Here is a 216884-nt window from a genome sequence, read left to right on the forward strand (position 1 = left end):
CAGACTGGGAGAACTTTTTTTCAAAGTCTGTCTGAAATTTATAAAAATCATTATGCAAATTATACAAGTAACTCCTACAAATCAGCAAGTGAGAGAGAGTCAGTCCCTCAGGAAAATGAGCAAACCTATAAACAGACGGTTAACAGCGGGGAGACGGCGTCTGATGAGGAGGCAAGGAGGCCTCAGCCAGAGATGTGGGAACAAGGAGACACCACCTCCAGCCATCCGATTCTCGGAAAACGGAAGGTCAATGAGAGCACAGGCAGCTGTGAGCTTGCAGAACAGGGGTCCCGCTGGCTGGCCGGCCAGGCTGCTGCTGCAGGATTGCAGACAGCCAGGCGGCAGGGACCTGCTCTGTACGGCAGCCTGGGACAGGCAGACAGGTGTGGGGCTCCTGAATATGTGTCCCAGAGTCATGCCCGCAGGGCCCCCAGGAGACATGGAGAAGGGCGATGGGCACAGTGTTGCTCCCATCACAGTGAGGGGTGAGGCCCGTCGCCCAGAATGAAAAGGGGTGTGGGGGTGTGGGTTGTATCAGGCTGCCCAGGCTGCTAGAACAGGGCACCAAAGACTGAGCAACTCCTTCACAACAGACTTTAATCTCTCACCATCCTGGAGGGTGAAGAGTCTGAGATTAAGGTACCAGCACATTCAGTGTCAAGTCCGAGCCCACCTGCTGCTGTTTTCTGGGTGTGACTTCACAGTGCAGGAGGCATGAGGGAGCTATCTGGGGTCCCTTTCGCAAGGGCACTAATCCCATTCATGAGGGCTCCACCCTCATGACCAAGTCACCCCCCCACCCCGGCAAAGAACCACTCCCCCAGATACCATCACCTTGGCTGTGGAATTTTAACATGTGAGTTGAGGGGGAGGCCAGGGGTTCAGAAACTTTCAGCCTATGTTTGTGGACTTCCCTGGTGGCTCAGACGGTAAAACATCTGCCTACAATGTGGGAGACCCAGGTTCAATCCCCAGGTTGGGAAGATCTCCTGGAGAAGGAAATGGCAACCCACTCCAGTATTCTTGCCTGGAAAATCCCACGGATGGAGGAGCCTGGTAGGCTACAGCCCACAGGGTCACAAAGAGTCGAACACAACTGAGCGACTTCATTTTTTTTTTGGGGGGGGGCGGGGGCCAGGGAGGTCACAAACATTCAGCCTATAGCCTGAGTGTACTCACATAATGAAAATTCCACACGGCCATCCAATGTACTGAGCCAGACTTACATATGGCAACAAGGACCAATCTCAAAAACTTAATGTCTGGCAAAAAAGTGTAAGCAAGACAATGAGATTTACAGGCCAATGCTATTTATGGAGATTTTAAAGCACATGCAAAATGGCACTCTATTTCAAGGAGCCATTTGTATTTAAATAAATAGATAATGTACTGAAAGTAGACTAGAAGGATGTAAATTAAACACACTGAAGTGGGTACTACTCGGGGGAGGGAAACAGGAGTGAGAGGGAAGGGGAAGGGGAAATAACAAAGAAAATAAAACCAAGCGCAGCCTGGCACAGGCCACCCGCAAAGCGAGCCAAGGCCTCAGCTGGTTCTGGGGCACGTCGGTACTACACACGTGTGCAAGGACAGTGCTGGGGACCCTTCTCCACCACAAGAGTAGCATCCACAGAGGGACAGAGGAAGTCTGGATCTTACTCAAAGTCAGGACCTTCCTCGCGCCCCCTCCCATCCTTCTGCTGGGCACCAGCCCCAGACCAGCACCTCCAGGCTTTCCTCAACAGCCATGGCCCAGACCCCAGGGCCCTGCTTCAGCCCAGAACACCTGTGTTCTCTACCTGCCTCTGAGGCTGTGCCCTCGGACCCTGCCACCCACGCCTCCAGCCTCTGGCCAATGCAGGTGAGAAGACAGAAGCTGGAAGGTGAGCTGACTTCCAAGATCAGGACAGTGGTCTCTGGACTGGGGGCTGGGTATTCCAGGCTCTGCCCATGCCGACTCTCAGCACAGTCCTCTAAGAGCCCCGCACACACTGAGAGTGGGCCCTGGACATCCCGGAAGCCACAGAGTCCAAGGAAGACGGCCCAGCTAACACCCTGGTGACCGCCAGGCTCAGCTGCTGTCTGAACACTGCTGAGTGTGCTTTCTCGGTAATTCGATGTCAGCCCTGATAATCATAGAGAATAGGAATGAGAATCCTCTATTCCAGGGAGTCCCAAGGACAGTTGGACGGGGAGGGGTGGACATACGACCCCACCCCACCGAAGCAGCAAAATGCCAGACCCTTGTGGAAGGGGGTACTGTCGGGGTGGCATTGGTTTACCTTTCCCTGTAAGTATCGACCTTTTCAGGATGACAGTCTGAGCAGTGAGGGCCTTGGGACAGGGCTCGTGTACCTCCCAGGGCACACGTGCTGAGGAAGTGCCTATGAATCCACAGCAGAAGGAAGGGAATGATGGATGGAAGGAAGGAAGAGTGATCGCACAGGTGTACGAAAAACTCAGTCTCATAGTCACAACCCCCAGAGCAGGCCCTTTGACAACACAGTATGTTTCATGCACACAGCTGGTTATGAAATAAAGTCATTTCATCAGAACATGGAGCAAGCTAAGCACATCTTAGAATCATTCAAGTAAATGAAATTTACCCTTTAAGTGACGGGCTTTTTATTTACACCATTTAGGATAAAAACTCCTTGTTCACTGCAAAATGGACTAACACTCCCTGCTTTTAATTACCCACAAACACCAAACATAATAATGATGTTTTCATGGGCGTAATCTGAGCCACCTGTGTCTCTCCTGTTGAACACCATGAGGACTTGGGAATAATGAGGCCTGAATGTCCACTCTGCCTGACCCCCAGCCCACCAACTTCATCTCTGCCCACCTCACCCCTACTCTTCCCTTCCCTCTCGGACCCCAGCACTTTCTCTCAGGCTCTTCCCTCTGTCAGGACCATGCTCCCCATGAAACTGTAATGGTTTGATTCATCACCTGCTTCCATGTACATTCAGCCAAAATTCTGGGCTCTGTCACCAGTGTACCTCGTGCCCAGCTCCGTGCAGCTCAGTCTGCGGCAAGAGGGCATATTTAGACAAGGGAAGCTGCTTTCTACGTAACTTGGGGGCCTGGCAGCTATAAGTCTCCCTGCTGGGGAGAAGGGAGGGCCAGCATGCCCAGATAGGGGGCAACTAAGCTGACCAGCCGGATAGGCTGCCGTCTATGGGGTCACACAGAGTCGGACATGACTGAAGCGACTTAACAGCAGCAGCATCCTTTTCCAGGACTTTAATGTCATCAAAACTTGGCCTACAGAGGACCTACGGAGGACCCTAACCCTTGGCCTACAGAGGACCAAGAACTCTGCCGTGGGTTCAGGATGCAGAATCCTCAGCAAGCCCTACGATGACTGAGGATGATGACAAGGACCTCAGCTCAGAGAAGACAGGAGGGGTGGAGCCCAGGACCGTTAGCACTCTCAGCCGAGTGAGTTTGTGTTCACAGAAGACAGGAGGAAGGGGAGTCACGTTAGAAAGACCATCACCAGCAAAAAGTAAGAGGTTGGGCGGGAGGGCTGGGTGCTCGGAGCTGGCCAGCACATGCATGTCCAGCAGCCTCCCCTTTGCTCTCTTTGGCCGGCCCCTCCCCATCTCCCTGACCACTTAAAGCTCCATGTACCTGAGGACTTAGTCCTTCATCCTCTTCTCTTCTCCCTTCACCCTCAATCTTGTTAATCTCATCCTTTTTCAGGACTTTAATGTCATCAAAATGACATTATATCGATGTCATTATATCAAATGTATCAGGTCCCCAAAATGTATCAAAAATTCCCGAAATGACACTTCCCAGCCTGAATCTCTTGCCTGAACTTCAGGCTCATGCACCCAGCTGCCTACTCACCACATTTCCTCTTGGATGTCTAATAGATATCTGTCAGTTAGAGACTGCTGTGTAACAAGCAGCCCCAAACTGACTGGGCCAAAAGAACCATGTCTTGTTTCTCATGATTCTTTTGTTCAGGAGCTTGGACAGGGCTCATCTGAGCAGTTCTTCTGCCCCATGTGATGTGGGCTCGAGTCCCTCCCATGGCTACAATCATCTGAGAATGCAGTTGGGGCTGGAATGTACAAGAAGGTCCTTCTCACTGGTCTGGAAGTTGTTGGTCCAGCATTCCACAGGCGTCTCCTCCAGAGTTCTTTCTCAGCCTCCTTACAGCACAGCAACTGGGTTCCCAGAGAGCAAAAGCAGAAGCTGGTGGACCTCTTCAAGGTGAGGCCAGGAACAGACACAGCATCGTTTCTCCCCACTCTACTGATCAAAGCAAGCAACAAAACCAGCCCTAATTCAAGGTTGGGGGAAGGGGTGGGAAGTAATGGCCCAGTGGCATGGGGGACAGAAGGGAAGGAGTTGTCGGTGGCTCTCTTTGGACCACTCAGATGACATCTACTCCATCACAAGTCCTGCTGTTTCTGTCCTAAGAATATACCTGGAATCTTATCCCTCCCCCAGCACCACTGCTCCCAACCTCACCTGAGTCACCAGCGTCTTTGCCCTGTTTCCTCACTAGCCTCCTGAGTGGCCTCCCTGGTTCTACCCTTGGACTCTTCCCAGCATAGCAGCCAAGTTGACCATTCTGTACTTTAGGTTGGATAATGTCACTTCTCTGTTCAAACCTTCCTGTGCTTTCCTATTTCATTAAGAGGGCAGCCAAAGCTCTTACCGTGGCCCCCAGAGTTCTACACTGTCAGCAGCCCCCATGCACACTCTGGCAGCACAGGTCAGACCACCATATGCCTCCCTGACTGCCCTCCAGCCAGCCTGGCCTTTCGTCTGAAGAGTCCCCTGCAGCCCACAAAGCATTGTCTTAGCAGAAACAGCTACATAACTTGCAGGGCTCAGCGCAAAATAGAATTACAGGTCCTTGTTCCAAAGGACTAAGAATTTTGAGACAGGCGAGCATTAAACCAAGGGCAACGAAAAGGGGTAGAAGGTATAAAACAATGTAAATCCCAGCCCTTGGACCCCAGCCCTGGGAGCCCAAAAGTCCTGCCAGGACTCAGGGCAGAGCCCAGCAGGATTGGCGGGGGTGGTGGCAGAGGGGCCCTAATTAGGAGGCTCACACAGAACCTGCAAGTTGGGCCACCACAAGCCCCAGCTCCACGTCAGGACAGACTTAATGACCTGGGTTGGAGTCGCCACCAACATAAAGTATCTTGTTCCCGGCAACTTTTACAAGGCGTTTATGGCCCCGGGATACCTCAGGCCAACACTTGGCTTATGGGCCAGCTGCCCAGACAATGAGGGCAAAGAGGCGGTCAGCACAGGGTCCTGGAATGACAGGCACCAGGGCCAGGGAACTGAGGCCCATTCACCCCCTGCGCAGGACTGGGCCCCCCACCTTGTTACCTTGCAGTTTCCCCCCTCGCCCCATCCCATCACTCCATCCTGCAAGGGGCCTTCACCGCTGCAGACTCAGGGTGGGGGGGTGGCTCACAGCATCGTAACCAGAATCCTGGGGTCTGGGAAGCCCGTCACCACCTATGTTTACTTGTCGGTTTGTTTTGCTTTTTTCTCTTTTGGCCGTGCTAAGTGGCACATGGGACCTTGGTTCCCTGACCAAGGATTGAGCCCGCGCTCCCTGCAGTGGAAGTGCAGAGTCTTAACCACTGGACTGTCAGGAAAGTCCCTGTCACCAGTGTTTAAATGCAGCCCAAGGAGACACAAAAGCCACTGGAGGCAGGACCTGAGTCACTGCCTCCCAACAGCGCCAAGGAGCCCAGGAATACCTTGCGTTCCCACAGCCCACTCCATTGTTTTAACAAGCCCACGTGCTTCATAGCAATTGATCTGACCTTCCATTTTTGTTAGTCAAAGATGGTCATAACAAGAGTCTGACGTGCAGGAGCTAAGCCCTCTCTCTGATGTGATTCCAGCCAAAAGCAGGGAGAATTTGTACCCTGGGTCCCTCTGTCTCAAGGTAACTGTGAGATTTCCATGCTTTACTTGTATGCAGCCACTATTTACTGAGAACTTCACACGTGCAAGGCTAGGGTAAAGGCTTCGCATGAATGACCTCACTCAGACCCCATAGCACCTTGGGAAGTAAGCTTGTCATCCTCCACCCCTTGTCACAAGTAAGGAATCGGGTTCAGAATAGCCTGAATACATATCCTGGGGTTAGTAATGGGCCTGGAATTCCAACCCATGTCTGCAGAGGGTAACGCTGGGCAACTTCCATCTCCTTATCAAGATTTACCCCTCCTGAGAGGCAAGCATGGTGTCCACATGGGGAAGGAGCAGCCAACTCTGTCTGACACAGTCAAAGAGGGCTTCCTGGAGGTGGTGATATCTAAGTTGGACTTGGAATGATGAGTAGGGTTTGGCTAAGAGAGAGGAACAAAGAGAAGGAGCATGTGCAGGGCTCTGAGCACAGCAGGCAGGAACCAGAGGCATCCTGGCACCTTGGGGCACATCCTCAGAGGCTCTGAGATTTGGGGTTTCACCCTACTGTTATTAATAATAGTAATAGCTAACACATGCGTACGTACCGAAGTCGCTTCAGTCACATCTGACTCTTTGTGACCCTATGGACTGTAGTCTGCCAGGCTCCACTGTCTATAGAATTCTCCAGGCCAGAATACTGGAGTGGGTTTCCACGGCCTCCTTCAGGGGATCATCTCGACCCAGGGATAGAATCCACGTCTCTTATGTCTCCTGCATTGGCAGATGGGTTATTTACCACCAGCACCATCTGGGAAGCCCAGCTACCATATAGCCAACACTTACTAAGTGCTTTACAGGGAAACTGTTATTTTCCCCCAGAAGACAGAGCCAGGGAGGTTCAGAAACTGACCGTGTGATCTCAGGGGAACGACGGAGCCAGGTCCACATCATGGGCTCCATTTGCAGCCAGAATCCACACACCCGGGCTCCACACAGGCAGCCTGCTGATGGGGGCTCACGGGAGCTGGCAGGAACAATGTTGGCATTGGTATCGGAGAGACCCTGTTTCTGCCCTCAGCTCTGGCACTCACTTCCCAATCCTGAGTAAGTGACTTTGCCTCTGAGCCCCCAGCCCCCTTTCCTTCTGCTTCACAGGATATCAGCAGGCTTGCAGTGGCCAGGTCATGGAAACATTTTTCTGACTATGGTAGGATAAATAAGCCCAAGATAGTTCGTGGGACTTACCTGGTGGTCCAGTTGCTAACACTCCACACTCCCATTGCAGAGAGCTCAGGTTTGATCCTTGATCAGGGAACTAGATCCCACGTGCTGCAACTTAGACCCGGTGCAGCCAAATAAATAAATATCAAGGGGAGAAAAGATTCTTCGATCCTAGTCCCCAGAATGGGGAACATATCACTTCATACGGTAAAGAGGACTTTACAGATGCAACTAGTTAACAGGGAGATAGGAGACTGTTCTGGATTGTCCAGTGGGCTCACTGAAATCACAAAGTTCCATAAGTGAGAGGTAGGAATGTCAGAGAAACAATGACGAGAGCAGAGGTCAGAGGGATGGGTTTTGAAAACAGAAGGAGGAAGGACTTCCTGATGGTCAAGTTCAGACTGTGCTCATAACGAGGGGACACTGGTTTGATCCCTGGTCAGGGAAGACCCCACATGTCCTGTGGTGCAGGAAAAACAAAACATGAAATAGAGGAAAGAGTCACCATCAGAGAAACAGGCAGAGAAACTTGCAAAACTGAAACAGGCATGGGATGGGATTCTCCCCTGGAGCAGGAAGCAGCTTGACATTAGCCCCGTGAGACTGATTTTGCACTTCTGTCCTCCAGAATTGTAAGATAAATTTGTGTTAAGTCTTGGAGTTTGTAGTAACCTGTTACTGCAGCAAGAAAAAACTGATACACTGGCTCTCATACCCTACTCACAAGGGAGTGATTCCAGCTGGGACTCTGCACCCTGAAAATTTTACACAAGTATCTCCTTTGGTCAAAGCAAAATAAAAATATTTTAAAGGAGCTGAAAAATCTGTAACCACATTAAACTGCACCAGTCTCTTCCTGCCCCCAGCTGAAACACATTTTCTTTTCAAAGAGTGATGTTAAGGTGTTTCCTGACAAAATCAGACCTGTTTGGATGGCGTCTGCTGCCTGTCACCAGGTAACCTTGTCTGCCCATAGATGCCGTGGGACCCAGGCTGAAATAAAAGCGCTGGGAAAAGGCACACTGTTGACCAAGGAGGGGCCCTAGCGGAGCTGGAGGGTAGACGTTTTCGGCAGACGTTTCTAAGAGCTATGAATATAATTTGTCAACTTTGTGGGCAGGAAGGGTGTGGCCATAAATTATTAATAAAACTAATGAAAATGCATGGCAGTCAAGGGAAGGCAGAGCCCCAGAGATGCTGCCCAAACTGCCCACACAACAGAAAACAGAGTCAGGGGATGGTCCTGGAGCAAGGTGCTCATCAGTGCTTGGCCATGGAGTCTGCCCTCCTCCACCCTGTTCCCAGCAGAGATGGAGTGAGTCAGCAGAGCCCAGACAGATCTGTCTGACTGCATCCTGCCGGCCACCAACCCTTCCATGGAAGATAGGCCAAAACAGGAGGGTCAGAGATGAACCTTCTAGTCCCTTCCAGGGTCAAAGGAACTTGACCTCATTTCTTGATCTTGGGGCCAATAGATCATTTTTTTCTTAACTCTCTCTTTCCATGGGCCTGGCACCCTTTTCTCTTTTCTTTTCAGATCTTTACCCTCCATCTTGGTTTAAACCCCAAAGACAACCCAGAGAAAAAGACTTGGATGCAGGTGGTGTATTTTGGAGGTGGTCCCAGGAAGCACAGGGAAAATACACAGAAAGCCAAATAGAGTGCTGGTCCCCCAAAATGATAAGGGGTTTCCCCAGTGGCTCAGATGGTGAAGAATCTGCCTGCAATGCAGGAAATCCAGGTTCAGTGCCTGGGTCAGGATGATCCCCTGGAGAAGGGAATGGACACCCACTCCAGGATTCTCACCTGGAGAATCCCATGGACAGAGGAGTCTGGCAGGCTACAGTCCAGTCCACAGGGTCCCAAAGCGTCAGACATGACTGAGCAACTAACACTTTCACTTTCAAAAATGACAAGTTGGAGTCCTAATCCCTGGTACCTATAAATGTGACTTTATTTGAAATGGGGTTTTTGCAATGAAGGGATAAGGTCTTTACATGTAATTGAGTTGCAAGTTAAGGTGAGAACACACTGCTGGAAGATGGGCTCTTAGTCCAGTATGACTGGAGTCCTTATAAGGAGAAGAGATGAAGAGACAGGCAAAGGCGGGAGGAGAATGCCATGTGAAGGCCCCTCCCGCAGAGCGAAGACGCGTGTGAAGACAGAGGCAGAGGCTGCAGTGACGCAGCTGCAAGCCAGGGAACTCCTGTCATTCTGGATTAACAGCCCATCTTCTTGAAGAGTGGGGGTTTCCCAGGTGGCGCTGGCGGTGAAGAATCCGCCTGCCAATGCGAGAGACGTAAGAGATGCAGGTTCAATCCCTGGGTCAGGGAAGATCCCCTGGGGAAGGAAATGGTAACCCACTCCAGTGTTCTTGCCTGGGAAATCTTATGGACAGGCAAGATTTTATATATATATAATCTTATATATATATATGCATGTATGTATATAGGTTTCTCAGGTGATGCCTGTGGTAAAAAAAAACAAAAACCTGCATGCTAATGCAGGAGACATAAGAGCCATGGGTTAAATCCCTGGGTTGGAAAGATCCCCTGAAAGAGGACGCGGCAACCCACTCCAGTGGGTTCTTGCCTGAAGAACCCCACGGACAGAAGAGCCTGGCAGGCTACAATTCATGGGGTCACAAAGAGTCAGTCATGACTAAAATGACTTAGCACACTTGCACTCATATATACATATATATATATATAATTCTTTTTGGCCATTCAGCATCTTTGTATGCCCTTCCCCACTTCATGTACCTTGGAGGAAAGGGGAAGTCTGTTCCATTACAGATGCTGAAATGCCAGAGACCTGCCTTCCCAGCCTCCTTTGCAGCCAGGGGAACAGGCATTTGATAAGGGTTCTGTCCATCAGGTACCCATGGGAGCCAGTAACAGAAAGAGTCTGAGACTGTGTGGACACCATGCTGGGGAGGCTGGGGGCACCACAGATACCCACACCTTCTAGAGGCTTCCAGAGTTGGGCTCAAGCAGCAATGGCCAGCTCATTCACTCTGGGGTGACCAGCGCCCACGGAGGTGTCAGTTCCCATAGAGGTCTCAGGTATCTCCCCAGGGGCAGCCCTGCCAAGTGATTCTGAACATTTTTCCTGGCTGCACGGCCTCCAAAACTAGTTGTCTGACCCATACAGAGATCCTGTGAGCTGCTCACACCCTTCAATGCATTTGTTTTGCCTTAATAAGCAGAATTAGCTTCAGCTGCTTGCCGTCAAGCTCCATGACTGATGCAATTTCATGCACACAGCTCTTTCAGCTTTTGCTTGCAACCATTCTGGCTCTGGGATTCTGGTGGGAGGCTTTGGGAGTGGGCCAGCACTGATCCCCATGGGCAAGCAGCCCTGGTAAGCATTCTATGTGCTTTTCTTCTTTATAACAACTCTATTGCATAGATAAGTTTATTGCTTGGTTTTAGAAATGAGGAAACTGAGGCTCAGAGAAGGTTTGCAACTTGCCAGAAGCAGCTGAGCTCAAAAGGTTGTAGGCAGGATGTGCTCTGGGTTGGTCTGACTCTAAATCCTAGGCTGTTCTGCCAGGAAAATCTCTTGGGAAGGAGGGGCCACTTCCTGCTGGGAGTCCTTCCTTAAAATAATTCCCCTGCTGGTGCCTGGACATTTCCTGTGTAACATCATGAAATATCCTCCCAGAAACACTTTCTAAATTACTTTGGATCCTGCATCATGCAGGTTACATTTTAAGATCATCAGGGTTGGCTACCTTGAGGACTCTTTCTAAACAAAGCATAGTTGCAGTACCTATGAAGAAAGCTCCTGTGTGGGACAAGAAGTCCCATGAATGGAGCATCTCTTAATCTGGGGTCTTGGGGAAGCAAATTACCCATCAACTCAACAGAGCAGCAGCCTGGGCACTGACAGTCCATCCGATGGCCCTGATGGGTTTATTCCTGGGACAAGATCAGGGGAAGACAGATGCTAAGGATGCTGAGCTTACAAACTCCCATCAGGACTCAGAGGGCATTGAGCCTTTGGGGATTTTGGCAGCTATGTCAGAAGGGGGTGGGGTGGGAGTGGGTATAGGAAGCTCAGACCAGGGCAGTGACCCCAAGGACTCAGGACAGTTCTGGAACTTTTGTTTGGGAGTTGGACTTGTCATTCCTGTTCCTGGAGTGCCCAGCATGAAACTCTTCAATGAAAGGCCTCTGGGGAAACGAGAGCCTGTGCCAGCTGTCACAGTTGGTGCGGCAGAAGAGGGACCCTGAGAGGAAGAAGGCTGGCATACTGAGATGCTAAAGGCATTGGTGAAGAAGGGGCACCCTGGGTGAGGGGAGGTGTTGTCGTTCAGTCGTCCAGTCATGTCAGACTTTTTGTGGCCCCATGGACTGCAGTGCCTCCGGCCTCCCTGTCCCTCACCATCTCCCGAAGTTTGCCCTAGTTCATGTCTATTGCACTGGTGATGCCATCCAGCCATCTCATCCTCTGATGCTCTCTTCTCCTTCTGCCCTCAATCTTTTCCAGCATCCAGGACTTCTCCAACAAGTCAGTTGTTCACATCAGATGACCAAAAATACTGGAGTTTCAGCTTCAGGATTGGAGGTAGGGGGTCTGAAAAGTCAGATGCTGTAGGGAAGAGTGGGACTTAGCAGCCTGAATACCTGTAGTCCCCTGGGGGGCAGCCCACTTCCTGGGCCAGTTGAAGGCGGGCAGTCCTGAGTCGGGAGAGCCCTGGATAGATCCGAGGCAGATGGCCTGTGCTCGTGCTCTGTCACCCACGACGGGCGAGACCAGGAACTCCCAGCACCCATTCCTGGCTCCTCCCTCCCTCTAACCCGGAACGCGGAGAAGACTGACCCCAGTGACACCCTGAGTTTCTTAATTTGGAGCAAACACCCTGCATCTCCTAGTGTTAACATTGTTAACAAAATGATTTCCGCGTCCTCCCTAGTGCCCACCTTCCGGAAGTAGTCCAGTTCGTTCCTCCTGAATGGGAAATTCAGAGACTACTTCTTACAACAAGATGGATGTCACAGTGCCCATTTCCGGCCTCATCTTAGCTAACAGCTAGCGGAAAGTGAGACCCCAGCCTTTCTCCCTCTACCGGTTATCCCATGTGATGTTACAGACCTGTGAACCTGGGTATAAGGAACTCTTTTTTATTGTTCCACATGCTCCAGCCCCCACCCACTTTTGAGAGGTGGGAAGCCAGTGTCTTTTCCAGTCCCCTAAACCGCTGTAGGGATTCTTCACAGACGTTACACAAACCCCCTAGAGACCCGCCCTGCTGCTACTGCTGCTAAGTCACTTCAGTCGTGTCCGACTCTGCATGACCCCATAGATGGAAGCCCACCAGGCTCCCCCTTCCCTGGGATTCTCCAGGCAAGAACACTGGAGTGGGTTGCCATTTCCTTCTCCAATGTATGAAAGTGAAAAGTGAAAGTAAAGTTGCTCAGTCGTGTCTGACCCCTAGCGACCCCACGGACTGCAGCCTACCAGGCTCCTCCATCCATGGGATTTTCAAGGCAAGAGTACTGGAGTGGCTTGCTATTGCCTTCTCGGAGAGACCCGCCCTAGGAGCCTGTAACTCCACCCGCTCTGTCTAGGATGCCCGTGGCTCCGCCCCCTCTCTCTGGGATGCCCGTGGCTCCGCCCCACCTCTCTGGGAAACCCGTGGCTCCGCCCCCTCTCTCTGGGAAGCCCGTGGCTCCGCCCCCTCTCTCTGGGTTGCCTGTGGCTCCTCCTCCTCTCTGAGATAGCTCAGGCTCTCCTGGGATAAGCTGTGTACCTGCAGAGGGCCCAGCGTTCAGTATCAAGTAGTGCACCAATGCTGTGCCCTGTTTTGGAGTGAAGACCACACAGGGGGGCCCTTTAGTCTCTAGGACCTCTCCTCCTGACGTCGTCCTGACTGAGTTCTTGTCTCCCGGTTCTTCCTCCAGGGCACCCCTTCTCCCTTCTCCTTCATCTGCTGAGTGTTCACAGCAGTTGGCCCAAAGTCCAGCTCTGGCTCAGGGAACTGACAGTTTTGAAGAAATGCAGAAAGGGGAGCGGGTAAGAAGATGGTGGTGAGGGGCGCCCTACCTCTCCTGCTTCTCCCTTGAGGAGACCAGAGACTCCCGGACTCAGGAGGACAGCATTCTTGTCAGTGGTGTGTGGGCCCCTCGTGCCCAGTGCTGAGTGGGCATTGCACAGGCGTGATGGTGGCCTGGTGGAGTCCCAGGCCTCTGGTTCTATGTCTTTAAAATAGGCACAATAATTATATAAGAAAAATGAATATAAGATTTATTATCATAAAATCACATGGTTTTTATATAAACACATATCACACACATATGTATTATACACCTATTATAGGATTTGGCGTTGCCCAGTTGCGGCACCTGATTAAACTGTCTCTGGGAGCTGCTGCTTCTACATCTGGTGCCACAGCCTGAAGTCAGCCATGGAGAAGGGAAGGTGGATGTGAGGTGGAGAAGGTCAGGGAAAACAGGATGAGCAGACCTACAGGATGGACTAGAACGAGCTTAGGTCATGGGGGTGGCCTGCGCTCTGACGCCCTTCATCACAGAGCTAAACGCCCCCCGGCCTGGGAGCTGCAGAGGTTGAATGAAGGAGGAGTCAGGGCAGCCCCTGCCAGCCAGGTGAGCCCACAGGTGAGCCCACAGGTGAGCGGTGACGTCTGCGAGCTGCCAGGTGCCTTGTGCTCCAGTCTCCCCGTGGATGGGAATACAGCTGCTACTTCACTTCCACCTTCATTATCTCATGCCAAGCATCTCCTGCCACCAGCCCACACTAACCTGGACCTAAGTAGGAAAGGGAATTCCACACCCTCGGAGACCTCAGGTCACCTGGAACACCACAGCACTGTTCTGGTGGACAAGAGTGACCAGAGGAGCCACAGGGACACTCTGCCCCAGCATGGAGCCCAGCTCTCCAGTCTAGACGTCCCTTTCCTCAAGATAGGTTTTCTGTAGACATAATGAAACTGAAAGTGAAAGCATTAGTCGCTCAGTCATGTCCAGCTCTTTGCAACCCCATGGCCTGTATCCTCTGTCTATGGAATTCTCCAGGCCAGAATACTGGAGTGGGTAAACCTTCCCTTCTCCAGGAAATCTTCCCAACCCAAGGACTGAACCTGGGTCTCCAGCATTTCAGGCAGATTCTTTACCATCTGAGTCACCAGGGAAGCCCATAAGAAACCTACCCCAAGCCTAAAACCAGACTGAGACCACACTGGGGCCCCACAGTTCTCCCTAACTTCTAATCGTGGGCATCTGGGATTGGGGGCTTGGAGCCCAGCCTCTTCCCAGAGGTCCCTGGCTCCCTACATGCCTCCTCTCCTCTCTGGGAGGCTCAAGGTTCATGCCCATCTGGATGCCAGCCTGCTCTATATCTGCATATCTAAGGGAGACCGCAGAGGGGACTTTCCAGGTAAACACAGTCAGCAGATGAACCTTCCATAGGCTGTGCTACCTATGGTGTTACAATTCTGGAAGGAATAGTTACGTGAGGGTAGAGACAGAAAACCTATAAGGAAAGATGCTGAAGCCTCACTAGGAGTTCCCTCGGAGAGATGGCATTATGGATGATTCTTCGGCCCTCCTGGGGGTTTTCCCCCCTATATTGAATTTCAATGAGCACATATGACTTTTATAATAAAGAACAAATATACTGTAGTCAGGTTTTCCCTCCTTTGTCCACACAGCAGATCCCCTTAGTTAACAGGTGCAACAGCCAGGAGAGTTCGGGACAGAGCTGAGCCACACGCATGCTGCCTGCCTGGCACTGGAGAGACTGAAACGTTCTGTGGCCAAGAAAGGCCACTTCTCAGCCTTTCAGACACCGAGGGCATACCTGGGGCATGAAACTAACCAGGTCCAGTCATCTGTCCCTGGTGTCCTCGACAGTTTGCCATTGTCAGCAGAAGTCACAGGGCAGGGAGCTGGTAGACAGGTGTCCTCATGCAGGCAAGATGGGCTGAGTATCAAAACATCCCAGGTGGACTCTCCTGGTGGCACAGTGGATAAGAATGTCCCCCATGTGCCACAGAGCAGCTAAGCCTGTGCGACCCAACTATTGAGCCTGTGCTCGAGAGCCGACGAGCTGCAACTACTGAAGCGTGCCTGCCCCAGAGCCTGTGCTCCACAAGAGAAGCCACCGCAGTGAGAAGCCCACACACAGCATGAAGGGCAGCTCCCAGCTCACTGCAACTGGAGGAAAGCCCGAGCAGCAATGAAGGCTCAGTGCAGCTGAAAATAGTTTTTTTAAAAAAGCGTCCAGGTGTGTGTGATCAACTCCTTGGCTCTTTCAAGGATGGCCGGAGTCCTAGCCCAACAGAAAGACCGTTTCAAAGGAATGAAAGCCGGAGAGAAAGCCTTGCAGATAGCGATGGGCTTGCCCAAGGAGACAGATACCAGCCAAGAGCACCACAGGTTTGCTCCAGCTTCTCTCCTGGTGAGTCTAACTCCAAATCACCACCTGGGAGAGCAGTGGTGGACCACGTCACCACATGGATGCAAAGCCACACATGGCTGGGCACCTGTTGGTCAGGGGCCAGACTTGGTTTTCCTGTAGCTCAGAGCGCGTGCTCAACTCTAAGGGCCAGAGAAGCAGAAGGTACCCATGACAGCTGATGATTTTTAGTACCTTCTGATTGATACTCTTTTAAAAAACTGTTTTATTTATTTTAATTTTTGGCTGCTCTGGGTCTTCATTGCTGGGCATGGGGTTTCTCTAGTTGCGGCAAGGGTTACTCTCTAGTTGCGGTTGAAAGGCCTTCTCATTGAGGTGGCTTTTCTTGTTACAGGGCACTGGAGCTCCAGGGCATGTGGGCTGCAGTCATGGCAACATGTGGGCTCAGTAGTTGTGGCTCTCAGGCTCAGCTGCCCTGAGGCATGTGGGATCTTTCCGGACCAGGGATTGAACCCTTGTCCCCTGCACTGGTAGGCAGACTCTGTACCACTCAGTCACCAGGGAAGTCCTGATATTCTTGGCATCTGTGTTCACATTTATTTGTTGAGCGCAGGGAAGGAACCAACACTTCCTACACGGTATGCAAAATAAAAACGTGACTTTGCAACCCCAGGCTCTGCCTTGGAGGCAAGAAGCTGCTCACTTCTCTTCAACTCCCGAACCCAAGTGTACATTTTGCCAGTCAGGTTTATTTTCTGGAATGCCCTTGTGCCCTTTAGATGGGTGACCTGGGCTTCTGTCAGCCAATGCGCCCTTCAATCAGCTATTCCCACTCTGTGGCCAGGAAGCAGCACCCACATCCCACCACCAAGCCTCCGGGCCCCGCACACTCCTGCACAGACTACAGGGCCCCATATCTTTTTAACATCTTGTTTATTTATCTGGCTGCATCGGGTGTTAGTAGCAGCACACAGGATCTTCGATCTTCGTTGCAGGATATGGGATCTGGTTCACCAACCAGGGATCAAAACCAGCCCCCCTGCACTGGAAGTGCAGAGTCTTGGCCCCTGGACCACCGGGAAAGTTCCTCCAAGACCCCATTTAAATGCCACCTTCCCCATGCACCCGCCCCATGCCCTAGCTGCTCTAGTCTCCTCCCTGATGCCCTAGATCCTCGATGCTCCTCCCCTGACATCACAGCTCCTCCGGGGCCCCTTCCCTGATACTCCACCTAGCTCCTCTTCCATCCTGACTTTCACGAGTTTTATTGTTTTGGTCTCTCCCTTCCCCTGACCTTGAGAGGCCATCTGTATCCTCTCAGCTCTTGCCCTCTGACCCCTGGCACTGTGCCTGGCACTGTAAGCACCCTACAAACTCTGGTTGAAAAAGAAACTGCTGATCAATGTCTGAAATTAATCCAACTCAAGCTTTTCTCGGCAGTCATCTATAAATTGATTCAAGGTGCCCAGCTGGGAGGTGGCAGGTATGCAGAGGAAATCAAGGAATCCAGCCTCTCTCCTTCCTCTGAAATCCTGCCAGACTCTGATTCTTCTGTTTTTTTCTTCACACGTGTGCATACTGTGGGGGAGCAGATTTCCAAACCTGGATAAATATGCATTTGCTTGTGAACATCAATGTTGTGAGACAGTAAATTATTAGAAACAAGAGACACCTCTCGCGCTGGAAGGCAGGAGCTGCTTCCGCCAGCTCTATCGGAAAGGTATCGACACCAATAATGCCACTCGTCAGAGTCCCTGGGGAAATCGAAGCTTTTCCTATAGAAGAGACTGTTTAATGGATGTACTTGTATGCATGGGATGAGGGCTGTGATGGATGCAGACCGGAGAGACCTAAAGACACTGCGGGTCACACGACCAGCAGTGTCAGAGCAGACAGGCACCCAAGCGTGGAGAAAACCAGCCCTGCTGAGATCAGAAGTTCGGGCAGCAGCATACACCCCACCCTTCCAGCAACACCCAAGCCTGTCACTGTCTGAGTGCTGCAAAAAACCAGAAGCGTAATCCGCCTGCTACTCATGCTGGGCACCTCTAAGCAGAACAGACAGACGGTACAGAGCTAAGGGGATCCTCCTGGCCTCAAGGCTTGCTTGCTGTGGCGCCCGGCTCAGCATTCCCTGCCTCTCTCACAATAGGTACTCGATAAAGTTGGCTGAATTGTGGGTCCTAAACTTCCAGTGTTGGCAGTGGGTCAGCCACAGAACACATAATCACAACCGCACAGTCTGATTCAGTCCTAGGAAAACAAGTGTGTCAGCAGCTGCCGTGGATGAAATCATTCATTACTCAGGGAGTGGACAATGCTTCTCCACATCTCATCACTGACCCAAACTTCTGGGTCTGACCATCGAAATTATGTTCCAACGGATCTCAACTCAATACATCAGAGGCATCTGGAAGACTGTTATGAAGATGCAGGCGGTGGACCCACCCAGACTGGCCGGAGGTGCTGTGAAGGCTTCTCTCACGTTTCTCCAGGGTGCTCCAAAGACAGAGGACCACTGAGTTCCCAGAGGGGCCAGGGGCCACTGCCCCAACTCTGCCACTGGAACCCTCTGAAATTATTGCCGGGCCCTTCACAGAAACTCTTTTCAGAATCTCAGCTTCCTCATCTGTAAAACATATGTGATAAAACCCTGTGCCCTATACCCTGAGAAACCATAACTTAAAAAGACATGTTCCCCCAGTGTTTACTGCAGCTCTACAACAGCTAGGACATGGAAGCAACCTAGACGTCCATAGATGAATGGATAAAGAACCTGTGGCGCATACACACAATGGAATATTACTCGGCCATATAAAGGAACACATTGAGTCAGTGCTGCTGAGGTGGATGAAATGAGAGCCTATTATACGGAGTGAAGTGGGGCAGGAAGAGAAACACAAATATTGTATGTCAACGCATGCATATGGAATCTAGAAAGACGGTGGTGATGAACCTATTTGGAGGGCAGCAGTGGACACACAGACAGAGAGAACAGCCTTGTGGATCTGAGGGGAGGGGGCAGGAGGGAGTGAGATGAATGGCGTGTGAACCATGGAAACATATACATTACCATATGTGAAACAGATAGCCGGTGGGAATTTGCTGTACGGCTCAGGGAACTCAAACTGGGGCTCGTGACCACCTAGATGGGCAGGGAGGTACAAGAGGGAGGGGACAGATGTGTGCCTGTGGCTGATTCATGTTGATTGCAAAGTAATTGTTTCAATTAATAATAAATCATTTTTTAAAAAAACCCTGTGCCCCTCTGACTACATAGACCCATCAAGACATAGGAACCCACCTGCAGACCTTATAAAGCAGCTACCTGCTAGAGTATCCTCTTATATGTGTAATAAACATGGTTTTGCTCCATGACACTCAAACTTGAGAACCATCTTATTTGATAATTTTTCTACATCAAATTAAACCTAGCTGAGGCTCATGACAAACCCCAACCTGGCCACCTGGTGTGCCCAGCCCAGGACTGACCTGGCTGAGTGCCACAGTGTTGACTTAGGCACATTCCACGCACGGCTGAGCCCAGCCAACACCTCGAACTTGCAGCAGGCCCCCTCAAGCCAGCCCGAGGTATCACCAGCACCCTGAGACCCTGCAATCCTGATAAGGGACAGACAGAGCTCAAGGTCTTTGAGCTTTGAAAAACCTACCTTAGTTTTCCTCTTTTGAACTTTACCCCCTAGCACCTGGTCTCTGGGCTAGACTGTACTCCCCACTTGGGAGTAAAACATTGCCTCTCGACCTTCAAACTTCGGAGGCTTAGGGTTTTTCCCAGCACCTCACTCACCAGGGTTAATCCGACCAGAAATAGTAACACTGGGTCCTCCCTCTGCCCCCACCAAAGATTCAGCTGTGAATGCACCCAGGCCACAGCAGAGAGGCCTTGCATTAGTCAGCTGTGGATCACTTCCACTGCATCTTTGCTATATTGACCATGAGCTTGGCCACAGGGCCTTGAGCTACTGTGCCTGCCGTCACAGACCCCGGCGTCCAGCCCCGTGCCCACCCTCAACATTCATACAGTCACTCTCCCAGCAGACTTCCGAGAGTCTTCCTGAGCACCGTGATTCTGCTCAACCCTAAGCAGAGGACACAGCTAAGCCCTCCCAGCCTCCAGACCCACAGAAATTGTCAGATAATCAATGCACGTGTTTTAATCTGCTAAATTTTTTAACAAATCTGGTAATCTGTCACATGGCAATAGAAAACAAATTCAATTTCTTTCCTGTTTCATCACTACACAACGGTCTGGGTGTAAAAGGGAGACACACAAAACAGGACACTCTGCTCTGATTCCCAACTCCAGAAAGTTGGAAGTCCAAAGACCTGGGTTCAGGTTCAGCTCCTGCTACTAGCCCGTTGAGTGCCCCTGAGAAAGTGTCAGCTGCCTGGTGCCCCTTAGGGTCTTCGAGCTCTAAAATAAAGAGTCTGTAGTTTCAAGAGTAAGATCTTAGAGTTAAGGAGGTCACATTTACTTCCAGATTCTCTCTTCAATTCTATCCTCTCATTGATCCTTCATTCAAAACTGGGAAGCGGGTGGGCGGAACAGACACAGAAGTCAGCTTCCCCAGAGACTCTGGAATGAAAAACCTTTCAGACTTCAAGGCACAGCCTAAGAAACAGCAACTTGCTTTTCAACCCAAGTTGTGCATTGCTCTGGGAACAGTCTGCAAGCTAAGCAAACCTTCCCCATTTTTTTTTTTACCTGTCTGAGCACATTCTTCTGAGCCTGGAGAGAGAACAATTGAATGGCAGCTCTGTTTTCACTCTGCTTCACTCGATCAAGGAGTAATCCACATGGGAATTCTCTGAGCCCCTGGCTTCTGTGCAGGGGTCTGCCCAGGAGCATGAGAAGCCTGTGGCAGGGGTGTCCCCAGGCCTCCCTCCCCAGTGACCCCCATCAGCAGCGGGGTGCAGGGGGGTGGGCTGAGGTTTAGGGTGTACCTGTGCGTCAGGGAGCACCAAAAACCAAGTGCTGCCCTGACCACCCTAGCCAGGAGTCACCTGAGCCTGGAGCCCCAGCCACTGTCTATCCATCACTGCCTCCTACCTGGCCTCTGAACCACCAAACATGGACCCAAGAGTAGGGCAGGGGTTCACCCAGGACCATCTTGCTCAGGACGCCTCAGGCCTGTCTGATCCACTCACTACCTCTAGTGGGACTACAATGTCCTGTTCAGGACCCTGCTCACATCCCATGTGGTCTCGCCTTTGGGATCCATTAACCCCAAAGGTCCGTCTAGTCAAGGCTATGGTTTTTCCCGTGGTCATGTATGGATGTGAGAGTTGGACTGTGAAGAAAGCTGATCGCCAAATAATTGATGCTTTTGAACTGTGGTGCTGGAGAAGACTCTTGAGCATCTCTTGGACTGCAAGGAGATCCAACCAGTCCATTCTAAAGGAGATCAGTCCTGGGTGTTCACTGGAAGGACTGATGCTAAAGCTGAAGCTCCAATACTTTGGCCACCTCATGCGAAGAGTTGACTCATTGGAAAAGACCCTGATGCTGAGAGGGATTGGGGGCAGGAGGAGAAGGGGATGACAGAGAATGAGATGGCTGGATGGCATCACCGACTCGATGGACATGAGTTTGAGTGAACTCCGGGAGTTGGTGATGGACAGGGAGGCCTGGTGTGCTGCAATTCATGGGGTCGCAGAGTCGGACACGACTGAGCGGCTGAACTGAACTGAACCCCACTCCTAACAAGTCCTGAACAAGTGCCCTCAGCACAGACAGGGGGCACAAAGTGACCCTGTCTGAGCCACCAGACACCCACCAAGGGCCACTGAAACCACCTTTAAGCAAACAGGTCAGTGCCATCCCAGAAACAGCAAACGTGCCCAGAAGGGTCTAGAGATGAGTCTCAGCACCATCACTGCCACATGGACCACGGAAGTGGGCTGTGCGCATGGGTGGGCATCCGGGAGGAGAATAGGGCCCCTTTCCCAGAAGCCCAACCCCCCCCACCCAGGGCTGTCTTCATGCTGTCCACTAGCAAGTACAGGAGAGTCTCCCTCACCTCCCCCACCCAGAGCCCTGGGCGACCCTGAAGTGCGTCCCACGTGCAGTGAGGCCACATGGAGTGGTATTAAGAGGTTATGGGGGCTGTGGCTCCAACCCAGCTGCACACTGAAATTGACATCACTTTCCCAGCCTCCATCCACCCCAGAAGCCAGAACCACGGGGCACAGCCAGGCCTCCACATGGTGTGACCTTGAGCAAGTTATCAGCCTGGTGGAGCCTCAGTTTTCTCACCTGTGAAGTGGGGATAATACAGCACCATCCTACTATGAGATGAAATGACAGGACTGGAGCTTCCCACCCTCTCTCCCAATAGAGCATACGGAGAACACAGAAATATTTGCAGAGCCCGCCGAGTAGAGGAACAAGTGTCGAGTTCTGCCCTGAGCCCCACCAGCTGCCCCAGACAGCAGCAGGCAGAGGGGCAGTGTGCCAAAGGCCTGATCCCTGACAAGCACCAGCAGAGGTATGAGGAGTGCAAGCCCCCCCACCCAGTGCAGGAGGGAGGTCTGGGACAGGGCTGGCACATCACCGTTTTTAACAGCGCCTCGCACGACTCTGGGGTGGCGGGCAGGCAGGACTAGGCTTGGACTTTCGGCTCTAGCTATTCGGAAACAGCAAAACCCAACGGGGTCACTCACTCCCCACTTACCCATCCCACCCTTTTCTTGCAGCCCACCCACTGCTAGGGTCCTCCCCACCTAATTAGCAGGCAAGTCCCGTTCAGGGGGAACTGAATGGGTCCCTTCTGCAGCCGGGCATCCCTCACAGTGTCCCTTTGTAGCCAGCCAGCCTCCTGACCAGGCCAAACTGGGTCCTCAGCTGTTTACCCTTCATGCCATTTCGACTTGGCCTCCTGGCTCCCACCTTCAAAGCTGTGACGGGGCGGTGTGGGGCCTCCTGTGGGGCCGCCCTTTCCTCTGGAAAAGTGGCTGACCATGGGCGGGGTCTGGTATCGCAGACAGGCCCTGGACTGGCTGCTTGCGGGAGATGTGATGACCCAGATGCGCTCTGGAGGTGAGAAGCGCAAACAGCTCAGGCCTGGGAGACAGAGTTCTGGCCATTGGGGCCAGGCACAGCTCCTGCCACCCCAGTGCTCCCCACACCACTTCTGCCCTCCCCCCAAAGATGCAGAGCCCCCCTCCTTGAGGTGGACCTTCCTCCAGACCTCAGGAGAAAGCCCTGGTCGTACTAAAGGGCAAACAGGCAGAGCCTCCGCAGAGGGCCAGGCCCCAGTGGGGGACAGGGAGGGGCAGGGGAGCCAGGGGTGGACACTGCCACTCCTGACCCCCAGCCTCTAGAACAGGCTGAACCCAGGCCCACCCAGACAGCCCCAGACACTCGGCTGGAGACCTCAGGGTCACTGTCATTGTGAGTGGGGTCTGGAGTTTCAGATCCCTCCCCAGCGTGGACGGGGCTGTCTGGGCACCAGGCTCCATGGGGTGAAGCCTCACCTCCCACCTGAGGATTCTACGAGCTGTCTCCCAGGAGTGGGTCTGAGTACTACCAGCTTGGCAGGGCTGCTCTGGGGATAAGGAACTAGAGCATGAACTGGCCCTCAACTGGGAAGGAAAGATGCAATCATTATTACTATTCAATTGTCAAAGTTAAGACCCGTGGGGAGAGGCAGGCACCAGGCAAGTGAACCCAGGTCCGAACCCAGACCTTGGGCATGTGAACTCAGGTTAGGACCCAACGCCCCAGGCTATCCAAGTCCAGGAGTATCCTCACATCCTAGGAGCAATGACACCTTCTAAGGGAAATATCAGCTCAGGGTCCTGCCCGAACAAAACCACTAAAATCCCTCCCTCTCTGCATAGCCTCGCAGCTTAATGAGTCTGGGATGGATCCTGCTCTGCACCCCACTACCCTGGCACTCCCCTTCCCAGTGCCAGGGGCCAGTGGGGTCCACAACCAAACCCCAGGACACATGTTCCCAGGAAGGTCCAAGGAAACTTGTGCCAGCCAGATCTACAGCACCTACCTGTCAGAGGAGTGCCCAGGGTGCCTGGACGTTTATCAAGTCTCAGGTCATCCCAGCCCCCTTTGGAGTTTGCAAATTCCCAGAGAAGGTCGAGGAGGGGCGGGGAGAACCAAGGACCTAACACTGCCCCCACCAGCAGCCGGCTTCCAATTTCTAAATGAGGAAACAACAACTTGCAGAGATTTCCATGCTGGACTGAAGTTATAGAATGGTGACTAGCCTTGAAGGACTCAGAAGCCTTCAGAAGGGGGTGGGCAGTGGGCAGCGTTTGGCCACAGCCAGGAGGGGGAGGAAAATCGTCCCTCCCTGATCCTCTCCCCACCTCCCCCAGGAAGACTGCAGTTGAGCCCCGCTCTGGGCCCAGGCACTGACCTTGCCCCTTGGCACTCGCACACCCAGGGCTGCCCGATCTCGCTGGTGGGCAGGACTGTCGCGATCTCAGCGACCGGTGCCAGGGTCATCCTCACTCACTGCACACCTAGCCGCCCTCTGACCAGCAGGGCAACTATTAGTAACCCCACCGAACAGTGAGGGCCCGCGAAGCCGAAGGACCCGCCTTCCCTCCCCCTTCTCCCCCTCCTTGCACTCCCCCCACCCCTGCCCAACACCCTTGTCCTTGCAGGACCTCAGGCTGCAAGTCCCTCCAGGCGCAGCCGTCCAAGGAACTTTCAGGACGGTCCGGGAGGCCCTTCCCATGGGGTCGCAGCGCTCCCTGCCGGGGACGCACAAGCGCCCCTCACTGGTCCTGTTGGCCACGGTGCTCTTCAGAGCTCCCCATCCCGGGCACCGGGGTTGATTCTCCCTGCACTGAACTGAAAGCTGCTCCAGAGGGGTGCAAGCGATTCACAGAGACCCCCGGGTAGGCGAGAGAGGTCTGAACCCCCACGCAGCAGCGCCCCTCTCTGCAGGGAGTGGCCGTGGGAGATTTGTGTCTATGTGTCTACGCTTACAATCTTCCTACAAGGAGCACAGTTAATAATAAAAATGAAACAACTTTTGCCAAAGTTCACTGCGTTCGGGGCGCGGTTGAGAGGCTCCGGTCCCGGCCGCGGCCCCCGGGGATTCCGCACCACCCGTCCGCTCCCGGCTCTGCAGCGCGAGGTCCCTTGAGCACCCGCCTCTCCGCGCGCGAGCCGGGCTCCGCTGCGGAACGCCCCCATCCTCACCCGGCTACTGCGCACGCGCGGCTGCAGGCGCGAAGCGCGGACCCTGGAACCGAAGCCTTGCGGACAGCGCCCCCTGCCGTCCCCCGGCGCCCTGTGCCCGGGAGCGGATCCCGCCAAACCCGACTCCCTTAGGCTGAGATGGCTGGGGAATGCTGGATCTTGGAGGGGAGGGGACACCGCTCCAAAGCCCTTTCCTCCACCCAGAGCCCGAAATCCCCTCTCTGCGCCCCAGGAACTGACTGGGGGAAACTAAGTGACTGATTTGTTCGGTCACTGAGTCATGTCTGACTCTTCGAGACCCGCTGGATGGCTGAAGCTGAAACTCCAATACTTTGGCCACCACTCATTTGAAAAGACCCTGATGCTGGGAAAGATTGAAGGCAGGAGGAGAAGGGGACGACAGAGAATGAGATGGCTGGATGGCATCACCGACTCAATGGACATGAGTTTGAGTAAACTCCAGGAGTTGGTGACGGAAAGGGAGGCCTGGCATGCTGCAGTCCACGGGGTCGCAGAGGGTCAGACACGACTGAACGACTGAACTGAACTGAAGTGACTGAGGTTGTCGTTCAGTCACTAAGTCGTATCCTACTATTTGAGGCCCCACGGACTGTGCTATGCCAGGCTTCCCTTTCACTGTCTCCCAGAGTTTGCTCAGATTCATGTCCATTCAGCCAGTGACGCTATTCTAACCATCTCATCTTCTGCCACCCTCTTCTCATTTTGCCTTCAGTCTTTCCCAGCATCAGGGTCTTTCTCATGAGCCAGCTCTTCCCATCAGGTGGCCAAAGTACTGGAGCTTCATCAGTCTTTCCGATGAGTATTCAGGGTTGATTTCCTTTAGGACTAATTGATCTTGCTGTCCAAGGAACTTTCAAGAGTCTTCTTCAGCACCACAGTTTGAAAGCATCAATTCTTTGGTGCTCAGCCTTCTTTCTGGCCCAACTCTCACATCTTTACATGACTACTGGAAAAACCCGATACAGGGAACGCACAAAGTGTGGTGGCTGTCAGACTGTCCCTGTTTGAAATCTCCTGCCTGGAGGCCACAGACCTCGGCTCTACAAGGTGGTCTGAGGGACCACTTGAACCCAGTGCTCAATGGTTGAAGGTTCAGGTCACCTGGGGTAGTCCCAGGCCCCACCTCCAGACACCAACTCAGGCAGAACCACACTTTAAGAAACAATGGCTTGATTTGACCCCCTCATGTCATGAAGGACAGGCAGGTAGTGATTTGCCTATGATCACAGCTCCTTGGATGGTTGTGCAAAACGAAAGCCCTGGCAACGCAGTTGCCACCTGTACCTCCATCCCCCAGTTAGAGAAACCAGGAAGCTGTCACCAGGTTCAGTCCCAGTTCTGCCACCACTGCTGTGTGCACTATAGCAAGTCCCGCCCATGCTCCACATCTCCCAGCTCTGTGTTGTAGCAGAGATTGGCGGGCAAAGCTCCCTCCGTGATTCTAGAATTCCCAGAGCAGAAGCACACTTTCATCCAGGTTTGAGCTCCTAGATCACCATGTGAGCTCCTGTGGCTTTGTGTGCTCTTTTCATGACTATTTATAAACTACTCCCAGGAGTCATTACTTCCAGATCATTAATAAGTACATACTTAGGCCCTTAGCGGACTTCCCTGAGGACTCAGTTGGTAAAGAAGCCACCTGCAATGCAGGAGACCCTGGTTCAATTCCTGAGTCAGGAAGATCTGCTAGAGAAGGGATAGGCTACCCACTCCAGTACCCTTGAGCTTCCCTTGTGGCTCATCTGGTAAAGAATCTGCCTGCAATGTGGGAGACCTGGGTTCGATCCCTGGGTTGGGAAGATCCCCTGGAGAAGGGAAAGGCTACCTAATCCAGTGTTCTGGCCTGGAGAATTCCATGGACTGTATAGTTCATGGGGTTGCAAAGAGTCAGATATGACTGAGTGACTTTTACTTTCACTTTAGGTCCTTCAGTTCAGTTCAGTCACTCAGTCGCGTCTGACTCTTTGTGACCCCATGGACAGCAGCACGCCAGGCCTCCCTGTCCATCACCAACTCCCGGAGTTCACTCAAACTCATGTCCATCGAGTCGGTGATGCCATCCAGCCATCTCATGCTCTGTCGTCCCCTTCTCCTCCTGCCCCCAATCCCTCCCAGCATCAGAGTCTTTTCCAGTGAGTCAACTCGTCGCATGAGGTGGCCAGAGTATTGGAGTTTCAGCTTCAACATCAGTCCTTCCAGTGAACACCCAGGACTGATCTCATTTAGAATGGACTGGTTGGATCTCCTTGCAGTCCAAGAGATGCTGAAGAGTCTTCTCCAACACCACAGTTCAAAAGCATCAGTTCTTCGGCGATCAGTTTTCTTCACAGTCCTTTGTTGGCAAAGTAATATCTCAGCCTTTTAGAAACCCCTAAATCAAAGTGCTTTGTGATTAAAAAAAAAAAAAAAAAGAAGACAGAAGAGACTGGCAGAACTTACTGGCATCCTTCACTTCCCACTGCAGAGGGGAGATGTACCCCGATGGCCTGGGGGGGAAGCCACCAAGATCAGAAGGCACTCCGGCCAGCCACGGCCCATTTATTCAGGAGCCAGAGTCATAAACAGTCCTACTGAACAGGAGGCTTTGAGCCAGGTTCTGCCTTACTCCCATTCATCTTTAGCTGCCATCTGCTCTGCACTTAAGTATTGTGATACAAATTATAAAAACCATATTAGCTCTGATATTTCGTTAACGATTTGAGGGACTGGACCGAGGCATGGGGGAGAAATCTCATTTCCACGGTAATCAAAATAAAGGCTGGGAGCTAATAAAACTCCTCTGAACCATTAAACATGCACTAAACAGTAGAGGAAGGCCTGAAATATATTTTAAAGGGTTTTTCCTAAAGGGATTAAGCTGCTTTTGTGTATCTATTATTTATTTGAATGGCTCCTGCTAGTATTTTTAAGAATCCATCCTCCAAGTTAGAAACTAATTGAAATGCTTTTTCATACACCTGAGGCCTCTCAGCCATCCTCCAGAGCCAAATGGAGGAGCTGGCCCCTGTCCCCCCAGCCATGAGGGCACCTGCCTCCCTGCAGAAGTCTGGTCCAGCCCACCCAGGCCTCCAGGGCTCCACCTCTTACTATTCCAATGACTCAAGGCAAGTTTGTCTCTCTAAGTCTTGGGTTTCTCATCCGTAAAATAATGGAGGTGTTAGCACCTGTGATGAAGCCAAACACATTTGGAATAGCACCTAGAACATACTAATAAATGTTATTTCTTGGAACCACTGCCTCTCCAGACAGTACGTAATATTTTTCAAATAACTGTACTTATAACTTGTTCTTGTTATTTAGTCACTAAATTGTGTCCTACTCTTTTGTGACCCCATGGCCTGTAGCCTGCCAGGTTCCTGTCCATGGGATTTCCCAGGCAAGAACACTGGAGTGGGTTATCATTTTCTACTCCAGGGGATCTTCCCCACCCAGGGATTGAACCCCTGTACTTGTAGTAGGGAAGAACAAATGTGACCCTGTACTGGCTCTGTTTCTTTTACTTATATTCTATTGCTTTTGCTGCAAGTTAAGAATTTGTCTAGAACCTGAGATATACAGGATAGCTCACTGTCAAGGCTCTGATCTTTAAGTCTAAAGGTCAGACTTTAGACAAAACTTTCCATTCATACAGAGATAAAAAGTTGTAGAAAAGAGAAGAACATGTGTCTTGTTGGAGCTTTACAGCAAGAGCAAAGGATTCTGATACCAAGAAGTTTGCAACAACAAACCACATTCCCTCCCCTTTTGGTATAGTTCAGTTCAGTCCTGTCTGACTCTTCGCAACCCCATGGACTGCAGCACGCCAGGCCTCCCTGTCCATCACCAATTCCCGGAGTTTACTCAATCTCATGTCCATTGAGTCGGTGATGCCATCCAACCATCTCATCCTCTGTCGTCCCCTTCTCTTCCCACATTCAATCTTTCCCAGCATCTGGGTCTTTTCAAATGAGTCAGTTCTTCACATCAGATGGCCGAAGTTTCGGCTTCAGCATCAGCCGTTCCAATGAATATTCGGGACTGATTTCCTTTAGGATGGACTGGTTGGATCGCCTTGCAGTCCAAAGGACTCTGAAGAGTCTTCTCCAACACCACAGTTCAAAAGCATCAATTCTTCAGCGCTCAGCCTTTTTTATGGTCCAACTCTCACATCCATACATGATTACTGGAAAAACCATAGCTTTGACTAGACAGATGTTTGTTGACAAAGTAATGTCTCTGCTTTTTAATATGCTGTCTAGGTTGGTCATAGCTTTTCTTCCAAGGAGCAAGCATCTTTTAATTTCATGGCTGCAATCACCATCTGCAGTGATTTTGGAGCCCCCCATAAATAAAGTCTCTCACTGTTCCCACTGTTTCCCCATCTGTTTGCCATGAAGTGATGGGACCGGATGCCATGATCTTCGTTTTTGGAACATTGAGTTTTAGGCCAGCTTTTTCACTCTCCTCTTTCACTTTCATCAAGAGGCTCTTCAGTTCCTCCCCCAAACTCTAGCTTCTTTCATACGAACAGGGAAGGAGCTGCAAGATGCGCCTTTGGGACTCTAAGCCACCGTCTTCTTGGTCTGGCTTTCCAAATAACGTCACCGTTTCTGGCCCCAACACCCCGCCTCTCGTTTGTTGGCCTGCGGTGCAGTGAGCAGCACAACCTTGGACTAAACATACTAAAATGCCCCATGAAGTCAAGGATGTTTGTCTTTTTCACCAGCAGACCCTAGTGTAGTCCCAGTGCCTGGCATGGTAGGTTGAGTGACTGACACCCTGCTTTACAATCAATAATCACTCATGCCTCCACATTCAATACCCATTTTGCAAAGGCTGCACACTAGACTCCACTGGGGAGCATTTAATAGACAGATGTCTAGGCCTTATTCCCAGAGATTGTGATGGAATTGATTTGAGGTGGGGCCTGAACATTGACATTAATTCTTAAGCACTCCAGGTGACCTCAATAGGCAGCCAGTGTTGAGAAGCAGAGATCTAAACCTACAAGTGATCCCCACATGGTGGTCCCCTTCCTGTTGGGAGGAGGCTGGGATCTTTAAATTCCCAGTGCCTGAAACACACTGTAATTTCACCTTTGCAATTCTACTTCATCCAGGGTAAACCAGACATCTTGTCCCAATCTCAGTTTGTGTGTGAAATGATTAATTTAGATGAAAGTGAAAGTGAAAAGTCGACTCTTTGCCACCCCATGGACTATACAGTCCATGGAATTCTCTAGGCCAGAATACTGGAGTGGGTAGCCCTCCCCTTCTCCAGGGGATCTTCCCAATCCAGGAATCGAACCCAGGTATCCCACATTGCAGGCAGATTCTTTACCAGCTGAACCACAAGGGAAGCCCAAGAATACTGGAGTGGGTAGACTATCCCTTCTCCAGAGGGTCTTCCTGACCCAGGAATTGGAACTGGGGTCTCCTGCATTGCAGGCAGATTCTGAGCTATCACCTGAATTTAGGTGAGGTGTCCTAAAAGGTCAGGATCCAAAGAACACTACATTATTGGGGTTTGGGCCCCCTTCCCACACACCTATGATGAAGTACTAATCCCTAGAAGCTCAGAATGTGACTGCATTCAGAGATCAAGCCTTTAAAGTGACAATTAAGTTAAAATGAGGTCACTAGGGTGGACCTTAATCCAATATGACAGTGAAAGTGTTAGTTGCCCAGCCTCATCTGACTCTTTGAGACCCCATGGACTGTGTAGCCCTCCAGGCTCCTCTTTCCATGGAATTCTCTGGGCAGGAACAATGGAATGGGCACCCATTCCCTCCTCCTGGGGATCTTCGCAACTCAGGGATCTCCTGCATTGCAGGCAGATTCTTTAACCATCTGAGCCACTAGGGAAACCTTCATCAAACCATTAAGACCCTCAAAGAATTCAGCAGGAAGTTGGTGTTAAACTCACCTTGCTTTCAGGCCTCTTCCAATGGGTGAGAACTGCTGAATGCAACTTATTCTGGATCATGATCTTATGCCTCAAGGCAGCATCAGCACCTCCATCCACTGGCAACTTCCAGGAGAGGCAGAATCTCACTGAATCAGAATCTGCAGCTAGGTAAGATTCCTAAAGCAAGTTCTCAGCCCTGAGGGCACACAGAGTCACCTGGGAACCTTTAGAGTTACTGAGGCCCGCGTGCAGCCCCATAGATTCCAGCCTGGGATAAGGCCTGAGAAACCCTGGCGCTTTTGATGTGCACAAGGGGATCTGATTGGAAGCAGGGAAAGTGAAAGTGAAGTCGCTCAGTCGTGTCCGACTCTTTGGGCCCCACGGACTGCAGGCCACCAGGCTTCTCCGTCCATGGGATTTTCCAGGCAAGAGTACTGGAGTGGGTTGCCATTTCCTTCTCCAGGGGATCTTCCAGACCCAGGGATCAAACCCAGGTCTCCCGCTTTGTAGGCAGACTATGAGCCACCGTCTGAGCCACCAGGGAAGTCCGATTGGAAGCAGCACCAACCTTAATAACCCCAGTCTTACAATCCCAACCAGGGTTGAGAACTAGCAGCCTCTGACTGGATTAGGAGGACCCCTACTTCAGTTTGCTATGTGTCTTATATAGACTGCAGGGGGCCAGGCAGGGCTAAGCCAGAACCTCCCAGGCGGACCAGTAAGTATGGCCATTGGTATCAGGAGACGCTCCTGTAAGCCCTGGCTCAGATTTGATCTCTAACCTCCAAGCTGCTAAGAGGTGACTCGTGCGGGGAAGGGAGGGGGTGCAGGGAGCAAAGTGTCACTACCGATGAGAAGTTCTTCGCTTTGATGCAGCGACTCAGCCCTTAGGACCCACCCCACTGAGGTGCTCACACACAAGACACGGTGGCCACAGCCAGTGTAAAGAACAAGAAACCGATCACAGCATCACCATCAGGCCGTGTGCCTCAGACTCTCACACAGCGACGTCTAATGTATGAAACAAAACTACGAAAATTACGTTCCGCTTCTGAAAGACAAGAAAGCAAAAAACTGAAGATAACCAAAATGTTTTCTGCTGCAGAATTCTAACATACCCACTCAAGATAAAATACTATCGTCAGAGTGTGAACGTAAAATTCATGTTTTCTGATACAAAGCTATAATAGATCCACTTAAGATAAAATACCATGGTCATAGAGTGTGAACATAAACTTCATGTTTTGTGGCACGAGACAAACTGAAGCAGATCCTCTGCCCTTTCGGCCTCCTCTCTCCCCTCCACTGTGCGGTGTGTCTCGGTTAAGCAGCAACCAAACCTGCCCATCGGCAGAAATACCTGCCCAACCATGAAGAGCAACACTTTCCAGCACCAATGAGACAACTCCTTTAGGACAACATTCCTTCCCTTTTTTTGTCATGCCCCTCGGCTTACTGGAACCTATGCCCCTCGGCTTACTGGAACCTATGCCCCTCAGCTTACTGGAACCCATGCCCCCTGCAGTGGAAAGGCAGAGTCTTACATCACTGGACCGGCAGGAAGTCCCACATTCCTTCTTAATCTTGTAAGGGCCAAGATGACCCATGACCCGTAACTCGCCCGATTGTGTAAGCTGTCAATAATGCGTCATCCATCAAGTCTCAAAAAGCTTATGCAAAACTGTGTTTTGACTTCTAATGGGAGGAACAGTTCTCGGGGCCTTCTGAAAGGCTGTTCCCAGGTTATAATCCTCAGTTTGGATCGAATAAATTTTTCCATTTCCTTCTTAGATCCACTCAAAAAGAACAAGATAAACTTAAAACTACCGACATAGAAAAGCATCCAAAATACCCTGCACAGGTAAAAAAATAAATAAAGTTGCACAATACCATGCATAACAAGGATACTTTAATAAAAATAGCAAGTACTAGTATACACATGGGAAAAGAGCAGTTACTTTGAAAGCAGAGGAGTACTAAAAGAAACTCTTTTTATAATTTCTCTTTTTCCAGGGATTACCAAACAAACTGAAATATTCTTAGAGAACACAAAAAACAAAGCAAATAAAAACATTCTCAGAGAGCTTAAAATGTGAGGTTAACTGATAACACTTCAGTAACCGCACACTGGTCCCTAACATGACATTTCAGACATGAGATTTATTTTAGATACACTGAAAACAAACACTTTTTACAAATTATATGGAACACTTAAAACATAATCTAGGAATGTTGAACATTAATTCTTAATTCAAAGTAATGACATTCACAGAATACGTCTTGGTGCCAGCCAATATGGAGTTGACTTGTGTCACCTTAATCATTCATCCTTGCTAAAATTCAATGATTATGATTCAACTTTATAAGGTTAAGCAAGTCTTCCAGGCAATACTAATATAACTTTCTCAAATACAAACATTTGTACCAGCAAGGAAATTATTAAAACGTATATAAATTATGTTGAGGGGCTTGATTAAAAGGCTGTCTATATAGAAAGGCACCTCATCTTAGAAAGAATACAAGCACAAAAACATTTAATCAAATATAAGATGCCAGGACATTCTCTTTATGTTACATAGCAAACTGCATATCTATAAAAGTCATTCTGTTTTATATGAACTGAAAAACATATATATATATATTTTTTAAGAAGCCCTTAACATGGAGGAGTGGAATATGCCTGCATTAAGCACAGAAACTCAGAGCTTTATGAACCGCATGTCTCCAGTTGGCTCCCAGGTGCCACTGAAAACTGTTACCACCCTCAGAAAGACAGGATGGTCTTGTTAATGATCTCCACCGCCTCAAGAATCTCATCCTCCTTGATCACAAGCGGGGGCGCAAACCTGATGATGTCGCCGTGGGTTGGCTTAGCCAGAAGTCCATTATCTCGAAGTCGCAGACACACCTTCCAAGCATCACAATCTAAAGAAAAACCGTCAAGTGTATGCTGATCAGTGATAAGGAGCCTGCAGGGGTGGGGGCTGCCTGGCAAAAACAGAATTCCCAGTACCTAGTCAAGAAAGGCAGCTCTGAGTTACAAGCTTGCTTTTGGCTCTTACTCTTAAAAATGAAATTACTTTTCAGTATGATCAGATATAGTTTTTGTCGGGTTTTCAACCTAGCAAAAAAATTACATGCTAAGGCAGATGTAATTAGTTATATGAGGAACCGATGCGTAAAAGAATTGGGGTATGATACAGATAACCAACAGGCACAGAACAAGCAACATTCAAACCCAGTGCCCATTACACGTTTCTAACCTGGCTTTGCTTCCTAAGCTGGTAGAACTAGACTCTCAGGAGCCTCAAAACCCTGTCTGCAACAGAAACACCAAAGGGGCCACGACCAGTGCCTGAGCCCTAGACCCATCGAATCAGAGTCTGTGCAGTGAGGCTAGGCTTGGATTAATCTGTTAAAAAGCTCCCTAGGTGATTCTAAAATGCAGTCAAGGTTAAAACCATTGCTTTGAAAAGGAAGGGTTGTGGCAAGAAAATCCAGCCAGGAACTCTTACGGGTTATAAACGATGTGTTAAACACAACATGCTCAGGTAAGTGGCAGCTGGGGTTATTTTTATTACCAACATCACCGTTATCATTCCTATTACTACTGCTGCTCCTACTATCTCTGCTGATCTGCCAAGTGAGGGAGGAAAGGAGAGCAGAGAGGAAACTGCCAAGGGTGACCTCTCCAAGCACTGTATAAATAACTGAGGGCGGAATGGCAAATGACCTGGAGGGATACACAGGTGAAATGAGTTAAATGTGCCTTCTCGCAGGAAACAGCTGCATTTTTAAGACTGTTAATATAAATCAGGTAATAAGAGTACCGCACGTGTATGTGCTCAGTCGCTCAGTCCTGTCCGGCTCTTTGCGACTCCGCGGACTGTAGCCCAGCAGGCCCCTCTGTCCATGGGATTCTCCAGGCAAGAATACCGGAGGGGGCTGCCATGCCCTCCACCGGGGATCTTCCCAACCCAGGGATCGAATCCGTGTCTTTGGCATCTCCTGCACTGGCAGGCGTGTTCTCTACCACTAGCGCTACTTGGGAAGTCCAGGAAGAGTATTAGGCAGAGCCAACGGCTTGGTCGGTAGGAGGCCAGTCAACAGTATCAAACAGAGGAACCCAACAACCAGAAAAAATACCATTTGCATTTTGAGCTTTTCCTTTAAGAATAGTACCTTGTAAAATATTTTGTCTCCATACCTTTGGTTTCTCTGATAACAATAGCATTGAGTAATCCTTTTCCTCTTACAGTCGTCACAACATCAGAAGGCAGCTTCATGAGTTCATTTCTCAAGATGATACCCATTTTCTCTGCATTTTCAGCAAGGTTTTCCTCTTCCAAAACCTATGTTTCAAGAGAAATTACACACATATTAAAGACTGCCATTTTTTTTTTAATGTTTCTCTTTGGAGGGGAATATGAACTACAACCAAATGAAGAGCAGTCAGATAAAGACCAGAGTAACTTAACTTTCACTCCTAGTTCTCACAGCCTACACCAGTGTGATTTCTCATCATGTAACAGACACTCACTCGGACAGCCTTGCTTTATTCAAAAACCCATCATTAATCTGATTCTGTGGCAAAATGAGGATTAAATTTGTTTAATGCAACTGATAAATTTTCTTCTTAGGTAAATAAATCAATGGGCTGAACACATTTTAATTTTTTAACTGCAATAGAATTTCCTTTGGCTTCTTTTTCCTCCTAAAAAGTCCATCCTCAGAGACTACATAATAATTTTATGCCTTTTGTAGGCACTTGAGGAGTAAGTCTGAAAGCATTCAAATCCCCGCTTTAACGAAAATAACAAAAAGCCACGTGGGCTAAGCCAGAGGCTTCACAGGCCAGCCTGGCCACAGAGGGAGAGCTCCAGGTGGACAGGCCAGGACCTGGGGCCCCAAAGCCCCGGGAGACTGCAAACTTGGGAAGCCCATGCAATCCTTCTCTATACTTCATGTTCTGTAATACACTGCAATCTTGTAACATTTCTTATTACACCAGCGAGCTCAGACTTAAAAGTCACTTCAGCACCACCTCCAGGATACTGGCTACCATATAGTTTAGTTCTGTCCCTCTGTCCTGTCTGACTCTTTGCAACCCCGTGGACTGCAGCATGCCAGGCCTCCCTGTCCATCACCAACTCTCGGAGTTCACTCAAACTCATGTTCATTGAGTCGGTGATGCCATCCAACCCTCTCATCCTCTGTCGTCCCCTTCTCTTCCCGCCTTCAATCTTTCCCAGCATCAGGGTCTTTTCCAATGAGTTAGTTCTTTGCATCATGTGGCCAAAGTACTGAAGTTTCAGCTTCAGCATCAGTCCTTCCAACGAATATTCAGGACTGAGTTCCCTTAGGACAGTCTGGTTGGCTCTCCTGATAGGTGCCATCAGGTTTTACCTCCAGGGCTGCGATGGCCACTCGGCAGCCCAGTGGATTGCCTCCATACGTAGAACCATGTTCCCCTGGCTTAATGGTCAGCATTATTTCATCATCACACAACACTGCAGACACCTAAAAGACAAAAGAGAATTAGGCGCTGACCAAGTATTTTCTCAGATGAACCATTCTTATAGAAACACAGTTATTTATGAAGCAGATATTAAATTTGACACGAAGTTTCAACCAACAAGTGTCACACGTCAGCCTCCTTAACTACCAGTGACAAACTGAGGGATGCCCTACCATGTTCCAAGCACATCGGGCACATCTCAGTGGCACAGAGTAGTATTTTGGAACTAAATAAAGCTATTTCTGCAATGATATAATTTAGAATTCTTTCTACTCTCAGGGTGAAATGCTTTAATTGTTTAGAAAATAATGTTCTGCACTACACATTCAGAGCCCTTTAATTCATACCAACTGTTGGCTCTGAATAGCAAATCCGAGAAAAGGATTAACAATTAAACGTTAATTTTTTCCAATCTCTGCATTAATCAGTCAATGGTTTTAAACAATTAGTATGTTTCTGAACTATAGCAAAAAAGCATAGATGTCTACAGGAGTACTCTAGAGATAAAATGGTTCCATCCAAAATAACTGCAGTGGAACAAACCCAAGGTACACTCAATTCTTCAGTTAAACTAAGTGGGGTTAACCATGCAACTCTGAAATGTTTTTATCACATGTATCCCAGGTGACCTATGCATATAAGCCACACTAAGTAAAAAACAAACCCTCAGAAAGGCACTGCTGTCACAGTCAGCAATGTTAAAACATCTCAGGGATTCACGAGAACAGGGAAAATACAGAGTGGTTGAGCATTCAACTTACCGGGTATAAACCACCAGAAAGTGCCTTTCCTAGAAGGACAATATCAGGTCGCACATTTTCATGGTCAATAGCCAGCCATCTCCCAGTTCTGGCCAAGCCTGTCTGTATTTCATCAGCAATAAACAGAACCTATTGGAAAGCAACAAAATAGCATAAATGAAACCAGCATATGAAAATGATAAATTAGTTTCACAGATAAATACTTATCTTTATTTTACTCTTTCCTGCACAAATCTGTCATTCTGACATCCCCTCAGTTTGTGAAAACATTTTAATTACCCACATGACTTCAATGGTACGGACACACAATTATTTCCTGTGTCAGGCCACCCTGTCCCCAGAGGCCCACTCTGCACTGTTCTACACAGTGGAAGGGCAGGTATGCAAAGTGAGGGTTTGTGGGGGGGGTTCTGAATAGAACTATTCTCTGAGAGCAGATTTCTATGCTTATTTCACAGCCATTTGTTGATATGCACGTCTTATTAATATTTACTAGTTTGGTGGAAGAGGGGGGAGAGAGCTTAAATTCTGGAGCAAAGGGATACAACAAAGGCTTCGAGAAGAATCCAAGCACAGGCTGCAGGGGCAGAGAGAAAGGAGCCGGGCTGACGGTCCACCAGGGCCCAGCCAGTAAAGTCAGCTTCTCTGCAGCCTGCTGCTGGAAAGTTCTATTAGCCCTAGAAAGTTCGGAGGCTCTAGAATGAAGCCTCCTTCTAGTGGAAAGGTGATGCAATCTTTGAGCTTATCCTATTGGCCAAACCCTAAGCGAGGCACGCAAGTGGGTGGCTTTGACCTGGTGCTGGGTGCAGAGCTCCCGGACGCCCACGAGGTAGCCTGGATCCGGAACAACAACACCCGCTTCACCCTGGATTGGTTCCACCATGAACGCGGCAACGTTTGGGTCCTGAAGCGCACGCTACGGAGACAGCATGAGTATGTTCTTAGTAACTTCCTCTCAAATCTATCTGGAAATCTGAAGTCACACAATGCACATATTTTCCAGTAAGAGTAAGTGTGCAAATTAAGTTTTCACATTAACTTATATTCTGACTTCCAAGTACAACTTTTCTGACAATCAATTATAATCAAAAAGCTCCAAATACCTCAGCTTTAAGCTACTCCATCCTGTATTTTCTAATATAATACTCAAATGTACTGCAAATAAAAACTAGTGAAAATGGCCTTTTAAAATGCCATTAAATAGATACATTAAAAGTGTATCTTTCTATTTTAGAAGTCTTCCACGTCATAATTTTAAAAAGCTGGCTGAAAACTGACTAATTTTGTCTAGGAAAGTAATTAACAGGTAATACTCAAGTTAATACTTATATATGAGACAAATCTAATATGGTTAGTTGGCGGTTAGGATTAGCCCATGGAACCTGTTTCCACCTGTTAGAAACTGACCATCACAGAGAACAAGCGTGAGTCCTGGCCTATCTTAAATACAAGTTATGAGATATATGACTCTTAGTACAATCAGATGTCTGTTTTTAATTCATACATTGGACAAATGCAGGTTCTATGTACTATGAGCTAAAGAACCGTGATACTAGGTGAAGTACCTCAAGGGCAGGCAGATCATTATATGGAATGATTTCGAAACCTGGCATAAATGGTCCAAAACCATCATAACTGGTTGGGTCAGTGGAACTGGAGATAGCAGACAATGTTCTACCCCAAAAGTTTCCAGCTAGAAAGAAGAAATAAACAGTCATTTTTTTTTTCAAACAAATCCCCCAATTTAATTTCACAGTTCCCCAAAAAATATTCCAGAAAGCTTTCTTTTTTCCTGGCCACAATGCACTACTTGTGGGATCTTAGTTCCTAGACCACTTTACTGAGTCTCCCAACTATAACACACAGCATAGCCCCGGAGGAGAGACATTTATCTTTCCTTTCGATAATCACCAACCCTAACAACTGAAGCATTTAATACATGTTTTTCTAGACAAATTTATGATAGTGACATGAGAAAACGACTATCCTTCATAGAGAATCTGCAGTTTTCCTTTTAAAAATCCAGCACTACAGGATAACTATTCTACAGAATGAGTTTTACATTTCATTTGGATAAAATACCCTCAGGCAGTCTGAACACTTGCAATTTGCCTTCTGTGGTGTTATAAGCTGTTATGCGCTAGAAGACAGACATTGACCTTTATTCAGGAACGCTTTTTACCCATTACTTTGTTTCATTAGTAATCTGAGGACTGATCAATAACGTCAGGCACTGCTCTAAGTGCTGGGGACAGAATGGTGGCTGGCAAGCTCCCTGCCCCCAAGGAGCTTCTATGCTATTAGGAAAGACACACCACAACACAAACCAGTGAAGAAAATATACAAGGTAACATCAATGTGGTTAAATTCAAGGAAGAAAAGAAACAAACTAGAGTGAGAGAGGCTTGGTGGTTCTCCCGGCTTTTTAAAAAAATATCTTCTCACCCCCTCTGCCAGCAGCAACTCAACTAACCCAGTGCTGAATTATGCTTTTGAACTGTGGTGCTGGAGAAGACTCTTGAGAGTCCCTTAGACTGCAAGGAGATCCAACCAGTCCATCCTAAAGGAGATGAGTCCTGGATGTTCATTGGAAGGACTGAAGTTGAAACTGAAACTCCAATATTTTGGCCACCTGATGCAAAGAGCTGACTCATTTGAGAAAACCCTGATGCTGGGAAAGACTGAGGGCAGGAGGAGAAGGGGACGACAGAGGATGAGATGGTTGGATGGCATCACCAACTCAACGGACACAAATTTGAGTAAACTCCGGGAGTTGATGATCGACAGGGAGGCCTGGCGTGCTGCAGTCCATGGGGTTGCAAAGAGTCAGACATGACTGAGCGACTGAACTGAACTGAATTATTCCAAGTTATTCACAGCATCCTTCAGTATAACCCCTGCAGAGCCTCTACTAACCCTACTTGACTTGTCCACAAGCAACAGCATTATTGATTCTGCCCAGGCTTGTTTAAGACAAAGTATGCCAACAGCCTACTTGCTCTCCACCATCAGCCTCAGCAGGCTCACGTGCCACAGCCTGCCCTGCTGAATAAGGGATTGCAGCTACGAACAGTCCTCTGTCTCTTCCCACTGACTTCTCTCAACGCCTGGGAGAAACATCTGTGCCCTGTGCTAATATGAGAGAGACTGGACACGGTCTGTAAGGAGGAACATTCTTGTTTGTAAGAGACAGTTATGTTGCCTTACAATTAAAGGCATAAGATTCCAAAATGGCAGATCAGAGAGCTGGGCAGAGACTATCTCTTCTTCAGAAACAGGAATCGGTCACCACCCCCTCCCCAGATACCAACTTCAGCTGGCCATCAGATGAACTCTAGTTCATCTAGATTCTAGTGTATTATGGGGCTTACACATGTGTTCACAAGGCAAAGTATTTCACAATTTCAACCATTACAAGAAAGAATCTCGACCGTGTGCAGTGACAAATTTCTCCATATATGTTTTTAAAAATTAAAATCAAAGCTTTAGAAAAGAAAAAGTCAGAACCTATCCCAAAGTCAGACTAAATCAATAATGTAAATTATTTGTTGGTCTCCCTACTCAGTATACGAGACATTCCTCTCAACCGTTCGCAGAAATATATACAGGGCAATGCCAGCCCTCCTCATCCAACAGCTTTTAACAACATGGCACAATAATATCTCATAGTGTTTGAGATACACTAAGGTCCAAACTTTGTATCATACCTAGGACATGACCCTACATGAACATAACCCAACCTCAACAACCTCACAAAACTGCTGCAACATTTTTGTATGATGCTTGCATCAGCAAAACTGTCTCATTAACCAGAAAACTGCTATGAAAAAAATCAGATAAGCAGATGGGAAATAAATCACACAGTCACTCACTCTAGGGAGGGAGGGGTAGGGAGTTATTAGGAACATCCAAGAAATACATGGATATGAACCCAAGAAAAGGAAATCTCTCAATTTTTATGCAACATTCAAAGTATCATGCATGACTAAGTCACTTCAGTCATGTCTGGCTCTTTGAGACTCTATGGACTGTAGCCCACCAGGCTCCTGTGTCCATCCCATTTCTTTCTCCAGGGGATCTTCCCAACCCAGGAAGGGAAACCGCGTCTCTTAGGCTTCTTGCATTAGCAGGTGAGTTCTTTACCACTAGTACCACCTGGGAAGCCTCGATATAACATATGTGAGACAAATACATTTGCAGTATCTCATCATAAGTTAAAATAGTAACTAACAATTTTATGTTTCAATCACAGCAGTTAACGCTGAATTTTACATACCTGCAAAAACAATCTTTGCTTTGTATTTCGGGATCCCCTTGACAGTATACCCCCATTTACGAGCAAGCTTGCAAGCAGTCTCTCCAGCCTCCACTCCTACCCAAGAGAACATTTTAAAATATCAGTTTTAAAAAATGTTTTAAATTACCAGAAAACAAAAAGATTCTCTTGGCTATTTAACCAAAAAAAAAAAAAAAAGGAAATGTTTTACCTGTATTCATAGGAAGAACTTTGTGGTAGTTGAAAAGTTTAGTAACATACTCTTCATATTCACCAAGCACATTATTGTAGAAAGCCCTAGATGTTAAGGTCAACTTGTCCACTTGACTTTTCAAAGCATCCACAATCTTTGGATGACAATGCCCCTGGTTGACAGCACTGTAAGCACTCAGAAAGTCAAAATATTTTCTGCCTTCAACATCCCATACGTAAATACCTAAAACATAGGAAAATATTTTTTTTAAAAATCACTAAATTATATAACCTTCAAAGATTAAAACTGTTAGCCAGTCCTCTCAATACCTATGTATGGACCACTAGTTAATAGAGAATTGTGGTTAAGGCATATTTTTACTCAAGCATAATAAACTATGATTTACATGTAATTATATTTTATCAGTCCAGCATCAAATTACACATTTAATAAAAACAGCAGCAACATGAAAAGACTTTATAAACTCTAGAGTAAAACCTTTATTCCTGGAAACCTGGAATTTAAGGCTGGGTTTTTTTTTTTCCCTTTCTTTTTTTTCTTTGCTGTGCCACAAGGCTTGTGGCATTCTCAGTGCCCTGACCAGGGATTAAACCCAGGTCATGTCAGTGAAGCCCAAAATCCTAACCACTAGGCCACCAGAGAACTCCTAAAGTTGGAATTTAAAGGAAGGAGTTACACAAAACATAAAAATCACGACTGACTGTAAAAACTAACAAAATGAAAACAAACACTTCCAAATCACACATTTATTTAGTAAGGATCTACTATCCAGAACTCCTACAACTCAACAAGGCATACAAGTCAATTAAAAAATGGCGAATGGAACTGCCTGGTGGTCCCATGGTTAGGACTCCACACTTTCACTGCCAAGAGCCCCAGCTTCAATCCCTGGTGGAGGAACTAAGATCCCACAAGCTGCATAGCATGGTCAAAACAAAAAAGAAGGCAAAGAACATGAATGGACATTTCTCCAAACAAGATATACTAATGACCAACAAGCACATGAAAAGATGCTATCATTAGTCATCAGAGGAAAATGCAAACCAAAACCACAGTGGGAGCATTTACCACTACTGGGATGGCTATCATCTCCTAAAAAGGAAAACAAGAATTGGCAAGCGTGTGGAGAAACTGAAACTCTTATATATAACTAGTTGGAATGTAAAGTGGTGCAAGAGCTGTTGAAAACAGCTTGGGGGTTCCTCACAAGTTAAGGTGAAACATAAAATACTGAATGACCCCGCAGCCATATGCCTAGAAGTGGAAGATAGGCGTTCAAACAGAAATGTGTTATTTGAAATAGCCAAAAGGTGGAAATAACCCAAATGTCCATCAACTGATGAATGGACACACACGTGGTATCTCCGTAAAACTTAATTCAACCATACATAGCAATGCATACTAACTCATGCTACAACATGGAAGAACCTTGAAAACATGGGGCTTAGTGAAATAGGTCACATATTGTCTATCCCCATTTACATGAAACATCTAGAATAGGCAAATCTGTAGCAACAGAAAGCAGATGAGTAGCTGCCAGGTTCTAGGGGAGGAAGCAATGGGGAGTGACTGTTTAATGAGTATGGGGCTTCCTTTGGGGATAATGAAAATGTTCTAGAATGAGGCAGTGGTGACAGCTGGACAACACTATAAATGTACTCAGTGCCACTGAATTAAACACTGGTTAAAACAGTAAATTTTATGCTATGTACATTTTATAACAATGTTTTTAAGCTGACCATAGATATTAAAATGTATTAGGAGCTCCCCTAATTTCTGGCATGTACTTAACACACTTAAAGGTGCTTGTGTCCTTTATCTCATCGAAAACCCTCTATGAGTACCATCCTCACACCACAGAGGTAAGAAGTAGATGCTTAGATTATAACTAACCCAGCTGGCATGCATGCAACCAGGACTTGAAGCCAGTCAGATTCTGGAGTGCATGCTCTGCTACTGTAGGTAAAGAACATTTTTACAAATCGGTAAAAACCCAGATTTTCATCTATTCAGAAGGAGCTTTATTTATTACAGTACTGGTCCCAAATCCAAAAAAAAAAAAAAAAACCCCATATAGGCAAATGACTGTATTAGCTTCTGGCCCAGAGCTAAGTAATAAACTTCAGCTCGATTTGATGATGGCTGTTATTTCAAAATATGGATTAAATCACCGTTTGGCAACAATCAGTAATCATTTATTCAGACAAGAACCATTAACGGATGCTAAAAGTGGGAGTAAAAGTTTTTTATACCTTACCAGTCATCCCCAAATGGAGACTCATGCTAAAAATTATTGGCCTGTACTCTTCAAAAATATCAAGGTCAAGAAACCAAAGACTGAGGAATTATTCTGGATTAGACTAAACAGCCCTGAAAACTGAATGCAACCCATGATCTGAGGTTTTCTTTTGCTACACAGAACAAGAGATCTGAATCAGGCCTGTAGATTAGAGAGCAGTGCTGTGCCAAAGTGAATTTCCTGATTTTGATAATTACACTTTGTTATGTAAGACAGTCTTTGTGTTTCCGGAAAGGCACAAATATTTGGGGGTAAAGAGGCATGTCTGCAACTTCCTCTCAAACGGTTCAAGGAAAAAAAATGTATGTGTATTTCTGGACAAAGATGATTATGCAAGTGCAATTAAAAAAAAAAAAGGACTTGGGAAATCTGGGTGAGAGCAACAAAAGAGAAATTCTAGTGCTACTGTGGCAGCTTTTGACAAAATAAAAATTACAGGGAAAACAGTGAAACAATATTACAGTACTTTACTCGTGTATTATACACTCCCTCCTGGCAAGTCCATCACAACCCTGCATTCCCCACAGCACCTAACACAGCAAGCACCAGACACTCAATAGATGCTGAATTAATCACGCCTGCAGTACAGGAATATAATGCCTCTGGAAAAATGTACAGTGAGAAAATGTAATAGCAAGTTTTACAAAAAGGTAAAGCAAATGATGGGGGGCAGTGGAAAGGATGAAAACATACCCTTCCCTCTCTCCAGGGCTACAGGTAAAGGATGGTAGTTGTGGGCACCATATTTAGATTCCCGTTCAAAAATGTAATCAGAGGACAGAGGGCCTTGAACGGTTTTTTTAGTTGCAACAGATGTAGCAGAAGCCACTGAAGAATGAACTCCACGACCAAGGCCAGCAACAGTCTGCAAACGCGCTAGTTTGGAAAGCATGATGTCCTTCAAGTGGAAATATCACCGACCTGTCCAAAGAAAAGAGAAGGCATAAGAGTAAGAAACTTCGCAGGGTGGGTGGATGTCTACTCATGAACTATACCTGGAGTGCTCACCAAAGAATCAGGAAAATAAGAGAGAACGGAGGTCTTAACTGAAAATGGAAAGCAACATTTAAAAAGTGCATAAAAATTTTTAATTGAAAAAATGAAAAAAAAAAAGAGAACATACACGTGACTCCTGCCTTTGGGAAACTTGAAGGGCAACAGGGTAAACAAGTGGATAAACATGTAAATAAACTCCAGGATGTACAGAAGCACAAAGTGCTAGCAGCTAGAAGTCTAGGAGAACAGGGAAGAATGGTGCAAAGTAGATGCTTTTACTTTCCCCAAACACCCTTCTGCACCACCTGACAAGCTCGGGGCAGTCAGGCAAGGCTGAACAGCACAGGCAGGGAGGGAGCTAAACCACCATTCCAAAGGTATTTATGCGGGGGTGTGAGACTCAGATGGATCTCAGGTTAGAGCCCAAAGGCAGAAACCAAATCAGAGATGCTGGCTGCCCTGGGGTGGGGGTGGGGATGGCGGGGAGGCTAGAGATCATGGGGGCAGGGACAGAGGCACTGAGAACTACTTTGCATTTCAACTTGGTCCTCCTGTAAGGTGTGAGGAAATTAGGGAAGAATTTGGAGAGGGCGATGGCACCCCACTCCAGTACTCTTGCCTGGAAAATCCCATGGACGGAGGAGCCTGGTGGGCTGCAGTCCATGGGGTCACGAAGAGTCGGACACGACAGAGCAACTTCACTTCACTTTCACTTTGGTTTCCAAAAAGGGACCAGAGACCACCCTAAAGTAAAAGTAATAGCAGTGGGGTGGAAAAGTGATTCCTTAGGGGAAGGGAAGGGCTTTCTAAGTTTAATGCAGGAAAGACAGAAACTACAAAAGGTAAAATCTGTGGGACTTCCCTGGCGGTACAGTGGTTAAAAACACTCCAGTGGTTAAAACCCCACACACCCAATACAGGGACTCAGGGGGCGCAGGTCTGATCCCTGCTCGGGGAACTAAGATTCCACATGCTTCGTGGCGTGACCAAAAAAAAAAAAGGTAAAATCGATTATTTAGCCACAATTATCTAAAACGTCTCTGGGGGAAAGTTTTGCAATTTCTAACAAATAGCCTTCGAAGAGCTTTTACATTAAGAGGAACAGACCAAAAGCACAACAAAACAATGTATGAGAGGCAAGGTTACAGCTCCCAAAAGAAACCATCTACTCTGCTAGGATGACTGCTTCTACGAAATTAATCCCCCTCAAAAACAGCTTCGCCACAAAAGGGACTGTTTGAAAGAGAAAAAGGCAACTAGGAGGAGCTGCTGCTGCTGCTGCTGCTGCTAAGTTACTTCAGTCGTGTCCGACTCTGTGTAACCCCATAGACGGAAGCCCACCAGGCTCCCCCGTCCCTGGGATTCTCCAGGCAAGAACACTGGAGTGGGTTGCCATTTCCTTCTCCCATGTGTGAAAGTGGAAGGTGAAAAGTGAAAGTGAAGTCGCTCAGTCGTGTCGACCCTTAGCGACCCCACGGACTGCAGCCCACCAGGCTCCTCCATCCATGGGATTTTCTAGGCAAGAGTACTAGAGTGGCTTGCCATTGCCTTCTCCGAACTAGGAGCTAGAGCGCCTCACACTCAAGCTGAGAGCTTGAGTAATAAATCCTAAATATCACGAGCAAACTGACATTTACTGACCATCTATTTATATATTCCAATGTCATCGCTGCTTTCACCCCACTACCAGCCCTAAAACCAGCCCCCACCAGTGCTGCAGCCGGCTTTGCAGCCAACTGTATCATTAACAGTCGTGACAAGCCCCTACATACAGACTGAGCCTTAGAAGTAACGAAGCATAATAACAGGAAACTGGGGACAATCCAGAGCAATCATGGCAGGGGAGGGGGGCATGCTTTTTAAAAGATACATTTCAAGATTAATGGAAAGTTGCCAATGCTAGGCATACTTAATACACCTATGCTTTTTTAAAATGACCAGTTAACTCACGTTTCAAGAGAATTTATTAATGACAAGTCAGGCCATGCAAATCTCCAGCATTCAGTTGGAGCTGCCCAATTAGCAAAAGCTAATACTTGGAACTTGGCTTGCTTTGCTTTCAACTTGGCACTAGCCATTAAATCCGGTATGCTCAGGAATGTGCTAAAAGAAAATCCAGCACTTTGTGAGCCAAGACTCACCAACTAGCCCTTCTTCCCACAGCTGAGATTACAACAAGGAGTTTTAACCTGAGATCCAGGGACGTCTTCAGAAGGTCCAATGACTCCTGAAATAAAATGCAGAATTATAAGCATAAGTGCATCTTTTTTTTTTTTGAAGGAAAAGATCCCTAATTTCTAGCAGATCTTATTTCAAACAAATAACGTGTTAACAACAATTAAAAAATTATATAAGAATCATTCATGGGAGATAGCCATTAGCAAAAAAAAAGGCAAAAATTCTAGTTATACTAGACAGAAATTCCCCAAAATGCTAAGTCTAAAACATTAATTTTTAACTCTATTGCTTGAGTAGAGACTCAGAATTAGTGCTGTTTGACCAACTAAAAAGTCCAAACGAGGTACTTTCCTGTGGTTCGGTGGTAAGACTGTGCTCCCAACGCAGGAGGCCTGGATTTGACCCCTGGTCACGTAGCCATAGGCTACAACTATGAGTTTGCATGCCAGAACTAAGAGCCGATGCAGCCAGATAAATAAAGAATTCTTTTTCTTTTTTAAAGAGCAACACGTTAACTTTTGCCTTGATCAAATTAACAAAAAAACACAGTGCTACTTAGATAAACTTTTAACTGAAACACTTTCTGAAAAGACCTGTAACTATAGTAAAAGCCTTAGAAGTGTTTGTGCTCTTAGACCACTAATTTCACTCTCAAGATTAGATCCTAAAGCAACACTCAGGAATGTGGAGAAACATTCATTAATAAAAGACGTTCAATGATATGAGAATAGTTCAACATAATCACATAATAGCATATTGCTATTTAAAATAATTCGTTTTTGATGACATGGATATGTTTTATGATTTGTTTAAGTGAAAAAAAATACAATTACATATACAGTGTTCAACTCTACAAAAAATATACCCAAGGAAGTTCACTATGGTTACCTTTCCACTGTTCTATATTTTCCATGCTTCCTAATGATCAAGAATTACATTTTTAAGGACTTCCCTGGTGGTCCGGCGGCTAAGACTCTGCCCTCCCAATGCAAGGGGCATGGGTTCAATCCTGGTCAGGCAACAAAGATTACTGCATGCTGCACAGATAGGGCACTCCCCCCAAAATACAGGTGCTTGCTAAGTCATTTCAGTCGTGTCCAACTCTTTGCCACCCCATGGACTGTAGCCCCACCAGGCTTCTCTGTACATGGAATTCTTCAGGCAAAAATACTGGAGTGGGTTGCCATGCCCTCCTCCAGGGGATCTTCCCGACCCAGGGATTGAACTCACATCTCCTGCATTATCAGGTGGGTTCTTTACCACTAGAGCCACCTGAGAAGCCAGGTGTGTGTGTCTGTGTATTGGGGGGGGGGGGGTAGTATTAAAAAAAATACTAAAACCTCTCTAAACAGGAATATTGTGAGAGAAAGGAATCTTTGAAATTATCTAAAGTGAACATTTTCCTTTTATACAAGTCATTTGTTCAGCTCATTCACAAAAGAAATGGGACAAAATACCCGTTTACATGCCGAGTTCATAACTACAACTTACTAACAGTAACATCCAAAACATTACTAATACTCATGCTTAAGGTTTTTAAAGATGAACTCTGAATATTGAATTCAACTGGTAAAAGTCCCGCTGTTCAAGGCATCAAATGTAATAGGATCCTGTAAGCACATTTCTATTAAAAAGCCTTCTGTGTTCAAGTTACTGTGCTTGGCACAATGTAAGAAATATTACAGGAGAATGAAGATGGGCTTAAAAATAGCCGGCATCAACAATCTCCTCCTCCAATAAGGCTTGGAAAACCAGAAGAGTGGACCACAAGGTCCTCAGAGTTTGAAAACCAGGACTTAAATTCTAGCTGGGGCTATTAAGAGTAACTTTATTTGGATGATTTTGTCCATTTTTTTAGCCTCAATGTCCCCACTTGCAAAATGGAGTTGAAGCCACTCAAGGCCATGACTGAGGATCACATGAGATAATGTTAAAGCACCTAACTTAGCACAAAATGACCAATTACTAATAGTTCCTTCTTGCCTTAAATTCACGAGGAAATTAATCTCTGCAACATTAAAAAAAAAAAAAAGTCAGCAGTGCCAGGGTTTCTTTTTTTAAACTGGAGCCCTTTTCTTCTAAAAATTTGTTTCTATTGATTAAAAAAAATAAGGAACACAAGAAAATTAACTGAAATTCCATACTTCCGTGATAATTACTAATGTTTTTATCATTTCTATGAATAAATACTATACATCTTAGCTCCCTTTCACACTTCCCTACTGAATTTACCACATCAGACCTTCTATGACTCCCAGGACCTCTGCACAGATTTTTGTCACAGGTTCTAACACCTCAAGACACTTGTTTTCACGCCTGTCCCCCTAAAAAGACAGTACTCCTTTCATGCCTGTACTCCTTAACTGTGTCTTAAAATTTACTCAGCATCCTCAGAACCTAGCCCAAGTTTGGGCATTCCTTATCTGTCAAGTGAATGAGGTCATTCCTAAACAGACTTAAGAGGGAATCAAGACAGACAAATAGCAAGGCCCTCCAGGGAGATGGTTAAATCACCGACTCCTAAAGGGTGAAGCAGAGTCTAAGAGGAGGCTAGTACGACACCACCAAGGAAAATCTTTTCATTGAGTTCCCTTCATTAGATCAGTTCCCTTCATTAGATCAGTTCCCTCCAGGCTGTGCGTTTAACCTAGGCTCCTGGAGAAGAGGAGAAAGAGTCACTGACAAGAAGCCTTTTAATACTGAATATTTTCAGTAAAACGCAGAATTAACAAGGTCCTTCTTCAAGCTATTATTAGACCAATCCAATCCATCCTGTCTACACTAGAACACACCTAAAATAGAATTCCATAAAAGGCTGCATTCTGAAGAGTTAATTTAGCATACACTATGAAGTACTATCGGAGAAGGCAATGGCAAGCCACTCCAGTACTCTTGCCTAGAAAATCCCATGGACGGAGGAGCCTGGTGGGCCGCAGTCCATGGGGTCGCTACGAGTCTGACATGACTGAGCGACTTCACTTTCACTTTTCACTTTCACACATTGGAGAAGGAAATGGCAACCCACTCCAGTGTTCTTGCCTGGAGAATCCCAGGGACGGGGGAGCCTGGTGGGCTTCCGTCTGTGGGGTCACACAGAGTCGGACGCGACTGAAGTGACTTAGCAGCAGCAGCAGCATGAAGTACTATGGAGAAGGCGATGGCACCCCACTCCAGTAGTCTTGCCTGGAAAATCCCGTGGACGGAGGAGCCTGGTAGGCTGCAGTCCATGGGGTCGCTAAGGGTCAGACACGACTGAGTGACTTCACTTTCACTTTTCACTTTCATGCACTGGAAAAGGAAATGGCAACCCACTCCAGTGTTCTTGCCTGGAGAACCCCTGGGACGGGGGAGCCTGGTGGGCTGCCGTCTATGGGGTCGCAGAGTCGGACACGACTGAAGCAACTTAGCAGCAGCAGCAGCATGAAGTACTATTTTTCAAGATCATTCTAAAAGAAAACCCAGCATGAATTCATCAGAAAGCCACTTAAAATATTCCACTGGAGGAAAAGAGTTTGGTTTTACTACCTTTGTCAAATATTTACTTTTCTTGAGGCAACCATTCACAAATACAGTCCTTTTTGGAAAGTTCTGCCAACAAAAGTTTAGGGTTTTGTTGTTTTTTTTTTTTACGTAATCTGGCTCAGAGTCAACTCAAGTGCGTCACTGGCAAACACCTTAAGCTGTTACTACTGAAAATGTACTGGTTCAGTTAGGTCACACCCTCCACACACCTCCAAATTCTACTCACCACTATCTTCAAATGTGGATCTCACCCACCCCTGGGAACTCAGTAAAGGGCATAAACTACACCCACAAGTTACTGGAATAAAGGCAGAGTATAGGTGGAAGTACAAATACAGCCTCTTTAAGGAAAAAAAGTCTTTTTCAGAATTTTTACCATTCCAAGTTATACTGGGTCTTTTGGGGAGCAGATGGAAAACTAATCTTGAGCACCATGAAAAACTGCAAACCCAAAACAGTAAGCTTCACTATTTAAACCCCACTAAAAGATTTTACTTTCCCACCAGGCTGTTACAGTCAGGAACTAGATTTTCTGAAGACAGAACCAGGATATTCCAATGAAAGAAGCCTATTGTTTCCAGTGGATTAAGATGAAGAGCGCGGATTACATACCTAAAGAACAGTTCCAGGTTCCAATGGAGAGAACTAGTTTCCCTATAGAAACGCTCAGAACTTCGAAGAAGGGACTGAGCATTGAGAAGGAAGTAATTTCTTAAAGCCACTTTATTCCAAAGTCACTTCTCCTTCCCCCCACTTAATTTATCACCTTATCAGAGGGGAAAACTGAACTTCAAGAAGGTAAAGAGATACAGTAACAAAGGGAGGAGACTGCAGGTCACTGAAAACAGGTGTCCCACTCAATTCAACCAGAATGTATTAAATGCTCAGCACCGTTGGCGAAGAAACTCGAACGGTGACGTCTTCGTGCTCAAAGTCCTGTGGACCCCAACCCCTTGACACCACGTAGCTAACCTGAACGCCACGGTAAGGCTCTACCTGCCTGATGGCTTATTTGAACAAAGGCTAGAGGAGAAAAGGAGATAGGTTATGGGAGGGGAGGAGATGGGCAGGTAGCTACAGGTGCCCCCAGAGCTGCCTGGGTGGGCTCGGACCCCTTCTCAATAAGAGCCGGCGCGCCCCACTCTTGTAGGCAAAAATCCATGGGTTTACCGAGCAGTCCCGCGTATTCAGAATGCGCCCCGCCCCGAGCGCCGGCGCCCTAAAAGGCCTCCTCCCGGAAACCCTCAAGGCGCCCGAGAGGCTCCCGGCCGAGGCGCAGGGACCTGGGGCTCCCGTGGCCCCGGCGCGGGCTGGGGGGTACTGCAGGCCGGGGAGGGGGGCGGAGCGCCGGCCCGCCCGGCTCCGCCCGCTCTGGCAAGCGGAGGTGCCACATCCGCAGCCTCCCTTCTCTGTCCTCCTGCCCACGGGCCGGGATGCGCCGTGCCCTGCCCTCCCGGGCCGCGCGCGGGCCGGCGGCTCTCCGGGCCTCCCCCGCGGCGCGCCCCAGACGCCCCGGGAGTCCGGGGCCCGCCGCGCAAAGCCGCTGCGCAGGCGGAGCCTGCCCTCCGGGCGGAGGCCCCGAGCCCAGTCCGCGCGCTCCCCGCAACCTGGGACCCGAGCCGCTCACGCCCGCCTCGCCCCGCCCCGCAGCGGCCCGGGGCGCCCGGCCCCTACCCGAGCTCCGGCCCCGGCCCCGCGGCCCCCGCACAGATACCTGGCGGCACCTCCAAGGCCAGGCCGGGGACACGCGGCGTCCACGGATCAGCTGCGGCGGCAGCGACGCGTCACAGAGCTTAAGATGCGCCTGCTGCCCCGCCCCCCGCGGACGCCCTTGCCGCCCATTGGCCGGCGGCGGAGGACCCGCCACCAATCGCCGTGGGCCCGCCCCCCGCCCCGGCGCCGCGCATCCCGGACTCGGACGGGGCGCGGGTTCGAGCCGCTCTCTGGTGCCTTCCGCGCCGCGCAGTTCCGGGCGGCGGTCGGGGTCGGTACCTGAGTTCGGGCGCCTGCCTGGATCCTTGCCTTTTCATCGATTCCCCTCACCGCCCTCCCTTTGCTGGCGAGAAAACAAGGTCCGAAGGGGTGAAACGCGGGACTGGACCTCCAGAGCTGCGTTCTTCCCGTGGTTGCGCTTCCAGGCCTTTGCCTCGCGGAGCCTTCCGTGTGTGCAGGCCGGCCGCCTGTACTGGCCCCGGACGGGAGATGCGGCCGCCGTGCCCTTGAACTCTGGTGTGCTGCAGCGCCCGCTGCAGCGCCTAAGTCTCCACTGCAGCGGAAAGCCCACTGCCACCTCCTCGTGGCTGCTGGTAGATACTGAAATGAGGGCAAAACGCTCTGTAAATTTGTCTGCGGCGCCCTGCACAATCCGTTAGAAAACCCAGAAGTGGGAATGCACAGGCCAGGGTAATAGGTGCTGCTGCTGCTAAGTCGCTTCAGTCGTGTCCGATTCTGTGCGACCCCAGGGACGGCGGAGCCCACCAGGCTCCCCCGTCCCTGGGGTTTTCCAGGCGAGAATACTGGAGTGGGTTGCCATTTCCTTCTCCAGTGCATGAAAGTGAAGTCGCTCAGTCGTGTCCGACTCTTAGCGAGTCCATGGACTGCAGCCTACCAGGCTCCTCCGTCCATGGGATTTTCCAGGCAAGAGTACTGGAGTGGGTTGCTATTGCTTTCTCCACAGGGTAATAGGCTCGGGGGTAAAAGAATATGCCTGCCAGTGCGGGAAATGCAGGAGACGCAGGTTCCATCCCCAGATGGGGAAGATCCCCAGAGAAAACAATGGCAACCCACTCCAGTATTCTTGCCTGGGAAATCCCATGGACAGAGGAGCCTGGCCGGCTATAATCCACGGGGTCCCAAAGAGTCGGATAGGAACACGCAGGCTGTTCTGTTAGAACCAGAAAAGACCATGCCATCGTTTAGTCTACACCATGTTTGTTACATATTGGGAAAGAGAGCTGGGAGTGAAAAAGCAGCTTAGCCAGGGTTATCCCACACTTGGACAGACACACCTGGGTGCCGGCCGCCCCTCTCTGAGGGCGGTTGCAGAGAGCCCCCAGAAATCAGACTGCATCTCAGCCTGGGTTCCCTTAGACTGTCCTAATCAGGCAGGGTCCCATCCAGAAATGGGTGGCACACTCCAAAATGGAAAAGTGAGGTGTATTTGTTAAAGGAATCATTTAAGTGTGAAAGCATAAACACACGGGGCAGAGGAGTAGCCTGGGGCTAGTGCACCAGGAAGGGCCACGGTCAACCCTAGGCCTAAAAGGGCTGTTTCCAGGATCCAAAGACAAAAAGAAAGGGAAGGCCACCTGCCTGGGCAGAGGTCTTCAGTGACCTCCTAGGAAGGAAGCTGGGGTAAGCAGGATCCTGACCTCCCATCTCCTTCCAGGGCTTTCCATGGACTGAGCCCATTAGGAAGCCAGAGACCTAGGGAGCCGGGTGAGGGCAGTCCTTGCAGGGCAGCCTCCTGGCAGGCAGGCTAGGTGGGGCAGGGTGGAGATTACATGGGCAGGAGGACAACTGGAACTCATTCAACACAGACAGCCAGCTACAGTAGAAAGGAAAGTCAAAGCTGTCTGGTAAGGGCTGGAAAACGTGTGGGCACAGAGGCCATGCTGTAAACAGCAGAGCCTGTGTCTGCTGATGTCCAGAGCTGGACACCAAACAGAGATTCAGTCCTCGTGGTTCCATCTGTCCCAGACCAAGGTCAGTTATTCTCCGTGTTACGGCTGTGCCCTCCCTAGAGTGCTCTGAGAGCAGGACTCTGCCTTTTCTCTTATTTATTTTTTTTAATATGACTCCTTAACACTGAAAACAGTGTGATCAATCTCTTGGAAGTTAGGTCATTCAGAGGAACTGTTTCTCTGTGGTCCTCCCTTACAAATCTGGGCAGGTGTGTCACGCCAGGCCCAGCTCTGGGAACACTTACAGAGCCCAGGAATCCCCAATTCAACATTGGCAAGTAGGAACAGGTGTTTCTCAGTTCATGAAGGGGGCATGACACCCAAGATCTGAGTAACATCAAAAATGTGTTGCAATGCCTTTTGGACTTACAGTTAAGGTCCTCTTGAACTAAAACCTTTTCATAGGCCAGAAACTGCTGAGACTGTCTGGGTCTTATCTCTTATCAGAAAAACGAAACAGGTACAGACAGCATGAAATATTTTATGGTTTTTCTAGCTAGTTGAAAAATAACTAGCAGTTGTTTTTTTTCAGCTTAATATGCCCTGGGAGACCTAGATTTGAAGGCAGCTTGTTTTCAAACAAGAAACAGAGCTGCTCTGTTTGTATGCACTTTATTTATAGTCAACATATAGCGTGTAAGGACAGAGCATACATTGGAACGATTTTTAAACCTGTAAAACTACTCAGAGGCTCAAGTAATTGACTAAATGGGAACCATAAAACTGGATGATATAGAGTGGCCCCAGGACTTCACACACACATACACACACACAACTTCCCTGGTGGTCCAGTGGTTAAGAATCAGCCTGCCAATGCAGGGGATGTGGGTTTGATTCCTGGTCCCAGAAGAGCCTACCAGCTGCAGAGCAATGAAGCCCCAGGGCCACAACTATTGAGCCTGTACCCTGGAGCCCGTGAGCCACAACTACTGAGCCCATATACTGTAACTACTGAAGCCCCAGTGCCTGGAGGCCTTGCTTAGCAACAAAAGAAGCCTCCACAACGAGAAGCCCATGTTCTGCAACTGGAGAGCAGCCCCCGCTGACCACAGCTAGAGAAAAGCCCGCTCAGCAAAAAGACCCAGTGCAAGCAAAAAATAAGAAGACTGACCCAATCACATATATCCAACACCTACATTCATTTCTTTAGTTCACTCAACAAATGTCCCTTGAGTGCCTACATGCCTGACCCTGCAAAGGTTTTCCCATCAGGCAAGAGCAGGTGGGCCTCTCTATTAGGAGGGAGAAGTTCAGGAAATTCTCCTGCAAGAGCTGAAGTCTTGCAGCTCTGACCATCTGAAAAAGCTGCAACTATACAAAAAAAGGAAAGAAGTCTTCATTTTCTTATGCAGGCAACTCTCAATGACCAGAGAAGTAGCTGATGGATTATGCCTGCCTCCTGCTTTCCACTCCTTCCTCTATTGCCCAGTTTGTTGTTATTTATTATTAGGATAGCCTACATATATGTGGACTTGAAATGATTGAAAAGGAAAATCCATGCTGACAGTCAAGGAGAAAGTCTCATAATGAGACTCAGAAAATATTTGGTGAGGTCTACCAAGCAGGAGAAAAATTTTCCCCCAATTATGTTTACCCTAAAAGATATCTTCCAGCAGAAGACTTGGCAATATGCTTAACTCATGCCTCCTGCTGCTTCTGCACTAAGCAGGAGCAGGCATTTATATCTAGAGAAGAGTAAACCTCCTTACGTCCAGATGGCAGGGGTCTGTTAGAGGCAGCAAAAGCAGAACAGTAAGGAAGGTTAAAGAAGGATATAGCTGGTAAATGTTCTGAACTTGAAGGGGAAGGGGAAGGAATAGTTAGGGATTTTGAGATGGACATGTGCACAGTGCTGTATTTAAAATGGATAACCAACAAAGACCTACTATATAGCACAGGGAACTCTGCTCAATGTTACAAGGCAGCCTGGATGGGAGGGGAGTTTGGAAGAGAAGGGATGCATGTATATTAATGGCTGACTCCCTCTGCTGTGCACCTGAAATTATTACATTTTTAATCAGCTATACTCTAGTGTAAAAGAAAAAATCTGAACTGGGGACAATAGGCAGAGATTCAGAAACAGTGCAGTTAAAATATTGGCTCTGCTATAAGGATATGCCTGCTAGGGGTGCTTCATTTCTCTCCTCCGTAGCTGAATTTCACCTGAAACCTCCAACTACAGATTCTATCCTTCCCCACATGATACCTTTCCTGATTCCCCAGTCAAAAGAGTCCCCCTTACCTTCAGCACTCTGTCCATCTGTCATAGAACTGCGCGCACTCATTGCTTGACTACTGTATATCTCTAGCTCTTTGTATGTCATATCTTCGCAACCAGACTATAATTTTTTTTTTTTTTTTTGGCCATGCCACATGGCACCTGGGATCTTAGTTCCCAAACCAGGGATAGAAGCTGTGCCTCCTGCCATGGAAGCACAGAGTCCTACCCACTGGATCACCAAGGAAGTCCCCAGACTATACATTCTTAAAGGCAGAGCCTGTCTTGCAGGACCTTTAGAGCCTTCCAGGACCCATCTCTGTATTGCTTTTAGGAGGAATAGTATTCCACACTTGCTCCAACTTATCTTTATTCCCCTGGGCAGGAATTAGAGGCAGAATAAGACATTGGACTATGACCTTGAGATTCTAAATGGCTAGCTGGCCCAAAGCCCTCCCCACTCCTAGAACAGTAAAACCCCAAAAGCTTGGGTTGAAAGAAGAATACTTCAAACCATTGTTTTACAAAAAAAAAAAAGAATTCCAATTTAAACAAATGACAACCAAATCGTACTTTAAATGTGCCAATAAAACATGATCTGTACAAAAAAAATTATGATCTATTAACACCTTGCCAAGTGCTGAAGGATTGTCACTGGGGCCTGGTAAGTTTATAAACTTATGTGCTAGAGAAAAGGTGGTAGACTGATAGACTACATCACATCTTAAGTCAAGTGAAGCGTGAGATCCGGAACAGAGCTGGGTCCAGAGAGGAGGCTATGAGAAGATCTCTGGGGTCAGTGACCACGGATGAAGAACACTGTGTGCCTCTAAGCCTGAATCAGGAATGAGAACACAAAATACCAGAAGAGGGATGGAGGTGATCCAGGCCAAGTGATGGCTACTTACATCTGTTCAGTAGCAAGTATTTTATAGGAGACTCAACTCATGGAGCTGAAAAGTCAGCTAAGTCTCAATACTGAAACATAATAGATATTTTATTTTGAATATATGTATTAGAGATATAAGTACATACTAAGTTTTAGAGCTGAAAAGCCTTAAAGATCTAATCTCGCACTTTAAAGGACAGAGAAAGCCAAGATTCCAAGGTAAAGGGCTGAAGCCAGTTACAACATAGGTGACAGGTGATAGGACAGCCAAGAAAACTAGGTGTTCACCTCATCGTGTGTTGTATTTCAGACGCCTGATCAGAAGTAAGAATTTTAACTATGAATAAAAAAGTTACAAAAATCAGTAATGAAATAAGTAACTACAAAAATAAGTAGTGAATTAGTAGCAGCATTTATTCGGAAAATACACTGCTCGTCAATTAAAAAAATAATAGAAACCTCAAGTGCTAGTTAAATATTTACATCCTTATCTATTCTGATACTAAGAGGGTCAGTGTATTTTGCAATGATTTTTTTTTTATTATTGATTCCATGAAGGCTAACTGAGTGTGAGCCTTGATAACATTTATTACTTTTCTTTTGAGAACTTTAATTTTCACTTTTTTTAGTTGGACTATAGAAAACAAGAACAGTGACAACCCCCATCCCTCCCAGAAAACCTAATCCATTCGTTGAAAATAATTCATACTTTTCTGCTAACATTGTTGAGTTAGATGTGATTTTTAAGACTTTTTAAATTTTGAAGTTAAATGTTATTAAATAAACATATTAAAATATATTATAAAATCATTTCATCTTCGTTAAAGACACTCTTTTGCTCTGTATTCTGCCAAGAATTTTTCACATGTTGGAAAGTCAAGTCACAGACAGCAATGCCAGTCTCGTGTTTGAGTGACCAGCACACTCTCTTTTTGTGGCTGTTACATTCTTAATAGTGGTACGTGGTCCTTCTCTTTTCTTTTGACTTGGATTTTCCTCCAAAAAGATTTTAGTGATAAAGGTGAATTAAGTCTTTAAATTAGGGATGAGAAATTATACTCTACCCTGACACCTGAAGTTTGACTTACTTCACTGACTGAATAAACTCCTTTTGTGTCCTGTAGGTATCAGAACACACATTTGTTGGCTCTGTGGAGTCTTAGCTGTGGCACGCTGGATCTTCATTGTGTCATGTGGGACTTTTCCTTGTGGTGTGCACCTTCTCTAGTTGCGGCACATGGGCTCAGTAGTTGCATCTTGCAGGCTTGGTTGCCCCAAGGCATGTGCAACCTTATTTCCCCTACCAGGGATTGAATCCACGATCCTTGCATTGCGAGGCAGATTCTTGACTACTGGACCACGAGGAAAGTCCCATCTGTATTAATTTAAATATAGACTAAAGTACCAAGATATCTCCACTACCTTGGTCTCCCCATTTTTACGAATAATTCAGCTTGAACTATTTATATAGTGCCTTCTAATTCACAAAAAGGGGCTTCCCAGGTGGCTCAGTGGTAAATAATCAACCAGCCAATGAAGGAGATTCAGGTTCAATCCCTGGGTCGGGAAGATCCCCTGGAAGAGGAAATGGCAACCCACTCCAGTATTCGGGCCTGAGAAATCCCATGGACAGAGGAGCCTGGTGGGCTACAATTCACAGGGTTGCAAAAGAGTCGAATACAACTTAGCGACTATTCAACTAAACAACAATTCACACACACAAAAAAAAAAAACCTGTGCAAAGCTCTGAGAGAATCAAGGGATTGAATAAATTACAACTCCTGACTTCAGGGATGTGAATCTGACTGTGGTCAGTGGTCTAGTAAATGTGTGAAAGCATCCAACATCCAGGTCACCATAGTGGCTAAGATTCAGGCTTTGGAATCAGAGCACCCGGAAGTCAATCCTGACTCCACTGGTCTTACCTGGATAACCTGAGACCCTGTGGGCCCACTTACCTATCTTGTTAACATGGGTTACCCAGAGAATCACCAACAGTTGTGATGCTCTAAAACATCCAGTCACTTCTAAGTCCCCCGGCAGCTCAATACCTGGTGGCACTGTTATTTTTATTTGCAATGATGAGTAGATATTCTTTTCCAAGTCAATGTGATCATCATCTGGCCTTGAATCTTCCCTCTTCTACAGATTCCTACTGAAATCTAAGTAAATTGTTTATTACACTTAGAAGACTAGAAAAGTATTGATTGAAAATGCAAGAATATTTTACCCCTGGGATCTAAAGTAAATTTTATTTTAACTTTTGGTAAAAAAAATTTTTTTTTTAACTATTACCTGTTCCCAGTCTGGCCCTATGCCTCCCCTTGGGGTTTTGGAAGTCCCATTGGACTGTGATTATAAGTTATGAACCTCACTCTGAATTGGCCTTCTCCTAGTAGATAAACAAGTCTTAGTTACACCTTCCCACATGTGTTAATTTTCTAAAGGAAGCTTGAGATAAATCCAGAGAAGTAGGTAGCCCAGCTTTCCACTGGTCAGAATCTCCCCTTAATTTCCAAAGACTGAGGGAATTCCCTGGTGTTCCAGGGGTTAGGAGTCTGCTTTTCCACTTCAGGGGACACAGTTTTGATTTATGGTCAGGGAACTAGGATCCTGCATGCCTCAGAGCACTGCCAAAAAAAAAAAAAAATCCAAAGATTGATAACAGAAGGAAATTTCAGTTCAGTTCAGTCACTCAGTCATGTCCCACTCTTTGCAACCCCATGGACTGCAGCACCCTAGGCCTCCCTGTCCATTCCCAACTCCCGGAGCTTGCTCAAACTCATGCCCATTGAGTCGGTGATGCCATCCACCCATCTCATCCTCTGTCGTCCCCTTCTCCTCCTGCCCTCAATCTTTCCCAGCACCAGGGTCTTTTCCAATGACTCAGTTCTAGGCATCAGGTGGCCAAAGTATTGGAGCTTCAGCATCAGTCCTTCCAATAAATATTCAGGACTGATTTCCTTTAGGATGGACTGGTTGGATCTCCCTGCAGTCCAAGGGACTCTCAAGAGTCTTCTCCAACACCACAGTTCAAAAGCATCAATTTTTTGGTGCTCAGCTTTCTTTATAGTCCAACTCTCACATCCATACTGACTACTGGAAAAACCATAGCTTAAAACTCCACAGTCAGAAAACTAAGATCAGGGCATCCAGTGCCATCACTTCATAGCAAATAGATGGGGAAACAATGGAAACAGTGACAGACTTTATTTTGGGGAGGCTCCAAAATCACTGCAGATGGTGACTGCAGCCATGAAATTAAAAAACACTTGCTCCTTGAAAGAAAAGCTTTGAGCAACCAAGACAGCATATTAAAAAGCAGAGACATTACCTTGCCAACAAAGGTCCATCTAGTCAAAGAAGGAAATTTGGAAACTTTCAAATTACATGAAGTATCTATAGAACGACTTGCCTCTCTGACATTTTCTCCCTGAAGCAGCTTATTTTTGTGTTGTAAATAGTTAATACATTTACTTCATTTACAAATCAAAGCAAATTAAAAAGTACACACTGAGAGGTCTTGGTCTGCCCCAAGCCCATCTAGCCCTTGTCACCACCTACGACAGCCCTTCACATTAACGTCATGTTTATCCTTCCAATGGTTCTTCTTACAGTAGAGGTAAATATAAATACATGTGAATATTTCCACTACTTTATACCACCTGAGACAGCAGATTACATGTGCTCTTTGTACCTTGCCTCTTCACATGCCCTGGAGCTCTATCTGTGTCAATATGGAGTGGCAGCCCTCATTCTTTTGTTTATAGCTGCATTAATGGCCCCATATTGCTGGACACATGGATTATTCCAATCTTTTGCTATTACAGTGTCACAATAGATAACCTCGTTTGTGACATTTCGTGAAAATATATCTGTGGGATGAAGTCCTAGGAGTGGGTCAAAGGACTGGCCTACATTGCCAGTTTCAAGGCTAAGACTTCTAATTCCAGGGCTCGGAGGAGACTGAAGCAGGCCCCTCGGTCCGGGCCTTGGACTCGTGCCAGTCTCTGCGGTGAGATGGCGCAGAAATCGAGAGCACTGAGAATGCTTGGAGTGACCTTTCTTTGCTGTGACATCCGAGTACATGGTCATTTTTGGAAAGTGTTGATTTTTACTGGCTGTACCCATGTAACTCCTGAGAAGAAACATGACTTCCGTGACTATGCAAACTCACCAACAGCTTTTTTAGTAAGATGAGATTTTCCTTCATATCACTTTAAATCCTGTCAAGTTTGTCATGCAAACTGCTAAAGTTGAAAAATATCACTATCTCTAAACATGAAAGAGTAAAACAAAATTAGACTAATTCAAAAGTGAAAACAGGGAATTCCCTGGTGGTCTAGTGGTTAAGAATTCGCTTTGCCCACTTCCTTGCTGGTACAGTGGATGAGAGTCCTCTGTACAAGGGTTCAATCCCTGGTCTGGAAAGATTCCACATGCCTCAGGGCAACACCCGGAGTCCAGAAACTACTGAGCCCGAGCTCTAGAGCCCATATGCTGCAACTACTGAAGCCTGTGCACTAAATAAATAAATTTAGATTAATTAACTTAAATTTTTTAAAAATTTGACTTGCAATGCAGGGGACTCAGGTTTGATCCTGGTTAGGGAAGTAAGGTCCCACATACCACAGGGCAACCAACCCCTCCCACCACAACTAGAGAAGCCTGTATGCTGCAATGAAAACCCAGTGCAGCCAAATTTTTTTTAAAAAGTGAAAACATAGTTTAATCATTTAACAGCAGTTCTACCAGAAAATTGGGTCACCTCTTTGTGGGTGTTGCATTAAAAGACCTACTAAAGCTGAAGATTGGAAGAAAGAAGGACTTACTACTTGCAGCAAAGTGGAACAAGGGGGACCTTTCCCAAAGCAGTGTCTCCCCAACAGCAAAAATGGGGAACTTTTAAGATAGGGGTACAAGCATATTCATGAAGGGACTTGGGCAGTGTATGCATATTCATGAAGGAGCTGGGGTAGAAAAGAATTCAGCATAGAATTGGAACAAAGGCCGGCAGAGTGCAAACTACAGTCCCAAAGGTCAGAAAAGGTCAACATCACCCTTGCCTAGCTTCCAGCCAGTCTGGAGTCTTGTTCAGTTGCTCAGTCAAGTTCGACTCTTTGTGACCTCATGGACTGCAGCACTCCAGGCTTCCCTGTCCTTCACCATCTCCCAGAGTTTGCTCAAACTCATGTCCATTGAGTCAGTGATGCCATCCAACCACCTCATCTTCTGTCATCCCCTTCTCCTCCCACCTTCAGTCTTTCCCAGCATCAGGGTCTTTTCCAATGAGTCAGCCCTTCCCATCAGGTGACCAGAGTATTGGAACTTCAGCTTCAGCATCAGTCTCTCGAATGAATATTCAGGACTGATTTCCTTTGGGATTGACTGGTTTGACCTCCTTGCAGTCCAAGGGACTCTCAAGAGTCTTCTCCAACACCATAGTTCAAAGGCATCAATTATTCAGCACTCAGACTTCTTTATGGTCCAACTCTCACATCCATACATGACTACTGGAAAAACCATAGCTTTGACTATATGGAACTTTGTAGGCAAAGTAATGTCTCTGCTTTTTAATATGCTGTTTAGGTTGGTCATAGTTTTTCTTTCAGGAAGCAAACACTTAATTATTAAGCTTTAATTTCTAAGACCTGTTAAAGGACAAGCATTGTGGCCAGGCTTATATGACAAAATGGCTTAGGTCAAAATAGCTTCTCTTCCGTCACAAAGCTGTATCTGGCTCTTTTCCTCTGGGAACCAGCTACCATAACTGCATATAGCAATTGGTGGAATACCAACATATCCCAATGTGAGAAATATAAGATCCACAAAATACAAGGAAGAGTTGCCATGGAAAGGGGCGGAAGGTAGGGTGGGGGAGGTGCTTTCCCACGTAAAACAAGTAGATAATGTGTGTGTGCTAAGTGGTTCAGTCGTGTCCAATTCTTTGCAACCCCATGGACTATATAGCCTGCCAGGTTCCTCTGTCCGTGGGATTCTTCAGGCAAGAATACTGGAGTGGGTTGCCATTTCCTTCTCCAGGGGATCTTCCCGACCCGGGAATCGAATCTACATCTCCTCAGCTTTTGCCTTGGTGGCAGATTCGTTACCACTGAGCACCTAAGAAAGCCCCAAGTAGATAATGATACAGTACAAAATGTAGTAGGTACTAAATAATATGGGAACGGCTACCCACTCCAGTATTCTTGCCTGAAGAATTCCATGGACAGAGGAGCCTGGCGGGCTACGTTACAGGGTCACAGAGTCTGACACGACTGAGCAACTAGCACTTTTCACTTTTCACTTTCACCTGTTCACAAAGGGATCTGGGCACTCAGGCAGAAAAGCAGTATGTCAGGACTCACCCTGTCTGCCAGGATACTAATCTCTAAAAAGTGGAAAGAAGGTGTAAGATGAAATACAGATATTCAGGAATAAAATGCTATAAATTCTATCTAATTCCATTATCTCATCCTTTTAAATATTCACTACCTTATCCTTTTATTTTTTATTTAAAAAATATCTATTTATTTATTTGGCTGCTCCAGGTCTTAGCTGTGGCACAGAGGATCTTCTAGCTTCGTTTCAGCATGTGGGATATTTAGTTGTGATGCTCGGAATCTTTATTTGATCCTTTTTTTAAAATATATTTATTTATTTATTTGACTGCTCCAGGCCTTAGCTGCAGCACACAGGATCTTTACTTGCAGCATATAAACTCTTAGCGCAGCATGTGGGATCTTGTTCCCTGACCAAGGATGGAACCCCGGCCCTCCAAGCTGAGAGCGCATAGTCTTAGTCACTGGATCACCAGGGAAGTCTCATCTCATCCTGTTAAATCCTTTTATTTTGCAAAGTAAATAATTTTTTACCAGGGCAGAATGCATATACCAGTTAAATATGTATATTGGACATACAGGCTCAGTAATTTTTATTCTGAAAAAATACGAGATCAGAAGATCAGTAAGACTAGTGCACTACACATGTAGCGCTGGAGGGCGAGGATCTGATGTGCTGCACCATTGCACTCCCTGATACAGAGAGAGCAAAGAGGAATTGCGTAAACTCTGACACAGCCTTGGACTTAAGTACCCCACTCAAGTGCCCAGGGCTTCCTTCATAGCTCAGCTGGTAAAGAATCCGCCTACAATGCAGGAGACCCTGGTTCAATTCCTAGGTTGGGAAGATCTGCTGAAGAAGGGTTAGGCTACCCACTCCAGTATTCTTGGGCTTCCCTTGTGGCTCAGCTGGTAAAGAATCCGCCCGCAATGCAGGAGACCTGGGTTTGATCCCTGGGTTGGGAAGATTCCTGGAGAAAGGAAAGGCTACCCACTCCAGTATTCTGGCCTGGAGAATTCCATGACTGTATAGTCCTTGGTGTCTCAAAGAGTCGGACACGACAGAGCTACTTTCACTTCACTGTAAGTGCCCAGATGCTTCTGCAGGTGTGGTTGCTAAACATTGGTTAGCTTCCAACGAGAAACAGAGAGAACAAAACATCTTATACCTGTCCTACCATGAAGGACATATATATTCAAACATAATATTTTTGCCCTGTAGAGTTGAAAGAAAAATTAGAAATCAGTTTGCAGATCAAATTACATGGGTATACACTCCATCAACAGATAGAATCTTGCTATCAGGAAGGCATGGATTTCTCTAAACTACTGAAGGTCATCCTACTTCAACTTATTTCAGAAAACCATGATGGAAACTAACAACTTCATACAAGGGAAAGCAGTTATGATTCATCTCAGGAAAACAAATAACTGTAGTCCTTTGAACTTCTCTCAGTAATATTATTAACGTTTGTGTTAGTCGTGTTTTGCTGAGTTCTGGAAGCTATAAATGCCTGGGAAGACCTTTCAAAAGCACAAACCAGAGCTGTACAGCACAAGCATGGCAAAGGTGAAATTAGTGACATTTGCAGCCTGAATTCCAAGTGACGTCAATGCTAAGACTGTTTCTTTGTACAGAAATCGCTGACAAGAAGGTCATGGCATTTTTACAGTCTATTGCACCAACTGCACACCTGTCTGTGACTTTCACTCACCTCTCCCTCTCTTCATGGCCAGCTAGAGCCTTCCTATTGCATTCCCAGAGTTTAGGGTAGTGTCTGACACACAGCTGGTACCCAGTATGTGTTCTTGAAGAGGAAGGGACAGTGTATTTATTCTTTGGACCATGTATTTATTATAATGTACTATATAAATAAAGGGAGAAGGATAAAACTGTTTTAGATACATAAAGAATTCTTGAAACTCAACAACAAAAAGATAAATATCTGAGTTAAAAAGAACAAACTGGGGGCTTCCCTGGCGACTCAGTGGTGAAGAGTCGTCTGCCACGGCGGGAGACACAGGTTCGATCCCTGGTCTGGGAAGATTCCATATGCCACGGAGCAACGAAGCCCGTGTGCCACAGCTATTGAGCCTGTGCTCTAGAGCCCGGGAACCACAGCTACTGAGCCTTCTCGCTGCAACTATCACGGCCCGCACACCCAGGAACCCGGGCTCCACAGTGAGAGAAGCCCCCGCAGTAAGAAGCGCCAGCCCCGAGCAATGATAGAAGGCAGCCCCTGCTCGCCTCGACTAGAGAAAAGCCCAAAAGCAGTGATGAAGATCCAGCGCAGCCATAGACAAATAAAAGCACTAAAAAGAACAAATGAGGGACTGCCCTGGTGGTCCAGCAGCTGAGACTCTGAGCTCCCAATGCAGAGGGCCCAGGTTCAATGTGTGATCAGGGGCCTAGATCCCACATGCCACAACTGAGACCCAATGCAGTCAAGTAAATAAGTAATAAACATTCTTTTCAGAAAAAAAAAAAAAAGAACAAAGGATTTGAATGGACACTGCTCCAACAAAGACACACAATGGCGGTGTGCACTTGAAAAGATGCTCAATGTCATCAGTTATTTGTTGTTGTTGTTTAGTCACTAAGTCGTGTCTGACTCTTTTTTGAAAATTATCTTTAATTGAAAGATAATTGCTTTACAGAATTCTGTTGTTTTCTGCCAAATATCAACATGAATAAGTCATAGGTATACGTATGTCCCCTCCCTCCTGAAACTCCCTCTCATTGCCCCAAAGAAAGGCAATGCCAAAGAATGCTCAAATTACAGCACAACTGCACTCATCTCACACGCTAGCAAAGTAATGCTCAAAATTCTCCAAGCCAGTCTTCAACAGTACCTGAACCGTGAACTTCAAGATGTTCAAGCTGGATTTAGAAAAGGCAGAGGAACCAGAGATCAAATTGTCAGCATCCACTGGATCATCGAAAAAGCAAAAGAGTTCCAGAAAAGCATCTACTTCTGCTTTCTTTACTATGTCAAAGTCTTTGACTGTGTGGATCACAACAAACTGTGGAAAATTCTGAAAGAGATGGGAGTACCAGACCAGCTGACCTGCCTCCTGAGAAATCTGTATGCAGGTCAGGAACAGTTAGAAGTGGACATGGAACAACAGACTGGTTCCAAATTGGGAAAGGAGTACGTCAAGACTGTATATTGTCACCCTGCTTATTTAACTTATATGCAGAGTACATCATGAGAAACACTGGGCTGGATGAAGCACAAGCTGGAATCAAGATTGCCAGGAGAAATATCAATAACCTCAGATATGCAGATGACACCACCCTTATGGCAGGAAGTGAAGAAGAACTAAAGAGCCTCTTGATGAAGGTGAAAGAGGAGAGCAAAAAAGTTGGCTTAAAGCTCAACATTCAGAAAACTAAGATCATGGCATCCAGTCCCATCAGTTCAGTTCAGTTCAGTCACTTATTCGTGTCCAACTCTTTGTGCGACCCCATGAATCACAGCACGCCAGGCCTCCCTGTCCATCACCAACTCCCAGAGTTCACTCAAACTCACTTCATGGCAAATAGATGGGGACACAATGGAAACAGTGGCTGACTTTATTTTTTTGGGCTCCAAAATCACTGCAGATAGTGACTGCAGCCATGAAATTAAAAGACGCTTACTCCTTGGAAGGAAAGTTATGACCAACCTAGACAGCATATTAAAAAGCAGAGACAGTACTTTGTCAACAAAGGTCTGTCTAGTAAAGGCTATGGTTTTTCCAGTGGTCACGTATGGATGTGAATTGGACTATAAAAAAAGCTGAGTGCCAAAGAATTGATGCTTTTGAACTGTGGTGTTAGAGAAGACTCTTGAGAGTCCCTTGGACTGCAAGGAGATCCAACCAGTCAGTCCTAAAGGAAATCAGTCCTGGGTGTTCATTGGAAGGACTGATGTTGAAGCTGAAACTCCAATATTTTGGCCACCTGCTGAGAAGAGCTGACTTATTTGAAAAGACCCTGATGCTGGGAAAGATTGAAGGCAGGAGGAAAAGGGGACGACAGAGGATGAGATGGTTGGATGGCATCACTGACTCAATGGACATGAGTTTGGGTAAACTCCGGGAGTTGGTGATGGACAGGGAGGCCTGGCATGCTACGGTTCATGGGGTCGCAAAGAGTCAGATACGACTGAGCGACTGAACTGAACTGAACTGGCTACATGGTTTTACATGGGAACCTGAAATGGTATAGTTGACTTATAATGTTGTGTTAGACTCTCGTGTGCAGCAAAGTGATTCAGCTATATCAAGAGATATATGCTTTTTCATATTCTTTTCCATAATGGTTTATTATAGGATTTTGAATATGGTTCCCTGTGCTATATAATAGGACCTTGTTTCTGTTTTTTATATATAGTAGATTGTATATGCTAATCTCAAACTCCTAATTTATCCCTCCCCCTTTAGCAACCAAATTTGTTTTTTATGTCCGTAGGTCTGTTTCTGATTTGTAAATAAGATCATTTTTAAATAGTCATTTTCAACATCAGAAATTTATAACCAGTGGATGACCCAAGTCTGCAAAGTTGTCTCCAAGACTCTTTATGGGTTATTCAGAACTTGTAAAGCAGGCTAGGAAGCTAGAAATCTGGTATTAATTTAATTGGCAGCCACCAATTAATATTCTATGAAGATGCTTTGCTATCGCTGTGAAAATGGCCTTAAATGTGTGTTTGGGTATACTGCCTATAAGTGGAGCCACTATGTACGCACCGAGAGAGAATCTGAAAAGGATGGCTTAAGAAAAAAGCCGTGTTAGGGCAGAAATACTCTCTACTGGTGAATGCCAGATGGTGAGGGGTGAGGATGGCAAGATATGCAACCTCTGATAGTTACAGAATTATTTAAAAGCTTTGCTACTAAACAACAAGAAATAATTAGAAAGAAATTATTACAATCAAAATGTATTAGACAAACACATCAATAGATTGAGTTTAAGGATTTGGTTGGGAACTCACTGGGCCTTTTAAAGCAGCAGATGTCCAAAGTCACACACTTCCAGCATTACTCTGTTAAAATGTGTAGAATCAAGAAAGGTCAGGAAATACAGCACTCCATGCTGGTCCACAAACAGACAAGCCTCCCCCCTCCCTCCCCAGTCCCTCTCTTCAGCTGGAGTCTTCTGGTACCTGAGAGGAAGGGAATGTTTCCCAGGTCTTACAGAAATTCGGTTTCTTTGTTACAGATCTTGCTTCTGTGCATGCCTGCTCCTGATACATGGAATGTTGCTTTTGAGAAACCCACAAATAGTTACTGAGGGAGTGTTTATCAACAAGTAAAGTGAATAAAATAATATTCTCTATTACAGTAACAGCATTTTTAATCTCATCTGGCATCACTTGTCTTTCAGAAAGTTTAATGATTTGTTTGGGGACACATTTCTTCTTTAGCATAGGAGGGAAAGAGTCTAATTAATAAATTATAATTAAATCATACATACACTCAAATCTGATGAGATTCACATGAATTTGAAAGCTTCATTTAATTTGGAAGAAGGGGGGTATATTTTCTCATTCTTGATAATAACAGAAGTAGATATTTCAAGGTTGTAATCTCATGTGTTTATAAAACCAAATAATGTGCTTTTATTTTATAAGAAGCTATTGATCTTTAAATTTATTAATGACATAGGCTACCAAGAAATAGCAACGAATATGGTATCCATATAGATATTGCCCAGCCTCAAGTCATTCAGTAAAGATGAGAGTGAAAGATACATGACCTAGTTAGCGAGGTCTGGTTTTCGAAAATATGGGCTACAAATTATATTACATAAAAAAATGAAGAGTATTCTAGATAACGCCAGCAAGAGAATTTTACAGGACTAATTCTTAAGAGAGACAATAAAAGCAACAGTTAGAATGCATGTCCGTATATTAAGCTCCTGCAGTTGAATCCATCACATATATGCCTTTTGCTTCCATGATATGCCCAATAATTATTTCTTTTACTGCTCTTAACAACCTTTTGCTTGTTTGCATGCCACCACGGACAGTCTGTGTGGAACAGAATATCTTTCAAGTCAGAATCTTAGATGAAGCTCTAAAAATGTTGAGTCTGTGCTTTAAAAACTAGTCCAGTTCATAACTGCGGTGTATGCTGGAGGAGAGAACTCTCCTTGATCACTATTGAGAGCTCTTGACTTGCTGGGACAGATATATTGGACAGACTGATGTTTTACGATATCAAACACTGAAAATCATAATGGGAAGTCTCATGTATAGACCTCAAGATTTCATTTGTTCCACTGGTCCCTTTGTTATTTTTATGCCTTTGGGGCCACAGTCATGGTTTGTCAAAGCTGTTCTCAATACTTGCAGTAGCAGGGAACTGCGCTCTACCTTAGTAGGCAAGTCTAGCTGTAAAGCAGTTGAATTTCCAGCACGAACTTCTGATCTTCTCCGAAAAGTTAGGTACCCATTTTCTCAGAATAGCCTGCGGAGCGACTATCTGGAATAAGACTTGCTCTCAAGTCCTAATCTTAAATGAAAGATCTAAAAACGTAGAGCGTTACGCATTTAAAAAAAGGTCCAATTCAAGGCGACAGTGTACGCTCGCAGACTCAGTTCTCTCCAACTTTGCGCAGTATTTGCAAGGAATCGCTGGATTGGGGCCAGTAACCAAGTATGAAATGGGAAACAATCGGCTCTGAAAAGGGAAACAAAAACAACTGGGCTCTGAGGGAGCCTAAATCTTTGCAGATTCCATCCTCCTGAGCCGCTGGGAGGGCGGGTCTCGGCTCTCTCCGGACTCCAAGCCCGCCGCTGGGCTAGCCGCGCGCCTCCCAACACCCAGACCCTCACAAAGAGCCCTTGAACTGAATGAAGCCTGACCCACCGGGAAGATCAGGTCCAGAAACCGGGAGATTTAAGGACGGCTGCCATCTCCGGATACTCTGAAACGTGGCAGGTCCCTGATTGCCCTTAGTGGACCGTGTGGATTCCGGGGTTCCGCGCGGCGGGAAGGCGCGCACCCGCGAGCCGGCAGGCGGCCTCTCCCTGCCCTCTGGCGGCGCCTCCAGGCAGCGGGCAGGGAAGGGCCGCACAGACACCCGCGCACCAGGAGGGGGCGGTCCCTATGCATCGGCGCCCTCGGTCGGGTGGGGACCACAAGTCCACGCCAATCACTCGTGAGTCCAGACGAAGAGGGGCCCAAGGGGCTCGGGGGTTCATAGATGCGGGGCGTAGAAAGGAGTCAGGTAGGAGGGCCCGAGGAAGGGCGCGAAGGAGCCCCCGGCGGCTGTCAGCGGGAAGGAGGCGGCGGCCGGGAAGAGGACGTTGGCCGCCGAGTAGGAGGGGAAAGTCTGGAAAGGATGCGCGCCCGGGCCCGGCGGACCTGGGCTGCCCCCCGCGCCGCCGCCGCCGCTCGCCGCCGCAGTCCCGGGCTGGGGCGCGCCACCTCCCGCCTGCGCCGCACCTTCGGCGCCGGGGTTCTGCTTCTTCCACTTGGTCCTGCGGTTCTGGAACCAAATTTTGACCTGCGTCTCAGTGAGGCTGAGGGAGAGCGCGAGGTTCAGGCGCTCGCACACGGACAGGTAGCGCGTGGCCCGGAACTTGTTCTCCAGAGCCACCAGCTGCTCGTAGGTGAAGGCGGTGCGCGCGCGCCGCGGCTTGGAGCCGCTGGGCTCCGCGCGCCGGCGCCTGGGCCGCGGGGAGCCGGGGGAGCCCGCGAGGCCGCCCGCGCCGCTCTCCTCCGCCGCCGGCGCCGCGGCCCGGGCCTCGGGGGAGAGGGTCAGGTCCGCCTGCAGGTGCGCAGCCCGCTCCCCGCGCCGCCGCCGCGCGTGCTGCGCGTCCTCGTCCTCCTCTTCCACCTCCTCCGCCTCCGACCCCTCCAGGGGGGACGCCAAGCCGGCGCCGCGGCCCGCAGCATCTAGAGGAGAAGGGGGAGGTGATCAGAAGCCGGGAACCACCCAGCCCGGCCTGGTCCCCGGACCTGCTTCTCGTCCTCCCCAGAGTAGGCGGCAATCACCCCAACTCAGGGCCCTGCCCTGCCCCTCTCCGAGATTGTGCTCCCTGCCACCACCCCACGACCCCCCATCCAGAGTGCCCAGCCGTCCCAGGAGGTGGGAGTTAGAGTTGCGGTGCCGCTTCTCTCTTTACTCATCTACGACCTAGGAGGTGTCCAAGAAGTGTATTTGGAATCAATGAATGACACCCTGCATTAAGAAAAAATAACGAGCTCATTGGACAGCCTTGTAAGAGCGTTGTTAAGACATCGAGATGTCAAGTGCGTTTCAGGCTCTCTCCCCCCACCCGTCGTCCCTAGAAGCCTGTTTGGGTCTGGAACCCCTAGCAATTAAAAAAAGAAGTTATTAGGCGCCCCTCTCCTCCCTTTTAAAGTGAAATTCCCTCTTTCCCATCTTCTCTCTGCTGCCGTGTTAATAGAGTTTTGGATTTGCGCGGGACCGGATCGATAGATGTCATCTATTAAAGGTAAGTTTTAATCGAACAATATTAGGATCAGACAGGGAAAGGGGGTTTGAAGTCGGTACCTGCAAGCTGCGGGCAGGAGATATGCAGGCTCCAGTAATAGAATATCGATCAGAGAAGTGGGGCAAGGGGAGAGCGGCCCCTGCGAGGAGCGATCGGAACAATTATCCGGCCGGCCGCCCAGGCCCAAGCGCGACCGCCAGAGGCGCCCAGAGCCCCAGACCATCACCGCTAAACTTGGGGAGGGAAAGCGGCGGGGGTCGGAGGGGGGAGACTGCCAGACTTCAAGCCTCTCTCCCTGCTCTGCGCCCCCTGAACTTTGGCGTCCCACCCGGGCCTCACCCAGCTCTGGTCCTGCTGCCCTTTGTCATTCATTTCAGACACAAACTTTGCTGGACTCCTCATCAGGTGTCCACCGGAGTTGGGAGTTAAGTCAAAAAGGGTTTGGAGAGAACGGACAAAAGAGTCTCCCATCACCCCAAGCCACCCTGACCCCAGTCCAGTCAACGATTGGGTCTAGGGAGACTGAGCGGGTGGGCAGTGGATTCTTTGCTGTTGTCTCTGGAGGGCTGGAAGGGAACCCTGTGTGCTCCAGCGGACCTCACCGCCTGCTAAGACTTCAGACACGATTCATCCGTCTCAGCGCCCTCACCCAGAAAATGGAGGGATGACGCCGTCTACCTCCTCAATGACGCCGTCTACCTCGCAGGTATTGAAGTTTTCCCTGACTTGTATCCCAGTCTCCTGCCCAGGTCCTGGGACACGGAGGGAGCATTAAATGCCCAATAAGTGAATGAGCCTGACTAAACTGGGTGCTGGGTAAGTATTAGTTTCCACTGCCGGTCAATCAGAGCTGAGGAGCTTACTGGCTTGGCAGGTGAGCAGGGAGAAGCTTCGGTGGCAAATCTCTGACCTGGGATGCTGCGGGGTGGGGGGTGGGGGTGTCCCACTGTGTGCCTCTTCCTGCGGCTTCCCTGGTGGCTCAGACAGTAGAGAATCTGCCCGCGTTGGAGGAGACCCAGGTTCGATCCCTGGGTCGGGAAGATCCTCTGGAGAAGGGAATGGCAACCCTCTCCAGTGTTCTTGCCTGGAGAATCCCATGGACAGAGGAGCCTGGTGGGCTACAGTCCGGGGTCGCAAAGAGTCGGACACGACTGAGCGACTTCACTTTCACTGCTCCTCTACTTTTTTCAGTCCTCTTTCTGTGCGCCTTCTCCCCTTTGGGGAAGACGCCGCCAAGGTCTACTCTCCCGATACCAGGCCGTCCCTCCCACCTTCCCATCGCAGCATCTAAGCTGGGGTTTTCTGGGGCCCAAGGCCGCCTCGCTTCCTTACCAGGCGCCTCTCGCTGCGGAACCGGGTCCCGGCTGGCGTCCTTCCTTGCTTCGGCCTCTGCCAAACTTTTCTTGGCTTCCCGGGGAGCCGAACGCACGGCTGGGAGCGCAGCGCGGGTGAATTTCTGCGGGTCCAAGATATCCAGAACCGAGAAGGAGATCTTGTGGTGGGAGGGAGCCGCCTTGGCCCCGCCGTCCTGCCATGCCAGCATGCCCCAGAGGCCGGCGGCGCGGGGTCCGGGGTGGGTAGTGCTCGGGCTTGCTTTAAGCTGTGGCTCGGCAGCAGCTCTCAGCCGTTAGGAGGGCCGAGGCGGCCAAGTGAAGCTGGGGAGGGGGGCGCGGAGGCGGGGCGGGGAGAGAGCGGCCGGAGGTTGCGCGCGGATTGGCACTTGGGCTGCCCCAGGCCCCCGCCACGTGCAGGGCGCGCTAGCAGGAGCCCCCAAGACTACCCCGAGCCTTGCCCGGACCTCCAGCCTCGGCGAGGGGGCGCCTTGGTGCGTCCGGGGCGCGCGCCCGCCTGGACAGCGCCGCGGGCTCAGCGCGCCTCCGCCCAACCTGCTGGAACTCCGGGTGAGCGAGGGAGGGAAGTTCGGAAGCTTTAGTCCCGAAGATCCTCCCAATACACCCACCCCGACTCGGGCTTGGATTTGCACCCTTGCTCCAGGGCACCCGCCTTTGAGTTGGGGACGCAGTTGAGTCCAGCACTGATTACACGAAGGCAACGCTTAGCGCATCGCCTGCCTCGCCAGTGCATCACAGTAATGGCCTCGAACCTGACCACCTCGGATTTAAAAGCCTTCGTGTTCTCACAGTTTACAGTTTACAAAGCCCTTCCACGTGCGCGATCTCGTTTGATCTTCGGAGCAGCCCTGTGCGGTGGGCGTGGCCTGGCAAGGCTATTTATGCCGGTTTTAAGATGAGAAAAGGTGAGAATGAGGTTCAAAGGTGAGAAGTGATCTCGCCCAGGGCCACTGTTCGTTGGTAACAGAGTCTGGATTTGAACCCGGGTCTCCTTTCCTGAACCACTATTTTTTGCAGTAAGGCCTGTTATTTCTGTAGGAAAGTCCAGGTTGTGGACTGGACAAAACCCAGGTTGTGACAGAGGCTTTCCCTTCCACCCTGGAGCCTAGCCAGGTCAGGGAGCCTCAGGGGTTTCGGAGAGATGTCTGAGCCCCAGCCAAGACGCTCTGGTGAGGACAGGTGAGCTAGGTGTGGGTGGCTGCCCTGTCCTGTGGAGCCTCCAAGCACGACCCCTGATACCCTTCAGGCATTCTTCACAGTCACAGGTTTGATCATTTGCACAGTTAAATTGCGTCTCTGGGGAGCCGGTTGCATCTTTGACCCCCCATCCTCCCCATAGTCCCAAGAAGAAAAAGGTTAAAAGATGTTTTGCCTACTTTGGACTTATGGTCAGAAAACAGATAAAAGGCTTGCATCTAACCCACCAAGTCCCGTGGGGATGGGGCACAGCAGTCCTTGGGGAAGCTTCCACCAGCCACGCCCTTCTCAAATTCCCCTTCTTTTGTTGCTTGGGGAACAGTCTGAGCACTAAGTATTTATCTCAGCGGCAATTTCTGAGGCTTCTCTGACCCCTCAGCCCAGAGCTACCTCTAAGGCTGCTGTCCCTTTCTTCCCTGCCCCATGGGGTTTTCAAACAATGACTTGGCAATTAAGATTGTCTGAGCAGGTAGGAGTAGGAAGGGGAGGAGAAACCTTCCACTAAAGTGCAGTGGGGCGGGGGTGGGGGGTGCAGCTAATTCCATCTGTTATCGAAGAGGACATCTTACAGGCCAGCTTCTTGGAGCTTTTCTCATTCAAAGCTCATGGCCCCTCCCAGAGGTGGTCACTGTATTCCCTGGGGACTTTAAAGCCCTGCCGAAATTCGAGCCAGCTCCAGTCCTAAAGCTGAGATGAATTGTGCTTTCAAAGGAAATCAGGGAAGGAAGTGCCCTGGCGAAACCCGGCAGACCACCTCCCGTTAGAGGGAATACACGCCTAGGGAAAACCAAAGAAAGATGGCCAGGGCTCTAAACCGTGGTACCCAGGAACCTGGATTGCCAATCACAGAACCTTCCAGATCTCCGATAGGGTAGTTTGGTTTTTGTTTTGACAACTCTTTCTCACCCAATTCTCACCTGATTTTAAAAAAAAAAATCTTTTTTAAACAACAAGGTCCTACTATATAGCAGAAGACACTATATGCAATACCCTGTGATAAACCATAATAGAAAAGAATATGAAAAAGAATGTAGGTACATGTATCAGTGAATCACTTGCCTGTACAGCTGAAATTACAACACATTGTAAATCAGATGTGTGTGTGTGTGTTAGTCGCTCAGTCTTGTCCGACTGTAGCTCACCAGGCTCCTCTGTCCATGGAATTACCCAGGCAAGAAAACTGGAGTGGGTAACCATTCCCTTCTCTAGGGGATCTTCCTGGCCCAAGGATCGAACCCAAATCTTCTGCACTGCAGGCAGATTCTTTACCATCTGAGCCATCAGGGAAAACCCAAATCAAGTATACTTCAATACATTTCAATATTGAAATCAAGTACACTTCTATAAAACAAAATTTTTAAAAAATCTTTTCTTTCTTTCTCCTTCCCCACTGATCCCACTCCCCTTTACATTTTTCCGCTCACATTTCTGTGTTTTCATATTTAGTTTCTCCGTGGTAGCTAGAAATAGGTCTTTTTAAAGGACCTCCAGAATGGACATTTCTGGCTTCTCATGGTCCCTGTCCTTATCTGTTCTCCTCTGAGAAATATTTAGGTTACTTTCAGGGGAACGTGGGCTGGCATTCCAGAGGGCATCCCGTGTCCCCAACCAGAGGGACCTGGAAGGTGCAGAAGCCAGGGCAGGCCAAACCCACTCATCTTCTTTTCACTTTATCAACTGTCCCCAAAAACTTTTGTTCAAATAATTTGAATCATCTTTCCTTTGAGGTCCACAGGTGTTAAATATAGAAAAGAATAAGAAAAAGGAGAAGCAGCAAATTGGAATGTCAAGAACACATAAAGGCCATGTGCTGTAAAACTGTGAATCTTTAAGAACTCTTAGTAGTTATTTAGTTATCTTGTTTCCCTTGCCCTTTATTTTTCCTGTATTTCTGATATGTGTGTTCAGTGCTGTATGACGTTATGTGAACTCTTGCATTCAGGACTTGGCTTCTGGAGACAGGTGCCACAAGAAACACCATGATATGGGATCCCCTGGCCCAGTGGTTACGACTGCATTCCCAATGCAGGGCAGCCATGTTTGACCCCTGGTCGGGGAACTAGATCCCACGTGACACAGTTGAGAGTTCACATACCACAGCTAAAATATCCTGCATGCCACAAGGAAGACTGACTATCCCCCATGCCACAGCTAAGACCCAGCACAGCTAATAAATAATTTAAAAAAAAGAAACACCACGGTATCTCCCATCAACACTGCAGGAACAGAAAATGCTCCCTCTTACTCACCCAACTTAAAAAGAGACACCTCACCCAGAGAAGAGACTAAATTCTTCAGTTTGGTGAGGGAATTGTCTGGGGGAATTGTTTTTCTGGCCACCTGCTTTGTAAATGACCAGAAAGGCAGTGAGACTTCCTAGAGGAACAATCTGGAGATATGTTGACTTGCTCACGTCCTCACACATGTATTTATATGCGAGATGTTCCTATGTAATAAGTACATTGGCCTCCAGCAAGCCACCTTCTCCCTGTGCTCGGAGTTGATTTGTGTTTTCAGCGTGGACATTAAAATTCTGCCTGAGTGCTGTCTTTAAATTGCCTTGATGCTAGGTGGGTTCTATCCCTGACCTGTCCTGATGGCAAGTGATGGCTGTAACAAGCTCAGGATCAATATTCATAGCGGGTGTCCCGGGCTGATAACACTCGCCAAGACAATGTTCACTATCAGCGCAGACAGCTGAGATATTGCACCATTAGGGATGTTGTGTTAAATAACCTGATCCATTTCTGGAGCTATTTAATGAATTTCACAGTTTAGATAGTATCTTTAAGGAGAAGGCAAAGGCTATTCCAGAGGCACTGATGCAAATCAATGATGCCAAGCTTCCCCAGCGATTCCACAAACAATGTGGCCTATACTTCCAGCACAGCCTTGAGAAGCTGCCGCCTGAGCCGTGAACGGTGTTAACAATGGAAAGAATCGGCAGATGTGCAGAGGGAGAGCAATCTTAGGAGCTGTGTCAAAGCACCTGAGATAATATCTGATGTTCCTGAAATAAAATACACCTTAAATTCTCTAGGTAAAACCCTGCAGTTTGGGCCAGCCCACGGGGTAGGCCATCATGCCAAAGAGACAGCTTCATAAGGCACAAGGTGGTAACAAAGGGGAAGAAGTGAACTATGGATGTCTTCAGCTCAAATTGGGCTGCAAATGGGAGGGGGAGGCGCTGGATTTTAAAAAGAAACTGACCCATAGCAGCAGAATCAGTTGTTACTTGTTTACTTGACTCCATAGCCTTGTTGGTGGAGAGTTCATTTACAATTAAAGGCTAGCATTTCCCATTTCCCACCAGGGCTTTGAACTCTGACAGCCAAGCAGACCAAGTTTTCCTTTAAAAAAAAAAAAAAAAAAAGCTTTGATTTGTGAAAGCTCTCAAAGAGTAGCCACCCATCCCCAGACTGCAACCAAAAAAAAATGTTTACTCAGTATCTTTTGCTTTAAGAAATCACTGTTTCTTAAATTGTAGCATGTATATTATCATAAGTGACCAGTCCAGGTTCGACGCATAAATTTTCCTCTGTTCAAAAAAAAAAAAAAAAAAAAGAAATCACTGTTTCTGTTTGGAAATCAACTCCTTTATTTCAGAAATGTGGAGGAAGCAGGTGAGAAGGCAGTGGGAGGAGGGTATGGTCCTGGTAATGACAGTAAGCATTCACAATAATAGCTCTTCTTTCTTGGGCACTTTCTCTGGACCAGGCACTGGCTAAGCTTTTTGCTTATTTTGGGTTATTTCATTTAACCCTCGCCTCGACCCCACGAAGCAGGCACTATTATACCCCCAGTTTACAGTAGAGAAAACCAAGCTTAGAGAGCTTCAGAGTGACTTTTGCCACGACCCCAGAGCTAGGAAGTAGGAAAGCTGAGATTTGAACCAGGGTAGTTAGTTAGATTTTTAGAGCCTGTTTCAGCAACGTTCTTCTCTTACGGGAAGCCACATTCCTGCCCCAGGGTGAAATCCAATTGCAGACATTTACCAAATGGCTTTCCCGCAAGGTGACACACGATCTGAGATCTAGAAGAGGACCTCTAAGAAGTAACTGAGCCCAAGCACTGCCTAGGAGGATACGGTGGTGCAGGTTTGGGATCCGGTCTTGGAAGCTCTGTTTTCTAATGGTTTAAGATATTCCCAGGAGGAGCCCAAGAGAAGGGAACTGCCTGGCCAGCCAAATTGCTCTGGACGTCTGGAAAAGTGGAGAGACATGTCACTGGGAGAAAGAGAATGGGGGTGGAAATGCCAAGTGATAAGCTGAGAACATCTGAGGAGAGAACTGGGGAAGGACAGGGCCGGAGGAGCAGGCACACAGCACAGGAGGCTCTTTCTGGGCTCTTTTGATGGTGAACATCACATGTCATCGTCCTACCACATGTAAGAGAGGCACGTGCAGAGAACAGACGGGGGAGCAAGGTAGGGTTTGGCAGGTATACGAAGCACCTGCTTCCTGGTTGAATGGAGACACGTGTGATCATTCTCGGTGGTCTCCTGCAAGGCAGGGGACAAAGTCCTCTGTTACCCATACCTGTGCCCAAATTTCATACCTTTAGTCTTTTTTTTAAATTGAAATATAGCTGATTTACAATGTTGTGTTAGTGTCTGGTGGACAGCAAAGTGATTCAGATATATGTGTATATATATACTGTTTTCATATTCTTTTCCATGGTGATGTATTATAGGATATTGAATATAAATTTCAAAGAGAATCAGATATATGTGTATATACATGCTTTCATATTCTTTTCCATGGTGATATATTCCAGGATATTGAATATAATTCCCTGTGCTGCACAGTAGGATCTTGTTTATTTTACATATGGTATTAATAGTTTGTGGCTCAGTTCAGTTCAGTTCAGTCACTCAGTTGTGTCCGACTCTGCGACCCCATGAACTGCAGCGCGCCAGGCCTCCCTGTCCATCACCAACTCCCAGAGTTTACTCAAACTCATGTCCACTGAGTCGGTGATGCCATCCAACCATCTCATCCTCTGTCGTCCCCTTCTTCTCCTGCCTTCAATCTTTCCCAGCATCAGGGTCTTTTCCAATAAGTCAGTTCTACACATCAGGTGGCCAAAGTATTGGAGTTTCAGCTTCAGCATCAGCCCTTCCAATGAACACTCAGGACTGATCTCCTTTAGGATGGACAGGTTGGATCTCCTTGCTGTCCCAGGGACTCTCAAGATGCAAATACAAACTTGCTCTATGTCCAGTTCGGTTTGAATCTGCTACTGCCAAATTCCTAGTTTATCCCTCCTCCACTCCCTTTCTTCTTTGGTAACTATACGTTTGTTTTCCATGTCTTTGAGTCTGCTTCTATTTTGTAAATAAGTTTATTTGTATCATATTTTATTTTTGGCTGCGCTACTTGGCTTGTGGGATCTTAGTTCTCCGACCAGAGATAAAACCCCTTTCTCCCTGCAGTGGAAGCGCAGAGTCCTAACCACTGGAGCGCCAGGGAAATTCCATTTGTATCATATTTTAGATGTCACACATAGGTGACATCATATGGTATTTGTCTTTCTCTGACTGACTTAATTTAGTATGATGATCTCCAGGTCCATCCATGTTGCTGCAAATGGCATTATTTCCTTCTTTGTTATTATGCCTTTAATATTCTTTTTCCTGGTCTCCTTGCCTCCAGCCTTGCTGCCCCCACAGGCTGTTCACCTCACAAGAGTGTGCAAATTCTAGCCCTCGGAGGGCCGGCCTTTGGCCCCCATGAGCAAGCCAGCTGGGCGAGGAGCCTGGCAGGCTAGAGTGCCCGCGTGCCACGTCGATGGGCTGCTGCTACTCTCCTGGCCCTTACAGAAAGGCTGGCCAGTGTGGCCAGATCTGCATATTGCCTCAAAGAAACTGGAAATCTGAATTTTTACGTGACATTGCCAAAGTTTTAAATGCTAGTGATCGATTCACAGGGCTTCCACAGTGGTTCAGTGGTTAAAAACCCGCCTGCAATGCAGGAGATGCAGGAAACCTGGGGTCGATCCTTGGGTAGGGAAGATCCCCTGAGGGAGGGCATGGCTACCCACTCCAGCATTCTTGCCTGGAGAATCCCATGGACAGTGTAGCCTGGTGGTCTATGGTCCATAGGATTGCAGAGTCAAACACGACTGAAGTAACTGAGCATGAACGCATGCAATCAATTGACAATGTTGAAAAACAGGCCATCAGAGACGGGTCTGTGGCTCACCAGTTTGCCACCCCAGTCACGCAAGTGTCAAGTGACCTCACCTTCACTGTTTGGGTGTCCATGGCTACTGTGGTTCGTGAGGCGAAGACTTTAAAGGCTTTGGCACTGAACGTCAGGCTATCTAACCCAGCTGCCTGTGCAGCTTTGGTCCTTGGACAGGCTATGTTCTGGGTAAGATGTGTGTGGGTCCCCTGCCCACACATGCTACCTTCTCAGAGATGCTGGCCCACCCCTGGATCCATTCTGGGTGGACGTCTCTTGCTTTGCTGGACCAGCATCCTCACCCCGTTTTCTGGCTCTGGTAGTTTGACTTTGCTTAGGTATCCCGTTCCACGTATGTAGTAGTGGTGGGACTGCCAACCGAGGGTCCCAGGATGGGAGCAGCCTCCTGCAGGACCCGCCCATCAGGCTCTCTCCCCTGGGAATCTGAAGCAAAGTGACGGACACTGACTTGACGCTGCTGCATCCTAGCAGCAACGCCTGAAAGAAACCGTCTATTATTTTGCATACCTGGAAGTGACGGTTCTGGTACTTTCTGAGGTCTGGTTGTTGAGCAGTTCGTTTTCTTCTGTAAATCGTCTTAAGGCCTTCCCCATTCTCCCCTCCCCCTGCCCCACTTTGGAATTCAATGAGCTGGGGTCAGAGACCCCTGACTAGGACAGCCTTTACCCCACCGTATAGGATGCAAACTGCTGGTTCCCTGGGCTGACTTGAAGCCAAAGACACAAAGCATTTGTTTTTGTGCCTGTTAGCACCTGGCGCTTGGCAGATCAGACAGTTGAATGGAATAAACTGTGGCCCAATAGCATAAACCTGGGGCTCCTCGGTGTGATTGAGACGGACTGGGGACTTCTCTGGTGGTCCAGTGGTAAAGAATTCAGCTGCTAATGCAGGGGACACAGGTTCGATCCCTGGTCTGGGAAGATTCCACATGCAATGGGGCAGCTAAGCCCACAAGCTGTACCTGAAGCTCTAGAGTCGGTGCTCTGCAACAAGAGAAGCTACTGCAATGAGAAGCCTGCACACCGAAACGGGGAGTAGCCCCACTTGCTGCAACTAGAGAAAGCCCACACCCAGCAATGAAGACCCAGCACAGCCAAAAATAAACCAAATTAAAAAAAAAAAAGAAGACAGGAAACCCTATGCCTTAAGAAGGTGTACAGGCTCAGCTGAAAACAAGAGTGAAATCCAGACATGGTTAGCTCTGGATAGGGTTTCATAGCAGATCCAACTTCTTTAGGGGAAATTCCACAGCCCTGTGGAACAACCTTTCGCTTCTATGCTGGGCAATTATGCTCTTTGCAGAAGAAAACTGCCGGGACAGAAGAGAATGGAGGAAAGAGTGTATTCATACCCCCCTCCACCCAGCTGCAGGCCAGCAGTGGCCACATGGCTGTGTGAAGGCCGCAGCTCTCTCCGCTATAGGTCTTAGGTGGTTGCAGTCTCCACCCTCATGACCTGCACACCTCCCAAAGGCCCGCCTCCTAATACCATCACCTTAGGGGTTAGAATTGCAACACGCGACTCTGAGAACACAGACTTTCAGACCACAACACTCTGGTTACATGGTCTTTTTTTGCTGGGGGCATCTCCCCCCGCCCCACTGCATTCTATGTGGCCATGGGGATATTACACACAAGCGCCTCTCCCCAGCCCCTAAGTCAGGCTGGACCATCACAGTACCACTTCCCTCTGAACACAGACATGAGGGCCAGTCAGAGTTCTTTCTGCAACTCTCAGACCAAGTTGAGGAAAAGTTCTTTACTGGGTGGTTCACCCAGGACTCTGTGGGGCTGGAACTGCTGGAGTTCTCCCTTACCCCGACCCCACTGCTACAGACAGCCTGGGCAGGCCACAGGAAAAGGAATCCAGAGATGGGGGCAGGCAGTCAGTCAGTTCAGTCGCTCAGTCATGTCCAACTCTGTGACCCCATGGACTGCAGCACGCCAGGCTTCCCTGTCCTTCACTCTCCCGGAGTTTGCTCAAACTCATGCCCATTGAGTCGGTGATGCCATCCAACCATCTCATCCTCTGTCCTTCCCTTCTCCTCCTGCCTTCAATCTTTCCCAACATCAGGGTCTTTTCAAATAAGTCAGTTCTTCGTATCAGGTGGCCAAAGTATTGGAGTTTCAGCTTCAGCAGCAGGCCTTCGAATGAATATTCAGGACTGATTTCCTTTAGGATGGACTGGTTGGATCTCCTTGCAGTCCAAGGGACTCTCAAGAGTCTTCTCCAACACCACAGTTCAAAAGCATCAATTCTTCAGTGCTCAGCTTTCTTCACAGTCCAACTCTCACATCCATACATGACTACTGGAAAAACCACAGCTGTGACTAGACGGACCTTTGTTGGCAAAGTAATGTCTCTGCTTTTTAATACGCTGTCTATGTTGGTCATAGTTTTTCTTCCAAGGAGCAATAGAGAGGGGCAGACTCAGGAAGTGGACAGTCAGGGAGCCCAGAATGCCTCCATTCATGCCTTGGAACTAGACACACCTGAAGCCATCAATGACTAGATCGTTTACATGAGCCAATGGATTCCTCAACGTAAGCCATTTGAAATCAGGTTTCTGTCACTGGCAACCAAAGAGTCCTATTAATACAAGCAAATCTGGAAGAATTATACACATATCTATTCAGCAATAGAGGACTGGAAGGATTCAAATTTCAGCTGAAATTCAGACATGATTTGTAAACTTGTTATTGGAAATGTAAGAGGCCAAGCTCTGTCGATGAACTATGCCTCCCTGGACACTGGAGGGTTAATGTGCCACTTCACTAGCTTTGGCCTAAAACATATAAACAAGAGTCTATTGGGTCAGGATTCTGGGGCAGCTTTTTTCTCCTGGTATAAAGGCCAAGACACAGTTGTCACAGGCCCTTTCTCCTTTTCCTTCCCCTTTGCCTGAAATGCAGTTGTGATGTCTGGGGCAACAGCAGGCACCTTGAGAGCATGAGGAAGAAGCCATATGCTGAGGATGGTGGAGCAGAAAGATGGAAGTAGCTTATTTTCTGACGATTCTGGGAGCTGTACCTGCCCAGGACTGCCTTCCTCTTGGCTTCTTGATCTATGAGAAGAAAACAACTCAATCTGGTTGAGCAACTGCAGGTGGGTATTTGTTATATGCAGTGAAAACAACTCTAACTTATACAATGCCCAGACATGAGTTTGAGCAAACTCTGGGAGATAGTGGAGGACAAGAAAGCCTGGCCTGTTGCAGTCCATGGGGTCGCAGAGTCAGACACGACTGAGTGACTGAACAACAACAAAAATCACATCCAAAGAGAGGTCATAGACTTTTGGGTCAGGTCTGAGCCCACACTTAGAGACCTGCTGCTTTGGACCGACATGTCATGCTTCAGGTGAGGTACTCGGGTCCCTGTATTCATTTCCTATTATTGCTGTCACCGATTACTATAGATTTAGGGGCTTAGAAACCACAGATTTGTTCTCTTACAGTTCTAGAGGCAAGTTGTCCTAAAATCAAGGTGTCTGGGGGGAAGGAGAGGACGAATTAAGAGAGTAGCACTGACATATGTACACTATCATGTGTGAAACAGAGAGCTAGCGGGGAGCTGCTGCATAACAGAGGGCGCTCAGCCTGCTGCCCTGTGATGAGCCGGAGGGGTGAAATGGTGGGGTGTGGGAGGAAGGCGTGGGAGGAGGGGGATATCTGTATACTTACAGTTGACTCACACTGATACACAGCAGAAACCAACACGATACTGTGTTGGCTAAAAGTTAAAAGAACAGACATTAAAAGTTAATTAAAAACTTAAAACTTTTTTAAACTTTTTTTGATTAAACTTTTAAAATTTAAAGTTAAAACATTAAAAAAATAAAAGTTAAAACGGATATTTGAGAAGTAGGAGTAGGGCAAATATAAATAAAATAAAATATTTTTAAAAACGAGCCTCTAGGGGAGACTCATTTTCTTCACCTTTTCCAGCTGCCAGAGGCTGCCTGCATTTCTTGGCTCATGGCCCCTTCATATTCGCGCCCAGCAGTGCGGGATTTTCACATCTCTCTCTCTCACCTCCACTTCTGTTGTCGTGTCTTCTCTGACTCTTCTCCTGCCTCCCTCTATCCTTTACAAGGACTCTTGTGATTAGATTGAGCCTATGTGGGTCATCTAGGATAATCTCTCATTTTAAGATCTTTGGCTTAATCACATCTAAAAAGTCCCCTTTGCCATGTAAGGAAACACATTCACAGGTCCTGGGCAGTAGGACGTGGGCATATTCTGTCTCCATAATCTTAGATATAGAAAGCGATTTGCCCAAGGTCATGCCCAGCCAGTGGGAGAGGGAGAACTATGTGTGCGCTCACCCCCACTGGCAGAAGTACCCTTTTCCCGCCTCCTTATTTAGCATGAAACTAAAGCCCAGTCATTCTTCAGGCTGCCCCGCTGCTCAGAAACCACTGCTGCCCTCCACTGCCCAGAGTCCATCCTCTTGGATGTGTCTGTCACTCACTGGTACTGGGCACATGTTTGATTAGTAGCCTTAAAAGTGTCCCTCTTGTTCTCTGTCCAGTCGTAACTCAAAGGTAAAGATCATACTTTAGACCCTTTTGCACCTGTGGAGTGGGGCAGGGGTGGACTTCCAGATGGCACTAGTAGTAAAGACACCACCTGTCAATGCAGGAGAGGTCAGAGATGTGGGTTCAATCCCTGGGTCAGGAAGATTCCCTGGAAGAGGGCATGGTAACCCTCTCCAGAATTCTTGGCTTGAAGAATCCCATGGACAGAGAAGCCTGGTTGGCTACGGTCCATAGGGTTGCCAAGAGTGAGACAGGACTGAAGCGACTTAGGAGACCCATGCAGGCACACATGTACCTGTGGGACCCACTGAGCCAAGAGAGTTGAAGTCCAGCATGTGGATGATGCCTGGCTCATGATGGTCCTGGTAGATTATCCAGATCATTCAGTTCCTGTACCCCAGAATCAGGAAGGCAAAAACTACATTTCCCAGACTCCCTTGCAGGTTGGACTAGGTTCCACCAAGCCAGACATGGTGGAAGTGAAATGGAGCCAACAGATGAAAAGAGAGAATCTTCTGAGGGAAAAGTGCATAGGTTTGGCTCTTTGGGGGCAGTACTGTCAGTCCCTGTCATCTTAAGAGCCAAGTGACTGGGCATTTCTCAGAGCTGCATAGCTCTCTGCTTGGTTCCCCAGTCCCTTTGGAAATCTGTAAGCTCCTTAATGCCCTGTGTGAACATTGTCTGCAACTAAGAACCATGAAAGTGAAAAGTGAAAGTGAATGTCGCTCAGTTGTGTCCAACTCTCTGCGATCCCATGGACTGTATAGTGCATGTAATTCTCCAGGCCAGAATACTGGGGTGGGTAGCTGTTGCCTTCTCCAGGGGATCTTCCCAACCCAGGGATCAAACCCACGTCTCCCGCATTGCGGGCGGATTCTTTACCAACTGAGCTATGAGGGAAGCCCAAGGTCTCATATTCATTTCTCCCTCAATCAGAATGTGAATACCCAAAGAGCAGGAAGGATATTCCTATTTCTCCTGTAAGGTCAGCAGACTACAGTTTCCCCAGTAAACTTACCAACGTGACACGCAGGACTCACCGAACTGGGTTCGAGTTCTAATATTCTGATGAATTCTTCATCCTCTCTGTAACTTCAGAGACTGAAAGAAAGTCGCCATCCGAATATGGTCTTCTTTTGAAACCTTAAAGCTAACTCAGGCCAAGAGAAGTCAAATTCTTTCAAATTTCAGTTTAAACACTTGGTCAGAGGGGTGGTCAAAGAAACTCTTCCCCTTTTTGTCAACTTTTACTTACTACAAAAATGATGTAACATTAAATAGAATGTAAAAATTAATCCAAAAATCTCACTGGGAAAACACGTTGCAATATTCCCATTTCCTTTTCAGCCTTATTTTTATGCATCCTTATTTTTGCAGGCAGGGGTCTACATTCAGTTTTTTTTTTTTTTTAATTAAATTATTACTTTGGCTGTGTTGAATCTTAGTTGCAGCATGTGAGATCTTCGTTGTGTCACGAAAGATCCTTCCACAGGACACACAGAGGGGGTGCACAAACTCTCATCGTGGTAAACGGGATTAGCTGCTCCCCAGAATGTGGGAATCTTAGCTCCCCAACCAGAGATCGAACCTGTGTGCCATGCCTTGCAAGGCAGATTTTTTACCACTGGGCCACCAGGGAAGTCCCTACATCCAGTTTTGCATTCTGCTTTTTCATATACTGTTATAACACAAGCATGCTCCATGTTGTAACCTAGCCTTCCTTTTTGATGGCACAGTATTTCTCTCAGCAGCCATCTTCTTGAGCAATTCTGGTCCCTGTCTTCCAGCTTGCTTTGGCATCACAGCTCATACTGCAGACATGCCGTTAGGTTCACTTCCTTACCACTGTTTCTCAGGGGCGCAGGATTATCCGGTGAAAGCACCCAAGTATCGCCATTGCTTTTAGAACTGCGGTCCGGCCAGAGGGTGGGGATACCAACGAGAGTCTTTTCCTGTTCTCATTCATTTTTGTTACTTTTATATAGGTGTCTCCTTGTAGTCCCAACTGGCCTTGCTCTAATTCTCGGGGGGGGGGGTTTGGCTATTTCCCAGGGGGGTTTGTTTTGCCGCTCTTCCTGACCTTTGTCCACGGATCTCCAGTCAAAGGCTCTCATTTCGGGGAGTGGGGAGGAAGCACACTTGTCTCCCTGGCTTTGCGCGTCTTCCTGCCCAGCCCCAGCTCCGCCCCTCCAGCCCCAGCCCCGCCCCTCCAGCCCCAGCCCCGCCCCGCCCCTCCGCACCCCCATCCCGCGGGGATTGGGACTACACTTCCCAGGAGCCCTTGCGCGGCCACCGCGGCCGCAGCGTCCGCCGCCGGTTGGGACGCGAGGGCCCGAGCTGCAGCGGCGACGGGCCGCGATGGCCGCGTGGGGCGAGCGGCTGGCTGGCGTGCGCGGGGTGCTGCTGGACATCTCGGGCGTGTTATACGACGGTGGTGAGGGCGGCGGCGCGGCGATCGCCGGCTCCGTGGAGGCGGTGGCGAGGTGAGTGGGCCGTGCTGGGTGCCGGGCGCTGCGCTCCGCCGGGTCCCGAGGGCCGCGGGCCGGGAGCGGGCGGGGGACGGGGCGGGGCTCCTGCTGCTGCCCTGGCCCCGCCCCGCGGGGCAGGCGGAGGGCCGGTCCCCGGGACCCAGGACCCCACTGCCGGCCCCTGGAGAACCCTGAGGCATTTCGGGTTGCGCCAGGGGTCTGGCACCTCTGGGCGATCGTGGGGCTCTGCTGCTGAGAGTTGCTCCACTGTCCAGCAGGGCAGCCCCTTGCCGCTTGCTTCTGAGTCCTTGGAATGGGGCTAGTCTGAATTAGGATATGCTAAGTGCGTAGCCCACACCGGATTTCAGAGACTTAGTGTTCAGTTCAATCGCTCAGTCGAGTCCAACTGTTTGCGACCCCATGGACTGCAGCACACCAGGCCTCCCTGTCCATCACCAACTCCCGGAGTTCACCCAAACTCATGTCCGTTGAGTCGGTGATGCCATCCACGCATCTCATCCTCTGTCATCCCCTTCTCCTCCTGCCTTCAATCTATCCCAGCATCAGGGTCTTTTCAAATGAGTCAGCTCTTCGCATCAGGTGGCCAAAGTATTGGAGCTTCAGTTTCAGCATCAGTCCTTCTAATGAATATTCAGGATTGATCTCCTTCAGGATGGACTGGTTGGATCTCCTTGCAGTCCAAAGGACTCTCAAGAGTCTTCTCCAACACCACAGTTCAAAAGCATCAATTTCTTCGGTGCTAAGCTTTATTTATAGTCCAACTCTCACATCCATACATGACTACTGGAAAAACCATAGCCTTGACTAGACGGTCCTTTGTTGACAAAGTAATGTCTCTGCTTTTTAATATGCTGTCTAGGTTGGTCATAACTTTCCTTCCAAGGAGGAAGCGTCTTTTAATTTCATGGCTGCAGTCAGCATCTGCAGTGATTTTGGAGCCCAGAAAAATAGTCTGTCACTCTTTCCATTGTTTCCCCATCTATTTGCCATGAAGTATTGGGACCAGATGCCATGATCTTCGTTTTCTGAATGTTGAGCTTCAAGCCAACCTTTTCACTCTCCTCTTTCACTTTCATCAAGAGGCTCTTTAGTTCTTCTTCACTTTCTGCCATAGGGTGGTGTCATCTGCATATCTGATGTTATTGATATCTCTTCTGGCAATCTTGATTCCAGCTTGTGCTTCATCCAGCCCAGCATTTCTCATGATATACTTTGCATATAAGTCAGAAAAAGACTTAGTGAGAAAAATGTAAAAAGTTCATTATATCGTTTTGTATTGGTTACATGTTTGAAATGATAGTAATTTTAATATGTTAGGCTTCAGTTCAGTTCAGTTCAGTCCCTCAGTCGTGTCCGACTCTTTGTGACCCCATGAATCACAGCACGCCAGGCCTCCCTGTCCATCACCAACTCCTGGAGTTCACTCAAACTCATGTCCATCGAGTCAGTGATGCCATCCAGCCATCTCATTCTCTGTCGTCTCCGTCTCCTCCTGCCCCCAACCCCTCCCAGCATCAGAGTCTTTTCCAGTGAGTCAACTCTTCGCATGAGGTGGCCAAAGTATTGGAGTTTCAGCTTTAGCATCAGTCTTCCAATGAACACCCAGGATTGATCTCCTTTAGAATGGACTGGTTGGATCTCCTTGCAGTCCAAGGGACTCTCAAGAGTCTTCTCCAGCACCACAGTTCAAAAGCATCAATTCTTCGGCAATCAGCTTTCTTCACAGTCCAACTCTCACATCCATACATGACCATGGGAAAAACCATAGCCTTGACTAGATGGACCTTGGTTGGCAAAGTAATGTCTCTGCTTTTTAATATGCTATCTAGGTTGGTCATAACTTTCCTTCCAAGGAGGAAGCGTCTTTTAATTTCATGGCTGCAGTCAGCATTTGCAGTGATTTTGGAGCCCCCAAAAATAAAGTCTGACACTGTTTCCCAATCTATTTCCCATGAAGTGATGGGACCAGATGCCATGATCTTCGTTTTCTGAATGTTGAGCTTCAAGCCAACCTTTTCACTCTCCTCTTTCACTTTCATCAAGAGGCTTTTGAGTTCCTCTTCACTTTCTGCCATAAGGGTGGTGTCATCTGCATATCTGAGGTTATTGATATTTCTCCCAGCAATCTTGATTCCAGCTTGTGCTCCTTCCAGCCCAGCATTCCTCATGATGTACTCTGCATATAAGTTAAATAAACAGGGTGACAAGATGCAACCTTCACGTACTCCTTTTCCTATTTGGAACCAGTCTGTTGTTCCATGTCCAGTTCTGACTGTTGCTTCCTGACCTGCATACAGGTTTCTCAAGAGGCAGGTCAGGTGGTCTGGTGTTCCCATCTCTTTCAGAATTTTCCACAGTTTATTGTGATCCACACCTTCAAAGGCTTTGGCACAGTCAATGAAGCAGAAATAGATGTTTTTCTGAAACTCTCTTGCTTTCTCCATGATGCAGCGGATGTTGGCAATTTGATCTCTGGTGCCTTTGCCTTTTCTAAAACCTGCTTGAACGTCTGGAAGTTCACGGTTCACATATTGCTGAAGCCTGGCTTGGAGAATTTTGAGCATGACTTTACTACCGTGTGCTGCTGCTAAGTCACTTCAGTCGTGTCCGACTCTGTGTGACCCCATAGACGGCAGCCCACCAGGCTCCCCCATCCCTGGGATTCTCCAGGCAAGAACACTGGAGTGGGTTGCCGTTTCCTTCTCCAATGTGTGAAAGTGAAAAGTGAAAGTGAAGTCGCTCAGTTGTGTCCAACCCTTAGTGACCCCACAGACTGCAGCCTACCAGGCTCCTCCATCCATGGGATTTTCCAGGCAAGAGTACTGGAGTGGCTTGCCATTGCCTTCTCCGACTAGCGTGTGAGATGAGTGCAATTGTGCGGTAGTTTGAGCATTCTTTGGCATTGCTTTAGGCTAAATAAAATATATTGAATAGTTCCACCTGCTTCTTTTGATCTTTGTTATTGTGGTTACCAAAACACTTTAAGTTACATTTGTGACTGGCGTTATGGTTCGGTTGGACTGCACTGACCGTCTGCTTAGACGGTAGGAGGGCATCTTGCCCGTTAGTCCTATGCACCGAGGACACTGCCAGGACTGCTGGTGGCACCACTGGACCCCGGGCTTTGTAATTGCCATTGGCATCTCAGAACCAGAAAGTAAGAGGGTCCATCGCGGTGAAGGGAAGGAGGCAGTGCCTTCCAGCTGGGGGGAACAGTGGCTTCAAAACCTGAAGAAGAGAGCTTGGCAGGTTCCCCTTCACAGATCTGAAGAGCGAGCGAGGACTGGTGAGTGGCAGAGGCTGGCTGCAGCAGGCCCTGAGAGTCAGGCAGAGCTGTTTGGATTCCATCCTGAGTGCAGGGAAAAGTCACTGAAGATTTTAGGCAAGAGTGTCATGGGATCTGATTTATGTTTTACAGAAATTAAAATATAAAAAGTGAAAGTATATAAGTACCAGGTTTCCTGGTGGCTCAAATGGTGAAGAATCTGCCTGCGGTGCAGGAGACCTGGCTTCAATCCCTGGGTCAGGACGATACCCTGGAGAAGGAAATGGCAACCCATTCTTGCCTGGCAGACTACAGGCAGATCCTGGCAGGCTACAGACCATCGGGTTGCAAAGAGTCGGACATGACTGAGCAACTAACAGTTTAGTTTTATACAAGTACTGAATGAAAGTAGGAGAGATTCCCCTTGAAATCCTGGAGTGGGAGAAGAACTTTCTAGCTCTGCCTCAAAATCTAGACTCTTATCTTACATTGCTTGTGGAAGACGCATTTGGCGTTATCTGTTAGCATCTGCCTCACACGTGAGAAATGACATAGGTGGGAGGGAGTTTGCGGCAGTGCCTTGTGAGATAGCAAAGGACTAGAAACATCTCGACTGTGCATCACAAGGGGAGTGTTACAATCTCAGTCTATCAGCGAAGTTCTGTGCTGTGTAAAAATGCATGAGCACCCCTGCCCTGCAGGCGTCCCATGTAGACGGGACGTGCTCTGTGCTGTCTTCTGGGTAAAGAATGCAGGAGGGCAAGCATGTATTCCTGCTGGTGTGCTTGCATAAAGAAGCTGGAGGGAAGAACTTCACTGTGTGAAGAGCTAGGGTGGTTGCGGGAAGGGATGGGAACAAGACTCTTCCCTGGCTAACTTGGTATATAAACATTTTTACACACTTTTGAACCATGTGGATGTATTTTCCAGTTCAGTATACCAAAAAAGGAGTATTTTCTGAATTTTGTCTCAATAAAGTTGGAAAAAAATGCCACGTTTCCCCACCCCCACATCCATCATCTCTTTTAAGAAGATCTCTGTCTGCAAAGCACAGAAATAGCTGTCAGTGGGGCAGATGGCAGGACTCCAGAGGAAACAGGGGAGCAGCCAGCTGTGAGATCCCTGTGTGGTCCAGGGAGACAGAAAGGGGCGTGGGCTAGTGGGTGGAGATGAAGGGAAGGGGGCGAACTCAAGAGACCTTTTGGGAGCAGGACCAGTGGGACCTTGGCCCACTGGATGTATGGGATATTGTGGGGAGCAGGACCAGTGGGACCAGCCAATGTATGGGATATCGTGGGGTCCAGGGAGAAGATGAAGTGAAGAACGGCGCTGGTGTTGGACTGCAGCACCTGATGGGATGGAGAGGGGCCATAGTGCAGGCAGCTGCCATGACGGCTCTTGACACAGTGCCTGGCTCATGATGGACCCCGGAGTGTGCCATTTAAATCTCACTTCCCACATTCATATAGGAATTCCTGTTGTATGTGCTTTTAATTATTTTAAAATCGGGGCCACTTAAAAGCATCTTTACATTAAAGTAAAATACGCATCTCTTCTCCTGAGGGGGGCGTAGTTTCCAACTTTCAGTTATTTTCAATAACGTTGCCACGAACATTCTAGAACATGTCTTTGGTGAATGTATGCTTGCGTTTCTGCTGGGTAGAGACCCAGGGGTGGACTTGCCGATCCTGAGATAGGCCTACAATCGTCGCTAGAAGATGCTGTCGGGTCATTTCCCAAAGTGATGTATGTGAGCGTCCCTGTGGCTCCATTCCTTACAAACACGTGGGTTTTTGAGTCCTTGGCATCTTCGCAAGGTCATTTTTGCTTCTAGAAACCTGAGACGTAAAGGAGGTCAAGGATGTGGGCAGAGCCTCAGTCCCATCCGTCCACCTTCTGCAGAGGAGCACAGAGTGGCTTCAGCAATGGCCTTGGAGGAGGAGGTCGGGCTGGTTGTGAGCCCTTGCTTTCCAGGCAGTAGCATGGGTCTGGGGTGCACCCTTCCTGGGCCCGTGTGCCTCCAGGGATCCCTCAGGGAGTACGTCCTCTGTGCTGGGTACCCGTGTCCGTGTCGCTCTGTCCTCTGCTGCTGGGAGGTGGCTGTTATCTCCCTCGGTCAGCTGAAGCCACTGTGGCCCAGGGCTCACCGGGTCTCCACTGGACTGGCCCTGGGACCATGGGAATGCAGGTCTGCCCCATTCCTAACCTCTGTGCTGGACCTGAGCAGAGAGTCCTTTGAGGGAGACACGGGTACTGAAAAAGGGCGGGGGTCTCCTCTCCAGCAGCCTCCCTGGGTGATGCTCCCCCGACACACTGTCCCACAGTCTGCCCACACCCCCAGGTGTGACTCTAAGGGGGGTGATCCCTGCTCCGTTAACCACAGAAAGTTTGGACTGGTGTCCCCCTCAACGGAAAGGAAAGTGAAGTCGTTCAGTTGTGTCTGACTTTTTGTGACCCCATGGACTGTAGCCCGCCAGGCTCCTCCGTCCATGGGATTTTCCAGGCAAGGGTACTGCAGTGGGTTGCCATTTCCTTCTCCAGGGGATCTTCTCGACCTAGGGATCGAACCCGGGTCTCCCACATTGCAGGCAGACACTTCACCATCTGAGCCACCAGAGAAGCCTCATTTTGTCTTGGACTGCTTTAATTCAACTGATTTATCTAACTGGAGTATCTCTGCTAGCAGCTACACTGTATCAGTCTAGCAGCCATATAATAGCAGGCTATACAAATAGTCCTCAAATGCATACCAGCTGAGAGAGGGGAGAAGTGCCTTCCCCATAGAGTGCGGGATTGTTTCCAGCGATTGACCATCATGCTGCCCAGGGGCCTGGAGAAGGAGGCCTGGAGATCTGAATCACCCTGGGGCTCCCTGGCATAGGACCACACCATGTCCCCACAACTCTTCCCCACCCACCAGGGCCTTGCCAAGGGACTTGTGTGGGCCCTTCTCTCCCTCCGCCCACCTCACCCCCATGCTCCCAGTTACACAGACATCGGGTGGATTTTCCCCTGACCAGCCCCTTAGCAGCCCAGCATCCACAGATCCTGGGCCCCCCACCCCACACTGCAGCATCCTCTGGCTCAAGATCCTTTTCTCTCTAAAGACTAGGCCCCTCCACTCAGGCCCAGGCCTCCCATGGCCAACTGATCACATTCAGGCCCAAGGGAGCGGCCCCTGCCCTCCTATGGGTGCCGCCGGAGCCCCATGTCCAGACCCTCCTGGCAGTGAGTGTGTGTGGATCCCCTCCCCAGTAAAACCTGCCTGCTCCTGGAGTGTCCCTGGGGATGTCAGACTTTGGGACTCTCTTTCCCTCTCATAGTGGCTGAGCCAGGAATAGGCTCTCCTGGCAGGTGGCCCTGCCTTGCTGGCCTCGGTGGAGACCGCTGGGCTTGCATCACTTTTTGTAGTTGTTTTGCAGCCACACCCTGCCCTCTCTGGGCTCCTTGATATGCGAGACTGGCTTTGAAGTCCGCAGGGAGCTCAGAGGAAGTTCCTGGGGTGAGAGCAGAGCCGCAGCGATGATGGGGTCCCCAGGACCCTGGGGAGTGTTTGCCTCCATGACGGCTCCCTATCGCCGTGGGTACCCAAACAGCACCTTCTGTTCTTTAAACCCCGGAGCAGGGGAGGCAACTCGCCACTCCTCTTCCTAGCTGTCCGTGGTGACAAGTGTCCTCAGCTTTTGAAAAAATTCCCACCTTTTGGGGCACACAGAGCACATGGGGAATATCAGCTCTGCTTTTTAAGATGCTTTTGTTGTTTAATCGCTAAGTCGTGTCCGACTCTTTGCATTCCCATGGACTTTAGCCTGCCAGGCTCCTCTGTCCATGATATTCTCCAGGCAAGAATACTGGAGTGGGTTGCCATAGGAGGGAACCTGAGTCTCCTGCCTTGGCAGGCAGATTCTTTACCACTGAGCCACCAGGGAAGTCCTTTTAAGACAATATGGACCACAATGATAGCATCACCCGTGATGGACGGGAGGCCTGCGATGTCCCAGGTAGATGTTTGACTGCACAAGCTACCTTCACAACCAGCCCGTTTCAAAGCACAGCCTGAGGCTCAGAGAGTTTCAGAAACTGGCACAAATGTGAAAAGTCACTGAACCGCGATTACCTCCTCTGCACCCCCGAAGCCCTGTCCACCCCACTCCAAGCCCCAGTTTTCCCTGCAGTACTTCACGGCTTCTCATCAAAGATGACCTTGTTCATTTTTTCATTCATGTATTTGTCATGTGCTTTTGGTGGCTCAGCTGGTGAAGAATCTGCCTTGTAATGCCGGAGACGTGGGTTTGATCCCTGGCTTGGGAAGATCCCCTGGAGAAGGGAAAGGCTGTCCGCTCCAGTATTCTGGCCTGGAGAGTTCCATGGACTCTATAGTCCATGGGGTTGCAAAGAGCTGGACACGACTGAGCGACTTTCACTTCTCACTTTTTTATACTAGGCTTCCCTCGTGACTCAGATGGTAAAGAATCTGCCTACAATGCAGGAAACCCAGGTTCGATCCCTGGGTCAGGAAAATCCCCTGGAGAAGGGAAAGGCTACCCACTCCAGTATTCTTGCCTGGAGAATTCCATGGACAGAGGATCCTGGCAGACAGCTCATGGGGTCACAAAGAGTCAGATGCAACTGAGCGACCCACACTTTCTTTCACATTCTTTCATGCTAGAAACAGCTGGAGGCACTGGGACAGGGGCAGTGAGTGGGGCAGATGGAAGTCCCTGCCCCCAGGGGGCCTGACCGTCCAGTCTGGGGAGAGCAGCGTGAACAGCACCCAGAAGGCGAGTGTTGGGAGGAGAGAGACTGAACTGCCGCGGAGATGGGAGCCGAGGTCGGGGAGCCCGGCCACTTGGAACCAGTGGTGTGTAAGCCGGGCTCTGGACCTGTCCTCTGGGCCAGTAGCGTCCCAGATGGGAGAGTAGGAGGTCCAGGCCTCCTGGAGCCAACGGGTGGGCCAGGTGGGGCCCGCTTACTGCTCCGGGGCTTGTGGTGGGCGTGGTCCTGGGACATCTGTAACCGGCCTGGGTCCCCCCAGCAGGCCCTTTATTGGAGTCCATTCTTGGGCAGTTAGGCTCCCCGAGGGGAGCCATTCAGAGGCAGGGTGTGGCACAGCGGGGGCTGCCCCCCACACAAAGGGAGCCCCAGAGGCCTCTGCATGTGAAAGGCGGGGAGGGGGCATTTACTGCATCCTGTCTCGGGCACTAAAGCACAGCTGCGGGGGCCCCTGGGCCCAGCCTTTTCGAGGCGGCGGAAGGAAGCAGGGCCCGCCTTGGCCAGGCAGCCTCATAAAGCAATTGCCACCCGGGACTCACAGACCCGCGGCCGCTGCTTCCAAATGTGCACACAAGCCCTGCGACTCTGTGAAAGTCAGGCCCCGCCCTGCAGGCCTTAGGGCCCGAGGATCAGGGCCAGGGGTCTTGTCTGAAGCTCGGCTTCCTTGGTGGTCAGCACCGCCCCACCTCGCCCCATCAGACCCCACGGACACAGCCAACTGGTAGTGGCTCCCTGTGTCCCCTCGCCGCATCCCCCAGATGTGGCCCAGCGCCTGCCAGAGGGGCTCTTGAGGCCCTCAGAGGGGACGGGCTGCTTGTTCTGTGTTCATTTACGCCAGAAACAGCTCTGCTGAGTCAGCCCGGACCTTGGACAAGGGGCGTTCGTTTGTCCGGAATGCCCCGTCGCTGTGCTGCTGATGTCAGGGGCTGACTTCAGAGCTGGGGGCCCCGGGGGGCGGTGCGAGTGCACAGTGCCCCTGTCCCAGGCCCAGTGCTTGTTGCATAAACATCTACAGTTTTAATCTTCACAAGCCAGAGGTGCCTGAATGGAGAGGGGCGGGGCTGGGGCTTGCTCAGAGAGCGGGGGTCAGCACCCCTGCCGGGCGGGGCAGATGCCACACCCTGCATGAATGTAGGAGTTCGCTCTGGCAGGAGGGGGCCTGGGTCCGAGTCCCAGCCCAGCACTGTGCCTGTAATGTGGTCTCCGGCAAGTTGCTTAGGCTTTCTGTGCATCCGTTTCATCTCTTGGAAGCTGTTGTGACTGCCCTTGGGGCTGTCCATCCTGGGTGTCCGGGGACGTCTGGCAGGACAGCCAGCCCTGTTTTACCCCTGGCTCCCTTCGCTGGTTGAACTTTGCCCTCTTTCTTATCGGTTGCCCCCGCTCACCTGCTGTCTCCATCTGCTGTCCCAGGTGCCATGAGCATCTGGCTTCCTGTCCAGTTGCCTGCCTTGAGGGCCTGAGTGTCCCCAGCACCCAGCCCTGGGCCTGCCAGCGGTGTGCTTGTCTTTGTTACCACCATCGTCCTTCACGGAGCGTTTGCGACGTTCTTCAGAGCAGTCCTGTCAGGCAGCTTCTGCTAGTGCCCCATTTTACAGAGTGGAGACTGAGGTTGGAGAGGGTTTGGTGACAAGCCTTGGTCTCACACAGGGACAGGGTGGTGGAGGTGCTGTGGGTGTGTCTGCTTCCCAAACTGAGGACCCCTTACCCCAAGAATACCTGGCCTCTGTCCCATGCAGTGCCCAGCCCGTGACCACATCAAGGGAGAACTGACTGGCAGCTGACCTACCAAGGCTGGGGAGTGGTCCACAGACCCCTTGGCTCCTGAAAACATGTCCTTTAAATGCCTCATGTCCCTCTGGGCCTCGGTCTCCCCCTCTGTGAAAGGAACCACTAGACTGGACAGTCTCCAAGTCTTCTCTGGTTTGTGGATTCTCGTGCATCCGATTCTAAATTTTGTTTATCAATAACTAGTAAAGCAATGCCGTGAGCTCGGTGTGTCTCTCTGATCAGAGCTCAGAGGCTCAGGCAAGTCAGAGCGAGAACTCACTGGATGGCAGGTGGGGGCGGCCCCGGACGGGGAAGGTGTGCCGCATGTTTCGTAAGGACCCTGGCTCTGGGCCTGCCCAACGTTTTTATTTGACTGTCCCCCTCCTGCCCCCCGTCCCCCTGAGGTCGCTGGCTGGCTGGCCCACACTGAGGCTCAGCCAGGGCCACCTGCGTGCGTCACCGTCTCTGTGTTCTTTCTCTTCTCTCTGTCCAGACTTTGGACTCCCATTTCTTGCCTGGACTCCTGACGACACACTGTGCCCAGCAGAGGGCCAGATGGAGAGTGGGCAGGCACATCCCGGGACCCTGCAGCTGGTCGTCACAGGCTGGCCGAAAGGTCTGCTCTGGTGGAGAGAAGAGGGGGTGCAGCAGGCCCAGCTGGTGCTGCTGGCAAAGGCCTTCCCGGCACCCCTGTGTTCACAGCCCCCTGGTAATGTCAGCACGTGCTCGGGCTCCTCTTGGGCCCACTGGAAGGCCCAGCTGGAAGGCTGGGCGCTACCCCATTTCATGGCTGGGATTTCAGACCCCCGAGTCTGGCCCAGGGATGCCTAGCCAAGGGCATGTGCAGAGTGCAGGTGCAGGAAGGACCTCAGCTGGGAAGCCAGACCCCCTTCTCAAGTGGCAGAAGCCCTTCTGTCGCTGCTCCAGCTGGAGGGCAGTTCCCTGACCCCGAGCTGATGCCCGTTCACCTGGGCACATGGGGAGCTGGGCCGGGTTCCTCCCAGAGTCAACGTGGCTGCCCCTTGGTGTGTGAGAATGATGGTATTTTTCTTTTTTTCCTCCTTCTTCCTTCCCTCATTCTTTCTCCCTCTCCCCACCACCTCTCTGCTTTCCTTTTTTTTTTTTTAAATGACTGTATTTCTCTGCTGCAGGACTGCCCCTGCTCTGCACATGGGCTGCCATGTGACCCTATGATAAAATAGCTAGTCCTTAGAACAAATACCACTCCAATGTTCTTGCCTGGAGAATCCCAGGGACGGGGAAACCTGGTGGGCTGCCGTCTATGGGGTCGCACAGAGTCGGACACGACTGAAGTGACTTAGCAGCAGCAGCAGCAGCAGAACAAATAGGCCCTTTGGACGTTTCAGTTTTCCAAGTGTGTGCGGTCTGTCTCCATGGCTTTCCAAAAGGGAAGCAGCCACAGATCTCAATGTCAGACAGTGGCTGGCGCTGCCATGGAGCCCCGCCACGTAACAATGATCCGGAGGCCGAGAGATGGGGCAACCGGGATGCCTGTTCTCTGAGGATCTTCACTGGGCACTGCTGCCCGGGTTTCAGTTCATAATGACTGCCCCCCCAGGGTATTGTGGGTGTCCTTTCCTTCTCTTGGAAACCTGAACCACAGAGATTCATTTATCTGCAGCTGTGGCCATTTTTGATAGAAAGAGGGGCTTCTCTCCGCCAGGGAGTGTCTTGAGTTGTGGCCCCCGCGGTGGGGACGCAGAGCAGGCAGTGTGGGTCAGGGAGGCGGGAATGTGGGGACACGCTCTTCGTTTCCCCTCCTTCCCCCACTCCTGGTGTGTTTCTCCTGGCTCAGGGCAGGGCTCCAGGCCGCTGGACGTGGAGATGGTCCCTGGTAGAGATTACAGCCCAGGGTGGGCCCGTGGACCTCACACAGCTCTTGTGAAGACCAGCCCAGTTCAGTTCAGTTCAGTCACTCAGTCGTGTCCGACTCTTTGCGACCCCATGAACTGCAGCACGCCAGGCCTCCCTGTCCATCACCAACTCCCGAAGCTTACCCAAACTCATGTTCATTGAATCAGTAATGCCATCCAACCATCTCATCCTCTGTTGTCCCCTTCTTCTCCTGCCCTCAACCTTTCCCAGCATCAGGGTCTTTTCCAATGAGTCAGTTCTTCGCATCAAGTGGCCAAAGTATTGGAGTTTCAGCTTCAACATCAGTCCTTCCAGTGAACACCCAGGACTGATCTCCTTTAGGATGGACCGGTTGGATCTCCTTGCAGTCCAAGGGACTCTCAAGAGTCTTCTCCGACACCACAGTTCAAAAGCATCAATTCTTCGGCGCTCAGCTTTCTTCACAGTCCAACTCTCACATCCATACATGACCACAGGAAAAACCATAGCCTTGACTAGACAGACCTTGGTTGGCAAAGTAATGTCTCTGCTTTTTAATATGCTATCTAGGTTGGTCATAACTTTCCTTCCAAGGAGTAAGCGTCTTTTAATTTCATGGCTGCAGTCAGCATCCGCAGTGATTTTGGAGCCGAAAAAAATAGAGTCTGACACGGTTTCCACTGTTTCCCCATCTATTTCCCATGAAGTGATGAGACCGGATGCCATGATCTTTGTTTTCTGAATGTTGAGCTTCAAGCCAACTTTTTCGCTCTCCTCTTTCACTTTCATCAAGAGGCTCTTTAGTTCCTCTTCAGTTTCTTCCATACTGGTGGTGTCATCTCCATATCTGAGGTTATTGATATTTCTCTTGGCAATCTTGATTCCAGCTTGTGCTTCTTCCAGCCCAGCGTTCCTCATGATGTACTCTGCATAGAAGTTAAATAAGCAGGGTGACAATGTACAGCCTTGATGTACTCCTTTTCCTATTTGGAACCAGTCTGTTGTTCCATGAAGACCAGCCCAGGGGCGCATAAATTAAAGGACTTGGACCCTGCTTTCTCTGTGGTTGGGAGAAGTCACCATCCTCTACCCTTATTTGTTGCTTCAAGTTCGACCTGCCAGCCTGCAGGCTTCCCTCCCCGCCCAGGAGCCCACCCAGCTTGAGGCCTCCTCTCCTTCACCACCCTGTGAGGGGATCCTCTCCTTGGGGTGGGAGTAAGGTTTGGAGTCACGATCAGCCTGGCCTTCCAGACCCCACCTCATCCCACCCCCGTCAGTAGGACCCAGCCCATGCTCCTGGGAAGCCCAGGTGTAGGAGCAGCGGACGGGAGGGCTGGCAGCCATGGGGGGCCTCTCTGCTTGGTGATGGGGTGGCTGGAGTGCGGTGGGGGAGGGCCCTGCCTGCTCTGAGCAGTGGGGGCGGGGGAGGGGGCGGAACAAGATCAGGAGCCTGTCTGCTGGCTACTTACTGGCCGACATTCTCTGCACACACTGAGCGAGCTCTGACCGTGGGCCAGGCCCAATCCGGCACCTCAAAAATCTTCCTGGGGCTTCAGCATGTGAGGCTGTTATCATCCCATCTTCTGGATGAGGAAACTGAGCCCCAGGGAGAAGAAATGGCTTGTGGAGGTGCCACAGCCCATAGTCATCAGACCCTGGAGCACCTCCCAGTCACTACTGGACCTCCTGGACTCCCCTCAGTATTAGAGTGTCTTTCATATGCATTTGTCCCGCGGCTGCAGGAAGGCACGAGTTGTCCCTGTGCAAAGGCCCGTCCTCCCGTCTACCCATCTGGACTCATCAGGCTCCACTGTGCTTTCCCTAACCCCAACCCCAACCCCAACCATAACCCTAAACCTAACAGATGCTGAAGCAGTGCTCTGCACGGGCAGGATTGGCAGTGAGCTCTCCCAAGTTTCTCTGGGTGCTAGAATGACTTGGTTCCATTAGAATTTGGATCACTTAAATGCTTCTCACAGAAAAGCACTACCGTGTTTCCAGAGCTGTGAAAGCCAAGTGGGACAGACTCTGCCTGGGCGGGGACAGAAGTCTGGGGGACCTTCCTGGAGGAAGGGACATACGAACCAGGCTTTGAAGGATGCGTAGAATTTGACAGAGGAGATGGGTGACGGCAAAGACGCAGGGTGATGCGAGGGCCTTCGGGGTCAGATGAAACTGACAGGTGGCTGGGGCAGGGTGGGGAGCTCGCAGGGGCCTGCCCCAGGGCAGCCTCCTTGCCCCGTCCAGCTCCTCTCTGGTGAGCCCAGAGGGCACTAGGTGGTGGAGCTGTGCCAAGGTCAGCCAGGATGTCCAGTAATCGTCCCAGCGCTCTACCCGCTCCTGAGCCATAATGAGAGGGTTTCCATTATTTTCGGGTGAGCGCCCCTGGCAGATGCCGACAGCTAGCAGATGTGTGAGGTCCAAGGTGATTTGCAAGGGACCCGCTCATGTGATACTCGGTAATGGCATCAGGCGACGCTGTCACTCAGAGCTTGTCCCAGCCTCTGGGAGGAGGTAAAGGTCAGTTCAAAGAGCCGGTGCGCCCACGGGAAGTAGGGGCAAGTCCCCACCCGCTCAGGGAGGGGTCCAGGGAGGCAAGCGGACTGAGAATGTGGCCCTGGTCTCAGAGGGGACGTCCAGCCGGAGCCCCGCTCTGGCTGCTAGGGCCCTGCGGTAGGCCCTCTGTCCCCAGGGTTCTGGGGTGTTGGGGGACGGGGATGGCCTGGCCTGTCCTGGAGCCGGGCCCAGCCTGATGCTGACGCCCCTGGGACTCGCTGCCCTTGTGAGACCCTTGGCAGGCTCTGCTGTGGGCCTGAAGCCACACCTGGCTTCCGCTCTCCTGACGTTGGGTTCGTGTGTTCCAGGCCGTCCAAGGCTGAATCTGCTATTAAGCAGCGACCCCTCCAAGAGACGCCAAGGCTTTGGCTCCTCCACTATCTTAGTCTGCCAGAACAGAGTACCACAAGCCTGGGGGGCTCAGCGACAGAGGTTTGTCTGCCCTCAGTCCTGAAGTCTGGGCGTCGGAGATCGAGGTGCCCCTCGGGTGGGTTTTTTGGGGGGAGCCCTCTTCCCAGCTTGCTGGGGAGCCCCCTTCGACTGTGCCCTGACATGGCCTCCTCGCTGTGGTCGCAGAGGGATCCCTGGCATCTCTGGCTGTGATCCTGTCCTGTCCCGGCCCCACCCTTTCGTCCTCTCCTAACCTTCATTTACCTCCCAAGGGGTCAGCCTGCGAGATGGGGGGCGGGACATGGTTGAGCCCAGAGCGGCTCACACGCTGCGTGACCTCAGGTCTCTGCCTCTCGGAGCTCCTGTTTTCTCATCCCTGGGACGGGCTCCTGGTTCCTGTCTCCATAGCTCGCAGACTCAATTTGGCAGGTGCTTAGCGCCTTCTGCGCTCCAGGCTCCTGGCCCTGGGGGTGCATGTGGGGGACCCGGGGTGTCCAAAGGGGGCTCTGCCCTCAAGGGGTGAGGATGACATCAGATCCCAGATACCAACCCCCAAAGCAAGGCTGAATGTAATGTATTCATCCTTTACTATTTTTAATAATAATAATGAATATACTTTAGTGTTTCCTTGATGGCTCAGTGATAAAACAATCCACCTACAATGCAGAAGACACAGGAGACAATGGTTCGATCCCTGGGTCAGGAAGATCCCCTGGAGGAGGAAATGGCAACCCACAACGGTATTCTTGCCTGGAGGATCCCATGGACAGAGGAGCCTGGCAGGCTACAGTCCGAAGGGTTGCAAAGAGTCAGACAGGACTGAGCATGCACGCATCCATCCGACCAGTACTTTTTTTTACTTTTAGTAATTAAGAAAAATGAAAAGATGACCTGGGACTCATGCCAGAAAGCGAAAAGAGGGTGTGGTCAGGGACATAAATGTACAGACCTGCAGTGAGGGGGCCTTTCCCAAGCATTTCCCACCGCTGTCCAGGGGCTGATTCAGTCCTAAAACTAGTAATTTTATTTTATTTTTAATTGGAGGATAATTGCTTTACAATATCGTGTTGGTGTCTGCCGTACAACGACGTGAATCAGCCACAGGTGTACATCTGTCCCCGCCCCCTGTTACCTCCCTCCCGCCTCCCGCCCCACCCCTCCCCTCTAGGTGGTCACAGAGCCCGGGTCTGAGGAGCCCGGGTCTGAGCTCCCCGAGTCGTGCAGTAAATTCCCACCGGCTATCTGTTTTACATATGGTAGTGTAGAGGTTTCCGTGTTACTTTCTCCATTTGAGGACTTTTGATTTTAAAGCAGTGTGTCTTCAGTAAACGTGTGTTGTGTGTCGGCAGCGAACAGTGTCTGCAGGGAGCTCTGTTGTTACCTGTGTTTCCCGGGTGCCGGAGCTGTGTTTGGAACAGCAGCTGCGAGGTCCTGTCATCTCACCGTCACACCGATTGCTCACTGTTCTGAGAAGGTCACATCTAATCCATTAACAGTAATTAGTCCCCCGGCACCCGCTGCCTTCTTCCCTCAACTGCTCCATTAACTTGGGTGCGGATCGCACATCCCAGGCGCCAATCAGTGGAAGATCTGTCCGTAATATACAAGGTGATGCTATTAGTTACAATATATTAACTGCCTAATTTAAAAATACAAAAGCTGTCTTTATGAAGGGCAATTAACCACTAAGCGTAATTGATAATTCATAACCCCCTGATTAGGAAAGACAAATACTAAGAAAGGACTGAATCACCTGGGCTGTGGATTGTACGACATTGTCAGCCTCTCCGTCTGCGTCTGTTCGTCCTGCTGTCAGTCGGGCCTGACGTTTCTTCCCAGGTCTCACCTGGCGGCTCCGGCGCGTGGCGGGCCTGGAGGCTCACTGTAAGGTGGAAGTGCGTGTCTTCAGCTCCGAGTGGGGTGCAGGGAAGTGGGTGCAGGCTCGGGGCGCCCTCAGCGGAAGTAGCAGGCACGGTCCTAAGGCAGGGTCCCTCTCACCAGCTGCCGTCTGGACTTGCCATCACTCAGTCATTCAGCAAACGCTCGTCAGGGGCCTGCCGTGGGCCCAGCCATCAGACCTCATTCCTGACCTCATGGAGCATGTGAGTCCGGGAGAGAGACGCTGAACAAATGCAAACATGAGATGATTGGAGATCCGGGCTAGCATCAGAAGGAAAAGCAGCCTAGAGGCAGAGTGGGGCAGCGTCGCCCAGACGGTTGGAGAAGGGGACGTTGGACAGACCCTTCACCTTTTCCCTCGGGTTTCTCGGACCTCCTGACTTGCAGCCTGGTGACTTCCACGGCCCCTGCCATACGCTCAGCAGATGCCAAATCTGAGGGCTCCCACGCCGTGACCCGGGGTTCATCCCGGGAGGGCCGTGTGCTCCAGGCCAGGCCGGGTGGCCGGCCCGCTGACCCCCTTGCTCGGGGCCTGGGCCTCGCCCGTGCACTGACTGTTGCAGGGCCCCCTTCCTTCTGGGGGTCCCTGTTCCTTTGTCTCCTTGCTTCCTTTCCTGTCTCAGCTCCAGATCTGTCCCCTCCCTGGGAGGCCTCCTGACCTGCCCACGCTCCCTGGCCATCCTGTCTCCTCTCTTCTTTGGTCCCTCCCGGTACCCCTCCTGTGTGCGGTCTCCCACCTCATGCACCAACGAGGGCTTCGGGGTCCGAGAGCCCGCCTGTGGGCCCCATGGCGTGTCCGTGTGCCCAGCCCCACCGGCCAGTGATAGGTGCTCAGTCGCTGTAGGCTGAAAGGGTCAGTGTTATTTCCCTGGGTTCTCTCTGGGCATCAGCTTTTGTGACTCGGCCTTCGTAGAGCCTGCCCGGGTGCAGTGGGGCTGCAGGGCCTCCTGTGAGCCCGGGCGGGCTGTTGGAGCTGCGGATGCCGCGGGCATTCCCGGCTCCCGGCCCGTTAGCCCGCCCGTGCGCCCGATGACTCCGTCTGGCCGACCTGTCTTCAGTGACAGCGGCGAGACAGCATCCCTTAGGCATGGTCCCCCGGCCTTTGCATTTTGGAGAAATGTGGATACTCAGGGGTCAGCTCAGATGCTCATGGAGCTGCTCACTGTGGTGGGAGGACTGGCCGGGACGCTCGGCGGGGACCTCCACCAGGCTGCGCGGCGTGGTACGGCGCGGGGAGGCGGGCGGGTTGGCACGTGTGAAGAGGCGGTGTGTCCTGGGTGGAGGGGCACGGCCGTGTCCCAGGCAGAAGCATAGGTCATGTAGGAACTCGGGGTGTCTCAGGTGTGCCGAGCTCAGCGAGGGTGAGAAGGGTCTTCTCCAGCTCAGAAACCCCGGGGTCCGGCGAGGCTGTTGAGGCCCAGCCCAGGGGCCCGTGGAGACCCGGCCTGCTCTGGACTGTTCCCCCGGAGAAGAAGCACCCGTCCAGGTTCCTGCCCGGGCGGCCGGGCCACCTGCTGACAGCTCCCTCCCGCCTGTCTCCCCCCTGCAGACTGAAGCGGTCCCGGCTGAAGGTGAGGTTCTGTACCAACGAGTCACAGAAGTCGCGGGCGGACCTGGTGGGGCTGCTGCAACGGCTGGGCTTCGACGTCTCCGAGAGCGAGGTGACCGCCCCAGCCCCTGCCGCCTGTCTGATCCTGAAGCAGCGAGGCCTGCGGCCACACCTGCTTGTCCACGATGGTAGGCCCCCTTTGAGCCCCCGGGGGGGGTGAAGGTGCCCCCCTTTCCAACTGGGGGCTGGGGGGGACACAGAGGGAGCACCTGGCCCTTGTTAGACCCGTGGGCCTTGGGGTGGAACCCAGGGGCTCCCTGCTGGGACCCTGGCCCCATCCATCCTGGCATCATCCCTGGGTCTGGGGGTTGGGGTGGGGTGGGGTGGGGTGGTGGTCAGAGGCAGTGTCCATATGGCTCCTTGGAGGCAGGAAAACCCTGAGTCTGTGATCCGGGATAGAGCAAGGTGGCAGGAAATTGTCAAGGGGGGCAAGATTTTAGCCTCTGGGGTCTGTGTCTGTGTGAGAGAGAGAGACAGACAGACAAATAGAACAGATGCAAAGCTAGTTCTGTAGGTTTCGGAACCGTATTTGTGAAAACCAGCCCCATGCTCTGGCTAATGGCACAGGTTTACTTGCTCACATCAGTCTGCAGGCAAGGACAGAGTCCCTTTGACCCTCAGCTGGGAGTTTTGCTGAAATGAAGAAGAAAGAGCAGTATTACCTGCACCTTCTGAATATTTAAAAAGTAGAGACAGTACACGCTTCGGAATTCTTTTCTGTCGTTGCACAGAGTTGCACAGAGCCTTCCTGCTTCCTTCCTCTGCGCTTGGCGTTGTTATTTACAAACCTGTGGCAGTGGCAAGCCCGCTTTTCTACCCCAGGACAGGGGTGGGGGACTCCCAGAAATGGAGAGAGCTCCCTGAAGGTCTGGAGGCCAAGTCCACAGCTCTGGTGCCAGTCGAGGGCGACATGCCCAGCCTTTGGAAATTGTTTTTCTCGAAATGCTTCCTCTGTGATCTGGGATCCTTGCCAGTGTCTTTAGAACAGGTCCTTAAAGTAACAGAAAGATTTAAGAGAGAAAAACCTCCCCTCCCTGGGGCAGGGGCAGAGGGAGGGGTGGGGCTGCACCTACCAGAGATGAGAGGGAAACTCAGCATTCCTTTTGAAGACAACGTTCAACAGTGAGTCCAACAGGCAGATGCTGGAGCTTGAGAAGCTGTAGGGGAAGCCAGGCGCCCTTTGTCACCTATACTCTTGCGTCTGTGTTTTGCATAGGTGTCTCTGTCTTTTCAGACCTTGAATCATTTTCAGGTTTTATTGGTGATGAATTCCCCCTCTCCCCAACTTTTTGTTACGAGGATTTTCAAACAGATGGCAAAGCTGAAACGATTTCATTTGGAATATTTGTTTGCCCTTCACCTTGACTTTACCAGTAACATTGTGCCATGTTTTCTTCGTTACACGTCTCCCCACCCCTCCACGCGTCTATCCGCCTTTAACCTCTTGATGCGTCTCAAAGTCACTTGCAGACTTTGGTGCTGGTTGGTATTCCTGTCATTTGGTCGTGTCCAACTCTTTGTGACCTCATGGACTGTAGCTCTCCAGGCTCCTCCGTCCATGGGATTTCCCAGGCAAGAACACTGGAGTGGACTGCCATGCCCTCCTCCAGGGGATCTTCCCAACCCAGGGATCGAACCCTTGTGTCTCCCTCTTTTCAGGAGTCCGCTCGGAATTTGATCAGATCGACACGTCCAACCCAAACTGTGTCGTAATTGCAGACGCTGGAGAAGGCTTTTCTTATCAAAACATGAATAAAGCTTTCCAGGTGCTCATGGAGCTGGAAAACCCCATGCTCTTCTCACTGGGAAAAGGGTAAGTCGGCTAGGGGGGAGTTGTTTCCGGCCCTCCAGGCGATGCTCTGTATGTCTCTCTGACTTAAGGAATCAGCAGAGAAGCTGGGAAGGGTGGGCATGGGGTGGGCGCAGTGTGGCTCCTTTTCTTTTCCTCTCCGTTTCTTGCTTTTTCCCTTCATTTCGGCATCTGTGTCTTTTGATAATTTTTGAGCAGAGACCTGGTCTTCAGCTGGTTGGTCAAGCGTCCCTGTGACCACGAGGCTGGGAGTGGCCGGGGCAGGGGCAGGTCACTGCAGAGGAGACCCCTGGAGATCAGGGTGGCCGTCTCGAGTTTCGGTCATCATCACAGGACACAGCACAGGGCTGATGGGTCGTGCCAAGGAGACGGACACCTGAGTGGTGAAAATAGGCTTGAGAGCCGGCGGGCTCTTGTCTGGGCCCCACATCTCTGGACGCGGAGCAGCCTGTCAACTTGTGATTTTGTCACCAACATGTTTGTCCGAGTCTGCAGCCTGGGCCTCACCGTCTCTTTCAAAACACTGTGTTGATTATTTCTCTTAACCTCTTTTATCATCAAGAACAACACATCTTCATTGAAGATGTGAATACAGATTAGTGAAAAGAGAAAAACAGCGTTTTCAGTCCCACTGCAGGAGAAAACAGCGGTCAGCATTTTGCTGTGCGTCCTTCCAAGCAGTTTTCTGTGCAGAGATCATTACACGTGGGTGTGTTCACGTCGGTATCTAACTCAGCCTGGTTTCGTCAGCCTGTTTTAGTCGTTCACCGAACATGTTGTGAGCCACTCTGCATGTGATAGGGCTTCCCTGGTGGCTCGGAGGGTAACGAATCTGCCCTCAATGCGGGAGCCCCGGGTTCAATCCCTGGGTTGGGAAGATCGCCTGGAGGAGGGAATGGCAACCCACTCCAGTACTCTTGCCTGGAGAATCCTGTGGACAGAGGAGCCTGAAGGGCTACAGTCCACGGGGTCGCAAAGAGGCAGATGTAACTGAGCGACTAACACTTTCATATGAAAAGCAGACAGCTCTGCGGCGAGCTTATTCCTGCTAATTTATGAGAAGCAGGCAGCTCTGCGGCGAGCTTATTCCTGGTGATTTTTTTACAGGCTCTCCTGGAGTTGTCGGTTGTTTCTGGTTTTCTCCCCGAGTAAGGCCATGATCAGCCTCTTTCTGGCATTTCGGGTGATGTGTATTTTTTGAAGTTCTTGGTGCATGTTGCCAGCTTGCTTTCTAGAAAGGAGTGCAGGTTTATTCTGTTCTCCATGGAAGCAGCACTAGGGTTTTTAGAGTCACAAGGGTGCTGTAGAACCCGACCCCAGCTTTGCGTGCAGGGCAGGAATTCTGTGGCCATCTCTGGGGAAGCCTTTCCCAGCTTCGGTGCTTCTGGTGACTGGGGACTTCCTGCCTCTGCCTGCTGCACAGGGTGGCTATTCCAGTAGCCGTGAGGGGGACTCTATCTGGCCACTGGCCATTGCTAAGCACTCTGTGCAGTTCACCGTGTATAATTCTGACCACAACACTGCGAGCTGTGGGCAACATCATTGACACTTGACAGATGGGTATATCAAGGCATAGGAGGTGAGGAAAGCCACGGTCACCCCATCGGTCAGTGCAGGCATGGCCAGGAGTGCCCCCCGGAGCCTGTGCTCTGTCACCTTTAGGCTCCATTCTAGAGCAGGTATTGGGTCCACACAAGATCTTAAACTTTTTTGAGGTCATTCTAAAAATTGGAAGACTTTATGTAAAATAACTGGATTTCTGGATTCTCTTGAAACATCAGAAGGTCTGACGGTACTCGCCCCACATCCCCGAATGCACTGCCGCTTGGTGGAGCCGCTGGTCCCTCGGTTCCAGTGCAGCAGAGACCCCACCACATCCTCCCACCCATCTCCAGGCTTCAGGGTCAGCTGACGTTCATCTTGTCCTGAAAGTTGCTTTTCTTATAGCAGAGAAATATTTCTTCATGGCTGTGCTTCTTTTAAAATAGGCACGTGAGGGGGACTTAAACAGAGAGAAGAGAGGATATGTTTCTTTTGCTGCTGTTGTTCAGCCGCTAAGTCCTGTCCAGCTCTTGGCGACCCCACGGACTGCAGCACACCAGGCTTCCTTGTCCTTCTTATCTCCCAGAGTTTTGCTCAAACTCATGTCCATTGAGTTGGTGATGCCATCCAACCATCTCATCCCCTGTCATCCCCTTCTCCTCCTGCCTTCAATCTTTCCCAGCATCAGGGTCTTTTCCAATGAGTCAGTTCTTCACATCAGGTGGCCAAAGTATCAGAACTTCAGCTTCAGCATCAGTCCTTCCAATGAATATTCAGGACTGATCTCCTTTAGGATGGACTGGTTGGATCTCCTTACAGTCCAAGGGACTCCTAGGGGTCTTCTCTAACACCACAATTTGAAAGCATCAATTCTTTGGCGCTCAGCCTTCTTTATGGTCCAGCACTCATATCTGTACATGACCACTGGAAAGAACATAGTTTTGACTCTATGGACCTTTGTCCTGAAACAACTATTCCAATGTGTTTATCATGCAAAAAATTGTATCCCGTGCTAGTCAGTGGTCTCCAAAGAAACAGAACCAACAGGGTGTGGTGATGTATGTACAGACAGTTCTTGACTTAGCAATGGTTCAAATTACAGCTTTTCGATTTTGCTATGGTGTGAAAGCTATGCACGTTCAGAAAAACCGTACTTCGAATTTCGAATTCTGATCCTTTCCCACATGCAGTACAGTCCTCTCTCGTGATGCTGGGCAGATGCTCAGGAAGCCACGTGATCACGAGGGTCAGCAGCTAACCCACGTACGAACGTTCTGCACGCAGACCACCATTCTGAGTTCCACTTTCGGTTCAGCATTCAATAAATTATGTGAGACATTCAGTGCTTTATTATAAAATAGACTTTGTCTTAGATGATTCTGCCCAACTGTAGGCTAATATAAGTGTTCTGAGCACATTTAAGGTAGGTTGGGCTTATTAAATGCATTTTTTAATGCATTTTTGACTTAGCAATATTTTCAGCTTGTGATGCGTTTGTCAGAACATAACCCTGTCACAGGTTGAGGAAGATGGGTGTATAAAGAGAAATTGACTGTGGAGGCTAGGTTTCTCCTGCATAGGCCACTGGGGCTGGAGGCTTAGGGAGGAGTTGCCATCTGAGTGCCAAGGTTATCCGCCGGCAGGTTCCCTCTTGTTTGGAGAGGTCAGACTTTGTTTTGGTTGGGCCTTCAACTAATTGGACGAGGCCCACCACATTATGGAGGGCAATCTGTTTCACTGAGTCTACTGATTTAAATGTGAATGTCATCCAAGAAACATCTTCTCAGAAGCATCCAGAATACCATTAGACCAACTATCTGGGCAGCTTGGCCCAGCCAAGTTGACATAAAATTAGCTGCCACCATTCCTCGCTGGTCTTACCTTCTGTGGTTTAGGTCACTGCAAACCACAGAAGCTGGCCAGCTTGACTCTTATAAATTCCTGGCTTGGTCCTGTAGGCTTCCCTAAAGTTACCAACTCCTCACTAAAGAACAGCACAGTTAAGAAGCTTTGTTGTTACTCATTTACGTTAAAACCTTTTTCTTCAAAATTATCTTTAATTATTAAAAGTTATTTTTCCAGATCAGGGATAGTAGTCAAAATAGGTATGTGGTTGAAAAAGAAAAAAAAAAATGAAATCAGTTTCTTTTAGCTTTGTACTTCTATATCAAATTCAGTAGTGGGCAAAGATGTGTTTTCCAAGTAAGCAGCTAGTGAGGGGGTCTCTAGCTGCTGGGGGTTCTGACTTGGGCTATGGGTTGGGTGCTCAGAAATCAGAGAAAGGAGCCAACAGCTTCTGGGCTTAGGTCGTCGCCCCTTGGGACAGCCCACGGACACAGAAAGAGCTGCTGTCACACCCAGGTAAGGGTCGCCGGGGATGAGGGGCCGTCCTTCACCCAAGTGGGGCCGCGAGGTGCCCCCAAGGAGGCAGGGTGGTGGATTCACTGGGGAAGAATGTCCTCGTCCTGAAAACGGAGTGATTTACATTTGGCATCTGTTTGGACCGAGAGTGGGAATTGCCTTTGTAATTTCTTCTGTCATGCCTCCGTCAGAAAATTAAGCTGTTTACGCGACAGACTATGGAAGGTTAATGGCTCTTGTGGGAAAGGTCAAGTGGTCATTTTGAAGGGAGGCTGTGCTGAATAATCGGAAGGGAGGGTAGAGGAATAAAGCATAAAATCTATCTGACTGCTGCTCTCCGGCTTTTTCCTGTCTTTCCGGAATCCACGGTTTCTTCTTTGTGGCTGGAGTACTCAGGTTCAAGCCAGACCTGCTATGGCTTTTGTTATGCCAGTAACAGAAGATAAATATATCAAATCTCTTGTGTTTGGGGAATAAGAAAAATTAATTTGGGTACTAGTGTTTACTGTATCTCTAAAAATGTTTTGGGCCAACAGATGGCCTTCTCAAGATACCTTTTTGTTTTCCTGGATGAATAAAAAATAAAGACAAGTTCTCGGCCCTATGAAAGCAAGTCCACATTTAGTATAAAAAGAAATATTAAGGTTTCTAGATTTATGCAAGTCAGTTTTTTCTTTAGGTTCCAAAAATTAGTGTGGCAAAGAGAGGGTTTTGATTGGATCTTTTCAGCCGCATGTTCTGATTTTTCTTCCCACAGGGACTAAATTTAAACTGAAGAAGGTGCAGTACCTGTCACTCTGGAAGGCAGACTCGGGGGAGGGTGCATCGGGCAGAAGTGGTGTGTCGTGGGTGTCCTTGGGAGGCCCTTCACGGGGAGGTGCAGCCGGCGCCCACCTCCTGCAGCCGGCTGGGAGCTGAGCCTGTCCTGGGCCAGAGGCTCCTGGAATCCTCAGCCCCAGACAGAGCTGTGTGTGTTGCAGCAGAGCGGCCTTGTTTTGTAACTTTTTCCTTGGCGCCTGGGTTGTCCTCGCCTGTGCTGGCTGCATTCTTTCCTCGGTTCTGTCCTCGGTGCCCCGGCTCTCTTCAACGTGCCCCGCCCTTAGCTCCCTTCCCTCTCACCCTGGCTGGGCATTTCCTGGAGGGTAGGGGACAAGGGGGGAGGTGGACAAGGGGGTGCCTCTGAGCATCTGACAGACTCCTGTGCACCTGGAGTGGCATCTGGCACTCAGGGTCCTCAGGAAGGTACCAAGTCTGAGAGCCCCCAGGTCCAGACCCCTCCACTCGTCCCCCTTGACCTTCAGGCCTCAGCTTTGATGCCTCCTCCTCTGGGATGCCTCCCTGCCGCTCCGTCCCCAGCATGCCCGGCCCTCCCCAAGCAGAGTGCACAGAGCACTGGGTTCCACTTGCTGTCACCCAGGTCCTGCTCTTTCGATTTGTTTGTGGACCTGTCCACTTCCCCACCAGACGGGGAGTCCCTGGGGAGCAGCCTGGGTCTGAGAGTGTCCCCTGCAAAGGGGTGCAGGACAGCTTTGTCTTAAATATTTGGGGGACTGAGTTAGCGGATGCCAGTGGCCCCCCCGAGAAAGCCCAGGCCCCAGCACCCAGTGTCTGGGGGTTGCCTGATGCTTCTCTGGAGCTTGGCCCCTCCTTTGCCTCTCAGCCACATTTGGCTTTACTTGGCCATTCCTTCAAACCCTGGACGCGACTAAGGGAATCATCATACCCAAGTAGTTTATTGTGGAACTGGGGAAAAATAAAAGCAAACAATGTTTTGAGGCTGTTTAAATGCAGGATAGATGTCTGGAGTCTAGACTTAAAATAAAGACAGGAACCTCTAAGCCTATGTTTTGGGGTCACCCTTTTAAAAGGGGGGCTCCCCTGGTGGCTCAGACAGTAAAGAGCCTGCCTGCAGATGCAGGAGACCCAAGTTTGGTCCCTGGGTCGGGAAGATCCCCTGGAGAAGGGAATGGCTCCCCACTCCAGTATTTTTGCCTGGAGAATTCCATGGACAGAGGAGCTTGGCGGGCTACAGCCCATGGGATCACGAAGAGTCAGACACGACTGAATGACTGACAATTTCACTTTCCTTAAGAAGGTGAGCGTTGGCAGGTCCCAGCTCCATAAGCAGTGGTGGCTCTCTCCTGGCTTCCAGCCACCTTCCTGCATGTGTGCGGCTTCCCTACTGAGCCATGTCCTCACAGCACGATCCCTAGCGTGCAGGGGAGGCCCGGGTTGACTTGGAGACCAGGTCCGCTCATGATGGGAGAGGCCCCTGCGGCTTCAACAGTCGGGCTCTTATCCGACTGGCCTGAGGCAGTGGCAGGGGACCAGCCCTTGCCAAGGCCAAGAGTTTGGCTGCAGCCCAGCCTGCATCTGGACGGAAGCTTCCGGGGCAGGCAGTGAGTGGGTGAGCAGAGTGGGTGAGTGCCTCTCCCACTCGAGAGGCCAGGTGATCATGGTGGGCGGCCAGGCTCCTGCAGCCTTGGAGGCCTCAGGTGGGGCCCAGAGGGGCAGGCAGAGTCCCTGGGTGCTGCAGAGCTTGAGGAAGGAAGCTGCTAGAGGCAGCTTCCGGGAACTCAGTCCTACCATTTCCAGTAGACACAGGACAGGGTCCGGCCTCCACAAACTGGAAAGATCTGCGTTCATTCTTTCTTCCCTGGCTCATATCTTTTTGCCCATCTCAGTCTGGGTAGCTACATTTTTGGAGCGGTTTCTTCACCCCAGGCATCACATTAGGAACTTCGCCTGCATTGTTTTGCTCAAGCCTCACTGCAGCCCACGAGGGTAGCCACTGGACCTTCTTTTGACCCATTTTACAGAATAGGAAACTGAGGCCCAGAGGGCGTATGCAACCCAGAGTCCCACAGTTAAAAGCAAGTCAGAAGAGGATTTGAACCCTGAAGTCAACAGGCTTCACTAGTCTTCTCTTTGCCTTTCCACATACATGCTGTTTATTTTTGTCATTCTTTTAGATTCCGCATGTAAGTGATGTCATACGGTGTTTGTCTCTCTGTCTGACTTCCTTTACTTGGTATGATAATCTCTAGGTCCATGCATGCTGCTGCAAATGACTTCCTTTCTTTCTTCATGGCTGAGTAATAGCCCATTGTGTGTGTGGGGGTCACCTCTTTCTCTGTTCGTCTGTCCGGGGGCATTTAGGTCACGTCCATGTTGGGTCACGTCTCCCAGATTCGACGGTCATGGGAAGGGGGAAGGGTAACTGGTGTGATGGGTCTCAAAGTGTTTAACAGTCCCGGGGTCCCGTTTAACCCTGTCTTCAGAGCAGCACAGAGCAAACCGCCTTCTCCCCACTTCATAGTCAACTAGCTGTGCTTCCGGAGAGCTGAGCTTGGTCACTGTGTGCCCGAGGGGTCTGTGTGTGGCCTGGGCACGGCGCTCACAGGAGGGAAGAGGTGAGACTGTCTTGGGAGGCGCTGCCGGGAGCCAAGCCGTCTCGGCCTCCAGCAAGACAGGGAGAAACAGTTGTCGTCTCATAGAAGCATCTGGCGCCCGTGAGGCCTGGCACATCTCCTGACCCTCCGGCTGCTAGGAGATGCTGTGGAACTAATGGAGTTTTCTTCTCCAGACAGCAATTAGGGGTTAATTATTAGCAATTAGGGGTTCGCCACATGCTCTGTGAACCGGCTGCCCTTTCCCAGAACACAGGTCACTTGTGTTTTTCTGTGTTAGCAACTGGACCCAGCTGCCCCCGGGGTCCCCCGTTCATCACTGTGGTGGGGTCCCCTCGCTGCTGGCAGCAGGGAGCCATTCTGACTGCGAGCTGCCGGCCCCCCATCTCTCCCCCCTCCTCCCCCCCCCCGCCCCGGCGTGCTGGCCACTGCTGGGCTCTTGTGCTGACCTCCGTCGGTCACTCTCAGTGTGGCGTCTGCCCTCACCCTGGCCCGGGACTCAGCCCTCTTGGGCTGGCCCAGAACCGGGACAGGGCGGTTTCTCCTCTGTGCTTCCCAGGTCCCTGATCTCAGCTCACCCTGTCCTCCTTGGCTCTTTTCTAGACGTTACTACAAGGAGACCTCTGGCCTGATGCTGGACGTCGGTCCCTACATGAAGGCTCTTGAGGTACCTGCCTGGGTCTGCCCGACCCTCTTCCGGTCTCAGGGCCTTCCAGACTGTTCTGGACTTCCTGGAGAAGACGGGGTGCTCGGCGTCCCAAGTGCCTTTATGTTTTCCAAGTTGGACGCCGTGTTCGCGGCTTCAAGCCCGGCCCTTCGCCTCCTCTGGAGCTTGGCCGCTCAGCTGCGCTGGTCGACCCCTGCTCCCTGTCGCTCCCTCCCGTCCGCCTCCCGGGACCCTGACCCCGCACCCCCGGCCTCTGCCCCACTGGGCCTCCCGGCATGCTCTGCGCCTTTCCTTCGGGTTCTTGGCTCCTTAAGATCCCTGCGCACCTGCCTCGTCCCTCGCCCTGCTTTTCTGCAGCACCTCAGACTGTGTGTGTGTGCTAACTGGACTCCTTCCCAGTCCCCTCCTCCGGTTTCCAGGGCTGGGCTCAGCTGGGCTCCCCGCCCAGGTCAGCCCTGGGTCACTGCCGCCTTGGCGCCTGCCTACCTGCACTCAGGTGGGGGGCTGGGGCCCTGGGCCTTTTATCCGTAGGAGAAGGACCTGAGACAGAGCTGGGGGAAGGGAGAGAGGAAGGGAGGAGAAGCAGGAATGCAGAGGAGAGCCCCTAACGCCCCTCGGAGGTTGTCTGGCCCTGGGGCAGGTGGCAGGGGCCTGGTGGGGGGTGCCCCCAGCACCCTGGGCAGCCTGGTTGTGACGCTCACCCACAAGGCCTGCCTCTCGGCCCACGTGTCTTGCCCCTTGGAGGCCCCTGGGTACACACTGGGGCATTTCTTTTTGATTCCCCAGGGGGAAGATTTCACCAGGCCAGAGTTCCCCTGCCCCGGTCCCTTGGTCCCTAACCCGTGCTGTGTCCTTCTCTTTCTCCCAGTATGCCTGTGGTATCAAAGCCGAGGTGGTGGGAAAGCCTTCCCCCGAGTTTTTCAAGTCAGCCCTGCAAGAGATGGGGGTGGAAGCCCATGAGGTAAGCCGGCTCCCCACAAAGTGTGTATGCGGAGGCAGCTGTCGGGGGAGGCCAGAGTGCTCCTGGGGGCAGCCTGGGCATCTGAGATGAGTCTGGGGGCTCAGGCAGCCAAGCTGGTATCCCTCTCCCTCCTCCATCCCCATGCATGAGAGTGGATCTGACTGGGAAGGCGGGGAAAGCCAGCCAAGGAGGCCCACTGAACGCTCTCAACCTGCCGAATCAGTATCAGTGTGAGGGTTCAGTCCCTGCGTCGGGAGGATCCCCTGGAGAAGGAAGTGGCAACCCCTCCAGTATTGTTGCCTGGGAAATCCCAGGGACAGAGGTGCTTGGTGGGCGCAGAGTCGGACAGGACTTCGCGACTAAACAACAAGAGTGCGAAAGAGACATGCCCGTGGCTTTTCCTAAGACTTTTGCTGCCTCTTTGGAAGGACCAGAGTGGACAAGTCTGGTCAGTGTACTGAAACTGCTTCATTGGAAAGACAGTGTCCAGCAAGATGAAAAGAATATGCAGGGATAAAATCATGCACCTGGCCACGTTTACATTACAGCTTGTTTTTCTGATCACACTGGTCAGCCTGCGGGATCTTAGTTCCCTGACCAGGAGTTGAACCCATGCCTCCTGCAGTGGGAGTGCAGAGTCTTAACCACTGGACCGCCAGGGAAGTCCCACATTATAACTGCTTTTGATACATGTTGCCTTCCAAACATACATCTCCAGAGGAAAAAAAAAAGCAGTTATGATTTTAGCGTCCTCCCACCCCGCTTCCCAGGTAGAGTGAGCTGGTCCCCTCTGGCCGGTGGGATCCTGACAGCGTTGTTGAAGAAGCAGCGGGCATGCGTCTGCAGGCAGCCAGGGTGTCCTGCTCCGTTTTGGACAGGGCACCAGGGGACCATATCAGCATCCTATGGCAAGGCTGGTGCCGCAGGGTCCCCTTGCTGCTTCCTCCCTGTTGGACTAGAATTTCCCACACGTGTTCCAGTCTAGAGTGCTGGTCTCTCACGATGCTTAGAAAAAGAGCACACAGCCGTGGAAGTCTGGAACTCCCACACCCAAACCTCGCCTGAAAGTCAGAAAGCACAGGTCTCGGGGGTCCCTCACGGGCAGTAGTACCCTGTGAGGCTGGTAGAGCAGGAATTTATTTCACTCGTTCAAGACATAAGTTTTGAAGGTGACAGGAATAAAGAACCTGATTTTCACAACTTCAGTTCATTGTGACAAACGTTAAAATTTGTTTTATTGTGGCAGATTTCAAACACTCACAAAAGCAGAATGACACAGTGATTCTCCTCGTCTGTCTGTCACGCAGATGCAGCATTTAAAAGATTATATCACTTTCCCTTCTTCTATCCCTTTTTGTTCTTTTTGGAAATTTACTTTCTTTTTTTTTTGCTGCTGTATTATAAAGCAAATCCCATACTCAATGTTATGGCCTTTCAGATCGTAGTATGCCTTTCAAAAACAAGATGGTCATTTTTGACCTGATTACAGTGCATTAAGACATTTAACAGTAATGAAAAAACACAAAAAGGTGTTCAGCATTATCTCTCATTCAAGAAATGCAAATCAAAACCCCAGTGAGATCCCACCTCACACCCGCTTGGACAACCATAATAGTTTTAAAAGGTTATAATAACAAGCTTTGGGAGGATGTCAAGTCAAGTCAATCTTAAAGGAAATCAGTCCTGAATATTTATTGAAAGGACTGATGCTGAAGCTGAAATTTCCAATACTTTGGCTACCTGATGCAAAGAACCGACTCATAGGAAAAGACCCTGATGCTGGGAAACGCTGAAGGCGGGAAGAGAAGGGGACGACAGAGGATGAGATGGTTGGAAGGCATCACCACCTCAATGGACATAAGTTAGAGTAAACTCCGGGAGCTGGTGATGGACAGGGAGGCCTGGCGTGCTGCAGTCCATGGGGTCGCAAAGAGTCGCACGTGACTGAGTGACTGAGCTGAACTGGGAGGACGTGGAGAAACTGGAACCCTAATATACAAATACTGGTATAGGTGTAAAATGGAGAACCCACTATGGAAAACAGCCACTATGGAAAACAGTTCCATGGTAAGTTGAATGTGGAATTATTGTATGACCCCAGCAATTCCACTCCTAGGTATATATCCCAAAGGATTGAAAACCAGTGCTCAAACAAAAACTTACACATGAATGTTCATAGCAGCACTGTTCACAGTAACCAAAAGGTGGGAATAACACGCGTGTCCATCAGCCTCTGAATGGGCGCAGGGAATGCAGTCTGCTGTCCCAGTGGAGTGTATCAGCGGTAAAAGGAATGAAGCACTGAAAAATACTGCTGTGTGGATGAACCCCGAAAACAAAATGGTACGTTAAAGAAGCCGGTCACAACAGGCCGCATTGTATGTATTTCATATTTATGTACTATATGCAGTGTCCAGACTTTGTTTAGTTGCTAAGTTGTATCTGACTCTTTGCGACCCCAAGGACTGCAGAAAGCCAGGCTCTTCTCCATGAGGGATTTCTCAGGCAAGAATACTGGAGTTGGGTTGCCATTTCCTTCTCCATGGGATCTTCCTGACCCAGGGATTGAACCCAGGGCTCCTGCATTGGCAGGCAGATTCTTTACTGCTGAACCACCAGGGAAGTCCAATATCCAGAATAGGCAATCCATAGAGACATAAAATATTCATAGATTAGTGGTTGCCAGGGGCTGGGAGTGTGGAGGAATGGGGAGTGACTGCCAGTGGGTATGAGGTCTCCTTTTGGGGTGATAAAAATGTCTGTAACTCAGAGGTGGTGATGGTTTTACAACATTGTGAGCGTACTTTAATGCCTCTGATTTGTACACTTTAAAATGGCTACATTGGTAACTTTTATGTTATTTTTTCATGTTGAAAAAAACCCCTACCTAAAAGAAAAAACCACCTCCCTAACAAAACCGGTAGTAATTCCTTCAGTTCAGTTCAGTTCAGTTCAGTCGCTCAGTCGTGTCCGACTCTTTGCGACCCCATGAATCACAGCACGCCAGGCCTCCCTGTCCATCAGTTCATGTTTAAATTTCCCTGGCTGTCTCAGAAATGTATTTTATGTAAATTTCTTTTAAATGAATCCAAATAAGGTTGTCTTGTCTTTTAAACCAGTCTCTTTTTAACTTTCTGTCATGGAACGTTTCAAATATCTGTTGACATTGAGAGAGGAACATAATGAGACCCCAGGTATCCATCAGTAATTATCAGCTAATAAGCACTTTTAAGAACTGTGTTTAACTGTTCATTCTGAAGCAATTTCCCACGCACAGAGAGGTTGCAAAAATAGTGCGGAGAATTCCCATGTGTCCTTAGAGCTTCCCCAAAGGCTGACATCTTCCATAACGAGAACTGGCCGATTACAAAAGGGGGAGCGCAGCCTTGACTCCAATGCTGACTAGCCAGGGGGCCTCTGTTTCTGGACACACTGTATTGGTGTCATACCCCCACCCCCACCCACCCTCTACTGTGAGCACCTCCTGTCTGTCTTTTTGGCTTTCAGGACCCTGGCGGTTTTGGAAGAGTGCATGCATGCTAAGTCACTTCAGTCGTGTCTGCCTCTTTGCAGACCCCTGGACTGTAGCCCACCAGGCTCCTCTGTCCACGAGATTCTCCAGGCAAGAATACTGGAGTGGGTTGCCAAGCCCTCTTTTAGGGGATCTTCCCGACCCAGAGATCAAACCCACTTCTCTTATGTCTCCTGCTTTGGCAGGCGGGTTCTTTACCACTAACGCCACCTGGAAAGCCCTTTGGAAGAGTACTGGCCAGTCTTTTCATAGAATGTCCCTGCTGTTTCCTCATGATTTAAGTGTAGGCTTTGCATTCCTGGCATATTTAATCCTGGTCATGCGTTTCACAGACACGGTGCTGGGCCCTGGGGGTGTGTCCCTTCAGGAGGCACAGGCTGGCACTCTGCCCATTGGTGGTGGTCACTTAGACCGCCATCGCCGGCGCCCCGCTCTCCGCTGCGGGGAGACAGTTGCTGTGGCCCTCTGTGACTCGCAGAGGCGGGGGGGATTTTAATCCCAGGTGAATATCCTCTTTCGTCATTCTTCTCCTCTCCTAGTCTCAGCACCCATGGACAGCTCGTACTTGTAACAGCTGTCACTCTGGTGTTTGCCAAGTGGAGATTCCCCATCTCCGCGGTTCCTCTGCATTTATTCATTAGAATGTACGATAAGGAGGAGCTTTCCTTTTCCTCCCACTATCCTTTTAATTTACTCTAACATGGACTCAAGGCTCTCTGTTTTATTCCACGAGTCACAATCCATTCCTGCTGTCATTTTCTTGCCCAGATTGTCCCATATTTGACCATTGGGACCCCTTTGGAGATGTAGTAGCCGCTTGTTTAGGACTTCCGTGGTGGCTTAGATGGTAAAGAATCTGCCATTGATGCAGGAGACTAGAGTTTGACCCCTGGGTTGGGAAGATTCCCTGGAGAAGGGAATGGCTATCCACTCCAGTATTCTTGCCTAGAAAATTCCATGGACACAGGAGCCTAGCAGGCTACAGTCCGTGGGGTCACAGGCAATCAGACTGAGTGACTCACACTTTTACTTTCTTTCACTCGTTTAATCTATACTCTTATTTCTCCTCTCCTCTATTTATTTTGAATCATCCCTCAGATGCAAATTATCACTTCATCTGCAGATATTTCCAAGTGTCTCTAGGACAGGAAATCTTTTACAATCACGGATAATGTCATTATCACATCTAAGTATTAATAATACTAATAATTCCTTATTACCTTTAAATGTCCAGCCATGGTTCACATTTCCCTGATTGTCATATAATTGTTGCGTCGCTTGCAGTTTGTTTGAATCGGGACCCAAATGAGGTCCTTACACTGTGATCGGTTGATGTGATTCTCAAGTGTTTGCTCATCTGTCCGTTCCCACGCCTTTCCCATCTCCCTCTTGGATTCCTTGCAACGTTGTGAAGAAGCGTCTGGGCCGTTTGTGCTGTAGAGTTCCCCACAGTCCAGATTTAGTGGATTGTGCCTCAGCGCTGCCCTGTCTCATGCTGCCCTGGTTTCCTGTGTGTTGATGGTTAGACCAGGACGCTTCCTGAGCGTCTGTTTCGGTTTTCCGACGACTGCTTTACGGGGGACAATGCGTCCTCCTCCAGGGCCTAGGTGTCTTCTGCGGTGCTAGCAGCTGTGAGTGATGGGCGCGTGACCCCATATATCCACTGAGCTCTGCAGAACGGTGATGCTTGAATCCTGTGTCATTCCTGCTTCTCTTTTTCTCTGGATGACTTCTATATAGGGGCACTCCCCACCCGTCATCTGATTCCCCCGAAGTGCAGTTCATGTACGAAACTCCAGACAAATGCCTGTTTCTTTGCTATTATTTATGAGCTTTCAAAGTGAGTTGGCTCTCTAGCACTCTCCCAATGCCTTGGGGATTTAAAACTCTGTAGCTCTATAAATAAATAAATAAAAGCATAGTCGATGTGTTCTACCCCGTTGCAGTTTCTCGTGTTTAGGGCTCACATCTTTGACCAGCAGGAGCCTCTACGAGCTGCCTCTGCCTCTCGTTGCTGTGCGCGGGCTTCCCACTGCAGCAGCTTCTCTTGTTGCGGAGCGTGGGATCTCCGCGCACCGGCTTCAGTAGTTGCGGCTTGGGGGCTGAGTTGCTTGCTCGAGGCATATGGGACCTTAATTCCCTGACCAGGGACCCAACTTGCGTCCCCTGCTTTGGAAAGCAGATTCTTAAACCACTGGACCACCCGGGAAGTCCCTTGACACTGTTTTTTTAAAGCCACCATTATTTCACCAGGCGTGTGTGTGTGTCACCAACAGGAGTCGCCTTAAACTCACTGTATTTCCAATTTTTAAGGGATTTGCTTTCCAACGTTTAAATTTGTTTCACAGGTATGTAAAAATTCACATGGATCTGAAATCAGATCCACGAAACAAGATACCTTCAGGGACCTCTAGCTTCTGGCCTTTCCCTACTCTTCCCACCCATCTCTCGTCACATGGTCCTTTTTTATAAATATCATAGCTTGGTTTTCCATTTCTTAAACATAAGCAACTACATAATATTTGTATCCTGCTCATAGATAATTTGAAAGAATACATTCTTAAGATCATTTTTTTTTATAGAGTGGGAGAAAGGTTGCTGTTGTAATTTGAGTTAAAAAAATCAGTATTTAGAATTACGTCAGCACTATGGTCACAGCCATATGTTGGCAGTCTCCCCCACCTCCCCCAACCAGCAAAACAGCAGACTGCCACAGCCTAGAAATTAGGACCAGAAGAGCCGAGTATTAAGAAGCGATAATGTCTTGGTTGTCTTTTCAGAGCTTACCTTGGTTAATCCCCTTCCCGCCCTCCTTTTGTCTGTCTGTCTGGTGTTTTCCAGTTACTTTCACGGTCAGCATCTTTCACATTCTGAATGAGAAACTGCCCTCCCCCCCGAAGAGGCTCCGAGCCCCTTTGAGGGTTCAGGTTGATCAGACTTCTTGTTTGATGCCAGGGCCGTGGGGTACGGGGTGGGGGTTAGGGGTTTTGAATTCCTTGTGTGGCTACTGTGGTTGGGGTCCCTGTGCTGTCCAGGCATTGTGAGCCTCTGTGGCTCTGGGTCACTAAGGAATTGTTTTCTCTGGTGGCTCTGAGCACAGGTGACAAAGCTGCATCTTATTTCCCCCCCACATTATCATCCTCTCTGTCTCCCCCTCTTGACAGACAGTTCATGGGCACTGGCATGTTCTTAACACCCGCCCCGCCCCACCCTCTTTCTGAATTATCCCTTAATGTTATTCAAGCCTCAGGATTTGTAGACATTTTAAAGCGGTATTCCAAAACAAGGCCGTTTTGAATGAACTGTGTCTTAGGCGCAGGGTAATCATTGTCTGCTCCTGCTTCTCTATTTTTAATGAGAAATGCCCGCGAGGGGCTATCTTGCCGCTCAAGTGCCAGGCTGTGGCAAACCTTACATTTTTCAAGCTGCTTTAATCAATAAAGTTATCACCAGTCATTTCCCTTGATAACTGCTTCTTCCCAGGCCCAGACCCGCTTCTCGCTGCCGAGGAGTTTTCCACCTGCACTCGGAATGGCTATAACTCCCCAAATCCAATTTTCATTTTAACCTTTCCTTGATAGCCTAGAAATAACAGATTGCCGGGATTACTCTAATAGATTGGAAAGGCCGGCCTCTTCGAGGTAACCAGGGCCTTTCTGGGATTCGCTAATAAGGCAAAGAATAACATACCTTAAAGTTTACTTCTAGAAATACCTAATTCTCATAGTTGAAGGCTTCTGAATCAGTGGGTGGTTTTATTGCTGCATACCAAAGCCCAAATGATGCGAAGGTTTTGGCAGTTTTCCATGATCCTGAGAAACTCCATCAACTGCAAACTGTGCGTGTTTAATGGAAATGGAGACTGTTCAGACCACAGTGCTTAGCACCAGAAGCCAGTGTTCAGCAGCCTGGAAGCTGAGGATGCCCATTTCACAGATGAGGAACCTGAGGCTTGAGCCCCACGTGTGCCGGGCACACCTGGGACCTGCCATGTTCCCACATACTTCGTGAAATCCTTACTCCAGTAACCCCATCTTAAGGTTAAGGCAGGGTTTCTCAGCTGTGGCACTGTTGACATTTTGGGGCCAGATCATTATTTATGGTGAGGGTAACCCCCATCGTCCCCCAACTTCCCTGGTGACTCAGACGGTAAAGCGTCAGCCTGCAGTGCGGGAGACCTGGGTTCGATCCCTGGGTAGGGAAGATCCCCTGGAGAAGGAAATGGCAATCCACTCCAGTATTCTTACCTGGAAAATCCCATGGACAGAGGAGCCTGGAGGGCTACAGTCCGCGGGGTCACAAGAGTCGAACACGACTGAGCGACTTCACTTTCACTTTCTTTTTTCAACCCCTATCGTCCCCCAATTGTGAAGCCACAGGTGTTCCCAGACGTTGCCAGATGTCCCAGGGGAGCAAAATCGCCCCCAGTTGAGAACCAGGGCACTGGGGGGTGGTCACAGGAAAGCCTGCTGTTGGAGCCCAGATTCCTCTGCAGATGGAGTGAGGCCCCCAGTCCCTCTGGGTCTCTGCTGCTCCCCAATTCTCAGGGTGGTGGCAGCGACATGTCAGAACATTTGGCTTTGAAAAGGTGTATTTAGTAGTGTGATATATTCCATTTTGAAAAAAAAAAGTTAAAATATTTCTTGTTGGCAGAATGTAGAAAATAAAGCTAGACAAGATTGCGGGTGGTGATGGTGAGTACTCTGAGGACAGCCTTTCAACAGCGGGGGCGAGGGGACTTCCCTGGTGCTCCAGTGGTTAAGACTCTGTGCCCCCAATGCAGGGGCCCAGGTTTGATCCCTGGTCAGGGAACTAGAGCCCTCATACCACAACCAAGACCCAGCGCATCCAAAAAAAAAAAAAATGGGGACAAGGTTTGTGGGTTTATCCAAAGAGAGCCAGGCGTAAGAGAAGGACTTGCCGCATCGCTTTGTTCCCTGGTTCTCAGGGCATTCATTCGAGGTGTGGGCCATGGGGACAGTCTGTGCCCTTGGCAGGGAGGCCCGTGGGTGTGGAGTGAACATCTGCATGGAAGGCCCGTCTTCTTCCCTTTGTCGGCCTAGCCCTCCTCCAGCCCATCCTCCCCACCAGCTGGGCATGTGGTTTTTGGGTGTCAGCTTGGAGACCACTTGCTGGGGCGGTGGGACCACTGGGAAAGATAGGGCCCGAGCTGCTGCAGCCCAGCTTTGAACTTGGCTCTGCCTCCAGCCCTGGGTGGGGGGGTTCCAGGAAATGCCAACCCTGGGATTACCTTTGTGCTTTTTCTCAGACATAAGGGACCTTTAAAACCTCCCATCTCAGCTTTTCCCTAAGACGTTTCCTCCCCTAACGCCTTTTAAAGTAGATTTTGCTTTCCTTCTCCTCAAAACACAATTAAAAATAAAAAAATCTGATTATGAGGTAACTCATATTTGTTAAAGGAGATGGATAAAATTCAGAAAGTACAAGGGGAAAAAAACAATGTTCATCCCCTAACCCAGAATAACACAAATCATGCTTAATCTTTCCAGTTTTTGGGGGGTCTGTGCACACATTTTGGGGGGCTTCTGGCTTCCCAGCTGGCAGCAGTGGTACAGAACCTGCTTATCATTGCAGAAGACGTAAGGGACATGGGTTCGTTCCCTGGGTCAGGAAGATCCCCTGGAGAAGGACATGGCAACCCACTGCAGTACTCTTGCCTGGAGAATCCCATGGACAGAGGAGCCTGGCGGGCTGCAGTCCATGGGGTCGCAAAGAGTCAGACATGACTGAAGCGACTTAGCATGCAAGCGTACACACATTTTTAACACAAAGTTGGATAATCCTGCATCTGCTGTTTGAAACCTGATTCCCATCCGTGCCCTGTAACTTTGGGAACAGTTTCCTTTGTGCAGATTCAGGCACTTCCACAAAGTAATTTTTGCGGCTACAGAGCATTCTGTCACAGGGACTGCCGTAATGTTCTTAAGCACGGGTCTGTCCTCCCAACCCCTTGCTACCGTACCGTGCTTTCACAGTCCCCTGTAGTTGGACATTTAGATTGCTTCCAGTTTCCCTCTTGTACATAAGCCTCATGAACACCTCGTATTCCTTTGGTACCTTTTAAATTGTTTTTCTAGAAACCCTGAGGGTGTGGTTGCCATGTCAGGATGCACATTGTTCATTTCTATTTCAGAAAGGCCATAGCGATTCGACTTCCTCACCAGCTGTACTTGCAAGTGCTCATTTCCCGACATCCTCACCAATAGCGTTGTTTCTTACTTTATATAAAATAGCGACTTGGGGTTTTGCTGTATTGATATATTCCTTACGAATGTGTCAGACGGTGGGGGAGCTGCCTCAGCGATGACCGGCCTCCAGATGTGAGCCTGCAGGCTGAGGGTCTGGGGCTCCAGAGCTAGGTATTTTCTCGAGGCGGCTCTAAGTAGGGGTCCGGGTCCCGCGGGGCTGAAGTGCAGGCTGAGTCCACTGCTTCTTCACCACCAGCCCTGCTGTTTGGTACCCCATGGCAGGAAGAAGTGTTCCTCCTGGCAGAGCCTGGGAATCACTAGACATTTCATGAGAAGTGAACTTTCTTGGGAAAGTTTGGCCTTCACTGGAAGTTGTGTCCCAGACATCGCCACTTGTTGGAATGGGTTCTTCCCCTGGTACCTAGGATGGCGGGAAGGGGAGACCATGATGGGCAGATAGATATTTAAGAAGAACAAATGAATTCTGCATCTTGAACTCAGACCTGAAAACCTACCTCAAGGGCTCTGGTGCGCCTCCGGCTCCCGGGTCTCTGTTCCGTGGGAGCCGGCCGCTTGGTGTGTGTGTCTCCTTCTTCCCTGCACCATATTGCAGTCAGAGGGAAGTGCAATCCAGGCCTGGCAGGTAGGGTTTTTTATTTCCCCTGACAGCGCACCTCTTGACCTCTATCTTCTTGCCAATGATTTTTTAAATCCTAAATGATTTGGCAATAATTGCTCCTCCTTGCGTGGTTATTGCCCTTCACCGACAGTAAATCTGTGAGATTCCCCAGGGGCCGGAGCGCGTTTTGGTATGCGGAGCCCACAAGCTGGCCCAGACAGGCCTCGCTGCGCCGGCGGCCGCGGACCAGGGGGTCCCGCACCCTGCCCCTCCCCTCCACCCACCCACAACTCTGGGCTCTGCCAGGGCTTAGCTGTTGGGTTATCAGGCAGAACTGTAGCTGCTGCTCCTCGGTGAGCTTCCTCCAATGGCCCAGATTTCCCCGGTTCCGCCTCCACGGGTCACCTCCGCAAATGTTCTCACCCAGAAAGGCCCAGAGCCTCTGTTCTGAGTGGCGAGGAATTTCTGCTGCATGCACACACATGTGTATGTGTGTGTGTGCGTGCCAAGTTATATTTTCCCCAGAGCGTGAAAGATGCCAGGCATGACGTTTAATAATTGGAAGACCGTTTCATTTCCAAGGAGCCTTCTAGCAAGGTGGCCCCCGGGACCCCTGGCAGCAGTGGACAGGGCCCTCAGCTGGAACTGCAGTGGATGTTTAGAGGCTGACCTGACAGTGTCAGGATAACTCCCTGAGAAGTCAGAACAGAATCTCCTCCTGGAGCTTGTGCCTGGCCTGCTGCCTAGGCTGGTTGCCCACCTGCCCCAGCCCTCTCCTGCCAGGCGAGCTGTGTGGTTGCCCAGGTGACCCTGGCTTTGTAGGTACCCTTAGACTCACGTGTGTGCAGCATCTTTGAGGCAGTTCCCACTTCAAGGAATGTGGGTTGTCACTGGTTGTTTCTTCTTGGGTGATGGATGATTTCCACACACTGCATAGGAGCTTGTAGACACGAAAATGAACCCATTTGGATTTGACAGTGTTTTCCCCAGCATCACTTTCTAGGGAAAAAAAAAAAAAAATCCAGCTTTACCATATCTGAATACTTGCCCCGCGGCACTATTATTAACTTAATGTTTCTTTAAATTGATTCATTTTGTAAACTTAAACGTATTTTAAGAGAAGCTTTCGATCCCTACTCTAAATGGACAACCAGAATCACTCACCATAAATAGATTACTCTAAAAATAAATACTAAGGATTGTATTAAAAATGTACATGCTGTTCTCCCTAAAATCAAATCGCGCATCAACAGCACGCATAACGCACGCTGGCGAATGTGAGTTTGGGTGGTGGACGGCCCAGAGGAGCATGAAGTTTGGGACGAAATGCAGTATAGTTCAGGTACCTTGTGTGTCCCGCAGGGGCTGCAGCTCCTCGCGGTCAGCGGAATTCTCAGTCCTAGCGGTCATCAGCCACCTGCTCAAGCTCCCGGGGGCCAGTGTCCTGCAGTAGCTTCTCTGATGGAGGCCCCGCTGGTCTCTGCTGGAATATGATTAAGTGACCAGGGTCTGGTACCTCTGAGGCAGTCCATGCTAATTGTTAGGAAACCCTCGTGTTCACCTGAAACTGCCTCCCTGGCACCTGGGGTGGCACCAGCTCAGCCTTTGTTCCCTCGTCCACAAGTGCCTCATGATTCCTTGTTATTTGAAGGTCCATTCAGGAGACGCTTCCAAGGACATTTGCTTCAGGTTTATTGACCTGTGGTTGACACACATGTGGTGTCTTCTTCGGGGAAGGCTCTCACCCTTCCTCCTCCTATACCCGCTAGCCTGGTTGACACCTCATTCCCTTCAGATCCGAGCTCAAAGCCTCACCTCCTCCAGGAAGCCTTCCCTGACCACTGCGAGCCCCATGAGGTCAGGCTTGACCACACCCTGTGTTTTTTCCTCCCTGCGCTTTACGGCAGGTCCTGGCTATGTGTGTGTGAAATTACCTCATGAACATCTGTCTTCTGCCTTCCACTGGGAGCTTCACAAGGGTGGGGACTGTGTTTCTAAGTCACTGTGTCCCAACCGCCCGGCCCATGGAAGACCCAATACAGAAGGGCTGGGGCACTGGAGGCCCGTCGTGAGGACCGTGGACTGTCTCTAATAGGGCTAGATTAGGAGTTTCCTCAATAAAACATTTCCTAATGTATTTTCCTTTAAACATGTACAGATAGCTTCTTATGTCCAGGCACTGCCCTGGATGCTTAACTTTTGTGTTTCTGTTTAAACACCACATTAGTTGTACCCACTGTATGGACTGAAGTGGATCATGAGACTGCAGGGCTAGCCCATCGCACAGCTGGGATCCCAGCCGACTTTTTCTCTGGTCCCATCTGAGCCTTGCGCTCAGTCTGACAAGTCTGCTGGTCGCATGGGGCCAGCCTCTGTATTCCCTGTCTCCACCCCTATCACTCCGAGATGGAAGGGACATTCCATCTGGACTCGTCACAGGCAGAGCTCAAATAGATGGGTAAGAGTCCCCTAGCCTGTAACTGCTTCACGGTCATCATTTCTACTTTTCTTGGTTTGGGTTTCTGCATTTGTTCACTGGTTGGTACTACCCAGCATCTGAATTTCAGAGAAACTTGTGGAATAATTGTCAGTTTCAAAGCCTGTCTCCCCGTCAACATCGGGACACTCACCGTGCCCTGGGAGCCTGGCTCCTTGGGCCTGTCTGACCTCCCACCAAGGACATTTCTGATCAGACTTGGGAACGTATCTGGTTTGGTGTCTGATGTGTTAGACTTGACTTGCACTGCTGCTTCTGCTGCTGCTAAGTCACTTCAGCTGTGTCCGACTCTGTGTGACCCCCATAGACGGCAGCCCACCAGGCTCCCCCGTCCCTGGGATTCTCCAGGCAAGAACACTGGAGTGGGTTGCCATTTCCTTCTCCAATGCATGAAAGTGAAAAGTGAAAGTGAAGTCACTCAGTCGTGTCCGACTCTTAGTGACCCCATGGACTGCAGCCTACCAGGCTCCTCCGCCCATGGAATTTTCCAGGCAAGAGTGCTGGAGTGGGGTGCCATTGCCTTCTCCCTTAAATCAGTGCAGTAGTTGAGTGAGGGAGGCTGCTCTTTTTCTTCTTTGAAAATGCATTTATTTACATAAAGAATCAACACCTGTTCGATTCCTGGGTTGGGAAGATCCTCTGGAGAAGGGATAGGCTACCCACTCCAGTATTGGGCTTCCCTTGTGGCTCAGCTGGTAAAGAATCCATCTGCAATGCGGGGAGACCTGGGTTTGATCTCTGAGTTGGGAAGATCCCCTGGAGGAGGGAAAGGCTATCCACTCCAGTATTCTGGCCCGGAGAAGTCCTTGGACTGAACAGTTCATGAGGTTGCAAAGAGTCACACATGACTGAGCCACTTTCACGTAAAGAATATGAATCCATGTAAACGGTAATATTTATCACATAGGTTGATGTTGAAAGGACGCCTACCAGTGATGACTAAGGTCTCAGCAACACAAATGCTGACTGCGCCACTCGCCCCCGACGCTTTCGGTTGGTAACTGTTGAGCAGTTCTGTGGTCTGGGCCGCTTAAGTGTCCTTGTTGGTTATGCATTTTAAAAATAGCAGTGTGCACACCTGTTCATTGCAAACTCTCTATCCCTCCTCCCAGTCCTTCCTCCCGGCAACCATAAGTTCATTCTCTAAGTCTTCCAGCTGTTTTTAAGATTTTCTCCTTGTCATTGGTTTTGAGCAATTTGGTTATGTTGTGCTTCGATGTAACTTTCTTCGTGTTTCTTGTGCTTGGTATTGATTGGGATCTTGGAGCTGTGGATTTATCATTTTTGTTGAGTTTGGAAATTTTTCAGGCACTATTTCTTCAAATATTGTTTTTGCCTCCTCTCTGAACATCTTGCTTGCAGGGATTCCGGTTACACCAGGCCTTTTGAAGTTTCGCCATAGTCCACTCTGTTCATTTTCTTAAAAATATTTTTTTTTCTTGCTGTGTTTCATTTGAGATTGTTTCTATTGCTGTGTCTTCAAGTCGATTACTCTTTTTTTCCTCATTGTCTTACCTGGATTTAATCTCATCCGGTGTTTTTGTGTTTCGTTCCAGACGTTGTAGTTTACCGCTCTAGAAGCTGGATTTGGATATTTGTCTCTTCTTCACTTTGGGAACATATGGAATACAGTTATAATAACTGCTTCAATGCCTTTGTCTGCTAATTCTTACATCTGGGTCAGTGCCAGTTCAGTTTTGGTTGATTTTCCTCTTCATTGTGTGTGATTCTTTGTCGTCTTTGCACGTCTGATCGTTTTTTTAATTGGATGGGATTTATTTTTATTAAATTTTACCTTTCTGAGTACTGGATATTTTTGTGTGTGTGCTAAGTCGTTTCAGTCATGTCTGACTCTTTGTGACCCCACGGACTGTAGCCCACCAGGCTCCCCTGTCCATGGAATTCTCCAGGCCAGAATACTGGAGTGGGTAGCCTTTCCCTCCTCCAGGGGATCTTCCCAACCCAGGGATCGAACCCAGGTCTCCCGCATTGCAGGCAGATTCTTTACCAGCTGAGCCCCAAGGGAAGCCCTACAGAGTATTTAGCTGATGGTGAAATTCAGCCTGTTTTCGAGCAGAGGTGAGACAGTGTCAACTCCCCATGTGTCCCTGTGGCACCTGTGTGTTTATTTCTGGCTGTGCTGGGTCTTCATTGCTGTGCGGCTTTTCCCTAGTTGTGGGGAGCCGGGGCTGATCTCTGGTTGCAGAGCGTGGGCTTCTCACTGTGATGGCTTCTCTGGTTGCAGAGCACGGCCTCGAGGGCTCTAGAGCTTCAGTAATCGTGGCTTCCCAGCACTCGAGCCCAGGCTCAGGAGTTGTGGTGCCCGGGTTTAGTTGCTCCTTGGCATGGGGCATCTTCCCGGATCAGGGATTGAACCTGCATGCCCTGCCTTGGCAGGCGGATGCTCTACCGCTCAGCCGCCAGGGAAGCCCACCTTGTATCACTTCGATACGTGTCAGTTGATTTTACGTTCCCCAAGTATGCACCATTCAGAGCTGCAGCTCATGGCGGGCAGTGCGAGATATATTCAAGCGGGTTGACTTTTAGTCAATATGACGACAGTATTACCTTGTTTAATGTGTATGATGGTGCTTTGAAACATCAAATCAAGAGGTTTATGATGTCAGAAAAAATGAGGGAGCGCAGGAAGAAAGCCGCCCGACACCACTTCTCAGCGCCTTTCACTGTCTGCCCGACAGGCCATCATGATCGGGGACGACATCGTGGGCGACGTGGGCGGTGCCCAGCGGTGCGGGATGAGAGCCCTGCAGGTGCGGACCGGGAAATTCAGGTAGGCGCCCCGTGGGGGCCTGCCCCTGCTGGCCTGCCTTCCTCCTGGATTCCAGGGTTTTGTTTTTCGTCTCCAAAATAAAGGGCTTTCCTCCTTCCAGATGGAAGAGCAGATTGTGGGCATCTGGTGATGTTTTGGTAACTGCCCCCTGGACAGGCCTGGGTGCCTGTTAGTAGCAGAGAGCGGTAGGGAAAGCAGCTTTCGATACGGGGTCTGAGTTTCAGACGTGGGGTTGGAGAAGGGTGCCGTGTGGAGACCACACACTCAAGGCCCTGGCCGGCCGCTGAGCCTGCTACCCACGCAGAGCCTGGGCCTCGGGCCTCTTGGCCCCATGGCAGATGGGTCGCTCTGCTCGGAGGTTACAGCTGCTGTGCGCTCTGGTCACTGCGCATCCTTTTCCTCCACATGTCTGGCTCTCTCACCTAAAGATGACAGGTGTGTGGTCAGGGATGAGTCAGAGACACTTGGAGCTGAGCCTCCATCTCCAGAGTGTCTTCGCTGCCGGGAGGTCAGCCTGGCCTCGTGTGGGTCGCCGTCGGGCACCTGTCGGGGTCCGGGCACTTGCCGTGTGTGGCGGTGCCCTGTGGTCTCCAGGCGTGGCTCTCTCTCACCCCTCTCAGACATCAGAGTGTCGTCCCGCCTGACTCTATGTGGTTTTGACTGTGGCCATTCAGAGGAAGTACCGTTTCATGGATGCTGCAGAGGCTTACTTAAAACGTGGCTGCCTTGGGTATTTGGATGTGGGATGGGGGTAGGGGGTATGGACCACGTCAGCTCTGAGCGATCTGCTTAGACCGGGTCAGAGGAGTCGATTCTAGGGTCTGACCCTCACTCTGAGGCCCGTCTCCTGTATGAGAGACCCAGGGGGCCTTTGGGTTTGGGATGGGTCGGGGAACACCAGGCGAGTGAGCAAGTCTTAGCGTCCCTGGGGGTCTGGGGCCAAGAAGTCCCTTCCAGCCTCTTCCTGGCCCTCCCAGGGTGTCAGGGGCTACCTTGGAGCCTGAAACTTGGGCCTCCTTTCTCCCCAACATCCTCAAACGAGGGTTTCCGGGATTTCCTGGGTCTCCTTGGCAGTGCCCGGCTTATGGCCGACTCAAAGCCTTGTCAACATTCTCTCCCCCACGGTCCTCTGTCCCCCGCCCTCCGAGTTGCTGAGCAGGAGGACTTGGCACCCTGATGCTCTGCTGGACGGTGGTGCCGGGTCCCTGGTGCCACCCTGTCAGGAGCTGGTCTGGCCCAGGCAGCCCCTGTGAGCATGGGCACAGGAGTGGGGCCTCCTTGCTAAGAACACGATGCTAAGGCTCAGAGCGGGGTGAAGAGTGAGAACCATGTCTTTTTTTTTTTTTGGTACTGGGCTATTTCTGATTTCTTAGGAAGAAAAATGTGTCTGCTGGGATTAAATGTAGCCGCGGTTGGGGTCTTTTTGGCCAGCCCGAGCCATGCCCCTGTAACCAATAAGGTCTTGCCTTTGTCCCAGACCCCACATGTGCCCCTAGGTAGCTCGGTCCCTAAGGAAGGGCCCCATGTGTGGTCAGGAAGCCCACCAGTGGGCAGGTGGGCATGGGGGCAGCTGTGTCCCCCGCGCACCACTGGGGTCGGCACTTTTCTGAGGCCCCTGTCGCCCCATCTCCTGGTGAGAGAAACCGATTGGCCTAATTGACGACATACGGGTCTTCTGGTAACATCTGGACATTTTACAAAACCAGGATTGTATTCCACCTGCCTCCTCCTTGAGCCACGTTTTGTGGCGTCTCTGCCCTCCAGCGCCTCACTGTCTAATGCAGTGGCCACAAGCCGCAGGTGCTGGGGAGCCCTGGAGATGAAGCTGGGTTAAAAGGCGTGCACGAGAATTCAAGGACTCAGTGGGAGAAGCATGTGAAAAGGCCCATTCGTAACATTTCATACCGATCACGTGTTGCCGTCCTGATGCCTCGTGCTGATTTCGCCTGCTTGTTCTCCTTCTTATCAACACGGATGCTAGAGGGTCCTGGCTCGCCTCCGCTCACACCTGTTGGGTGCCTTTCTGGCAGACCGCGGGGCCCCTGCGCGGCCGCCTTCTGCCTGCAGATGGCACTCTTGGTGCACAAGGCCTGCGTGGCACTTGCTCGGAGCTCGCGGCAGGCCCTGTAGCTGGCCTGGGGCCAGTGAGCAGCCTTGGCACTTTGGCACCCTGGGGACTGGGCCAGCATTCCAACCCTCCAACCCCCCACCCCCACTCCCCCCGGGACAGCACCCAACTTCCCCTTCTAGGGCGGCTCCCCTGCCCCCGGGAGCTCTCCACCCCTCTGGCCGCCTCTGCGAGCTGGCCCCACTAGGTCTGAAGGTCGTTGTGACCCATGTCTGCACCAGACAGGAGCTGGGCGGGGACAGCGAGGCGTCCTTACTGTGCGCGGGGCCTCTCCTGTGAGTGGCCCGAGTGGGTGCGCTGTGTCCCCTGCTGGTAGCCCTGGCCCAGCCCTGACTGCACTGGGGGATCGAGGCGGGTGGAGGATGGCCTTGTCCCAGGGCACAGGTGGCAGAGAGCCCTGCAGTGAGGCGCCTGGTGCTCACGCTGGGCCATGTGGTTTCTCCACTGGCTGGAGGCTGAGGGCCGCATGGGGAAGCTGAGCAAGTGTGAATCTCGACAGGGATCCGGCCTCTCTCTGGGACTGGGGGGGCGGCGCTGGTGGCCTCTGGACAGCCCCACTGCAGGTGCCCCTCCCGCCAGCGTCTTCTGGGTGTGCACGCACGAGGTTGTGTGTCCGGCCGCGGCACTGCTGGGGGCACTTGGACTTGCCCGTGGCTGAGAGGTCTCCGGTGACCTTCCTTCATCCTCCTCTCTCCTTCCTGTTTGTGCCGCTAAATGGCCCAAAAAGAAAAGGGTGAAGTGTCAGAGTGGGGCGAGCTCACGGGGGCCTGAGCTTCAGAAGGAGGGCCTCACAGGGCCTGCCTCTACCACTACCGTCAGGAAGGCTCAGGCCCCGCAGGAAGCGGGCCGGGCGCCCTTCGGCAACCGCGGTGTCTGGAGCCAGCGAAGCTCCCAGGTCAGACAGCGTGCAAACACGACCCGCCCAGCCGGGCAGCAGAGTCGTGGCTGAAACCACACAAAGCTTGCTGATCATACCTGCTCTGCCTGGAAGTCCAGCCCAGCCAGGGTGTGGTCCTCACCCAGCCAGCAGGTGTAGGACTTTCGGGCGTTCTCCCCGCTTGCCCCTTCCTGGCATGTGTGACGCACCAGGGCTGCTGGCAGAACCTTCCAGCCTGAAGCCAGAAGCCGCTGCTCCTCCAGTTCCATAAGGTCCCGTCCCGACGCCCCCGGGGTCCTGAGCCCTTTGATGGCAGATCCTCACGGTTCCAGTAAGTCCTGGAGACTGGGGTGCAGTCTCCCCTGCCGCCAGAGGCCTTCCCAGTCAAGTTGGCTATGGCCTTGCCTCGGGCCACCTGACGAGGTTTGGCAGAGGCTGGGCGGGAGCCTGGTTTCTCCGCCTCCAGGTGGGTGCTTCTGCCTCTGTTTTCTTCCTGGGAACATCTAGACCTTGCGGTCAGATTCCAGCAGCTGCAGGAGTCATGGTCCCAGCCTCCCTTCAGGGCGCAGGCAGGGCTCGGTGGCTGAGTGATGGGGGCTGGGCTGGGAGAGCTGCCGCCCCCACCCCCAGGCACCATGGTCCCCTTCTTCTCTTCTAAGGACAGGCCTCATCTTCGTGGGAGCTGGGCCCTGTGTACCCTTGACAAATTCAGGCCAGAGACATCCTTCCCAGCAGCGAGATGCCCTGTCTCCCCAGTGGAGGAGGAGGCCCTCAGGACATCTCACTGACCCTTCACACCTCCGACGGCCCCACCCGACCCCTCCTCCCGGGGACATGCCAGGAACGGAGCGAGGACCCCCGGACGGCTCCCCCTTGCACGCTGCACAGCAGGCGTCACACTGCAGGGCCCACGCTGGTCGTGCTGTGTCAGTAACTTGGCTGCGTGGAGCCTGCTCTGGGTGTCCTGTTACTTGTTATTTAGTCACGGCTGGATGATGTTTTATGAGCCCAGAACGTTCTTGACAAGCGGTTCGCCCTTTTGGACTTGGGAAGGGCCCTCAGCTGGGGCTGGTGCTACGTGCACACCGAAGCCGGGCTGGGGCTAGGGTGCCCACGGTCACTGTTCTCTCAGCTGGGGGTGTGTGGGGGGGGTGGGCAGATTCCAGCCACTTTGCACAAGGCTGGAGGCTGTGGGGTGCAGAGAATCTGGTGGTGGAACCAGAGGCTGGCGTGGAACCGGCCAGGTCCGACGCGGCCCGGACACAGCGGCTGCCCGAGCCTGGCCCTTGACCCTGTCTCCCATCACTGTGCAGCCACTGACTTCAAAGTTTGCTTAGGAGGCTCTGCTTCCTCTTTGGAACAAGACGGAGTTTTCTTCTAGGGCCAAGTGGTATTTGAAGGAAGTGAGCGAACCTGGGCGTTGGCTTTCCAGCCGTCACAGTTGTCACCATGAGACTCTTGGAGGCCAGGGTTGTGGGTGGTGGCCTGGCCGGCAGACCCAGGGGTTAAGAGCCCACCAACCCTGGTCTCATTGTGGAGCACCTGTGCTCCAGGCGGGACCCTGTGCCTCACTGAGTGAGCACTCCTGAACCTCAGGCCTCTGGGAGACGCTCCCGGCCGGGGAGGGGGCTCCACATAGCTTCAGGTGGAGCTGCAAGCTGAGCATAGAGACTGGAGACGGCCAGCTGCTGCCCGGCCACAGCCCGCCCCCACCCAGCTGCGGAGAGCCAGTTAATGCCAGGCTCAGGGGCCTCATCCCTGGGTCCCGCAGGCTCCATCCTGGCTGCCAGTTGGGGGAGGGTCTGGGGACAACCCCACCGTGGGACATCAGTGGACCAGCGGTCAGCCCAGTAGGCAACCTCAGACTGGGTCAGTCTGGAACGTGTGGAGCTCCTGGCCATAGCGACGGCTGTGTGATCTGAGCTGGGCCTAGGATTTTCGAGAACCCCTAGGAAAGTCGCCAGTGAAATAGAACCTGAGAAGTACCAGTGGCTGTCTGTGTCATTCCAGGGGAAAGCCTGGTCTTAGGGCGAAGCTGAAAGGAGAGCCTGGAGACAGGAGAGAAAGGAAGAGAGAGTCCCAGCTGTTTGAGCACCTGGATCTAGCTCTGCCTGAAGCCGGTCCCACCTCTGGCCTTTGAAGTCAGGAGGGCCAGTGAATTAGCATTTTCGTTAGTGATGCCCCAGGAGCAGTGTGGTACCACGGCGGGGCTGGTCCAGAAAGCCGCTGAGGTCTCCCCCGGGCGGGTCGACCATGATGCGTGCCCACTGGGGAACCCGCCCCAGGGTTCTGCTGCTTTACGCAGGGGGATGGCGTGCTGTGCTCCGACAACACAGTGGGGGTCTCTTCCTGTCTCTGCCTGTCTGCGGGCTCTCCTTCTCTGCTTGTGTGGCGTGCACGTCCCCACACACCTTTTTAAAATAGTCCTTGCAATGTTAGCATTTAGGTAGAGTAAATTCTCTTATTATAATCTGTATTTCTTTCCGTTTCTACCTACCGTTTTATTTCCAAAATTTTAAAAAACAGAATCCAGAGCATCTTCAATATAGTGTCTATAATATTCCATGGTAACACACAGTATTCAAAAACTACCAGATGTGCAAAAAACAAAGAAACCTCCCCAGAAAAGTATGGCCCCTATGCTAAAAATAGGTTCGGTTTTCCCACGCTGCCCTTTCTGAGGGGCAAATAGAGACCTCGACAGTGGACTTCAGCTCACAGCCCTGCTGGCTCGCTGGCTCTGCTCTGGGAAGCGCTGGAAGGATCCTTGTTTAACCTCAGAGGAGGCTGCCCCTGAAGGTGTATCAGAGCGCTCCCAGAATAGAACGGGCAGCCTGGAGAGGGATGAGTCCTCATCCCTGGAGACGAGCCGGGGAGGCTGGCAGACCTCCCACCGGGGAGGCTGCAGACAGCACCGCTGGGGCCAGAGCCCGGGGCTCAGTAACGCCACACGCGCCCTGAGTCTGCGGCCCTGTAACAGGCACCTGTGGGCGCCAGGACGCTTCTGTCCTTCTGGTCCCACTCCCCCACTGCCAGCTTTGGGATGGCAGCGTTACCGCCTCCCACTTGGAGTTGTGGAAACTGCCGCCCAGGCAGGTGCGGGGCCCGGGGGCCCGGTTATCCCAGCCTGGCCTGTCATTCACGCCTGACCCACCAACCAGCCTGTGACTTCTTCCTCTCGGTCATGAGCTGTTAGCATCAGAGCTGGAGCCCAGGCGTTAAAGCCACAGGTGTAGACGCAGGTGTGCAGGCGCATGAGCAGCAGAGGTGGGAAAGAAAGGCATCTCCTTGTCACAGAGGGCTCGGTTGCATCTTTGCGTTCTTGTGTGTGTGCCTGCTAAGTCGGTTCAGTCCTGTGCGACTCTTTGCGACCCCATGGGCTGTAGCCCGCCAGGCTTCTCTGTCCACGGGATTCTCCAGTCGAGAATACTGGAGTGGGTTGCCATGCCCTCCTCCAGGGAATCATCCTTCCCAACCCAGGGATCGAATCCGAGTCTCTCATGTCTCTTGCATTGGCAGGTGGGTCCTTTACCATTAGCCCAACCTAGGGAGCCCTTTGCATCCTTGGGTGTCTTCTGAGGGCTTCCCTGACAGCTCAGTTAGTAAAGAATCCTCATGTCTTCTCAGTATTTCATAACGAAAGTGCAGCACTCTCATCAGAACAACAGTTATTTTATAAAGTGCATTTGTGCCACCCTCCTCTAGGTTTGTGAATTGGAGGAATTCTTAAGAAGAAAGACCACCTGAAAGGGCAACTTGGTTAGTTTAAAAACAAAGCAGCCCAAGTACCGTGATGCTCCTGAACTGGTGCACAGCTCTGCCCTGAGCCCCAGGGCCCAGCCAGGCTCCCTGCTCACACGCAGGACCCTGGGTCACTGGACACAGGCCTCCTCCTGGCCTGTGAGCGGGCGCTCCGGTTCCTCTGCTTCCGTGTCCGGTGCCAGGACATGGCCCACGGGTTGGGGGGGACTCTGTGCACCCTCTGAGTTCCTTCATCCCGCAAGGGGCAGGGTGGAGACCCTGGTCCCTGTGACTGAAATCAATGCCTTCTCTGGGCCACCACACACGCGCAGCCATCTGTGACCTCCCTGCAGCAACCCCCACCCCCCAAGGTCCCATACCCTGGCTCACACACACACACACGGATTTGGACCTGAAGGGTGGCCGCCAGAGGATGGGCTCCCAGCCGCCCCAGCACGGAGTGGGCACCCAGGACCGTTGAGTCTGCACTTGCAGACTGTAGACCCCAGGCAGGCGGCGGTGGGTGAGGGTACGTCGGGCAGAGGGGCCTGAGTCAGCCCTCGATGGACAGAGGGGGTCAGAAGGCGGGGTCAAGGCTCCCCTTGTTGAAGGCCCAGGCCCCCCACCACCACCACCTTGATGTGTGCAGTCCAAGCCCACCTGCCCCTTGGCATCTGGGACGACGCCTCTGACCCAGGGCAGGGAAGGGCCTGGTGGAGAAGACCCGAGAGGGTGGGCAGGGGCCAGCCTCTGAGCTGCGCTGTGCCCTGAGGAGGGTCCCGGGGGAGCACGCAGGGGGCCCTCGCTGTCCTCCAGATCCCCCCCCGGGTCCCTCCTCCTGTGCCCGCCCCTGCCGTCACCTCCACCCCTGGCTTCACTGCCCACTCACCGCCCTGCAGTCTTACAGGGTCAGCACTCATTTCTCTTCTTCCGCATGCTGCTTTCAGCGGGGACCAGTAGAGGGCACCTTGCTGCCAGCGAGCAGGAGCTTTGAGGGCAGGATGTACACCTGCACGCTCACGCACGCGCACACTCAGGCCCTGCAGCCCACCCATCCCTCCACCCCGGGCCCTCACTCCTCTGCCAGCCCTCGTGGAGAACCCGGAGGTGCTGGGCCTGGCTGCGGAGAGGACCCCCTGGCAGCACGATCACAGGCCTCTCCCGCCAGCCTCTCCCGTGCCCTTCTCCTCCTCCAGCTCCCCTGCATCTGCTCAGGGGAGGGGGTCTGAGAACCCAGTGTTCCCGGCGAAGGGGCCCCCCACCCCCCAGCATCCCTGTGAGCTCGCTGGGGAGACCGGGGCTCCACGGAGAAGGCTCCCTTCCATCCATCACCATGCCCCATCCTCTGCTGGCCTGAATCCTGCTGTCTTTAAGGCCTTGTCTGATGATGGATTCCCAGGGTCCTCCCACCTGGAAGGGCCTTAGGGGGCTCCCCCAGCTCCGTATGGGCCTCTGAGTGGCAGAGGGGCCATCTCAAGGTCAAGGGGATCCGTGGCAAGCTGGGGTCTGTGTGGGCTCCCACTCCAGGCCGTTTCTCTTGTACCCCAAATACCCCTCACCTCGGGGGGATTACCTGGCACTCCGTGAGTTCCCACAGCCTGATAATTTCCAAACCTTTTTGGAGATTTCCAGAAAAGACAAATGCCACGGACCCTCCTCCCAGAGCCAGACCCTGCGCAGGTCTTCCTGGTAATTCCATTGCCTCCTTAATAGAGAGGATGCTCCAGCCCTGGGGGCAAGTCCTGTCTTGGACTCCCATCTGGGGCGCCAAGGCCTCGCCTGTCTTGACACTGACAGTCTTGAAGATCCGAGAACGGTCATCTCGTCTGATACTCCCTCGTGATATGACCCAGGTTACGCAGTTGGGGCCAGAGTATCACAGAAGCGATGCCGTGTGCGTCTCAGCGCGTCATGTTAGGAAGCGTGCGGTGTCCGTTTGCCAACAGCAGTGATGTCTTAACCTTGTCTGATTAAGGTGATGATTGCCGTGAAGTTATGAAGTGTTGGGTTTTCTTCCCTTTGTAATGAATAGCTATTTGTGGGGACACCCTTTGAGTAAGAATCCTGTTCCTCACCCTACTTTCATCCACTAGTTTTTTTTTTTTTTTTTTGGCTGTGCTGGAACTTCATTGCCGTGAGGACTTTTTCTCTAGTTGCGGTGCTCAGGCTTTCTTGTTTCGGAGCATGGGCTCTAGGTGCTCGGGCTTCAGTCGTTGGGCTTGTGGACTCAGAGTTGCGGCTTCCAGGCTAAGCGGTTGTGGCTCACGGGCTCAGTTGCTCCGTGGCATGTGGAGGCTTCCCAGACCAGGGATCGAACCCATGTCTCCTGCATTGGCAAGAGGATTCTTTGCACTGAGCCACCAGGGAAGCCCCCGTCCACTAGTTTTAATGTCTGTTGTTGCTCCTTGAGCTGTTTCTGTAATGGCCACCACGTAATTCCATATTCATTCTTAACATTTGTGATTGATGCTCTGTTGTACGGAAGAACGTTCTCTTCTCCCCACATATTTATTTTTATCCGTGTGGACTCACGGATTCCTGGGCAACCCACTAGGTGATAATCCATAAGAATCATAATTGATTCGCATGCTCAAGTGGTCCCCAGTGTGGCCAGTAACAGCCTCTTCAAGCTGGTTCTGTGTCCTTTTGACCTTCCATTCTCCAGCCCTTCCTTCCTTTCTGGCAGAAAAGCTGTTTCGGGGTCATCGTGTTCTGTCTCTGCCTCAGCGCCAGAGTCAGCCCTGTCTCCTGGGAGCCCCAGTGCCTTTGAGTGGAAAGTGACATTTAGAAGCAGAGACCGGGACACTGGATGTTCGATTGCCTCTGAGCGTCCCTTCTCTAGACCCTCTCCTTGGGCAGAGGTGAGAGACACGCATGCGTGCGCGTGTGTAATTCACACACCCAACCACGCGTGTCTCTGTTCCTACCTGTGCCCACAGAAGACCACGGGTTCACACCGACACCTCTGATTCTGCTCCAACCCCACCAGGCCATCCCAGCCTGGTGCCTTCGCACGTCTGTACCTTTGTCCCCCAACAGGAAGAAGCCCGCGTCTATCATTCCTGTTTACTTAATTGTTCTGTCGCCCTGTACCCGGCCGACCCCTGGCCCGGCTGGACTGTGTCCCTCTCATCCCCCCAAACACTCTGCATGAGGGGCTCTGCCCCTTCCACGCCCCCTCCCACGCCAGGGTGCCTTCCCACCAGGGAGGAAGACCCCAGACCTTCATCTGTCTCCCTCCTCTCTCCCTTGCTGTTCCCTGAGCGATAGGACTGGGTTTTCGCCAATTTCATCATCCCCATGTACCTCGCTGTGGCAGACACCCTGGTCTGTGTAACTGGGCAACCAGGATCTTCCCCGTTGGGAGAGGCCTTTCAGCTTCCCAGACCATTTTTCTTTTTTTTTTTTTTGTCATGGTTCTCACCCTAGCCCCGCGGGTGGGCAGGGGAAGTCTGGCATTCTGGGGAAGATGCCGACCCGCCCAGGGTTGCCCGGCTGGAGAAAGGGCGTTCCAGGACCTGTTGCCAGCCTGTCTGTCGAGGTTGTCTCCCTTTGCCCCCATGAAAGCCTAGTCACGTGGTATTAGGGGTGTCACCTGGGCTGCTGCTGCCGCCACTGCAGTGATCATGTGCTCTGAAGACAGAGAAGAACCCCAGGCTCAAATCCCGGCTTCGCCACCTCCCAGCTGAGCCTCAGTCTTCTCATCTTTACAATGGAAGTTTGGGGGCAGCAGCGTCAGCGCCATCAGCACAGGAGGAGCCGGATGAGCCGACAAGCGCAGGAGGAAGTGGGTCTGTGAAACGCGGGTGTGCACAGCACAGAGCGCCCGCGGCTGCGGCCTGATCCCCCACAGCCCGGGCGTTCCCGAGGGCAGGCTCGGCCAGACCCGCGCCCCTGGGTAGAATCACAGGGGTCATCGACTGGGGTGTTCAGGCGCCGCTTTGAAAATTCACCGCCACATCCTCAAATCTCCAAGTGCTCTCCCAAATGGACTCCCGGCCTCCCCGCCGTGTGGGGGACGGTCGGCAGCATGCACAGGTTTACATACATGGACAGCGGAAGGGAAGAATTCTGGTACTACCATGTGCCAGTTCTCTTGCCATTCGTGACCTTGTGGCAGCCAGGCGGAGCAGGGCACACCACGAGGCCAGCCGTTGTGAGCTGATAGATGCTTGATTAGGAAGCTTGACTTATCTTTAAACAAGGCGCAGGTGGCTATATCCAGGCTTGCTACTCAGGGAGGCGGGGCAAGCTCCTACCCTACCCAACCCTGCACCCCCATGCAGGGAGACACACCCCATCCTTGCCAGGCCGTTACCACCCAGAGGGCCCCCAGAGGGCAGCTCAGCTTTGTAGGCACCTTCATGCGCTCAGCACTGTGTGGGGAGACCAAGCGGCCTGGAGGGTCCCCAGCCCAGTGATGGGCACAGAGTGTGTGCCCTGGGGACTTAGGGGCGCCCGAGGAGGACTCTGTGAGATGCAGAGTGCCGGGGGAGGGGGCTGTGGGGTGGGGGTGGCGCTCAGGATGTGGGCTCAGAGGGACAGCATCCGCCCTACTGTGTCCTGCCTTGTGCCTCCCTGGACTGCCGGCTCTGAGTGACAGGGTATGGCCATGGGGCTGAGGACACACGGGTCCGGGCGGGGAGGTGCTGGGCTTCTGGAGTCCCCTCAAGGCCCCGGAACGTGACTGAGTGGTGGGTGGGCTGCAGGAGGGAGCCTTGCAGTGTGGCTGCAGTATTTTGGGAGCAGATGCCCCTTGGGAGACTGGTAGCGCCTCTTTGCTCTGGTGCTGGGTGCTCAGGTGCTGGGCACGCAGGGGCTGGATGCTCAGGGGCTGGCTGCTCAGGGGCTGGGCATTCGGGGGCTGGATTTCTTCCTCCACCACAGCACCCAAGGGTTTTCTTTCATTTTCAGAGTCTCCCAAATGTGAGGTTGTAGAGGCAGCCAGTGGCAGGAGGGGGCAACAGTGGCTTGTCAGAAACTACAGCTGCGTGGGGAGGAAGCCGGGGCACGGCTCCCGGCCTGAGCAGCTCTGGCCCAGGGCTCAGACGGGGATAGGCGGGCGGAAGGGCCTGAGTTTGGGGGCTTACGGCAGGGAATGACATCTCTGAGCCGCCACCTGGCCCGCATGGGACCCTGCATGGGTTTCCTTACATCCCTGTGCTTCATTCCCATCTGGGAAAACAGATGCTGCTGCTGCTCTTGCAGGATGCCGTGAGGTCCAGGTGAGCCTGGCAGGTACAGGTGAGGCCGTGGTGAGCTTGTCCCCTCCCTCTCGGGCTCCTGACAGATCTCTCATGGTTTCTGGCCTCGTCGGTAGCTTGGCTCTGGCTTATGCAGGGCCAGGAAGAGCTCAGTGATGCAGCTGTGGGAAGTAACCGTCAGGACGTGCAAATAGTTGGACATAAATGTTCATTGGAAGGACTGATGCTGAAGCTGAAATTCCAGTCCTTTGGCCACCTGTTGCAAAGAACTGACTCATTTGAAAAGACCCTGATGCTGGGAAAGATTGAAGGCGGGAGGAGAGGGGGACGACAGAGGATGAGAGGGTTGGATGGCATCACCGACTCGATGGACATGAATTTTAGTAAATTCTGGGAGTTGGTGATGGACAGGGAAGCCTGGCGTGCTGCAGTCCACGGGGTCACAAAAAGCTGGACACGCCTGAGGGACTGAACTGAACTGAACTGAAGTACTTCCATGGGATCTGGGTACTGTCTCACGTGCCTTGGTCCTTGGAGCCTGGTGGTTAGCACACAGGCCCTGGGACCTGATGCCCCCCGTGTGCTCAGCTGTGTGGCTGTGGGCTGGTTACCTAACATCTCTGTGCCTCAGCTTTCTCGCTGTGGACGTGTCTCCTTCCTACGGTTGTTGGGAAAACCCTAACTGTAACAGGGATAGACACGGGACCTTCACCTAAGGTCACAGAGCAGGTGAGAGCCCGTCTTTGAACCCTGGAACTGACTCCATAGCCATTGCTCCGCGTCCTCCGCCTTGCGCTGTGTTACCTTGTGAGTACTGTCCGTTTCTTTCTGGACCATTCTAGATTAGTCCAGTGGACTTTTGCCCTCCAGGGGTACATGCTGTGAAGCCTGGCTGGGCGGGGGTGCCAGGACTTTGAGGAACTGCTCCCAGCTGCCAAGGGAGCTCAGAGCCCAGGGGCTCAGGGTCTGTCCTCAGGCCAGGGCCCAAGCCCCAGTTCTGCTCTGGTCCTGCAGGGGATCAATTGGGGGTCTTCCGGACCCTGCTGTATTTGAGCCTGAGCATCTGTCTTGTCTGTGTTGGGGCTACCTCAGATTCCACTGGACTGAGGTGGAAGTTCTGCTTTGAAAGCATTTAGAAGCTTGAGAGAAGGAAATGGCAACCCACTCCAGTATTCTTTCCTGGAGAATCCCAGGGATAGAGGAGCCTGGTGGGCTGCCGTCTATGGGGTCGCACAGAGTCAGACACGACAGAAGCGACTAAGCAGCAGCAGCAGGAGCTTGAGAAGCCGGAATCTCCAGACTACCCCCACCCCGCCGCCACCACGCCCTTTCACAGGTGTGGAGGCCGAGGCTGGCTAAGTTGGGGGCTGGCACCGGCTCTGGCCCCAGACAAATGGGCTCAGACCTGTCCCTCACTCCGGCCCCCCAGGCCTCATGGGTCCCACTGATGCTGTGGCTGGGGCCCGGCAGGATCCCGGCAACGCGTCTGTGTCATTCCTTGTCCCGTTCTGGCCAGCGTCAGCCAGGAGCGGGAAGAAGGGGTTAGCCTTCTTTGGAACCTGCCAGTAAAGAGGAAACCTCAGTGTTTCCACATGAAATGGTCTAACATAAACTCAAGTCCAGCCCCACTGAGGCCGCCCCAGACGGATCTTGCCAGGGCAGGGTGGCAGCTCACGAGCACCTCCTAGTGTCCGAGCTCCTCTCTGCAGGCCTGAGTGGGTGGGCAGCACTGGGGCTGCAGGCCGAGGGACCCAGCCTCCACGTGACCAGCTGGTGCGTCCCTGAGCCTGCATGGACATCTGCCTGCGGTCCCGTGAGCTCAGGGGTGAGGCTGAAGGAGGGGAAGGGATAAGGGCAGGGAAACTTCTGGGTCACTTTGTCAGTGACTTCAGAAAGCAGGAAGTAGGCCAGGGTCCCACTTGACTGGAGACTATTGGGAACCTGAGTTATTTAAGAGCCAAGTGTGGCAGCTCTGAGCCCAGGAGAATCAGATGGGTCCGGCGAGGACTGGTTTAGGACAGTGGGCCTTGATGGGTCCTGTTGGAAGCTGTTCCATGCTCCTTCACTGCCGGGAGTTGGATGGACTGAACTGTGAGGGTCTGGGTGTGGACCATGGTCCGGGCCTTGCACAGCAAGCCGGTAAGGTAAATACAGCATCTCTGGGTCCTGAGCGTCAGAAACATTTAGTAACAACCTGGTGGGACCCGGGAGTCAAACCAGGTATGTCTGACTGCAGAGCCCTGACCACAGCCCCCACCCCGCTCGCCCGGACTCAGCTTCCCCACCTGCCTTTGAGATGGGAACACGGTGCCCGGGGAGTCATGGGCCCTGGGAGATGTCGGGCTGTCAGGTCTCTGCCCGTATGGCAGGGGTTTCTCCTTGTTGTTCAGAAGTGGGGATGCAGGTGGGAGGCTCCGGGCGGCATGAATCAGGCTGCCAGGAGTGGGTGGCAGGTGTGCCCAGCCTGCTGGAGCCCATCGGGCAGTCGGGTGAGGCGGGGAGGCCGGGACCTGTTGACCACTGTTGGCACTGGTGCTCGGAGCCTGTTCTGCACCCCCCACAACCCCGGCCCAGCCCCAGGCCTGAATCAGACGCCGGGAGCCCAGAGCTCCCTGAGCCCTTTATCTGGTCCATCCAGAGACGTACCTGAAGGCCTTTCCCATCAGAGATAACAGCTCACTCACCACCCTTCCCCCATTTCACAGATGAGGAAACTGAGGCCACAGAGTCAGGTAGCCGACATGAGGGCCTGTCCCAAGGGCCGGGCTCCCCATCTCCCGCTCCCATGGGCCCTCCATCTCTGTGCCCGGTGCCCTGGGGAGAGTGGAGGCCAAGGTGACCCAAGACGCTGGAGGTCTCAGCCGGGTGTGAGTAATGCAGGCTGCATCGTAAACAGGAGTTGCCGGGCTGCCTGGATAAGCGTGTGTGGGTTTGTCCTGCCACCGAGCAGTGATTCCATGCAGGCAGGTGTGGCCTGGGGGCCACGGTGGGAAAAGACCCTCCTAGGACTCGGGATCCTGACTCTCCAGCCCTGACTGGACTCTCTTCCTGGTGTCCCTGTTCCGGTTGCCCCCTTTCCTGGGTGACGTGCCAGAACCTCCCACCCTGGTGCCCAGGGCAGGGCCCACCACACCCACTGGACGTGGCTCTTTGCAGGGGCTCCCCACCGGCTGCGTGGCCCCCCACCTGCTGTCTCCGCCCACCCCATCAGTGTTCTCAGGGAGGAAGGGGGAGGCCTGCCACCCCGAGGCTCCGGTCACGCACACCCAGCCACTTCCAGAGAGCAGGCCACCTCTCCGGCCGATGGGAAGGTGCGGACAGGCCTCCTTCCCCCGAGACGGAGGCTGCCCACAACAGGTGACTGCTGGGGATTTGCCGCTCGGCTCCCAAGGAGACCGGCGGTGATGAGGTTACGGGCAGACCTTCCATTTCTTGAGAGGCACGCACATCTAGGAACCCTCAGGGATTGACTGTCCAGGTGCATCCCTCCCACCACGTCCTGCAGAAAAGTAAGCCCAGCGTGGCTGCTGGCTTGCGCAGGTCACCCGGGTATCTGGGAGCTGACTCAAGTTCTGCTCACAGCCCTGTCTCTCACTGCCTCTTAAATCCTGCATGGCGAAGGAGGGAGGTGCCTTCTGAGAAGTTGTGCTCCCTTCTGAGATAGTTCAACGCACTTTGCTTCTCAAAATACTACAGGGATTGGATTATTTTTATCCCGTCCTTGTGCGGTTTGGGGGGTACTCTTGCTGCCACTTGGGCAGGTGGACTTCAAGTGTAGGATGGTTGTTCAGGGCCTCTTTCTGGGGGGACTTGGATCTTGGATGGTTGGAGGAAATGTGGGGTGCCCTGAGGTGTACCAGGAGCCCCCCAAAGTGTGTCCTCTGGCTCTTCAGCCCTTAAAACTAAAATGCCCCCTTCATTTCCTGAGTCCCCCCACAGAGAGGCAGCGAAGCCTCTCCAGTCAGAGCCACCTGCCTGAGTTCAGTCACTTGAGGCCTCAGTTTCCCTATCTTTAAAATGGGTCTAAGAAGAACACCAGCCCTTCTGTGGAGGGTGAACAGAATGGCGTGTTGTGCAGAGAGCATTGAGCACATTTTATGGTGAGTGAGTGGCAAGCTCTGGCCGTTGTCATTTTTGTTGGTGTCCCCATCAGTGTGATAATGGTGGGGCTCAGGCCTGGGCGAACCCTGGCGTGGAGGGCTAGCGTCCCCACAGCACCGCTGTCCACAGGCTCTGCAGAGGCACTCTAGGTGGGTGGGCAGGCGTGCCTGGGCCCTCGGGCCTCCAAAGGCAGGGGTCCCCACCTGAGCCGGGAGTGCAGCGCAGGCCATGGCTGCCCCCTGTTCCCCCAGGTCCCCACGCAGGAGGGGCCTTTCATCAGAATCCAGAGCCCCTGGGCGTCTGGAGTTGCTCACAGCATCCCGAGGGAAGCTGCCCACACAGACTTGGAGCCTGGGACACTGGCTCCTTCCACCAGGCTCCCCAGACCCCTTCGGCCTGGCCCCCAACCTGCAGCCTGCTCTGTGTACTCCACTCGCCATTGGCAGTTGGAGTGGAGTTTTCTCTCGGGGCCCGAGGGCCGTAGGAACGTGAACATCTTCTCCAACAGCCCCGAGCGTCTGCACAGATGGGGTGCCGAGACCAGTGGGTCAGAGTGCCTGGTGGCTTAGAGTGGACACTCATCCCCTCTCTTGATCCTTGAGCCCACTCCTGGGTTCTGGCTCAGGCAGGGCTCCAGACCCCCCAGGAACTGGAGCCAGGAGTCGCAGCATATGGGGCCCCCGAAAACCTTAAGGGGTTCATGAAGGTGTTTTCATTTATTTCAAAATTAGAAGGAAAAAAACCCTCAAACTTTGAAGGTCAAAGAAAATGTTAAAAAAATTTTTTTCTCATGTCAGAAATACATGATACTTTTGAGACTCACAGAAATACTGTTCAATTATTTTGAGGCTCGCAGAAATCTGTTAAATTACTTACAGTCTTCTTCTGGAAAAGGAGGCCCCTAAAGTCATTGAGCACCAGGCGTGCCCTTGCCATGTGAGAGCCTCCACGCCCCCTCAGTGGGCCCGGGGCCCTGAGTGCCGTGGACCAGGAGGCATCTGTGGCAAGATGAACACTCACGGCCCCCTGGGCCCAGATGGGGATGAGGTCTGAGCCTGACTCCATCAGGTGGACTTTCATCCTGAGCTGCTTTGTAGGGGGAGTGGGGCAGGACGCTCTGGTCGGCAGGAATGTGGCCTTCGGCTACAAGTGGGATGAACTTCTGAACCCCAGGGCTCAGCCCCTGAGCTGTTAGGGGGACCACGACCACCCCAGTGGACTCCACGCAGCAGCTCCAACAGTAGACAGCTTCACACATCTTGCGAGACAGCAGCGTGGACCCGGGACAGGGCCTCCTGTGTGGTCACGGGCACCGTGGTCCCGTCAGCCAGAGTCCCTGTGAACGAATCCCTCAGTACATGTGGCAAGGGCTTCCTAGAACACACTGGGGGCCAGGGGGCTTCTGATGTTATCTGCAGACTTTGTGATGCTGGAGGGCAGAGTGGGTGGTCCCCTTCTCCCTGCTTTCCCACCTGGTAGGGGTGCCACCTCCCCGAGGAGTGGGCAAGATGCTGCCCACTGCACGGGGCGGCCTGTGCCCACACTTGGCCCCTGCCTGGAAGGAACAGGAGCATCACAGCGGGGGCCTCTGAGAGGCTCTGCTGAGACACCCCTCCTGATGACAGTCCCGGAACCGGAAGGCCCTGCAGGCCTGGAGCCTGAGTCACCCAAGACCTTTGTCGCGTATCTGCCCTCCTGACCTTCTTGTGGCGTCTGTGGCCCAGAGCTAGGGTGCTCTGCTGGCGGCGCCCCTCAGCGACCCGCCCAGCTCCGTCTGGTACCTGCAGGGCGCCCTCAGGCGGGCAATGCTCCAGGCGTGAGCCTGGCCCTTCTCCGAAGCACCTGTGTCCTCACCTGGAAATGGAGGTGGAGCCCTGTCTGGACTTCACAGGCGTGGCAGGATTGAATGAGAGCATGCTTCTCCCATGGTTGAGTCACACCTAGCCCGAGTTGGAAGCTCCACAGGCGGCCCCGCTACCTCCATGATCGTTATTATAGCTCGCCGCTTGGGGCGGCTCACAGTCAGGCGTCAGTCTCCAGCTCTTCTCCTGGGGAGTTGAGGGGCCTTCTCAGCCTCTGGGGGGAGCCCTGCATCTCCCCTCTGTCGCTCACCACTGGTGACCCTGGCAGTGCACCCACCACCCACTCTGAGGCCCTTAGTGGCCAGGCCACTCATCTGGTCCTGATGCTCTGGTCCTTAGTTCACGGGCAGGGGGTCTCTGGATCTTTGTGGAGCCTGGAAATGTAAGCAGCTCATGACTGCTCCCGGGGAGCCACAAGGAGGACCTGAAATCCACAGGCAGCATGCAGGACTCAACAGGGCGTTGTGTGTACATGTGTGTGTGTGAGAGAGAGGGTGTGTGTGCACGTGTGTGAGGACATATGTGCACGCGTGTGTATGTGTGAGGGCACGTGTGCATGTGTTGAGGATGTGTGCACATGTGTATGTGTGAGATGGCACACGTGTGTGTGAGAGGGCTGTGTGCACACGTGTGCATGCAGGGGTGTGTGTGCACACGTGTGTATGTGTGTGAGAGGGGTGTGCACACACGTGTGTGTGAGAGAGGGCATGTGTGCACATGTGTGTGTGTGAGGGTGTGTGTGCACGTGTGTATGTGTGAGAGGGTGTGTGTGAGAGGGTGTGTGTGCATGCATATGTATGTGTGTGAGGGCATGTGTGCACATGTGTGTATGTGTGTGAGAGGGCATGTGTGTGTGAGAGGGCATGTGTGCACGTGTGTGTATGTGTGTGAGAGGGCGTGTGTATGTGTGAGAGGGCATGTGTGCACACATGTGTATGTGTGAGAGGGCGTGTGTGTGTGAGAGGGCATGTGTGCACGTGTGTGTATGTGTGTGAGAGGGCGTGTGTATGTGAGAGGGCTGTGTGCACACGTGTGTGTGAGAGGGCTGTGTGCACACGTGTGCATGCAGGGGTGTGTGTGCACACGTGTGTATGTGTGTGAGAGGGGTGTGCACACACGTGTGTGTGAGAGAGGGCATGTGTGCACATGTGTGTGTGTGAGGGTGTGTGTGCACGTGTGTATGTGTGAGAGGGTGTGTGTGAGAGGGTGTGTGTGCATGCATATGTATGTGTGTGAGGGCATGTGTGCACATGTGTGTATGTGTGTGAGAGGGCATGTGTGTGTGAGAGGGCATGTGTGCACGTGTGTGTATGTGTGTGAGAGGGCGTGTGTATGTGTGAGACGGCATGTGTGCACACATGTGTATGTGTGAGAGGGCGTGTGTGTGTGAGAGGGCATGTGTGCACGTGTGTGTATGTGTGTGAGAGGGCATGTGTGTGTGAGAGGGCATGTGTGCACGTGTGTGTATGTGTGAGAGGGCATGTGTGCACGTGTGTGTATGTGTGTGAGAGGGCGTGTGTGTGTGAGAGGGCATGTGTGCACGTGTGTGTATGTGTGTGAGAGGGCGTGTGTGTGTGAGAGGGCATGTGTGCACGTGTGTGTATGTGTGTGAGAGGGCGTGTGTGTGTGAGAGGGCATGTGTGCACGTGTGTGTATGTGTGAGAGGGCATGTGTGCACGTGTGTGTATGTGTGTGAGAGGGCGTGTGTGTGTGAGAGGGCATGTGTGCACGTGTGTGTATGTGTGTGAGAGGGTGTGTGTGTGTGAGAGGGTGTGTGTGCACATGTGTGTATGTGTGTGAGAGGGCATGTATGTGTGAGAGGGTGTGTGTGCACGTGTGTGTATGTGTGTGAGAGGGCGTGTGTGTGTGAGAGGGTGTGTGTGCACATGTGTGTATGTGTGTGAGAGGGCATGTGTGTGTGAGAGGGCATGTGTGCACGTGTGTGTATGTGTGTGAGAGGGCGTGTGTGTGTGAGAGGGTGTGTGTGCACATGTGTGTATGTGTGTGAGAGGGCATGTGTGTGTGAGAGGGTGTGTGTGCACATGTGTGTATGTGTGAGAGGGCGTGTGTATGTGTGTGAGGGCATGTGTGCACGTGTGTGTATGTGTGTGAGAGGGCGTGTGTGTGTGAGAGGGTGTGTGTGCACATGTGTGTATGTGTGAGAGGGCATGTGTGTGTGAGAGGGTGTGTGTGCACATGTGTGTATGTGTGTGAGAGGGCATGTGTGTGTGAGAGGGTGTGTGTGCACATGTGTGTATGTGTGAGAGGGCGTGTGTATGTGTGTGAGGGCATGTGTGCACGTGTGTGTATGTGTGTGAGAGGGCGTGTGTGTGTGAGAGGGTGTGTGTGCACATGTGTGTATGTGTGTGAGAGGGCATGTGTGTGTGAGAGGGTGTGTGTGCGCGCGTGTGTATGTGTGAGAGGGCGTGTGTGTGTGAGAGGGTGTGTGTGCGCGCGTGTGTATGTGTGTGAGAGGGCGTGTGTGTGTGAGGGCATGTGTGCACATGTGTGTATGTGTGTGAGAGGGCATGTGTGTGTGAGAGGGCATGTGTGCACGTGTGTGTATGTGTGTGAGAGGGCGTGTGTATGTGTGAGAGGGCATGTGTGCACATGTGTGTATGTGTGAGAGGGCGTGTGTATGTGTGTGAGGGCATGTGTGCACGTGTGTGTATGTGTGTGAGAGGGCGTGTGTATGTGTGAGAGGGCATGTGTGCATGTGTGTGTATGTGTGTGAGAGGGCGTGTGTGTGTGAGAGGGCATGTGTGCACGTGTGTGTATGTGTGAGAGGGCGTGTGTGTGTGAGAGGGCGTGTGTATGTGTGTGAGGGCATGTGTGCACATGTGTGTATGTTTGTGAGAGAGCGTGTGTGTGTGAGAGGGCATGTGTGCACGTGTGTGTATGTGTGTGAGAGGGCATGTGTATGTGTGTGAGGGCATGTGTGCACATGTGTGTATGTGTGAGAGGGCGTGTGTGTGTGAGAGGGCGTGTGTATGTGTGTGAGGGCATGTGTGCACATGTGTGTATGTGTGTGAGAGAGCGTGTGTGTGTGAGAGGGCATGTGTGCACGTGTGTGTATGTGTGTGAGAGGGCATGTGTATGTGTGTGAGGGCGTGTGTGCACGTGTGTGTATGTGTGAGAGGGCGTGTGTGCACGTGTGTGTATGTGTGAGAGGGCGTGTGTGTGTGAGAGGGTGTGTGTGCGCGCATGTGTATGTGTGTGAGAGGGCGTGTGTGTGTGTATGCGGGGCATCTGTGAGTGTGTCTGCAAGCATGCATGAGTATGTGTGTAAGTGTGCACTTGGAGGATAACTGGTTCTCGATTTTCCTGTGTTTCTGAAAATCAGTACAGAATCTTCCGGTGCAGTTTGGGTCTGTAAGGCTGACACTGTCGTTCTTCTCCGAGTGAGGTAGGAAGTTCAGTTGCGGAGAAAACACAGCTGCCTGCTGCCATTAGATGCTCTCTGGTCCAGCTCTGGACCCTGATTGTCGCAGCTCAGAACGAGCTTCAGGAAGAGGGGGAGGGGCTGTGTTCCATGTCAGCAAGTGCTGCTGAATCAGGGTCGCCAGGCTGTGCTCCCAGCCAAGCCATTGGGAGGGTACAGGGTGGGCCTGACTCTGTGAGGGGCTCGGGGTCCACAGGAGCAGGAGCACAGTGGGGCGGGGGGACTACCACCCTATCCTGACCTTGGACAGCGGACGGGGAGGGGAGGGTAACCTTGTGCTGGCTGTGCCCGGAGCCATGTTGGGTGCTGTGCCATCAGGATGGTGGTCAGCCACTCACATGTTATGTATCAAAGGCCCCTGCCAGGTGCTGGGATGTACCTGACAAGTATTCACTCATATTCTTAGCTAAATAATAAGACAGTGAAAGACTTCATCAAGTCACAGAGAGAAGTCCAGGGTCATCCCGAAGGCTTCGTCTCTTGTGTCCTATGCTGACCCCTGCAGTCACCTCCTGTCCCTGTCAGGATCACCGTGGCTGCAGCTGCTGGACACCAGCTGGCAGCGGCTTCAGCCATCGGGATGGTTATTTTCTGAAAAAAAGCAGTCGGAGATCCTCAGAACCAGGGTTGGCACTGCACTTCAATGCGGGCTGTCTCATCCATCTTTTTTGATCCACCAGACTTACTATCAGGGTAAATCCAGACTGAGGCCTGAAGTTAAGGCAACTCGGAGGAGAGGGGCATTTTAAGAAAAAGAATACCATAGATTAATGAATGTGAAATTAGGTTGGAAAGAATTGAAAACATATGCTCATGAGTGTACACAAGCATGCACACGAGGGTTCAGAGCAGCATTATTCATAACATCCCCAAAGTGGAAACAACCCAGATGTCCATCCACTGACGAACGGACCAGCAAAGTGTGGCCTCCCTCCAGGCAGTGGAGTGTTATTCAACCGTGGAAGAGAATGAGGTACTGATTCATGCTTTGATGAGGATGAGCCTTGGAAGTGTTATGATGAATGAAAGAAGCCACACACACGAAAGCCGCATGCTGTGTGGTTCCATTTGTAGGAGATGTCCAGAACAGGCAAGTCTGTAGAGACAGAAGGTACATTAGTGGTTGCCAGCGGGCTGCAGGGGAGCCAGGAATGGTGAAGGGCAATTGACATGTTTGGGGTTTTTTAGGTTAAACTACTTGACACGTTTAACATTTTTTTCAGAAATGTTCTGAAATTTAGATAGTGGTGAAGGTTGCATAATATTGTGAATGCAGTAAAAGCTATTGAAGTATACTTTTAAATGGTAAATTTTATGTTATGTAAGGGCTTCCCTTGTGGCTCAGCTGGTAAAGAATCTGCCTGCAGTGCAGGAGACCTGGGTTTGATCCCTGGGTTAGGAAGATCCCCTGGAGAAGAGAAAGGCTACCCACTCCAGTATTCTGGCCTGGAGAATTCCATGGATTACAGTTCATGGGGTCGCAAAGAGTCAGATACAACTGAGCAACTTTTACATGTTATGTCAGTTTGACTTCAATTAAAAAAATGACTGTGAACATATTTCTAGGGCCCTGGAAGGTGCCTATGCTGTTGAGGGGCATGAAACCAAAGACTCATTAGCTTCGCAGTAAATTCACCCCTGCTTAATACGTTGGTTTTTCATTTTGTCTGTCGCCCAATGGTCACAAGATGGCTGCTGTGGCACTGGGTGTCATGGCCACCTTCAAGGAAGTGCCAGTGAGCTTTCCTCCCATGAGTGACCCTTCTAAATGGCTCTCCCAGTGGTGCCCACCTTCCCTGACTTCCATACTTCCAGTTGTATCTTTGGAACTGGGTCACATGAACATGCCTGATGAGGGCTTCTCAAGGAGGAAATACCTGGCAAAAGGCAGTGAAATCGTCACAGCCAACTTAGCCAACCATGATTCTCTGCCTAAGAATGGGCGTCCATGGCTGCCTCAGACAAAATTGGGGTTAGGGTCGCCAGAAAAACAGCCTTTCTGCCTCCGTGACACCCCAACTCCATTCTTCAAATAGCCCCTGGGGTTGTCTTCCGGACGTTCAAATCTGTCTTCACTCTCCCACCCGAAACTATTCCACTGCGCCTTCTGCCTCCCATACAGACAGCTGACCTCACAGTCCAGGGCTTTCTGCTATGGCCTTCTCACCAGTCAAGATCATGGTCTCGAAGACTCCTTGACCTGAAAAGAACAGAGAAGGGGGACATTTTAGAATAAAATGTGCATTTTTAAAACATATGTCTTCTCTTGACTCTTAAGTAGCGATGGTGATTATTGTATTTAGGCCTGAATGGGAGCTAGTATTTCCAATATGAAAATCTAGTCTAATTAGATTTTGCCTCAAAACAATTTCTCAGCATCATGGACATGAAAGCCCCTTGATGAATGAATCTTATTTGCTAAATTCAGAAGTTGAAAGGAAGGAACTCAGTTTCTAATCCCTAGTTCTGGGGAAGGAAAAAAAAGACTTTTTTGAGTGCCAGTCTTATTTGTAAAGCCTTAAGAATTCATAGAAGAAGCCATGTGGTACTCTGTTTCCTTAATTGGGGCACAGGACACGGACTTGTATGATGGCCAGCGGTGTGATTTGCAGGAGTGGGCGCTTCTGTGCTTGGAACAGTCTGCCGGGCAGGCCAGCCTCTGGGCACCTCAAGGGGCGGGGTCTCTGGAATTGAAAGGCTGGACTGGAATCCTGACTCAGTCACTGCCTGACCGGCCACTTTGGGGCAAGTAACCAGCACTCTGAGCCTCGCTTTTTCTGTCTGCAAGTGGGGATGGCAATGCCTACTTTGTCAGGTGTTATGAGGATTAAACGAAATCACGCTGTGTTTGTAAAGCGTCAGGCAGGGTAACTGCTGGCCACGAGGACAGCGCTGGCCTTGCAGGGTCGCCCAGACGTCCGCACCTTGGCAGGAGAGGCTGATGGCCCAGCTCCCGGCCCCTCAGAGACCTGGGGGTTGGTCGAGCTCCTCTCCTTCTTCCTGCTTGCCACCTGGACTTGAACACCCCCTGCGACGGGGGGCTCATTCCTGACCATGGGGAGTCTGGTCTCCTGCTAACACCTTCCTGTACCCTCTATCGACCTATGCCTTGTCGCCTCTGCCCTCAGGCAGCGTGGGGGCAGGGGACTGGTGGTGACCACGGTCTTGGTGGTTGAGCCCTTGCTTGAGGATAGTTGTCCCCCATGGCACACCCCTTCTTGTGCTGTCAGGGGAGAGGCCTTGTCTCACTGTCTGTGAGTATTCGTGCTCAGATAACGCAGCTGCTTATGTTCGTAAGATTCCTAGCCATGTGTGCGGGTGGGAGGACGGGTATGTGTTCCATGGGCAGGAGGTGGCCCAGCTCAGCCACACTGCGTCTGTGTGCATGGGGCCCTTCCGTGCTGGTGTGAATGTGTGTGCACGGGTGCGTGTGCCTGGCTTCTCCCCACATCGACTGATTGTGGCAAATACGCGCTTCCGCTCTCTAGGCCCCGGTTCTGAGAAAGGGTTTTGGAATGCCAGCTGTGGGTGAGGAACCCATGGCCAAGGGGAGGGGCCTGTCGGCAACAGAGGCCTGAGATGGCCACGGCCCCTGCCTGCGGCCCTGCCACCCGTTCTGTACCCCGAAGGTGAACTCCGTGCTCAGAGCCTGCCAGGGCGGCTCTGCTCCCCACAGAGGGCTGGCCTGGGTGGGATCTGGAAACTTTCTGGAGCCCAATAGCCTGGTTCACCACTGAGTAGCCGTGCTGTCCTGGGTTCCCGGTGTGAGCCTTCCTGTGCTTCCATGTCTCATAACCCAGCTCTACGAGGGGGCCACAGGAGCCACCACCTCCCGCGACGTCCACTCTCCCTGGAGATGGTGTCTGCTGTCATCGTTGTCCTGCCTGCCTGTGTCACCACCTGCCTGCCCTCCAGGGTGACTGAGGAGGCAGCCCGACCTCCCCTGCACCTCCCCAGCCTCAACACCCCCCTGCTTCCGAGACCAAGCAGAGCGGAGGGCGGGTTCCGCAGCTGCCCAGCTGGCCCTGCCCTAGACGTGCGGAGCCTTGTCCTGACCATGGAGAGGTGAGGGCCAGGTGGATGGGGAGCATCCGGATCAGGAGGGGAGGTCAGAATGACAGGAACCAAGGCGGTATGGGGGCCCTCGAGACAGGAGGGCCGCAACCTCTGGGGTTCTAACGCCCCTGGTCCCCCGGGCCGGGCTGGGCTCCATGGGAGAAAGTCTGCTGCTGTGAGGGGCCCGCAGCCCCTCCACTCCAGTGTGGGGGCCCCTATAGGCCTCCTCGGGGGCAGGGCAGCTCGGCCCAGGAGGGGGTTGCCACCACTGCTGAGACACGGAAAGGACGTCCAAGGAGTGTGCCGGGCTGTGGGCGCTGCGGTCTTGGGGCCAGTGTCCTGAGAGCGGGTTTTCTAAGGGACCCTGAGCAACTCTTAGAAAAGACCCTGATGCTGGGAAAGATTGAAGGCAGGAGGAGAAGGGGATGGCAGAGGATGAGATGGTTGGGTGGCACCATCGACTCAATGGACACGAGTTTGGGTAAACTCCGGGAGTTGGTGATGGACAGGGAGGCCTGGCGTGCTGCAGCCTATGGGGTCGCAGGCAGCTGGACATGACTGAGCGACTGAACTGAACTGAACTGAGCAACCCTGTCATCCCGAGGCCCCACCGTAGGCATTTCCTGTCCTCCCCCCCCCCACCCCCCTGCTCCCCGAGGCTGAATGCTCGAACCTTCCCTTGCCGGCCCCCTGCTCAGCCCCTCCATCCCCCAGGCTGTCAGTGGGGTTCAGAAGAGGGGCCCTCCCTCCCCACCCCACCCCACCCTGGGCCCAGCAGTCTCTGCAGCCACCCCACCCACCACCCTGGAAAGTGGGTTAATACTACTCACTCCACTCACCCCAGGGATAAGGATTTAACGCCTCTCTGGCCCCGAGGGGCTGAGTCATAATTAACAAGCTGACGAGTGTCCTGATGCCCTTGGGGGAAGAGAAGGGGGTCCCTGGTGGCGCCCACAGAGAATCAGCCCAGCTGGGCACAGCTCTCAGCCCTGCAGGCCAGGCCCCACCATCTCGCTGCCCCCACCCCACTGCGCTTGGACCTGTGGCCCTGTCTATGGGGGCAACACCAGAGACTGTGTGGATGGCCCCACCCCACCCCGCCCATCTCCCCTGAGCCCGTGGAGGGCCAACCCTGTGTAAGGGCCTTGACGCTCCCGCCTTTTAATAGGCTGACCCCGAGAATGAGGAGGACCCTGCTACTGATTTATATGCCATACGCTTGGGGTTTAATTGGAGCATCGTTGTAATCCATATGCCTGTCAAGGTAATTACACTTATAAACCTAATATAATCCATAGATCAGTGGGTTCAGAGCTAATTAAGGCAACCGTAATTAACATTTACAGAAAACCTTGCCATTTCGGGAATATCCTTTAAGCTGGCCTCCGAGCCGATCACGAGCCGGGCCCCGCACTCCCGCGTGGCCTCCTAGGACTCTTCGACGCTGCACTCGGGGGGGACTCAGGTACCTGCGCCTCACCTCACGGGGCAGGGTCAGCCCTGCCGTCGCCGTTAGCACCCCAGGCCCCGGAGCAGGCACCCGGCTGAGGACAGCGGCCCCAGGGGGACCGGGTCTGTAGGACTGAGCTGTTCCCCGTGCTCACTTTGTGTTCTGGCTCAATAAGATGTAGCCAGACAACACAGGTCTTGCAGAAAGACAGGGAGAGATCCACGTGTTGAACTTGAGGCGAGTCCCCAGGCTCCTGGGAATGGGGAACTTTCTTGCCAGCTCTTCCCGCAGTGGTGCTGAGCCCCCTGCACAGTTGGGAGGGTCTCCCTGAGGGCTTTCCTCCTGCCCCACTCCCTGCAGCCAGGCTGCACTGGGGAGCACTGCCCTCGTGGGGTGGGGTCAAGACTGCCCTGAGCGCTGGCCTGTCTGTGCCCACGTTCTGCCTCTATGGGCCCTCCCTGGGGTCCAGTCCAGCCAGGGAAGAGGAGTTGGGCCTGGCGGGTGGGTATGGGGCCACAGGTGGTGTTGGGGGGGAAGCCTTGCAAAGGTCAGGGGGTCACGGCCGGAGCCCAGGGCTGTGTCCCCGGCCTGTGTCGTGGGGAGCCAGCCAGGAAATCCAGATGCCCTTGATCATTCATGGCTTGTTTGTGGCCTCCAAATGTGTGTGTCCAGGAAAACAGAACCCCCCTCTAATACAGCATGTTCCAGACCGCACCCCTCTCCCCCCCACAACCCCCCGCCCTGGCCCAACCCCAGGAAAAATCTGACAGCTGCACACTAGAGCCAGAGCTGCGCCTGTTCCTGTGTGTTGCGTGGTTCCTCGTTGTGCTGTCAGCTTGGTGAACCCCACAGAGACCCACCCGCCATCCCCCACCCCATCCGGAGCAGGAGATAAGAGGCAGCCCCCAACAGGCCGCGTCCACGCCAGGATTACTGCAGGCTAATCTGTTTGGAATCTTTTCTCTTCCTGCTCAGGAAAGCGGCGGCGCTCTGGGAGGCACGGGGATGTCCTGTTGTCCTCCCTGCCCTGTCCTCCAGGAACCAGGTGCTTCTTTAGACAGTGCCACGTGCATCCTTTGGGAGGGACACTGGCGTAGATAGAAGGGAGTGTGGCAGGGCCCTGATTAGACCCGGCAGCCTCTGCCACTTGGAGCTGGTATGACCTTGGCCAGGTAGAAGTTATTTAACCACTTTGACTCAGTTTGTATAACTGGGATATGATGACTGCATTAAACTGTTATTTAGTCACTAAGGAGTGTCCAATTTTTTTACGACCCCATGGGCTACAGCACACCAGGCCTCCCTGTCCATCACCAACTCCCGGAGCCTGCTCAAACTCATGTCCATCGAGTTGATGATGCCATCCAGCTATCTCATCCCCTGTCGTCCCCTTCTCCTCCTGCTTTCAATCTTTCCCAGCATCAGGGTCTTTTCCAATGAGTCAACTCTTTGCATCAGGTGACCAGAGTGTTGAAGTTTCAGCTTCAGCATCAGTCCTTCCAATGAACATTCAGGACTGATCTCCTTTAAGATGGACTGGTTGGATCTCCTTGCAGTCCAAGGGACTCTCAAGAGTCTTCTCCAGCACCACAGTTCAAAAGCATCCGTTCTTCGGCGCTCAGCCTTAGCATAGTGCGTGGTGTGCAGTGAGTGCTCAGCGGATGCTGCTGCTGCTGCCGTCACCATGGTTGACAGTGGTGGAGGAGCAGGATAGATCAAGTAGGGTGAGCCAGGTGGGCTCTTAGGGGGCCCGTGCCTCTGCTTTCCACACCATGTGCATCTGGGTCTGGGTACCTGGTGGCCCCAGCACTGGCTCTTCTCCCTTCCTTTCTGCACACTGCCTGTCTCTTCCCAGAGACTGCGAATCTGGCAGAAATGTCTGGATCGGAGTGAGACAGACAGGTGCCGGGGACGTCTCCACCAGGGCTAGGTGATGGTTCCGGGGTGGCACACCCATAGCAGGGGAGGAAATGAAAATCCCGGTGACAGTCGTCATTTCTTAAGCACCTCCTGCGTGCCAGACTCTGGGCTAAGCGCTGCACAGAACCATTCACTGACTGTTACTGCAGCTGGATGCATTTGGGGTTTTTTCCCATTTCACGGATGAGGCAGTTGAGGCTCAGAGAGGCTGAGTGACTGACCTGACTTCATCCAGTAAGGAGGTGGCTTTGGACCAGGGTTTGAACAGAGCCATTCTCATCATCACCCTCTTCTCTCTCTCCCAAAGGGAGCCCCACACCCTCGTGCTCTCCTGGGTGGGCATGTGTGGAGGGCAGACAGGAGCAGGCAGGACTGGGCTGTGCTGCAAGGGGCCTGGAGCTGTGTGTGGGGTCCCTGGCTGGGCCAGAGGGAGGAGGGAGCCACCCTCTCCAGGAGGATGAGAAACTGGAGATCCAGCCTGGGGTCTCTCTCACAACCATTAGTCACTTTTCCCCCTCCAAAATTCAGTATAATAATTTACATTTTTTCTGGTCCTTTGATGAAATTGGGGGCCTTCGTGAGCTCCTGTTCTGGGCCCAGCTCTGCTCTGAGCTGTTCAGGGCGTTGCCTCGCTGAGCCAAGTGCCGAGTCCACGATGTGGGTGCTATCGTTATCCCTCTTATGGATGAGTTAAGCCCGAGGTCACACAGCAGGTCACCCACTGGCTCCTTCAGTCCCCGCCACCTCCAAAGGCCACCGCTGTGGTGTGGCAGCAGCAGGATTCAAACTCAGGCCACCCAGCTCCCTAACCTGTGCTCACGTTCACCGCTGAAAGTTTAGGAGAACCTGAGGAGCGAAAAAAGAAAGTAAACCTTGAGTCAACCCCACCACCCAGGGGTGACTTCTGATAACATGCAGGCGTCCCCCGTCCAGACCTTCTGTGTGGAGGATGTGGGTTACATATTCCACCCAAAAGTGAGATTAGGAGCGCGTACTGCTTTTGAAACTCCTCTCTTCAGCGACCAGTTAGAGAACACCATCCGTGTCATACCATCCTCCTGTGTCACCGTTTCAATGGCTGCATCCTACTCCTTGGGGACTCGCTGTGTTGCTAGAGAGTCCATTGTCTCCAGCTCTACCTTAGTGTAACCAGGACTGCACGGAACATTCTTGGAGCAGGGCCTTGCACTTACTTGTAATTTTTTTTTTTCATTAAGACAAATTCTCGCATATGGCGTTGCTGGGTCAAAGGATGTGCAGAATTCTAAGGGCCTGGTACTGCAGAATTCTTCCTTCCCGCTTCTAATTGTGTTCCCCTTTGCAGTATGGACAACCTCTGCTACTTTACATTCTTGCCAACAGATAATACCAGAGAACTGTATCATCATTTAAAAACATTGTCTCCATTGATAGAAAAATGTCACCATCCTTTTTTAACTTTTTTTTTTGATTGTGGTAAAAGTCACATGGTGTAAAGCACACTATTTAACCATATAGAAATGCTACAGTTGTGCAGCTCTCACCATCATCCAGCTCCGGAATTTTTCACCTTCCTAAACTGAAACTCTGTCCCCATTGAACACTAACCCTCCCTTCCCCCCCGACCCCACCTCAGTCCCTGGATCTACCAATGTACTTTCTGACTGATTTGATGATTCTAGGTATCTCATATAAATGGAATTAAATAGTATTTGTCTGCGCCTACTGTATACTGAAATGCATTTTTAAGGTTAAGAATATGTGTCCTACAAGCAAATTGTACCTTCTTCTCTTCCCCCACATACTGTACAGTAGGTTCTCATTAGTTGTCTATTTTATCCGTGTGTGAATGCTCAGTCTTGTCCAACTCTTTGCGACCCCATGGACTGTAGCTGGTCAGGCTCCTCTGTCCATGGGATTTTTCCAGGCAAGAATACTGGAGTGGGTTGCCATTTCCTCCTCCAGGGGATCTTCCCTGCCTAGGGGTCCAACCCACATGTCCTGTGTGTCGTGCATCTTCTGTATTGCAGGCAGATTCTTTACTTGCTGAGCCATCGGGGAAGCCCATTTTATACACAGCAGTGTATATATGTCAACCCCTATCTCCCAATTCATCCCACCCTCTCCCTTTCCTCTCTCAGTGTCCAGACATTTGTGTCTGTTTGAAGGCAATGGCAAGCCACTCCAGTACTGTTGCCTAGAAAATCCCATGGATGGAGGAGCCTGGTAGGCTGTAGTCTGTGGGGTCACTAAGGGTCGGACACGACTGAGCGACTTCACTTTCACTTTTCACTTTCACACATTGGAGAAGGAAATGGCAACTCACTCCAGTGTTTTTGCCTGGAGAATCCCAGGGACAGGAGAGCCTGGTGGGCTTCCATCTATGGGGCCACACAGAGTCGGACACGACTGAAGTGACTTAGCAGCAGTAGCAGCTGCTTTGCAAATAGATTCATTTGTACTATTTTTCTAGATTCCACATATATGTGTTAATACAACATTTGTGTTTCTCTTCCTGGCTTAATTCACTCTGTTTGAGTCTCTAGTTCCATCCATGTCTGTAAACGGCACAGTTTCATTCCTGTTTATGTGTGCTTAGTCACTCAGTTGTGTCCGACCCTGCGACCCCATGGATTATAGCCCACCAGGCTCCTCTGTCCATGGGATTCTCCAGGCAAGAATACTGGAGTGGGTTGCCATGCTTTCCTCCAGGGAATCTTCCCAACCCAGGGATCGAACCTAGCCCTCCCAAATTGCAGGCAGATTCTTTTTTTTAATTTACTGTCAGAGCCACCAGGGAAGCCCAAGAATACTGGAGTGGGTAACCTATCCCCTCTCCAGGGGAACTTCCCAAGCTGGGGATTGAACCCAGGTCTCATACGTTGCAGGCGGATTCTTCCCATTTTATGGCTGAGTAATATTCCACTTTATGTGTGTCCCACATCTTCTCTGTACAGCCCTCTGTTGATGGGAATTGAGGCTGATTCCATGTCCTGGCTATTGTGAAAGGTGCTGCTGTAAGCAGTGGGAACATTGGCATGTATCTCTTGGAATTATGGTTTTCTCTGGGTATATGAAAAAGGTAACCATCTTTGATTGCTAGGGAGACTAAAGGTTTTTTTTTTTTTTCATCTTCCTTGGACACTGGTATTTTTCCTTGTGTAAATTGCATATTCTTTCTTATTTTTTACTGTATATTTTTAAAACCAAGACTTTCCTTTAATGAGGAACCTGCATTTCATCAAAGATGGACCCAGAGTCTGAGTCATTTATTCTCTGGAGAAAACGCTTCTTTTTTGTTTCTCTAATCCAATCAGATACCAAGATGAAAAGATTCTGGCAAATTAATTTCCAGCATGTGAGACTGACAGGCAGTGTGTGTGTGTAAGGATCCCAGCTGAAAAAAACGACACTTTAATCCCCATTGCTCAAAGCTGAGAGGCACTTGGGGTCACAGTGACCAGGGCTGCAATCCCTACCTGCCCTTTCCAAGCACCGCGGCCTGTGAATACTCCTCCGCTCTCTGGGCTGTAGAATGAGGATCGCTGCGGTCGCCCTGTGGTTCACACGAGCTCTGGGTGGATGTGATGGGCCTGGTGCTATGCCTGACACTTGGGAAAGGGGGGGTTCCAGATGTTCCTGGCGCCGAGTCAGGCCCTGCTCCTGATGCCGTGAAAGGTCAGGCAAGTGACGGAAGGATGAAATGCTTGAGTAACTGATCTTACAGTGGCCGGGGTCCCAGCACTGAGGGGGCAGCAGTGTGCTGATTAGATCAGGAGTAATCAAAGCCATCTGGCGCCTTGGGTGCTACGAGGCAAGGCAGGGAGAAGGAAGCCTAGAGAAATCCTGCAGCAGAGTGATGGAGAGTGTGGGAGTTTGCTGCCAACTGTCTCATCATAATCACCTTTGAGCAATAAGGTGAACGCTGCTTATCCCAGCTTTGCGGATGAGGAAACTGAGGCTCAGAGAGGAAGACAGCTTGAGTCAGTGCAGCTGGGGAATGGCCCAGCCAGGACTGTAACTCCTTCTCGACATGGTCTTGGGTGAAAGAAGGCTCTTTGTGGCCTGTGCACAGCAAGAGCCTCCCCGACCTGCTTCTCATTCTGTGTGCAGTGCGGGTCAGACCCCATCAGACTAGAGAGACCACATCATAGGCGTTAGCAGGGTCTGATTCAGGGGGCATGATGAGTAGGTGGCTTCCACCCAGGGAGGGTGTAGGTTCCATTGCGACCCCATGGACTCCTGCATGCCAGGCTTCCCTGTCCTTCGCTATTTCTCACAGTTTACTCAAATTCATGTCCATTGAGTCAGTGATGGTATCTAACCATCTCCTCCTCTGCCACCCCCTTCTCCTTTTGCATTCAATCTTTCCCAGCATCAGGGTTTTTCCAGTGAATCAGTTCTTTGCATCTGATGGCCAAAGTATTGGAGCTTCAGCATCAGTCCTTCCAATGGATATTCAGGGTTGATTTCCTTTAGGATGGACTGGTTTGATCTCTTTGCTGTCCAAGGGGCTCTCAAGAGTCTTCTCCAGCACCACACTTTGAAAGCATCAGTTCTTTGGTGCTCAGCTGTCTTTATGGTCCAACTGTCATATCTGTACATGACTACTGGGAAAACCATAGCACAGGTATACTTGCCCGTTGTTTGTGTTTGGAATTGACAAATAGCTTCATGTACTTTACTTCATAAAGTAAAACTCTGGGAGTTGGTGATGGACAGGGAGGCCTGGTGTGCTGCAGTCCATGGGGTCGCAAAGAGTCCGACACGACTGGCTGAACTGAACTGTATTTTGTATTCACGCCTCTGTGTCCCCAGGAATTGGAGAGACAAGAATGTGTAAAACCCTGATGTCTATTTTGGAGTCAGTCACAGCCCATTTGTAAAATCCATTTCCCAGAGGAGGACTGGGGTACTGGTCTTGGGGTGTGACTTTGTCATCACCCAGCTGCTCAGCTGGGGAGGCCATTTGGGGCCAGATGCCACCCCTATGTCACAGTGATGCTAGGCCAGGCTAGCCAGGGAAGGGGGCAAAGCGGGCTGGGTCGGGAAGCTATGTAGTAGTGGACTGGGGGTGACCAAGGCGGGGCCCAGGTGGTGGTTTGGGGCTGAGTGGTGGAGCAGGTGGACACAACCAGTAAGACCTTGGGGAGTCCAGGGAGTTTAGGGAGGGGTGGCGCGGGAGAGGGGAAGCGCAGCGGTAGCGGAGGGGTGAAGCCTGTCCTCTGCTACCTGCTTCTTCCCTTGTCCTTACTGTCCCGTCGGCCTGACGCTTTGGGGTCACAGGAGACAGGTGCCCTAAGGACTCTGGGTGACAGTCGAGGGCGCCAGAGGCTGCGGGACACCAGCCACCACGCGGCCCTGCGTTCTCACGCCGCAACTGGACAGCCAGCTGCCTCAGCCGCCCCAGGGCCCGCCCTGCAGCTGCTGGGCCACCTGGCCTGGGGGACTGTTGCCCCCGCGGCTTCCAGGGAGTGTTCTCAGAGCCTTTCCGGGGGACATAGTGACCCTTCTGCAATCTGAGCCTGCAATCAAGGAGTGGCTGGAGGGCTGCCCGAGTCCTCCCTGAGCGGACATCCTCCCGTGGCTCCCTGTCCCCAGGGAGCTGCCGCCCGCCTGCACTCACAACCGCGGCTTGCTGGCTGCTCAGGCTTGTGCTGCGCTTGCGCAGCTGTGCGGGGGCCAATTTCCCGAGAAGGGCGGGGCGTGGGCGGGGCGCGGTGAGGTGGGCGGGGCGGGAGGAGTAAGCCACTTGCCCACGGTCCCAACCGGTGGGAGGCGGACAGATTCATCCCTAGGCAGTTTTGGGTGGCTGCGCTTGGCTTGGGGTTTGCCCAGTTCAGACCCGGAGCCTCCTGGGAAGGGTGGCCGGAGGAGGCCGGCGGTTAGCGGGCAGGGGGCACACCTCATGCCGCCACCATTCCCCCAGCGCCCACCCGACAAGGTGGCGAAACGGCTCGCGACCCCCTTATATTTCGGTAGAGCGTTCAGCTCCCATTTACATGTTTTGTTTTTCCTTCCCAGTCCCCACCGTCGAGCCTCTGCAGAGCACAGATGTCTCAGCAAACAAAAATAGATCCACTCCAAGGAGGGCTCTGCGGGGCCGCAGACATTCTCATGCTCTCAGCGAAACCACGGGCTCCCTTGCCAAGCGCCCTCTGGGAGGATGTTTGGGAAAAAATGTCAAGGCGTTCATTTTTCTCTCGACCTTTCCGGTTGAAATTGCGGGGCCTTAACACTGGAAGTAAAAGAAGTTATAAATAAAGAGGCAGCCAATAGCCAGGCCTGGCCCGCTCTCCCAACTGGCCACGACTGGGGTTCTCTGCAGCTGTTACTGAGCACGCTGGGGCCTGAGGTGGCCCCGCCTCTGTGAGAGGAAGCTAATGATAGTTTCCAGATAGCTGAGGGACCCAGAGCAAGGTTTCCACATCCTAGGACAGCAAAGAAAAGAGAGGCCTAAAGACAGGGGAGGTGGCAGGGGACACGGCTCAGGAGGCCCCAGAGGGTGGGCTGCCCCCAGACGGTGCCCTCGGAAGGCGTGACTGAGAATGCTTGCTCAGTCTGTCCCCGCGTTGGGAAGTCTTGGTTCCTTACTGCCCCCTGGTTCTCTGCTGGCGCTGACCATCTGTGGGAGGAATCTGGGTGGGGCTGAGGGCACCTGCCGGTGATGCGCCCCAGCTGGCTCTGAGCGAGTTCAGTCTCCGGCATTCGCCTGCATGTGGGTCCCAGGCTCCCGGCCAGGGGGCTGGCTGGCTGGCTTCCCTGGGGCCCACACCCTTCCAGGGCAGCCAGGACCTGAGCTGCCTGCCGAAATGAAGGCCACCCACCAAGGCCACTGAGGGGATTTGGCAGTGGGGTCACGGGTGTATCTGCTGGGGAAGATGGTACACGTGGGTGCCCCACCCCCAGGGCTGGAGGCCACCTTGTGGGGGGAATTATTTCAGGCAGGGTAACGAGCAGTTCTCTTGTCTTCGTCCTGGAGGATATCCTTCGGCAAGCCCGGTCTCGAACGCAGTGAGGAGAGGTTGAGCCTTGGCAGTGCTGGGTTTCACTGTGCTTTTGGTCCTTTGGTGGCACTGACTGTTGTGGGGCCTGAGGGAGTCTGTGTGGAGTATGTACCGCTGGCTCTGGGGCCCATGGAGAGTAGGTTCCATGGGGTCTCTCTCCGGTCGGAGCTGCGCAGTGACTCTTTGCAGGAGTGTTGCTACCCCAGGGGCCATTAAATCCGGAAGCCTCGGGGCTGGCAAGACAGCAGCTTCGGGCATGCAGGGAAGAGGTGTCATTTCCACTTTCCAGGTCCTGGATCTGGTTGGCATCTTGTGCAGCGGCTCAGAGTCCCGACTTGACCACAACTTGTGGTCTGAAGATGCAAACCTGGGTCTGGATGAGACAAGCAGCCAGTGAGGGTTTCATACACTCACTAGTTAGTTTTTCACGGGAGACATTTTATTTTGGTTTAAAAATTTGTTTTTAATTTTATGAGTGTAATATGTTCATATTGGAAAATATGGAAATCATCAACCATCTGAAAGAAGCAGCTCTAAAAGAATCCTTTTGTAATCTACCAATAACATCAATTAACATTACGACATATTTCCTTCCAGACCCCTCCTTCTTAAAGTATTTTTAAACATAATTGAAATTGTGTTTTATGTACAGTTTTACAGCCTGTACTAGTCGGCTTTGAAAGAGGCTCATCTGCATTTTCAATATGGGCCGCAGGGAGAAGACCAGATTGCCGAAGTTTAGCTGAAGCTGGGGAAGGAGGAAGTCCAAAAATAACCTGCTCGTTGGCTTTGCACAAGGAACACCATCCCTCACGTTTTCCTTCTAGTAAAATAAAGGCCCAGGTAGCAACACAAGTGACCCCCGACCCCAGCCAATGGGCGCTTGGTGATTATGGTCACAGTGCAGGCTCTGCTGTTGGTCAAGACCGAGGACAAGGAAGGGCCTGTCATGGCGGTGGGGGCTGCCGAGCCCAGCACCCTCCTGAGGAGCCCCTCGAGAGCTCTCTCGGGTCTTCTGCAAAGCAGACACTTGACAGGGAGCTGAGGGGTCTTCTGTCAGACACCAGCTTCTGCTTCTCCCAAGACCCACCCTGGTTACAAGAAGCAAAAAAAAAAGATGAACTCAACCATGAAAAGCACTTGGAGAGACTTCTGCTTTGGACAAGATGGAGTTGAAATCCTTTCTATATTCCTCCTGCTCAGTGCAACTAAACTCTGGACAGTAGCTATGAAACACAATCAGAAGACTCTGAAGGGTGGAGAGAAGAGGGCAGGCCTGCCAGGGACCTCTGGGCCTGGGGAGTGACACAGTGGTCATTTCCCTGTGTTTCTTTTTGTCTGGTGGATCCCAGACTTGGAGCTGAAGAAGTCAGCAGCCTGGAAACGCCAAGAGGCACAGACAAAAAGCCCCCACAGAAGCCTGTCCTCCTAGACAGCCCAGCGAGACAGGAACTTGTAGACAGTAACCACTCTGCGCCAGCCAAATACCACAGAGTAAACTGTGCTCTGTTCCCTCCCATGCTGGCAAGGACCCAGCGACTAGCCTAGACTCCCACCTTCTTGAGGCTGTCATGAACCTCTTACCCCTGGGCTGGTGGGTGTCAGAGAAGGCCAAGCAGATAGGAAGCCAGGAGGTGGTTGATAAAGAGGGCTCCTCAGCTGGTGACGTCCCTGGTGACGACATGGAGATTCTGTGATTCTAACCCCAACAGCAGGAATAAGGTGACTCCCACCCGACACTCTCCATGTGGTCAATGGAGACTCCATGGGAAGTAACTGTGAGGCATTCCTGTTCCTCCCAACCAGGGTGGAACATCCCCCGCCTCCGACCAGCAGTGAACAGCACCCCTCCCACACCTCAGTGTCCACAGAGGCCAAGTGGGGAACCTGGACTTCTGCCCCATCTGGCAGTAATGAAGCAGCTCTATCTTCTTCACCTGCTGGAGTCGTGTTCCCAAAGAAGTCAGCTAAAAAGAGAAGGCTTACATGAGATCCAGAGTCTCATACCTCACACATCCGCAATTGCAGTACAGAATCACTTGTCACGCCCAGAACCGAGACAATCTCAACTCGAATGGGAAAAGCCCATCGACAGACACCGGCAATGAAATGGCACAGATGTTAGGACAAAGGTTGTTAAAACAGCTGCTTTAAAAATGCTTCAGCAAGCGTGTTTGCAAACAAGCGACAAAGTAGAAGAGCTCAACAGGCTCAGCAAAGAACAGAAGACATAAAAAAGAACCAAAGAAAATTTTAGAACTGAAAAGTTCAGTAGCCAAAATTAAAATCTCATTGGATGGGCTTGTTAGCTCCTTGGGGGGGAACAGTGGAAACAATCTGAGAACATGTAGATAGAGAAATAGAGGTAACCCAAAGAGAAAAAAAAAGATGGAAAAGAAGTGAACAGACATTTCATCAAATAGCAAATGAACTCAAAAAAGATGTTCAACATGACTAGTCATTCAGTTCAGTTCAGTTGAGTCGCTCAGTCGTGTCTGACTCTCCGTGACCCCATGAATCACAGCATGCCAGGCCTCCCTGTCCATCACCAACTCCCGGAGTTCACTCAAACTCATGTCCATCGAGTCGGTGATGCCATCCAGCCATCTCATTCTCTGTCGTCCCCTTCTCCTCCCGCCCCCAATCCCTCCCAGCATCAGACTCTTTTCCATTGAGTCAACTCATTGCATGAGGTGGCCAAAGTATTGGAGTTTCAGCTTTAGCATCAGTCCTTCCAATGAACACCCAGGATTGATCTCCTCCAGAATGGACTGGTTGGATCTCCTTGCAGTCCAAGGGACTCTCCAGAGTCTTCTCCAACACCACAGTTCAAAAGCATCAATTCTTTGGTGATCAGCTTTCTTCACAGTCCAACTCTCACTAGTCATTAGGGAAATGCAAAATACCACCACCAGCTATCACTGCATACCTATCAGAATGGCTAAAATTAGAAATAATGACAACAGCTAATGCTGACGCAGATGCTGAGAGTCTGATCACTTAGACATGGCTGGTGGCAATATGAAATGGTGCAACCAATTGGGAAACTAGTTTGGCAGGATTTTAAACATCTAAATGTGTAACTATCAGAAATTTCCTGGCAGTCCAGTGGTTAGGACTCCACGTTTTCACCGCCAAGGGTGCATGTTCAATCCCTAATTGGGGAACTAAGATCCTGCAGGCTGCACAGCATGGCCAAAAATAAATAAATAAGCATGCAACTGTCATATGATTTGGCAATGGCACTCCTGGGCATTTATCACAGAGAAATGAAAACAGATATTCACACAAAAACCTGTCCGTGAATGTTCACAGAAGTTTTTCTCCAAGCCCCAAACTAGGAACAACTCAGATGCTCATCAGTGGGTGACCAATTTAACTACATATCCATTGCGTAGAATACTACAGCAAGGAAAAGAAACTGTTGATGCAGCGAATAATCCTATCCCGGAAGATTCTGTGCTATCTCATCCCTTGTATATAGCATTATTAAAGTAGTCAGGCTTCTCTGTCCGTGAGACTTTCCTGGCCAGAGTACTGGAGCGGGCTGCCATTCCCTCCTCCAGGTCTTCTGACCCAGGAATCAAACCAGCATCTTTTGCATCTCCTGCATTGGCAGCGGATTCTTTGCCACTCGCACCACCCGGGAAGCCCCAGTAAGTTTATAGTGATGTAAAACAGGTTAGCGGTTGGCAGGGATTAAGACGTGTGTTGGGTAGGAGGGAGGTGGGTGTGGTTATAAAGGGCAACATGAGGGATCCTGATGGTGACGGAAATGCGCTGTGTTTTGACTGTAAGAATGTCAATATTTTGGTTTTGATATTATCCTATAGTTTTTGCAAGATGTTATTGGGAGAAACCACATGTAAATCTATAGTCATCTCAGAATAAAAGGTTTACTGCGAAAACAACAAAATGGCGTGTGTGGGGGGAACCCCTTTGTGTGCAGTAACCCAGAAAAATGCCTATGATATAATCTGAAGTGATAGGAGCTGATGACGAAAATTTCTTGTTTCAGAGCAATGGCAGTTCTGGAGTAGGCGTGCTTGTTGGGGGAACGAGACTGGAAGGCCATGTCCCCAGATACTCATGGTGGTTTGAATTAGAGAATTAATATCAACCTGTTATCTCCCTGTCTGTCTGAACACTGGTCTCCTTTGGTCCTTCCGGGCTCCCTAGTGGGAGATGGATGAGGAGGGGGGTGGTTGAAATGTAGGGTGCTGAGTCTGGGGTGGGTATGTGCATTCTGCTTGGAGTTATGGGTAATGTTTTCTTCTTATCTCTGAGTTCCAAACATGTGATATGGCTACATGAACTTTTTATGATGGAAGAGGTTATATATTAAAAAAGGAAACCACAAAGCAAAAGCAAAGCGTTCTCAGGGAGCTGGTAGTGCGCACTGGGTTATTGAACAGCCATCTGACAACAGCTCTGAGTTCTAGGGACAGGAGATGGGGGTGAGGGGTTAGGGGGTGGGAGGGTAGGCCTTGCTCTGAGCCCTTTACTGCTCCGGCTTCCCCTGCACCTGCCTGATACAGGCGCATCCCAGAACCACACGGCTGCTGGTGGGCCCCACGGACCAGACACACCTGTTCTCCCATAAAGCCATAAAAGCCAGAAGGCAGTCTCCAGGCAGCAGGGGGGTGGGGACCGTCCCAGGAACCCACGTCTCAGTTCGGCGGTGATGTCCTCACTGAAACATGTCCCCCGCCGGATTCTGTGATACTGTGTGTGACTTTATAGTAAGAAATGTATGTTTGGTCTTCATCTGTTTCTGGCACAGAGCCCCTTAGAACCTTTGGAATTTCCTAAGTGATAAGAGCGCCAGAAGTATCTCATATGCATGACAAACCCCTTTCAGCAGGCTGCTGAGTTTATGTTAATGAGGTGACTTTTGGAAAGCACCTGAGATGGGGCTAGTTGCCAGGGGAACCCACCCAGTGATTAGAGGGTTGGTACTTTCATTTCCCCCCAACACCCCAGCAGAGGGGAGAGGTGCTGGGGGCTGACGTCAGGTCACCAGCTGCCAATGACTTGACAGCTAGTCAATTGTGGCTGCGTGGTGAAGATTCCATAGAAACCCAGAAGGATGGGCTTCTGGAAGCTTCTGAGCAGGTGGAGGTGCTGGAAGAGTCCTACCTCGCTCTGTATCCTTTCTAATATCCTTTAAAATAAACTCACACATGTGGGTAAATGTTTCTTTGAGTTCTGACAGCTGCTTTCCTAGAGGAGGGGATCATGGGGACTTCTGATTTATAGCAGGTAGATCAGAAACACGGCGGCTCTTGGACCTTGGCCTCTGAAGTTGGGTGGGGAACAGTCTGTGGGCCTGAGCCCTTGACACTCTCTCCAGGCAGACAGTGTGAGAGCTGACTTGGACTGTAGGACCACCAGCTGGTGGGGGAGAATTTCTTGGCGTCGGAAGCTCCATACCTTCACACACACTCTGCTCGGATGAGGGCTTCGGTGGCTCAGATAATAAAGCATCTGTCTGCAGTGAGGGAGACCCAGGTTCGATCCCTGGGTTGGGAAGATCCCCTGGAGAAGGAAACGGCAGCCTACTCCAGTACCCTTGCCTGGAAAACCCCATGGACAGAGGAACCTGGTAGGCTCCACAGTCCATGGGGTCACAAAGAGTTGTACACTGAGTGGCTTCACTTTTTCACTTTCTGTTCAAATGTGCATAAACCGTGCCCTAGGTGACAGGCGAGGCCCACCTGAGATTCTCGAGGCTCCCCTGGACAAGCCAGCCCTTCAGCAGCATCCCGCAGCACTTAGAGGCAAGTGTGAGGGAAGAGGGCTTTTTCCTCCCTTGGAAATAATTTTTGGTTGAGGCAGAGGGTTTTGTTGGTTTGTCCTTGGACCTCGGGCAGGAAGTAAGGTCTAGTGTCTGCCGCATCCTTTACTGAAGTCGGTGAAGAACACAGATGCCACTGGCTCACAGTGCAGGTCACCGTCCCTAAGAAGCCACTTACAGGTCTTTGCTGACGTGCATTTAGATAAGGGGTGATGGTTTAGTCTGGGGGGATCAGGACCCGTCAAGCTGGGTTTCCAGGTTTTGCGCTTCTTTCTAAAAATATTTTTAAATTGAGAGCCACCCACTGAGTCTCCTTCTGACCCGGTGTCCTTAGGAACAGTGTTGTGAGGGGGCCCAGTGCTCCAAGGCCTGACCTAGAAGTGAGGCAGCCCCTTGCCTTGCTTCCTGGGTGGCCACCTTCATCCAAGGACTTCAAGGTCTTGTCTGGTGTCCGTTCTCGGCACGACTGGTTCTGTCAGGCAGGGAGGAAGCCCAGCTCCCACTGTCTCAGTGTGCAGCCGCAGGACTGGGGGCATCTGGCCTTGCTCAAGGTCACCGGGCAGCAGCTGAAGAGGTTGGCAAACAGAGCCGGGACCGTGGCCGCCAGCTCCCTGCTCCAGCCCAGAGATCGGGTTACAGCGGGTCCAGCCAGTTTGGAAGACCACTGCTGCCCCTCTGTGTTTGTGCGTGGTGGAGAAAATTGGGCTTTGCGCCTTCAGAAACCTGACCAAGCAAAGGCATGGGCGGGGGGGGGGGGGTGGCGAGAACCCCTGCTGTCCTCAGAGGGCCTCTAGGTGTTGGGCTCTGGGTGGCCTGCTCCGCCCCTGGGTTGTCTGCAGAGCCAGGCTTGGCCGCCGTGCCCTGTTTGTTGTGGGCAGTCGCCATGCCATGCTCAGCAGGGGAGGCCCCCAGACAGGTGCTTCCCCAGCCCGCCTGGCTTGGGGGCGGGGGTGGCACCTTCTCCAGTGTCTCTTGGGGGCCCGATCCTGGACACAGGACACTCGTCGTATCATATCCCCCTCCGCATGCCTGGGTGCCCTCCTGGTACCCGGAGTCTTGTTAGCATCACTGGGTCCCCCAGGGACACCACTCTTGGAAGGGCTGTCCTTGCCCTCCCGGGGACACTCTGCTGCTTGTCCCCTGGGGAGGGACAGTAAGCTGAGAGACCTCGGTTACCAGCCACTGCTTTGGGGCCGCGTTCCTCCAGTTTTCCCAAAACTGGCACTAAGCCCTTTGGTGCAGGTGCTGAGAGTTAACTGTAGCTTAAGCCTTTGAAGTCCTGGGCCCCAGGAACCAGCTTACGAGAGAGTCAGTCGTGCACGACCTTCTCAGCCCCAGTCAGCCGTGACACGTCAGTAGCTTGAATTGACCAGGGTGGACGTATTGACGATTGGCAATGCTACAAACCAGGACTTATCCCTTTACCCTGGCACCTGGAGCCAGTTAACCAGCCCACCTCTATCTTTTGGGGTCCTCTGTGCAGAGTTCATGGGATCCCAGCAGAATCACAGCCAGGTCACCGTGAGGTTGTTGCGGGTGAGGGGTGGATGGGCAGCTGAGCTATTCACCTCAGCCATGGATTCCGAGGCTTTGAGGTCAGCAACAGTGTCTGGGGGACAGTTTGTTCATCTTGGCCCCCAGCCCTTTTCAGTGGATTCCCCGGGCAGCCTCACTTTACCCTGGAGCAGCGCCAACCTCAGCCCCTGCTACCAGCCCCACCCCAGTTCTCAGAGTGAGGGCCCCCAGGCTTCGCTCTCTTATCCGGCAGATAAACTGACAAGGGGAGGGGGAGGGAGAAGGGGGGCTCCCTGGGACCCCCGGAAGCCCAGAGCTGGGGCTCCAGCCCTGGGCTCAGAGTCCCAGAGAGTGTGGAGTCTGCACCTCCACCCTCTGGACACCCCAGCCCTTTGTCACAGTCTCTGCTGGGGCTAAATGTCCTTGGGTCTGTCCCCACAGTGGGCTGGGTCCTGCCTGGGTCAGCTCTGTGTCCAGAGGCCTGGGCAGAGCCGGACGTGATAAATGTTCCTTAAATGAGAGCACACACAGCAGGGAGTGAGCCCAGGCTTGTGGGTGACCAGAGGCACCGGTGGGTTCAGATCCCAGTCCAGACACTTGCTGTCCCCTCAGCCTTGGTCTCCTCCACTCCTGAATGGGCATAAATGATAGAATGGAAAACACAAGTAGTGCCTGGCTCCTCACACTGCGTTAATATCTAGTAACTAGTATTGCTGCTACTAATGAGAAGGTCCTTTATGGGCTCCTCTGTGGGCAGTTTTGAGTCCTTTAATGTCCCCAGGTGACCACAAAGGAGCACTCTGGCTGACCTGGGACGGTACTGTTGGTTAACATCCCAGACCAGCGTCAGGTGGCCACTCGCCTTACTAGCTGTGGATTGTAACATCCTGTGGTTGAAGGAGTGGCCTTCTCCTGGGTTAGATGCCTGTGTGCACGCCCCGGCACATGCATGCACAGATAACCGTGCACACACACAGGCACTCAGGCACTGCATAGTCACACGTACACACCAGGACAAGCACATGCGTGCACCACATGTGTGGACACTCATACACACCACACACACTTGCGTACACACACGTGCCCACACACACACAGCGGTTCCCTATGATCGACTGAAACACGTGGTTTCAGTAGCTGTATAATGTTCTGTTGAGTTGAGTTCAGTCGCTCATTCACGTCTGACTCTTTGTGACCCCATGGACTGCAACACGCCAGGCCTCCCTGTCCATCTCCAACTCCCGGAGTTTACCCAAACTCATGTCCATTGAGTCGGTGATGCCATCCAACCATCTCATCCTCTGTCGTCCCCTTCTCCTCCCACTTTCAATCTTTCCCAGCATCAGGGTCTTTTCCAATGAGTCAGTTCTTCGAATCAGGTGGCCAAAGTATTGGAGTTTCAGCTTCAACATCAGTCCTTCCAACGAACAGCCAGGACTGATTTCCTTTAGGATGGACTGGCTGGATCTCCTTGCAGTCCAAGGGACTCTCAAGAGTCTTCTCCAGCACCACAGTTCAAAAGCATCAATTCCTTGGTGCTCAGCTTTCCTTATAGTCCAACTTTCACATCCATACATGACCACTGGAAAAACCATAGCTTTAACTAAACAGACCTTTGTTGGCAAAGTAATGTCTCTGCTTTTTACTATGCTGTCCAGGTAACGCTCTGTGGTTCTTCCTAAAATTTCCTTAACTTCACTGAAAATAACAAAAGGGCCATGTATCATAAGCACACAGCTTGATATATATTCACAGAGTGAAATATATCCGGTAAACACTCCCCCCCGACCCAGGTCAAGATTCAAGATGTTTCCTGGCCCCAGAAGCCCCCATGTGCCTTCTCCTGTCCCCTCCCGTGTCACTGGGATGACCGCTTTCCAGACTCCCATGCCTTTACTTTATGAGATGGAGCCACGCAGTGAGTGCCCCCTCGTGTCCCGGCTTCTTCTGCTTGGCACTAACTTTGTGAGATCCTCCCGTGACAGTGTGTAGGCTGGATCGCTCCTCATTGCAGTACAGTTGCTGCTCTTTTTCCCATTACAATGCTGTGGGCACTAGGGGCTATCAGGAACCGGAATGGGATGCTGGAACATTGCTGCATGTCCTGTGTACCCGTGAGACCTATTTCTGTTGGGTGTGTGCTTGGCCCTGGGAGCCCCGCGTCTGACACTGTTCATGATCATAGGCAGGTGAGGGGGACACACCTGCCAGATGAGAGTCAGGGTTTCCAGAGCACACGGGAATGTGGAGCTCGAGGCAGCCTGCGAACACAGCTGGAGCACGCATGTAGCATGTGTGAGAACTGAACTCCTCACCACTGAATGCCATTTCATCACGTGAATATACCATCTGTTATTTATCCATTCGTCAAATAATGGACACTGGGGTTGTTTCTACTTTTCAGCTATTGTGAATAGTGCTGCTATGAAATTCCTTGTGCAAGTTTTTGGTAAACATGTATCTTCTGTTGTCTTGGATATAACCTACCTAATCCATGGAATTTCTGGGTCAAATGACTGATCCCATGTCAGTTTGAGGAATAAGCAGCCACTTTTAAAGACTGGGTAAGCATACGTCAGGAAGAGGTTAAGTGCATTCACTTCCATTTAAGAAACTTAATAAATAACATGGTAAACGTGAACGTTTAGATCCTTGGCCCAAATATCCTCCGAGTGTCCCCACGTGCCCGGAAGGAAGACCTTGGAAGGTAGAGGGGCCATCGCGGTGTTGATGGTAACACAGTCCAGCTCATCAGGGAGTTCCAAGAACTTATAATAAATGCAAGTGTTCTCATGGATTTTCTGTTGAGTTCACTCCTTGAACCAGCTCTCATGGGGTAGGCGTTCGGGAGCCATCAGAGTGCTGGAGAGGCAAAGTCTTTACCACCTGGGCTCGCGTGTTAGCAGGGGAGGGTGGGCAATGGAGCAGGTAACCAGGCAGATCATATTCTACGTGAGGAGACCAGAGAGGCTGTGGACCATGAGCTGGGTGCCGGGGAGTGGGGTGCCGGGTGCCAGGGGTGCAGTGGTAGAGGGGGTCAGAGGGGTCAGGGCTTCTGCTTTGATTCTGCCAGGTGGCCCGTTTTGGGGTGTGCACAGAGGACCAGGGCTGACCTCACGCTTGGAAGGGGTCCCTCTGGCTGCTGGGTTGAGAGATGACAGGGGAGGGGAGAGTGAAGGCAGCAAGACCCCTTCAGAGGCCCCTGCAGGAGGCCCACAGAGAGGTGGCGGTCGAACGTGCCCAGTGATAGACACCCACTCTTAGGGAAATACTCTGTTCCAGTAACGTGGAAACACGTCCACTGGATGCTGCCTCATGGCTGTGCTCCGGGAAATGATTGTCACTGTTGCAGTTTGACATAGGTCCCCTGGGAGTCTTTTATGTGTATATAAACACATACTTTTTTTTTAACTTTAATGGGGTTACACCCTCAGTATAAAGTTCGGTCATCTTGTCTCCCCTTAATATGCCTGGGCGTCTGCTCAGTGTGTGTGGAGCTACCTTCTCTTCTGCAGCTGCCAGGCGAGTATGACCAGTTGTGCTGTTATATTCTAGCAATTCCCAGGGTCACAGACACTGCTGTTTCTGTGTTTTCTCTGCTTTGAACAGTCTTGCCGTGAAAGTTCTGGGTTGAAGGGTGAGAGGTACGATGTGTAGGGACCGGGGTGAGGGGGAGATGGGAGGCAAGCCAAGCGGAGGGCGTGGGCAGAGACACGGAGGGTGACCCCGCCGGCCTGTCGTCTTGGAGAACGAAGAATGGATTCCCAGGTTTTGCCGGCCGAGGCCATGCTCTGCCCTCAGCCCTCAGCGCTCAGTCATTACCAGGGCTCCTTCTCGGCCTGCTCTCTCTCCTGGTCTAAAGATGCTGCAGGCTGCAGGGTGGCCTGACCGAAGCTACCCACTCTCCTCCGGTCTCCCCGCAGGTGACTGGCCCGGGCCTGGGGCCGCAAACCCTGCCGGGGATGCTTCTTTAACCTCGGCCTACAGCAGACCCTCCTGAGCTCTGGCATCAGTAACCTTGTGACCTCAGCCCTTGCCCATCCGTAGACATCTCTAGCCTGGCAGGTTCCAAACAGAGAGCCCTTTGGAAGTTTAAGCAGGAACAGAATATTTACATAGCCTTAAACTTCTGCTCTCTCAACATTTAACAGTTACAAAAGAGAAAACGGGGACTTGACAGTGGACCCCAGTAGACTCACCTTAACCAAATCATCAGGGCGGTCGTCACCTGCAGGGATGTGTCACGTACCCCTGATATGGAGCTGAAAATGGAATCACAGCCCTGGGCACCTCCCCCGTAAACACGGGAAAACTCAGACATACCACAATGGGCAGGGAGCCGAAAGCAAAGACGAACAGACCCCATGCACAAATGTTCATAGCGCTGTTCTTTACAGTAGCAGAAAGGCGGAAACAACCCAAATGGCCCCCAGCCGGTGAGTGGAGAAACGAAATGTCGTCAGCCACAGAAAGGAATGAGTTCCTGACACACGTTACAACGTAAGTGGACCCTAAAGACTACGCTCAGAGAAATAAGCAGACACAAAAGGACGACTTATTGTATGTTTCCACTTGTGTGAAATATCCGGAAGAGGCAAATTCATAAAGGCAGGAAGTCAAATAGTGGTTGCCGGGGGTTGAGTTACTGCTTAATGGGGACAGAGTACCTGTTTGGGGTGTTTTCTCTTTCTGTTTTTAAACCTGTTGGAGCTTGATAGTGATCATGGTTGCACAGCACTGTGAATGTCATGAATGCCACTGGATTGTACCATTAAAAAAACAGTAGCAAGTTCTACGTTCCATATGTTTTGCCGCAATTTAGAAAAATCAGTTATGCAGTACACCAAAACCCATTGATTTCTGCACTTTCAATAAGGAATGGTATGGCACGTGAATTGTATCTCAGTGTATATGTGCTCAGCTGCTCAGTCATGTCTGACTCTGCGACCCCCACGGACTGTATCCCCCCAGGCTCCTCTGTCCATGAGATTGTCCAGGCAAGAAAACTGGAATGGGTGGCCCTTCTCCAGGGGATCTTCCAGATCGCAGCATCAAACCTGTGCCTCCTGCGTCTCCTGCTTTGGCAGGAGGACTCATTACCACTGGGCCACCCAGGAGGCCTATTAAAAAACAAATTGAGTGACATGCTACAAAATGGTCCCAGTTCTCCTGGGGATGGGCCACATGGGCCCCCTCCCTTCCCTGGCTCAGACGCCACGTGTGAGTCTGCTAGGGCCACACAGACTGGGGCGTTTACGCAACAGACACGTGTCTTCTCGTACTTCCGGAGGCTGGAAGGCCAAGGTTGAGGCGTTGGCCTCTGTGGGAAGAACGATTTAAGAAGGTGCCGGCTCTCGCGTCCGTCTTTCCCCTGTGTCCCTGGTCCGCTCTTTCCACTCCTCTCCCTGCACCAGCTTCCCCTTGACCCGCTGCCAGCATGTCACCTGCTCTGTGTTGGGAGGGGGTCCGGGGGGCGGGCTGGGCAGGTACAGAGCTGGGCTTCTTGGTCCACACTCCAGCCTCCAAAACCATCGTGTGCGTGGATGAGGGAGTACAGTTCTCTCAGAAGGAGTAAGTGTTCCATCCTGCTGATGCCATGGGCATGTGAGCAGAAGCCGTGACCCGTCTGGATGGCAGGGCCCTGGGCAGAACCAGGACTCCGGGTGACCTTCTGGCCCACAGACAGGCTCGCAGCCCTTGGGTGTCTGCTGCAACGCCCAGCCGTCAGCGGTTCGTAAAGCAGAGGTCTGAGCCAAAGGAAAACGCGGCTCCCAACTGCCCCATCACTTGCACTTTGTCCGCAGGGCTCAGTCCTGGTTTTCTCAATCGCTTTGTTCTCCAGACACCCGGGGTTTTGATTATGAGCTGCTGAGGATGACTTCATGCGGAGATTTTATCGCCTAATAGAGTGCACACGTATTTTAGATAAACAAACCTCGCAGGACAAAAGTAAAACTACAGCTTTCCCAGAAATATGTTTAAAGAAAAAAACAACGTTAAGAACCCAGCAGGACGTAAAGTTCTAGTGTGAAGTGTGAGGCAGCAGGGGATGCTTGGGCCGAGATAGTGGGCCAACCCCCTCCACAGCCTGCCCCCAGGCCTGCCAGGAACGTGGGCACAGGGGTCTCCCAGGCCCCCGTGCACAGGCACATGCAAACCTTCTTCCTCCCGGAGCAAGCAGGGCTGGAGGACAGGGAAGAGCCTCTCCAGGACGGGGCGCCAGTGCAAGGCCTGTTCCAGATGGGGCGCCCTAGTTAGTGTCTGTGCTGTCCAGGGGGAGCCCTGCCGCCCACCCTCCTTGCACAGCCGACGATCCCCCAGGCCTTGCCTCCCACCCGCGCCCCATCTGGCCTGTGCCCCAGGTGAGCTGCTGAACGCCAGGCCAAGGCCGAGCCTCCATCTGCCAGTGTCCAGGTGACTGTTTATCATCCCGAGCCCTCAGGTGCATGTCCGCCTGCCCAGCAGCCTCTAAAGGAGACAGAGCAGGCGCTGTTATTTGTGTTGTCACGATTGGGAAATGGAATAAGAATAACAGTGCCCCTTGCGTGCTTACTGTTGGTAGGCCTGATGCTGACTCTTTATCGCTCCTGGGAAGTTGGTTGCATTATCACCCCCACTTCACAGCGGCAGAACAAGGCCCAGAGAGGTGCCAGCCTGTCCAGTGTGGTTGACCAGGAGATGAACCCAAGTAGGGCTGGCTGCCCCGGCCCCCAGGGTGGGAGTGGGCGCCCGAAGGCCCAAGGCCAGGGTGGTTCACCAGGCTCTAGCCAGCCAGAGACAGCTGGCCCCAGCACCCCCCAGCCTCCTGGGCCTGGAGGGGGTGCCCTCCCACGCAGCCTACCCACGTGGCCTTGTCCTCCAGCTAACCTTGTCTCCAGAGCAAGGTGTGCCCTGGAATGAGCCTACTAGAAGTTTTATTGATCCAAAGAAAGAAACTTAATTAGGTTCATAAGCTGTCACTCTTGACACTCTCCAGAGGCCCGCCTCCGGTTTCCTGGGCCCCAGGGAGTCTGAGGCCCTGAGGCAGGCTTGCCTGTGCCCTGCCCTCTTCAGGTGATGCCAGGTGGCCTTCGAACACTGAAGGCCCTGCCTTGCCCACCGTGAAGCCTGGTGCTGGGGTCACCTCTCCCTCCCTCCCTCCCTCACGGTGAGGCTGCGATGGGCTCCACCCCCCTCATACACGCACACACACGTGCCCGCGCGCACACATGTACACACCGGCATCCATGCCTCCACACACGCACACAGGTGCCCCGCATACAGGCACGCACATGCACACACCCACCAGTGCTCACGTGCCCACACACCTCCGTACACATGCACACAGGTGCCCCGCACACATGCCCACACACAGGTATGTGCCCCCACACGTGCACTCACCTTCACTCCTGTCCATCCTCTCAGCCGTCAGCACTTCCTCTCCCATGGCCCCCTCAGGCTGTGAGGAGCAACTCTAGCTCCCATGATCACCCATTGATGTGCATCTCCCCCCGAGACCTGAGCTCCGGAGATGAGGTCATGCGGTCATGGTCCCCGGGCCCCCCAGCACCGGTTCAGCCGGGGAAGTGGCCGACGGAGTGACAGCACCCGTCAGAGCACACCAGAGTCAGTGGATCAGGCTGCTCATCTCTGCCCCGGCGCTGTTGCTGGACAGAGCCTGCCCTGGGTGCCCGTGTGGGGGCAGCTGAGGGGCCTGGAGGCCTTACTCCAGCAGCCCTCACCCGGCCCCCTGGCCCCAGGCCTCTGGGCCGGAGCTGATTGACAGACACACCAGGCCGCTCTACCTCCTACAGCCTTGTGTCCAGGAACATCACTCTTCCAGGCCCCCGTGGACATGCTACCCCCCGGAAGCCTCCACAGACCCTCCCCGTCGCCCTCTGCCTGGTTCCTGGGGCACATCTCCACATGGGATTGCTGGCTGCAGGGGGCAGGGGCCTCACCCACATCCTGCCAGGCCCTTCCGCAACGGGCAAGCCGAAGGCATGGCCTGGGGTTCCAGGGGGCTGAGGAGTTGGCAGGACGGTGTCAGACCCCCACCTGGCAGGAGTGAGGAGGGAACGTGGTCAGGAAGGACATTCCTGTGTCCTGCTTGTGAACGGTGTCCAGGTGCTGGATGGGCACAGACCCCAGGGGACCTAGACACAGCCACTGGTCACGGGCAGCTCACACTCTGCTGTGTGTGAAAGTGCAGGTCTGAGCAGCGCCTAGAGAGCTGGACCCCTGCCCGCCACCCCAATGCCCCCGCCGCCCCCTCCGTCCAGGCAGCCTGGCCGCCAGGGCCACCCACTCCTGGCTCACACACTTAGGTTTTGGCCTTTGGAAAAAAGAGTTCTTTGCATCACTTATTTTCAGTCCCACCCATGTCTGGCTGCTCTGAGGCCCAAACAGGGGCCAGAGGGATTTCTAGGAAAGGGGATCACGTGGAAAAGGAGCCGTGGGCAAGGCCTCTGAGCCAAGCTGGACCGCTTAGGCTAACACGCTGACGGCCCCAGCATGTCTCCCCAAGTGTCCCGACTGTCAGGCAGGTCTCCCCTTGGGGCCCCAAGTCAGGAGACAGGCGCGGTGACTGGCAGAGAAGGGCAGGGTAGCCGCATCTCCTAACCCAGGGTGGACCTCAGAACCCTTCTTTCCAGGGGCATCTCTCGCACCGGGGTGTGGGGTGCCCTCTGCCTTCCCGTGCTAGGCAGCCCGCCGCCACAGCAGAGCTGGTGAGCATGACCCCCACCCCCCGCCACCTCCTGATGGAAAGAATCAGCCAGTGGAAAGCTACAGGAACCCCCAGCGCCAAGCTCCTAACTGTTCCCCTCAACTGTATTCACACAGCATGGCACCGGCGGGGAAAATCGCACATAGGACCTATTTACTTAGAGGCCCGGCCAGCCTCTGGAAATGAGCGTTTCAGAGTTGGCCAGGAAAGAGGCTGGAGTTACGTGGGAGCCTTTCAATGTATGGCTGTCCCACAATTCGTATTCCAGGCTCCTGTTGATGGACGTGTAGATGGTTTCCAGTGTTTTTCACGATTATAAATCACGCTGTGGCGAGCCATGTTGGCGCGCCTCCTGTGGAAATCGGCTAGGCTTTCTTCAGAACAGTCTCCCCCGCCCTGAGTTTGCAGGGTAGCAAGCATCGCCTTGGAGAGCTTGTTAAATATACATATTGCCAGGTCTGTCCCTTGGCGGGTCTGAGTTTTTTAAGGCCCAGGAATCTTTTCTCTCTTTCAGCCGGACTTCAGTGATTCCTGTTATCAGGGCTGCTGCTGCTGCTAAGTCACTTCAGTCGTGTCCGACTCTGTGTGACCCCATAGACGGCAGCCCATCAGGCTCCCCCGTCCCTGGGATTCTCCAGGCAAGAACACTGGAGTGGGTTGCCATTATCAGTTCAGTCCCAAAGCAGAACTGGCTTGGTGAGCACGGGTCACAGTGTACGAACTACATACGCCGGCCACCCCGAAAGGGCCGTGCCCGATTCTGCGCCCTCCAGCAGTGGGAAAGGACCCCATTTCTCCACGTTCTTGCCAGTTCTCCATACTGTGAGGTTCTGTTTTGTCCTTTAGAGAAACGTTTCCAACTCGCGGAGGGTGTAATGCTATCTTATGTTAATGCAGTTTGCGTTCCCTGTACTTTTCGGTGTGGTTGAGCCCTGTGTCAGTGTGTAATGGCCATCCACGCTCCCTTTCTGTGAATCACCCGTTCACATCCTTTGTGCGCTTCACCGTGGAATGCTTGTCTTTTTAAAATCAGTTTGCAGCCATCTTTCACGCGTTCTGCTCCTTTGTCAGTTATCTGTATTGCAAACACTTACGTCTAGTTTGTTTCGCCTTTTCACCTTGCTTATGGTGTCTTGTTGAACAAGTGTTCAGTGGAGTTCTAATCGGATTTCTTAATCGGATCCATTTTCATTTTGTTACGGTTTGTGCATTTTGTATCTTGTGTAAGACATCCTCCCGTTCCCAGTCAGAAAACCGGTCTTCTACATTTTCTCCAGAGGTTTTAAAGTTTTGTTTTGCACGTTCATATTCTAAATATGCTTGAATTGGCCGTGTATGCAGTGTGAGGCGGGAGATCTCGCTTTATTTTCTATGCGGACAGCCAGCTGTTCCAGAACCTTCTTTTAATAACCCACACTTTCCCCAGTGACCTGTAATGCCACCCTGCCCTATGTCGGCTTTCCATATTTGCTTTCCTCATCCTCTTTGAGTGTGGTTTTTGGTGTTGTGGTTGTGTTTTCTTTCTTTTAGGCTGTGTCACACGGCTTGTGGGATACAGAACCTGCACTGTTCGGCCCTGAGAGCACAGGGTCTCAACCACTGGACCGCCAAGGAAGTCCCCTATATAGCGCTTTTAAAAGACAGCTGTACTGAGAGACTTCCCTGACGGTCCAGTGGTTAAGACTCCAAGCTTCCACTGCAGCGGGCACAGGGTTCGATACCTGGCTGGGACGCTAAGATCCCACAAGTTGCATGCTGTGGCTAAAAAAGTTTAAAAAATAAAAACAGCTATATTGAGATATAATCCACAACCATGCAGTTCACCTATTTAAAGCGTACAATTCAGTGATGTTAGTATATTCACACACCAGCATCATCAATTTGAGAGCATTTGCGTGTTCTCTGAAAGAGACCACGTACCACCTTCGCCATTAGCTGTGTGCATGGTCAGTCGCTCAGCCGTGTCCAACTCTTTGTGACTCCGTGGCCAGCCAGGCTCCTCCGTCCATGGGATTCTCCAGGCAAGAATACTGGAGTAGCCATTTCTTTCTCCACGGGGTCTTCCTGACCTAGGGACCAAACCCACGTCTCCTGCATTGGTTGGCAGAGTATTTACCACCAAGCTGCCCCCTGCCACCTTCCCAGCCCTGGGCAGCCCCTGACCTACTTTCTCTCTATATCGGGTTTCCTATTCTGGAAATACGTGAAGGAAACCATAGAATATGTGCTGTTTTGGGGCTGGCTTTTTTCCACTTTTTTCACCTAGGAGTAGAATTGTTGGGTCATATGGTACCTTGCTTATTTAACTTATATGCAGAGTACATCATGAGGAACGCTGGGCTGGAAGAAGCACAAGCTGGAATCAAGATTGCTGGGAGAAATATCAATAACCTCAGATATGCAGATGACACTACCCTTATGGCAGAAAGTGAAGAGGAACTCAAAAGCCTCTTGATGAAAGTGAAAGAGGAGAGTGAAAAGGTTGACTTGAAGCTCAACATTCAGAAAACAAAGATCATGGCATCTGGTCCCATCACTTCATGGGAAATAGATGGAAAAACAGTGGAAACAGTGTCAGACTTTATTTTTTTGGGCTCCAAAATCACTGCAGATGCTGATTGCAGCCATGAAATTAAAAGACGCTTGCTCCTTGGAAGGAAAGTTATGACCAACCTTGATAGTATATTAAAAAGCAGAGACATTACTTTGCCAACCAAGGTCCGTCTAGTCAAGGCAATGGTTTTTCCCGTGGTCATGTATGGATGTGAGAGTTGGACTGTGAAGAAAGCTGATCGCCGAAGAATCGATGCTTTTGAACTGTGGTGTTGGAGAAGACTCTTGAGAGTCCCTTATACTGCAAGGAGATCCAACCAGTCCATTCTAAAGGAGATCAATCCTGGGTGTTCATTGGAGGGACTGATGCTAAAGCTGAAACTGCAATACTTTGGCCACCTCATGCGACGAGTTGACTCACTGGAAAAGACTCTGATGCTGGGAAAGGTTGGGGGCGGGAGGAGAAGGGGACGACGGAGAATGAGATGGCTGGATGGCATCACCGACTCTGTGGACATGAGTTTGAGTGTACTCCGGGAGTTGGTGATGGACAGGGAGGCCTGACGTGCTGTGATTCATGGGGTCGTGGAGAGTCGGACACGACTGAGCGACTGAACTGAACTGAACTGAACTGAATGGTAACTAGTTTTAATCACCTGAGCAACTGCCAGACTGTTTCCCAAAGCAACGGCACCATTTTACATTCTCACCAGCATCATGTGAGCATTGATTACTTCACGTCCCTGCCTACACTTGTTATTCTCGACTTTTAGACTCTGACCATCTCAGTGGGTGGTAGAGTGGTACCATCCTTGTTTTCATTTGCAGGTCCCTGATGACTGATAATGTCAGGCATCTCATCATGCTCTGATTGGCCATTCATGTATCTTCCTTGGAAAAATATCTATCATCTCTGTTGCCCATATTTAAATTGGGTTGTCCTTTCATTGGATTTCCCTTTTAGCTCAGCTGGTAAAGAATCTGCCTGCAATGCGGGATATTCTAGAGTATAGGCACTATCAAATATATGATTTGCAAGTATTTTCTCTCATTCTCTAGGTTGTCTTTGCATTTTCTTGATGATGTCCTTTGAAGCACAAAAGTTTTTAATTTTGATGAAGTCTAAATTCTCTATTTTTTCTTCTGCTGCTCCTGCTTTTTATGTCATATCTAAGAATCCATTGGCAAATCTGAAGCCATGAGGATGTACCCTTGTGCTTTCTTCTAGAATTTTTTTTTTTTTTTAGCTCTTACATTTAGATCTTTGAGCCATTTTGAGTTCATTTTTGTCTGTCATGTGAGATAAGGATGCAACTTTATTCTTTTGCATGTGGCTATCCAGTCGTCCCAGCACTATTTGTTGAAAAGATTATTCTTTCCCCTTTAAATGGTCTTGGCACCCTGTTGAAAATCAGTTAAGCTTCACACACAGTTTTATTTCTGGACTCTCAGTTCTATTCCATTGAGCTGTATATCCTTTCTTGTACCACACTGACTTTTTACAGTTGCCTTGTGGTACATTTTGAGAAAGGGAAGTGTGAATCCTACTTTGTTCTCTTTTTCAAGATTGTTTTTGGCTATTATACTTCCTTTGCAATTCTGTATGAATTTTAGAATCAACTCATCAGTTTCTCCAAAGAAGTCAACTGGGATCTGACAGGGATTGCATTGAGTCTGTAGTTCTGAGGACTTTACCATCTTAACCATGTTAAGTCTTCCATTCCATGAACATGGGGTGCTTTTCCATTTATTTATAACTTTAATTTCTTTAACAATGTTTTGTAGCTTTCAGAGGGTAAGTTTTGCATTTGTTGTTATGTTTACTCCTAAGTTTTTTATTCTTTTTGATGCTTTTGTAATTGAGATTGCACTCTGGTCAGACGTGTGTTCTTAATACGCTCATTTGTCTGGCTGCGTCAGGCCTCAGTTTCCCTGCAGGAGCTTCACTTCGGCTTTCGGGCTGTCTAGTTGTGGCTCACAGGCTTAGTTGCCCCGGGGCACGTGAGATCTTAGTTCCCTGACCAGGGATCAAACCCTCATCCCCTGCATTGCTAGGCAGATTCTTAACCAGTGGATCACCAGGGAAGTCCCTCGATGTGTTATTCAGCAAGCATTTTAGAGTAACTTTTTCCTGAGCGAAAGGCTAACGCACCGAAGGTCCCAGGTAGTGACACAGGCCAGTCCTGAAGGACCTCGCCCCGCCTGGCCCCGCAGCTGTTCCACATGTTGTGGGTGGGTCTCCGTCTTGTTTCCTTTCTGTCTAAATGAGATGCAGGAGGTGGTGGGTGATGGGTTGGAAATCACTGAGCTTAATCAGCGGAGAAGGCAATGGCAACCCACTCCAGTACTCTTGCCTGGAAAATCCCATGGACGGAGGAGCCTGGTGGACTGCAGTCCATGGGGTCACTAAGCGACTTCACTTTCACTTTTCACTTTCATGCACTGGAGAAGGAAATGGCAGCCCACTCCAGTACTCTTGGGCTTCTCTTGTGGCTCAGCTGGTAAAGAATCTGCCTGCAATGTGGAAGACCTGGGTTCGACCCCTGGGTTGGGAAGATCCTCCGGAGAAGGGAAAGGCTATCCACTGCAGTATTCTTGCTTGGAAAATCCCATGGAGAGAGGAGCCTGGTAGGCTAGAGTCTATGGCGTCACACAGACTTGGACATGACTGAGTGAGTAACACTTTCATTTTCATGCTGAGGGCTGAGTTTGCCTAGTGAAGGTCACAGCCAGAAATGTCTGCAAAAGTCCAGGAAGGCTTCTTGGAGGAGGTGATGTTTGAGCTGAGTCTCAACAAGGGCAGATTCTCTGGCAGGCAATGAGGATAAGGCTTTCCAACAGAGGAAATGATCTGCACAGAGGCCCACAGATGGGAAAGAGGCCACAGCTCTCCTGTGGTCCTCTGCCTTGCTCATATAAAATTAAATGACTCAAAAAATGTCATAAACTACAGGGTTTCCCATCTCAGAAAACCTTGCTTGGATTAATAGTCATGAAGTTTTACTGTCATTATCTTGGTAATTGCCCTACCATGCAGGCTTAGTTATAGATGAGCATATAATTCATTATCTCATGGAATTGTTTTAAACGATGAGGAATTGGGGGGATTAACAAGTTCAAGCTAGTTGCTTACATGTGACAGCTAGCTCTTCGGTGGTGGGAGAAAGCCCTGATTAGTAGTGCTTGCCACTTCCCTTAGTGTAAATACTCCCATCACAGCTGATTTTTGAGCCACTCATGTGATGTCACTGAACATAGAGTTGGAAAGACACGTGCAGGTCCATACAGACCCGAGCAGCACATGGTTGTGTGCAACCCACTTAACTAACGTTCTCTGAAAGAAAATGCAGTCCCATGACTCCCTCTGGGGTGAAACTGCTGTCAGCAATGTTGACGTCAGCTGATTGCATTCCCAGTGTGCGGTGTTGATGTAGCATGGGAAAAAGGACGGACGGACGGGTGGGTGGGGCTTTTGCAGAGAGGAGACTGTGTGTAAACTCTGCACAGCGCGGAGCAGCCAGTGGTGAACGCAGCAGAGGGGTTCCAGGGGAGCCGTGGAGAGGGAAGAGGAAAGGGCTCAGAATCCCCAGCTCTCTAAGGCACGGTGCCTAGTAGGAGATTGTGCGAGGCTCTGACTCCTGCACCATCCAAGTCTGGAAAAACAGCCACACACCTTTGCCCTGACCTCTGACCCTGGTCCCATCCAGCGGTGCCCCCAGGACACAGCCCTGGCCTGAGCTTCTTTGGAGCTGGTGTGCAGACTGCCCGAGCCTGCTGTCTCTCCTCGAGCCTGGGAGCGGAGGGCCCCGAAGTGGCCCCCTCCGTGCCTTGGTGGCTTTATGCGGGCGCCCAGGCAGCCCTCGCCTTGTCCTTCTTCCTGCATTCGAGCCACCGGGGGTGGGGAGGCGGGTCCACAGTGTGTGGGAGCCGGGGCGGGGGCCAGGGCCCCAGGCGGCTGGACGTGGACCCCCACAGAAGAGTGAGGCTCCCCCAACTCAGCGCATCATGGCAGGGGGATTCCCCCCCACCCGGGGACACCCCTGACCTGTCATTTTGGCCAAAACCATCTTCTTTCTTTCATACCCGCTCCCGTAATTGCATGTCTGCTCCCAATCCGGCCTGAATGTTTGTGTCCCCCTTACTGACCGGTCTCTTCTCCATCCCTCGCTTCAGGCCTGATGCCAGGTGACCCTGACGTGTCACAGCCAGCGCCCTGGTCACGCCCCCTGCCCCGTGCACGAGATATGCCCCCCAGCCCCACTGGGCCTGCTTTGCCCCTTCCGCTGCCATCACCTCTGTCCCCCAACTCTGCTTCCAGGGAGTTTGCTCTAGCCGTTTCTTCTCGAGTGGCCAGAACCCACCTTGAGTTTAAAAAAAAAAAAACCCTGAGACGTTCCGGGGTGTGGCACTGACCTTGCACGGTCAAAGCCCCGCTGAGCACAGGTGTGGGGTGGGGACGAGCCCCCGGGCTCTGTAAGGATGGGCACCCCAACTCACAGGCTGAGCACCAGCAAAGCCCCCACCCCGCCTTCAAGGGGAAGTCCTGCTCACCACCCCGACCGCCCCGCCCCCATCAAGCCACGCCCACAAGTGCTCTGTGGGCGGTGCGCCGACGGCTGAGAAAACACGGACCTCTGGACAGGCGTGTGTTGGGGTTGGGGTGCGTTCCCAGCCCAGAGGAGCTAGGGCCCAGGAGTGTCGGCCAGGGCCTTGCCTCCAGGGTGACCACGGGCCCAGCCGGCCTAAAGCACTGCTCTCTAGAGCACAGTAAGCTAGGCTTTTTAGCTTTTCAAAAAGTTTTTATAAATATCTGCACAGAAACATTCATATCGGTGGGTTCTTGCAGGACCCGCCGTGGCAGCAGCTCGCAGGGGTTAAGTCTGCCTTCCAAGGGGGGACACACCGAGGCCTGCAGGAGGCGGGTCAGGAGACACCCGCCCCCCACCCTCAAGGGCCCGCCCCGCAGGTTGCTTTGTGCCCTGGGAGCCGAGGACTAAGGTGCAGAGGTTAGGGAAAACCAGACGCTCCCTCTCTGGAGCAGCTGTGTTGCCAGCACAGCGGTTATTTGTGAGACGGTGGAGCGGCCATAAATCAAGGCTTTCCCCAGAAGCACAGCTAATGAGGACTCTGAAATGATCCCAGGGTGCCCCTTCTGCAGAACTGTCGGAGAGAAACTGGGGCCACGCCTGCAGGGACACAAGGCTTCTCCCGAACCTCGTGCAGACCTGTGCCAAACCTCGTCCCCGCATGCCACGGGGTTTCCGTACCGTCTCCGGGCCGGTGTGCACAGGAATTCTGTCCAGACATCACTGGGACCGCTCTGTGCACGCAGGCACATGGGAGGGCTGTGTATGGTGGCCACCTCCTGAGAAAAGTGGCCCAGAGTCTAGAGACAGTGCCTCCTTGGTGGCGGCCACACTTGCTCAGGGCACACTTCTCAGATGCTAATTTTATTTTAATTTTTTTCTGTTCCAAAAGCTGCCAGATGCTGGGTCCACCATTCTGGCTTCTCAGCCGCCTCCGAAAACAAAGGCTAATGAGTAAAAATTAAAATTCAACTTCCAAACTGGGACGTGGGCTCAGCCACAGAGTCGCCATCCCGCGGGCCCAGGCGGGATGGCAGACGAGAGAAGGTGTAGGCAGTGGCCACACAGGCTTTGCACGACCCCTTTGTCCCAGGTCGGAGGAGCTGGACTTCGAAAGCATATGAGAGGCCCTCCAGGGAGGCCGCGGTGCTGGGGGACTCACTCCGTGAACTTTAATCGCCAATTAGGGATTGGCCCCCGTAATTTTCATCCACTGGGACTTCCTTCCTGTGTTAATAGCACAGAACCATGCCTTTTTCTGTCCATCCGGACAGACCGTTGGTGCGCCCGCATCTGTGGGGTCAGATCTGTGGGGTTCCCCACTGGGTGGCCTTGGTCCACAGCTACAGAGCTGAGGTCAGGCTCTCGGTTCAGACCCGGGGGTCCCTGGTGCCGCCGCCCCTCTGATCTGCAGGCCCCCCGCGCGCACGGCCTCTCCAGCCCCTGGGCCCGGCTCGGAGTGAGTTCATTATTCCCAGCCCCGATGCGCCGTGCTGGGCCGCCAGTTTCTCCAGGTTGGCGGTTCTTGGAAGCTGGCCACTGCCAAGTCCAGTTGTTTGACTTAATGTTTCAAGGCCAAGTCCTTTCAGGAAAGCTCTCTCCATCCCAGCCCTCCTCCCTTAGAAAAATAGATGTGCAGTTGACTGGCTTTGCAAGTTGTTAAGCTTCATCCTTCCCAAGAATAGCACCGACAGCTCACTCATTCACACTCGTCCCCTTCTGTCCGTCTTCCTCTGTCCGAATGCCCCTCTCCTTCCAAACGCACATGAAATGGAGCCAAGAGAGTGTGGACCCCGCACGTTTCGGGGATGGGGGCTGCAGAGCAAGCGCTGGCTGTGGGCTGTGCAAAGGAAAGAGCCCCGGGGCCACCAGGGAACGGAGGTGTGGATGGGTGGCCAGGGCCTAATTAATACTCCATCTACATGTTTATACGCCCACCACTTCCCCGCAGCGGGAGGGGCGGCGCCATGCAGGCTGTCTACTCAGCCTCGCCTGGTGGCGAGGGCATGAAGGACACACACAGGCAGGGGGGTGTCTTTCTTGTGCTCTGAAGGCGCCATCAGAGAGCCAAGGGAACTTTTCCTGGCCCAGAATCCTGAGTCAAGGTGTGATGTGGACTTTGGCAAGGGCGAGCACATCCAGGCCTTCCCCGAGACAGCTACTCCGTGATGGGGTCAGTGGCTCCCTCCCTCTCGCCACTGTGCCGGGACTGGGCCTTAGCCCAGGCTCTGGGAGCTGTAGGAGGACCGGGTGGCATCCATCTCCTCTGCCCAGGGCTCCCCCACATCTGCACAGGGGGGCCTGTCCCCCGAGACTCACCCAATGACTCGGCTGGAAAGGGGGACAGTGTGGGTCCACAGCCACTTACCTACTGTGGGACTGAGGGGTTAACAGCCCCTTTCTTGTTTGTAGAACAGAGGCCAGGTCATAATCCTGCACACCTTAAGGGGCAGGATGGGTTTGTGGCATTGCCTATCCCCTGTAGGGTCCACGAAAGCTCTGTGGTATTTAGCAAACACTGTCACCCACCTGGGCTTCCCCAGTGGCTCAGCAGTAAAGAACCTGCCTGCAATGCAGGAGCCACAGGAGATGCGGGTTCGATCCCTGGATCGGGAAGATCCCCTGGGGGAAGGCATGGCAACCCTCTCCAGTATTCTTGCCTGGAGAATCCCATGGATAGAGGAGCCTGGCAGGCTCGTCAGTCCATGGGGTCACAAAGAGTCAGACACGACTGAAACAGCTGAGCTCATTGCCTACTTCTCTGCAGAAAATGGGATTCCTGTCCTGGATAGAAAAGCTCCCATCTGGACTTCCCTGGTGGTCCAGTGGTTAAGAATTCACCTGCCAACACAGGGGACACAGGTTCAATCCTCGGTCTGGGAAGATCCCACATGCCATGGAGCCGCTAAGCCCGGGCACCCCAACTGTTGAGCCCTCGCACCCTAGAGCCCGTGCTCCACAGTAAGGGAGGCCACGGCAATGAGAAGCCCACACACCCCGTCAAAGAACAGCCCTCGCACGCTGCAGCTAGAGAAAGCCCGTGTGCAGCCACGAAGACCCAGTGCAGCCAAAAGTCAACAATAAAAATAAGTGGAAAGTGTTGTTTTTTTTAAAGAGAAGATCTGGGCTTTCCTAAGGCCTTCACTGCCTTTTCATGACGTTTCCACTTGACCTGGGCGTGAGGCGTTCCTGTCTCCACGCTCCCTGTGCAGGGAACACAGAAGCCCCTAAGGGAGGGTGTGGAGTTTGCAGAAACCGAGTCACAGCGGCGTCGAGGTGGGTGCTGTGTTCAGCACTCTTCCGGGGCCCCGGCTTGTTAGTTAAAGGGGGCAGGAAGGATGGCCTGCCTGTCAGCAGGCATCCTGTTAGCGTCCTGGCAGGCAAGTGTCCATGTGGGGCATCGGCTTACTGGGCGGAAAGCCTGGGGGAGCGAAGGTCCGAGCAGAATTGTGGGAGGAGGTGACTTTGGCCACTACGGTGGAGAAGGGCCGTTTAGGCCACCGCAGCACCAGGTGGAGGTTCCTGATTGCGGAGCAAAGCTGGGAGGACCTCGTTCACAAGCCCAGGGCCTAGGGTGTGGGGTGGAGTCCATCCCAGCTCCAGTGGGAAACAGGAGGAGGCAAGGCTCCTGAGGACCGGCTGCCTGATTGCCACCGCACTAGCTCAGGGACTTCCGGGAAGCCGGGGCTCCGGGCAGCAGAGGTGGAGCAGGTCGGGTCTAGGACAGAGTCTGGCGTGGAGACGGAAGCTCAGGTGGGAAACAGACCTGCCCCCACCGTGGCCAGTGGCTGGCATTGTGCTGCCGCCTTGTTTTACAGGAGTGGAGACTGAGCCAGCGTTTGTGGCAGGCTGCTCTTTCTTCCTGCTGGGCAGGTGGTCTGCATGTGGCAGCAAAGTGGTCCTCACCGCCCATTTGCGTCACTGGGGGCGATTAGACCAGCCAGCCTCTGCGCCAACCCCAGACCAGCAGTGAGTCCCCTCTGGGTTTGGGGAGAAGGCTGGGGTTCACACATTAGCTTTTCTAATCGACTTTTTCAAAGACCTAGCTCTTTGCTTCAGTGATTTTTCCCTATTGTTTTTCTGTTTTCAATCTCACTGTTTTCTGCTTTGATCTTTATTATTTCCTTCCTCTGCTTGCCTTGGGTTTCTCTTGCTCTTCTTAAGCTGGAAGCTTAGATGGTGGATTTGAGAACTTTCCTCCTATGGAAGGATTCTAGAGCTAGAGATTTGCCTCAGGGTCCTGCTTTAGCTGCGCCCCGCAGCTCGGGTCCCACCCATGCCAGTCACTATTCTAAAGCACCCCAGGTGATTCTGATAAGCAGCTGGATCTGAAAACTTGCATTCTAATCTCCTGTCCAATGTTGGGCCTCTAGAAAGGGGGCTGACGGCACCCTCAGGTTCTGAGGAAGAAGTCAGGCTCTTCCTGCTGAAGAACCTCATTTAGGAACAAGGTGAGACCCCCTTCCTCCACCTGGTCACACAGTCAGTCAGTTCAGTCGCTCAGTCGTATCCAACTCTTTGCGACCCCATGGACTGCAGCACACCAGGCCTCCCTGTCCATCACCAGCTCCCAGAGGGGGTCGGTGATGCCATCCAACCATCTCATCCTCTGTCATCCCCTTCTCCTCCCGCCCCCAATCCTTCCCAGCATCAGGGTCTTTTCCAGTGAGTCAACTCTTCGCATCAGGTGGCCAAAGTATTGGAGCTTCAGCTTCAGCATCAGTCCTTCCAATGAACACCAAGGATTGATCTCCTCCAGAATGGACTGGTTGGATCTCCTTGCAGTCCAAGGGACTCTCAAGAGTCTTCTCCAACACCACGGTTCAAAAGCATCAATTCTTTGGCGCTCAGCTTTCTTTATAGTCCAACTCTCGCATCCATACATGACCATGGAAAAAACCATAGCCTTGACTAGACAGACCTTTGTTGGCAAAGAAATGACTCTGCTTTTTAATATGCTATCTAGGTTGGTCATAACTTGGTCACACAGTGGACAAGTTAATCCTTAAGTTTATATGACAGTAAAGCAAGGAGTTAACCTGGGGGAGGGGAGAATGAGGCGGAGGGGCTCTGTGAGGTGTTAAATATAGTGTCACGCCTCCATCCCTGGGACTGTGTAGGACACACCTGGGCCAAGGGACAGGTGAGGGATGGTGTTCCTGTGGCTCCAGGCTTGGGCCAGAGTGTGGCGCCCAGAAAGGAGCAGCATGGCAGATGGCACCCGGGGCCCTGCCTTCCGTGCGATCTTCAACCCACATGGCGCCCAGGGGAGGTGGGTCCTATTACCCTCCTTCCCCTTGCCACCAGGCCGGCCTGCCCATGATCCCATCCTGGCATACCTGAGCCCTTCACACCTGAGCCCAAGGCTCAAGTCCCCAAGGCCACTGGAGGGGGAACCGGGCCTGAGAGGGCTAAGAGAGAAGATGGGTCACTGGGCCTGCCCCAAATGCGGGGAGCACCGCAGCCCCCGAATCCTGAGCCTGAACCGCTGTCCTCGGCCAGGTACCCCCCCATCCATAAAGGACACAGCGCCCCCTTGAAGATCCCTGAGCCAATGTTCTGGAGGACTGCTACCATCCCCGCCCACAGCCAGGTGGGAGCTGCTCCCAGGCCGAGTGAGTGAGTGAAAGTCACTCAATTGTGTCCGATTCTGCGACCCCGTGGACTGTACAGTCCATGGAATTCTTCAGGCCAGAATACTAGAGTGGGTGGCTTTTCCCTTCTCCAGGGGATCTTCCCAACCCAGGGATCTAACCTAGGTCTCTTGCACTGCAGGTGGATTCTTTACCATCTGAGCCACAAGGGAAGCCCAAGAATACTGGAGTGGGTAGCCTTTCCCTTCTCCAGGGGATCTTCCCAACCTAGGGATCAAACCCAGGTCTCCCACATTGTAGGCAGATTTTTTACCAGGTGAGCCACAAGGGAAGCTCCCAGGCCAAAGGGCTGTCTTACTTGGGCTGGTTCATGGCTTCCCAGTAAATCGTGGGGCAGGACCAGCATCTGACGGACATCACAGCAGTGTTGAGTGAGTGTTCTAGAGGAGCCCCTCGCCCTCCCGGGCTGGAGATGAATCTGAGGAAAACAGGGTTCCGTCTAGGAATCATCCAGGGCTCGGCGGCCCGCCAGGAGCCGGAGCAGCTTGGATGGGGTCCCTGCCTGCACAATCGGCCCAGTGTGGGGCTGCCACCCCCGGCAGGCTAGCGTCCCCGAGGGCCAGAATGAATGCCCCCCTCACTGGGCGGCTTTGCCTGTTTACGAGGTGCCGTCTGGACTGTGATGAATAAGTGGCATCCGTCAGCTTGTTCGGGGAACCCGGCCGGGGTGGAAGGTGCTAAATCAATATGGGCGAGGGGCGCCTGGCTCTCCGCCGTTACACTCCCAGCCTGCGCCAGCCCGTGCCTCAGTTTCCCCATCGGTGCCCGCTCCCTGAGGCCCAGCCCCTGCCCTGTAAGTTCAGGCGTGTGAGAGTCTTGACAGGAAGGGAGCCCAGGACCCCCCTCTGCCCAGGTCTGGGAGTGCAGGTGGAGCTGGCTCAGCTCTCTGGGAGGGCAGCCCATCCCATCTCAGTGCAGCCCCCCGGGGGCTGTCTCCAGCCAGGGTCCGCCCCTCCCTGGGCCTCATTTTCCTCACCTGAGAAATGAAGGGGCTGTACTCTAAAGTCCTTCCAGCTCCTGGGCTCGGAGTTGGATTTACCATGTTTGGGGCTTGTTCCATCCACTGGGTATGGGAAAGACGCCAGTGTTGGAGGCAGAATCTGAGTCCCGGCCCCACCATGTGCTGGCCATGTGGCCTGAAGCAAGCCCCTTACTCTCCCGTGTCCCCGTCTCCAGGGTGTGAGAGGTGACGTCTTTGCCAGCTGGACCTCAAGGAGGTGCCACCGAGGACATGCTGGGCGGACCCCCAGGGCTCCCTCTCCCCAGAGCAGTGGGTTCAGGCCTCTCTGACACTGTGGGCAGGTGGGCAGAGGCTCCGGGGAAAGGCCAGCCCCGAGTGGTCTCCAAGTGACATTTGTTGGCTGTTGCAAGCGCCTCCGGCCTCAAGATTACCTCGGCCCTCCTGGAAGTCCTCTGCAGTCAGCGGATATGAGCTACAGAGCTGGTGGCATTTGCCATGCCTGGCTCTGGCCCCAAGATGAGGGCTGGCCGGGACTGTCCCTCCCACGGCGGGTGAGTCGCTGGACCTGGGGGAGTCGCTGTGCCTCTTATTATACCTGGCTGGTCTGGAGCATACCCTTGACTCTCCAGCCTCCTTAATACTACCGGTGAAGCGGTGGCAAGACCAAACTAGAACATTTGCTTTGCTTATGAGCTTTATTAAGGCAGCTTTACTGCAGCCTCCAAGGGAACTGGGAGGAACGGTCCCAGCCATCATCCCGCCACGCTCGTCCGGCTGTGCATCGCCTCTGGGTTCCCGCCAGCCCCCTTGGTAGCCATGGTCACGTGCGTGCATCCCTCTCCCCCTGACCGTCGTCCGCAGCAGCATCTTATTTTACAGAGCAGATCAACCATACTAGACTGAAGCATTCCCCCTGCAGTTTGACTGGTTTGGACTGGTTCCTCTTGTACCTGTAGCTTTTGTCTTTCGATTCAGCTCACTTTTTCTGAAAACCATCCATGTGCCAGACTCTGTATGAGGTTCCTTGGGGATGAAGTTCTTAGTGAAGGTTTCCAGAAACAGGACTGAAGCCCTTAATCCTTTTTATGGATCTTAACATCTTCAGCCACGTGACCTCCAACAGAGGGCTGTCAGCTTGCGTCCCCGGGGAGGAGGACGGCTAAGCAGTCTGTGCCCCAGGAAGGAGGCATCAGGGAAACACGGAGAGGTCACACGCCTGCCACAGGCGGGGGGACGGGGGGGCGGGGGCTGGCCCAGAGGCAGGGCTGCCATCCATGGGCACCCCCCCGCCCCCCGCGGGGGACAGTCCTCGTGAACAGGCGCATCCGTCTCCGCGAGCAGCCCCTGGAAGCATTTCGTGATGACCGCCTGGGACGATTTGGCCCTTTCGGTACCCCCCGGCATCTGTCCGTGGTGGCCATCACCCCAAGCCCATGCTGACTTCCGCTGCCCTGCATGCAGTGTCCTGTCCAGGCCTTGTGGGGACAAGGGGAAGTCACCTGCCCCAGTAGATGTGGACCCTCGCCCAGGGCCCCTGTGCAAAGTGCTCCCTCTAGGAGCACACACAGGAGTGCTCCCCACTGTGGCCCCTGCCAGCCCTGGAACCGGGAGGGTCTCCTTCCCCCCACTTTTCACAGGAGCAGCCCACGCTCCGAGCTCAGCTGGGGGAGACCAGGCCGCGGCACGTGTGAGCACTGACCCGGGGAGCAGGTCCCGAGCGAGCTGGAGGCAGGTCCTTCTTCCGCCCCGTTCATGCTGGAGCCTCCTGATTGTGGTTAGAAGGTGACAGGCGATTGACTCGGGGGGCCCTCCAAGCACAGCACGAGAGCACTCGGCGCCCAGCATCCCATGTCTCGTTTAACGGGGCCAGCTGTCTCCTCACGATGGAGCGAGTCCTCCTCATGTGAGGCCTCGGGGTCCCCCTTTGCCAGCTTGGAGGGACATCCTGTGCATGTAGGGACCCCGGGCGGGCTGAGTGAATGGGGCGGGCGCGACTGCCACCCCGCCCTGCAGGCGCCCTGTGAGACCTGCAATCTGCATGATGGGAACCGAGCAGGAAGATCCATGCATGGAGCTCAATAAAGCAGAAAGTGAAGGTGAAGTCGCCCAGTCGTGTCTGACTCTTTGCGACCCCATGAACTGTAGCCCGCCAGGCTCCTCCATCATGGGATTCTCCAGGCAAGAACACTGGAGTGGGTTGCCATTTCCTTCTCTAGGGGATCTTCCCGATCCAGGGATCGAACCCAGGTCTCCTGCACTGCAGGCAGACACTTTACCACCGGAGCAACCAGGGAAGCCCCATGAATAACCACAGGCTCTAAAGCTTCACTTGGCTCCTGGGACCATCCCAAGCTGCCTGTGCTGCACCAGCCTGCTCACCCCCACCCCCCCGCCTCATCTGTCCCCGGCCAGCATCTGCCTCGGTCACCTGTCAGCCCCTAAGGTGGGACGTTCACCCCCATATGGGGAAAAGGGGCTGGAGAGCCAGGAGGGTCAGCTGAAACCCCCGGGTTTTATGAGTGGAGAATCCAACGTCCAAAGAGGAGAAGGGACTTCTCTGAACTCGGGGTGTCCAGGCGGTAACTTGGGAGCAAGTGGGACTAGTTTGAGAAACCCTTGGCTGAACAAGCCAGCGACCCACTGAGCAGGACATTAGGAAGTCAGGGGGCTAGGTCGAGCCAGTCTTGGAGCCATGCTACAGCCACTTGGAGGGAGGTGGCCAGAGGTCCACTCATCCGGGAAGAAGGCCTTTCTGAGCTCCCGTAGACCCCCACGTCCCCACCCACTGCTGGGTCCCTGCTGTGCTTGAGGCCACACAAGCCCCCACGTGGGCAGGGCCAAGACCCTCCTGGTCTCTGCCGCTGGAACGGTTGTCTCTTATGAACAGTCAATCTGCTTCTCTGTAAACTCGATTTCCCTCTTTGCCTTGGCTGCCTGGGAACTCAAGGGTACAATTTTTAAAAATTACTTGTTTATATGGCCACACCGGGTCCTCATTGGTGGTACACGTGATCTTTAGCATGGCTTGTGAACTCTTAGTTGCAGCCTGTGGGATCTGGTTCCTTGACCAGGGACTGAACCTGGGCCCCCTGCATTGGGAGCATGGCATCTTAGCCTCTGGACCACCAAGAGATCCCTACATTTTTGGTTCAAACTCAGTTTCTGGCGCTGTCCTAAATGTCACTGTGTGTCTTTCTAGTCTACCTGGGACAATTAAAAAAAAAAAACCCAACCCGTATATCATACATGTTGTCCTGTGTTTCGGGAGCCTGGTCTTTGTCACTGGTGTGTGTTGTTTCATTGTATGATTGGCCGACACTTCTTCGTTCTGCGATTGATGGACACTCTGGTTGTTTCTTGTTCGGGGTTGCTCTGCACAGGGCCGATGGAACGTTCCTGTCCACGTCTGTCGGTGGATGTGGGCTCGTTTCTCGCAGGCACGCACCCACGGTGGAATCCCAGGGTCACCCCGTTCGTGTGTTTAGCGTTAGGAAATGCTGTGTCTGCCAGGCGTTCTCTGGATGCCACACCCGTTCATACGTCCCTTGCTGGTGAGAAGTGCCCCTTGCTTATGTCCTGCCAGCCGTCCCTGCTGTCCCTCTGGCCATTCTGGTGGGCGTGTGGGGTGTCCTGCTCTGAATTCACCTAAGCCTGCTGGCTTTGATGCTCATGAGCACCCCGAGCTGCCTTTGGCCGCTGGACCTCCTGGTTTGTGAGGTTCCAGTTTTAACCCTTTGTAGTGGCACACACGCAACAAAGTAGGTAAAGTCTCCCACGTGAGACCCTGGGGTGGGGCATGGAGCTGATGAAACTGAACTCTCTACAGAATGAGAGCTCCGCACGCTGGTCCCTAAACCCCACCCGGGAGGCTCAGCCCGGCCCATCGCCTTCAGAGACTTCCCTCCCGAGCTAACGGACAGGAGGCCTTCTGGGTTTGAGCCTTGCTCTTCCATGAGCTCTGGGCAAGTTCCTCCTCACCCATCCCAAGTCTCGATTTCCTCACCTTTCAAGGGGAGTAGGGTATGGGTGCCCTCCACCTCGTGAGAACCAGGGCCTGAGCGGTACAGGCCGAGGGCCAGCTGTGCTAGCCATGGGGTCTCCCTGGCCCAGTCTAGCCTCCGGAGGAGGGGACGGGTGGCGTGTGTGAGGGAGGCAGGGAGTAAGTACCCCTGCGTGTGCCCCTGGGGCACAGAGTGACCTCTCGGGAGATTCGGCTGTCGGAGAGCCCATCGAAGGGGCTGGGCCATCGAAGGGGCTGGGCAGCTGGTTTTAATCTAAACACACACCAGGCGTTCACCATGTTTTTATCAAACACTCTGAACAGCTGCCACGGTCTCGTCTGCTGGAAGGTGGGTCGCCTGCCCACCACCTGCTAGCCCAGCCCCCTGGCTCCTGGCGGGGCTCGGACAGTGCTTCCGGCAGGTTGGGAAGGAAGGCAGAGGGGCCCTCCCAGCACTGCTGTGTGATCCCGGGCAGGCCACTGGCCCTCTCTGAGCCTCCACCTTGTCAGCTGTAAGATGGGGCAGTAGCGCCTACCTCCCGGGCTGCTTGCTGCACAGACTACAGCAGCTGCAGCACCGAACGTTCCCGTGCGAGGCCCCCAGGGGAGAGGGCCTCAGTGACTGTCACTATGATGAACAATATTATGAACGGAGCATCCCGTCAGCTTGGAGACGTGGGCCCCGAGGGCAGGGCTTCGGGGCACTGACTGGTTCAGCCTCCCTCAGCGGCTCCCCCTTCCCTCCCCGAGGAGTCCTGGGATCCCCGGGCATAGTCACTGCATCTCTGCAAGCACTGCCTCGGCCCCACCAAGCCTCTCTGCAAGTGCTGCCTCGGCCCCACTGAGCAGGAGCGCGGCACTTGTCCCTGCGGCCTGGTCGCGCCCTGGGGAGGGTTCCCCCGAGATCCGTGGTCCTCAGGACCTTCTCCACAGGTGGCAGCGGCTCTCCAGACACCCAGCCTGACGTGAGCATCTCGCGCGCACCTTATGGGCTCTGCCCCTCCCCTTGGGTCAGAGCAGCCCGCGAGGGCTCTTCACCTGCCCCATCCAGTGCCTGCTGGCCAGCCACCCACCCAGACCACGCGTCCACGGTGCCTGCCCTCCATGGTCTTCCCCTGCCTCTCCCCCACAGTCCTGGGAGGGGGTCTTTCCAGCCCCACTCACGAGAGATGCGGGGCTCTGAGTGTTTCCTGAAGGTCAGCCCAGTCCAAAGCCGGGGTCAGGCACCCTCTGCCCAGTCCAGCAATCACCCCCCGGCCCTCCCTTGCCCTGGCCTGGGTGTGGTTGTGGTTGTGAATCAGGGGCCTTTAGGGTCAGACCTGACATGTCTTCTGGGAACAGAAAAGGGGAAAGGAAAGAGAAACCACCCTCGCTGTTTGACAACGTGTGGGAGTCACAGGGGGTTATGTGATGGCCAACCACTCAGGCCTGACTTGGGGTGCCCTGGGGGTTCCCTGCAGGCCAAGGAGCTCTGCCTGCTCCGTTGACAGAGCCACCCACTTTGGGGTGCTCTTCCCATGACTCTCAAAGGTCCCAGCTGGATTCCCCGTGTCTCTGAGGCTGAGTGGGTGTTCATTCACTCATCCAGGGGGTATGATGGGTCCCAGAGACCACGGTGGCGGGTGGGGGTTTCTTTCTGAGTCAGGCCTTACAAAGAGGAGGGGCATGAGAGCGTGTTCTAGGCAGTGACATGGACAGTTGGGGAACGCAAGTGTATAGACACCTGAGATGGGGGTTACGGGGGCGGGGTGGCTGGTGGGCTCTAGGGCAACCTCGTGGGCCAGTGAGGGAGACTGGAGTTAGACTTGCTGGGAGTCGGGAAGCACAGGGCGGGTGCCTGCCCGACGCCGCGGGCCCCTCGTGGTTGTTCAGTGCAGCCGCCAGCTTGTAAGCCTCTGCGTCCAGCACCCACGCCTGCAGTGTGGGCCCTGCCCTCGGGTGTCGGAGCCTGCTCAGTGTGAAGACGCAGAGCCCTGCAGGCCTGGGTGTGCACAGGGGGCTTGCCTCTTCAGGTTCAGTGACACTGGCCACTGGCAGTGTCGCGTTCATGCTTCTGAGAGCCTGGGTATGCGGGAGAGGGTTTCATTCCGATGAACGCTTCTCCAGGAGGGAGCTCTCTCCGTGGCCTGGCGCTCAGGGGCTGGGCAATGGGCCTCCCCACGGAGGTGAGGCTCCAGACTGCGTGTGCCCCATGGGAGGGGTGGGACAGTGAGGCCAGGCGGGGCTCCCAGGCCTGGAGCCTTAGACACCTGCCTTCCTGTCCCATGGCCTTGGGGACGGACTGGCCCCCACGCCCAGGTTTCTAGGCAGCTCAGGCTCACAGGGAGCCAGATGCCCGGCAAGGACACGCAGCTCCTGATGGTCAGAAGGAAGGGGGCCCCTTGCTTGTCTGCTCAGGCAGTTGGCTGATTGTTCCTGTCTCTGCCAGCTCCCAGCAGACGGCCAACACAGGGATGCCCCTGACCTCAGGGAGCTCAGGATTTGGAGGGAGCGTCACCCAGGCCATCAGACACTGCAGCAGAGTGTAACCAGTGCTCCAATGGGGTCAACACAGGTTGACCACAGAGCACAGAAGGGGCACCTAACTGAGACAAGGGCTGGGGGCAAGGCTTTAGGGAAGGCTTCCTGGAGGAAGTGGCTTGTTCCTTGAGAAATGAGTCCTGGAAAGTCAATGACGCTGGGGCAGGGCAGCAAATTCAGAGACTCGCACGGGCAGGCAGGAAATGTGGTGGAGGGGATTGGGCCTGGTCTAAGAATGGGGAGACGATAGAGAACGGTGGGGAGTGTGGTAAAGTAGAGGCCGCTTGCCCCATTCGAGGGAGTGGCTGCCACACGGTATCCGCTGGCTTTTGCCTATGAATCCCCAGCCCAGTGTTAGGAATCTTTCAGATTTTCAGACGAAGTCAAATTTCCAGCTCCTGTTCTCAAAACGCTCTTATGTGGGCCCCACCCAGACACATCCAGGGGTCCCTGGTTTGTGACTCTGGCCTCGCTGTGCATATGCATCAGGCAAAGACCAAGGCAGGGCCTCCGGCCAGGGTTGGGGCTTCAGGGGACCTTGTTTGTCAGCGTGAGGAAGCCTCTGGAGTCTGTGAATGGGCCAGCGGGCGGCTGTGCAGCGCCACCCACTCATGTCTACACGCCCCAACTCGGTTCTCAGCACGCCAGGTGCCTGCAGCCGACGGGCAGGGAGAACCTTGCAGGAAACAGCTGGCATCGGGTCAGTTCTGGTTGACAAGGTGCCACCAGGCTGAAACACCCATAAACAGGCCCGTTTCCTTCCTGCGGGCAGAGGGGCCCCAGGGCGGATGCCAGGGTCCACGACTTGGCCCCCACTGCCCTCTGCCTGGTTCCTCCTGGGGGAAACAGGCCCGGCCTGGGCACCGGGCCCCCAGGGCCAGCTCAGGAGTTGCGGGGTCTGCCATGGGGGTGGGGAGGCTGGTGCTCTGCAGCTCCGGGGTGGACCCCGCCTTTCTTCCCTTGTGTGCCTCACAAACACCCTGCTGCGCTCCAGGCGTTAGTCAAAGGTAGCAGACACTTTCTGGGGCCCGCCTCCGGCCAGGGGCTGACCCAGAGGCGGGGGTGTCCCCTGCCCATGGGGCTCTTGGCCTGGCCGGAGGTCAGCCAACACATCAGTGATTCCCAGATGCACAATCTGCCCCGTGTGCCAAGGGCAGAATGACTAGAGTGAGAGCCCGGGTTTAAATCCAGACACATAGGATTGAGGTCCCAGTGCTGCCATTCACTGCCTGTGACGGTGGGCAGGCCTCCCCCACATCACGGGTCTGTGTGGTCATCTCTAGAACAGGCCATCCCGGTGCCTGCCGTGGGGTGTCGTGCAGGGAACACGGGAGATGCTCCTCGGAGCCCGCCCGCAGCAGCCGCAGGTCCGGTACCCGGCTGTCCCCCTGGCCTTGTGGTGCAGTGTCTGAGACTCACCCACCCCGCCAGCCCGGTGAGCTTTGCCTGCACCCTGGAACCCGCCTGCAGGCGGGGTGGGCCCTCGAGTCAGCAGCGGGTTCCTCTGCGGCCTCAGTTCACACACCAGGTCCAGCAAGTGCCTCCTCCTGGTGGAAGAGACTCCTGGTCCTTCCCAGCTGGAGGAGGGCTCAGCCATCCTGCATGGGGTTCTGGGCCCTGCCCCTCCCCCTCTCCCCCGTGATGTCAGCTCCAGGCTCCACAGTTGGGTCCCTAAGGGGCCTGGCTCACCTGGGCACGCCTCTTTGTCATTTGCACAAAGCCTCCATGGGGACAGGGTGATCTGGGGGAAGCTTTCCCTTCCCTCCCCGACCCCATTGCCAAACAGACGGGAGAGGCCCAGGAAAGGGAGCCCCTGGGGCATGCCCCCCCCACCCCCCAGCAGAGCTCTGACCTCCGGGGAGGCTCAGGCCAGTAGAAGTGTGTCCCCGGCTGCTTCCAGGCCAGGGAGCCCCGGGAGGTCCTCAGAGGGGCTTGAGGCCAGGACTGTCTTAAGCCTGGGTTTTTATTTCAGTATATTACCCACCATGTGATTTTAAGTCGTCCAGAGGGGCCTCCCTCACCGTCTGCATGAGCAGGTTGGGTGACCGAGGGGCAGGAGGAGGGGCTCGGGGGCTCCAGTCTGCCCTGCTCCACTGAGGCTGGGCCCAAACAGGCGAGACAGAGGGCGGGCAATGGGGGACCCAGAGGCCAGGAAAGCCCAGGGTCTGGTGGGTGGGGATCCGGGATGCAGGCCTGAGGCTCAGGCAGGATGATGGAGGGCGGGGGTCCTCGTCTCCAAGGTGGCTTCCTTGCAAGCAGGGCCTGGGGTCAGAGTCCCCGTGTGAAGCAGGACTCGGCGGCTCTTGGCAGGCTCCAGGCTCGGGCTCTGCAGAGACCAGCTCCTGCCTCAGTTTCTCCGTCTGCAGCAGGACTAAACCAGAGGTTCCAGAGGTGCCTGGGGTGTCAGACTGGGTCTGGGCCCGCCCCACCCCACCTCTGAGATATGTGGCCAGGAGCACCCTCCCAGGCCACCCCACCATGAGGTCGCACCTGCCAGCAGCCGGCGCAGGCTGGGGATCACTGGCTTGCCCCTCTGGGTCCTAGCAAACTGCCATCTGGACGGCGAGCATCCTGGGCCAGCAGGTGGACTGCGGGAAGCCCCATCCATCTTTGGACCATGGCCAGTGATGGGGATCTCATCACCCACCCTCAGAAGAGAGTGGACGAGGGCAAGTGGAAGCAGGTCCCGGCACACACCCCCTGGCATCTGCAGGAGGCCACGCGCTGGCCTGTACTGTTTTAGGAACAGACGCTCAGGCCCCCGGGGTCTTGGACTCTGGCGGCTCAGCTGGAAAGACACCCTTGGCCCTGCCTCCTCACCTCTGGCCCACAAGTTGAAGCCCTCTCTGCCCTTTTCTTCCAACTTCGTCAGCACAGCCCGGAGTTGGCGTCAGCCTCGGCTGGGTCACTAGCCCTGGAGCCAGGGCCCGGTTCCCCAAATCCACGAGGCCGGCCAGCCTGCCCTAGCGCCCAGCCCTTGGCCACCCAGGGTGCAGCCAGCACTTCCAAAACCATCCAGACGAGGATGCACGCTGTGCCCCATACAGGCAGCGCCATGGCCTCTGGTCTCTGCCCAGCCCTGTCCTGGAGCAGACCTGGGCTGGGGGGTGAGGGCGGGTGGCCCTGTGTCCTCGAGAATGTCACAGGGAGGTCCCCTTGTTCAGCGGAGCCCAGCGGTGGGGCATGGCGACTGCTCCTTGCTGGTTCCTCTGCTGGGTGTCCAGCTGCATTTTTGGAGGGCCGGCACAAAGATGGGCCCTGTGCAGCCGTCCAGGCCAACACAGATTAGCCTTGTTCTCGGCCTCTGTCGTTGCCTCCTTCCCTTGCTCACAGGGCGGGAGGGGGCGGAATAACTGACAGGCAGTGCCCCGCTGGGTGGGGGCCTTTGTTCATTTACTGGTTGGCAGACACTTCCTGGGTGCCTGTGTGGCCCGTGTGGGTGGTTACCGGGGCAGGAAGCCCGGCCCCTCCTTCTAGGCAGCTCAGGTCAGCTGGTGCTCGGCCCGCATGGTATGAGAGTTGGGGGCAGCGGGGCAAGTTCTGGGTGCTCAGAAAAGACAGCAGCTTGCTGTGGAGCATAGCGTTGGAGATGGGAACAGGTGCGTGAGGCCTTGAAGGATGAGTAGGAGTTTGCGGGTGGAGCAGGACCTGGCGATGGTGCCTTTCTGGGGTGCGGCGTGGACAGAGGTGCGGGAGAGCATGGACTGTCTGAAGGGGGTGGGCCCTGGACGCTGGGTGACTGAGAGGACAGCCCGTTGGGGCAGACTTGTCTGCTCTGCTGAGGAGCTGGGCTGTGACGTGGGCAATAGGGAGCCACAGCGGAGTTGACCCAGGGAGAGGTGGGAGCTGCTGAGGAGAGAAAGGATCTGCACGGGTCCCCAGGCGCACACTCAACCAGAGGCTCCTGGACACCACCCCCACACAGGAGCCTGGGAGGGCAGAGGCACCCACCTCCCCCAGCCACACAGCCACCCAGGGAACCTGCCTCTGCTTCCAACTTCGGAGAAGGACCTGAGGGCCATGCTCACATGGATGGCAGGGGCCGGGATCTAGCCTAATGCCCCTTCTTCTAGAAGCTTCCTTGATCCCCACATTCAGTGCCATGCTAAGTCGCTTCAGTTGTGTCCAACTCTTCGAGACCCTATGAACCGTAGCCTGCCAGGCTCCTCTGTCCATGGGATTCTCCAGGCAAAAATACTGCAGTGAGTTGCCGTACCTCCTCCAGGGGATATTCCCAACCCAGGGATCGAACCCGCGTCTCTTACGTCTCCTGCGTTGCCAGGCAGATTACACACCCCCTCCCAAACTCCCTCAGACCCCACACCCTGTCTTTCCATTCTCAGCCCTGGTCACGACTTTGAATGTGGGACTGGACCGTGAGCTCAGGGAGGGCAGAGGGCAAAGGTTGAGCGGCCAAAGCCGGCCTCCCCTCAAGGGCCCCCCGGGTGCAGGCGAGGTGCCAGGTGCTTCATTCTCGGTGACCCCGAGCGCCAGACCACACGCCCACCTTACAGATGAGGAAACCGAGGCTTCGGGAAGTGAAGAGACACCGGCTGGGAACAGAGCAGGGAGCCTGGCCTCCGTGGGCCTGGGGCAGCCCCCGCTCGGGAGGAGGTTGTTGGGGTGGGGGGTTGTTGCAGTCGTGACCCCCGAGGGGGCCCCCGCCAAGCCTCGGGGAGACTCTGGTGTCTGCTCCCCCGCGTTTCCGTGTTGTCTTACGTTCCTCCCTGCGTCTGCCTCTCTGCTCCCACCCCGAGGGTCTCTGCCCACTGCCGTCTGCCCGCTTCTCTCCTGTTTTCTCTGTCTGACTCGGTTTCTCTTTCCTCCCTCCGTCCTCTTTTCCCGGGTGTCTGCCCGTCGGTCTCTTCCCGGCTCCTGTCTCAGGCCTCCCCGTCCTCCCGCCTCCCCGCTTCCTCCCCAGCACGTCCAGCCCCGTTTGAGCAGGGCCTGCTCGAAGGCCAGGGGGCTCTCTCAGCCCCTTTGTCCATCAGCTTCTGTAGTGTGTGACCTCTTTGAGGCCCCGAGGGTCACAGGCCACCGGCCGGTATGGCCTGCGGTCTTCTCCGGACCAGTTCAGCCAGGCATAGCGGCCTCGGGGGCCTCAGGGCGGGCGGCCTGGAGCGGGGGCCCGCAGAGAGCCAGCCGTGGCCCACGGCAGCGTCACGCAATTACGACATGAAAGTCCACGATTTCCTCTGTGTGGGCAAACAGCGGCTGGCTGCTAATGCAATCCTTTCTTTTAATGGATTCTTGAATTCAAATGATATGTAATTAAGCATAATTAGCCGCTTCCCCATCTCGGCTTGTATTGCATGCCGCATGGGGCTGCCTAGGATCTCATTAGGAGGCATCTTTTTTCACGGGCTGATTTCTGGTTCCTCCTCAGGGTGGAGTTGGTTTGACTGGACAGTGAACCTGACCTGGGGGCTGGTGAAGGTCCGAGGCGGGCAGTCCTGGAGCCAGCCGCCCAGGTGAGGATGGGAGATGAAAACTCGGGGCAGATGTTTGTTGGGAGAGGTTCTACTCTGCTTTGAGGATGCCCTCCCCGCCCCGCCCCCCCGCCCCGCCCCCGCCGCATTGCGGTGGAGAGAAAGGTCAGCAATCTGACCTTGGCGGGGGTGCACAGAGAGGGCAGGGGGGTGTCAGCACCTGGGCGGCATGGCCTGAAGACATCAGCCTCCTCCTGAGTTGGGGCTGGGCACCCCCACACGTCGTGAGCCGGGCCTCGGGGCCGCCTTCCGCGAGGGAAACCCATAAGGGCGCTTCCACGCGGTGCAGAGCCGCAGCCTTGCGTTGAGCACGAGACAGGGACGTCCCCTCGGGTCCTGCCTCCCTGCCACCCCCACCCCCGGTCCCCCTGCAATGGCGCCCCCTCCGCTCGCTGTCTTCCCTGTACCGCGCACGCCGAAGCGTCTCCCTCCATTCGTGCCGTTTGTCTGCCCCCACCAGTCTCCCTGCCTGGCCCGCTCCCAGCAGCCTGCCGAGTCCTCACTGGACGTGATCTCGGTGCCGAATCTGCCTCCGGGCCTGCCCACTCCAGCAGTGTGTGTCTCTGCGCGCCTCCCGGGAGCACCCGCATCCAGAGGCTAGGGACTCCACGCTCGGAGGGGTGCCAGCTCACTGGTGGGTGAGGGGTGGAGCTGTGCGGTGCTCAGCACACCAATGAGGAAACCGAGGCAGAGAGGCGGTTTGTCGCGGTGGGTCTGCTGCCCGCTCAGGAGCTCCGTCTCCGTCTCTCAGGGCCCGGCTTGCTGCTGCCCGGAGAGGAATCCCTCACCCTCCTGCTTCGAAAAGATCTGAGCAAGGGGGGCACCCCTCAGTATGTTCAGGGCTGGGGTTGTCTGCACGCCAGGAGGGTCTGGGCGGAGAGCCCCGTGTTCTGCATTCTCTTCTTTTCACAAAGTTTTCAATATGTAGAAACCATTCTTAGCTCGAGTACTGTACAAAAACAGGCTGCTGGTAGGGTTTGATCCATGGGCCATAGAGAATAACCGCCACGATGGGAAACAGACACCTCTACATGTGAGTCTGGGCTTCCCAGGTGGTCAAGAATACACCTGCCAATGCAGGAGGGGCAGGAGACCTGGGTTCAATCCCTGGGTTGGGAAGATCCCCTGGAGGAGGAAATGGCAACCCACTCCAGTATCCTTGCCTGGAGAATCCCCGTGGATGGAGGAGCCTGGCGGGCCACAGTCCACAGGGTCGCAGAGTCGGGACACGACTGAAGCGACTGAGCATGCACACATGGAATGTGTGAGTCTATATGCGGCTTTTTAATTAAACTTTCAAGATAAAAATACCTCGTGTGACCCGACGTGTATGTTTCACACGCGTGTCGAATGCACTGAACGTGAACAGTGAGGTGTGCTTTCCATCGTGAGCCACCCCTGTAATCACCACCTGGGTCAGGGTCTAGAACCCTGCCACCCCTACCCTACGAGGAGACCGTCTTCCGGCCTCTGCACGGGAGATGGCATTACCCACTCTGGAGCTTGACACGGACCGTGTCACGCTCTGGCCTGGGTTCGTTGAGCCCAGTGTCTTCCCCCGTCACGATGTCTGTGGGGGACGAAGGGCAGAACTGGCAGCCCGGGGGCAGCTCCCTGTGGGTGGTGGTGGCGTCCTGGGCCGTTCGGACGTGCGCACGGACCACCCCGCTGATGGACATTTGTGCAGTTTCCACTTTTTTGTCTATTACGACCGAAGCCACCGGGAACATTCTAGCGCGTTTTTGGTGAACATGTCATGCCCTTTTGTTGTGTTGCCTGCCTAGAGTGGACTCGTGGCTCACAAATAGGTGCCAACTCCGTTGTCCAGAGTGTGTGCCACATACAACTTTTTGACAGTTAAAAAGCACGGATTTCAGCACCGACATGGGGTAATTTGGGTCTTAAATTCCCGTGTTCTCTAGATGTTTGGATCTGGCAAGAGTGAAATAATAATCCCTTAAATACCTCCACTGACGCAAGAGTTGCTGACCCTGCGGGCAAGGGTGAGGGTCCTCGTGTACTTGTCACACTTGAGAAGACCAGGAGTGATGCCTAATGCCTGCCGGCCCTGGCACCTGCAGGTGGCCTCTGCTTGGACTAGGCGCTGCCCACGGGGGCCTTCCTGGAGGGGTGGGAACATCTGTTCCCACGCGCTTGGAGGCTCTGGCACCCAGAATCGGGCTGGAAGTCAGAAGAACCAGGTCAGATCTGGGTCTCCCCTCCCTGCTGTGTGACCTCGAGCAAGTCTCTGAACCTTTCTGATCCCGCATTTTCTCACCTGCTTCCACCCTGGGGATGGAAGAAGAGGATGGGAGATGGGTGGGGGCCGTGCCTGGGAGTGCTGCAGCGGGCAGAGACAGGGACTCAGCCCGTACAAGAGGGTGGGCACGTGAGCGGAGGCCCCGGGGAAGGGGACAGGGCAGTCAAAGGCGGGCCTCCTCAGTCATAAGGAGTATCCACACCTCCCGCTCCCACACCCCTGCCCCGGTCTCAGGCCTCAGCAGCCCTGGGCAGGAGGCCTCCAGGCCACCAGGCTGAAAGCTCTATGAAAGAAAACGTGCCTGGGACTCCCCTGATGGTCCAGAGGTTAGGACTCCATGATGCCACTGTAGGGGACACAGTTTTGATCCCTGGTCAGGGAACTACGATCCCACAGGCCACGCAGTAAACTCACCCCCCTCCAGCCCCTGCAAAAGGTGCCTTTGCTCAGTCCAGTTCAGTCGCTCAGTCGTGTCTGACTCTTTGCGACCCCATGGACTGCAGCATGCCAGGTCTCTCTGTCCATCACCAACTCCCAGAGCCTGCTCAAACTCATGTCCATTGATGGCATCCAACTGTCTCATCCTCTGTCATCCCCTTCTCCTCCTGCCTTCAGTCTTTCCCAATGAATCAGCTCTTCGCATCAGGTGGCCAAAGGATTGGAATTGGAGCTTCAACATCAGTCCCTCCAAAGAATATTCAGGACTGATCTCCTTGCAGTCCAAGGGACTCTCAAGAGTCCTCTCCAACACCACAGTTCAAAAGCATTAATTCTTTGGCACTCAGCTTTCTTTATAGTCCAACTCTCACATCCATACATGACTACTGGAAAAATCATAGCCTTGATTAGACAGACCTTTGTTGACAAAGTAATGTCTCTGCTTTTTAATGTGTTGTCTAAGTTGGTCATAACTTTTCTTCCAAGGAGTAGGCGTGTTTTAATTCCATGGCTTTTGCTCAGAATCTCCATTTTAGGGCCAAGTGCTTTTTCAATATCAAAACTTTCCAACTGGGCAAGCTGACTTTTAGGATGTTATCAGAACCCACTTCAGCAACTTCTTCCCAGGGGGCGTCCGAGGTGGTGGCCCCGCTGCTGGGGTGGGTGCACTCTTGTGCTTGCCCAGGGCGCTTGGTTCATCACCTTGGGGTGCTGCCAGCGGCAGCCCCTCAGCGTGGGAAGTTGCACCGGCGTGTGCCCCCCCGCCCCTGCCACCAAGCTCCAATCCACGAGCAGTCGCGGGGGTGCCTTCCTGTCACCAGGGCCCCACACTCCAGTTGATAGCCCGCCCCCTAGGCCGCTCCCACAACTGTCAAGGCTCTGGGGGTCGTCCCCGGAAGCCCACCCCGAGTCGCTGCCCCCTCCTGGGACTAAAGCTGCAGCCCCATTAGTTCCCCCACCCCCGTCTGCCGGGAGCCTGGCTCAGCCTGCAGCCCCCACGCGGGTCCCCTGGGGCCCCACAGACACCCACCCTCATCGTGCGGCCTCACTCCCCTTTCCTCTGCACCCAGCGGGGCCTTGGGGAATAGAGGAGGCGTATATGCAGGGTTTGGGCAGTCCTCGCCCCCCAGATCTCAGCTGGAGAGCAGCTTCGTGAGGAGCCTTCTCTGCTGGGTGGTGCAGCCTCCGGGGGTAGGTGAGCCCCCCACCCCAGGGTCTGGGAGGGAAACTCGGAGCAGGACCCCACTCTCTGGGGCGTGATGCTTCTGCTGGCAGCATGGGCGGAGCAGGGGCCAGCGGCCACTCTGCCACGGAGCTCTGAGCAAGCTGCCCACAGGAGGGGCTCAGGGAGGAGTCGGGCGGAGGGAGGCCTGGGTACTTCTGAGTGGGGGTGGCCGGGACTGGGGCATGGGGAGGACGGGAACCGCACTGGCCAAGGCCAGCCCGGCCTGAAGGGATGCAGAAGGGCCTGGAGACCTCCCGAGGGTGAGGCCAGGCCTGTGCTGGGTGCTGGGAAGGCAGTGACCTCAGAGGGTCACCTAGGGGTTACTGATCGGCTAACCCACCGTCCTGCCCTCCAGGCCCAGTGACGAGCACCATCCGGAAGTCAAGGCTGATGGGTACGTGGACAACCTCGCGGAGGCCGTGGGCCTGCTGCTGCAGCACGCGGATAAGTGACGGGCCTTCTGGGAGGGCCCGCCTCCTGCCACCCCGCCCCGCGCCCAGACCACCCGGGGGGCTGCCCTCGGCCCTGGACGGGCAGGTGAGAGGGTGCCAGCCAGGGCCACCAGCCCCTCCTCTGTCTCCCTCTACCGACCCCCTCCTCCCCTCACCCTCTCCAGACACATCTCCCAGCCTCCTGGGGGGAGTTGGATCCCCGCTGATGGCCCATCCCGTCTGTCCCTCTGGAAGTCGAGAGGTGGGCAGACTTGTTGAATGCCCACGCCCGCCCTCTCTCCACTCACACCACATCCTTTACCTGATTGGACTCAGGCGTTTGCCCACTGTCTTTTAGTTAACAGTCCCTGCGCTTTAGGGAGGCGCCCGGATGAAGCAGGGGTCTCCCGGGCACTGTCCTTGCAGGCAGAGCTGAGCCAGTCTCCCCGGGACTGCCCAGCGGCTCCAGCCCCCACCCGGTGTCAGAGTGGGCACTCAGCGCTCCCCGTGCACCTCCCAAACCATGCAGCCCCCATCCCATCACCTCTGGAGCCAAAACAGTGGCTCCCAGGGCCACTCTGCCGTCCTTCAGCGTGAGAACTCTAACCTCTGGATGCCAGGTTGTGGGTGGAGGGTGCCTTCTGGAGCCTTAACTCTGTAGACTTGTCACCCCCAGGAAATTAATGGTGAAATAAACTCTGCCCTGACCTGCAGTGACTCAGGCTGTAACTGCTCACACCCTGGACTTGAACCCTTATACGTCAGAGGGCCCGCGCCCCAAGACACCTCGCCTGCCTGAAGCCCTTCATTCAGCAGAGGGGGGACCCTGAGGCCCCATGGGGACCAGGCGGACGGGGCAAGTGTGGGCCTCTACTCAGGGTGGTGAGCTGCAGGCTTTCTGAATTCACCCACTGCCCAGGTTTCAGGTTTCAGAATAAGTCAGCAGGACAGATAACTTGATTGCTCTGTTTCTCCCCAAATCCATCCAGAAGCCACTGACAAGATCTTGGGAGACTTCTCATGAAAGAACTCATGAGTCCTTCAGAACAGGACTCCCATGAAACAAAGGAAGGTGATGATAAAACACTCTGCCTGAATCAGAGTCCCCTGGCCTGTTAAATCAGAATTAGAAAGATGGTGCTGGGTCTTCTCATGGAAATGACAGGTCACTGGTCAGGCCGGTGGTGTTGGCTTGCGAGGGAGGCGGGGCATTTAGCCTATTAGCTGGAAAATATACAGATGCCCTGCCTTGGAGGGGGTCCCCTAATCCCAGCACTTTAGGTGATGAGCTGGGTGCTATAGGCAGGCATGAGGTGGCTGCGACTCACTGGGGCTCGGAGGGTGACTGAGGGAGCAGGCCTGCAGCCTCCCGTTCGGCTTATTCCTTTTTCATCTTGCCCTTTTTCGTGGGCCACCCTTGCCCACTGTCCTCAGCAGGGGCCTGCAGCCAGGGTAATGGGGCTCTGGAGGAATGCAGCTGGTGGTTCCCCGCTTTGCAAGCCACTGCCCAGGAGTGGGACGTAGAGGGTGTCAGAGGGACAGCAGGCGCATACCCCTGCTTTGGGCAGAGAACACACCACCTCCCACCCCGAGCTGTGGGTTCAGCGAAATGGACACTGTCACCTCCCCCTTTTACAGGTAAGGAAACTTAGGTGCTCAAATCAAAGTCTGACTCTGCATCCCAGGCCCTTTCTGATCCTTTCCACAGTCCCTCCACGGGGGGTGGCCTGTGGTGGACCCAGTGGCTGTGACTTTCCAGGCAAGGGGCGGCTGGTGTCCTCGCCCTGGAGATGCAGTGTCTCTCAGGATCGAGGTCCAGCCCTCCTCGGGCGCCGTGCAGCCCCGAGCCTCAGCTGCCTTGTCTGTGGGCTCAGTGGCTCACTCAGCAGTGCCCAACTGTCTGCAACCCCAGGCCCCTCGGCCCACGGGATTCTCCAGGCAAGAACACTGGAGTGGGCTGCCATTCCCTTCTCCAGGGGATCTTCCTGACCCAGGGATTGAACCCAGGTCTCCCGCATTGCGGGCAGATTCTTTGCCAGCTGAGCCACCAAGTCCAATACCCTAATGCTGGGAAAGATTGAAGGCAGGAGGAGAAGGGGACGACAGAGGATGAGATGGTTGGATGGCATCACCGACTCAATGGATGTGAGTTTGAGTAAACTCCGGGAGTTGGTGATGGACAGGGAGGCCTGGCGTGCTCCAGTCCACGGGGTCACAAAGAGTTGGACACGACTGAGCGACTGAACAGACGGTAAAGAATCTGCGTGCAATGCGGGAGACCCAAGTAACATCCCTGGGTCAGGAAGATCCCCTGGAGTCAGAAATGGCAACCCACTCCAGTATTCTTGCTGGGAAATCCCATGGACAGAGGAGCCTGGCGGGCTACAGTCCATGGGGTCCCAGACGACTGAGCAATTAACATGTAAGATGATAAAAGCAAGATGCATCGTTGTAGGAACTTCAACAGGAAAGTTCAGACAGGAGCCAGAGCCTCTCAGAGCCCGACCACAGTTAACATTTGGGTGCATTTCCTTCCACCCCGCTCCACGTGAAGATAAATGTTTGAACAGGTGGGATCGCACCGTACATGGAGGGTGGTCCTGGGGTTTTTTGGGTGTTGATTCTCTCACTTAAGCCCCAGGAGTGTTACAAGCCCTGTCTGCATGTGAGGAGGCTGCTCACAGGCAGCCTACGTCCTGGTGGCCCACAGACTGTGCCCGTCAGCTATGAG

The 216884-nt window shown here is 52.2% G+C and overlaps 3 protein-coding genes across 8 annotated transcripts; 1 reads left to right on the forward strand and 2 right to left on the reverse strand.

Annotated features, from left to right (window-relative positions):
* Positions 1-32502: 32502 nt before the first annotated feature.
* Positions 32503-52183, reverse strand: OAT (ornithine aminotransferase). 2 transcript variants are annotated; one of them, XM_055424441.2, is made up of 11 exons: positions 52089-52183; positions 46864-46901; positions 44372-44599; positions 41377-41601; positions 41166-41261; positions 38455-38582; positions 37683-37805; positions 36890-37018; positions 36017-36130; positions 34818-34962; positions 32503-33535 (listed from the first exon to the last, which is right to left on the reverse strand). In XM_055424441.2, exons 3-11 carry the CDS (start codon positions 44568-44570, stop codon positions 33375-33377), a joined length of 1320 nt encoding a protein of 439 aa, XP_055280416.1. In that variant the 5' UTR covers positions 44571-44599; positions 46864-46901; positions 52089-52183; the 3' UTR covers positions 32503-33374. The 2 variants fall into 2 exon arrangements, with proteins under 2 accessions (XP_055280416.1, XP_055280415.1); XM_055424440.2 differs by having other exon boundaries at positions 46816-46901; positions 52089-52168.
* Positions 52184-70691: 18508 nt separating this feature from the next.
* On the reverse strand, positions 70692-73498 carry NKX1-2 (NK1 homeobox 2). Its single transcript, XM_055424348.2, has 2 exons — positions 73288-73498; positions 70692-71392 (listed from the first exon to the last, which is right to left on the reverse strand). Exons 1-2 carry the CDS (start codon positions 73496-73498, stop codon positions 70692-70694), a joined length of 912 nt encoding a protein of 303 aa, XP_055280323.2.
* A 14023-nt stretch (positions 73499-87521) lies between these two features.
* LHPP (phospholysine phosphohistidine inorganic pyrophosphate phosphatase) lies at positions 87522-214866 on the forward strand. Of its 5 annotated transcripts, none has more exons than XR_016038809.1 (9): positions 87522-87732; positions 105792-105979; positions 107511-107664; positions 115578-115641; positions 116510-116602; positions 132159-132250; positions 179727-179829; positions 209697-209781; positions 214078-214866. XR_016038809.1 is itself a non-coding variant. In XM_055424436.2 (7 exons), the coding sequence occupies exons 1-7, from the start codon at positions 87608-87610 to the stop codon at positions 214084-214086; spliced, it is 705 nt and encodes a 234-aa protein (XP_055280411.2). In that variant the 5' UTR covers positions 87522-87607; the 3' UTR covers positions 214087-214866. The 5 variants fall into 5 exon arrangements, 2 of the variants coding, with proteins under 2 accessions (XP_055280411.2, XP_055280410.2); XR_016038810.1 differs by having other exon boundaries at positions 132159-132230; XR_008685722.2 differs by lacking the exon at positions 209697-209781.
* Positions 214867-216884: the final 2018 nt, after the last annotated feature.

Source organism: Moschus berezovskii, chromosome 12, assembly GCF_049115385.1.
Source record: "Moschus berezovskii isolate FMDL1 chromosome 12, NW_MosBer_1.0, whole genome shotgun sequence".
Taxonomy (NCBI): Eukaryota; Metazoa; Chordata; class Mammalia; order Artiodactyla; family Moschidae; genus Moschus; species Moschus berezovskii.

Bases quoted from the DNA above. Each gene is read 5' to 3' on its own strand.
- OAT (XM_055424441.2), bottom strand. From the start codon at position 44,570: ATGCTTTCCAAACTAGCGCGTTTGCAGACTGTTGCTGGCCTTGGTCGT. The intron at 37,806-38,454 runs GTACTTCACCTA...CTGTCTCCGTAG, and splicing joins ATGATCTGCCTGCCCTTGAG to CGTGCGCTTCAGGACCCAAA. The intron at 37,019-37,682 runs GTCAAAGCCACC...GCTTTCCAATAG, and splicing joins AGCTCTGCACCCAGCACCAG to GTTCTGTTTATTGCTGATGA.
- NKX1-2 (XM_055424348.2), bottom strand. From the start codon at position 73,498: ATGCTGGCATGGCAGGACGGCGGGGCCAAGGCGGCTCCCTCCCACCAC. The intron at 71,393-73,287 runs GTAAGGAAGCGA...CTTCTCCTCTAG, and splicing joins TCCGCAGCGAGAGGCGCCTG to ATGCTGCGGGCCGCGGCGCC.
- LHPP (XM_055424435.2), top strand. From the start codon at position 87,608: ATGGCCGCGTGGGGCGAGCGGCTGGCTGGCGTGCGCGGGGTGCTGCTG. The intron at 87,733-105,791 runs GTGAGTGGGCCG...TCCCCCCTGCAG, and splicing joins TCCGTGGAGGCGGTGGCGAG to ACTGAAGCGGTCCCGGCTGA. The intron at 115,642-116,509 runs GTACCTGCCTGG...TCTTTCTCCCAG, and splicing joins CCTACATGAAGGCTCTTGAG to TATGCCTGTGGTATCAAAGC.